The sequence below is a fragment of the Polypterus senegalus genome, chromosome 15 (genome assembly GCF_016835505.1).
Source record: "Polypterus senegalus isolate Bchr_013 chromosome 15, ASM1683550v1, whole genome shotgun sequence".
Taxonomy (NCBI): Eukaryota; Metazoa; Chordata; class Cladistia; order Polypteriformes; family Polypteridae; genus Polypterus; species Polypterus senegalus.
The window spans coordinates 5,309,495-5,597,852 of NC_053168.1; the positions used below are offsets into that span (position 1 = coordinate 5,309,495).

Consider the following 288,358-nt stretch of genomic DNA (forward strand, 5'->3'; position numbering starts at 1 on the left):
TAGAGAGACAATGGCTGGCACAAAGATTTACAACATGTTACCAATAAAAGAACCGCCAAGCGAATAAGGCTTACTCAATGCCAATTTTACGCGTACATATTAGCAATAAGGAATACATTTAGTATTTTGCACTCCAGTGGCAAACTATTCCAACAGTATGTCATAGATATGTATGTTAAAACAGAGAGCGCGCGTCTCAACTATCTCAGATTACATCAACAAGATCTGCACGTGGAACAATACAAAGGACTATCAGATGCACTGCGAGCAAACACTGAAAATAACAACATACGTGTAGGCAAAAATGATCATTTTATCGTCCACATTTCCAGGAAGTCCAAGATATGTGCATCAAAACTATCAGGATGCCAAAGCCATAGTACGCAAATTCGGACAGCCTCATTTATTTATCACTTTCACATGTCATCCTGCTTGGCCGGAAATTCAACATGCACTGTCCGATACCCAAAGACCAGAGCACAGACCTGATATTGTAGTACGAGTCTTTTGGATCAAGCTGCAGGAATTACTTAGAGACGTTCTACAACAACATCTTTTTGGGGTTGTTATTGATTATATTTACGTAATCGAATTTCAGAAGCGCGGCCTTCCTCATGCCCACATGCTGTTTACTCTTCACAATAATTCTAACAACCAGTCTTCAGCCACGGTCAGTTGTACGTGGCTTTTTATAGGGTAAGGTACAGGGTTAATATTAGGGCCCCAGGTTGAATTTATAACCTTAGGGCCCCATAAATACGGAATTTAAGATTAGTATAGGGGACGGGGAAGGGGACTATAAAAAAATGTACCATAAGGGTGAAATCCCTACCTGTGCAAGCCAATGCCGGAAAACATGTCTGGCTGAGCCAGTCCCGGATTTCTCTTAACTGGAGTTGTTGGATTATGTAAAACATTAAAATATTAAATTTGGAAATCTTCCGGTTCACTTTTGTACTTATTAGGAGTCCCAAAGCATATAAAGTCCAAATCACTTTTCAAGAGCACTTCCAAAAATGAACACCAGAGGGCAACAATGCCCTCAAACTCTAGCTAGCAAGAAAAATAAGCGCAGAATCTTTAAATAAATAAATTAAAAAAAAAAAAAAGAGTTAATTCTCAAAAAAAAATGCTCTTCAAAAACAATGAGGCTCAGTGAAGCACAAAAAAACAAAAGAATTACAGAAAAACAATAAGGCAGTCCAAAGCAAACACACTCCCAATGCAATAATCCAGAAATGAGGTCAATAAAACAAAGCAGAAAGTCAAAACAAACCAAAACAGAGATCTAATAGTTCACAGAAATCACACTCATCAACTCCCTAGCATATTCACAATGAAACGCGAGGAACTGTGGAAGACCCTCCAGATTTATAGGGTGGAGGACAATGATTGGCAGGTAGCCCCAGTCCTTTTGGGGACCACCAAGAAAACACGTGGAACAAAGCAAATGCAGCTTTTATACACAGAAAAAGACAAAGGTTCTGAATGTTACACATAAACAACATAAATCAAAAAAATCCAAAATAAACAAAAGAGATGTAAACGTGAATTTGAATCAAGACATGACAATTCAGCTTCATTGGCTTCCTGTGTCTCATTGGAAACTCTTTAAAATGTTACTGTTGTGGCCACATGGGGGCGTTGGTGCAACCCCAGACCCCAACGACACAATCCCCAGGTGCAAATGCAAAGTTTGCTAAGCAAATACGTTACAAAGGTAGTGGCACAAGTGCAGCACAACTCTTCCTCTCTTTCTGTATTTCTCCACCTCCACACCTCCCAGTTAAGATTTGTTCATCCTCCACTCCCAGCTCTGACTCACCTGGATGAGGTTGAATGGCTTCCTTTATGCCAGACCCGGTGTATTTTAGCTGCTAGGGCATAGCCCTGTGGAAGTACTTCCGGGTCAATCAGAAGTCCGAAATCCCTTCAGATCCTGGGTGCTTTTGCTAAGATTTTAAAAAGTGTTTTTTGAATGTTGATTGATGAAAAGCACCTACACGTTTATTTTACAAGTGATGTATGAGAGATTTAATTTTTTACTTTTTAGTACACTTTTTAACATAATATAAGAGTGGTTTTTAAAAAGTATTTTTATATATATATATTATTTTCAACTTTTTAGTATTGGGTTTGTTTTAGTATAAGTTTGTAATCAATATTTTAACACTTCCTTTGTGATTTTGGGCTATACAAAAATAAACTGTATTGTATTGTATTATTGTATATTAAAATTTAATTTCCTAATTAACATGGATTAATTGATCAATTAGTGAAACTGATTATTGATTTGTGTATTTTCATCGGAAGTGAGTAAGTTCGCAAAATTTCAAGTCATTTGGACAATAGGAAGTGGGTTCAATATCGATTACAAGATTTGTACCAGACAACAAACAGGTGAGGTTAATATAAAGCATGGTAATAAAACAATTTGTGAATTTCCCCTTGGGGATTAATAAAGTATCTATCTATCTATCTATCTATCTATCTATCTATCTATCTATCTATCTATCATATAGTGCCTTTCACATCTATCTATCTATCTATCTATCTGTTTATCTATTATATAGTGCCTTTCACATCTATCTATCTATCACATAGTGCCTTTTCTATCTATCTATCTATCTATCATATAGTGCCTTTCACATCCATCTATCTATCTATTATATAGTGCCTTTCACATCTATCTATCTATCTATCTATCTATCTATCTATCTATCTATCTATCTATTTATCTATCTATCATATAGCACCTTTGTTTATCTATTATATAGTGCCTTTCACATCTATCTATCTATCATATAGCGCCTTTTCTATCTATCTGTCTCTTATATAGTGCCTTTCACATCTATCTATCATATAGTGCCTTTTACATCTATCTATCTATCATATAGCGCCTTTTCTATCTATCTGTCTCTTATATAGTGCCTTTCACATCTATCTGTCTATCTATCTAATAATAATAATAAAATGGGATTCAACAAAAGCCTGATGCCCTGAAATGATCGCACAAACAAAATATCTTCCTTTTTAAAAGATTTGTTAAAATTCAAAGCAAAACAGTTCACACAAAAAACAGAAAATTAAAATAGTAAAAAAAGAGAAAAATTCTTGTTAAGAAAAGTTCTGTTCAAAGCTTAAATCTTGTTACATTTCAAATCAATACAAATCACTTCAAAAAACGTTTCTGAACTATTTCAAAATGACGGTCAGAAAACTGTATGCCTACCCCATTTCTAAGTTGAAAATGGGTCTTTCAAGTCCTGATTACTGGGATGTGTTCTAAACAACAACTGACTCAATTAACACCCTGAATACAATACAATTTTTTTTTTTTTGTAGAGCCCAAAATCAAGAAGTGCCACAATGGACTTTAACATGCCCTGCTTCTTGACAGCCCCCCAGCCTTGACTCTTTAAGAAGACAAGGAAAAACCCTTGTAGGGAAAAAAAATGGAAGAAACCTCAGGAAAGGCAATTCAGAGAGAGACCCCTTTCCCGGTAGGTTGGGCATGCAGTGGGTGTCAAAAGGAAGGGGGTCAATACAATACAATACAATGCACAAAACAGAACAAATCCTCAATACAGTGTAAAAATAAAAATATTAAAGTACGGAGCAGAATTTAACAGTAGATGATATCACATAATATGATTTGGATTTGTTTATAGTCCAGGAGACCTCAGCCATCAAGCTGCCTCCCCCTATTGGTCATTCCACAGATGAGTCAGTGCTGGGCCAGCCAATCTGATGAGAGGACTCCTGTACCTGACGATTCCTGCGATCCTCCATCAGAGATGCCTTTACCTTAGGCAGGCAAAACAACTTGGCAGGTGGACCGTGGCACCAAGTGCCACATTTGAGTACAGAGAAGAGAAACAGCATAGGTGAGGGTTAGTAACAAATTCTAACTATCATATTACTACTGTTTTAGTGCTAATGACTAACAACAGAGATGCAGTCTGCACAGTTAATCAGCAGCTCTACTCAGGGTGTGCTAAACTGAAGTTGTGAGGATTTAAAAGCTGAGACCGAAGGGGCATCTCTTATAGTAGCAGGCAGACCACTCCACAGTTTAGGGGCCCTGTAACTAAAAGCTCGACCACCTGCTGTTATTTAATTAATCCTTGGAATCCTAAACACACCGGCATCTTGAGATCTTAATGTGCGCTCAGGTCTGTAAGTCATGATAAGTTCAGACAAGTAAGCCGGACCTCGGCCATTTAATGCTTTATATGTTAAAAGGAGGATTTTGAAATCTGCCCTAAACTTATGTATATATATATAAACTGCTCAAAAAAATTAAAGGAACACTTTGAAAACACATCAGATCTCAATGGGAAAAAGAAATCCTCCTGGATATCTATACTGATATAGACTGGGTAATGTGTTAGGAACGAAAGGATGCCACATCGTTTGATGGAAATGAAAATGATCAACCTACAGAGCCCTGAATTCAAAGACGCCCCAAAAATCAGAGTGAAAAAATTATGTGGCAGGCTAGTCCATTTTGCCAAAATTTAATTGCAGCAACTCAAAATTGTGCGCAGCACTTTGTATGGCCCCTGTGTTCTTGTATACATGCCTGACAACATCGGTGCATGCTTCTAATGAGATGACAGATGGTGTTGTGGGGGATCTCCTCCCAGATCTGGACCAGGGCATCACTGAGCTCCTGGACAGTCTGAGGTGCAACCTGGTGGCATTGGATGGACCAAAACATAATGTCCCAGAGGTGTTCTATTGGATTTAGGTCAGGAAAGTGTGGTGGCCAGTCAATGGTATCAATTCCTTCATCCTCCAGGAACTGCCTGCATACTCTCACCACATGAGGCCAGGAATTGTTGTGCACCAGGAGCCACTGTACCAGCATAGGGTCTGACAATGGGTCCAAGGATTTCATCCTGATACCTAATGGCAGCCAAGGTGCCTTTGTCAAGCCTGTAGCGGTCTGTGTGACCCTCCATGGATATGCCTCCCCAGACAATCATTAACCCACCACCAAACTGCTCATGCTGAATGATGTTACAGGCAGCATAATGTTCTCCATGGCTTCTCCAGACCCTTTCACTTCTGTCGCGTGCTCAGGGTGAACCTGCTCTCATCTGTAAAAAACACAGGGCACCAGTGGTGCATCTGCCAATTCTGGTATTCTATGGCGAATGCCAATCGAGCTGCATGCTGCTGGGCAGTGAGCTCAGGGCCCATTAGAGGACATGGGGCCCTTGGGTCACCCTCATGAAGTCTTTCTGGTTGTTTGGTCAGAGACATTCACACCAGTGGCCTGCTGGAGGTCATTTTGTAGGGCTCTGGCAGTGCTCATCCTGTTCCTCCTTGCCCAAAGGAGCAGATACTGGTCCTGCTGATGGGTTATGGACCTTCTATGGCCCTCTCCAGCTCTCCTAGAGTAACTGCTTGTCTCCTAGAATCTCCTCCATGCCCTTGAGACTGTGCAGGGAGACACAGCAAACCTTCTGGCAATGACACGTATTGATGTGCCATCCTGGAGAAGTTGGACTACCTGTGCAACCTCTGTAGGGTCCAGGTATCGCCTCATGCTACCAGTAGTGACACTGACTGTAGCCAAATGCAAAACTAGTGAAGAAACAGTCAGAAAAGATGAGGAGGGAAAAATGTCAGTGGCCTCCACCTGTTAAACCATTCCTGTTTTGGGGTCATCTCATTGTTGCCCCTCTAGTGCATCTGTTGTTAATTTCATTAACACCACAGCAGCTGAAACTGATTAACAACCCCTCTGCTACTTAACTGACCAGATTAATATCCCATAAGTTTCATTGACTTTATGCTATACTCTGATTAAAAAGTGTTCCTTTAATTCTTTTGAGCAGTATATATATATATATATATATATATATATATATATATATATATATATATATATTGTAATGGATGGCGGCCATTTATCCCGCCAATACCCCAAGCCGCCAGGTGGAGCCCTCCTTGCAGCGAGGAGGTCCCCAGAAGACCAGCAGGGCATCATGGACATTGGAGTTTTATGCAAAGCCCTGCTGGATGCCGTGGGGCCACAGGAGGGAGCTGCAGGGAGGATCGAGGGCTTCTTCGTGCCCTGTGACCCGGAGGTTCGTCACAGGAAGAGCGACGGACTTCCGGGTTGAAGAAAGGGACTATTTACCCTGACCCGGAAGGGAAAAGGACTTGTGGACTATTGGGCAGAAACACTTCCGGGTCAGGAGGTATAAAAGGACTGTGGGAACTCCCAGACAACGAGCTGAGCTGGGTGGAAGGGTGGCAACGCGTCTGGGAGCTGGAGGATTGGTTTATTGGTTATTATTATTGTTGTTAATGAGTATTGTGGAGGAGAGTGTGCTTTGTACACTGTGGCAAGAAAATAAAGTCAACTTGAGGACTTTTACCTGGTGTCTGGAGTCGTGGACAGGGGTTCAAGGGAGCGAGGGCGCCCCCTATCGTTCACTATATATATATATATATATATATATATATATATATATATATATATATATATACAGTGGTGTGGAAAACTATTTGCCCCCTTCCTGATTTCTTATTCTTTTGTATGTTTGTCACACAAAATGTTTCTGATCATCAAACACATTTAACCATTAGTCGAATATAACACAAGTAAACACAAAGTGCAGTTTTTAAATGATGGTTTTTATTATTTAGGGAGAAAAAAAAAATCCAAACCTACATGGCCCTGTGTGAAAAGTAATTGTCCCCTGAACCTAATAACTGGTTGGGCCACCCTTAGCAGCAATAACTGCAATCAAGCGTTTGCGATAACTTGCAATGAGTCTTTTACAGCTCTGGAGGAATTTTGGCCCACTCATCTTTGCAGAATTGTGTAATTCAGCTTTATTTGAGGGTTTTCTAGCATGAACCGCCTTTTTAAGGTCATCCCATAGCATCTCAATTGGATTCAGGTCAGGACTTTGACTAGGCCACTCCAAAGTCTTCATTTTGTTTTCTTCCGCCATTCAGAGGTGGATTTGCTGGTGTGTTTTGGGTCATTGTCCTGTTGCAGCACCCAAGATCGCTTCAGCTTGAGTTGACGAACTGATGGCTGGACATTCTCCTTCAGGATTTTTGGTAGACAGTAGAATTCATGGTTCCATCTATCACAGCAAGCCTTCCAGGTCCTGAAGCAGCAAAACAACCCCAGACCATCACACTACCACCACCATATTTTACTGTTGGTATGATGTTCTTTGTCTGAAATGCTGTGTTCCTTTTACGCCAGATGTAACGGGACATTTGCCTTCCAAAAAGTTCAACTTTTGTCTCATCAGTCCACAAGGTATTTTCCCAAAAGTCTTGGCAATCATTGAGATGTTTCTTAGCAAAATTGAGACGAGCCCTAATGTTCTTTTGCTTAACAGTGGTTTGCGTCTTGGAAATCTGCCATGCAGGCCATTTTTGCCCAGTCTCTTTCTTATGGTGGAGTCATGAACACTGACCTTAATTGAGGCAAGTGAGGCCTGCAGTTCTTTAGACGTTGTCCTGGGGTCTTTTGTGACCTCTCGGATGAGTCGTCTCTGCGCTCTTGGGGTAATTTTGGTCAGCCACTCCTGGGAAGGTTCACAACTGTTCCCTGTTTTTGCCATTTGTGGATAATGGCTCTCACTGTGGTTCGCTGGAGTCCCAAAGCTTTAGAAATGGCTTTCTAACCTTTACCAGACTGATAGATCTCAATTACTTCTGTTCTCATTTGTTCCTGAATTTCTTTGGATCTTGGCATGATGTCTAGCTTTTGAGGTGCTTTTGGTCTACTTCTCTGTGTCAGGCAGCTCCTATTTAAGTGATTTCTTGATTGAAACAGGTGTGGCAGTAATCAGGCCTGGGGGTTGCTACGGAAATTGAACTCCGGTGGGATACACCACAGTTAGGTTATTTTTGAACAAGGGGGCAATTACTTTTCACACAGGGCCATGTAGGTTTGGATTTTTTCTCCCTAAATAATAAAAAGCATCATTTAAAACTGCATTTTGTGTTTACTTGTGTTATATTTGACTAATGGTTAAATGTGTTTGATGATCAGAAACATTTTGTGTGACAAACATGCAAAAGAATAAGAAATCAGGAAGGGGGCAAATAGTTTTTCACACCACTGTGTGTGTGTGTGTGTGTATATGTATGTATATATATATATATATAGAGAGAGACTTATTAACTTCCATAAAAAAAGTAATTTACCTATATATTTTTTACATATTTCAAATGTTTACTAGATTTAGCATTTTTCTCATTTTTGATATACTTGGAATTTCAATTCCCCTCTCCAAGGTTCTGAAAGGAGTGTTCTCAGACCATTTTGATTCATGAATATGAAATTAGCCCAAAATAATTCATATATCCACTATACTGTATAATAAAATGCTAAGGTCTCTTTTTTGTGTGCAGTTCCTCTGAGCAATAGGGTTGGTAAGTTTGGCTTTGCTGTGATATGCGAGGGTGAGACACACAAGGAGGAGTAAAGGCGTAGGAGGCATGCTGAGAGTCAGCTTTGACATGTATGAGCATCAGATTACCTTAAGGGCTCATCTGAGGTACGTAATACACCTCCAGTCTGAGAGAGGGCGCTGGTGCTAAGCATATCCTTTCCCTATCCATCCACAATGGCAAGAAGACACCAAGTGAGGGCAGCTGGCTCCACCACTTTTTGTCACAGGCCCATAAATTCCAAGCCACCTGGAAGGAGATGTCTGTTGCTGACCGGACAGTCCGTGAGATGAAGCTCCTTAGACAGGCCGAGAGCCAAAAAGGAGAGACGAACTGGAGAGCCCATGAGAGGCAACCTTTGTTTTTTAACTATTAATCACACCATCGAGTAGTCTTTGTGTTTGTTGGTATACTTTAAAACTTTGAAATTAACAGGGACACCCAAGTTGGTGCCCGCCCCCAACATCTCACCTGGGTTGATTGTCATTCCTGTCACGATCGTACCTTCAAGGACAGGAAGTATACAAGTGCACAGGAGGTGAGCAAGAGGGCCTTGAAATGACAAAGTCCAAGAAGCAGGCTTCACAAGAATGTGCTGGATGATGGGAGCGCCAGGCAAGAGAGGCTCAGACACACGAGGGTCCTGAGGAAAGACATGTTGGGTAAGAGATATCGACTTTTTTTTTTGATGATTTTTTTATTTGATTTATTTATTTGATTTAAAAAAAATTGGAAGAGGATAGCAAATTAAAAAGGCATAATCATATATAAATTTGAATCTCCTCCCACCAGCAATAGGTCAAGTCAAGTTGGGGGGGTATGCACTGGTACAGCGCGTTGTTGCACCTACCACACAAGGAAACAGCTTGGGATCCCTGTTGGCAACCAAACGAGGCAGACACATGGTCTAGTCCCACCCCACGGAAATGACCATCTGTCACAGCCAGGTGTTACGTGGGCATCCGCTCGGGTCATCAATAATGAGGGTCCTCTTGGGGAATCACACCACATGGCTGTAGTGCCATAACTGACGCTCTCTCGCAATGCAGGTCATGTGCCTCATTTGGGACTCCGTGAGCAACACAAAGTCAAACCTGTGGGACCCATGGATTCTCCGAAGAGACACAGTACTGAAGGAGTCCAGTCTTCACCTCAGGTCACTGGATAGCAGCCATGTCTGGCAACTATATAGCAAGACAAGAAACACCAGGACTATAACGACTTGAACCGTCATCCTTTTGTAGAGATATCAGGACCACCACAAACCCCTTTCCAGTGACCTCATGACCCCCCATGCTCTCCCAATCTCTCTAATAACTCAACAGGAAGAGTCACCAGTGACATGAATGTCACTGCCGAGATAAGTAAACCTCTCGACGAGGTCGACACTCTCACCGCAGACAGACACGCTGCTGATGGCTGCGCCTGAGTGGTCATTAAAGGCCTGGCTGTTGGTTTTTATCAGGACCCTCGCAAGCCCAGACACTCAGACCCCTCACTCTGTCTCTTAAGAGCCCCGATCAGAGCTTCCATTGACTCTGCGAACGTCACAGCATCGTGGGCAAAGTCAGCATCAGTGAATCTCTCTTCACCAACAGACGTCTGTGGTGTTATGGGTCCACAGCTCGGTGAGCAAAGGCCATTTAAATAAATAATCACCGCGCTCATGGCTTCGTGAGGGGGCGTAGTAATCGTAGCAAGCCACGGGGCGATCTGCGCTGTGTGGGCGTTTCTCACCGAGTGCACAGGTGAGGAACTGCCCACATCCATGATTGTTCCTGTGGCTAATGTGCTGCAGCTGCTATGGCCCCTCGTAATATAAAAGAAGCGCGAGTCGGCTGGAAGGGAGGAAAAATGAAACGAAAAGGACGGAGGTTACAGGGAGCGAGAGAGGAAGCAGGTTGGTGCGAGAGAGACACACGGAGTGTGTGGTGAGCGAGCGAACGAGCGCTCGTCGGCAGCTGCGAGGAAGCTGGGTGTTAGGCCGACACCCAGGTGTTGGAGTTGGAAGGCGCTGCTGCTGAGCGAGCAGGTAGCGGGAGTGACCAGGGAAAGGCGACTTGCCGCAGAAGGCCGGAAAGGCAGCGGGAGTCGCGAGGCTTGGTGTTACAGTCCTTGGTGTGGGCGTCCTGGAGACTAAGGAGTCCAAGTCTCAGGCCTGGGATGAGTGCCAGACCGAAGCCAGGATCGGGAGGTCTCCAGACCTGTGTGTGAGTGGAGAAGGGCAGCTGCAGGGAGCGTCATCTCATCTGTTGCATGGGCCCGTATGGGAGAAGCAGGTGAGACGCCAGCATAGAAGAGCACTGGGTTTGTTGTTTTAAAGACTGCTTCCTGTAGGAACGTTTTAACCTCGATTTTAAAGGATTGTGTTTTTTCTGTTTTTACCTCCACGTGTTTCTTTATTGGATTATTTATTTGAACAGTTTTGAAAGCACTGCACTTTATTTGAACACTTTGTTTTTTGATTGTCTTTTTAATAAAAGCACTTTGCACATTTATACCATCCCCTTGCTCAATTGTTTATTGCCTCAACTGTCTAGCTCATCGGTGATATTACCGTCGATGGTGGGTTCAAGGGCTTCCGAAACAGTGATGGGAGCGTGGAGCCGAACCCACATCGTCACAATGCCCCACAGCCAGCGGACCCCATGACCTTACCAAACACCCAATCCATGCAAGCACTGAACAGAGAAATAGCAGAACGCACTGCTGACGGACCCCAGAATCAACTGGGAAAAACGCAGAGGTCCTGCATCCACTCTGCACAACAACAACAACATTTATTTATATAGCACATTTTCATACAAGGGCGGCACGGTGGCGCAGTGGGTAGCACTGCTGCCTCGCAGTTAGGTCACCTGGGTTTGTTTCCAGGATCCTCCCTGCGTGGAGCTTGCATGTTCTCTCCGTGTCTGCATGGGTTTCCTCTCACAGTCCAAAGACATGCAGGTTAGGTGCATTGACGATTCTAAATTGTCCCTAGTGTGTGCTTGGTGTGTGTGTGCGTGCCCTGCGGTGGGCTGGCACCCTGCCCGGGGTTTGTTTCCTGCCTTGCGCCCTGTGTTGGCTGGGATTGGCTCCAGCAGACCCTGTAGTTCGGATATAGCAGGTTGGATAATGGATGGATTTTCATACAAGGGCGGCACAGTGCCGCAGTGGGTGGCGCTGCTGACTCGCAGTTAGGAGACCTGGGTTCGTTTCCTGGGTCCTCCCTGTGTGGAGTTTGCATGTGTTTCCTCCCACAGTCCAAAGACATGCCAGTTAGGTGCATTGGTGATTCTAAATTTTCCCTATTGTGTGCTTGGTGTATGTGTGTGTGTGCCCTGCGGTGGGTTGGCACCCTGCCCGGGATTGGTTCCTGCCTTGTGCCCTGTGTTGGCTGGGTTTGGCTCCAGCAGACCCCAATGACCCTGTGTTCGGATTCAGCGGGTTGGAAAATGGATGGATTTTCATACAAACAATGTAGCTCAAAGTGCTTTACATGATGAAGAAAGAGAAAAAAGACAGTAGTCAGAGTACCAGTGTACAGGCCGGCCATGATATCCAGCAGCATTGAGGGGGATCCTGCAAAGTCTCAGGATGTCCCACAGGCAGCTCGATCAACTGAGTTGAATGCTTTATGAAAATCAACAAACATTGAAAAGGAACTATACCGATATTCACATTTGTGCTCCATGAGAACCCTCAGTGCCAGGATGTGGTCGATGGTGGACGTCTTAGGCGTAAAACCAGACTGCTCCGGTCGCTGGTAGGGTAGCAAGTGATCACAGATCAGGACACCGGCAACACCCTGAAAAAAACATAAATGTATTCTATTACTGTTCTTTGACAGGTAATGTGACTAGTTTGTTATAAATATTGTTTCCATTTTTTCTCTAAGACTATACAACAAAAAGTCAGAATCCTTAAAATACATCTTGAAACGCTTGCAAATCTGTTTAAAGTAACTTTGGGAACAAAAAGATGCACCATATGTTGCCCTTCATCCCTACAAAACAAACTCTCATCATCCTTATTGATATACTGTATAAACATAGAAAATGCTTATTTAACGTGATAAAACTTAAGAACAATTTTAAATGATTGTGCTTTAATATTATTTGGCTACTTTTCTATTATCGTGATGCCCCCACTGTCTTAAATTATTAGACTCGCCTACTCCAACCACAAATACTAACCTTAAAGTTAGTGAGGGGGTAGCATAGTTACCTATAGGTCCCTAATGTTAATATCCCGTTTAAACGGTTAATTGAAACGTTATTTGTAATAAATGCCATGAATTATGCGTCTATAATTTTTCTAGCACATTGGTCTTTGTGATATGAAAGGGAAACCACAAAAGCAAGAAAAGCATCCTGATCCCATCTAATCAATACTCCGGATTTTGAAGACACGACATGGCCCGTCAAACACTAAATAATTACGAAAGAAAAAAAAAACTTCGTAAACTAGCTGTGTTAAATTCACGCTCCTCACAAAAAAAATACTTTGTACATGTATTGACATTGTTAACAGAGTCGCCTGCTAGTCTGGTCTGCTGAAATAAAGCGCTGACAGGTGGAGTCCGTATGCCACACTCAGATAACAGGTGGTATGCAAATAAATATCCGGGTCCTCCTTCAGCAAGTCTCTCGCTCTGACTCGTCAAAAGTGTAACAGTTCGGAAAAGAAACTGATTTTTGTATTAACTGACGCCCTCGTGACCTACGGGTGTCTGCGACAAAACGCCTACAAATAGCTGAACGTATTTAAATAAACTGCATATGTTTTACGTGGTAATATTGACGTCCTTATTAATCCTCCCCTATCATCAACCAACGTGGAGTGGTGAATGACAACGATTTTAACCAATCATTAATGAAAGGGAGGATTTTTCAGCCAATCGAATTACCTCTGGACTGAGACATAAACAAACAGCTGTCAGATGATTTTAACAGACACAGCCATTGGCAGTTTAGTCAAAGTCGTGATCAGAAGGCAACGCCTCCTTTTGGTTTTGCTGTGTAATTGCTGATTGGACAAGGCTGTGTCGCTTGAGGCGGATCCATACTATTGATTGGTCAATAAACCGCCGCCCGCTTCAGCCGCAACATTAGACCGCCAGTAAAGATGGCCGCCTTCGGAAGAACTGGCTCGGCGTCTTCCACTTCTAATATAAATAATAACAGCGCCTTGGAAGTGACAGAAGGTGGTGGTGATGATGAGGGACAGAACTTATGGTATGCACGTCCTTTTGTTACTGTGCTTTTCATTTCTTTAAGAGAAGTTCACTTTTGGGTTCCGCCGTGTGTCACCGTTGGAGCAGCTCAATGAATGACAGTTCCCGTTATGATATGCATTTACCATAAATAATTGTTGACTTATGATTCTTGATATGCAGGTCTTCTATCTTGAGTGAGGTCACCACGCACTCGCGCTCCAAGCTGCCTTCCGGGAAGAACGTCTTAATTCTGGGTGAGTAATGCTATGTGACGGTTTTGGTGGTACAGCCCGGTCTGTGATGTGATTATAGCGCACTGCTGCGGTGCACGCACTGTCTGTCTGTCTGTCTGGTTCAGCAAACCTGTCGCATCAGACAACCAAGACGAGATATTTAAACTGGTGTTCCTTTTCTATTACGTATAAGCAGTTTCGTTAGGGATGGACGCTCGCAGCGACTTCCATCACGCACTCGATTGACCTGCACATATGTTCTGCGCAAAATGCGGGGCTGCACGGTTTAATCCCGTCTTACTGTCTTAATTGAAACGTTTGTGTAGTACTTAATGCTTAAAGGGGAAGGGGGCTTAACGATTGCCCACCAGCTTGTCTTCAGCCTGCCACCTCTCTTTTTTCTTCTGGCTGCTTTATCATATTCTTGTTTTTCCTTCATGCACTTTTAAAAACCATTCTCCTTAAGATTAAAACCACCATAAAGTGGTTGGTGTGAAGCCTGCAATTAGTCAGTCCTTTATTTTATGTAGATCTTGATGTAATACATATCACAAGGCAATTTGCAAAATCGGTATCCATGCAAAACAGTTTGGTGGTTTATTGTGTTTTTCACTGAATGCCGGTGCAGAGAGCTGCAGCGGAGTCTCGGGAGGGCTGGGGATTAGCACTGATGTCCAGATTCTATTCAATAACGATTTTATCTTGATTGAATATTTTAAGCGCTGGCTCTTCTTTTTTTTTTTTTTTTTTTTTTTTTTTTTTTAGCGATTACCTAATCATGCATAGAGAACATAAATACGAAAAATTTCAGTAACTATTTATTTGAAGGGTGTCTACATAGTGACTTCATAACATAACATGTCATTCCATGGATATGTTATTTAAGAAGCAATACTTGATTAGTAATGAACAGCTAACCTCAGTATTTGCAAGATTTTAAACAAAATACTATTGCTCTTTTAATAATAATAAAATCTTAGCACTGCACTCATTGTAAAATCACCATAATTTATCAAATATACAGCGGGAAAACTAAGTATTGAACGTATCCATGTTTGTCTTGGTAAATATATTTCTAATGGGGCTACTGACATGAAATTTTTACAAGATAGTGGTAACAACTCAAGTAATCCACACATGCAAAAAAAAAAAAAAATCAAACCAAATAAGTCCATACATGTACAGTATGTGGAATGACACAGGGAGTAAATATTGAACGCATGAAGAAAAGGAAGTGCAAAAAAGGCTTGGAAAGCCAAGAACGCATGCTGACATCTGTCATTCCTGATAGCCCCCTATCGGTGCAAATGAATATCAGCTGGTTAAGTCCTAAATGATTGCCTATAAAAAGGTTTCTCATTCCCAAGATGTCGCAGAAGAAGCATCTCATGATGGGTAAAAGCAAAGAGCTGTCTCAAGACCTTCACAACCTTAGTGTTGCAAAACCACATTGGCATTAGTGACAGACATATTTCTAAACTTCTGAATGTTCCAGTGAGCAGTGGGAAGTACATCATGTCACCAGGTACTCCTTGCAAGATTTTTGACAGAGGAGTCCAAAGTATAATCGGAACAGTTATCCAAGAGCCAAGGACCACTCGACAAGAGCTTCACAAAGACCAGTCCAGTAAGTCATGCACTACACCACCGTGGCCTCTATGTACACTGCTCAACATGCAAGACTCCACTGCTGAAGAAAAAGCAGGTTGAAGCTCGTTTTAAAGTTTGCTTCACAACATTTGGACAAGCCAATGTAATCCTGGGAGAATGAGTCTGGTTGGATGAGCGCCAAATGGAACTCTTTGGATGTCATTGGAGGAGAAATGGTGCTGCACATCACACCAACACTGAACAGACTTCATATAATTGAAGGAAGGATGAATGGAGAAATGTAGCAGGACATTCTTGATACAAATCTGCTGCCATCTACCAGGATGCTGGACATTTCAGCAAGACGCAAGGATCCCAAACACTCGGCCAAGGAAACGCTCAATTTGTTTCAGAGAATAAAGATGATGATTAAAGCTGCTGGAATGGCCGAGTCAATCACTTGACTTTAGTCACATTGAAACTCTATGGAAAGAACCGAAGAACCAAGTTCATAGAAGAAGTCCCCAGAACCTTCAAGATTTGAAGACCGTTTGTGTGGAAGAAGGGGCCAAAATCCCACCTGAGCAATGCATATGACTCGTTTCTCCACACATGGGGCGTCTTGAAGTTGTCATTCCCGACAAAGGCTTTCCTATTAAGTATTAAATACATTTCAGTTATTGTGTTCAACACTGATTTCCCTGTGTCATTCCATTTTATTACACCACTTTAATTTATGCACTTGTATCTATCTCTTTGTATGTGTGAATTACTTGGCTTGTTAACAACATCTGGTGAAAATTTTCACGTCAATAACCTCATTAGAAATATATTTACTGAGAAAAACGTTGACATGTTCAATACTACTTTTCCCTGCTGTATGTGTTGCCACATCAGAGTCCATGCATATTATGGGGGCCCTTGTTTTAATGCAATACATTGACATCTACTTTATTAAACATTTATATCCTCTTGTGAGTGTTAATCGAATATTGCTTCTTAAGGAGAGAATGCTTTTCAGTAACCTTTTGTGTTATGATTCTCCATGCAGACACACTTCAACTAACCTGTTAGCCGCATTGCTTTCCACTACTGGACATTTTAAAATCTTGAATTAGTTTAAGTTCAAAGATAACTCTTCCCACTGTGTGTCTTTCTGTAATTCTACATGTTAAACATGACTGCTATACGTGAGCAACTGAAGACATGTTAATCAGTGGTTTAAAAAAAGGTGTCCTCGCAGTTTCTTCTCGGTCAAAAGGAAGCATTTTAAAATCTAAGGTCTAGAGCTGATGGTTGTTGACAGCAGTGTGAGATGAATGGAAGGTAAAAGACAAAGAACAAGACATTGTGACTGACGGCACCACTAATATATGATCCATGCGGTACAGCTTATGGCGGTACTTCATGTCGGGTCATCTTGCTGTCTCAGGCTTCCCTGAAAATTCATACTGTCGCCTGCTTGCTTGGCTGGGTGTGGCGCACTGTTAACTTTTTCCACCGCAGCAGTACAATTAGCCACAGGCTTAAAGAGAAGCAACGTTTTATTGGACTTGGCAACACACAAATTTGTGATTGATGCGGTCACACAATGGAACGGTACATTGCACATGCTTGAAAGGTTTTATGAAACGACAGCCTGCCATCTCGGCAGCTCTGCATATAGATAATGAAGACTGGCATTCAGTGCTGTTGTCTGCAACCCATCCACCACAGGTGCCCAGTCGCTTTTAATGTAGTGACATGTGTCGCGGGGGAATCTGCTGCTGCCCTTGATGTCCAGCTTCTCTTTCCATATAACTGAGAAACATGGCGATGCTTTGCTCAAGACCTTCATAAAGCCTCAGTACAATAACTTCACTCCTTTGCTTTCTGGGTACTATAGCATACCACCATTCCAAAGCTTATATCGTTTGTCAAACGCTCTCATTTTCAACAATGGTGTAGGCAGTGGGTCCCAAACTTGATCCTGGGGACTCACTGTGGCTATAGGTTGTTAGATTTGTTCCAACCAGCTTCACAATCAATGATGATAATTGATAAAGTTATCAATCATATGGACTTGCGCTCCACACATAAAGGTGCTACATAACCTGACAGTCTGGAAGCCTTCTTTAATGGCTTCTTAACACTGTTGGGATTTATTAGAACATTCGAAAGATTTAGACAAGATCAGGCCATTCAGCCCAACAAAGCTTGCCAGTCCTATCCACTTATTTCTTCCAAAAAACATCGAGTTTTGAAAGTCCCTAAAGTCCTCCTGTCCACCACACTACTTGGTCACTTACTCCATGCGTCTCTGGTTCTCAATGTAAGGAAAAACTTAAATAATTACCCTTCACAAGTTTCCAACAGTGTCCCCGTGTTCACTCTTGCTGGTACCCGTCTGTCACAAATCACTCCTCACACTCTTCTCCGTCCTACCTGCACTCTCTTCTTTACTTCTCTTCCACACTCGCCATTACTCTGTACTGTTGATCCCAAGTATTTAAACTCCTCCACCTTCGCCAACTGTGCTCCCTGCATCCTCACCACTCCACTGACCTCCCTCTCATTCACATATCTGTATTGTGTCTTGGTGGTCCTACTGACCTTCATTCCTCTTCTCTCCAGAGCAGATCTCCACCTCTAAGGAGTATACGTTTATATTCGTGACTATAAGTTTAAATTACAGATGACTATCTTCCTGTTGTAATTCATACTTTTACCTTTGAGACTGATGCTATTTCATGAGCTTCCTTAATTACGCTCTTGAATTTACAGCAAACAAGGGCAGAGCTACTGATGGAGTGTTGAGTTTTCAAAAAGAATACTAAATTAAGAATTTTTAATTTCTTTTTTGTAGCTTCATTAGGTTGTGCTGGGGTTCCATTCACCGCTGTCTTTATGTTTTGCGCCTCAGATTTGTGCAGAATTTCTTTCAGAGTGCTGCGTAAACAGAAAGGGAGAGCTCTTTGATCAAAAAAATGACTTGTGCAGACAGGGCAGTTGTAAGCTGGTGTGCAGAACTGTGCCGTGTTCATATTCCAGTCTATTCCATTCTGAAATTCTCCAGTGGCACATAAAGGAAACCAATGCTGTTGTGAATTTGCTTTGTGTGATACATAATATTTGGGCTGAGTTTTATCGGTTGCATAAATTGTACATTTTGCATAGGCTGTTTTTCATGTCATTTCATTTTCAAATTGGATGTGTCTTGTCAGACCAGAGCAGGTCTTTCTGGGAGGTTTCAGAGGCAGACTAGAAGAGGTGATTTCTGTGGCATATCTGGTTTCTGACACTGGGTTTTGTTCTAGTGGGCAGTGTCTAAGATGCCCAAATGACATTCCCCGTTGATTTGCCAAGCTATCTCAACTGGCTTGTCTTGATCTAAAGGATTAGTGGCTCTATTGTGGAGGTCATTCCTAGACTTTCAGGCTGCTCAAACTGTAGCGGAGAGTCTCCATGGTTTTTGTCCTTTTTGTATTCATGGCCTTGCTCTTTATTCTTTAACCATACACAATTTAAAAAAAAAAAACTGTTAAATTTACGGTAAATAACTGGCAGCTGGGGTTACCAGAATTTTACTGTTTTTTAAAAAAATAAATTAAAAAATAATGAATTAAAAAAATAATAGTATAACTTTTGTGGAACAAGCCCCGGACACAGACAGACGGACAATGTTTGGTCACCCAACACACACATTTATATACAATAATATTTACAGTTCAGGTGCACAACCCAGTGCTCCAGCACCAGTCCCCCAGTCCAGGCCTCTCTCCTCAGTGCCTCTGTTCCTCAGGCCGCCTCCACTCCTCTCCAGCAAGACTCTTGTCCCCTTCCGCCTGACTCCTGTCATCTTATGGAAGGAGGCGGCCCCTTTTATACATGTCCGGATGGGCTCCAGGTGCTTCCCGACACTCCCCTGTGTGGCGGAAGTGCTGGCTGAACACCCAGAAGCACTCCGGGTGTCCCCGGTCGTATTCATCCCCAGCCCATGCCCCCCACCCCCGACACTTATGGGTGTGGCAGAAGTGCTGAGGTCCAGGGCTCTCCAGGCACCAGGGCGCCCCCGGCGGTGACCACGGGGCCTCTACAGGGTTGAGCTTCCAAACCCTGCACCCATGGTCCCCCAACGCAACCAGGGCGGTCGCCCCCTCGTGGTCTGGAGGAGGCATAAGCTCTCCTGTGGTCCTCTCGGGCTTCCTGGCTGGGTACCACCCCCAGCCGCATGCCACACTTTGTAGTAAATGACTGCTTTTTCCTTACAGCATGTCCCCAATGGAAGTGAACATTTCACCATAACCTGAAATCCATGCACTATAATAAATATGCCAGCCATTAAACCATTCGAAAATATATTGTCTGGATCTAACACCAGTACACAGTTTGCTATTGGTTGTCATTACTTTAGTGATTTGCACAAACGCTGAAGTGTGCACATGCCGTTACTTTGCTGAAGCATTATGGGAAATGTTTTTTGCAACGGGAATAATCGGCTGTAAAGATCCACTTATCTTTAACAATTGGCCAATTTTTTCCCCTTTATGTAACACTGTAGAATTTTATAAAATTATTGTAATTTCATGTGTTAAGTTTACCTAAACCATTGAAATATGACATGTTTACCACTAGGGGAAGATGGTGCTGGCAAAACCACTTTGATGGCAAGATTGCAAGGCATTGATGAATACATGAAAGGAAGAGGACTGGAGTATATGTACTTTACTGTACATGATGAGGACAGAGATGGTAAGTGGCCACAAAACATGATACTTTTGTTATGTAGCTACAGGGGTTGAAATCTGAACCATAACTTTTATCTCTCTATCTAGCTATCTCTATCTATCTCTATCTTGTCTTTTTCCCCTCCCCTGTGTTGCACACTATAGTAATGGTTCTGTCTCCGTAGATCATACTCGTTGTAACGCTTGGATATTGGACGGTGATCTCTACCACAAAGGACTCCAGAAATTTGCAATACCATGCAGCACCTTACCAGACACTTTAGTAATGTTGGTTGTTGACATGTCAAGACCATGGACTGCTTTAGATTCTTTACAGAAATGGGCCAACGTAATCGGAGAATATATCGATAAACTCAAAATTGCTCCGGAGGAAATGAAGGAGATGGAGATGAAATGTGAGTATTTCTGTAAATGTGGTGAATGCTGCTGTATTCAAATTGAAAAGTAAAGCTTTATTGTATATTTTAGATTTCCGTCTGCTCCTGTCTAATTCCTGAGACTTGGACAGATTTTTTTTTTTTTTTTTTTTGTTTTTCCTTACAGTATTTTTTTTTGTTTGAGGTTTGTCTCAATTTGATGGCTTCCTACTAAACCTATGTGGATGAACTGTGGCAGTGTCTTTTAAAGCCAGGTGAAACGGCAAACTCTTTTTTTTTTTGTGTGTTTCCCTTTTGTGGAGCAAAGAAATCGTAACCATACTCTGACCCCAGGATGTACGTGTAAACCCTCAGTTAGTGTACAAAGAAACACAAATAAGGGTCAGAGTGGCTGTTGGCCTCAGTGATTGTATTATGGAAAAAGTTGGCCTTCACTAGTGATCCCTTCTGTGTCCATTACTTCTGTGATAAAGGCGCTATGTGGCGCCCGACCCGGCACAGACTGACGCAGAGGCATGTGTAAAATAACACAAGCTTTTATTTTCTTTTCAGCCGTGGGCCACGTCTTCCCCGTGTCCCACAGGCCCAACACAGTCCCAAAGCACTTTACACACAATAGCAACAGCTCTTCACCTTGCACCACCACTCCTCCCAGGCAACCTCGTGCTCTTCCTCCCAATTCAGGCCTTTGAGTGGTGGAGGCTGGCCCATTTTATAGCCCACTTGGAAGTGTTCCAGGTGTTTGACCACCTGGTCCTAATTGCACTTCCGGGTGGGGCTGATGACTCGTCCAGCCGGGTTCTTGAGACTCTGCAGCACCCCCTACCGGCCATCCCAGCTCCCAACCAGGCTGTGGAAGACTCCATCTCCCATGGAGCCAGGTGGGAGGCTGGGGAATCCTCGTCGGCCTGGGAGGCTGCCACCAAGCGTCCCGGGGGAGATATTGAGCTGTCCAATGTTGCTCCCCCGGAACATATTTAGCAGGGGCTTCCCGGCCAGGCATGGAACCCAGCCATCCATCATACTTCATATACTTGTGTACATAGGGAAGGTATTATGACCGTGTCCGAATTATTACTTCAAGTTTTATAACAGATTTATCTTTTTGTAGGCACCTCTCAACATATTTGGGTTGTCAAGATTGACTCTCTGAACATAAATCAAAAAGGAATTGCTTTTAGTTAAGCTTGGCACACTTATCGTTGTAAATGCATTTCAAGAAACTTGCCTTTGTTATAAATTTTATTGTGCCTGAACATGGTTTACAATGTAGCAGCTGTTAGGGTCTTTCATGGGGAAAATGTGGAAACCTTGCTGGCCTTAACGCAAGGAGCTTGTTGAGCGAGCCAATCGTGCATTGACGCTCTACCCTTGTGTGTAAGTAATGGGTTTGGGGGTGGGGGGGGAATCGGGAGTGGTCTCTCTCGACTTTCTCATATACTCAAATATGGGGATGGATATTGGAGTAAACCGTATTTATATATTATGTACATTAAAGAACCATCAAATTAATAATATATTGAACAGTTATTTTAAAAGAGGAGTTCAAACTCTGTAGCTGCATAAATAAACGGTAAACCTTAGACCATTAGAACACTCTAGACGAGAACAGGCCATTCAGCCCACCAAAGCGCGCCAGTCCTGTCCACTTATTTCTTCCAATTAAACTTCATGTTGAGTTTTGAAAGTCCCTAAAGTCTTACTGTCCACCACACTACTTGGTCACTTATTCTAAGTGTCTATCGTTCTTCGTGTAAAGAAAAACTTCCTTATGTTTGTGTGAAATTTACCCTTAACAAGTTTCCAACTCTGCAGCTCCATGAATAAAAGGTACAGTACCACTTCCCATTAATGGAAAGAGCTCAAAAGTTGATAGAAATCTACATTTTGTGCCTAATACAGTGGAACCTCGAGATAAGAGTTTAATTCGTTCCAGCACTGAGCTCGTATAGCGAATTTCTCATATCTAGAACAAACTTCCCCATTGAAAATAATGGAAATCCAGTTAATCTGTTCCGCACCCCCAAAAATATCAACATAAAAATCAATTTTCCTAACAAATAACACTGATAAATAATATACACAAGTGGAACCTCGGTTTGCAAGTAACTTGGTTTACGAGTGTTTTGCAAGACGAGCTAAATTTTTTTTAATTAATTTTGACTTGATAAAACGAGCAATGTCTTGCAATACGAGTAGTATGGATACACTTTGTCTGCTGAACGTCATGTGATCATAACTGAGCTGATGGTTCTTCTCTCTTGTGCGCGTCTCTCTCTCTCTCTCTCGCTAGTTCGCGCGCGCGCGCGCCTCTCTCTCATTGGATGGTGTTGGTCGTCTGCTATCTTCAGATCTTTCCACAGATTTTCCATGTGATTTAGGTCTGGGCTCTGACTGGCCACACAAGGACATTCACTTTTTTCTCCTTCAGCCACCGTGTGGTCAATTTTGCTGTGTGCTTCGGCTCGTTGTCAGGTTGAAAGGTGAACATTCTGCCCATCTTCAACTTTCTGGCAGAGGGTAGCAGGTTTTCCTCAAGCATTTTTGTCAGTATTTTGCCCCATCCATTTTTCCTTCTACCCTAACAAGAGCCCCAGGCCCTCCGCAACAGGATGCTGCCACCTCCATGCTTTACTGTAGGTATGGTGTGTTGTGGATGGTGAGCTGTATTGGCGTACCATTTGGTATTGAGGCCAAATTTGATTTTGGTCTCATCTGACCATAAGACGTTTTTCCACTTGGCATCAGAATCTTGAAGGTGCATTCTGGCAAATCTCAAACGAGCCTTAATGTGGCCTTTCTTGAGAAGTGGCTTTTTCCTTGCGACCCTCCTGAACAAACCACAATTGTGGAGCGCTTGTGAAATTGTTGCCACATGCACACCATTAATGACCACTCTTTGCCATCAAATCCTGTAACTCCTTCAAAGTGGCCTTTGGCGTCTCGGTAGCCTCTCTTACCAGTTGCCTCCTTGCTCTTCCATCCAGTTTGAAGTGACGTCCGTCTGAATCCAGGGAGGGTCCTAGTAGTACCAAACACTCGCCACTTTTTTTTTTTTTTTTTTTATTATGGACTTTACTGAGCTCCTTGGGATTGATAAAGCCTTTGAGATGGTTTTTGTCTCCATCTCCTGCCTTATGTCTGACCACAACTCTGTCCCTGAGATCTTTTGAAAGTGGCCTGCCACCCATAGTCATTAGTTTGCTGTCAGTTGCAGTACCAAGAAAGGGAATGAAGGCTCCAGGAACAGCTTCACTAATCACACTCATTACAACTGATCACAGGTGGAAGGAAGCCAGTAACCGCAATGGAAATGGTGGGCACTGACACCAGAGTGAGTATGGGGGGGAGGATCCTTTATTCATCTCAGTATTCCTTGTGTTTGGGGTATTTTTTTTTTTTTCTCCCCCCATCTGAACTGTAGCGGTGATATCTTTCACTTGGATGTTGTAGATTGCATTGAGTAAGTAAAGCTGGAAAAAAATATTGGTGTATGTGTTTAAGGCTGTAAAGCAAAAAAAAATGGGAACATTTCGAAGGGGGGGGGGGTTCTTTTCTATACCCATTGTAGCTCAGAGGTGGTGAAATAATTTTGTCACATTTGTGTGTGTGTGTGTGTGTATTTATTTCACAAAGCTTCTATGATTTGCTTTGGAAACTTAAAATGATTTTAAAATGGTATTTCAATATTTTCCCCCTAAATTGCACTCGGGTGTAAAAAGGTAAAATGTGCTGTCATTGTGGTCTGACACTTAAAAAAAATTAATGCAGCCTTACCAAGACTGTTGAATTTTCAAATTACAGGCATGGGATTGTAGACTTGTATTGAAGTTTTATTTGCATGTCCTTAAGGCAGGCAAATTCCTAGCACCTGATGTTGTTGTTCTTGTAATGAAGTATTTACATATGTAAACATTTTAGAACATCTAGGTGAGTCTGTTTATCATAGGTGTTTGAGGGGACGCTGACTCAGAATTGCAGTAAATGACATCGGTATTGAGGCAATTTATCGAGATCCAGTAATGTCTCACCACTTGCTTTATGGCTCTGAATGCGAATGAAAAATAAGAACAATTATCACAAAAGACAGATGACCCATTAAAGTGTTTTTGTCTTAAAACAAGCAATAAGGATTGGGAAGTTAGCATGATGAAAACTATTGAATTAGACACTGCCAGATGACCAAAGTAAAATCTGTTATGATCGAGACCCTCAACTGGACAAAAGGAGATTAGGTTAGAACAGGGGTGTCAAACTCCAGGCCTGGAGGGCCGCAGTGGCTGCAGGTTTTCATTCTCACCCTTTTCCTAATCGGTGACCAGTTTTCACTGCTAATTTAACTTTTTCCCCATCACTTTAATAGCCCAGTTAGAAGAGTTCAGCCCTCTGAATTGATTCCTTTCTTCATTAAATGATAGCCAAACAAAAATGAGATGTGAAACGAGCCAATAGATGGCCAGCTAAATTGGGGCTTCAAACTCCAACCACTTTCACTCCAACCAGTTTCTTAATTAGAAACCGAGTTTTGCTGTAAATTAAACTCGTTCTTTAATCCCATGGCTTGTCCGCTGTGGCAGAATGAGAGCCGTAACACTTCCAAAACTGTTTTTCTGTTTTTTTCTTTTCTAAAAACGCCACCTGAGAGATCAGCCTTACTGAGACCTTCACCTTTCTTTATTTTCAGATATGTGATGGGAATATATGAGCCGGTCATGTGGCATCTTGTTTTGTGTCTCATTATTGTTTGGCTGCTAATTAAAGAAAAAGAAACCACTAAGGGGCCTGAGTCAAGTCAATTAAAGGAAATAATCGGCAGCAAAAAACGGTCACTAATTAAGAAGATGGCAGGACTGGAACTCGACACCCGTGGGTTAGAATATCAGTGGTGGGCAATGTCGATCCTGGAGGACCACAGTGCATGCAGATTTTTGTTCCAACCCAGGTTTCTTAATGAGAACTCCATTACTGCTGATGAAGCTCTTATTGCTCAAGTGACATTCTGATACTTCGTTTTAGTGGTCTCTCTCTTGTTAAGGTTCCCCACCCTTAATTGCTTATTTCAGTCTTAAACCGCTGAGTTCACTGTTTTAATGGCTTGCTGAGGAGAACCTACTTATTCCAGGCTGTACCTCTGACAAATATCCCCCCAGTCGACGGTTAAACACAAGTAAACAAAATCAGATATGTAAAACACAATTGGATGCAATAAGACGAATGCCCGACGTAATATCTCTCCATCTATCCCTTCACCATACCAGCAAAGTGAAAACGGCACATATACAATAACAAAACCTCTCTTGCCCCTGCACACGTATAACAAACACACAATACAAATAATGCCAATGGATGATTACTGAAATGTTAATGAACGTGAAAATGAGTCCGGGTAAATAACTGTCCAAATTACTGATTGCTGCTCAAAATGATTGTGTTTGTTCCGTTTTTATTTGGGAGAATCAATCTTGCCGTGCTTCCTCGGTTATGGCAGAAAATGCTCAACCCCATGGTTTCTGGCGATTCTGGCTGTATGAGAAGCAAACTGGGAAAAAGGTGCAATGTAAATAAAGGCAGACAAATGATGATCGGTTGTTGTTAGTTGAAATCTCTCTCTCTCTTCTGTCCCTCCTGACTGTTTTTAAATAATAACACGCCGGATGTAACTGGCAAAACTCCGGTCCTGACGTTTCCAGGGGTCTCTGCCTCCCTGCAACATCCTTCTCCGTTTCTCATTACGGGGGTGACATTTAAACTGGCACATATTAGTTTAAACGGGGTGCTGTGACATGACGCGACTGGGTGCAAACAACACTTATCTGGCCCTGCTACATTGTGGTGGTTATCATAAATGTTACAAGTCATTTTGGATATGTAAAATATGTAAGTGGAATGAACCTGTGAATAAATTTTTCATGATGTCGCAATCCTTTTTTTGGTCCATGGTTTGCCCTATAATGGCATTGGCTTTCCCCATAAGTTTCTTCAGGCGTTGTGCTTCTTTTGAGCTCCGGTAGCTTCCCCAGGAGACCTCTGTGTAGAACACCACACTGGTTACTATGGAATGGTAGAACATTTCCAGCAGCTTGCTGCACACTTCAAAAAATCCGAGTCTCCTTAGCAAGTCCAGTTTGCTCCAGTCCTTCATGTCCAGTTGCCAGTTTGTTGTCTGACTAGTCGAGTTTGTCGTTCATGTGAACCCGTAAGTACTTGTAGCTCTGCACTGTACCCCTTTCCACATCATCCCTCTGAATGGCCACTGGTGTAAGAGGCTACTTGGCACACTGGAAGTCCACCACCTGCCTTTTTTTTTTCTTTTTTTTTTTTTGTGTTGCAGGTTGTTGTCCTTGCGCCATAAGGCAGAGGCCTACACAACATTTGAATCCTCTTCATTATTTTGAAGGACGATTCACCTAAACATTTCTGTAGATGGCCAGCGCTGGTAATGTGCTGGAAGTCTATTGAGTAGGCGGGCAACAGGAAAGGGAGACCAGGCAGTTCCTTGAGGTGGTCCAGTATTAACTGAGGAAAAAAATGTACAGTAGAGCAAAAGTGACCCCGAGACCTAGAGCTGAGAAAGAAATGGACTAAAACCCAACTGAAAGGAAGTATAAATCAAAGTTGCAAGGAGATGGAGAGAGTTGGGTTAAAACTCCTAGCAGTCCACTGCCTCAGGCTGAAGTGTATATACTTGTTAATGATTTGCATTCCCCTGATGTCGACCACCTAAATAACTGAAAATGTACTTTTAACAAAAATCAGAAATTGGTATTTGTTTTATACATGCAAAGATTTATAGCATCCTTATCTTCTGTAGTTTTTGTGGTGCTGTAGTGTTAGTACCATCATCATCATCCTCTTTAAGTGCCTGTTTTTCAAGTTTGCCTGTGTTTGCTGATTGTCACCAGACTTTCTCCACTGCCCTTGGCATCCTTTTGAGGTGAGACCCGTACAGAATCAAAAAGCAAATGTCGTTTTTCCCCACCAGGTAGTTGGTAGTTCTGCTCAATAATTTTGCATGTGTTTTGTGTACAATTTATGGATTAAAGCTAAATTGGGGCAGCACGGTGGCGCAGTGGGTAGCGCTTCTGCCTCACATTTAAGAGACCTGGGTTCGCTTCCCGGGTCCTCCCTGCATGGAGTTTGCATGTTCTCCACCGTGTCTGCGTGGGTTTCCTTCGGGTGCTCCAGTTTCCTCTCACAATCTAAAGACATGCAGGTTAGGTACATTGGTGATCCTAAATTGTCCTTGGTGTGTACTTGGGAGGTGTGTGTGTGTATGCCTGCAGTGGGCTGGTGCCCTGCCCGGGATTTTTTCCAGCCTTGCGCCCAGTGCTGGCTGGGATTAGCTGCTGCAGAGTCCCATGACCCTGTGTTAAGATATAGCAGGTTGGATAATCGATGGATGGAAGCTGAATTGGCACAAATGAATTTAGGCCGAGAGCCTCCGACTAAGACCTGCGCACAAAAGCAGTAAGGTAAAACCCCAACAAGGTGAGAATGTCTGGATGTGTTTCCTGAAGGACCAGATTTTATACATTTTCAGTGAAACTTTTTTGGGCCAGTTTTTAATGAGTAACATAAGAAAAAAGCTAATTGACAACGATGCAGAAAATGCCTTTCAGCAGTTATTTATTTCTGAAGCACGTCAAAGTGCTGACCATGTCTAAATGTTTTAAGTGTTCCTGTTAAGAGATGTGGGTTGCATAAATTAGACTGCAAGTCAAATATTAACATGCGAGTCTGTATCATTATAAAACACTAAACATTGAAATAGGCTAATGTGCATTTAAATCCCAATGCTTAACAGTGTAAATTATTAACTTTTACAGAAAATGTAGTCTTTATTAATGTTGGGCATAACTGGAATGGTGGCACATTAGCTAGTGCCACTGCATCATATTTTGCATGGTGTCTGTGTGCACTGCCAGGCAAAAGTTTTAGAACACCGCACTTTTTCTTCAAATTTTAATCTGAAGACCTAAACGAATAACCTAAAATGGTGAAAAGTTTAAACAGTAAACTGTCCGAGGTTTCATTTTAAAGTTTAGGTTAGCAGAAACTGGGGAAATAATTGGTAGAGGTCTCCCCTCGACTTTCTCTCATACTCAGATATAGAAATGGATAGATATTTGAGTAGTAGACCGCAAGACAATGATTTATATTTTTATATTCTGTAAATGAACCATCAAGAACAAGTCAAATCTAATAATGTCAGTCAGTCGTTTTCCAACCCGCAAACAATTATTATGAAAGTAAAGTTGAATAAATCTGACTCTGCAGCTGCATGAATAAATGGTAAACATTAGAAAACTAGATGAGAACAGGCCATTCAGCCCAACAAAGCTCGCCAGTCCTGTCTACTGATTTCTTTCAAAAAAAAAAAAAGTCAAGTTTTGAAAGTCTTACTGTCTACCACACTACTTGGCCGCTTATTCCAAGTGTCTAGCCTACTTTGTGTAAAGAAAAACTTCCTAATGTTTGTGTGTAGTACTAGGGTGTTGATCCATGTTGGCCATTATGAAGGTAGTGAAAGTCAAGCAAAATGACACCTTCTATTGGCTAACTAAAAAGATTACAATATGCAAGCTTTTGAGGCAACTCGGGCCCCTTCAGGCGAGATGTAATCAATCAATTAGATCTTAACTGAAGAAGGGGCCTGAGTTGCCTCGAAAGTTTGCATATTGTAATCTTTTTAGTTAGCCAATAGAAGGTGTCATTTTGCTTGACTTTTCACTAATGTTTGTGTGAAATTTCCAGCTGTGTCCACATGTTCTTGGTGAACTCATTTTAAAGTCATGGTCTTGATCCACTGGACTAATTCCCTTCATAATTTGAAACAGTTCAGTCAGGTCACCTTTTTATCTTATTTTGCTTAAAGTGAAGGCTCAGCTCTTTTAAATTTTTCCTCATCCCTCATCTCCTGTAGCCCTGAATCCACCTCGTCACTATTCTCTGGACCTTTTCTTGTGCTGTTATGTCTTTTTTTGTAGCCTGGAGACCCAAACTGCACCCAGGACTCCAGATGAGGCCTCACCCGTGTGTTATAAAGCTTGAGCAGAACCTCCTGTGACTTGTGCTCCACACATCAAGGCGCTATATAACCTGACATTCTGTTCACCTTCTCAATGGCTTCTGATTGATTCCACTATGATGCCTAAATCCTTCTCATAAAGTAAAGTACTACTTCCGGTTGGTGGCAATAGCTCAAAAGTTGCTAGATCTCTACATTTTGTACCTAATACTTGGATGCAAAATTTGGTTGAGCTAAATGAAAGCATACTCGAGTCATTGTGTTAACATACACACTGTGAAATAAATAGCCTCAACACACAGGAAGGAAAGGCAGCCAACCGTATACTTGAAGCCTGGCTGCAAAAAGGCAAAATAAGTTGCACCGATGTGTGCAGAGTTGAGTCCAAAATAGAACTGAAGTTACAGAGGAAGATGTCTTGTATTTAAGGCAGGCAGGTGGAAGCGACATCCTCGTCATTCATGTCTGTGTATACTATAGGGTGGTCCAGATGTAATTATGCAATTTTCATTATGCTATAACTTAAGTTTATTACATAGAAAATCACCTGAAAAATCCCGGACCATCGAGAAGTGTGCGAATTGACGACGTGAAGAACTGTCTTAAATAACCGCGCTGTTCCTGTTTCAAGCTGAATAAAGATGGTGTCGTGAAAGTATTGAGACTCAGCTTCGTGTTTTGGGGTGCAAGACGGGGACTCGCACGTCACAGCACACACACACGTGGTCACAATGCTGTAGTAAACCGTATATGCTTGTACGGATGTTGACTATATGAGTGAGGCACGCCGACTGAAAATTGCCTACAATCCTGCAGCGAGAGAGAGAAGAACCATCAGCTTTAGTTGTTGTCATGTGACACTCGGCAGACAAAGCGTATACAGGCTACTCTTATTGCTTGACCTCACTCGTTTATCAAGTTAAAATTTATTCAAAATTTTAGCTCGTCTTGCAAAACACTCGCAAACCAAGTTACTCGCAAACCAAGGTTCCACTGTACATGAAAAATGAAAGCCAACTCCTGCTGAAGCTTAACCATCACGTCACCGAGTGAAGAACAAGTACGTTTTAACCCAACATGCACGGACACGGACAGTCGAGGTAAAGGTTAGACTTTTTGTATGTGCACAAGCTGCCTTGTTCTAATGTTGTTTTCTATTAGCTGTGCGATTTAGAGGGCAAGTGAATATGCAGTATCCTACTGTCGGTGTACAGGATATCTTGTCACTGTAAGTAGTTTGCACTGTTCAGACATACGTTACCTACTGTAGGTATCGGCTTCAAAAGCTTTGTTGTGAAAACTGAGATTTGGAACTTTGGTGTTATTTGTGCATCTTTTATTTTGTAATGATGATTATTTTTACTCATTTTTCATTTTATTTGGAACTAGCAGAATTTGCAAATTTTATGTTTTAGTCTGTCTTGTTACAACATTTCTAAAAAAAAAAAAAAAAAATCCGTTTATTATCAAACAGTTACTCAGTACAGTCGACCCTTGATATATGACCGGCCTGACATGCGAACAACTTGATTTACGACCACCGTCTTGCGTTGCGACCCAAATGCGGTCACGTGTATCCGCTTGTGCGATTATAAACAAACAGCTGAGAGCATTCGTAAGCGTCAGTCGGAACCCTGATACATGTGTTTGTGGACTTAATTTCGGTCAATGCAGTCTATCTATCTATCTAGAGATAAATTATAATTCACTAAGACCATGGCAAACAAGATGCATAATTGCTAAGGAAGAAAGAGAAGGTAAAGAAAGCGATCACAATCGAAACTAAGAAGGAAATTGTGCGGAAATATGAGAGTGGTGTTCATGTGACCGATCTCGCTAATATGTGCAGCATGTCGAAATCCACCATCTCGACAATTTTACAAAGAAAAGATTTGCATAAGGAGGCTCCTTCTAAACAATAACCACCTTCTGTTTCATTCTCCTCCTCCTCCTCCTCCCTTCCTGCAGCTCAAAGATGTTAAATTAAATGGTGAGTACAGTATGAAATTGTTGTTTCTGGTTGGCTACGCACTTTTTATAACTTTTTGGTTAGTACATTAGAAAAATGATTGGTGTTTTGGTAAATTATGCACATTTATACAACCCTTTTTTATTATGAAAAGGTTAAGCAAGTGTTGCTGTGGGAGGTTCGGAACGCCTTATGGGTATTTCCATTATTTCTTATGGGAAAAATAGTCTTGACTTACAACCAACTGGAGTTACAACCAGCCCTCGCAAACGAAGTGAGTTCGTAAGTCAAGGGTCCACTGTACTTGAGTAGTCTTTTCACCAAATACTTTTTGTACTCTTACTTGAGTCATTTTTTGGATGACTACTTTTTACTTCTACTTGAGTAATATTATTTTGAAGTAACGCTACTCTTGCTTGAGTACAATTTTTGGCTACTCTACCCACCTCTGGTCACCAGCTTACGTGATCACAGGCATCGTACACCTCCACTGCATCAAGCACACCTTAACAATGCAGGTCGACAAAATTGTGTCCGTTTGTACTGTGCACAAGACTTTTTGCTGCAGGTGTGACAGGATGAGTGGCAATAAGAAAGCCATTCCTTAAAGGACAAACTAGGGTCTTGAAAGACTGGCTGTGGACTACTGCAGATTGGAAGGAAGTCTTAATGGAGTGATGAATCCAAATTTGAAATGTTCGGTTCCTAATGCAGGGTCTTTGTGTGCGCCGTCAGGTTAGTGACAGGATGGCTTTTCAGTGTGTGGCACCAATTGCCAAATATGGAGGAGAAAGTGTGATGGTCCTGTGCTGCTTTTGCTGGAGGCAGAGTTGGTGACTTGCATAGACTGGCATTCTGAAGCAAAAGGGTTACCCCAGTTTGGCTGTTATATCGGCAAAGGGAGCAGGCTACTTGGATGACGCAAATATTTCAATAACATTTTGTACATTTTATGATTCCTTGACTTATTTTGTTTTATTTGCCATTATTCTATACCATGATTTCATGATACATTTGACATTAAACTGCTGATCACATGTTGCCAAAACCCACCACACAACGAACCGCTTGGACTGGGACCAGAGTGCAGCAGGTGACACCTCGGCATCACACTGAGGTGGTGTTAAACTTTTGACCGGTAGTATAGATCCCTTAGTTTCTCTCTTTTTTTTTTTTTTTTTTTTTAAATTAGCAGCCAAATAATAATGAGACACGAAACAAGCCGCCACATGACCAGCTCACCAGTGCCCATCACACTATATCTAAAAGTAAAGAAAGGTGAAGGTCTCGGTAAGGTTGATCTCTCAGCTCATCAAAACATGCTCTTAAGGGGGGAAAAAAAAACAGAAAAACCAACAGTTTTGGAAATTGTCTGCTGTGGCGGAATGAGAGCAGCAACAAGCTGTGAAATTAACTAACGGACGTAATTAACAATGAGAAATTGGCTTCTCATTATACTGGCTGGAGTTTTGTTTTTCCAATTTAGTTGGTCACGTGTTTGCTCGTTTCACATCTCATTTGGCTCCCATTTAATAAACAAACAAATCAATTCAGAGGACGGAATCCTTAAAAATGGCCTATTAAAATGAAGGGAAAAAGAATGAAAACCCACAGCCATGGCAGCCAACCCGGACTGCAGTTGGACACCGCTCTACTAGAGTACTCTGAGGAAAACAGGAATTTGTGAAGAAGCCTTACTGTTTAATCCTACATGTCTGCTTATTGTATGTTTTATTTACAAACTAATCGTCATATTAAAAATGTGGTGTGTGTGTTTTTTTTTTTTTTTTTTTTTTTTTGTTTTTAAAAGAAGCTCTTTCTCTTGTTAGCTTCCATAGCCTTTCCTGGCATCAAACAGTGTGGGTCATGTCATCTTGCTTCCCTAGGAGGGTATTATTACAGCAGTGTGTCCTTAAGTCAATTGCAAGGACTAACATACATCATTCGCTTTTAAAGGCCCATATTTATGGCATATTTTCTTGGGATGGATGTTCTGGGTGTCGTATGGCGTTTTGGAGAATGGGTATTGAGTTTAAACTTGGCAGAGAACAAGAAACCTACTCTTGCATAGAAACGTACTCTTGCACAAAACGTAGATGGGGACGTGGAGCGTGAGCGCATGCACCATCTCTCTATTATATATAAAATATATATAAAAAAAAATCCTGAGACGAGATTTTTATTTTTTTTCTTTTCCAAGTCGCACCCTCCCTCTCCTTTTCAAACAAGACCACGGTCCACTCACCTCTCATTCGTGTGAATGGTTTTGTCAGACACAGTTCCTACACTCTTATACATTTTTACGTTTTCCTCACTTTAAGTTCCCAATAAAAGAAGACTTATGTCCAAATCTTATTGAAGAATTTCATCCTGAAGGGTTATCAACAGAAGGAATGAGTAGACGGGCAATCCTAGCACTGAAAAACGGTGAAATCAAACTAATTAATGCGAAAATTGTCGATCGGTTACACGTTAATGGGGTGTAAAATTTTTTTTTTAACAGGCGACAAAGGTAATGTAGTACATCTTCCACGGATGACATTAGACACCAAAGGAGATCTTGATATGCCATTCGTATTAAAAAGTTTTCAGTTTCCCGTTGTCATAGCAAAAGCTATTCTAATTAAAAAATCATAGGGACAAACGTACGAAAGACCTTTTTTTTTTTTTTTTTTAATTATTATTTATTAAAGACAAAGAAACAATATTCACTTATGGGCTGTTATACCTTGCTTTGTCACGATGAAAGTTCAAACACGGAATCAAAATTCAAAGCGATATTGATGGAAAAAGTTAATTCAAAACAGTTTTTACAGAAGTTTTACAGTAAAAGTGTAAGTTTAAAAAGTATTTGTGTGCCAATTTCAAAACCCAAAACAACGAAAACGTATAATGTAACGAATACTTCTAACGCAGTATGAAACATAATTTACTTTCAATTTTATTACCTTTACTATTTTTTAATATGGTTAATTACTCACTGTAATGTGAAATTCCCATGAAAAGAATAATCTGTTTAAATTGTACACCCGCTTCCCCATACGGGAGTGGCAGATCTGTGAAGTTGCTAACATGTAGCGCCTGTCCGGGGATTGGCGAGTGAAGCAATTCAATCAGAGTGACATTGAAAATCATTCCGCGTGCCACGCTTGGCCCACGTGCCGTAGATTGCCGACCCCTGGTCTACAGTGTAGCAGACATATAAATACCATGCATAAGTAATATATTGAAATGTCTTTTATGATTTTTTTTTTTTTTTCTCCCAGTAATGAAACAGTTTCAGGAATATGTTGAACCAGGTGAAGATATAACTGCTTCTCCTCAACGAAGGAATACCTCAGTGGCGGAAGATGAAGATGACAGCGTTGTGTTGCCTCTTGGAGAAAATGCACTTAAGCACAATCTTGGAGTTCCCATTCTAGTAGTTTGCACAAAGGTAAGTGCACTTTCATGTAGTTTATTTAAAGACTGCGGAGTACTTTTAAAGGATCTGTCACTTACCTAATTCTAACAGTCTCTGTTTCTGCATTTTCAACATTTTATCGCTCCTGACTCTGCTTTTATTTAAAATCTTTTTTTTTTTTTTTTTTTTCTTTTTTACTACTACATTTTAAACAGAATTGGTCTACATGACTGGATTAGATTTAAAGTTTATTAATCCCAAAGGGAACATCTTCCTGGGATATCCGTACTAAATTTTCAATGGAACTTCCAGTTTATTTGCTTATTTTTAAGACCCTTGTTACACATGCGTATTACAAACCCAAGGGTTCTTAAAATAGAAGACACACCCTAATGAAACAGGGGTGACCAAATGACCTAACCGCAGCTGTGCTCTTCTTTCTCAGTCTTTGTAAGCATGCAAGTGATTTAGTCAATATTATTATATACCGTTTTAGATTTTTGTCTAGTAAAATAACTAAAGTGACCAAACAAATGATGTAGTGTGCTGAGGCGCTGAAACCACTGAGGCAGTTCTGAACTTGCTCCGGGATGCCTGTCTTGCAAACCTCATTCCCATCACGAGGCTGTACGTCATAAATCATACAATGTGACTTCAGTTATTCTGACGTATCTATTCATCTCTAAACACAATCGTATACAGGCAGTCCCTGGGTTACGTATAGGGACTGTAGGTTTGTACTTAAGTTAAGTTTGTATGTAAGTCGGAAAAGGTACATAAATTTTTAATGAATGCTATTGTTGACCGACTGTAACCAAGTGCTCTGCCAATGAATGATGGAGTTTCACCTCTCTGACCTTTTTATTATTTCTACTTTATTTTTAATGGTGATGGTTTTTCTCTTCTTTACTGTATCGCCAGCACTTGCATCAGATTTGTGTTTCAGAGACATTGTTGAAGGGTGAAGACAAAAGATTAAGATGAGCTCTTCTGCACAGTACTGTCCACGCTATCACAGCAGGAAGGCACCTGTCGTCAACACTTCTGATGTACTGACGAGAGACCACTTCCTGCTATGTACGTAACAGTACAAGCAGGCTTGCTATTGAGAATGAATGGGGGTGGCGAGGGGCAGTTCATCACCAGCCCACCTCACAGTCACCTCCACTACAGTATGCTGCGGGTAGTGAATTGCCCAACCCCAATTCAACAGGCAGCCATCTGAGGCACACAACAATGCTGCCCCTGCCGCTCCGTTCACCTTCAATGGCCTCCGTTCAGCCACAACTGGGTCACCGCTTGCAGCATCACCAGCCGCCCAACGAGATTGAATTAGGCAGCCGTGTATGGTGGGCAGACCGTGAATTCGCTTGCTGTCAGTAGCCACATGAGGGACACTACACTGCGCAAACAGCGAAATTTCCCCCACAACTGGGTCACCGCTTGCAGCATCACCAGCCACCCACCGATAATGAATGGGGCAGCCGTGTGTGGTGGGCAGGCAGTTAAATCGCTTGCCGCCGGGAGATGCCTGAGGGACACTACACTGTGCGAACAGCGAAATTGCCCCCCTCCAGCCACCACTTGCAGCGTCCCCAGGCCGAAGATGACGGAGCGGCAGTTACTGAGGCGCATGCGTCGCAGCTGCGGCCCCATTCATATGTCGTAGGTCATATGTCCGTAACCTGGGGACTACCTGTACTTTGAATTTGGTGCACTTTTTCTGTTGTATATGGTGTGGTGGTGTTGGTGTTTTTGGTGATATTCCTGTTTATAGCTTTGCTTCTACTTGGGGGATAGAAACCAGTAGAAGTGTCCACGTGTCAACCAAAGTGGTGGCATTTGTCACGGAGGGAGAGCGGCCAAGGCAGCCACTAAAGCACAGTCAGGCTTGTCTGCTTTACACGGCACAGGACTGGGTGATGTCAGCTGACTTGGAAAAGCGACTCGGAACACCATCTTGCATATAGCAAGACCTGACATCTTTATCAGTTTGGAGGCCCCAAAACTGCTCATCCTGGTAGAGCTTACAGTTTCCATGGGAGGAGAGGATGGAGGAGGCCAGAGCGAGGAAGAAGGCAAAAATACACAGAACTGGTTGTGGGCTGTCAGCAGCGAGGGTGGAGAACAAGGTGCTTGCCTGTAGAGATGAGCTGCAGGGGGTTCACAGGGCAATCCTTAGCATCATCACAGCAAGCAGGACGTGAGCCATCAGGAATAACATGGAGGCTGCAGAGAAAGCCTCCCAATGGCTCTGGTTTAAGAGAGGAGAACCAAAGGCCTGCAGTAAGCCACTTGGGCACGGGCTGAGGTCTGACCAACCAGTTGGGTCATCTGAATGACGGTGTGCGATAGTTTGAAAGACCCAAAACACGTTTCTTCGCCGAGGTGTCCAAAGCATGTGCATCAAGTGATGTCTCATGTAACTGGAATTGCATATTCTTTTTAGTCCTCTTAATTTCAATTAAGCAGATCATGCAGAGAAAGTTGTTTTGCTGTCAGATGCGGTTTTAGCCATGCTTTTCAATGTTTTCAAAATTCTTTTTTTACTGAAGGATTTCTTTCATTATCTATTATACACTGTAGAATCTTGGATTAGTTAAGTGTTTCCATTTTCAAATGTTGACAAATTTAAAAAGCTTTATTGCTTATGATGATTCTGTTAAAAGCTCAAATTTTAGTTACATTAATTGCCATTTCTGTACAGTTCTGTTCTATTTATGTTCACAGTCAGACTGTAGGCTTCTGTACCTTTTTTTTTTTTTCTTCAAACTCCTGCTCTGTCTATCTGTAATGTTCCATCAGAAGTACAGCATATTTTATGAACGTTCTGTTTAACATTAAATAGAGCAAGAAAACAGAATTTTACATTATCTTCATACCTAAAACATAAAAAATGCCATTTGTGTGCTTTCAGTATTTTTGGGTGATTTCTTAGGGTAAATACTACAGTATTATCTTTTAAAGTGGTCTGTGTAGACCTTTTTTGTTCTAATGTAATTTTGCATTGAGCAGTTCAAATGAACGTTGCGGAAACTATTTTTGTTACAAGAGCTGCTCTTTTACAATATTAAAATAAAGTGTCTCTCCTATTCTTGTTTGTATATTAACTGCACACAAGCCCATCCACTTGAGGAGGGCCTTCTGATAGCTGCTATTGACAAGTAACAATTTCTACAGACACAGAATACATAGAATAGCTGACAGCAGTGCTGTGCGATGTCTTAAAAGTTTGTCGTCATTTCAAAACATCGACGTATGATACCATCGCTCATTGAGATGCCTGTGGATTTACAAAGAATTAGATAGATACTTTATTAATCCCAAGGGGAAACTGACGTACTCCAGCAGCAGCAGCATACTGATTAAAACACAATATTAAATTAAAGAGTGATTAAAAATGCAGGTAAAACAGACAATTTTATATAATGTTAACATTTACCCAAAGGGTGGAATTGAAGAGGCGCATAGTGTGGGGGTCTCCTCAGTCTGTCAGTGAAGCAGGATGGTGACAGTCTGTCGCTGAAGCTGCTCCTCTGTCTGGAGATGATCCTGTTTAGTGGATTCTCCATGATTGACAGGAGTCTGCTCCGCGCCCGTCGCTCTGCCACGGATGTCAAACTGTGCAGCTCCGTGCCTACAATAGAGCCTGCCTTCATCACCAGTTTGTCCTTCATCTTTATGCTGCCTCCCCAGCACACCACCGCGTAGAAGAGGGAGCTTGCCACAACCGTCTGATAGAACATCTGCAGAATCTTATTGCAGATGTTGAAGGACGCCAGCCTTCTAAGGAAGTATAGTCGGCTCTGTCCTCTCTTGCTAATTATCTGCCCTCCTCAAGGCACTGCATATACTGCCTACAGCAGGGGTGGGCAGTGTCGGTCCTGGAGAGCCCAAGTGGCTGCACGTTTTTGTTCCAACCCATTTTCTTAATGAGAAGTCAGTTATTGCTGATGAAGCACTTATTGTTTAAGCGACATTTTAGTGGTCTCGCTTGTTAAGGTTCCCCTCCCTTAATTGCTTATTTCAATCCTAAATTGCTGCATTCATTGTTTTAATGGCTCCTTATTTAGTAAAAAGGTGTAAATGACAAAGCAGCCAGCTGGTCTCCATCTTGCTTGTTTCCATTTAAATCTGTGTGTGTGCATCATGCACTGTTTGATTTTAATAAACTTAATAGAAAAATTTGACAGACTGAAAATGATTACCTTAAGGTCTAAACCATATTTGGATGGCATCCATGGAAAGGAAAAAATCTACGATGTAAGAACCTTCCATTGCAGACTAACAAGCCATAAAATTAAATAAGGTCCGAGATTGGTAAGGATTGGTTTCTGATTAAGCAGTTGGGTTGGAATGAAAACCTGGAGCCACTGCGGCTCTCCAGGACCGACCTTGCCCACCCCGGTCTACAGTTGTGGCCAAATGTTTTGAGAACGACATAAATATGAATTTTCACAATGTTTGCTGCCTCAGTTTTTATAATGGCAATGCGCATCTACTCCAGAATGTTCTGACAAGTGAATAGATGAATTGCAATTAATCACAAAGTCCCATGAAAATTTACTTCATCCCCAAAAACCACTGCTTGTCAGCCCTGCCACAAAAGAACCTGCTGACGTCCTTTCAGTGATCCTCTCATTAACACGGGTGAGAGTGTCGACGAGGACAAGGCCTGAGATCACAATGTCATGATGATTGAGTTAGAATAGAGAGGTCAAGGAGGCTTCAGGGCGCGCAAGAAAGTCCAGCAAGCGCTAGGCCCGTCTCCTAAAGTTGATTCAGCTGCGGGCACCACCAGGGCAGAGCTTGCTCAGGAATGGCAGCAGGCAGGTGTGAGTGAGGCAGAGACTTTTGGAGGCTGGCCTGGTGGGTGTCAAGAAGGGCAGCAAATAAGCCATCAGGGATGGACTGATATTCTGGGATTGGACTGCTGGTGGAAAGTCATTTTCTTGGATGAATCCCCTTTCCAGTTGTTTGGGGCATCCGGAAAAAAGAAAAGGTGAGCAGTGCTACCATCAGTCCTGTGTCATGCCAACAGTAAAACACCCTGAGACCATTCATGTGACATGGGGTTGCTTCTCAGCCACTCACAATTTGGCCTAAGAACACAGCCATGAATGAAGAATGGGACCAGAACATCCTGTGAGAGCAACTTCTGCCAACCGTCCACGAACAGTTTGGTGATCAACATGATGGAACACTGGGCCATAAGGCAATAGTGAGAACCAAGCAGCTCGGGGAGCTAAACATCAAAATTTTGGGTCCCTGGCCAGGGATCTCCCCATTGAGAACTTGTGGTCAATCCTCACGAGGCAGGTGGACAAACCAAAACCCCCAAATTCTGATTCTTCAAGAATGAGCTGCCATCAGTCAGGATTGGGCCCAGAAGTTGATTGACAGTCTGCCATGGTGAATTGCAGAGGTCTTGAAAAAGAATGAAGGGCCCATCCATCCATTTTTCAACCCGCTATATCCAAACTCCAGGGTCACGGGGGGTCTGCTGGAGCCAATCCCAGCCTACACAGGGCGCAAGGCAGGTAACAAACCACAGGCCACCACTGCAAATATTGACTCTTTGCATAAACTCATTGTCAATAAAAGCCTTTGAAGCTTATGAACTCCTTGCAGTTCTACTTCAGTATACCATAGAAACATCTGAGAAAAAGATCTAAAAGCAATGAAGCAGCAGACTTTGTGAAAACCAATAATTGTGTCATTCTCCAATTTTTGGCTACAAGTGTACATGTTGGGGCGCTTTAATTCACATGTCTCCTGCTGTAAATATACAGTAAGTGTTCTCTCAGTAGAGTTTGATTAAAAAATGAACTAGAAGCAATTATCCCCAGACCTGAAGACCCCAGTCACACCTTGGTGTGGACCAAAACAAGTGTGTCAAGACTATTTGGAAAGGGTGTTCTTGAAGCAGAAAGTGAATCCTGGTAAGGTTACCATGAGGCGTATAAATGTGATCCGCCACGGGACCAATCTGACCACGTGACATGCTGTGCATTACAGGTAAAATTGTGCATGCTGTGGTAGTTGTGCTAAGCGTTTGCCATTGGTAATCTGGAATCTCATTCGCAGCTTGCGTTTAGGGTTAAATGCAGCACTAAAAGTGTTAAAGATACAGGTAAAGATACACATAGGTACAAATGTAACCCAATTCACATAAAAAGCCCACAATTACCATCAATCATTGGAAGCCAAGCATCTCATCATTCTTGCCACGTTTCTCATATTTGTGATCAGGTCGATCAAAACACATACAGAGATAGCAAGACATGAATAGCAGCACCTCACAAGACCATTGAGCAAACCCTGTAGGCCAGGGGTGTCAAACTCCAGTCCTGGAGGGCCGCAGTGGCTGCAGGTTTTCATCCTAACCATCTTCATTAGTGACCAGTTTTTGCTGCTAATTAACTTCTTTTGCCTTTGTTTTAATTTGTCTCAGATCCCTTGCTTCTTTTTCCTTAATTAGCAGCCAAACAATAACGAGACACAAAACAAGCTGCCACATCACCAGCTAACCACAGAATTTGAACATAGAGAAAGGTTAGGGTCTCAGTAAGGTTGATCTCCGAGGTCACCAAAACATTTTGATGGTGTTCTTAGAAAAAGCAGAAAATCAACAGTTTTGGAAATGTCTGCTGTGGCAGAAGGAAAACAGCAATGAGCCGTGGAATTAAATGATGGGCTTCATTAACAGCAAGAATTGTCTTCTCGTTAAGAAACTGGTTGGAGTGAAATTGGTTAGAGTTTGAAGCCCCGATTTAGCTGGTCATCTGTCGGCTCCTTTCACATCTCATTTCTGTTTGGCTGTCATTTAATAAAGAAAAGAGTCAATTCAGAGGACTGAATCCTTAAAAACAGGGCTATTAAAATGAAAGGAAAAGGAATTAATTAGCAATGAAAACTGGTCACTGATTAGGAGAAGGGTTAGAATGAAAACCCGTGGCCCTCCAGGCCTGGAGTTCGACACCTGTGCTGTAGTCTTAAACTATGAAAGTGACGTGTGCAGGTGAGTGGGACATCCTCTCAGTATGCATGTTTAATTTTGATACGCATAGTAAATGTTTATTGCGCAATCTAAACTGAACATGAATAACGGACACATACTAAGGTTAAGACCAAAGACAAGTGACTTGAGAGAAACTAAATCGAGGCTAATTTCATATGGTGACAACTGGAAAGTAAATATGGAACATCATACGTTTAAATAAACCTTACCCGCTATGTCTACTGTCATAAAGCTGAAGCACATGTCCTCCGCAGAGCTAGCTTTCTTTTGTACACTCTCCTATTTCAGACATGTTCTTTTCTTATCAAGCATGGTGGAGCAAGAAGTGTTCCACTTATTCAGTAACACTGGTCAACAAGCATTTTGCAAATGGGATTCTTTCACCTGTACTTTTAACAAATTTCACTTGCTGACTTCAAATCTGAAAACCATTTTCGTCCAGCAGCACGTCCCGCTTTTTTAGTTACGATGTTCCAGGTCTTGGACAACTAGGGTGACTGGACAGTAAAGGCAATGCATTTCAGCATTTTAAGAAATAAGTTTGGTCTCGAAAAGTGAAGCCAAAATTAAAGAAGGTGTTTTTGTTGGCCCTGAAATCCGTGAACTGATGCTTGATGAGGAGTTCACAAGGAAACTGAAGCCCACTGAATCGGCACCCTCGTTCGTGCAGGTTGTCCAGAATTTTCTTGACAGTCACAGAGCAGATACTGAGCTGGTGGAGAACCTGCTGAAAGTATATTAGCTTACAGGGTCCAGAATGTCACTGAAGACACATTTTTTACATTCTCATCTCGACTTTTTTCCACCAAATCTAAGCGATGTCAGCGATGAGTATGGGGAAAGATTTCATCAAGATATAAAGGTGATGGGAAAACTGATATCAGTGGGGGGGATTCAATCCGAACATGATGGGTGACTACTGTTGGCTCTTGCAAAGAGAGACAGATGTGCAGTACAAGTGCAAAAGCGAGTGTCTCTGACATTTTTGGGCATGCTGACCTCACTGTTATATTTCACGTGTCTCTGGTATTGTCTTCTGGTTTGTTTTCAGAACAAACGCATCAAAACAATTTTGGTGGGACAGAGTCCACACTCCAGATATCAAGTTGATATATTGATATTCAAAAGTGTCAAAACGTCAATGATGTGTATTTCAAAAACCTGATGTCCTAGCTTAATTCCAATTTCATAAATGAAATCGGTGTGTAAAACTTAATAAAGAGCTGCTCTGAAGTTCCCAGAAGCAAACAAATATAGTTTTGTAGACCAGTGTAATAGGAGTTTTGGTCATAGAGCCTTGTTATAAAAAAAATAAGAGAAAATGCAGTGGAAAAAGCAATTGTGGATTGCCAATTGATGTTGCTTCCCCTGTAAGCCCAATGAGAGAATTTTAACGACATGTCCACCGGGTGTTTGTTTGACCTGTGTCGTTCACTTGAACACTTACAATGTCAAAACGCAGGCAAACTAACTGGAAATGGGAAAAAAAATTCTCACCCGATTTGAAAAGGTTTTAATGCGAAATCGCCTTATGAGTGCTTGACCGCTTTCTTATGAACCATGCAAGAATTTTTTTTTTTGGAGGAAATATTTTTGCAAATTTTTGGAGTTCATCCATTTTTGTTCACATTGTCCATCGTCGATTAGCAGACCACATCAATGATGTACTCGACCATTGTCTTGGCTCTAGCTGACAGGAAGGTATACAATGTTTGACAATTAAAGCAAATCCACTTCCTCCATTTCATGATTGCAAACGCCAGAAGTGACTCTTCTCCATTGGCCCTCCGAACAAGGCCCTTAACCTGTAATTGTTCTGTCCTGGGTGTGACGGTAATCTGCATCCAGCCGTGTAAGCAGCTCCTCCAACTTACAGGGAACACTTGGGGGGTTGATGGCAAGATTGGCAAAAAAACCCTTACAGTGTGTAGGGTTGCCAGACTAGAAAATTAGAAATACGGGACACTTTTAAAATCTATCTAACCCATCTCACCCAGACCAATATATTATATAAAAATAGAGACCTAAGTTAAAAGCATTAAAGCAAGGATTTTAATGGGTTATGAGGAAAACTTAAGTAAAATAATTTGAAAATTATTTAATGCAAGCTAAAAAAAAATTCTGTAAAAGTGAAATCGTTTCCATCCATCCATTATCCCATTATCCAACCCGCTATATCCTAAGTACATGGTCACTGTGGTCTGCTGGAGCCAATCCCAGCCAACACGGCGCTAGGCAGGAAACAAACCCCAGGCAGGGTGCCAGCCCACCGCAGGGCACACACACCAGGGACAATTTAGGATCACCAATGCACCTAACCTGCATGTCTTTGGACTACGCAAACATGGAGAGAACACGCAAACTCCACGCAGGGAAGACCCGAGAAGCAAACCCAGGTCTCCTAACTGCGAGGCAGCAGAGCTACCTCTGTGTCACCGTGCTGCGATGAAATCATTTGAAAATATTTATTTAATACAGACGACAGAGAAATATTTATTTAATACAAGTACTTAGAAAAAAAGTGGACTGTGGCAAGTAGTAACAGCACACTTTGTTGACGCTGTATGGTGCAATACTGATACAGAACTGCACAGCAGCGCGACTGGAGAGCAAAATGGTAAGAGTGTCGCTTTCCTCTGCCAGCCCGAGCAACTGAACAAGCTGCAAACGGGTAGCAAACATTTGTTTCCTCGTTGCATTTGGGTTATTTTCATCAAGAGAATCTAAGGGAAAAAAAGTATAATTCTAAAGTTACAACTATGTACAGTAAGAAGGTATTAAAAATATATTTTTATTACGGAATTTGAAAATGAACTAAATACGGGACATTTGGGTGTCCCTGAAAGGTCATTACGGGACAGGGGACAAAATTATCAGATATGGGACATGTCCCGTATATAAAGGATGTCTGGCAACCCTATCAGTATGGTACTGAGAGCAGCATAAAGTTAACTTTGTGCTTTCTTCCTTTTCAGTGTGATGCCATTAACAGTCTGGAAAAGGAGCATGATTACAGAGATGAACATTTTGACTTTATTCAGTCATACATCCGGCACTTTTGTCTACAATGTATCCTTTTTTTCCTCATTATCTGCTTTTTAGTTTAACATTCTTGAGTTCAGGTTTTAATGCATTTGCTTTTATGATTTTTAATCTCTATATTAGCACTGCTATATCTGTCTTAGCTTCTCTATACTTATGGAAGACTGACTTGGCATGAGGGTTGGCTGCTCTGTATAGGACTATGAACTGCTTCAATTTATGTCTGCACCAGTCCACCAAGTAAAGGTCTGCTCAGTTTGGTTAAGTTTATACAATTTTATATAGAACTCTTCGGCATTCTTTGTGGAGTTTCCTCATTTGTTAAAAGTATATTGGTATCAGTAAGGATTTTCTGTGCCTGCACAATGTTTTTGTCCTAATGCCGCAGAATTTTATACATACAGTAAAACCCCGCAGCACGAACTTAATTCATCACGGAAAACTGGTTGTGGACCGAATTCATCGAGGACCGGGGGAATTTTATCCCATAAGAAATAATGGAAATAGAAATTGGGGGCTTGGAATGGATTAAGACTCCCATACATAACATATTTAGTACCCATATTTGAGTTTTATTCTGCATAATAAAATACAGTATTGTTTAAGGTTCCCATACCTAACCTATTTAATACCCACAATCGAGTTTTCTGCATACTATAATATTGTTTTATGTAAAAGCACATAAGTAAAGAATAAATTCTACACTGCAAGAGATTGACATAAGAGTAAGCATAGCATAGCCTACACAATTGAAATTAAAAAAGAAAATTGTACTGTAACAGGGCATTCCCTATTGGCACTCTTGAAGGATAATCATTCGCAATATCCACATGTATTGCCCTGTAGTAGGGGTGGGCAAAGTCGTTCCTGGAGGTCCGCAATGGCTGCAGGTTTTCGCTCCAACCCAATAACTTAATAAGAAGCACTTATTGCTCAAGTAACACTTCTGCTTCACTTTAGTTGTCTCGCTCATTACGATTTTGAACTTTTATTGCTTATTTTAGTCTTAAGCAGCTATAGTCTTGGTTTTTAATGGCTCCTTATTAGCAATAAGATGAAAATGACGAAAGGAAACCAGCGTTTCTCCATTTAGCTTGTTTCCATTTACACCAGTGTGTGTGTTTATCATGCAATATTGGATTTAATTAAATACTTGGAAGGAAAGTGAAGCACTGAGAATTACTCGTGTGTTTCAGACTTCAAATCATCCATCCATTGTCCAACCTGCTATATCCTACCTACAGGGTCACGGGGGGTCTGCTAGAGCTGATCCCAGCCAACACAGGGCGCATGACAGGAAACAAACCCCAGGCAGGGCGCCACACCACTGCAGGGCGCACACAAACACACACTAGGGACAATTTAGGATCGCCAGTCCACCTAACCTGCATGTCTTTGGACTGTGGGAGGAAACCCATGCAGACACGGGGAGAACATGCAAACTCCACGCAGTGAGGACCCAGGAAGCGAAACTGTGTCTCCTAACTGTGAGGCAGCAGCGCTACCACTGTGCGGCCCCAGACTTCAAATCATTTGGATGATATCCTTAAAATGGGGAAAAAAAATCTAGGGTATGAGAATGACTTGACATGGCAGAGTTCAAGCACTAGCAAGCCATGAAATAAAATAATTGACAAGGATTCGTTTTTAATTGAGCAACTGGGTTGGAAAAAAAACCTGCAACCAATGCGGCCTTCCAGGACTGACTTTGCCCACCCGTGCCCTAGATCCTTTTCACAAATAGCCTCCGATAGGCGATCTCCCGCACACAGTGTTTCAGTTATCCAAAGTAACAATAATCTTTCAACTTCGTCAGTTGCTGGTGGTCTGTTTTTAGAGAGTATACGTGTCGCACCCTTTGAAACTTCAGCTGTTTTAATTTCCTCTTTGCTTTTAAAATCTATAGATATAGTAGATTTACTCATGCCATAAGAAGCTGCAAAATCAGTCACCCGTATACCTCCCCTCATACATTTTTCGATCATTTCTTTCTTTGTTTCGATTGTTATTGATCGTTGTACCTTCTTTGGTTTTGTGCTTGCCTCTGTAGCTTTCTTAGGACCCATTATTATTTAGTGAAAAACCCAAAATCATCACTAAGTAACAGTAATATCATGGGCACAGTGAGGAACATTGTTTACAAAGCACTGGGTAACGCTGCACTTAATGTTTTAAGGTTTTGTTTGCGACGTGCAAGGCGCCCATGTGATCGGAACACATTTTCTTTGGTTTTGCTTCGGGATTTTGTTTGTGCTCTGATGCATTTTTTGGGCACGAAAAACCAGTCGTGCTGCAGGTTGTACATGCATAGATACGTTCGTGCTGTGGGGTTTTACTGTACTTCATATATCTGTTTAAAGAAAAGTTTAAACGGGCTCATCTGCAGATTATCATTTTACTATGTGTGTTACTTGAATGTGCTGTTAAAATTGTAATAAAAGAATACGGTACAGGTCCCACAGACTAAAACAAATAGCTGCACAAATCTAAATAATTACCCTCAAGTAGGCTGTGCTGTTTCTCAGGTGTTTTGCATGAAATTATACGTGATGTGAAACTGTTTTGCTTAACAAAACCTATAAAGATGGGGCAGCTCTTATCTATACTTCAATAAAGGAAAATAAAAATATAGATTTATTATATAAATATCTTGTCCATAAATTGTATGGATTTCCTTTCAACATTCCTGCCCAGGTTGTGGAGAAGGATTCTGTGTTCATGTATGTTGGTAAATATACTTAATATTGCAAATGTGTATTTAAGAAGTGTTGTGTGTTTTTAAATCTAAGAATGTTACTTTTGTTTTACTGTAGAAACTGACTGGAATGACTGAATGGTACAATAGTAAGCGAGCGTTCTCTTCGATGTAATGCTAACCAGCAGCCTTTTAAAAGTAAATTCAACCTAGTTGTGAATTTCTTAATGATTTATGCAGGCAGGCTTGTTAACTGAAGTTTAGGACTGTGTAAAGCCCAAGGTGGCAGGATCAGTGTCTACCCCTTACTCAAAGAAGCAACATAAAGAGATTGCTTAACAACACCATTTATTTCTAGAGCACATTTTCATTCAAATGATGTACCTAAACGTGCTTTACAAGATGAAGAAAGAAAAAATCTAAAATTAGGCAATAGACAGATACTTCTTTAATCCCAAGGGGAAATTCACATACTCCAACAGCAGCATACTGATAAACAATATTAAAGAGTGATAACAATGCAGGAATAACAGACAATAACTTTGTGTAATGTTAATGTTTACCCCCCACGGGTGGAATTGAAGAGTCACATAGTGTGGGGTCTCCTCAGTCTGTCAGTGGAGCAGGATGGTGACAGCAGTCTGTTGCTGAAGCTGCTCCTCTGTCTGGAGATGATCCTGTTCAGTGGATTCTCCATGATTGACAGGAGTCTGCTCAGCGCCCGTCACTCTGCCATGGATGTCAAACTGTCCAGCTCCATGCCTACAATAGAGCCTGCCTTCCTCACCAGTTTGTCCAGGCGTGAAGCGTCCTTCTTTATGCTGCCTCCTCAGCACACCACAGCGTAGAAGAGGGCGCTCGCCACAACCGTCTGATAGAACACCTGCAGCATCTTATTGCAGATGTTGGACGCCAGCCTTCTAATGAAGTATAGTCGGCTCTGTCCTCTCTTGCACAGATCATCAGTATTGGCAGTCCAGTCCAATTTGTCATCCAGCTGCACTCCAAGGTATTTATAAGTCTACACCCTCTTTACATAGTCACCTGTGATGATCAAATTAACAAAAAATAAAGGAAGGTCCAATGGCCAGGGAGGACAGAAAAAGCAAAAAAAAAACTCCATAGGGCTGGAGTGGGGGGAAAAAAGAAACAATCTGCAGGGGTTCCGTGGCCCCTAACCCCAACATTAATAATCTCAATCAGTCCTCATGGTTTTCAGGCTTCATGTGGAAGAATTGGACAATGCTGGTCATGTGGACCTCTGGCTTTCGGTCCATCAATGTAGGGGCTGCATGGTGCCCTGATCAGGTGGTGGTGGCGCAGATCGGCACCACAGAAAACCGGAAAAAGAACAGCAGTGAAAGTAGGGGTTTGTACGGATTTTGGAGATGTGATAAAAATAATTCAATTCATATACAGAATATCAGGGTTACAGTAAAATGAAGCCATGAGAAAGCTATCTTAAAATAAGGGGTTTTAGCAGTAGCAAGTGCTCCATTGTATTAACCTGGTGACTTTCTATCAGTAAACTCGTATTCCAGATTTAAGGTGCATAACAGCATAAGGCCGCCTTATCACTTCTTTTAAGTTTAGCTCTTGGAATAATAAACAGACACTTACAGTTATATGAAAAAGTTTGTGAACCCCTCTCAACCTGCATAATAATTGACTCTCCTTTCAACAAAAAAGATAACCGTGGTATGTCTTTCATTTCCTAGGAACATCTGAGTACTGCGGTGTTTTCCGAACAAAGATTTTCAGTGAAGCAGGATTTAGTTGTATGAAATTAAATCAAATGTGAAAAACTGACTGTGCAAAAACGTGGGTCCCTTTGGCTGATTTGAATGCCTGTCACTGCTCAATGCTGATTACTTGCAGCACCAAATTGGTTGGATTAGCGCGTTAAGCCTTAAAACTTCATAGACGGGTGTTTGTTCAATAAGATTGTTCAGTATCATGGTTTAGGGGAAGGCTACAAAAAGCTATCTCAGAGTTTTAAACTGTCATTTTCATCTGTAAGGAGTGTAATCAGGAAATGGAAGGCCACAGGCACAGTTACTGTTAAACAAACACAGCAGGTCTTGCAGGCCAAGAAAAATACAGGAGTGGCATATGGAGAAGCAGGATTGTGAGAATGGTGGCAGACAACCACAGATCACCTCCAAAGACCTGCAAGAACATCTCGCTGCAGATGGTGTATCTGGACATTGTTCTACAATTCAACGTAATTTGCACAAAGAACATCTGTATGGCAGGGTGATGAGAAAGAAGCCCTTTCTGCACTCCCGCCACAAACAGAGTCGCTTGTTGTATGCCAATGCTCATTTAGACAAGCCAGATTCATTTGAGAACAAAGTGCTTTGGACTGATGAGACAAAAATTGAGTTATTTGGTCAGAACAAAAAGCGCTTTGCATGGCGGAAGAAGAACACCGCAGTTGCTACTTTGAAAGCTCAGCCAATGATAAACAAAAATCCAAAGAATTAAGAGGGGTTCCCAAACCTTTTCATATGACTGTATTTGAAGATGTAAGGGTACGATTTAGAGTGTAAGGTGAAAGGCATCCTGAAATATAGGATGGAGTGAGATTGTTTAAGACTTTGTAAACCATAAGCAGTATTTTAAAGTATCTTAAAGGAACACTCCACCCGAAAATGATATTTTGTTTAAATGTTATTTGCCCCATATGCTCTTTAATAATGGCCAAGGTGAAAAAAATAATGTGATTTCATGTTTTCATCCAGGACAAGAGAAGTAGTTTCCATTACATGATAAACTAACTGTCATCAATGTTGGACAACAGCAAACGATGTGAAAAATGTCAAGGGGGAATTGTCATGTTACTCGTGTCCCTTAACCCATAGGTCTGTAATCCAACAGAATGTTCAAAACATGCAAAATGTATACTTGATTTGCTTAAAATAATATTCACTTCAAGAAAAGGGAGCCTGCATTGTGCTCATTTCCACAATTCTGCGCTTTTGATTTGAAGGCCAGACTTTTGACCAATAAATGGTGGTGTGGTTCAGTTTAGACACACATGCGTGTGTATGTGCATGCATTCCTTTGTCATTCATGAGATTGTTTTATTTAAAAATATTTTAGTTAAAATATGTGTTTGGGACGTTGTTAGCAAGCAAATGGATGACGTGGATTATGTGACACGAGGCACATGAGGGTGTTTTTTCCTTGTCATAATGGGTAACCAATGCAGGACAAATGGCAAACTTTCTTACCTCCTGAGATTAACAAAATTTCTTGGCTGTCCCAAGAGTTGTGTGCGTGCGTGTGTGTGGGATCTCTGCTGAAATTATCATAGGAAATTTTCTCCTTTCTAATTAAAGTCCTTCCTTTTATTATGCATATTTTCAAAATTGCTTGGTGGTTTTAAGATAGAGAGTGCCAAATGCAGCTACTGTGGGAGTGTATTGTCAGATGGATTTCATTCCAGCCACATTCTTACACACAAGAGGCTCTGTTTGTGCCATGAAGTCGTTTTACTTATTTAGGCCTGCATTTCTGTTTTCGTGTGTGGATGGTTTCAGCCTTATTTTGAAGCTGTGTACTTTTGATTTTCTGTTATTTGCAAATGGGTTGGTTCATTGCAATGTCTGTCTTCCTGATTTGAAATGACCTGCTAAATAATGTTGGAATAGGTAAGGCAGTCGATCTCATGACAAAATGAGAAATGTGCAGCACTGGTTATCTCGAAGAATGCTGCATCGCATCCAACTCTGTCCTTCTGTTACAACACTCGTTTGGTGAATTTGTGAGAAGCATCTGTGTGAATGCAAACAGAAGAGACAGAATACAAGATTTGTTTGAAAGATGTAAAGTGTGCGTTACTAAATTCAGCAGTAAACGAGAATAACAGCTTGATTGGAATTAAAACTTGCCGCCACTGGTGCCCTCAGGGAGAGGAATCTTAACCATTCTGTGCTACTTCATAAAATTACCATTGTAGTCGTAAGTGCAGTGTGCTGCAGTTATGCCATATTACAAGTTTATTGGGTTATAATTATCAATAATTTTAATGTTTAATCTATTGTGCAAAGTAGTCATGGTAATCAATCAATCAATCAACATTTATTTATATAGCACATATTCATACAAAAAAATGTAGCTCAAAGTGCTTTACAAAATGAATAGAAAAATAGAAGACACAATAAAAAATATAAGTCAACATTAATTAACATAGAATAAGTAAGGTCCAATGGCCAGGGTGGACAGAAAAAAAAAAAAAAAAACTCCAAGGGCTGGAGAGAAAAAAAAAAAATCTGTAGGGGTTCCAGACCACAAGACCGCCCAGTCCCCTCTGGGCAATCTACCTAACATAAGTCAAACAGTCCTCTTTGTATTTAGGTTTCCATGGAAGGACCTGATGATGATGGTCACGTAGACTTCTGGCTTTCAGTCCATCAATGTTGGTGCATCATGATGCTTTGAGTAGGTGGAGGTGGCGCAGGCCGCCACCACAAAGAAACCGGAAAAAGAAACAGAAGAGAGAGTTGGGGTCAGTACGGATTTTAGAGCCACTATGAATAGTTATTATGATGAATTGAACATACAGAGTATCAGGATTAAGTTAAAGTGAAGTTATGAGAAGGCCATGTTGAAGTAATGTGTTTTCAGCAGTTTTTTAAATTGCTCTACTGTATCAGCCTGGCGAATTCCTATTGACAGGCTATTCCAGATTTTGGGTGCATAACAGCAAAAGGTCGCCTCACCACTTCTTTTAAGTTTAGCTTTTGGAATTGTAAGGAGACACTCATTTGAAGATCTGAGGTTACGATTTGGAATATAACGTGTCAGGCATTCCGATATATAAGATGGAGCGTGATTATTTAAGGCTTTATAAACCATAAGCCGTATTTTAAAGTCAATCCTGAATGACACAGGTAACCAGTGTAGTGACATCAAAACTGGAGAAATGTGTTCGGATTTTCTTTTCCTAGTTAGGATTCTAGCAGCTGCATTTTGCACTCGTAATGTGATACACCATCATTTGCATAGGTTTTCGAACACTTGATTCCAACTGACACTGATTGTTTTGTTTATTTAAAATTATGTTCCTTTCATCTACAGTTAAATACATTGCAGGTATAGACCATCCATCCTTCCATTATCCAACCCACTATATCCCAACAACAGGGTCACGGGTTTGGGGGGGGTCTGCTGGAGCCAATCCCAGCCAACACAGGGTGCAAGGCAGGAAACAAACCTCGGGCAGGACATTTTTGACACATCATTGAGTTTGAGTCTCCGTTTACAGTAGTAGTTCACTCCCTGTAAAACCATCCTAAAAGTTAAATGCTCTTAACTAGACAAAAATGTCAGTATGTTTCCAAAAGTCACATTTTTGTACATCTGCTACACATCTTGAACACTAGTTTCTTTTGGGTCAGGTTTGACCCACTTTTGACGTAAATGGATTTTAGGACTTTCAAAGATCAATACTACAAGTGAAAGATGGTCAATCAATCAATATAAAATATAAAAAGGTTTGTGGTGAAACATTTTGATGCAGAGAGCTCCAAGAAGAGGGTGTTCACTAAATTACAAAGAAAAATCTTCTTTAAATTTAAGTGAGGATGGTACGTTAGTTAGTGGTGTTCCTTACCATTTTACATGATCCACTTTAGTATTGTAGGAGTCCAAAGCCTATCCTGGCAGCATCGTGCATAAGGCAGGAACAAAGTGTGGGTGGTGACCAGTCTTCATTGCAGAACACACAGCGCCAGTAAAACAAAAAATGCATATTTGGAGTCTGTGAGGGGATAATGGAGAGTAACCCATGTGGACTCTGTGGCCCTGGATGCTGGATCTGGAGAGTGGCAGCACTTTTACCCAGTTAACAGTAGCAGCAATTACCTGTGTTATTGTGATGCTTAATGGGGCAATATAAATCCAAAACTGAAAAATTACACCTTCAGGCCTGTACCACTTTTCTCATTTAGCAAACTTGAAATAATAATGCTGCAAAACTCAATCTGTGCTTTTGAACATTCACAGGTTGCTATTAAAGTGTCAACTTAAACAATGTAACTTGTTCAACAGCCATTATTAATTGGGCTATCACCACATCAGCAGAGATGTATCCCCCTTTCACTTTGGTGTACCATTAAATATCAGTCACTTATTATTTAGTTTACATTTTGCAAAAGTTTAAGTTACACTCTTTGTAAAGTACAGCAGTCTATTCAGGTATATTTAACAAAATATTTAGTTGAAATTGTAGACATACTATGCGTTTTTTTGCAAAGGCCACTTTGAGCACGGGAAAGGTGCTATATAAATAAATAAAACGTAATAATTGTTTGTCAGGTATATAATTGGCATCACCTCTGACCACAATTAGCACATCGTGACATACAAGTGAGTGGTTCCTCAGTGCAAATAATCAAACGTCGTACTTGTACTCGGCCATCGATCACAAACCCAACCACACTTTGGCATCTGTATACAGAAACTGCTGAGACACGCTGCTGGCTTTCCAATTTCATTCTGCACGTCTATGTTCTCTCAACAGTTTTTGGTGTGAATTTTTTTGTATGGTCATTGTGAGCAATAATTTCTGCATGTGTGTGTGAAAATTTGTGTGGTAAATGCAGTGGGGTCCTTGGCTCTTCCTTTCCTTATTAAGTAGCAAATAATGTTAGTTAGATTTTTCTGCAGTTCACACTTTAATGACATTGATAAGCATGCAAATAGAAAATGTTCAAACACAATCATTTGTGATATGTCCTGACCTTTTTCAAATAGAAAAATTTAATTGTGGGCGTTTTTATTTATTTATTTATTTTTAATCTTGATTTTTTTTTAGACCTGCAGGATGGGACAATGAAAAGAAGATCGGAATCTTGCACGAGAACTTTCAGACCCTGAAAATTGAAGATAGTTTTGAAGATGTAATAATTCAACCCCCTGTTCGAAAGGTAACTCCCTAGCACTTCATGTACAGTACACTGAATTTTGGAAGTCGATGATCATGCTCATGAAGTTTCCTTTGTTCTTTAATACATAGAATTTTTTGTACTTTTTTTTTTGTTTGTTTTAATTGTACACTACCATCCTTAATATGGTATTGTTGGGATAGGTTCCCGTACTCTGCAGCCCTGCTCACTATGAGCATGTTTTGAAAATGGATGAATGTATATTTATGATTAAATATAGAAATTAAAAAAAGTTTAAAATTAAGCCTTTATATAAACTTTCATACTTGAAGAGAGTTAGTTCAGCATACTGTTTAATAAATCTTGATGTTTTTTTGATTTACAGTTTGTACATGAAAAAGAAATTGTATCAGAAGATGATCAAGTGTTCCTTATAAAATTGCAGGTAAAGGGAAACATTTTGCAAATTGTTCAATTCATTTGAAAAGTAGTTTTTTATAGCAAGGTGCTTTAGGTTGGTTGTGGCTGTGTGTGTTTATTTATTTTTATTTATATATCTGTGTGTATATGTGTATATAATATAGTATATATATAAATAAAAGGCAAAGCCCTGACTGACTCATCACTAATTCTCCAACTTCCCGTGTAGGTAGAAGGCTGAAATTTGGCAGGCTCATTCCTTACAGCTTACTTACAAAAGTTAAGCAGGTTTCATTTCGAAATTCTACGTGTAACGGTCAACAACGTCCACCATGTTGAACTTTCTTATTCATGGCCCCATCTTCACGAAATTTGGTAGGCAGCTTCCCTGCGCTAACCGAAACCAATGTACATACTTATATCAGTGGTATGACGCCACTGTCAGCCCATATTGAACTTTCCAACGTCACTAATTCTCCAACTTCCCGTGTAGGTAGAAGGCTGAAATTTGGTACTTATTTCGGTGGTATGATGCCACTGTCGGCCGCCATATTGAACTTTTCAACAGTCTTTGTTACTTATGGGCCCATCTTCAAGAAATTTGGTACGCGGGTTCCCAACACTAACTGAATCCTACTTACGTACATATATACGTCCATAGCCTGCAGCTCGGTCACCGTGTGAGGCGGCGTTGGGTCCCTCATCCCAACGCCTCCCACGTTGTTGGCTGCCTTCCTATATAAGGCCGTCCGTCACTCCAGTCTCTACATTCCCTTCCTTGCTTCGCCACGGGATTCACGTCTCCCTGCTGATAACTACAGCCTTTTTATCTAATCCACGGCTTCTCCGCTGTTTTATTGTTCATTTATTACGATCAGGGGTCCTCAATCACGGTCCTGGAGAGCCGCAGTGGCTGCAGGTTTTTGCTCCAACCCAGTTGGAAAAGCACTTATTGCTAAAGTAACACTTCTGCTTCACTTTAGTGATTTTGAGCACTTATTGCTTAATTTTGTCTTAAACAGCTATTTTAATTGCTCCTTATTATCAATAACATGCAAATGACAAGAGAGCAGCATTTCTCCATTTAGCTTATTTACATTTACACCTGTGTGTATTTATCTGCACTATTGGGTTTAATTAAATACTTGGAAGAAAAATGAAGAGAAAAAAGTGAAGGACTGAGAATTACTCGTCCATTTTAGCCTTCAAATCATTTGCATGATAGAAAGGGAAAGAAAATCTAGGATATGAGAATGACCTGACATAGCAGAGTTAATTTAATTTCATAGCTTGTTAGTGCTTTATTGGCAAGAATTGCTTTCTAATTAAGCGACCAGGTCAGAACAAAAACCTGCAGCCACTGCGGCTCTCCAGGACTGGGATTGAGGACCCCTGATTACGATTATAGTTATTGTGTAGGTATTTTAGACTTACTTTACATTGTTCAGGTCCCCATTTCCTTTATCATTCCAACCGTACCCGCATTAACATGTCTATCGAGGTGATCACCATCGATCAAAGAACTGTCACTTACCGAGTGGTTTCCATGCCCGGAGATGGCACCTACCTTTTCCACTCTCTGTGTTACATATTGCACGGCCATATCAGGCTCAATCTTGATATCCGGAGGAACATTGTGTCTTATGTATTGAATGACTGGACAGGTTCAAGGTGTGGACTGATGACGGTACAGGAGATAATTAGACTACACACTAGAAGAGTGAAATGCTTAAGCCCTTCACCTATGGTTCTGCATGTGAGTTGATGGCTGCTGCTGAACTGTTCGGTTGTCGCTTTCAAGTGTACCGAAATGGCCAAATATTTTACACCTTTCGACAACCGCCAATGCCTCTTAAACATCTTAGATTGACAGGTGACGATTTCAGTAGTGGACACTTTGATGTTTATGAATGTTTAAACTCTCAAAAGCTGGACGTGAAGTTATCGATGAAACTGGTTGTATACTTACAACGCTTGACAGATGCTGAATGTCATTTCAACACAAGTCCTACAAATACTGTCGTAATTGAAACAAACCATGAAACTCAAACCGATTATGACAGCAGCAATCCAAGCTATGAGATTTGAGACAAGATTACTGTTCACATGGCCAACTGTACGTTACATGCTCAAGAGTAAGCTCGGCGCACAGCTTGGTCATATTACAACCGGAGGGCCGAACTCAAAATGTGGTATACAAAGAGATCCTTAACAAATAATTATTGGTATATTTTCCCTTTAAGGTTTAAAGGTTTAATTTTCTTCCTAATAAAACTTTTAGGGCAGTACTTCGCCGCTGCGAAGCGTGGGTATTTTGCTAGTATGTATAATATATATATATATATATGTTGCCTAACCTGAGATCTATAAACTTAAAAAAGAAAAAAGTTCCTTTTAAGATTGGCTTATGAATACACCGTGTGTGTGGATCACAGTGCAACGCGATAAAAACAGAACAGAAACATTTAAAGTGTTTTCTGTACAGAACTTTTAGCAACAATAAATAGCAAAGATAGAAGTAGGAGGACCAAAATGAAGTTAACAGCTTTTTGGCTAGCAAAAATATTTATGCTGCATCTTATGTAATACGCTACCGTGGCTGTCCGTTTGTCCGTCCAGGATTTTAAATCGCCTGTAGCTCATAAACCGTTTGAACTATTGACCTGAAATTTGGTACACATATACTACAGTATATGACGCCTACTATCTGCTTTCGGGGAGAAGATTTTTATTCCTCATTTTATTTTATTTTATTGTAGAATTGACTCTTGGCAGCAGCCAGCAGGGCGGTCGTGTGGCGCATGTGTACAGGCACCTTTCTTATCCCCACCACCTTCACCGTCCCTTCCCCTACCACTTCATATCTTAAGTCTACAATCTGCGTCAAGAATGATTTAAGTGCCAGCTTAAGTGAAAAATTAAGTTAAACGTACTAAGTAATTGCAACACAAACACTGATTTAAATTGGTTTTAATGTGAAAAGATGCTGACGAAAGAAGAGAAGAAGCAGGCCAATAGGGTGGAGAAAAGAAGAGCTGCTCGGGAAGCAGCAAGCACATCAACCTTTGAGCAAATGAATGCTAAACGTACAGAGAAAGAGGAGGAAAACAATGAATGCTCAAGTGAAGCGGATTCACTGCACGTTATCGGTGTATTAATAATGCAGGTTCTAACAGACTAACTCTTAATAGAAAGAAGTTCCTAAGGACTCTACAGCATAGCCAAGTACGGAAGTAACTGACTACACAGCATCTGGAGAGACTTCTCAGCAGTGCACATATATAGTGCAGTACGTATGTTAACACTAGCCAATCCTAGAAAGTTAAAGCTTTGAGTTAAACTCCTAATAGTGTTTGAAAGAAAATTTTATATTTTATTCTACTGAAGCATAGTTCTAGATTATGGTATAGCCTTTCACCCCCTTTAAGTTAATGAGAGAGAACTTTATTTCTGTATCATTAATACAGTGTGTGAATAGTGTCAGTGTGTATTTGGAATTATTTTCATTGCTAGCATGAAGTGATAGGCCCATTTGCAATTTGTGAATGGGGAAGGCATACAGTTTTCTGACCGTTTAGAAATGGTTCAACTGTATAAGCAAACTTAAATAAACATAAAAAGATATACACTCTAATATAACTTTTCTTAAGCAAGAACCTTTCTTTACTTTGCAATATCTATTTTTTTCTCTATTTTTGTGTGAACTGTTCTACTTTTAGAAAAGTTCGAAGCTTTTAAAAACGATGATATTTGCTCAGTGGAATCACTTCAATGTGTCCCGCTATTGCTAGAATCCCATGAAGCAAACTAAAGCTGCAGAACTTTGGTAATTTTGGGAGAGAATAATGCAGGTAGCAATGTTTATAGAAGTACTGGGAATAGGGGATGTAAATTAAAGCACATTATGTGAGTGGTAAACAGACCATCCATACGATTACTACTCTTCACCACCCGAGAGGGAAGAGAACAATGTTTGAAGGATATAATTGCATTAAAATATTCGGTCCTCGGCCCCTCTTCTCTCCTATACGCATCACTCTAATACTTGAAAGAAATCAGATGGAGGTTGGACTGGTTAAGTGTATTGTAATCCAACGTTGATACATTTACATGCCCGGTGACTGAGTGCCCATTAGTGATCCCTTTCCCCCAGCCTCCCTACCCCCAGCGGCCAAATCTTAATCCCCGGTTTGAAACGCACATAAAGAAAAAAGATCCCAAAAAGAGAAAGGTTAAACATAGTCCATGAAAAGGTGAAGAATCCTATAATAGAGTTCTTACTGCGTGATTGGGGGATTTTGGTGGGGTGTATGGAGTCCTCGGTGAAAACTGCTTTCCGGCTGGCTATCCCGAAGAACTTAGTCGCAGGGGGGGACACCTGGAGAAACTCAGATCCATATACCACAACCCCTGGCCTCCTCTTGGGGATTCGCCTCACTCTTTCAACTTTGGGGTGGCCACTCACAAATAGCAGATGTCCCTGGGTGGAGTCTGATCATGAAATATTCTTTTAAGCATAGATAGCTGCACTCCTTGCCTTCTGCTTTCATCTCCTCCTCAATCTTCCATTCCCCATTCTTGCCGAAACCTTTTTTCCCTGCTTAGATGTCATAGCAACAGGACTCCGGCAACTGGTAGCTGGAAACCTTTACCAGGCAGGGTCCTCCCAGCACTTGGTCGTCCACAGTCGTGCCTGAAGAGATCTTTCTTAGACATGTACTACAGTGACGGCCGGTCCAGAAAGCCAACCTGCTTGTCGTGTTTTGTAGCCTTGCTACACTTAATCTTCAGAGCCCATTTTTTCCCTCACTCTTACGTGCTTAACTCACTCCCCAGTGAACATACAGTATGTTAGGAGGACATGTTACAATTGGACTATAAGTAGGTCTAGTGAGTTGCTCAGTCCTGTAGTGTCAAAGCTGAGGATTAAACAGTAACCCTGTGGTTCAAAATCCACAGCTCCAGCAACTACACCACAGTGCCTACCCAAATACATGCAAATGACATTCACTGTCTTTATTAATTTTTGTGTCTGTTGAAATGAACACAAAAACTTAGAACTTCCTTGTTTTGTTTTTTAGAAAGTTTTTAACAAATGTAAAAAAAAAAAGTGCATATATACTCAAACGTCATTATTATTATTTTTTTTCAGTTGCCAAGTTGCTGACAGGATTAATGCCAATCCTTTACAGGACACACTTAAATGCACAACTGGCTCATATAACAATTGAAAAATAACATTTAAGCTAACGTGTACATCCAGGGAATGTGGAAAGACGCCAGTATATCCAGAACAAAACCCACATAGACATTGAAAACGTGCCAACTCCAAATAGACCATGACTGAGCAAAGCATTCATTCACAGTTCTTAGTAAGATATGCTTGAGAAATGTATTTCCAGTGGCTGGTAAAGTTCTTGCAACCTTTTCAAAAGTGAATTTGCTTAGTGTTCCCCTTTTTATTAGTGTTACTTTTGGCCAGGATAAAAGCATGATTAACATTTCCCATTTTGTTAGAGCATCGAGACCAGGGGTTCCCAAACTTGGTCCTGTGGACCCCCAGTGGCTGCGGGTTTTTGTTCCAACCAGCCTCTGTTTTTAATCGTACTCCTGGGTAATTAAGTGAGCTGTTATTTCCTAAATTCCCTGTTTTGGGAGTAATATTGAAATTAGAAAACTAAGTTCTAAAATATCAAAATGTACTAAGCAGTTAAATGGGAATAATGTATTTTTTTAACAATATTTTCATCTTGATTTTCAGTCTACTTTTCTAAGTGTTTTAATTGTTTAATTAATCCATTATTTACTCATTTGTGAGTCTGACACTAAAGTAGTTGCAGCCTTTGATTATTCCGTGTTGTTTGCCTGGCTGTCTGCTCTGCTCATTTTTAATTGTCATTAATAAAATACAAGGAAGGGGAGGGAAACTGCACAGAGAAAGGGCAAAATAGAATGAAATCAACAAAAGAGAGTTAAGCATTTAAAACTATAGCAAAAGCAGAAATATTTCTAAATGTATTATAAATTAACATCATGCTGCTGTGCTTTCTTAATGTAAAATAAGAGAACAGAAAAACAAAAAAATAGCAGCTGATTAAATGAGATCAGCATGGACCTGGATAAAGCATATGACCAGGGTGCCTTGAGAGGAGCTGTGGTATTGTATGAGGAAGTCGGGAGTGGCAGAGAAGTGCGTAAGAGTGGCACAGGATATGTACGAGGGAAGTGTGACAGTGGTGAGGTCTGTGGTAGGAGTGACGGAGTTGGGATTACATCAGGGATCGGCTCTGATCTCTTTCTTGTTTGTAATGGTGATGGACAGGTTGACAGACGAGATTAGACAGGAGCCCCCGTGGACTATGATGTTTGCTGATGACATTGTGATCTGTAGGGAGCAGGTTGAGGAGACCCTAGAGAGGTGGAGATATGATCTAGAGAGGAGAGGAATGAAGGTCAGTAAGAACAAGACAGAATAGATGTGTGTAAATGACAGGGAGGTCAGTGGAATGGTGAGGATGAGGGAGTAGAGTTGGCGAAGGTGGATGAGTTTAAATACTTGAGATCAACAGTACAGAGTAATGGTGATTGTGGAAGAGAAGTGAAAAAGAGAGTGCAGGCAGGGTGGAGAAGAGTGTCAGGAGTGATTGGTGACAGATGGGTATCAGCAAGAGTGAAAGGGAAGGTCTACAGGACAGTAGTGAGACCAGCTGTGTTATATGGGCTGGAGACAATTACACAGGAGACAGAGCTGGAGGTGGCAGAGTGATGAGGATGGACAGGATTAGAAACAAGGACATTAGAGGGTCAGCTCAGGTTGGACGGTTGGGAGACAAAGTCAGAGAGGCAAGATGGCGTTGGTTTGGACATGTGCAGAGGAGAGATGCTGGGTATATTGGGAGAAGGGTGCTAAGGATAGAGCTGCCAGGGAAGAGGAAAAGAGGAAGACCTAAGAGGAGGTTTATGGATGTGGTGAGAGAAGACCTACTGGTGATGGGAGTGACAGAACAAGATGCAGAAGACAGAAAGATATGGAAGATGATGATCCGCTGTGGCAACCCCTGACAGGAACAGCCGAAAGAAGAAGTGTTCTCAGATGTTGTCACTGATTATGAATCTGATTGGAACAAAACCCTGAAGCCACAGTGGGCCCCCAGGACCGACTTTGAGAAGCCCTAATCTAGACCATGTTGAGAAAAAGAAGTGGCTATACAGTGAAATATTACTTGTTTCATATTGACATCTCACTGTCATCTCCATTATTTTGGCAATTTGTTCTGTTTGTCTTTTGATTTTATCTGGATGGGGAAATATGGCACTTCTAGTGTTCTTACAACTATTAAATGAGCGGATATTAAGAAGGTTCTAAATAATTCTGATGTCAGATGACTCGGTCATGGGACTGAGTCAGAGTTGGGGAAAAATGTGTCATTTTCAATTTTAAGGATCTCGGATATTATTAGCTTTGGTGTAAACTTTCAGTTGCGTATCTTAAGATTGCCTTTTCTGAAAAGTGTGCCTTACTGAGTATCAAGATTTTATTTTAAGGCATAACTATTCATTCATATATTTTATACAATTTGATGTTTACATAGTTAATTAAAAGTCGTATTGTAAATTATGGTTAAGATTAATTATGTAAAAAGTAACGCAAGTAATCTTTTTCTTGTCTTTTAAACAGACATTACTATCTAAACAGCCTGCAGCTTCTACAGGAAGACCAGTGGTCAGTATATGTTAATGTGTTTGTTCCTGTAGGCATTGTCTTATTTTAAAGTTTTAATTAAATCAGAATATTTACTGGTATATAGTACACCCCCAAAATTTGCGGGGGTTACGTTCCTAGAGCACCCGCGAATTTTGAATGTGGTTAAAAAAAAAATGCCTATTTTTCATAGTTTAAACCCTAAATATGCCCCCAAAACACTTCAATTTCAAACTCAGTTTGAAATTTCAAATACATTACCTAAAAAGAATGTAAAGGTAAACCCGTATACTGCACAGTACTGTACTGCTATGTCTCCCGCAGTGCTAGAATGTAAAATACCGATGTTCCCGCAATATGTACTGTAATTCATGCAAGCGCGTTTTCATTGCCAGAAACCTTAGAAGGAGCAGCTCGTTTCGGCGGCATCTTGAGGCTTTAACCCTTAAACTGCAACATACTTGGGGTTAATGCGTCCTTGGACGCCAAATACTTTTTTGCTGCACTTTTAAGTAAATGTCACAATTCACAAAGAAAAAGTGAAATTTTAGTGGAACACGTTTTTCATGCAAAGAGCATCACAATTACTGCAACACTGATCATTTTACATACTGCTAATGCACTGTAAAAACTATTTTAAAAAAAACTACTGGAACAATATGTATAAAGTGCAACTGACGCCATGGATGTAAATAACTGAGCCAACTGCGCTTGAACTGGCAGCACGCAAAGGTAAGCGCCGATACCTGCAGGTTAGTCTAGTGCAGCTTGGGTCACAGAATTGCACAGAAACACTTCAAACAAACATGTCTCTTTCAGAAGTGAAAAGAGCTCAGCATGCAGTTAGTTATCGATTAAACAATAGACAAACATAGGGGAGCACAACCTCCAAACGGAGCAGAGAATGTCTGAAGGAGGTGAGAGAAACAAAGCAATCAGCCAAAAAGGACAGGTGCTGTTCAGGCTTTTAAGTAAGCGTAGTGCGAGAATCCGCAATCAAGAAGACGGTGATTTTTTTTATTTTTATGGTGGAGATTCCAGGGACGCATCCAGCCTTGACCCGACCCGCCTACACTCACAAACAGAGACAAAAACAAAGCAAACCGGTAATCAAACAGCAAATAAAGAATGTCATGAAAACAAATAAAATAAGAAAACAACGACACCCCCCCTGTTCCCCTTACAGTGATTACACATTAAATACAACAAAGCACAAACAAAACACACACACAGTAAATCATGAAAAAGTTCATGAAACATGGCAATGGATGAAAAGTAATGATGAAAATAGATAGTCCAGAGATCCGCGCGTTGAATGGGAATGTACAGATAGTCCTTCCGATAGTTCCCAAAATGGTGAAGACAGGTTCAGGAGTGCTCCTTTCTTTGCAGGATGGCCATGAATCCACTTACAGTCCTCATGTACACAGGCAGACAATCCAGATGCACAAAATGATCCAGGACAAAAGTAATAAGTACAGGTAACCCAACAGAAGGCAGACAGGAACTTGAAACACAAATTACAAAAACCTTTTTTTTTTTTTTTTTTCGGCCCCCTTTTTAAAAACTGCGCTGACATCCTTTGACCTCAACAGCCTCAGCACCCTCAACAGAAGACCAATCAGAGCCACCGCAGGGACTGCTGGGAGTTGCAGTTTCAAATTCTATTGGCTACTTTCACTGTCCCAAGTTGTGTTTTTCACTACAGCTGCTTCCTGTTCTCTCCACAGTGCAGTATTACCACAAAAAAAGTCATAAAATTTGCGGAGGATATTTGCTTTTTCCGCTAACAATTATTAGGTAGGTTCTAAGGAAAAATGCACGAATGCCTGATACCGCGAACTTTGCGGGGGTCTACTGTACATAAAAGATATGTACATGAAAATGGTATAACACAATGACATCATTTTTTTTTTCTATAATTGTGTATATACTGTGTGTATCTCCTATCTGTTAATTTCATCAAATTCTTCTTGAAAACTCTTTATTGAAAAAATATAATTTCCTTAAATTTAGGTGTTTAATGTGGCTAAGGTGTATCTTTTCAGGAATAACGAAGGTAATAGTTAAGCAATTAATTCATTAACCTCCTAATAAAGTTGTCTATTTTTAACTGAATTTTCCAGTTTCAGCTACAGGTTAGACAGGCAAGTTTTGATTGGTATGTGTAAAGTTTGAGTAACTCTTAACCTGTAAAGACTGCAAGCACTAGAATTCAGTCATTTTCCGGCCCACCTTGTCCTTTAACGGTCACAGGGCATTGCTGGAATCTATCCTAGCTAGCATAGGGCACAGGGTAACACACACGCACATACTCGCACACCAAACACACCTTGGGGGCAATTTAATGTTGCCAACCCACCTGACCTGCATGTCTTTGGACTGTAGTAGGAAACCCACGTAGACACAGGGAGAAGATGCAAACTCCACATAGGGAGGGCTTGGGACATAAACTCGGCTCTCCTTATAGTGAGGCACTACCACTGTGCCATTGTGCCGCCAAACTGCTGGAACTGAAATAATCAAATAGAAATATTTTATTGCTCTTTTCTCTTAATTTTCTCACTCTGTCTCTCTCTGTTTGTTTGCCTTTATACTTCTGAATTCACATTCTTCAGGCAGGATGAGACATTACAGATAAAACACAAAAACAATTTAAACCATTTATTTTATTTTTTTGTTTTTTAATAATGTTTTTCATTATTTTAAGGAACCTTCAAACAGAGGTCCTACTGGTTCACCCAGAACACCAAGTCGGTCTGGATCTACAAATGTTGCCAATGTAACACCCATTTCAACAGGAACTAAGAAGATTGACCCTAACATGAAAGGTAAAGGAAAAGAATGAATCTTAAGTAGTTTTAGCCCTTCCTGCATATCATCAGCACTGATATTTCAATTTTTATTTTCTGTACTGCAGCTGGGACTACAAGTGAAGGGGTCCTTGCCAATTTCTTCAATAGTTTGCTCAGTAAAAAAACTGGCACTCCTGCTGTTGGGGGCAGCAATCAGAGTGGGAGTGGCACTGGAGGCAGTTTACCACCAGGGTCTGCAAAGAAATCAGGTAGGGCTTAATAATGCAGAATACTTTGGGTTTTTTTTTGTTTTGTTTTTTTTGCCCCATTTCTGCTTTTAATTGTTTTGTATTGTCATCATGTTTATCATGTTTCATGTCATATCATCTACTGTTAAACCGTACTTCTAAAATTTTTATTATTATGCTGTATTAAGGAATTGTTCTGTTCTGTGTATTGTATTGTATTGACCCCCTACTTTTGACACCCACTGCACACCCAACCTACCTGGAAAGGGGTCTCTCTTTGAACTGCCTTTCCGAGGTTTCTTCCATTTTCCCTAAAAGGTTTTTTTGGGAGTTTCTCCTTGTCTTCTCAGAGAGTCAAGGCTGGGGGGCTGTCAAAAGGCAGGGCCTGTTAAAGCCCATTGCGGCACTTCCTGTGTGATTTTGGGCTATACAAAAATAAACTGTATTGTATTGTATTGTATCATAAGTAGTCTTGTCAAATCTAGTGATTCCAGTGTTATATGACTAACATTACCTACAGCAGTACTCTTCTGCAGTTACCCTTACATAGCAGTAAGTTTTTATACCTTGGTTAGCACAGTGATGGCAGGATAAAGCTTGCAGAGGAGATGTCTGAAATGAATTAATTAGAAAAAGTGAATCTTCCTAATCTATTGATCCATTACAGTCTGCCTATCTGAGCAGTTTGGAACACAAAGCAAGAACAAACATTATATAGTACTGGGGGGGCTACTGGGGCAACCCCCAGCTGTGGCGCAACTCAATCTTCAGCTAACTAAATCACCTAAATACAAACATTGGTGTTATGAAAAGCACTGTGAATACTGTGTATGTCAGCATTTAAGTTTGATTTGCTGCACCGCATCGAGCCATTCATCAAACATTGAAGCACGCATTTTGATCCTGTTGGAGAGTAGTTGTCCCATCGTAAGGATGACAATAATTTCTAACCTTCTCTATCAGCTCTTCTTTGACGTTTTCAGCCATGTTGATAGTAAACAGTGACATTGGCATATGTTGAGCACTCTGGCCTCTCAAATTTTTACTGGTACTGCAACTCGCGCTTGTGTGATGTTTAATTTCTGATGATGTACTCCGTGGACACATCTAAAGAGTGCTGGGAATGTGTGGCAGCCATGATGCATGTGCAGAACCGTTCTGAGCATCAAGTATATCCCGGCCCTTAGAAACTGCATGCTCATCTGAAGCAAATAAATTCTAAAGGGCTATCAAAAAACAAATCTATGCATTTCATGACAGTTCGTGTACGCAGACGCTCACTCATGCGTAGGCTTTTTAAATTTGTCTGTCTGTTCTTGTCACAGCTGACCTTTTTAGTTGTGAAGAGAAATTGGAGGTCCTGTTTTGAAATCCATACAAACACTGTGATGGACATGCATTCAGGACTTGCATAATATTAATCAAACCTGCCCTATTTCTTTGTTCAAAAAAATGCTTGTGTAATAGATATTTAGCTTTTGTTGTACATTTGGTACTACATATTTTTATTTTTTAAAGAAAAGGAGAACAAACAAATGCAAAGTGCAACATTAAAAATCGTGAGTGGTCTCTTCTAGACTTTCTCATATACTCCGATATGGGGATGGATGTTTGAGGAGTTAATCGCAAGACACGGATTATATTTTTATATTATGTACATTAAAGAACAATCAACATATAAAATGAATGATATATTGAACAATTATTATGAAAGGAAAGTTGAATAAATCGGACTCTGCAGCTGCATGAATGAAAAGGTAAAGTACCACTTTACCGGTTAACGGAAATAGCCCGAAAGTTGATAGAAATGTACGTTTTGTACCTAATACTTAATGCAAAATTTGATTGACCTAAGTGAAGGCGTACTCAAGTTATCCTTGAGATTTACACGCACACAATTCCAAAAATGGCATTTTTGGACTCTGGGGGAGGGGACGTTGGGGGGTAGAGGGAGGTCTAAAATGTCGAGATTCATCCAAATCTTGTCATCGAATCTTTGGTCTATTAAAATACTTTCCTTATACTTTGTATACGAGAAAGTAAAACGAAAATTAAGTCCCCAATCCATCTCTTTGGGAGGTGGCTGAGAAAAGAAATTGGGGGTTTGAAGAAAAAATCAGCACTGTGCCAGTCACCTGGCTGTCACATCCCAATTACAGCAAAATGTTTTTTAAGTGCGATTCCTTTTTCTAAACATGATATAGTGAATGAAGAAGATACATTTCTAAAAGAGTTAAGTTAGAAAATAATAAATTCCTCCAAGCATTTATTAAGCACTGCTCTAGACTTTTTCTGGAAGGTACCAGGCAGATCATAGAGGCTAAATGACTTACTGAAATGAATTTCTAATGGAGGAAAATGAGTACAATAAATAATCAATAAGTTAAAAAAAGGATTAAAACATCCAAAACAAGCAAAAGAGCGATGGAAATGGAGGACCACAAAGACGCAGCAGGAAGACCGGACCAAAGCATATGAACAAAGGAGCCAAGCATTCTAAGAGAACAGAAATGATAAAATGGGTCAAGTGCTAAACCAATTGAATGTCATTTGAAGGGGTTCATATGAATCCGACGGACTATTTTTATATTGAACTAGCAGGAGTACCCGGCGTTGCCCAGGAACCTATAACCGGTGAATTTCCCAAACGAAAGAAACAGGAAATAGAAATAGAACAAACAGTCTTCTGATTCACATTTTATTGTAAGTTGCTCCACTCTGCATTCTGTCTGCTGTGGCGTTTCAGATGCCCTAGAAATAGAGTTTCTTCTGGCATCTGAAGTGGACCTTCCTAGTCTCTTTTTTCGGTGGCATGGATAATATTAGTGAAAAGCAGGACAATTATAATGTGTTACATGGTATTAGGTATGGAATAAGTACCACAGTGAGATGAATTTACCTTATTTACAATATGTCGGAAAGAGAACACAAATAGCACCAGTCAGTCAGAAAGAGCAACACTGAAATCGTACTGTGAGTCTGAAAGCGAGCAAATATCACCACAAATACGGAAAGCCAGTGAGAGAGAGTAGCACTGAAACCGTCCTGGGAAAAATGGCGGAAAGTGGTGCCCAGTTTGTAAGGAGCATCTGTGTAAGGAGAATCGTTATGCCATCTAACGGACGTTGGAGATGGTAACTACAGAGAGAAGTGACATACAACCGCTGCTGCATCTGGGGAAAATGGTGGGAGAAGGATGCTGTCTTTTTAAGGCGAGTCTGTTGAAACGTGCTTGCATATAATGGACGTTGGTGAATGAAATACCGAACTATTAGTGCGTGTGGGAGTGTGACCCGCAGAAACACGGGTGTGTCAGCCGGTCACACACACTGGGTTGTTCACGTTTTACATCCATACGGCAGTTCGCCTTCACCTGATCAAAGCAGACGGCCTTCTCATACTTGGACACTTGTACCATCTCTTGGCAATTTAAAGAAACATGGGTAAAGAGCAATGCACAGGGACCAAACGTGCCGCTAGATGGTGCCGCCGTGAACGTCTGTCACAATGCGTGTGCCAAACATTGTGTCTGTGAAAAGGTGCCCTGCGCTTCACCACGAACATTTTTCCCAACCAAACATACCCCATGACCTCCTCCTGGTCACAAAGGAGCCTCATCCCCAGTTTGGTGGCGATCGGACACCCGGTGCAGATTTGTATGGTGAACAAACAAACATAAAATGCATACACACACAGATATACATAGACTCTGCTTTATATATTAGATTAATCTGTGTTTTAGAATATTTAGAGGAAATGTTGGCTTCATTAAGAATTTGAATCTCAGCTTAAGACTGAAGTGGGGTCCAGATCTGAATCCGACTTGACTGTAATAGTGCGAGACATTTTTACCTACATGACAGTGATGTGTGTATGGAGATCGGTTTGATTTGAAACTTGTTTGTGAAATTGAAAAAGGGATGAGGTAAGACGGAGGATGCCGTATGTTTTCAGGGCCAACCTTTGATTAAAGAGAAAAGTACAGAAAGTAGCTGACAGTTTAGGGTAAAGAGTCCAGAATGAGAGGAACTCCGACACTTCACAAGGATCGGTGAGTGTATGAACGCCCAAAGCGGACCGGTGCGAAAAAGAAATGAGATGCCACGTTAGTAGGCTTGGATTATCTAGTTAGATTGCAGGACGGCATTTAACACCTTCAGAGAGGGTAACATCAGGAAGGGCATCCGGTGCAAAATTTTGCCAAATCAATATGCAGAAGCTGATCCGCTGTGGTGACCCCTAATGGGAGCAACCAAAAGAAGAAGAAAAGTGTAGCTATAGATTTAATCTTAAGATCTTAGGCTAGGGGTGAGCAATGTCCGTCACGGAGGGCCGCAGTGGCTGCAGGTTTTGTTCCAACCCACTTTCTTAATAAGAAGTCCAATTATTGCTGATGAAGCACTTATTGCGTAAGTGACATTTTGATGCTTCATTGTAGTGGTCTCGCTTGTTAAGGTTCCCCACCCTTAATTGCTTATTTCATTCATTGTTTTAATGGCTCCTTATTAGCAAGAAGATGTAAATGGCAAAGCAGCCAGCTGTTCTCCATTTCACTTTTTTATCCCATTTACATCTGTGTGTGTTCATCATGCACCGTTTGATTTAGTAAAAAGGTGACCGACTGAAAATTATCCGTTTTTAGGTGTCCAATCATTTGGATGATATCCTTGGAAAGGAAAAAAAATCTATGATATAAGAACCTTACATTGGGTAGACTAACAAGCCATAAAATTAAATAAGGTCTGAGACTGGCAGAGATTGGCTACTAATTAAGTAATTGGGTTGAAATGAAAACCTGTAGCCACTGCGGACCTCAAAGAAAGACATTGCCCACCCCTGTCTTAGGTAGTGTCTTTACTTTAAACGAGATTCTAAAAACTTATCTTTTTAGAAAGATATTTTATTATTGAAGTATTTTTTTAGGTCTTTTTGTTTTATAACTTTATTTTACTCTGTAGCAATTTGAGATTGTTTATATAAAGTGCAGTGTGAATAAAATGTATTATTTATTGAAAAATTATTATGATTCAATATTAAACAAATAAAACAACACAATAATTAAAGTGTGACTGCTGGTGGTGCTTGGGACATCAAGACACTCTGTATTTCAGTCTTTTATTACCATAGAGCTGTCCTGTCCCCTAACCCTAGTTATCAAAGTTAGGCTTCCTTTTCAAATTAATTAATGTATTTATCTGCATTATAGACTGTAACATCTTTAAATGGATATTAATAAGACAGCTGAATGAATGAGGGAAGTCTTCTGCTAGCAGACTGAAGTTTCTTGAATTGCCACATTATTTAATGGAGCGATCAAAGTCAAGAGTTCTGTAGTTTAATGAGAGTCTTGGGCAGCCTGCTCATCTGACACCCTGCTTTGTTCCTGTGACCTAAAGAAACTGCCACCTGCTTCCTAGTGACCTTCCCTAGGCTGGGCTGTCTTCCTCCTGCTCACCTCTGACCCCACAGGGCTGACGCACTTCCAGATAAAAGATTTTGTGGCCTCCAGCGTCCTCATTCTGCCTTGTAGTTGGTTCCCTGTGTGCTTTCCAGCTTGTGCCTCACAAAAGAGTGAAGTGAACTGTAAAATTATCTAGAAAGCAGCCTTGTGTATGAACGAGTCAACAGTAAATTAAAGTGGGACATTCATTCCTGGTAAAGTTTAAAACCTAATGAACACTACTACCATTCACAGGTGTGTTTGAAAGAGTCTGACAAGCTGTAAATGTCCATGCTGTGGGGAAAGTAAAGTGGAAAGCGGCCATTTTTATACATAAAATAATGTGTTGGTATCCAGTATAGTTCAAACCCTAATCTTACTCAAAATGCTCAGATAGTGGGAAAATAGTAAAGGTGGTAGGATTTCCAGTATGTCTTGGGGTGCGTGTTTTTCCTTTGTTTTTGTTTACAATTCAGTTGCATCATATTTTGTCATAAAGATTGTATAAAACCTGAGCAAACTACCTTGTCTTGTCTTCTGATCTGTCATTGAGTGATCACTGTTTGTTAATGTCACTTCATCTTCTGTGTGATAGCAGTTACAGGCTGCTGGCCACGTTAAGGTCAGTGTTTAATGTAACTTCCTTGCTTGCATGAATGTCTGTCTGTCTTGCAATTCTTTTCCTACGCAAAACTTCCCATTGATCCTGTTGCATGACGCTTTCTCATATTGCTCATTTCAATCCCGTAGCACTTGACTATTGAAGAGGACTGTATTTTACATTTTACATGCGTGTTATGTTAAGCTCTGTCCCTTAAGACCTGCTCCTGCCCTGGCAAAATATCCGCTTGTAAAGTAAAAAATCTGATAGAAATAAGATGTCTTGAAGTGGGGGCCTTTTCTAGTGCATGGCTTTATAGCTATTCCTTTATGTCATTTAAACTAACTGGAATCCAGTTAATACTAAAATATGAAAGAATATTTTACTTTTGTTGTAATCTCCTGCAAATTGCATTTCTGTTATTTACACAATTTACCTTACACTGTGCCATTGCTTGTATGTGGGACATGAGGGGCCAAAGTTGCCTCTTTCCACAAAACTTTAATAATAATAATTCATTACGTTTTTATATGGTGCTTTTCTCACTACTCAAAGCGCTTCATTAAGTGGGGAGCCACTTCACCCACCACTAGATAGATAGATAGATACTTTATTAATCCCAAGGGGAAACTGACATACTCCAGCAGCAGCATACTGATAAGAACAATATTAAATTAAAGAGTGATATAAAAAGATAGATATAACTACACTAATTTGTAGCACCCACCTGGATGATGCAACGGCAGCCATTTTTACTCCATTATACTCACCACACATTAGCTGTTAGGTGGTGATGCGGATCAACTTGAGACAGGGGATGATTAGGGGGCCAGGATGACTAAGCCATGGTTGGTAATTTAGCCCGGACATCAGGATAAACCCTTCTCTTTATGAAGGATGCCCGGGGATCCTTTATGGACCTCTGTTTTTACGTCTCATCCAAAGGACAGAACCATTTTAACAGTACGGTGTCCCCCTGTTACTGTACTTGGGGCATTGGGATCAGCACACAGACCACAGAGTAGGCACCCCCTGCTGGACTCGCAAATACTTGTTCTAGCAGCAACCCAGACTTTCTTAGATGTTCTTCCATCCCAGTACTGACCGGGACCGAACAGGCTTAGCTTCAGGTGGATGACCTGTTCAGTGCTGGTGGGGATAGGCAATATAGGCATGTGGAGTGTCATATTCTGCTATTTCAAGGTTAGTGATTATGAATACAATATTTCTGGGATTTCATTCTTTACCAGTGGTCCTAGCCCTCCAAGGAACACTCTCAGAAAGTTAAAAATGACATTTTAAATATAAGCATGCGGGGTATTGTTTTAGACTACAGTATTTCAAGGTCCATGGCTACGAATATGATGGTGTTTTTGATCCTCTACCAGGGGTCTAGCCCTCTATATGGTGGTCCAGATCTAATTATGCAATTTTCATTACTCTATAACTTAAGTATACTACATAGAAAAATCACCCGAAAAATCCCGGACCATTGAAGTGTGCGAACTGACAACATGAAGAATCGTCTTCGCACCGAACTGGAATCGTCCCCACGTAAATCAAAGTCATCCAGACAATCTGGATCTGCATAATTAGATCTGGACCACCCTGTATAGACTTCTATCAGAGGGTAAACAAATGTAATTTCAATTGAGAATATTTATCATTTAAATGGCAGCTCACACTTTAATTTCTCAAATCCTTGACTCCACTCTGTTTATTATATACCTTTACCTCAGGGGAATAAATCCTTACATTTCTTATGAACACCCCTATTTAGGTGGGTTTACGCTAATTGAGATTTTTTTCTCTCTTTCTCTCTCTCTCTTTTCCTCTCAGGTCAGAAGCTCGGCTTAACAGACGTACAGGCAGAGCTTGATCGCATATCAAACAAGACGGAAGCTGAAGTGTTTTCCCCGACGTCTCCTACTTCTCCAGATGACAGTGAAGTGTCCTGAAGTCCACCCTGACAAATGTCCTCGCGTAACCAAGTCTGCCTCTGCCAGTTTCCGTCACTTAATATGGAGGATTACAGACTTAAACCAGCATAACCTTTTTATGTTGAAATGAAGGATGGACGTTGCAACTTAGTTCATGTGCTGTCCTAAAGGGACCTGTGTGTTGTTTATGTTCGTATTCCACCAAATTCGAAAAAAGTCCCGTTAAACCTGGGCCCTAGTGTTTAAAAAAAAAAAAAAAAAAAAGCCACAGTGCCTAGTCTACAACTCTACTAAGATTCTTTAGTATGATGTTGTGTGTGTGTGTGTGTGTGTTTTATATTTATTTAAAAAGTACCCTCAAGAATTGGTAAACCTGACTTGCACATTTTCCCTAAAACTGTTCAACAGCTGAAACTTTGCATGCTTTTAATTTGAATGCAAAGTGATATGACGTTCTGGTATATCTGTACATTTATGCAGTGTTTTGTTTTTTTATATATTCTTTCAAAAGAACAGTTTCAGTGAAACTGTTGTGTTTTGGAAGCCGCTTCTTTTCCACTACGTGAAATTGTCTAATCAAAAGTATGCAAGGACAAACCTAAAAAGATCATTTATTATTCTTGATAGCCTTTTGCATTTGTGCAATTTAAAGTTTAAAAAAGTGCACAGTTTGTCCATATTGTCAGTGCCGTGTCACTCTGAAGGCCACAGTTTGCCTTGTTTTGACAGTGTACAGTTTGTGATCTTCCAAGTTGTCCTCTTTAGTTCAAATATCGTAGTGCTGTTCCTATTGCAGTCTGTAATCCTAATAAAATGGTATTTATTCTCCTGCAGCACACCGGAATATCCATGGCTTTTTTTGTGTAATAATGTAAGAGCTTCTTGAAGGGTAAGGAAAAAAAAAAATAACTTCCACAATAAATTTGATAAAAAATAAAATTTTATATATCCTTATATATAATTTGATACTATCCATACACAGGTATATGGTGTTCACGTCAATACCTCGACTCAATACAAGTTAGAACCATGCAATGGGACTCTGCCTCTGTAGTTAGAACATCACGTGGCAAACGCGGACGCAGTATTGCATGATTGGCTACGAATGTTCGAATGCTTCAGTGACGCCGCTGGACGGCCGAGTATAGTAAGTCGATGTTGGTTCGAGCAGATAACAGTAAGTTCGGTTGGTTTGGTGGGGTGTACTTTCCAGGACTAACATCGTCGACTGACTTAAACCCTTCGACGGCTCCGGAACCGTAAGTAATTTAGAACGTATCGCCATTTGCTTGGTACAACGAAATCTATCTTTGGGCAGTTCGGTTTTGGCATCCGTCTTTCATTGTCATTGTTTAAATTTTAGCCGATCTCGGATCTAAAGTGACCACGCCAACATAATTATTACTCCGACTCTGATTAGAGTCGTAAAATACGGTTCGTTTTGAAAATTTGTTTGCCGGAAAAAAAATCAAATGAGGTGCGCCGAAGAGCTGAGTTCACGTCTCACAGCCCCGTTTTAAACAGGAAGCTCTTCATTACATCGCTCGAAAAGGTCTATTTTATGCACAAATCAGTGCCATGATAACAAAATCATTTCAAAACAAGTAATTCTTTGCAGAGAAAGTATGGATTTCACAAACGTAGAATTTGTAGCCCGATTCGATCGGCCTCCTAGTCGCTTGTGTGTGTATGTGTGAATATGTATGTATAAAATAGTATACTGCTCAAAAAAATGAAAGGAACCCTTTTGAATGAGAGTACAGCATCAAGTCAGTGACGCTTGTGGGCTGTTGATCTGCTCAGTGAAGTAGCAGAGGGGCTTGTTTATCAGTTTCAGCTGCCGTGGAGCACTGGGGGGGCCACAATGAGACGACTCCCTAAACAGGAATGAATGGTTTAACAGGTGGAGGGAGGCCACTGACATTTTCCCTCCTCATCTGTTTTGTCACTCGTTTTGCATTTGTCTACGGTCAGAGTCATTACTGGTAGCATGAGGCGATACCTGGACCCTACAGAGGTGGCACAGGTAGTCCAACTTCTCCAGGATGGCACATCAGTACCACGTGCCATTGCCAGAAGGTTTGCTGTGTCTCCCAGCACAGTCTGAAGGGCATGGAGGAGATTCCAGGAGACAGACGGGCAGTTCCTCTAGGAGAGCTGGACAGGGCCCCTCATTGAAGGTCCTTAACCCATAAGCAAGACCCACCGGTATCTGCTCCTTTGGGCAACGAGGAACAGGATGAGCACTGGCAGAGCCTACAAAATGACCTCCAGCAGGCAGGCAGGCCACTGGTGTGAATGTCTCTGACCAAACAATCAGAAAAGACTTCATGAGGGTGGCCTGAGGGCCTGACAATGTCCTGTAGTGGGCATCGTGGAGTTCGATTGGCATTTGCCATAGAATACCAGCATTGGCAGGTCCACCACTGGTGGGCGCCCTGTGCTTTTCACAGATGAGTGCAGGTTCACCCTGAGCACATGTGACAGATGTGAAAGGGTCTGGAGAAGCCGTGGAGAATGTTTTTCTGCCTGTAACATTGTTCAGCGTGACTAGTTTGGTGGGGGATCTGTCTGGGGAGGCATATCCATGGAGGGACGCACAGACCTCTACAGGCTAGTCAACAGTGGGCACCTTGATTGCCATTCGGTATTGGCATGAAATCTTTGGACCCATTGTCAGACCCTGTGCTGGTGCAATGGCTCCTGGTGCATGACAGTGCCTGGCCTCATGTGGTGAGAGTATGCTGGCATTGATGCCATTGACTGCCCCCACCCACGCTGACTCGCCTGACCTCAATCCAATAGAGCACCTCTGGGTGGGACATTATATTTCGGTCCATCCGACACCACAGCCTGTCCAGGAGCTCAGTGATGCCCTGGGGTTTATTTTTTGTACGTGGATTACTCATTTAGTCGGATGTAATTGTTGGCGATTTGGCCTGATCCTGGATCTGTCGGTTTTACAAAACTCTCGCTGGATGCGTTATCATAGCAGAACATCCAAATCCTCAAACGCGCTCGGAGCAGGTTTGTTCTGTGTAAACGAGGATTAGCTCACACACTTAATCAGTAGCCTTGCATGGAATTCATTCAGTCATGGCTTCACCGTTCATTAAAATGAGCGACCAATCGATATCGGTACGCAAATTATAAGAGAATTTCATATAGAGAGGGTTTTGTGCGATCAGCAAGATCCTTTATTGCTCCTGGAGGAAATTCTTTTTGAAAGACACCGCTTTATTAGCACCTTATATTCAAAGTCAAACTAGGCGAAGTCGGGCTCTCACATCCACACAGACTGTTTGCATTGCTTTGAGGTTTTGTGCAGGCGGCACTTTTTTTATATACTGTATGAGATGAGTCTTGTAGTTTCTTCGGATGCAAGTTTGCAAACCCAAGCTGTGCTCCTATGTTCATTTTAGAGAGAGGAGGCTTTAAGAATAATAATTCTTTTCATTTATATAGCGTTTTTCTCACTATTCAGAGCGCTCAGCGATTGCAGGTTAAGGGCCCAACAGAGCAGAGTCCCTTTTGGCATTTATGGGATTTGAACCGGCATCCTTCCGATTGCCAGTGCAGATCCCTAGCCACAGAGCCACCACTCCCTCCTTTCATTTCTGTTTGGGTGCCATTTAAGGAAAGAAAAGAAGCAATTCAGAGGAACGATGAAGCAATTCAGGGGACCAAATCTTAAAAAAAATCAAGTCGATTAAAATGAATTCAAAAAGAAGTTAAATTAGTAGCCAAACACAGGTCACTATTTAAAAAAAAAAAAAAAGGTTTAGAATTAAAACCTGCAGCCACTGTGGTCCTCCAATGACCAGAGTTGAGGACCCTTGAGTAAGACAAAGGATGTCATCGTAGAGTTCAGGGGCAGCAAATCCATTCTTCCCCCCTTATACCCATTGCTGATGAAATTATGGAGGTGCTGAGGACATACAAGGACCCTGAGGTGTATCTGAATGATGGCCGTCTCTATACAAGGAGGGTCAGAGTTGCCCCCGTTTCCTGAGGAGGTTGTTTTGATGTATGCAGGCCCCTCTTCTGATTATAGTGGCCAGTGCCATTTTCTGTAGAGTAGTGTGCTGGGCACTAGGGCAGGTGGTGCCAACAGACTAAACAAACTGATTCAAAAGGCCGGTCCGGTCTTGGGAGTCGGGCTGGATTGACTGGAGGAAGTGGTCGGACAGACGTGCGCTCGGAAAGCTGCTTACTATCTTGGACAGTGACGCTCACCTCCTGTATGAGGTCTCGGCTAAGCAGATGGGCACGTTTGGTAACAGATGGAGACAGATTACTCTAAAGCAGGAGGCCTGTAGTGGCTTCAGGTATTCATTCTAACCATCTTCTTAATTAGTGACCATCAATCCTTCTATTGTCACGCTTGGGTCACAGATTTGCACAGAGACACAGGAGGTCGTAGAAACAAGAAGGATTTTTATTCAAACACTGCAAACACATGAGCTTAAACGTACTCCATGACAAGTCAGAGATGACAGTTCCGCTAGGAGAAGAGAGAGAGATAAAAGCAAACAATCAATTCCAAAACCGACAGGCACTGTGCAAGGCTTTTAAGTTAGCGGAGTATCACGTGAGGCTTGTATTACGCGTTCTAGCGCAAGTGAGAAGGTAAGGAGCAATGTGAGGGTAGTCTGTGTTTCAGGGGTATTCCCAGGGGCGTCTTTGTCCTCTTGGGTGCGATCACCCTCCAGCTTACACCCTCCCCCTCGGCTTTATTCACATTCTCGTGAATCAAGCGACTCTCTGTACCAGGTTCAGGTTCATGTAGTCGTGATAATACATCTGCGTTGACGTGTTCAGAGCCTGGTCGATGTTTCACTGTGAAGCTGTAAGGTTGTAAGCCCAGAAACCATCTCATGAGACGAAAGTTTGTATCTTTCTGTCGGTACAACCACTGAAGTGGAGCATGATCAGTTACCAAAGTGAAGTTTCGCCCCCACAAGTAATAGCGAAGTTCTTCCACAGCCCACCTAATTGCCAAGCATTCTTTCTCAATTGTAGAATAATTACGCTCCCTCGGAAGTCATTTCCTACTCAAATATGTGATTGGATGTTCTTCTCCATCAAAAATCTGTGACAGGACTGCGCCCACACCAAATGCGTCTGTTTGCAAGACAAAATCCTTTGTGAAATCCGGGTTCCTTAGAACCGGATCAGAAGACAATGCTTTTTTTAAATCGCTGAAAGAGCGTTCGCAGTTTTCTGTCCACGAGATAGGTCGGTTTTTCCTGCCTCTAGTAAGTTCTGTAAGGGGAGCGGCTCTATGTGCAAAATTTGGAATGAACCTTCTGTAGTAACCAGCAAGCCCCAGAAAAGCGCGTACCTGTTTCTGTGTTTTCGGTCTCGGGTAAGCAAGCATTTCTTCTATTTTCCTTAACTGTGGCCTAAGTAAACCCTTGCCCATAGAATAGCCTAAGTAATGAGTCTCGGACATGCCCAGTTTACATTTCTTAGGGTTAGCAGTAAGGCCAGCCTGTCTCGAGCTTTCAAGAACAGCTTGAAGCCGCTCTAAGTGTGTTTGCCAATCATTGCTGAAAATCACAACATCGTCAAGGTATGCCCCGGAATATTCAGAATGAGGACGCAGGATCTGATCCATCATACGCTGAAAAGTTAGAGGTGCTCCGTGAAGACCAAACCAGGAGTCTTGTAAATTCATAAAGTCCGTCGGGAGTCGCAAATGCCGTTTTCTCACAACTGCTAGCCTCTAAAGGCACCTGCCAATAGCCTTTTGTGAGATCTAGCGTAGAGATGTAGCTCGCCTGACCCAATTTTTCCAACAGTTCATCGACACGGGGCATCGGATAAGCATCGAATTTAGAGACCTTATTCAAGCGTCTGAAATTGATACAGAACCAAATTGAACCGTCTTGCTTTGGGACTAATACAACGGGGCTGCACCAGTCACTTTTACTTTCACGGATTACACCCAGTGTCAGCATCTTTTTTACCTCTTCGCGGACAATATTTCGTCGCGCTTCCGGGAATCTGGAACGGCCGCATCTGTACGTGAACGCCAGGTTCAGTGATGATTGCATGTTTTGTAATGTTAGTCTTGCCTGGTAAGTCTGAAAAGACATCAGTGTTTCGTTCTATCAAAGTTAACAGTTCAGTCTATCCAACCCGCTATATCCTAACTACAGGGTCACGGGGGTCTGCTGGAGCCAATCCCAGCCAACACAGGGTGCAAGGCAGGAAACAAACCTCAGGTAGGGTGCCAGCCCACCACACGGCGTACACACCAAGCACACACTAGGGACAATTTAGGATCGCCAATGCACCTAACCTGCATGTCTTTGGACTGTGGGAGAATATCCACACAGACACAGAGAGATCATGCAAGCTCCACCCAGGGAGGACCTGGGAAGTGAACCCGGGTCTAATTAGTGACCAGTTGCCAAGTGACCAAATTTTAATCGACTTGGACCCCCGAATTGTTTTTTTTTCTTTCCTTAATTTGCATCCAAACAATAATGAGATGCCAAACGTGCCGACGCATGCCCAGCTAACTTGTGCTCATCACACAATATCTAAATATATAAAGAAAAAGGTGACGGACTCGATAAGGCCGATCTGCTCAGGTCACCAGAACATCTTGATGCTGCCCTTAGAAAAAAGTGGCAGAATGAGAGCAGCAACAAGCTGTGGGGTTAAATCAATAAATGGGTTTAATTAACGACAAGAACGGGCTTCCAATTAAGAAACTTAGTTGGTCATCTGGTGGCACGCATCACCTCTCATTTCTGCATGGCTGCCATTTAATGAAGAAAAGAAACAAGTCAGAGGACTGAATAATTAAAAACGGGGCTATTAAAATGAAAGGGGAAAGAAGGTAATTAGCAGTGATAATTGGTCACCAATTAGGAAAAGGCTAAAATGCAGAATCGGAGATGGACACCCCTGCTCTAAGGAGTGCCAGGTGAGATCATTTCTAGCCTCGGCCAAGGGGTGAATCATTAAACTGGGCCCTGTGTGTTGCTCCGTGAGGCGCAATTCCATTTTTAGGGTGGTAAATCAGGGCCATGGGAGGAAACAAATATGGGGGAGAAGAGCATAAAATGGGGAGATTTTTTAACTACTTTTTATATGGATATGGGTGTCCATACCTTCCACATCCAACGTCCATAACTTCCACCAGTCAACTGAATTGACCACAGGTGGACTCCAATTAAACATCTCAAGGATGATCAGGGAAACAGGATGAGCTTCATGGCAAAGGCTGTGAATACTTATGTACGTGTGCTTTCTCAAATTTTTTTATTTTTATTAAATCTGCAAAAACCTCAAGTAAACTTTTTTTTCACGTTGTCATTATGGGATGTTGTGTGTAGAATTCTGAGGAAAAAAATGAATTTAATCCATTTTGGAATAAGGCTGTGACATAACAAAATGTGGACAAAGTGATGCGCTGTGAATACTTTCCTCATGCACTTTATCTTACCTGTCGCTTATAAATTTCCTTTCTATTATAAAGCACTGTGCACATAATCTACCTGTTGCTTATACTGTATAATTCCTTTCACATCTATCTGTTTTATAGTGCCTTTTGCATCTCTTGATCTATTCATTCATTATGAATGGCGATTACAATCAATCAATCAATAACAGATACCCCTGATCTCAAGTCGTGATGTGTATAAAGCACAGAATCCGTTTCTTTCACTCCAACCTCTCCACCACCTTGGGCTGTCAAAGGACATCCGGGACAAGGCTGGAATGAACTACAAGACCACCAGCAAGAAGCTTGGTGAGAAGGTGACAACTGTTGGTGCAATTATTCAGAAATGGAAGAAACCTAAAACGACCATCAATCGCCCTCGGTCTGGAGCTCCATGCATGGTCTCCTAGGCTGGTGAGGATGATGATGACAAAGGTGAGGGATCAGCCCAGGATTACACGGGAGGAGTTTGTTAATGATCTGAAGGCACTTGGGACCACCACACAGTCACCATTGGTAACCCACTATGGCATAATGGATTGAAAGCTGGCAGTGCCCACAAGGTCCCCCTGCTCAAGGTGACACACTGGCAGACTTCAGACAGGCCTGGGGCCTCATGTATAAACGGTGCGCACGCACGGAAATGTTGCGTAAGAACTTTTCCACGTTCAAATCGCGATGTATAAAACCTACACTTGGCGTAAAGCCACGCACTTTTCCACGGTACCTCATAGCTTGTCGTACGCAAGTTCTCCGCTCGGTTTTGCAGACTGGCGGCACCCAGCGTCAAAGCAGTGCTACTGTTCCTGTGTTGTTACTCATTATTTTCATGACGCGGCTTTATAAATACACTGAAACTAACCGCATATTGTTTATTAGTGTAATGCATCTGATTGTAATGAACTTGTAACAACAGAATTGTCCAGGGAACAGCCATAGTATTCCAAATACAATAACTGCTTTAGCGTTGTTACTCTCACTGCACCTTCCTCTTCTTATTTTTCTTCTTCTTCTTTCAGCTCCTCCCGTTAGGAGTTGCCACAGCGGATCATCTTTTCCCATATTACTCTCACTGCACCACTCAGAGTATTTCTATCACTGTATCTGAGTGTGAATCACAGCAGCAGCTGATCGGAAAGAGAATTATCGGTATACAGCTTCAAGGACACGCTGTCTCAGCCACTGCAAAACGTTTCAAAGCCTTTCCTGTACGGACCTCGCGGTTCAGAAACAGTTTCATCCCAAGAACTTTAAATGCACTCAATCAATTGCTCCTTGTAGAACTGTTAGGACTTATAAATACAATCACGTTAACTTGCACTACAGTTATAATGTCGCACAACCTGAGCCACTTTATTAAGTGCGTATTTACATATGATGACGAGATCATTTTTCAGGTGAAATGCAGCAAAATATGTTTGTTAAATTATACAGATAAAACTTTAACTTCATTTAAATAATCTATATTCTTCACTGGGAGTGTCGTGAAGGATAGAATAATTAAACATGTACTACAAAGATATTTCAATGTTCTTTAAACGTTTTGAAGAATCTGCACTAAGCTTACAGATGGCTTAACGTCTATTACAGAGCTGATTGTGTGGCGATCGGTTACTTGGGGAAAGAAAAGCAAGGACTGCAGTGACGGCTACGCCAATATATATTGAATATAAAACAGAAAGAGAAAATAACAACACAGCTAAAAACGCAGCGACAAATTTCGGCAAAAGTTAAATGCTTGTGTCATGAGCACGAGGCGGCCATGCAGTGTCCACAACGGAAGTAGCCATCCACCGTGATAAGCTACCTTACTGACGGGCAGGCGAAGGAGCCACCGATTCTTCCTCTGCCCAGTGCCACCACAAGCCTAGAGCCGTCCCTGAGTACTGCTGCAATAAATTATTTCATCGATGTGAAAAACATGTTTAATAACGTGCTTTAACTCCTATCATCATGAAAATGACATCACGTATACATCTCAGTATTTGAGTTATTCAGAGAGCTGTAATATCACGAATGTCATGGACTCTGTGTCCAGTTGGAGGAAGAGAGCCGGTTTAAGAAGCAAGTAGTGATTCACACACAGACATTCATTTGACACTCAGACAGTGGGCTACAACTCAGCTTTTCACGGCAACTTTGATATGTGACTTCTTTTTTATTTCCGGCACTGTGTGATTTTGTGAATGTGAGCTTTCAAGTTTCTCCAACACGCTATGTCACTCGATCAACTTCCTTTTGTTGATTATCTATGGCGTTATTTCAGTGCCACTATTCTGAGCACACGTAAAAAAATATTGCAAGTGCAAGTGTTGCATTTTGAGGAGAAATTTATTTTGAGCGTACAAAAGCTGAATTTGAGTGAACAAAATTCATTGCTGCGTGCAAAAAATGTATTTCAGTGTTTGCACTTATCCATATACACACACACAATAGCACCCCCTCTCGCTCAGTTTTTTCATTTGCGCTTGCTCGCAATGTGTTGCTTGCTCACAACATTCTCTGCTGCGAGCTCAACTCTCTGTACACCGTTATAAGTGTGCCACAAAACCAACCAATCACAGACTTGGTTTCAAAAATTCTGATTGGCTCTTACGGTCTCCAATCAGCTCGCTAGCTGCTGCATTCCGGAAACAGTCCGAAATGTAGCTAAATCCAGCTAAACTCAATTAAACCCCAATTTGCGGATAATATCTTTAATTATTTTATTTTAAAATATATTATTTGTTAAGACTATCGTTGGTGTAGTACTCTCCCAGTCAATGCCTGGATCCTGAAGCTCCTTCAAATCCACAAACATATATAATAGTCATTATTCCAGAATAGGTACTTTTGGGAGTAATGTTATTTTGTGTAAGCGTTTTTCCAATAAATACAACAATTTAAAAAGAATGCCTTTGTTTTCATGTTCTTCTTACTGTGATTTACATTAGTGGTAATTGATAGGCAAGAATGTATAAAATCACCAGAAGCATCTCGCAGATGTGCCACAATGAATGCAGCAGCTAGCGAGCTGATTGGAGACTGTAAGAGCCAATCAGAATTTTTGAAACCAAGTCTGTGATTGGTTGGTTTTGTGGCACACTTATAACGGTGTACAGAGAGTTGAGCGCTCGCAGCAGAGAATGTTGTGAGCGCAAGCAACACATTGCGAGCAAGCGCAAATGAAAAAACTGAGCGAGAGGGGGTGCTATTGTGTGTGTGTATATGGATAAGTGCAAACACTGAAATACATTTTTTGCACGCAGCAATGAATTTTGTTCACTCAAATTCAGCTTTTGTACGCTCAAAATAAATTTCTCCTCAAAATGCAACACTTGCACTTGCAATATTTTTTTACGTGCGCTCAGAATAGAGGCACTGAAATAACGCCATAATTATCCCACGGTTTATTTGAACAAATAGTATGTTTTTCCTTTGCCTCCACTTGGTATTCGATGAAATTCTTATATTTTCCCCCGTGCTTTTCCCATTGTCTTTTCACAGAAGGCTGCGCTTAAGGGCGATTTATATTGATTTGCATATTCAAATAGGCGTAATTCTGGGAGGATTTGGGGCGTTACATAAAGCGCGTGCACGAGTGTTAGTTTTCACGCTGATCGGGATTTATGTAGCGGAAGAACGTGGAAGTTGGAGTGCGCACAGATTCCTGCATCTGGATTTTTCTGTGCGTAAGCACATTTCGGCTTTTGTGCTTACGCCATGTTATAGTGCGAGTTCTACGCACGCCGTTATACATGAGGCCCCTGTTGTTGAGTACAATGACATGCAAATCAGTTTAGAACTTTGATGTCGTTTTTTTTTTTGTATTTTTGCTTGATATTCTGTGTCTGTCCATTAAAATGAAACTACCATAAAAATTAGAGGCTCTTCATTTCCTTTGAAGTGAGCAAACGTACAAATTCAGCAGGGGATCAAATCCTTATTACACCCCACCCGCCACCCCAGTATTAAGGGTGTAAAGTTCGATTCCTGATTGCGATCGAGTTTATTATTTTTACACAAAAGGAGTTAAAATGGAGCATGTTGACAAGCTACAAAGTGAATAACATAGCGAGTGATGTTGAGTCACTAAAGTACTAATGAGACACAACCCAAGTCGACTACGATTGATGTTCTTATGGTGGTTAATTGGGGCGGCCCACCTACCATTGGTAGAAGGGGAGATAAGCAAAGCACCTCGAAATGACAGATCCTGAGGCTTAATGGGAACGACGTGATCGAAAAATGGAGGCGAGTCGTTCAGACACACAGGGAACTCTGAGGGGACACTCGGGGCACACGATACCCAATGTCAAATATTCAAAAATGTATTCTGCCATCTTTCTTTGGCAGGTAATGTGGCGCATTTAAGATATTTTGCATCAGCTGTAATCTAAGCTACTTCTCTAAATGGCTTTGGCAACACAGTTTAATTGGACATAATAATAAGAAATGATTTTATTAATATAGTACTTTCCTCGTTTCCTCAAAGCACTTTACAGAGAGGCGAGCCACCTCAACCACTGCCAGTGTGCAGCACCGACCCAGATGAAACGAGTGCAGCCATTCCTGTGCCAGTGAGCTCGCCACACGTTAGCAGTTAGGTGGCAAAGGGGTGAGAGAAACAGTTAGCCAATCAGAGACCAGGGATGATTAGGGGGCCCGAACAGATGAGGCCGTGATTGGCAATTCAGCAAAGACGAAACCTGTCTTTACAATTGGGCATATCGCCATTGACATCTATTATATAGTGCCTTTCATAACAATCTGTATTATGCATCACTTTTGACATCCACTATGTAGTGCCTTTTCTACCTGTCTGTATTGTGGATCACCTCTGAAGTCTGCTCCATTGTACTATTCCTGTCGCTCTCTGTATCACACTCTTTAAGTCTGTAGGAGTCTGCGTCATCACTTTTTATGGTTTTGCTTCAGCAGCAAGTGCATCTGAATATACCTGTGGGATTAATGATGTCTATCTGAGGCCGCGTCTCTCAACCTTTAAGTATTTAAAGTAGACCCGAGTTTTCATAACAGTTTTAATCGCGCCCCCCAACATTTTTGAAAGGATCCCACTAATACCAATTTGTTCTTTTTAAATGAATGATATATCATAGTTGCATATTTTATTATACCTACTTAACTTTTATCGACATTTATCTAACTCTAGATTTATTTTTCTAGTATCAGAATGTATCCATCCATCCATCCATTTTCCAACCCGCTGAATCCGAACACAGGGTCACGGGGGTCTGCTGGAGCCAATCCCAGCCAACACAGGGCACAAGGCAGGAACCAATCCTGGGCAGGGTGCCAACCCACCGCAGGACACACACAAACACACCAAGCACACACTAGGGCCAATTTAGAATCTCCAATCCACCTAACCTGCATGTCTTTGTACTGTGGGAGGAAACCCACGCAGACACGGGGAGAACATGCAAACTCCACGCAGGGAGGACCCGGGAAGCAAACCCAGGTCTCCTTATTGTGAGGCAGCAGCGCTACCACTGCGCCACCGTGCCGCCCTGTATCAGAATGAAGTTTAAGTTCATTTGTTTTGGTGTCAATATTTTTGATTCATTTTCTTTTTTTTTCATCTTTGTGCCCCTCAGAAAACTTCCCCCCAGAGGAGAGCCCACCCCACAGTTTGAGAACCACTGATCTAATCTAACTCACCTACAGTGCCAGTCTATTATATAGTGCCCTGGCTGTCTGTCATTTGATGCCTTTCTATATCTATCTATCTATCTATCTATCTATCTATCTATCTATCTATCTATCTATCTATCTCTCGTGTAGTGCCTTTCACGTCTGTCTCTCTGTCTGTTTGTCATGTAGTGCCTTTTACTATCTATTGTGGTAAATCAGCTCTAGACACAGACAGACGCACAGAGTCACAAGTCCAAAGAGCACACGCTTTTATTTTATATTCACTTATGCCCACAAATTACCACAAATTAACTCAGTTTCTTCCTCTCTCTTTTTTCTTTCTTTCTTTCTTCTCTTTTACTTCTGCCACCTCCACTCCTCCCTTTACAAGCTCTGTCCTCCAGCTCCCAGAATGGAGTGAGGCGGCTCCTTTTATGTTGCTCCTGGATGTGCTCCTTGACAATCTTTCTGCAGCACTTCCGGGTTTGGTGGAAGTGCTGCAGCCCATGGCTCCAGAATCATCCGGGTGGACACTGGCCACAACAAGGCTGAGCTTCTGAGCTCCAATCCTGTGGCCCCAATGCAAACCAGGGGGGCTGCCCTCTCATGTCCCGGGGGAGGTCCTTCCATCCTCCAGGCGTCGTGACTGGGCAAGAGTCCCAGCCATCCACCACACTATCTATCTATTCTAGTGTCTTTCATGTCTGTCTGTCTGTCATGTAGTGCCTATCCTATCTATCTATCTATCTATCTATCTATCATATAGTGCCTTTCACATCTGATGGCCTGTTGTGATGCCTTTCACTATCTATCTATCTATCTATTATAGTGTCTTTCATGTCTGTCTATATATTATATAGTGCCTTTCATGTCTTTCAGTCTGTCATGTAGTGCCTTTCACTATCTATTATATAGTACCATTCATATCTATCTGTCAATTATATAGTGCCTTTCACATCTGTCTGTCTGTCAGACTTTTAGTGCCTTTCACGTCTGGTGGTCTGTTATCTACTGCCTTTCACTATTTATCTATTATATAGTGTATTTCATGTCTATCTGCTGTCTGTCTGTCATGTAGTGCCTTTCACTATCTATCTTTTATGTAGTGCCTTTCACATCTATGTATCTGTGTGTCTGTCATTCATATAGTGCCTTTCACATACTATCTATTATATAATGTCTTTCATGTCTATCTACCTATCTTTTTATTATATAGTGCCTTTCACATCTATCTTTCTGTCTATCAGGTGATATGCATTTGGCATAGACATGGAAAATTAAAAAGCACAATCCCACCCATAACCCTACCAATAACCCCTTGTTAAAATTCCACAATGCTGTATTAGGGAAGGGAGATTAAAGAAATGTCACCTTTAGTTGTGCTGAGTTCGAGTTTAACCCTTTAATACTGACATAAAATGGTGGCACCAAGCATTTGAATTCCAATTCAATTTCAACTGTCCGCTCTGCTGAGGTATTCGCTTTGAGTTCCAGGTCTGCTGTTCTCCAAGACCAGGCTGTGGGCTGCTGTGCTGTTAGTTTCTATTGACTCATTTGGCTGACCCCTTTATCTGAGGTGACTTACACCATTTATGACACAATTGGTTTTGATTTCTTTTAGTTTTCCTAATGGAGCACAGACTGGTGAAGTGACTTCCTCAGGGTCACACAGTGGTGTCAATAGAAGCCAAGATTCAAGATCATCCCTAGTTTTGTAGCACTGGTGCCCTGACCAGTTAGTGCAACATTTTAGGGGGCCTTGGCTTAAGAGAGTTTGGGAACCCCTGGTCTGTCACTGATCTTTGGAGATGTAAGAAGAAAACCTCCCATGGACATCAGCAGAAAGTACAAACTCCACATTGGCAGAAGCAGAGATCAGGATTCAAACCCCAAGGTGCCCAATGTGTCAGACAGAAGCACATGCAAACCAGGACTGGGCACACGATGTTAGAATCCAGAAGGCAGTATTGGTGTACCAGCAGTGCCCTCCTGTTGTATACCATCCGGGTGAACAGGTGCGTCTTTTCTTTCAGAGTCTGCCACAGAAAGGCGCTATATAAAACAGAAATGATTATACAACAGGGCATTCTTGTTATGTCAAACTTCAAAACAACGATAAACAGTTTGAAATCAACGTTTTCGAGGCGGCTGGCACCATTCTGAATTTCGATTCCGATGAAGTGGGCTTCAGTGCTCGGCGAGCCCGCTATGTCAGTACCGCGCACGCGCGTCTCACCGCCCGCTGCGACTTTCGGCTTATTTGCGCGCTGCCAGGCTCATATAAATAAAATAAAATCAGATAAGCTGCTGTGTCACGTTGAGTTTCTGTTTCCTACTTTATTGTTTGGGGGGAACTCCAGCCTATTGTTTGTTTGTGATTTTTTTTTTTTGGAAAAGGACGAGCTCGGGAGGCGTCAGCGCGCTCCCCTCCGACACCAACTTTCAGTTTCTATTTGAGTGCCGCCTGAGGTGAGGTGACCATTTTGAAAAGTTCCCTCGGCTCTCGTTTCTTTTCCTCGTGATCGGATATCTCCATTTCATCTTTACTCCTTTGTTTTTGGCCGGTGATTACTACAGGGTGTCTCGGATCCACCATGGCGGATGCTCCAGTATATAATAAAACGACGACGGCGAATCCACACAACTCCAGCTCTGCGAAATTCCTCGATGTGCCCAACGACCACCTGGATGTGACGCGGGCGGCGATCAAAGTGGTCGAAGTGGTGAGTGCAGCTGGTGGGCTTTCTTTTACCAACGTGAAAATCGCGGCTGGTCTAATTTACCGTTTAGGGCAAAATAAAATCAAATTAACCTGAAAGAAAAGGTGATCTGGGCACCCGGAAGTGCGGGGCTTTAACAACAACAAACCTATAAAACAAAAGAGATGGCCGTCCTTGTGTCTGAGCAGGTTGGCTTCGTTCAGAGTTAAGAGTCGCAGTCGTGAGCACAAATCATCTGAGCTGCAGCCCGCGGGTGACTTGGGACTGGCGGCGAGAGGAAGAAGCGAAAAAGCGAGCGAGGTGCTCCGCTACAGCCGATCAACTGGGCCCCGCGGGGCGCCCTCGTGTTCTTACGGGGAATTGAAAAAGACGGCAACTTCAGCGGGCTGTCAAATAGAAACGAACGAACGAACGGAGAGGAGGGGAGGCTGTGAGGGTCATATATGGGCTGGCGATCGTTAGAGAGGGGCATATAGAAATATAAAATATCATAATGTGTGTGAATTAATATAATCGGTGCTGGTCAGCACACACACACACACACACACGAGCATAAGGAATAATTAAAGCTTATTCGTAAGTTTACATATGGCGCGCGTGTGTGTGTGTATGTATACGTCTATATATGTATGTATAATTATATATATATGTGTGTGTGTGTGTATTACATCTCCCCTGAAAAAGGGGCCTGAGTTGTCTCGAAAGCTTACTTACATGTTGTAATCGTTTCAGTTTGCCAATAAAAGGGGTCATTTGGCTTGACTTCTCATTATGTATGTGTTTGTGTGTGTGTAATATATAAAAGAGCAATAAGAAAATATGACGTTTGACATATGTATGTGTGTGTGTGTAATAATATATAAAACAAACCATATTTACACTATCCACATATAGACACATAAATGCATACATAAACTTCTATACTGTACACACACAAGCCATATTTAAACTCAAAATGTGTGTATAATATGTATGTGTGTGTATATATATATATATATATATATATATATATATATATATACACATACACAGTGAGGAACATACAGTAAGTATTTGAACACCATGCGATTTTGTAAGTTCTCCCACTTAGAAATCATGGAGGGGTCTGAAATTCACATTGTAGGTGCATTCCCACTGTGAGAGACAGAATGTAAAAAAAAAAACAATTCAAGAAATCCCATTGTATGATTTGTACAGAATTTATTTGTATTGCACTGCTGCACATAAGTATTTGAACACCTGAGAAAATCAGTGTTAATATTTGGTACAGAAGCCTTTGTTTGCAATTATGTCCCACTTTATTAAATATTTCACTAAGCTTCTCTGCTGAGGTAAGCTGGAGTTACTCCAGGACAGTCGTTATGTAGGTATGATTGTGTGTGTGTGTGTGTGTGTGTGAAGCCACACTTAGTCCTCCATTCGCATGTACACAGCCCGGAGTGCCACCCAAGTTGTGCCTTCCTCATGGTGGTTACACTTGGCGGGTGACGAGCTCCTGCTGTGCGGGTGACCAGTGCCACCTGCCCACTAAAGTCTCATTTTCTGTATTGTGGTCGCCGGAGGGCTGCACTTCCTTTTTGTTTTTTGTTTCTCCCCCTGCTTTCTGACTGTGTGATTCCTCGTTGGACCGTGACGATGACACTGTGAAGTCTGCTGTGGTGTGTTTGTCACCTGAGGATTATAAAAGTTGGTGATGACGCCACAATGGTGATTTTGGTCCTGAGTAACACAATCACAGAGTGTAGAGTGGACTGTTTCTGTTGTTTCCCCTCATGACTGCACGTGCACACTGACACGCACGCACGCACACACACGCACACGCTTGGCCATACTTACTTAGCGACCATCATCAGGTGACTCCGGCTCTCCTGTAGACGGGGAGACACAGCGCTGGTCAGCCAGAACCCTCTGATGGCGACCGTACCACACATGCGTACTTTAATCTGTGCGGCCAAGGGTGGCATGGTGGCGCAGTGGTCGCCCCGCTGCCTTGCAGTAAGTGGACCAGGCTTTGTGTGGGGTGTTTACGTGTCCATCAGGGGTCCAAGTGAGTTTCTCTTCAGTCCAGAGACATGCAGGTTTGGCCCTGGTGGCTCCCCGTCCAGACGTTTTGTTCCTGCCTTGTGCCAGGTGATTTTTGTCTCCACCAGCAGTTCCTGGATAAGCAGGTTAGGATGGATGGATGGATGATGTCTGTCAGAAAGCACAGGCAGACCCACAAAGAAGCCCACTTTATTCGTTAGTTCTTTAAGCCCCTGGATGGCAATGGTCACCAATAATATTTATTTCCATACCACACTTTCATACAAAGCAGGCGGCTCAGATAATGACAAGCGGCACCTCCTTTTCCAAAGACGTGGCTCTGTACTTCGTTTCTTCAGACCAGAGGGTCCCGTTGTCTCACAGTCGCCTTTTTACAAACTTTAAGTGGCTTCTGTCGTAAAACTATAAGTACGAGTCTTGTAGTGATGGCGGTCCATCTGGAAGGTTCTCAGGAGCTCGGCCAGCGTGACCGTCGTGTTCCTGGTCACCTCCCTCCATCGTGACTCCTCTCTGACGGTCGCTCACTTTCGCCGGCCGGGTGGCCCTCCCTAGGGAGAGTCACTGGTGCTTCCAAACGTTGAATTATGGAGGCCCCTACACTCTTGGGAACCTTAAAACATCACCAACAGCAAAGCCCAGAATACCACAAGGTGGGCCTCGGTGGGCTGTGTTTTGACAAATGAAGACGCGGCAGACATGTTCTTTCTTTTTGTTACCCTGCACCTGATCCGCCTCTCGGCACAGTCCGGTGTCTGAGCTGTGCCAGCAGTTCCTTTAACCTCACGACCCGTGGGACCTTCTGTTAACCGGTGTGTGCTGCGTCCATTAAAAGGGGGACGTGTGCTGCCTGAGCTGACGTTTGTTTAGATACTTTGAACCTGCAGACCACTTCAGTAACCATGGCGGAAATAATTAAGACGAGAGAAGTACGGTGCGAGGAACAGAGGGACTGGACCAAGCGACCTCCACTCCTGATACCCACTCACCGGCCACACCTCGCTGGCATGGGGTTGGACCCCCTTTTGATTCTTCATATCATGGATTCAACAAGGTGCTGTACACATTCCTCAGGGACTTTGCTCCATATTGACTTGACAGCATCGCATAGTTGCTGCAGATTTGTCAGCTGCACATCCATAATCCAACACATCATGAAGGTGCTCTACTGGATTGAGATCTGGTGGCTGTGGAGGCCATTGGAGTCCAGTGACCTCATCGTTAGAGATGATGTGAGCTTTGTGACATGGCGTGTTATCCAGTAGCCATCAGAAAATGGCGGTCATAAAGAGATGGACATGGTCAGTGACAACACTCATGTAGGCTGTGTGGCATTTAAACGATCCTCCGCTGGTACTAAGGGGCCCAAAGTGGGCCAAGAAAATATCACAGACACCATCACACCACCAGCACTAGCAGCCTGAACCATCGATACAAGGCAGGGTGGATCCATACTTTCATGTTGTTGACCCGACCATCTGAGTGTCGCAGCAGAAATCGAGACTCGTCACACCAGGCCACGTTTTTCCACTCCAGATGCCATCTCACTATTTTCACCATCACGTCCCTCAATTTATATTCAACAGCTCTTACTATAAGGTAGTCCAGATCTAATTATGTAATTTTCATTATGCTATAACTTAAGTTTATTACATAGAAAATCGCCCGAAAAATCCCAGACCATCGAGAAGTGTGCGAACTGATGACAGAAATAATCGTCTTTGCGCCGAACTGGAATCATCCCCACATAAATCAAAGTCATCCAGACGATCTGGATCTGCATAATTAGATCGGGACCACCCTGTATGTAACCGAACATTTTATTTGCCTTTTTAATCGATTCTGAACATTTCTTAGATGATAAGAACGTTGGTCAGCAGCAATACTCAGGTAGGCTGTGGCATGTAAGCGATGCTCAGTTGGTTCTCAAAGTGTGGCAAGAAAATCTCCGCCACAGCACCACAGCACCACCACTGGTTCAGCCTGAACCATCGATACAAGGCAGTTTCATGTTGTTGACCCCACCATCCGAATGTCACAGCAGACATCGAGACTCCTCAGTGTTGTCCAGTTTTGTTGAACTCATGTGACTTGTCACCTCAGTTGCCTGTTCTTAGCTGACAGGAGTGACACCCGCTGTGCCCACCTGCTTCAAGGCTTGACGTGTTGTGTGTTCAGAGCTGCTCTGCTGCACACCTCACTTGTAACGAGTGCTTATCTGAGTTCCTGTTGCCTTTCTGTCAGCTCATCATCATCAGAGAAGTGCCGCTCACTGATATTTTCCCTTTTTCTGGCCAATCTCTGTAATCCTTAGAGATGTTTGTGCGTGAAAATCCCAGTAGATCGGCAGTTTGTGAAATACGCAGAGCAACCTGTCTGGCACCAGCAGCCATGCCACGGTTAGAGTCACTTCAGTCGCCTTTCTTCTTCCCCAATTCTGAGGATTGGTTTGAACTTCAGCAGGTCATCTTCACGATGTCTACAGGCCAAAATGCATTGAGCCGCTGCCTGTGATTGGCTGATTGGAGATTGACGTTAACAAGCAGTCGAAGAGGTGTGCCTAATAAAGTGTCGGCGAGTGTATCATTTATTTTTTTTTATACACATAAATACAATCTAAGGGACGCCATTGTAACAGAGCAGTTGTGTTTAGTGAGGTCTTTGATGGCTGCAGTTTCGTCTTTCGGTGGAGTGAAGGTGAGGTCCTTGGCCACAGTCGACGTCACGTCTGTGCTGATGGGGTGAGTCAGCTCTTTGGTAATTGCACTTTCATCTTTCAGTGGAGTGAAGGCACAGTTTGCGGCCCAGAGTTGACATTACATCCGTGTCATTGGGGCTGAGTCAAAAGGTTGGGCAAGAGGCATCAAAAGTGTCACACGGGGGCGTCAATGGGGTTGGCACAGTCTTCAATATTACTACACAAAGGTTGTATATATGCACAGATGCAGAGATCAGAAGCAAGCCGTACCGAAATTTGCACATGCACAGCGCCTCAGAGTCAAACCCAGCGGCTTCCCGCAGTCAGTAGTTGGTGCCCAAACAACAACACAACCTGTAACCTAAACTTGAGGTAAAGCATGCATGCCAACAAGTTGCCATGGTGACATATTTAAATTTGAAGTAGTGGTGACTACTGACAGTGCCAGCAGTACTCCACCCCACAGTGCCATCAGTCTGTGTTCTCTACTCCACAGTGCCAGCAGTCCGTGTTCTCCACTCCACAGTGCCAGCAGTACTCCACTCAACATTGCCAGCAGTACTTCACTCCTCAGTGCCAGCAGTCCGTGTCCTCCACTCCTCAGTGCCAGTAGTCAGTTACTCCACATTGCCAGCAGTACTCCACTCAACATTGCCAGCAGTACTCCACTCCACAGTGCCAGCAGTCCGTGTTCTCCACTCCACAGTGCCAGCAGTCAGTGTGCCAGTTGTCGGTGTGGCTTATTTGAATCCCATTAGTGAAGTAAGGAAAAGTTCAATTACGATTCCTAACATTAAAAGTGGAGCCAATCCAAGCCAACACAGGGCACAAGGCAGGAAACAAACCCCGGGCAGGGCGCCAGCCCACCGCAGGTGATAGAAGTATGTAGTTATTAAATTAAAGAACACAAAAATCCAGTCGATCAATAACATTAGGTGCTTTTTTCATAAATGAATGTTGTATGCTTCATTTCTGTATATATAAAATCCAATGTCTGTCTTTCTGTCCGCTTTCCACGAGAGAACCACTTCGCGGATTTAGATCGGGTTTCTTTCTATAATTTGCTTGAATTTTCCTGTTGATTTTGCGACTTCTGTGTATCACAGTTTGCTTGCAGGAGCGATTTATTTGCACGAATCTGAGAGACATGCTGCAGGCCGAGGGGGGTGGGACCTCCTCACTCATTTGCCAGCCTCAGGGCGCGTACCTCACCTCTGCTTAGCTAGCAAACGAGAGGACTACTTCACGGATTTAGATTGGGGTTTTTTTTTTTTTTTTCTGTAATTTGCTGGAACATTCCGGTTGATTTTGCAACTTCTGTCACCGCACTGAGTATCATAGTTGGCTTGTGGCACCGATTTATTTGCGCTAATCTGAGACGGAGGCTGCGGGCCGAAGGGAGGGGGAAGCCGGGTGGGCGGGGCCATCCTCACTGTCCTGTTTCACTTCTACGTGGGCGGAGCCATGAGAGGCGGCTGGTTTAGAATACATTTCAGTTTGTCTTCATGGTGTGCACACGTGTTATTTTCGTCGTGTCAGAACACAGCGCTATTCAGTCCACTTTTAATTTGACCTTTGAAAACGAAATTTCTCATAACGTAGTAGATTCTCAGGAATGTATCCGCGTCGTTAAGCGAGGTCTTACTGTACAGCATACAGCAATTCCATTCTAGTCATCATGATTCAAATACAGTAATCCTTCGCTATATCGTGCTTTGACTTTCACAGCTTCACTCTATCGCGGATTTTATATGTAAGCATAACTAAATATATAATGTAGATTTTTCTCTGCTTTGCGGGTTTCTGCGGACAATGGGTCTTTTTACTTCCTGTACATGCTTCCTCAGTTGGTTTGCCCAGTTGATTTCATACAAGGGACGCTATTGGTGGATGGCTGAGAAGCTACCCAATCAGAGCACGCAGTTAAGTTCCTGGGTGCTGATTGGCTCAGCGGCGGAGCGCCGAATTCGATTCCGATGCGTTAACCAGGAAGTCTCGTCTCGCTCATTCAGCATCAACGTGTTTTGCTGTGTAAAGAGTTAACTTTTGTGCTCTTTTGTGTTTATCTTCGTGCGTAGTCAAGCTCTTCGTTATGTCTCTAAAACGATCTGTCTATCGTAATGGCTGTAACATATGTGATATCGGAGACGATGATATATCGATATCTTTAAAATGGTTTTTAGGTTTTGCTGTATATAAGCAGTGTGTTTACATACATAATTTCAACGAATCTTACCTAATATCTACGAGAATACAAAGGGGTTATGCTGTATAACTATACGGGGAATATTTATAAGAGTGTGGGAGAGTTTATAAGGGCTTGAAATATATAAAAATAACCGGATAAACATATAGATTTTACTTCACGGATTTTCACCTTTCGCAGCCCCCGATATCGAGGAGGGATCACTGTATCCACTTTGAGGTGCAGCCCACTCGTCCCAGCGCCTCTCACATTCCTGGTAACGTTTCCATGTTCTCGTCTTTTGCGACCGTGCCAAGAGCCTCCCGTGTCTTTATTTTTTTTTTCCCTCGAATTTTTCTCCGTTTTTAATTTTGAGAACTAGAAGAAGTCACAGGGAGCGAGATCTGGAGAGTACGGGAAGTGCAAAGCAATAATATGGAGTTCGGTTATCGCCAAAAGTCCGTGTCCGAGTACCGCGCGTTTTGTAAGTGCGAGTTGCATATTAAACGTGACTGATGCACTTGGCAGGTGATTTTTTTTTTTGTGGTAGCGTTCTTACAACAGCAACAACAATATTTATTTCTAAAGCACATTTTCATACAAATAATGGCACTCAAAGTGCTTTACAGGATGAAGAAAGAGAAAAAAGACAAAATATATAAGAAAATAAAATTAGGCAACACTAATTAACATAGAATAAAAGTAAGGTCAGGTGGCACGGTGGTGCAGTGGTAGTGCTGAGGCCTCGCAATCAGGAGACCTGAGTTTGCTTCCCAGGTCCACCCTGTGTGGAGTTTCCATGTTCTCCCCGTGTCTGCGTAGGTTTCCTCCCACAGTCCAAAGACATGCAGGTTAGGTGTAATGGCGATTCTAAATTGTCCCTAGTGTTTGCCCTGTGGTGGGCTGGCACCCTGCCCGGGATTTGTTCCTGCTTTGCACCCTGTGTTGGCTGGGATTGGCTCCAGCAGACCTCCCGTGACCCTGTAGTTAGGATATAGCGGGTTGGATAATGACTGACTGACCGGTTCACATGGAAGAAGCTGAGGATGATGACGGTCACATGGACTTCTGGTCTTTAATCCATCAATGTAGGGACATCACGGAGCTTTGATTGGGTGGTGGGGGCGCAGATCTTCATTTCAGAAAACCCGAAAAAGAACAGAAGAGAAAGTTGGGGTTAGTATGGATTGTGGAGCCACCATGAATAGTAATGATAATTAATTGAATATGCAGAGCATCAGGATTAAACTAAGATGAAGCTCTGAGAAAGCCATGTTAGAGTAATGTGTTTTTAGCTGTTTTTTAAATTGCTCCACCATATCAGCCTGGTGAATTTCTATCGGTTAACTCGTATTCCAGATTTTAGGTGCATAGCAGCAGAAGGCCGCCTGCCCGCCTCACCACCTCTGTTAAGTTTAGCTCTTGGAATTCTAAGCAGACCCTCATTTGAAGATCTAAGGTTACGATTTGGAGTGTAAGGTGACAGACATTTTGAAATATAAGATGGAGTGAGATGATTGAAGGCTTTATAAACCATCAGCAGTATTTTAAAGTCAGTTCTAAATGGCACAGGTAACCAGTGTAGTGACACTAAGACTGGCGTGATGTGCTTGGATTTTCTTTTCCTTGTTAAGATTCTCTCAGCTCCATTCTGCACTCGTTGTAATCGATTGATGTCTTTTTTGGGTGGTCCTGAGAGGAGTGCATTACAGTAATCTAGTCGACTGAAGACAAAAGAGTGAAATTATTTTATCATTATAAAGTTATAGTTAAAGGTCTGACTTTTGGTATATTTCTTAAGTGAAAAAAATGCTGTCCTAATCATCTGATTAATATGCGATTTAAAATTCAGGTCCGAGTCAATAGTTACCCCTAAATTCTTTACCTCCGTCTTGACTTTTAATCCTAATGCATCAAGTTTATTTCTAATACCCTCTCATCCATTATTGCCAATCACTAAGATTTCTGTTTTCTCCTTATTTAGTTTGAGAAAATACAGCAGTCAGGGTATTGTCACCTAGCACATGGAGGTCTGTGTGATCGTCCAAGTTACGCCTCCCCAGACCATCACTGACCCACCACCAAACTGGTCCTGCTAGATGATGTTGCAGTCTGCATATCGTTCACCAAGGCGTCTCCAGCCTCTTTCACGTCTGTCACATGTGCTCAGTGTGACCCTGCTGTCATCTGTGTAGAGATTAGGGTGCCAGTGGCAGAGCCGCCATTTGTGGTATTCTCTGGTGAATACCAATTGAGCTGCATGGTGATCGGCTTTGAGCACAGGTCTCACTACAGGACGTCGAGCCCTCATGCCACCCTCATGGAGTCTGTTTGTCACAGTTTGGTCAGAGACATGCACATCAGTAGCCAGCTGGAGATCATTTTGTAGGACTGTAGCTGTGTCCCTCCTCACAATTAGGAGCAGATGCCAGTCCTGCTGCTGGGTTGATGCCCTTCTACAGCCCTGTCCAGCTCTCCTTGTGTAACGGCCCATCTCCTGCTATCTCCTCCATGCTCTTGAGACTGTGCTGGGAGACGCGGCAAACCTTCATTGTGACATCACGTATGGATGTGCCATCCTGGAGGAGCTGGACTACCTGTGCCACCTGAATGGGCTGCAGTTACCGCCTCAGGCTACCAGTAGTGACAAAGACATGAGCAAAACACAAAACTAGAGAAGAATCAGTCAGGTAGGATAAGGAGAGAACAACTGTCTGGGGCCACCATTCTCTTTTGGGTTCTTGCTGTGTTCTCTGCAGGTCACCTGTTGTCACTTTCATTTGCACCAAAGCAGGTGACGTTGATTCACAGTCACTTGTGTTTCCTAACAGGACAGACTGATGTCCCTGAAGCTCCACTGACTTGCTGTTATGATTTTAGGGTTCCCTTCATTTTTTTTTAGCAGTGTGTTTGTGTCTCATGATATAAAAGGAAAATACAGTGGAGGGGGAGACTTAAACCGATGGGCAGGTCATCTGATTTGGTCCGCCTTATAATTTAAGGTCGCACTAATTAATAAGAAGTCAGTTGATACAAATTTCTAGATCATTCTTGTCTTTCATGATCTGTAAAGAACGAACGCGTCCAAAATGCGTGGTACTCGCACACGGACTTTTCGCAGTGATTTAACTCCATGCAACAGCCGCTTTGTTTTTGCTCAAAGACTCTTGGACTGACAGCGTGGCATTTGCTGGTGAGCCGTTGTGGTTTGGGGGGCACCACTACTCCAGATGTTTTTTTTTTTTTCTTCTGGTTGCTTTCCGGTAGGCCCCTCAGCTGTTCGACCTCATTTTGCTGATTAACAGTCTCGTCATGTCCTGTGCTGTCCAGACTGGGGTCACGGGGGTGCCAACTGGTGTAGGGCACAAGGCAGGAACAGACCCTGGAAACACACACACACGCCTAATCTTCATGTCTTTGGACAGGGTGGAGGAAAACCTCGCAGACATGGGGTAACGGTCCCCCTAAACTCAAAGAGGGCAGTGCTATCTTAATGATAAACATTTCGAGGTCTTATTGGCACATCAGACCGGGCTGTTCTGCCACTTCTCCTTTCAGAGCGTATTACCAAGCAAAGACCGAAAACAAAAGGAAACAGTTATGGAACAATACAAGAGAAAATTTTACATACCGTATATACTGATGTATACGTTGGGTCTTGAAACCTGAAAAATCGATCATAAAATAAGATGCCGACTTATATGCCCGTTCAAAAATACGTCGCTTACATTTTTTTACCATCTTCTTGCCTCCTCCAATGTCACATCAGTTTCTCAGACGCATCAAATTTTGTTGCAGCAGCGCAGTTACCAGTTTTTTTCACGACTTTTAATTTAAAACCAGCTTCATATTTCCTTCTGATCAAACACTCCATCATAGATAAAGGATGCTGTGTATGAGGGTGTGAGATACAAAAAACACAAAACAGTGCAAACATCGCTTTGGAATAGTTTGGGTATTACTGGGTGATTACGTAGGCACAATATATAGTAATAAAAAGTCAGTGTGCTCCGTGGTTACTCTCTCAGGTGGGCATTAGCATATCATAATCTCTTGGACCAATACCGTGAGTTTTCTATATTCGACTGACATTATAAAATACCGGAAATTATACGGTAAAATCAAGCCCCGACTTATCCACGGGAGAATGTAAATATTTTAACTTACAATTACACGCTTTTACTTACTACAACAGTACCAACAAAACAAAGTCCCCTTTATCTGTCTCTCGAGCAAACGCCCATCCCATAGACACAGACACTCCCTTAACATAAGAATCCGTGAAGCCTATGAAAAAACTCAGAATCCCTGCCCACCTTAAATTCATTCGCACCTCCTCATCGGCGTCTTTTGTCTTGTAAAATGTGTCGATCAGCACAAGCGGCAGGTAGGCTGCTATCCCATCCAAGAAAAGTCAGTCTCAAAAATTCTCAGAGCTCAAGTCTTATTTATCGTGGTGTGCGGTGCCTAGAGTTGTAAAGGGTAAATAATACAGAATATCGTTATTTGGGATACATGCACTTAATGCGTGTTCTGTGCCCACAACGATCTGGGTAAGTGTAGGATGACAGGAAATGTGAGAAATGCAAGAAAAGCTGAACACAGAACTAGAACAGATGTTATATTAATAATGATGTGAATTGTATAATGTGTGAAGACTTTAGTCCAAATAACAAATTAACATGTGCGCTTTTATACTGCTCAAAAGAATTAAAGGAACACTTTTTAATGAGAGTATAGCATAAAGTCAATGAAACTTCTGGGATATTAATCTGGTCAGTTAAGTAGCAGAGGGGGTTGTTAATCAGTTTCAGCTGCTGTGGTGTTAATGAAATTAACAACAGATGCACTAGAGGGGCAACAATGAGATGACCCCCAAAACAGGAATGGTTTAACAGGTGGAGGCCACTGACATTTTTCCCTCCTCATCTTTTCTGACTGTTTCTTCACTAGTTTTGCATTTGGCTACAGTCAGTGTCACTACTGGTAGCATGAGGTGATACCTGGACCCTACAGAGGTTGCACAGGTAGTCCAACTTCTCCAGGATGGCACATCAATACGTGTCATTGCCAGAAGGTTTGCTGTGTCTCCCTGCACAGTCTCAAGGGCATGGAGGAGATTCTAGGAGACAAGCAGTTACTTTAGGAGAGCTGGAGAGGGCCATAGAAGGTCCATAACCCATCAGCAGGACCAGTATCTGCTCCTTTGGGCAAGGAGGAACAGGATGAGCACTGCCAGAGCCCTACAAAATGACCTCCAGCAGGCCACTGGTGTGAATGTCTCTGACCAAACAATCAGAAACAGACTTCATGAGGGTGACCCAAGGCCCCATGTCCTCTAATGGGCCCTGAGCTCACTGCCCAGCAGCATGCTGCTCGATTGGCATTCGCCATAGAATACCAGAATTGGCAGATGCACCACTGGTGCCCTGTGCTTTGTACAGATGAGAGCAGGTTCACCCTGAGCACGTGACAGAAGTGAAAGGGTCTGGAGAAGCCATGGAGAACATTATGCTGCCTGTAACATCATTCAGCATGAGCAGTTTGGTGGTGGGTTAATGATTGTCTGGGGAGGCATATCCATGGAGGGTCACGCAGACCGCTACAGGCTTGACAAAGGCACCTTGGCTGCCATTAGGTATCAGGATGAAATCCTTGGACCCATTGTCAGACCCTATGCTGGTACAGTGGCTCCTGGTGCACGACAATTCCTGGCCTCATGTGGTGAGAGTATGCAGGCAGTTCCTGGAGGATGAAGGAATTGATACCATTGACTGGCCACCACACTTTCCTGACCTAAATCCAATAGAACACCTCTGGGACATTATGTTTTGGTCCATCCAATGCCACCAGGTTGCACCTCAGACTGTCCAGGAGCTCAGTGATGCCCTGGTCCAGATCTGGGAGGAGATCCCCCACAACACCATCTGTCATCTCATTAGAAGCATGCACCGATGTTGTCAGGCATGTATACAAGAACACAGGGGCCATACAAAGTGCTGCGTACAATTCTGAGTTGCTGCAATTCAATTTGGGCAAAATGGACAAGCCTGCCACATCATTTTTTCACTCTGATTTTTGGGGCGTCTTTGAATTCAGGGCTCTGTAGGTTGATCATTTTCATTTCCATCAAACGATGTGGCATCCTTTCGTTCCTAACACATTACCCAGTCTATATCAGTATAGATATCCAGGAGGATTTCTTTTTCCCATTGAGATCTGATGTGTTTTCAAAGTGTTCCTTTAATTTTTTTGAGCAGTTTATTAAAGAATATAACCAAAGTAAACACAAAGTAAAATCATTCAGTTTACATGTTGCTGTCAATGAGTTAAACGCCCAAGCTGTACAGCTTACAGCATTTCCATTTTAGTTGTCACCATTGAAATATCCTCTTTGAGGTGCAGCCCGCTCGTCCCAGTGCCTCTCACATTCCTGGTAATGTTTTCACGTACTCGTCTTTTGTGACCGTGTCAAGAGCCTCCTGTGACTTTTTTTTCTCCCTCAGATTTACCGTGTGGTCACATAGGCACAATACATAGAAAAAAAAGGCAGCGTGCCCCTTGGTTACTCTCACGAGTGGGCGTTAGCATGTCGTAATCCCTTGCACCAGTAGCGTGAGTTTTCCGCATTCGACTTATACGACCAGCATTATAAAATACCAGAAATTTATTCGGTAAAATCAAGTCCCGACTTATCCACAGGAGAACTTATCCGCGAGTACATACGGTACGTAAATATATTTTAACTAAACAATTGCACGCTTTTCTTACTACATCACCAACAAAACCAAGTCCCTTTTAAATGTCTCTCGAGCAAACGCCCATCCCATAGACATGAACACTCCCTTATTGCAAGAATCCCTGAAGCCTACAGTAAAACTCATAATCCTGGCCCTTCGCACCTCTCCATCAGCATCTTTTGTTTTGTAAAATGTGTCAATCAGCAATTTCTCCCTCGATAACAAATTGCGTTCACTTCAGTCTCTGCTTTAATTTTGAGAACTAGAGGAAGTCACAGGGGGCGAGATCATAGTTGGCTTGCAGTACCGATTTATTTGCGCCAATCTGAGACGGAGGTTGCGGGCCGAGGGGAGGGGAAAGCATGACATCAGGACCATCACCATGGAAAGAAATAATAAAAAGGTTAGAGAGAGGTGACACTCCATCATTCAATGGCAGAGCATTTTGGTTACAGTCGGTCAACAATAGCATTTATTCAAATAATGGACCTGTTTCGACTTACATACAGATTCAACTTAAGTACAAACCTACAGTCCCTATCTCGTACCTAACCCGGGGACTGCCTGTACTACGATACCGTGGCTGTCCGTTTGTTTGTCCAGGATTTTAAATTACCTGTGGCTCGCAAACCGATTGACCTGAAATTTGGTACACATGTACTACGTGACGTCTTCTGTCATGGTGATGATTGACCTCCAAGATTATTCCTCTTTTTGTTTTATTGTAGAATCAACTCTTGGCAGCAGCTAAGAGGGTGGTCATATGGCACATGTGTACGGGCGCCGTTCTTATTCCCTACCACCTTCGTCGGCTCTTCCCCTACTTCTTCATATCTTAAATCTTTCTTGAGGCGTATTGAAGACTTAAGTGCCAGCTTAAGTGAAACATTAAGAAAAATCGTACTAACACACATCGTACTAATCGTGCAACACAGACACGGTCTTAATCAGTTTTAACACAAAAAGATGCCGACGACAGAAGAAAAAAAGCGGGCCATGTGGAAGCCAGCCCCGGACACAGACAGACAGACACCTGAATGTCTACAAAAAGTACATGTTAATTTATGCACAGCACATGGTGCCCCTGCACCACACACCCTCTTCAAGGGTCCTCCAACGGTCCTTCACCACCTCCATTCCTCTCCACCGAGCTCTGTCCTCTTCTACCCCCGACTACATCTGTCGACTAGAGAGAGGCGGCCCCTATTATTCTCACCCGGACGTTCTCCAGGTGCTCCCTGATTGACTTCCTGGTGTGGCAGAAGTGCCGCATGAGCACCCAGAAGCCCTCTGGGTGTCCCCGGTGTTCCTTACACCAACACCTCCGAGTGTGATGGAAGTGCTGATGTCCGAGGCCGCACAATTGTCCGGGCACCCCCTGGCGGTAGCCATGGGCCCAGATAGGGTTGAGCTTCTATACCAGGTGGGGTGGCTGCCCTCTCGTGGTCCTGGGAAGGCACAGTCCCTCTCCAGGTCCGTCCAGGCATTGCGACTGGGCACAACCCCCAGCCGACCACCGCAGCCGCTAGGGTGGAGAAAAGAAGAGCTGCTCAGGAAGTGGCAAGCGCTTCAACTTCTGAGCAAATGAATGGTAAATGTACAGAGTGTAAAAGGAACAGACTCGACACACGTAAAAAAAAGGTTTGGGGCAGCCACCCGTATAATATTCCTAGCTGCAAAGGATTCTTTTAGTTTCAACAGAGTTGTTGATAGTACAGAGTCCAAGACAGAACTGATGAAGGTTGGAAAAGATGGCGGTTTTAAGTGGTCAGACAGGAAGTGATGTAGGGCCACCGGAAGTCATATTGGGTGACTAGAAGTGATGTTTTCCTGGCATCAGCCTGGGTGCCAGAACAGGAAGTCACGTTCTTCTGGGCGCCTGAACCGGATGTGACGTTCTTGGTTCAGACAGGTTTTCCCGCGGCTGGTCTGAAGAGGTAACAGGAGAAAGTTTAGTGCACCCCGCCCTCCCCTGGCCTGGCGTGGAATTACCTTTACTTGGTCCACACAACGTCCCCCGACTTGCACGCGTGTGACAAGAGAAAGAGGAGGAAAACTACTCGTTCCAGCAGTGCACCGTTACTGGTAATACAATAAACGCATACATTTGATTTGAGTCTGTCACACCCGGTATTAATTTATGGTACTTGTAAAAGTTAGCTGCTCTTTTATTCTCTCATTTACGTTCTCGTGGTACAACGAACTTGCCGCTCCCTCTCCGAGTTGATCTCCATTCTTTTCACAAGAGCAGCTCTGTGGTCAATGCCTGCTCAGAACTATTTGTTGTAGCGGCAATCAAAGATACGACACCCCGTGACTGCCATCAGACTCGCACACACACACACACCTGCAAGGATTTGATGTCATGTCAACGAGCATAACAGTCCTTCCTAGCAAAGAGGGTCCACCTGTTCACGTAAAGGTGAGCAATTTGTCGACGTTTACAGCGGATTATCCCCCTCGACCTCCTTATGTCAACAAAAGTCGCCGATTAACTGGGGAAATGGCCACCCCTCCCCCGTCCACTGACGCCGGTCCCTCACGTTCGTTTTAGATCTCAATCTCCAGATCGCTTGCTCCAAAATCGGAGTCCGACATGTCAGAGTAATAATAAAGTTCTAGATGAGGGTGGTCTTTGGGACAAAAAACAATCTGAAGACCCCCCCACCATCAGTTTTGCTGAGTTTTAATGAACTTGCAGCGGCGTCCGCTGACTCTTAAGAATGGCCCAGTGCAGAGGATGTGGACCCACCTGTGCTTGCTGCCCCACTGGCTTTTGTAAGAAGACCCTGGTGATGCCACCTCTTAGGCGTGTCGCTGGCATATTAATCTTTTGTTTTGAGAAAATACCCTCCGATAGACTAACATGTTTTAGTGAAAACTTGAAGCCATGCCCACCATTGCTGAGGCATTTCACGCAGAAGTTGTCAAGCTGTGGCGTTGGCTTCATTTCGACGTTGTGTCTTGTCATCTGTGTCACTAGCACAACGTCGTTGTTGTGCGGTGGTCTTCTGTAGTGAGAAGTGATGGGAGACTGAAACGTAAAGGAGTTAAAATCTTAAATAATGGATTGATGCCTCAGAATATGAAGAGATGGACGAAAGGATGACAAAACTGGTAGATGAAAGGTTCATGAAGTGAAGGAAAGGATGGGTGGAGTGTTCAAAAATGAATGAGTAAAGGGATGAATGAGAACTCCAGGATGGTTCAGAAAACTGGTAGATGGAAAGTTCAGGAGATGAATGAGTAAGGAGATGGAAGAAAACTCCAGAATGGTCCAGAAAACTGGATGGATGGATAGAGGCAATGAGGTTCAGAATATGACTGAATAGAAGGTAAAAAACAATAAATAAATGAGTAGAAAAAACTACCGGAGGATGGATAATTCAGAAAACTGATGGAATTGAGATTGAAACATGGAGGAATTAAACTCTTAAATAATGGATGGATGGCTCAGAATATGGATGAAAGGATGACAAAACTGGTAAATGGAAAGTTCAGGAGATGAAGGAATGGATGGGTGGACTTTTCGGAAAATGAATGAGTAAGGAGATGGATGAAAACTCCAGAATGGTCCAGAAAACTGGATGGATGGAGGCTATGAGGTTCAGAATATGGCTGAATAGAAGGTAAAAAACAATAAATGAATGAGGAGATGGATGGTGGATTTGTAAAAGTGATGGATGGGAGACTGAAACGTAAAGGAGTTAAAATCTTAAATAATGGATTGATGGCTCAGAATATGAAGAGATGGGTGAAAGGATGACAAAACTGGTAGATGAAAGGTTCATGAAGTGAAGGATTGGATGGGTGGAGTGTTCAAAAATGAAAGAGTAAATGGATTGATGAAAACTCCAGGATGGTTCAGAAAACTGGTAGATGGAAAGTTCAGGAGATGAATGAAAACTCCAGAATGGTCCAGAAAAATGGATGGATGGATGGATGGATGGGAGGCTATAAGGTTCAGAATATGGCTGAATAGAAGGTAAAAAACAATAAATGAATGAGTAGATGGATGGGCGAACAGTTTACAAAACTAACCAAGGATGGATAATTCAGAAAACTGATGGAATTGAGATTGAAACATGGAGGAATTAAACTCTTAAATAATGGATGGATGGCTCAGAATATGGATGAAAGGATGACAAAACTGGTAGATGGAACGTTCAGCAGATGAAGGAATGGATGGGTGGACTTTTCAGAAATGAATGAATAAGGGAATGGATGAAAACACTGGAATGGTTCAGAAACTTCACAACTTCAGAAGTGGTTTAAAACTGATGGACGGGGTATTGAAACATAAGTTGATTCAAGTTTTAAATGATGGATGGATGGGGTTCAGCACATGGATGGATTAACGATTAATGATTAATTAATTAATCAGAAACTGGGAGATGGAAAGTTGGTGAACTTTTCAGAAAATGAAAACTGGACGGATGGATGGCTGGCTATAAGGTTCACAAAATGGATGTATGGAAGGTAAGAAATAAATGGATGCCAAGTTTGGAAAATGAATGGATGAGTGGAAGGAAAAAAAGATTAAAAAAAAAAATGGATGAATTGAAGGCTCCAAAATGGAAGGATGGCTGGATGGTTTAGAAAAAGGATCAGCAGGTCGAAGGTTGAAAGGTTTTTGAAAGCTAAGGAGGAGGAGAAGACAGATGGGCTGCTGAGAATGAGGATGAACAGATGGAGGGATGGAAGGTTCAGATAAGCCAGGAAGGGCCGGATGGAGGAATGGTTCAGAAAAGTGACAGAAGGAAGAATGGATGGATAACGGGTAGAGGCAAACTACACGTAAACGTCTAATAAACTGATTTACATGTTAAAAGTGTTTGTTTAGTGGCAGCCATCTTGTGGAGTACGAGATTCAGAAATGGGGGGTGAATGGAAGGTAAAAAAAAAAGAACTGGCAAGACTTAGAAAGTGAGTGGCCGGTTGATTGGTTGGTTCATGAAATCAATGAGTTAGATGGATGGATGGATAGTTACAAGGCTAAAAAAAGGATGGATTGGGTGAATATCACAGTCGGAAAATGAGCGAATGGACGTGTTAAAAAGTGTGGGACTCGTGGAGGATTCAGAGAATGGACAGATGGCTAAACGGCAAACTGCTAAAGAGCCAGCCTAACAAAAAAATGGATGGATGGATGAATGAGTGGTTCAGAAAAGCGATGGAGCGATGGATGACAGGTCTGGTAGGCGTACTCCTGGAGAGGCAATGTCTATAAACAGAAATCGTGGAGCCACGTTGACCGTTGAAGTGTTCATTTCATGGCAATTTTCCTGAAGTTTAAGGGTCAGAATGGGGGGGTGCGAATGGAAGGAACCAAATAAATGGCAAGGTTTAAAAAGTGAGAGAATGGTTGGTTGGCTTATAAACTCAACGAGTAGATGGATGGATGGTGAGAGAGGCAACTAGAGTAGTCAGAAAATGAGCAAACGGACGTGTTTTCAAAAAAAAAAATGGATGGTGGGACTCGTGGATGGATGGAAAGAATCAAAGAGCCGGTCGGGCACAGATAAACTCCGGGGACGCCACAAGCCTGAAACCTGACACCGGACCCCAAGACGAGGCTGCGGATGCTTACGGTGGGCCGACTTGTTGGTGGGTTTCCCCCGGACTCCCGTGGTGCCGTTAACAGTAAAGTGTGACGCATTCTGATGGTTCCTCCTCCTCCTCCTCTTTCTGTTTCGGTGTCATTTAACAAATGAGTGTCAACAAACACGACCGCCGCTCTCACTTCCCTTTACCGCTGACTCATTCCTTGGTGTTTTTGTTGATGAGAAACCTGCTCAGGGGGCGAAGCTGTGGCCCGGTGGACACTCGGACCGGAAGCAACGTGAAAATGGAAAGAATCCTCCCTTTAGGGTTTGGGCTTTGTGCTACCAGCCGAAAAACAAACGTTTTATTTTGATTTTTTTTGTGTGAAACGATTGCTTTGGGTGCTTTTCAGCAAACTTTGTGTTTTTGGGGAAAAGATATTCAGCCTTTGAAGAGTTAATGGCGAGTCACGTGGCTGGCACAGTCGTTAGTAGTGTTGCTTTATAATGCCAGTGTCTGGGGGTTCAAATCCCAGTGTGGACCCTGCCCAGCTTTACCCATCAACCCGTTTTCATAACCCTTCCTTAACTTTAGAGTCCCTCGTGACTTAAGTTTGCATCCATTTTGCTTTAATGGCGAGTCATGTGACTGGCACAGCGCCTAGCAGTGTCTGGGGTTCAAATGCCAGGTTGGACACACAGACCATGTGGAGTTTACCCATCGATCCATTTTCATAACCCCCTTAACTTAAGATCCACTCTGAACTTCAGTTGTACCCGTGTGTTTTAATGAGAACTTAGTTGTTAGTTGTGTGGTGTCAGAATATCAGAGTCTGGGGTTCAAATCCTAGTTTGGGCACACGGCCTGCATTGGCATTTAACCATCAAAGTGTTTCCAGAACAGAGACAGGATTTAGTTGTATTTGTTCTAATTGATTGGATACTAACTCTTATGGTTCAGCAGTTAGTGGTGTTGTCTCACAATTACAGTGTCTGGGGGTTCAAATGCCAGGTCGGGCACCTGGCCCACATGGAGTTTAGCCATCATTCCGTTTTCATTACCCCTCTTAAGTTTAGAGCCACTCTGAACTTCAGTTGTAACTTGTAAACCATTGTGTTTTAATAAGAAGTTACGGTCGTTAGTAGTGTGGCTTCAGAATTCCAGACTCTGGAGTTCAAATCCCAGGATGGGCACGGCCTGCATGGCGTTCACCCATCAAAATGTTTTCGTTACCCCCTTTAACTGTAGGACCTGCATAGACTTTAACCATCTAAGCATTTTCAGAACCCTCTGAGCTATAGAGACAGGATTGAGTTGTATTCATTCTGTTTTAATGGCGAGTCACGTGGCTGGCACAGTCATTAGTAGTTTTGCTTTATAATGCCAGTGTCTGGGGGTTCAAATCCCAGTGTGGACCCTGCCCGACTTTACCCATCAACCCGTTTTCATAACCCTTCCTTAACTTTAGAGTCCCTCTTGACTTAAGTTTGTATCCATTTTGTTTTAATGGTGAGTCATATGACTGGCATAGCGCCTAGTAGTGTTTGGGCTTCAAATGCCAGGTTGGACACACGGACCACATGGAGTTTACCCATCAACCAGTTTTCATAACCCCCTTAACTTTAGAGCCACTCTGAACTTCAGTGTATTTTAATAAGAACTTACTCAGATGTTATTAGTGTGGTTTCAGAATTCCGGAGTCTGGGGTTCAAATCCCAGTTTGGACACACGGCCCGCGTTAGAGTTTGACCATCAAAGTGCTTCCAGAAACCTCTGAGCTGTAGAGACAGCATTTAGTTGTATTTGTTCTAATTTACTGGATACTAACTCTTATGGTTCAGCATTTTGTGGTGTTGTCTCACAATTCCAATGTCTGGGGTTCAAATGCCAGGTTGGGCACTCGACCCACACGGAGTTTAGCCATCATTCCGTTTTCATTACCCCTCTTAAGTTTAGAGCCACTCTGAACTTCAGTTGTAACTTGTAAACCATTGTGTTTTAATAAGAAGTTATTCTGATGTTACAGTCGTTCGGAATTCTGAAGCCACACTACTGAGTCTGGAGTTCAAATCCCAGGATGGGCATGGCCTGCATGGCGTTTACCCATCAAACTGTTTTCCTTACCCTCTTTAACTGTAGGACATGCATGGAGTTTAACCATCTAAGCATTTTCAGAACCCTCTGAGCAGTAGAGACGGGATTGAGTTGTATTCATTCTGTTTTAATGGCCAGTCACGTGGCTGGCACATTCGTTAGTAGTGGCATTTTATAAATCTAGAGTCTGGAGTTCAAATCCCAGGGTGGGCACGGCCTGCATGGCGTTTACCCATCAAACTATTTTCGTTACCCCATTTCACTGTTGACCCATTCTCAACTTAAGTTGCATCCGTGGTGTTTTATTGGATACACACCCTAGTGGTTCAGCGCTTGGTGGTGTTATCTCACAATTCCAAAGTCTGGGGTTCAAATGCCAGGTTGGACACATGGCCCACGTGGAGTTTCACCATCAAACCGTTTTTGTGAACCCTTTAAATGTGGACCCTCACTTCAGTCGAGGCCATTCTGCTTTACTGCAGTGCTACTGGGTACTTCAGTGGTTCATTACTGCTGTTTTACAATCCTGGGGGTCTGGGGTTCAAATCCCAGGGCGGGCACTGGCCCACTTTCCCCATCACTTCATTTTATTAACAACACCCCTGTCACTTTTAGAGCCATTTTCAACGGTGGCCAGATCTGCTGTTTTTTTTTTAACTCTTTTTGAGGGCCGAATATTTCTTTGGGGGGAAAAAGTCATTTTTGTGAAAGCACCCAAAGCAAAGGTTTCACACAGAAATCGTCTGTCGCTGCGCGCCATGTGGCTGCTGTTGGGTGTCTCTCTTGGGGTGACACTGGGGTGGGCGGTGGTGGCAGTTTGCAGTGCGACACAATCTGGTTTGTGCCTCTTGTCATCGTAAGTGGCGGACCTCCCATGGATTCATTACTATAGGGACAAATGTGCTCAGCCCCTCGATCAGCTGATGCCAGTACCGCACTTTGTTTTCGATCTCCATCTCCAGATCACTTGCATCAAAACGGGAGTCCAACCAGTCCGAGTCCGATTCAGCGGTATGTAGTAGGTCAGCCCGGACACAGAATGTCCCGTAATCGCACACGTTTATTTACAAAGTCCAGCACTCAACACGGTGCCCATGAACCAAACCCGTCGTTCAATTTGGATCTCCCGACACTTTAATATGTACTCCAGGTGCTCTGTGACGGTCTTCCCATGGCACTTCCTGGTGTGGCGGAAGTGCCGCATGAGCACTTCCGGGTGTCCCTGGAATTCCTTCCGGCAGCACTTCCGGACATCCAGGGCTCCACAATCCTCCGGGTGCCCCCCTGTGGTGGCCACGGGCCCCAGTAGGGTTGAGCTTCCATGCTCGGTTCCCATGGCCCCCATACCAACCAGGGCGGCTGCCTTCTCCTGGTCCTTCCAGGCGTCCCGGCCATCCTCCACAGGTAACACTCCAAATGTCATCCACGGAGTATTTTGCTTTGTGCGTTCGCCTTGGTCTCTTTCCAGATGTCAGCGGTCAAATCGGCGAACTTTCCTTCTGGCAAAGAGAGTCGAACTAAAACGTGATGGCGAGTTTTGTCGCAGTTTGCAGCCGATTGGCATCCTCTACCCTTGAATTTCGACTAAAGTCGACACTCGCCCTGAAAGAGTTAACGGTTGACTCACTTGTTCTGCAGTCAGGGGTTCACATCCCAGTCCGACTTTACCTATCAGTCCATTTTCTTGACCAATAACCCCCTTAACTTTAAAGCCACTCTTCACTTAAATTGTACCCATTCTGTTTTTTTGGGCAGTTCTGCGGCTGGCACAGCAATTTGAAGTGTTGCTTTATAATTGCAAGTTCAAATATAAGGGTGGGCACGGCCCGCATGGGGATGAGAGCCATCAAACTTCTTTCAGGACCCTCGTAACTGTGGGGTCATCGCTGCCATTAATTGTATCTGTTCCGTTTCAATGGTGGTCACTTAGAAGGCACAGTGGTTGGCACAGCTCCACAGTCCTCATTTTAAAAGCCTGGTCCGGTGGTCCTCTGTGTAGGGTCTTCATGTCACACACACCCCCACCTCCCCATCCTAAGTGTCTGTGTGTTCAGTTAACTGGTGACATTTCTGTGAGTGTGTCGCGAGACGGATGGGCATTCCACTTTGTTCCCAGTGTTGCCCGGATAGGCACACCCACTCTGAATTGGATTAAGCAGGTTTGTTGATGGATGGATTCTCATATCCTGTTTATCTTGTGTGTATACACTGGTGGTCCCATTCAGGGTTGATGTCTGCCCACATGAGCTCTTCTGACCCCCAGTGACCCTGAATGAACATAAACACAAAATGGCCGGCTGGGCGTCCGTGAGCACCCTGGTGGTTGGTGCTTGTGATTGTTTTCTTGGTGTCTCGGCTCCACCATGTTCTTTCAGGTGCCAGCCGGGCAGGGCAGGTGCTGCGGCACTCGCTTAGCTCTCTTTTTGTGCCCTGCTGTGGGTGCGGCAGGATGTGCTTTGTTTATCTTTGAAATTCTTTCTCTAAACTTGGAGCCAAGTGCGCCCTAATCTGTCAGAATTTGTGATCTGAAATGCCTGCCAAATCACCATTGATTTGAGCGAGCTCCCCTGGCAGGCGGGCAATAGCTGACCCCTTAGGTGTCCTGACTGGACTGCCTGACTGGAGTATGGGGGACAGAGCCGCCACCTGGCATATGGGGGACAGAACTGCCACTACTCCTGGCATAAGGAGTTGCCTCTGCCACCACCACCTGACATATGGGGGACAGAACTGCCACTACTCCTGGCATAAGGAATTGCCTCTGCCACCACCACCTGGCATATGGGGGACAGAACTGGCACTTCCACCTAGCATAGTGGGGACAGAACCGCCATTACCACCTGGCATATGAAACTGCTGCAACCGCCACCTGACATATGGGGGACAGAACTGCCACTTCCACTTGGCATATGGAACTGCCACCTGGCTTATGGGGGACAGAACCACCACCTGGCATATGGGGGAAAGAACCGCCATTACCACCTGGCGTATGGAGTTGCCATTGCCACCTGGCGTATGGGGGACAGAACTGCTCCCAATTTCTGGCTGGTCCATCCATTATTTTGTTAAATAACTTATTTTTGTCTGCCCTTTGGCCCCAGCCTTCCATCCTCCTTCCCAGCCAGGATGCCAGTTTTCCTCCTACCCATATTCTGTACAGACAGGCTGGCTAATAAAGCTTAACACTATGGAGGCCAATGTTTTGTATCTTTGGGGTGTGGGAGAAAAACAGAAGGACCTACAAAGAACACGGGGAGAACATGCAAAGCCCACAGAGACCTCCGGTTAACCGTACACGAGTGGCACCGTGCCACCCTTCATAGATCTAAAGATGCATGACTGATGGAGAGCCGTCACGGGGACGACTTCTGTGAAGCGAGTTCTCCAGAAAGGAGAAGTGTCAGTCAGCCTTAACCGCTTCCTGCCCAGCGGCCATTGAGGAACTTCACACTCGAGTCACAGACCGATTAGATGAGGAGCGTTCCACCGCTCTGCGTTTATTTTTGGGAATCGTCTTCTCCTTTTGTGCTCTTTAGTTCTTTTCGTGTGAATTGACCGCAGCACAGAAAAATGCAGGAGACGCAGGACTAAATTTAGCCAGTGAATGTCGCTGAGCCGTTTCAAGTACGGAGTGCTGGGTAGTTAGTTGTGCTGCCACTTTGATGCTGGCACTTCGAGCCGGACCTCCTTTGGTGTTTCCACTTTTTTCTAAGGGGGCTGTGATGGGCGGGCACCCTCATCCAGGCAGGGGTCCTAGTGTGGGAGAAAAAAAAAAACAGAAAATATTCAGGAAACAGAAGAAAAAGACCTTCAGGGCTGGGGGAGCTGATCTTACCCACCTGTCCACCTCCCTCGTCATCTCTTTTTCTGGGGTCTTCACCCTCATCCAGGCAGGGACTCGGGACAGAACTGTCCTAATGTGGGGGATAGAAAATATTTTACAGAAACAGAAGAAGTGCTTGGTCAGCTCATTGGGTGGGCCGACTTACCCACCTGTCCACTTCCCTCGTCATCTCCGTTTTCTGGGTCCCTTCAACCTAACTGTCCTTCTGACTCAAATCTCAAAGAATCTCGTCACTGAGGTGGCTTCAAAACTCCCATGGGGTTACCCCCATGTTTAGATTTAGGGGGGCATCCCTGTATTAACTCCCAGGCTTGAACTCCTGCTGGAACCCTGAACCCTGACACGTCTCTGAATTATGACCCCAGGATAAGAGTTTGTCCCTTCCCAGACAAGGACATTAGAGGTTGTTAATAAGCGTCCCACTCCCAGCCAGGAGCAGACGTTTGAATGACGTCACAATTTAATGGCACTCCAGCCACAGATTGGCACTCAAGATGTTGTGTTTGTAGTTTCTTTATAAGTTATTGTGATGCAAATGCTAAGGCTTCACCACAAAGTTGATAATAATAATGATAATTGCCCCCTCGAGGTTGGAGCCCACCCAGGTTTGCCGTCTGTCTGCCAGTAGGGATTTTCTCTCTTGTGCTCGCTCTTTGAAGGTTGTTTTCTGTGCGACAGATCTGTGCCAGTTCTTAAAGGGTGCCCTTGATCCTGGCACACCTTACAAAGTTAACACTAGTGAGCCAAAAGCAAACACGACAAGAATGAACATCACTCTGCGCCATCGACCCTGCAGACTGAAAGACAGATTGAGATGAAATTGTTCAGACGTTTCTCCGTTTGATTGCTCGCTGAGCAGAGTAATGAGTTGGGCGCTAATGGAAGTGCCACGCTGGGGGCCGCGTCCTTTTTTTTTTTTTTTGTAAATGCTTGTCCCTTAATCTTCATTTAAGAGTCAATAATGAAAAACAAGCTAGAAAGTTCAAACCTGACGTGTACAGCGGCGCCTTTCAAAACCCTGCAGACTGGTTTTTGGTTTTGTTTTTTTCCCCCATCTTGTTGTGCTGCAGCCTTGTGCTCAAGTCCTTTCTATTGTCCCCCCCAACCAACACCCCCCCCCCAATCAAGCACCACTTAACACCCCAGAAGGACAAAAGAAAAATGGGATTTTAGAAATCTGTTCAAATGTAATAAACACAAAAAACTGGAATGTCCTATTGACACAAGGATGTGGACTCCAAACAAGGTGTAGAAACATCAACAGAATAGGACACATCTTAGCGAAATGTCAAGTGTCCTAACAAAGGATTTGAATACTTAATGGGACCGTTCAGTTTGATGGGTCTGCCTGTGGTTCTACCTGGTTGCTATGTCTCTGCCATTTTAACAGATGGTCCCTCACAGACATTAACACTGCTTTTACAAATCCCATACCAAATGGCATATAACAGAAATATATGCACTGCATTTGCCATTCCAACAGATGGTGCATCACAAACTAACACTGCTTTTAGAAATCCCATACCAAACGTTATATAACTGAGATCTATGCATTGCATTTTTTATTCCAACAGATGGCACATCACAAACATTAACTCTGCTTTTACAAATTTGCCATTTAGTATGAGACTAACGGAGACACAATGTATACATCGCATTTGTCATTCCAGCAAATGGTGCATCACAAACATTAACACTTCTTTTATGAATCCATTACCAACAGGCTTATAACAGAGATGCATTGCATTTGTCATTCCAACAGATGGTACATCACAAACATTAACACAGTTTTTTTACACATCCCATACAAAATGGCATATAACAGAGACCTCAGTTTTGCCTTTGTCGTTCCAACAGATGGCATATTAAAAACATTTGTAGTAATAAAATGTATTGCATTTGTCATTCCAACAGATGGTGCATCACAAACATTATCACTGTTTTTACAAATCACATAACAGATGGCATAAAAAAGAACCATATACATTACATTTTTCGTAAGAGATGGCACATCATAAACATTTGTAGTAATGAAATGCACTGCATTTGCCATTCCAACAGATGGTGCACCACAAACTAACACTGCTTTTAGAAATCCCATACCAAGTGTTATATACCTGAGATATATGCATTGCATTTGTCATTCCAACAGATGGTGCATCACAAACATTAACACTGCTTTCATGAATTTGCCATTTGGTATGGGATAAAGGAGACATACTGTATACATTGCATTTATCATTCCAACATATGGTGCGCCACAAATATTAACACAGTTTTTTTTTTTTTTTTTACAAATCCCATACCAAATGGCATATAACAGAGACCGATGCATTTCATGGTGCCCTGCAATTGTTAACTCTGATTACTTCCATTTCAACCTGTCTTAGATGCGTAACACAGCTAGTTTTAATAAATGAGCATAGATTTCTACAAATCCTCTTTTTACTTTGTCATTCGAAGTCATTGAGTGTTGCTTGATGAGGGAAAAAAATAATAATTTAATGATTTTGCACAAGACTTTAAAGTAACAAAATGTGAAAAGTGAAGGGGTCTGAAGACGTTCTGAAGGTGGTGTAAATGTGCTCAAGCTGCCCCTCATTGTTATGATGGCCCCTGCTAGAAGGTCAGGTGCAGTGGGTGTCATTGATTGTTGTAGTGCCCACATCCCTCCCAACATCACAGGCAGCTGCAGTGGACTTTGATCAGATGGCAGGGGCGTAAGAAGCCAACACAGATGATCAAAAAAGAATAGAAGAGGTTAGTAAAAATTGCAGATCTTTTCAGTATATGATATTGCAATGCATGTTTTATTCTATCAGAACATACCAAGTGTGGCAGACAAGAGGAGACCATTCAGTCCATTTGTCACCCGTTTGTTTAGCTAAGAGCAACGCTGTCTGAATATCTCATCCTCATCCAGGTTTTGAAGACCTGGATGAGGTCACCACGCAGTCCCCTCATGGTTTAATTCAACGAGTCTGTCACAGTAGGACATGTCCTTCAGTCCCATGATGCATTTGGCTGCTCTCCTCTGCACACCTTCAAGTGCTGCTTCTGCTGTGTCTTTCTTGTAGTGTGGTTACCAGAACTGCGCACAGGACTCCCGATGTGGTCCTGCCAGTTCGCTTTATAGTCTGATCATCCCGTCCCTTAATTTGTATTCAACAGTTTTAACGATATAAGATCATGAGAAGCGGAAGTGACGTCACTATTCCTGGGCGTTCTCCTGCACCCTAAAGGAAATGAAAACTGTGTTAGTGATGGTGTCACACTCATTGCCTTCCCCGTATTTGCAGACACACCTTACGGTCGACTGTGAGACAATACAGTTAAATCCTATTTTTAAAGACACGTCAACCAGCGTAGCGATGCTAAGATGAGTGAAATTGGCTCCCATCTTCTTTCTGACATCGCCTGCTTTGATGGATCTCGGGTTTTTACTTTTTTCTTATACAAAATATAGGTAGGGTGACCAGATGGGTTCGGCTATAAAGGAGGACAAAAATTACCAAATATATTTTCCAACTCCAATCAACCGCTAACCGCTGTCTGTTACCGCGTCGGGCGGAAATAGAATATAAAACGGTGTTTCCGCTACTTGATGTTATAATTATTGATAACGTAACGTAATGTCACACGGTGACGCGGATGAATGGAGAATGGCCGAAGGCTGCTCATTCTCGGTATATATCATATGTAAGTAGTCAAAAACGTTCAACTCTGTTCGTGATTCTGTGAAAGGAGGACATTTTAATTTTGGAATGCCTGGAGGACGGAGGAAACCATGTTAAACAAGACCTTTTGGGTCACCCTAAATAAAGGGAAAGCACTGAAATCGCCCAAAAATTCGATTTCGAGATCTCGACGTTTTAGACCTGCCAGTCCGAAAATACCATTTGTGGAATTTATGTCTGTGTGTGTGTAAACAGGAGTACTCGAGTACGACTTCACTTAGGTCAACCAAATTTTGCCTACAAGTAGGTACAAAACGTACATTTCTATCAACTTTTAAACTATGTCCGCTAACCGGAAGTGGTGCTTTACCTGCAACTTTTCCCCTAAAAAATTAATAAAATGTGATAATTTCACATCATATTATGGTAAAGCATCACGTTCTAAGCATGTTTTGGTTCTTTACATTTTTTTTCGAAAAGCGACCGGTTTTCGAGCTAATCGTCATTTTCCGTTTGACGTTCAAATGGCAATGCATACACATTTGAGAACGTTACAAGCCTTACTAAAGTCTCTTGCAACTTTTGATCAACTTCCACAGAGGGAAAGTGGTAATTTACCTAAATTGTTCGCCAAAATAAAATTATCAAGGCAAATGTTTTTTTTTTATTTGTTTATGTGTATTTATTTGCATAGTCCGATTTATTCAACTTTACTTTTAGAATAATTGTTCAGTATATTATTAATTTGATTTGATTTGTTGCTGGTGCTACATTAACGCACATAATATAAAAATATAATCCTTGTCTTGCGGTTTACTCCACAAATATCCATCCCCATATCTGAGTATACGAGAAAGTCAAGGGAGACCACCCCTGATTTTTTTTCCTTCAACAAGCGGATACTTGTATCCGGATCTGTATACTTGTTTATGGTTGAGATGACAATAAAGTTCACTTTGACTTTGGATGATGCGTCGGAATTTGCGGTGAACAGCAGGAATCTGTGGATCCTTCTGTTAAGGGATGTTACCTAGCGGACTGGCGCGGCACATGATGATGTCATCAGGGTGCGACAGCAGCGGCTTGCTTTAGTGTGTATTCTTACAGCAGTTTACAACACGACCAGCTTTGAACTGATTGCTCGACTACTGTCATTATTAACCTGAGAAACACCTTCTCGCCTATGGAGGAATATTTCGGACAAAATGAAATAAATAAATAAATGCGTAAATAAATAAAAGTACTGTGAAATGTGAGCATAAATAAATAAATGTGTCATGAAATGAGAGCCTTAATAAATAAATATGTCATGAAATGAGAGCATAAATAAATAAATGTGTCACGAAATATGTTTTTCGTTGCTTATTTATTTATTTCATTTTGTCCGTAACATTCCTGCAAACCGTCATGAAATACGGCTTGAAATAAAACTGTCACTTTCACTCGTCAAAGTTGAGAGGGTGGGCTCTAACACGCCCTCTAGTTACTGATTGGTGAATCGATAGCACAAGAATGAATTAGAAAAATGCTTACTACTGCCGATGAAATGGATTCTGCCGAAGATATTACGTATTTCAGAGAGAGAATTGAAGATTTATCGGAAGAAATGACAATGTTGGCGGCTATTTTAGACTCCGATATAGATGAAACTATTTTTGAAATTATCAAAGAACAGGTGGAACGGACTCGACTACACTCCAGTTCAGGTGACTCAGTTCCCTGCTCTGGACGTCCATCCTTTGACATTCCAGCTGAGTCAATAGAACACCTTCTGTTATGCGGTTTAAAAGTACGACAGATTGCAGATCTATATGGTGTATCGGAAAAGACGATCACAAGGCGAATGAGCCAGTTTGATATACGGTAAGCTGCAACGGCTGTATTAGTTTAGGTACTTTGACATGGAATGCCCAAAGCAGCTCCAACTAATATTTATTGACTCAGCTGGAATGTCAAATTATTGTGTTCTAATTATTAGTTTTAATATAAGTACGCTACGAAAACCAGAACCAAGTAGGGTACAAGTGATTGGTGGGGATGTTTTCTGCGCAGAGCGAGAACGCATTCGGAATGATAATAAAACGAAATTTTAAATTGTAAATTAATTGTTTATCTTCCTAGAAATTATTATCGGTGTAATTTTTTTTATTTCTGTTATTGCCTCATACATTTCAACTGCTGTGTCTGATGCCGTCACAGGACAGTCTGAACATTATTTTTCAAGCATTTGTGCTTAAAAATCAGAGAATTTGACCTTTTTCAATCATGAGTGATATTTTTCCGAACCCTGCTGCATACACACGAATTGTACTGAGCCTTTTGGCCAATAATGCCGCCCCCAAAAATGTGCCGCCCCCTCCGCCCGCCCCTAGCCACGCCCCTGTTCTTCAGCTCTCTCCCGAGTGTGAAGCGGCTGGGATGGGAATCAGCACCAAATCTGAGACCATGGTCCTCAGCCGGAAAAGGGTGGAGTGCCCTCTCAGGGTTGGGGACGAGTTCCTGCCCCAAGAGGAGGAGTTCAAGTATCTCGGGGTCTTGTTCACGAGTGAGGGAGGACTGGAGCGTGAGATCAACAGGCGGATCGGTGTGGCGTCGGTCTGTCGGGGTGAAAAAAGAGCTGAGCCGTAAGGCAAAACTCTCAATTTACCAGTGGATCTACGCTCCTACCCTCACCTATGGTCATGAGCTATGGGTAGTGACCGAAAGAACGAGATCGCGAATACAAGCGGCTGAAATGAGTTTCCTCCGCAGGGTGTCTGGGCTTTCCTTTAAAGATGGGGTGAGAAGCTCCGTCATCCTGGAGTGGCTCATAGTTGATAGATAAATAAGAGCCGCTACTCCTCCGCATTGAGAGGAGACAGATGAGGTGGCTCGGGCATCTGATCAGGATGCCTCCTGGACGTCTCCCTGGTGAGGTGTTCTGGGCACGTTTAACCGGGAGGAGGCCCCGCCCCAGGGAAGACCCAGGACACGCTGGAGGGACTATGTCTCCTGGCTGGCCTGGGAACGCCTCGGGATTCCCCCGGAAGGACTAGAAGAAGTGGCCGGGGAGAGGGCGTCTGGGCATCTCTGCTCAAGCTGCTGCCCCCGCGACCCGATCTCGAATAAGTGGAAGAGGATGGATTGACGCACACACACGCATTCACATTCCGTAATCAAGTCCTTCCGTGTGGCCAGTGTCTCGACTTTCTGCCAGTCGCATGTCTCGGCTTGAAGCTTTAAGGCTTAACTGCATAGCAGACCGCAAGTGCCATGCAAGACGGTCACTTTTAATTAATGCCAATTGCGTTTTTCTTTACTTTTGCTTCAACTGACTAAAAAAAATTATAACCTTTTTTTATTATAGCCGATTTTATAATAACCGAGATAAAATACATACATTTCCTGTAATCAAATGCTATTGCCACAAAATAATTTTACTATATCCGATTTTTATTATATCCTTGAAGATGCTGTTTTAGTTCATCAGCTGAGTGCAGGGGAATAAAATATAATGCGCAGTTTCATACAAAATAGTGCGTGGCCGGGTCTTGTTCAAGCTTTTTGTATTTCTTTTTTCATTTTCATATACATCTTTTCAATAAGGCCTTTTCATGACTCACTTTTCCTTTTTCTTCCATTTTATTGAATTTATTTAAAACGAGATAACATTTCATACAAGCAAGTCAAACTTGACAAAACTAAATTCAATTCAGCCCTCGCCCATGAGAAAGAGAGGAAGACCAACAGCCTGTGTAAAATTTTTAAGAGTAGTAAACAAAGGAAAGGAGTCTTTCTCCTCAACATACCAGGGGCCTCATGTATAACGCCGTGCGTAGAACTCGCACTATAACATGGCGTAAGCTCAAAAGCCAAAATGTGCTTACGCACAGAGAAATCCAGATGCAGGAATCTGTGCGCACTCCAACTTTCCTTCCGCTACATAAATCCCGATCAGCGTGAAAGCTAACGCTCGTGCACGCGCATTATGTAACGCCCCAACTCCTCCCAGAATTACGCCTCTTTGAATATGCAAATGAATATAAATCGCCCTTAAGCTCAGCCTTCTGTGAAAAGACAATGGGAAAAGCACGGGGGAAAATATAAAAATTTCAGCGAATACCAAGTGGAGGCAAAGGAAAAACATACTATTTGTTCAAATAAACCGTGGTATAATCAACAAAAGGAAGTTGATCGAGTGACATAGCGTGTTGGAGAAACTTGAAAGCTCACATTCACAAAATCGCACAGTGCCGAAATAAAAAAGAAGTCACATATCAAAGTCGCCGTGAAAAGCCGAGTTGTAGCCCACTGTCTGAGTGTCATATGAAAGCTTATTAGGGTACAGAGAAAAAAGGCACACGGTGGGGAAAAAGCACGAAATGTCAACTTCAATCTCGACATTTCCACTTTAATCACGTAGTTTATTTTGTCATTAAAGTAGAACATCATAAACTTCATCTTAAAATTGTTTAATTAACCAGTTTCTCAAATCACATCGTAATTAAAGTAGCACGTTAAATGCTTTGTTTTGTATTTGATCTTCTATGTGCTCTGTGTGTGTGAATCACTACTTGCTTCTTAAACCGGCTCTCTTCCTCCAACTGGACACAGAGTCCATTACATTCGTGATATTACAGCTCTCTGAATAACTAAAATACTGAGATGTATACGTGATGTCATTTTCATGATGATAGGAGTTAAAGCACATTATTAAACATGTGTTTCACTTCGATGAAATAATTTATTGCAGCAGTACTCAGGGACGGCTCTAGGCTTGTGGTGGCACTGGGCAGAGGAAGAATCGGTGGCTCCTTCGCCTGCCCGTCAGTAAGGTATCTTATGCACGGTGGATGGCTACTTCCGTTGTGGACACTGCATGGCCGCCTCGTGCTCATGACACAAGCATTTAACTTTTGCGAAATTTGTCGCTGCGTTTTTAGCTGTGTTGTTATTTTTCTTTCTGTTTTATATTCAATATATATTGGCGTAGCCGTCCTGCAGTCAGTGCTTTTCTTTCCCAAAAGTAACCGATCGCCACACAATCAGCTCTGTAATAGAAGTTAAGCCATCTGTAAGCTTAGCGCCGATTCTTCAAAACGTTTAAAGAACATTGAAATATCTTTGTAGTACATGTTTAATTATTCTATCCTTAACGACACTCCCAGTGAAGAATATAGATTATTTAAATGAAGTTAAAGTTTTATCTGTATAATTTAACAAACATATTTTGCTGCATTTCACCTTTAAAATGATCTCGTCATCATATGTAAATACGCACTTTATAAAGTGGCTCAGGTTGTGAGATATTATAACTGTAGTGCAAGTTTACAGTGGGTGATTGTACTTATAAGTCCAAACAGTTCTACAAGGAGCAATTGATTGAGTGCATTTAAAGTTCTTGGGGTGAAACTGTTTCTGAACCGCGAGGTCCGTACAGGAAAGGCTTTGAAACGTTTTGCAGTGGCTGAGACAGCGTGTGCTTAATGCCTGTATACCGATAATTCTCTTTCCGATCAGCTGCTGCTGTGATTCACACTCAGATACAGTGATATAAATACTCCGAGTGGTGCAGTGAGAGTAATATGGAAAAAGATGATCTGCTGTGGCAACTCCTAACGGGAGGAGCTGAAAGAAGAAGAAGAAGAAGGAGAAGTGAGAGTAACAGCGCTAAAGCAGTTCTGGTATTTGGAATACTATGGCTGTTCCCTGGACCATTATATTGTTACGAGTTAATTACAATCAGATGCGTTACACTAATAAACAATATGCGGTTAGTTTCTGTGTATTTATAAAGCCGCGTCAGGAAAATAATGAGTAACTACACAGTAACAGTAGCACTGCTTTGACGCTGGGTGCCGCCAGTCTGCAAAACCGAGCGGAGAACTTGCGTACGACAAGGCATGAGGTACCGTGGAAAAGTGCGTGGCTTTACGCCAAGTGTAGGTTTTATACATCGCGATTGAACGTGGAAAAGTTCTTACGCAACATTTCTGTGTGTACGCACCGTTTATACACGAGGCCCCAGGAACGTTCAAAAAGTTTCTGCACTTTATATTTTCGTTGGAAATGGTGAAGGCAAAAGGAGTAGTGATTGACCGTGTCTGAGAGGGTCATGTGACTGGGGAAATTGCATCGCAAAGGAAGGTGAGGATGTAGAAGAGTGATGTCACTTATTTTTGAAATTCTTAATAGAGTTAATAAAAAGTGCGGAAACTTTTTTGAACGTCCCTCGTAAGAGCTTATTCTAAAACGTTCGAAGTCCCACGTGAGTTGCAGATAAGGAGGCGCAGCAGGAAGCCAGCAGCTGATCGAGCAAAGAGGAGGTAAAATAAACAACTGTTATTTGTTTCCCATTGAATCAACATTTAAGATGGGGTTTTGAAGCAGCGGCTACATCTCCTTGGGGTGTGTTCAGCCCCCCTGTTCACAATGGCACGTAACACTGGCTGGTTTGGGTAAGGGGTTGGCAAGCGAAGCAAGCAGGGGCAAAGCCCCCTAGTATATGTGTGTGTGTGTGTGTGTGTGTGTGTGTATATATATATATATATATATATATATATATATATATATATATATATATATATATATACACAGCCATACGAAGACGTTTGGGAATCCCTGTTAATTCTTTGGATTTTTGTTTCTCATTGGCTGAGCTTTCAAAGTAGTAACTTCCTTACGACATGCCTTATGGAAACAGTAGGATTTCAGCAGTGACATGAAGTTTATTAAATTAACAGAAAATATGCAATATGCATCATAAAAAAAATTAGACAGGTGTATAAATGTGGGCACCTCAACAGAGATATGACGTCAGTACTTAGTTGAGTCTCCTTTTGCTCCTTGGAGCCTCTCGACGCTGTCCTCCTATAGCCTGTGATGAGTGTCTGGACTCTGGATGGAGGTATTTCTGTCCATTCTTCATACAAAATCTCTCCAGTTCAGTTCAATTTAATGGACAGCCTGCTTCAAATCATCCCATAGATTGTCAATGATATTCAAGTCAGGGGACTGTGACGGCCATTCCCGAACATTGTACTTCTCCCTCTGCATGAATGCCTTTGTAGATTTCGAACTGTGTTTTAGGTCATTGTCTTGTTGGAATATCCAACCCCTGCATAACTTCAACTTTGTGACTGACACTTGAACATTATCCTGAAGAACTGGTTGATATTGGGTTGAGTTCATCCGACCCTCGACTTTAACAAGGGCCTCAGTCCCTGAACTGGCCACACAGCCCCACAGCATGATGGAACCTCCACCACATTTGCCATGCAAAGCGCTTTTTGTTCTTGCCAAATAATTCCATTTTTGTCTCATCAGTCCAAAGCACTTTGTTCCAAAATGAATCTGGCTTGTCTAAATGAGTACTGTATTTGTATACAACAAGTGACTCTGTTTGTGTTTGTGGTATGTGTGCAGAAAGGGCGTCTTTCTCATCACCCTGCCATACTGATGTTCTTTGTTTAAATGGCAGTGAATTGTAGAACGATGTACAGATACACCATCTGCAGCGAGATGTTCTTGCAGGTCTTTGGATGTAATCTGTGGTTGTCTGTCACCATTCTCATAATCCTCTTCATATCCCGCTCCTGTATTTTTCTTGGCCTGCCAGACCTGCTGAGTTGGTTTAACAGTAACTGTGCCCTGTGGCCTTCCATTTCCTGATTCCATTCCTTACAGTTGAACTGACAGTTTAAACCTCTGAGATGGCTTTTTGTAGCCTTCCCCTAAACCATGAGACTGAACAATCTTTGTTTTCAGATCTTTTGAGAGTTGCTTTGAGGATCCCATACTGTCTGTCACTCTTCAGAGGAGAGTCAAAGTGAAGGACGCACAATTTGTAATTGACCACCTTAAATACCTTTGACCACTCATGACTGGACACTCCTGTCTATGAAGTTCAAGGCTTAACGAGCTCATCCAACCAAGTAATCAGCACTGAGCAGTGACAGGCATTCAAATCAGCACAATGACAAGGGGACCCACATTTGTGCACAGCCAGTTTCACATTTGATTTCATTTCATATAACTAAATACTGCGTCATTAAAAATCTTTGTTTAGAAAACACCCGAGTACTCCTAGGAAATGAAAGACATACCACTGTTATCTTTGTTGTTGAAAGGAGAGTCGATTATAATGTAGGCTGAGAGGGGTTCAAAACTTTTTCATAGGACTGTATATACTCTATATATATATATATATATATATATATATATATATATATATATATATATATATATATATATATATATATATACACACAGTATATATATATATACACAGTATATATATACACAGTATATATATATATACACAGTATATATATACACAGTATATATATATATATATATATACATACAGGGCGGATTTAGATGAAAAGAGGCCGAGGCTATTCCACTTATGAGGCCCTTTCACCTCTCATTTTAAGTTTGTTCAAATTGCTAACAATTTGAATGTAGGCCCTCTTGATCTTGAGGCCCTAGGCTGAAGCCCAGTTAGCCTATAGGAAAATCCGCCCTGTATGTGTATATATATATATATATATATATATATATATATATATATATATATATATATATATATATATATATAGTATGTAGATAGATAGAAATGCTGTCAGAGTCCTCAGGACTGATCAATATTTCTTCTGGAATAGAAGTAGGCGGGCGGTGAGGAAAATTTGGCCGATTTTGTTTAGCAAAGTTTCTAATTTGGTTGTAGTGGAAGAAATGTGTTGCTGGAATGATACATTTGGAGTGTAAGTGTTCGTAGGATGCAAAGACGTTGCCGAAGTACAGATCTCTAATTGATTTAATCCCATAACGTTTTCCAAACATTAAAAACTGCAAGTTTGAGAGCGGGGTAAGAGGTGGTTATCATGCAGAGGTGCCACAGATAAAAGCTTCTCTAACTTGAAGTGCTTCCTCCATTGGCTCCGTATTCTGAGTGAGTGAAGCACAATTGGGTTGTTAGCATATTGATGATAATTTTGTATTAATTGGGGTACAAAGCAAGGAATATAAAGAAGTGCTGCAGGATTTTATTTCTATTGTGGACCAAGCCTGTGTGTGTTCATCTGTTTGTGTCTCACTTTTCTTACTTTGCCTAAATAGTATTTGTCGTTCTGTATAATGCCGAGGTATTATATACAGGGTGGTGCAGGGAAATGAGAGATTTTCAATCAGCGTTCAATGCATGAATAAACACCTTACAAAATACATTTAATGATATACAGGATATGCAATTAAAGGTGGTAACCAATATTCATTTTATATTTTGAGTAAAACCTTATGAAGGTGTTGTCCATTTCTCCGTACACATTCTTGATAGCCTGTTGTGGAAATTCTGCATTGCTCGACTTAACATGTCAAGAGGAATGCCAGCGATTTCCTCTTCAGTCCTCCTTTTTAGTTCAGCGATGGTTGCAGGACGTGTGTGGTACACTTGGTTTTTAAGATGTCCCCCACTAAGGATCTGGGAGGCCATGGAATGTCACCGTTGCGTCAGATGACGCACCTTCCAAACAATTGGTAAATAGCGCCCATCGATTGTCGGGCAGTATGACGAAGTGGCTCCACCTGGGGACTTCCTTTTTTAAAGGCTGAACCCATTTCTTCAAAAATTTCGCACCCATGTTGTAATCACATGAGTAGACGGAACACAATCGTGATGTCCTAACTGGAAATTACGCCAAAATTCCCTTTGCGCAGCAGTTATGTGAATTTCCCCTTGGGATTAATAAAGTATCTATCTATCTATCTATCTATCTATCTATCTATCTATCTATCTATCTATCTATCTATCTATCTATCTATCTAGCAGTCACACGATCACCAGTCTTCTAAAAGACTTTCACAGTGAACGCTCGTTGTGCACCACTCCACTGCTCCATTATATCTAAATGAGGTCGCATTGGTCCCAAACAACTGCTGATGCCCCAGGGTCGCCAATACTTACCATATACACATGTATAAGTCGGGTCTTGAAACCTGAAAAATCGATCATAAATTCAGACCCCGACTAATACGCCCGTCCAAAAATGCGACACTTAATTATTTTTTATCTTACATCTTCTTGTCTCCTCCAATCTCATCAGCCTCTCAGACGCATCGAATTTTGTTGCAGCAGCGTAGTTACAAATTTCTTTCGCTACTTCAATGACTTTTAAAATTTAAAACCAGCTTCACATTTCCTTCTGATCGAATGCTTCATCGTAGATAAAGGATGTTCTTATGATAAAAGCGTATGAAGGTGTGAGATACCAAAAACACAAAACAGTGCAAATGTCACTTCGAAATAGTTTGGGTATTACCGTGTGGTCACATAGGCACAATACATAGAAAAAGAAAGGGCCGTGTGATCCGTGGTGACTCTCTGTTGGGCGTTGGCAGATCATAATCTCTTGGACCAACAGCGTGAGTTTTCTGCATTTGACTTATACGATCGACGTTATAAAATACCAGAAATTTTACTGTCAAATCAAGTCCCAACTTACACGTGGGAGAACTTATAATGCAAGTATATACGGTAATTCCAAAATTTCTCTGCGCCACCCTGTACAATGCCTCAAGAAAGTACGTAGCGTATTAAAGTAGCACGGACATTTCATATGCATTCTATCGATTTCCGTGGTATTGTGTGCACTACCAGCTTTTCACGTGTTGCTGCCCACACCTTTATGGCCCCCGTCCCCTTGTTCTGGTGGATAACAAACACTCCATGTCACTAAATACACAGCATCTCCAGTGGGTTCCCGGCACGAGATTTCATTTCGTTCTGACGAACAACAAAGTCCCCCGATCCCAATCCCGTATTGTACCTTTACAGTGAGGTGGAGTGAGTGGCGTGCGCAATGAGTGTGTGGCTGAAACAAATGTGCAGGAACTGCATGGTGCTAACCGACCAAACATGGACCAAGATCCTTAAGGAACGTTTCCAGCACTTGGTTGAAACCCCTCCTGAAAGGATTCAAGCGGTCCTAACGAAGCGAACTCTGAGAGGGTTATGACTTGGATGACCACTGGATCTCCGCTTCGTGCCGGACTGTAGAAAAGTGGAGTGTTTGTTTAACTGCCGATTTAAGTCCTTTAAACTTCCACGTGGAATGTTTTCATGAGTTTATTTGGTTTTTCAATGCACAGCCTTTAGGGTGAACCTCTTCTCATGAAATTACTTGGAATTTCAAGCGGCTGTGATAGCAGAGTATTGACATTTCCATGTGGCCTCTGCTGACTTGTCGCATGTAGACATTTAAGTAAAACCTCATTTCACGAATGATTACGCTCATGTCAATACGTGCAGGAGAAAACGCTTCGGGACACGGCGTGGAGGGCCAGTCAATTGATGGCCAGCCTGCCAGAGCTTTTAATGGGATCAATGAAGAGAACGGTTAGTGAATGGCTGTTGATGACACAGTCCTGTAGTCGCCATTTAGCATATCAGCGAGAATGTAGCGCCTAGAACAGTTGAGATTGTGATAAAAGGGTCTGTTTGTTTGATGAGATATGGAACTCTTTAAAAAGAAGAAGGGAGAGGGCTTCATAGTACATTTCGGAGTATGAACTGGACCAAAGCAGGTGGAGTAGACTTGAGTGCCCATGACCATGCTGCCTGTCTGCCAGTTGCCTATTCTGGGACCACTTTTGTTAGGTGCCAACCACAGCATAAGATCATTTTAGAGACGCTCTGCCCCAGTTGACCAGCCATGACAGTTTTGCCCTCGTCAGAGTCGCTCAGAACCTCCTGCTTACCCAACACGTCACCTTCAAGAACTTCTGCCCAATATACAGTATCACGAAAGCGAGTACACCCCTCAAATTTTTGTAAATATTTTATTTTCTCTTTTCATGGGACAACACTGAAGATATGCCACTTTGATACAATGTAAAGTAGTCCGTGCACAGCTTGTGTAGATTTGCGGTCCCCTCAAAATAACTCAACACACAGCCATTAATGTTAACAAAAGTGAGTCCACCCCTAAATGTCCAAATTGTGCCCAAAGTGTCAATATTTTGTGTGGCCGCCCACCATTATTTTCCAGCACTGCCTTAACTCTCTTGGCCATGGAGTTCACTTGAGCTTCACAGGTTGCCACTGGAATGTTCTTCCACTCCTCCACGACGACATCACGGAGCTGGTGGATGTCAGAGACCTTGAGCTCCTCCACCTTCCGTATGCTCAGTAGGGTTTAGGTCTGGAGACATGCTTAGCCAGTCCAGCACTTGTACCCTCAGTGGTCATCTTGGAGGTGTGTTTGGGTCGTTATCACGTTGGCATACTGCCCTGCGGCCCAGTTTCTGCTTCAGTATGTCACAGTACACGTTGGCATTCATGGTTCCCTCAATGAACTGTAGCTCCCCAGTGCTGGCAGCACTCATGCAGCCCCAAACCATGAGACTCCCACCACCATGCTTGACTGTAGGCAAGACACACTTGTCTTTGTACTCCTCACCTGGTTGCCACCACACACGCTGGACACCATCTGAACCAAATAAGTTGATCTTGGTCTCATCAGTTCCAGTAATCCTGGTCCTTAGTCTGTTTGTCTTCAGCAAACTGTTTGTGGTCTTTCTTGTGCATCATCTTTAGAAGAGGCTTCCTTCTGGGACGACAGCCATGCTGACCAATTTGATGCCGTGTGCGGCGGGCATATGGTCTGAGCACTGACAGGCTGACCTCTGCAGCAATGCTGGCAGCACTCGTACGTCTATTTTCAAAAGACGACCTCTGGATATGACGCTGAGCACGGGCACCTTGGCGAGGCCTGTTCTGAGTGGAGTCTGTCCTGTTAAGCCTGTCGCTGTGTGATCTTGGCCACCGTGCTGCCGCTCAGTTTCAGGGTGTTGGCAATCTTCTTATAGCCTCGGTCATCTTTATGGAGAGAAACAATTCTTGTTTCAGATCCTCAGGGTGTTCTTTGCCATGAGGTGCCATGTTGAACTTCCAGTGACCAGTATGAGAGAGTGTGAGGGCGATAACAGCAAATTTAACACACCTGAGGCCTTGTAACACTAGCGAGTTACATGGCACCGGGGAGGGAAAATAGTTAATTGGGCACAATTTGGACATTTGTCACTTACGGGTGGACTCACTCTTGTTAACATTAATGGCTGTGTGTTGAGTTATTTTGAGGGGACAGCAAATTCACACCGTGATACAAGATGTACACGGACTACTTTACATTGTGTCAAAGTGTCACATCTTCAGTGTTGTCCCATGTGAGGGGTGTACTCGCTTTTGTGAGATATTGTGTCAGGTGCATGCGGCGTCCACAGTGATGCGGGCTCTGCATTGGTCTGTCGTGGTGAAAAAGGAGCTGAGCCGCAAAGCGGGGCTCTCCATTTACCAGTCGATCTACGCTCCTACCCTCACCTATGATCATGAGCTATGGGTAGTGACCGAAAGAACGAGATCGCGAATACAAGCGGCTGAAATGAGTTTCCTCCGCAGGGTGTCCGGGCTTTCCCTTAAAGATGGGGTGAGGAGCTCAGAGTAGAGCCGCTGCTCCTCCACATCGAGAGGAGTCAGATGAGGTGACTCGGGCATCTGATCAGGATGCCTCCTGGACGTCTCCCTGGTGAGGTGTTCCAGGCACGTCCAACCGGGAGAAGCCACCGGGGAAGACCCAGGACATGCTGGAGGGACTATGTCTCCCGGCTGGCCTGGGAAAGCCTTGGGATTCACCTGGAAGGGCTGGAAGAAGTGGCCGGGGAGAGGGAAGTCTGGGCCTCTCTGCTCAAGCTGCTGCCCCCGCGACCCGACCTCGGATAAACGGAAGAGGATGGATGGATGTATCAGGTGCCAATGTAACAAGATAATCAAAGTGGGCACTTCACCTGGCAGTGTTTAGAATGTTGGGGCTGATCGATTTGTGAATATTAAATGCCGGGTCGTGCCGTGTCTCTGGGGTTGGGGGTACCAACTGGATTTTGGAATGAAACATAGCCCGGGGTCTTCACTTGCATAAATGGGGAGTCAAGGCTGAATTTGGTGGGATCAGTTCACATGTACACACCATGGATGGAGACAGTCAGACCCCGACACTTTTTACACATTTTCTTATGTTTACAGCCTTGTGCTAAAATCCTTTCAATTTTTGTTTTCTTCTCACCAAGCAACACTCGATACCCAGGAATGACAAAGTGAAAAACAGGAATTTTTACAAATTTATTAACAATAAAAAAGTGACATGTCCCATTGATGTGACTAACAAATCCTTTGGCCACTCGTCCCCATGCCTTTTGAAATTCCTTTCTTGGTCCCTCACCCTTTTCATACCCGTGGCGAGAGCCAAGGCAGGGCACAAGCTTTGGAGGACCTGTAGGAAAAATTGGAGACCCCAGAGGGAAACAGAAGGATTTTTAGAAGAGTGAAGGGTAAGAACAAAGGGGTTGGGATGGGGGGATTTTAGTCAGAGAAAAGAAACCAAGATGGCCAAGGGGGTGGTCTGGAGTGAGCATGAGAAAAGACGGACAGGGTACTTTGAAAAACTGTTTGATGAAGAAAATCCAAGGTTTAGTGTTTGGAGACGGAGAACCAACTGAAGGATCGAGTGCCAAAAATAAGGAAGGAGGGAGGGAGGAAGTGAAGGAGGCACTGAAAAGAATGAAAGACGAAAGGCAACAGGACTGGACGAGATACCAGCAGAAGGGTGGAAGAGTTTAGAACAGCAGTTCTCAAACTGGGCTCCGCAGTTCCCTAGGGTTTCGGTGGGACCATGAGAAATGATTGCATATTTATACTATTTATATTTTTATAATTATTAACCTTTACCAAGTAAGTGACTGAGCTCCGTCGTTACCCCCACCACCCAGACCCGACCACTAATCCGCTGTTCCATTATTCGCTGCCACCGCATTGTTTTCCCACCGTCATCGCTCGGCACAAACCAGCCCTTATTATTTTTATCATAATCAAAAATTATCGTTTCTTCCGTAGAATCGAAACACAGTTTTCGTATATTTTAGAAGCAAATAAGAGCGATAAGATAATCAACAAACAACATATTTTACGATTTTTGTGGTTTTAATTGGTGAAATCGCCCGCTCAACGCAAGTGAAGTAAAAATGTTCATAATGAGACAATTCAAAATAAAGCGATTGCTAAGAGGCGGTTTGAAAAATCGTCAATGAAGAAAACAGTCTTGATGATCTGATATGCATCCATCCATCCCATTTTAACTTAAATTTAATAACTAAGATGTACGTAATATTTTTCTGAATTAATTATTGTTTGTCAAAAATGTCTTATTTACAGCAGCCTGTACCTATGCAGTGCCGCGCAGTGGGTATGTGGCACCCTTGTGCAAAGTATTTGGCACCCCCAATTTTCTTGAAATAATATTAATTTTTAAAAATTTTTAATAAAAGGGTCCGCAAGCCATCAAACAATTTTTAAAGGGACCGCCACGCAAGAAATTCTAAAGGAGTTTGAGAACCGCGGGTTTAGAAGAAGAGGGAGTCATGTGTGGTGGGCTCAAATGTAAAAGGTCAATGAACAGGAATGGAGGAACAGTGGGATTGTGCCCATTGATAAGGAGAGAAGGGGGATGATCAGGATTGGGAAAACTCTAAAAGGGTAAAGCTGATGTCACACACCATGGGAATTTAGGAAAGGCTTATGGAGGCTTAGGAAAGAGACCACCATAGGGGAGGAGCAGTTTGGTTTAATGCCAGGGAGAGGAACAACTGATGCCATCTTTGCATTGAGACAACTAATAGAGAAGCATCAGGAATGTTTATGTTGGGTAGAGTGCCCAGTGTGGACTGGGTGGTCTCGTGGCCTTGGGACCCCAGCAGATTTTGTTTTTCTCCTTTCCATCTGGAGTTGTTTTTTTTTTCTGCTCTTCCGACCGTCAGACCTCACTTTTATTCTTTTGTTACGTACAATACAATACAATTTATTACTATATAGCCCAAAATCACACAAGGAGTGCCGCAATGGGCTTGACAGCCCCCCAGCCTTGACTCTCTAAGAAGACAGGGAAACCCAAAAAAGAAGGAGGGTAGTATCGCCTAATCTTTAATGTTTGTTTTTTATAAACTTTTCTATCTTCATCTTGTAAAGCACTTTGTGTTACACCATTTATATGAAAATGAGCTCCAGAAATAAATGGTGGTGTTGTTAAGACAAACAAGGAGGTCAGCATATGGCATTGAATGCTTTGGAGAAGATGCCACGTCAGGAGGTCTGGAGGTGCACGAGAGAGAAAGGAGGACCGGAGGAGTGTGTGAGGATTGTCCAGAATACGTATGAGGGTAGTGAGGACTCGGGTTACAAGCAGTGTTGGGGGTAACAGACAAGACCCCAGTTAGAGGAGGTCTGCACCAGGGGTCTTCTTGAAGTCCTTATCTCTTTGATCTCATTATGGAGGGGTTGACTCATGCGATAAAAGACCAATCCACCGGCGCAGGCTTGGTGCTGATGACTTTGTATTGTGTACCCCCAGAAAGGAGGAAGTGGAGAGGAAGTTGGAAGAATGGAGAAGGGCTCTGGAAGATGAGGATTGAAGTTAAATAGGAAGAAGAAGATGACAGAACATCTGAGGTGTAATGGTCAGGATTCAGAAGTTAGCCTGCAGGGGGAGCTCTAGAAAAGAGTGGAGAAGTTGAAATACAGTATCTGGGGTCGGTGGTGGATCAAGATGGAGAATTAGACACAGAGATAACTCAGAGTGTTGTGTGGATGGAACAATTGGAAGAAGGGATCAGGAGTGTTGTGTGAATGAAGAATTACGGCGAAGGGTACAAGAGGTAAGAGCAGCCATGATATATGGAGCTGAGACATGGGCAGTAAAGGGGACAGAGCAGGAGAAGAAGGTGGATGTGGCAGAAATGAGGAGGTGGAGATGGATGTGTGGAGTAACAATGACGGACAGAATAAGAAATGAAACAATCAGAGGTACAACAAAAGTGGGAGCGACGCCTCAAAGTCCAAGAATGTAGGGTGAAGTGGTGTGGAGATATGAGGTGGAGAGATGATGATGATGTGTGAAGGGAATGGAAGAGAAAGTGAAGGAGGCCAAAGCGGAGGTGGATGGATAAAGTCCAAGAAGATTGGAAGGAAAAGAGTTGTGACTGGCGAGGAGGTGTGGGACCGAGGTGTATGGAGAACATGGGGAACATCAGGCACATGGGGACCCCACAAAGAACTCATAATGGCAAAGGGGGCACAAGTGTGCTAGCGTGTAAAATCATCGCACTTAACATCTGTCCGGTCCCCCCATGTCTGGTATCTTGAAATCAACATCTGGGACGCTGCAGGTGCCTACGTCAGTGTGATCTTTTCAGACCGATGCAAGGCGCTATATTAAACTCACAATTAAACTTTTTCTATAAGCCAGTTGTGCCACCGTGTCCCATTAAAACGTCATTTCATTACTTGGAGGCTCGCCTTGCAGTAAATTGGAAAGCTAGCTGTGTGAATTGACTTTCGTTTTTCTGTTGCTCGTCGTGTTTTCATACGGAGTCCAAATAAAGCCTTACTCGCACTTGGCCCCCCAACGGACTCAGAACTTCTTCCTCTGTGTCTATTTTTGCACCCTTGTGGTCTGCCTCTGCCAAACCTGCAGTTCTTTCAGGATCGCTCGAAGGGAGGGCACTTCCTCATTTTAAGTCTCGGATTGGGGGCTCCTTTTTAACTGTCTCGCCTGCATCAGGGCTGCCAACGGTATTCTCATCCATCAGCAACAGTCCACTGGGCTTTTTTTATCCATTATGGGTGCCGCCCCCATCTTTTTCCAGCACAAAATCAGAATATTAAACTTACTTGAAAGTGAATCTTCTTCTTCCTCGTCATCCTCTATGTGGGGTTAATGCACTTTTATCAACTTTCTCCATCCTGCCCGGTTCTCCTTGCCAGTCAAGCCCGATTTCTTCAGATCTTCATTTACTTTATCCGTCCCACCTCCTCTTACACAAGTAGACACTTCGGGATTGTTCTCAGTTATGTTTAATGATGTCTTTATCAGAAATGAGGTTATTTCAAAAATAAAAAAATCCAAATACATTACTGATGTGATCAGCACCTGGTTTGGGTGATCTGTCTGTGGCGGTGGCATCTTAGGGCCCGTTTATACTTCGCGCTCACAACGCATACCTGCACACATCCTGGCTGCCACACGTTCCCAACATTCATTTGATGCGTCCTCAGAGCAGGTGCTCAGAAATTAACGAAAATATAGTTGCAGTACCAGCAAAAAGTCGGGGGGCGTCATGTGATCATTAGGACCATCTGGACGAGAACAAGCCATTCAGCCGAACACAGCTCGCCAGTCCTGACCACTTATTTCTTCCAAAAAAACATCAAGTCGAGTTTTGAAAGTCCCTAATGTCTTATTGTCCACCACATTACTTGGTCGCTTATTCCAAGTGTCTGTTGTTCTTTGTGTAAAGAAAAACTTCCTGATGTTTATGGAAATTTCCCATTCACAAGTTTCCAACTGTGTCCTCCTGTTCTTGATGAACTCATTTTAAAATAACCGTCTCGATCCACTGGACTAATTCACTTCATAATTTTAAACACCTCAGTCAGGTCTCCTCTTAATCTTCTTTTGTTTAAACTGTAAAGGCTCAGCTCTTTAAACTTTTCCTCATCACTCATCCCCTGTAGCACTGAATCAGCCTGGTCGCTCTTCTCTGGACCTTTTCTTGTGCTGTTATGTCCTTCTTGTAGCCTGGAGACCAAAACTGGACCCAGGACTCCAGATGAGGCCTCACCAGTGTGTTATAAAGCTTGAGCAGAACTTCCTGTGACTTGCGCTCCACACATCAAGGCGCTATATAACATGACATTCTGTTAGCCTCCTTAATGGCCTCTGAACACTGTCTGACAGTTGATAATGTTGAGTCCACTATGACTCATCAATTCTTATAAGGTGGACATTCAATTTCAGACCTCTCATTATGAATTAAAACCTAACAAGCTCTTTGAATCTTTCCTCCTAACTCATCCCCTGTAGCCCTGGCACCTGGTTGTTCTTCTCTGGACCTTCTCTTGTGCTGCTTTGTCCTTTTTGTAGCCTGGAGACCAAAACTGCACCCAGGACTCCAGATGAGGCCTCACCAGTGTGTTATAAAGCTTGAGCAGAACCTCCTGTGACTTGTACTCCACATATCAAGGCGCTATATAACCTGACAGTCTGTTAGCCTTCCTCATGGCTTCTTAACACTGTTGGCATTTATTAGAACATTATAAAGATTTAGACAAGATCAGGCCATTCAGTCGAACAAAGCTCACCATTCTTATCCACTTATTTCTTCTAAAATAACATCAAGTCGAGTTTTGAAAGTCCCAAAAGTCCTCCTGTCCACCACACTACTTGTTCGTTTATTCCAAGCGTCTGTCGTTCTTTGTGTAAATAAAAACTTCCTAACGTTTCTGTGAAATTTCTCCTTCATAAGTTTCCAGCTGTGTCCTCGTGATCTTGATGAACTCATTTTAAAATAAGCGTCTCAATCCACTGGACTAATTCCCGTCATCATTTTAAACAAGTGATCAAGTCGGAACGTGACGTCAGGGTCTCCATGTGACAGAAAGCCGCTTTGAGGATCCTCCAGGATCGATTTGCACACTTCGATGTTTGATGAACGGTTAAGCAAAATGGCAACATACAAAAACATTCGTGGTGCTTTTATATTCAAGTGTCGCATATTCTCCATCGTAATGACGTGATACATTTTAAAGGTCTCGCATACCATCTTCTTTTTTTTTTTGCACCTTCACAACATCATCAGAATGTACGGCGGCGTATTTGAGCCACAGAGAAAAAATAGGAAGGAAACGGTAAAAAAAGGTCAATTTTGTAATTAAAGTGGAAATTTCAGCTTAAATCTCGAAATGTCCTCTTTAACCTCGTAGTTTACTTTATCTTTAAAGCAGACCGTCGTAAACGTCATCTTAAAACCGACCCAGTTGTTAATCGCTACCTGCTTCTGGGGCTTCCTCCTGACCTGACAGCAGCAATCGCCACGTTACAGAACACGTCCCATTTCTGATATTCCAGCTCTCCGCACATTTAGAATAATTAGATTTATACTTGATGTCACTTTCATGATGAAATGCATTACAGTGCGTATGTTACATTTTACAGATAAGTCGTTAACTTCATTTAAATAATGAATACTGATGATAATTACACATGTTGTGGTGACAGTAGTGCTGCTGCCTCACAGTAGGGAGTCGTGTCCCTGGTGGTCCCTGCCTGGAGTTTACGTGTTTTCCTGCTGGGTGTCCACAGTGGGCTTCTGTTTCCTTCCAAAGACATGATGGTTTGGGGATCTGGTGACACTAAAATGCCGCCAGTGTGTGTATGTGAGTGCTTGTATTCACCTTGCAATGAGCTGATGCCCCGTCCAGGGATTGTTTCTGTCTTGCGCCCGATGCTTGCTGGAATGGGCACATCCCCGGATTGATGGATGTAATCATTAAACGTCCTTTTCAGAGATTTTGCGTCAAGGTGTCCTTGGAATTTCATGGATGTTCTAGGCAATTCACAACATGGCGAAGCCGAACCTGTTCTCCCCGTGATGATATCTTGCACTGCCACCTGGTGGAATCTTCCAGATTTACACGAAGTATAAGCAGTACAACACTTGAATAGCAGAAGCGTCTGCAGGAGCACATGTCATGTCGTGTGAAGTATAAATCCGGCCTTAGTGTACATTTCATTAGCCAATCGGCAGCACAGAATTGTATTGTCAAGGCAGTGACGGGAACACCTTTAACTAATTGAGCGGGTTCACAAAATGGAGATGTGACATAAAACCGTGACTTCTGTTTGAGGCGAGGACGCTTGGCACAAAGTTGAACGTTAAGCAACTGGGGCCTCATAAAGCAGCAGTGGGGCAGGTGTGATGAAGTCTCTGTGAGGACATTCGGCCTAAATGAGGATAAGCTGGTTAGGGAGAGGAGCCTGAGGCCGGGCTACCAAGAGGACTTCAACTCCCAGCAGTCAACAAGATGGGAGGAAGTGCGCCAAGGTTTAGTTAAGAAACTGAGTCACTGAGCCAAATGGGGATCCTACTCTGCTGGCCCTTAACCTGCCCTTGGTCCAGGGGGCGCTCTCACCCCAAGGGGCATGCGAAAACAAACAAGAGATGGTCTACGGCAAAATAAAGAACAAACGATCTTGGTCTTGATTGTTGGTTTGGCATTCTCCCAGACGCGTGTAGTCAGGTTGGCAAGAGTTGCTGCGGCCTTCCTGATGTGTTTATTGGTTTCATCATCCAGGTAGAGGTGGTCTCTAATGGTGGAACCCAGGCAGATGAACTGGTGAACGACCTCCACCTCATAGTCATTGATTGGGATGACTGGCGGGTGCCTCAAAATCCTGCCCCATCACATTGGTCTCTTTCAGACTGGTGGTCAGACCTGGGCACACACTGATCCATCAGACTCCGGAGGTCCCACAGTGAGTGGGTCCCGATTGCTGCACCGTCAATGTCAAGGTGGTTGAGATGCCATCTGGATCTTCTGCTTTCTCTGTGGGTTGACTCTTCAGAGATGTTTAGCGCGGGTTGACTGGTAGAAGGTGTGGAGGAGGACTGGAGCCGTGGTGGGCTTATGGGCCCTGCAAAGAGGTCCATTGAGGTCATCAGCCAGCTGATTGTTCTTAGCGATGTGAGGGGATGGCGTCCTGAAGCCACTGATAATCTTGTAGGTCTTTCCACATCGATGCAGGAGCCTTGGCTGAAAACGTATTTTTAAACTTTTCAGCGTACACCCCATGTTTAAATTTTCATCTTCAAACTTACATGAAGTGTTTTCTTTTGATGAGATCAATACATTTCTTATATTTTGACAATTTTGTAATGAAACAAAATGAAAACGGTTCGCTTCCCGGGTCCTCCCTGCGTGCAGTTTGCATGTTCTGCCCGTGTCTGCGTGGGTTTCCTCCGGGCGCTCCGGTTTCCTCCCACAGTCCAGAGACGTGCAGGTTAAGTGGACTGGAGATTCTGAATTGGCCCTAGTGTGTGCTTGGTGTGTATGTGTGTCCTGTGGTGGGTTGGCACCCTGCCCAGGATTGGTTCCTGCCTTGTGCCCTGTGTTGGCTGGGATTGGCTCCAGCAGACCCCCATGACCCTGTGTTCGGATTCAGCGGGTTAGAAAATGGATGGATGGATGGACAAAATGAAAACTAAATTGATCCACTGGTTAATTTGTGACTTTTCTGATACCGATGACACTAAATAAGTCATTTATATTATGGTAATAATATTCTGTTGTCTGTTTTGTAAAATGCCCCTCGTTGATTATAAAGTGACCCCAGAATGCATTCCGCAACAGCAAAAATCACCCCCTAAAAAACTTATAGTCCACCCTGCAAAGGTATGGGGGAGACCAACCAAGTCTGGCCAGGACACCCACCCATAGCTCAAATATCCAAACGTGGACAGCCATGAGCGGAGCATGCAGGACGGGGGGCACACGGAGAGTATCTGGCTGAGGACTCTGAGGCAGTGGGGCTAACAGCGACGGCTCCTTGTGTCCATACACAGGAAAGACCCTCCAAAAAATCACGTCATCTCGGCATAGAGTGTGTGTTAAAAGGGAAATCCCTGCTTCATGTGGGACAATCATGTCATGGACAGGTGCGCAAAGACAGAAGTGCATCAGCGGGCCTTTTACGGTATGTAAGGGGATTCCATTGTTGTGAGTCACTTTGTAGTAAATCTGGAAGTTTACAGATAATGAGAAGAACTTTTTTAGTCGGCCTTCCGTGTTTTAGGAGCTGATTACTGTAAGCCAAAGAAGCGTTAGTCATTTTACAAGAATGCTGGGTTCACGGTATGACAAAGACGACCCTGCCATTGCATGAGTTGGCCCAACCTTAGTGACAGAGTACTGACCCACCAGCGCCCAGTTCTTGGCTCCGTGGACCCGCTGGACAATGGAGACAGAATTGAGCGTGAAGACAAAATGACGGCCATTAGGAGCAAAGCTGTGTGTCCTCTCTGTGTGACACACCAGCACTGAGGACTTTGAGCCAACAAACCCAGTGAAACGAAGGGCGTCAAGAAAACACTCCAGCAAAGTCAGATGTGCCGCTTCAGTTTAATAATCCAGGCGTGGAATTGAGGGGAGCAGTGTTGTCTGTTATAATAGTCATTTATATATTTAAATGTTGAACTTCTGTGAAAAGTTACATATAGATAGATAACACTTTATCTATCTATCTATCTATTATATAGTGCCTTTCATATCTATCTATCTATCTATCTATCTATCTATCTATCTATCTATCTATCTATCTATCTATCTATCTATTATATAGATAGATGTGAAAGGCACTATATAATAGATAGATAGATAGATATGAAAGGCACTATATAATAGATAGATAGATAGATAGTGCCTTTCATATCTATCTATCTATTATATAGTGCCTTTCATATCTATCTATCTATGTATCTATCAGTTATATAGTGCCTATCTAATAGATAGAAAGGTACTATATGAGAGAGATGTGAAAGGCGCTATATAATAGAAAGGCACTATATAATTAATAGATAGATAGATAGAATGCACTATTTAATAGATAGATAGATAGATATGAAAGGCTCTATCTATCTATCTATCTATCTATCTATCTATGTATCTATCAGTTATATAGTGCCTATCTAATAGATAGAAAGGTACTATATGAGAGAGATGTGAAAGGCACTATATAATAGGCATTATATGATAGACAGATATGCAACGCACTATATAATAGATAATATCTATCTATTATACGGTGCCTTGCATATCTATCTGTTATACAGTACCTTTCTATCTATTATAGAGTGCCTGTCTATTTATTATATGGTATCTATCTATGATAGAAAGGTACTATATGAGAGAGATGTGAAAGGCGCTATATAATAGAAAGGCTTTATATGATAGATAGATATCTTATTATAGAGTGCCTTGCATATCTGTCTATCTCTCTATCTATCTATCTATCTATCTATTGTCGAAGATGGCTGGGGCGACCCAGCCGGGATGCCCAGGAGGACCGGAGGAGGTCTTACGCCTTCCCCAGGCCATGTGGGGGCGACTGCCCTGGTACCTTTGGGGGCCATGGGTACAGAGATTTGAAGCTCAATCTCTGTAGGGGCCCGTGGTCACTGCCAGGGGGCGCCCCTATGCCTTTGGAGCCCTGGACCTCAGCACTTCCGCCACACCCAGACGTGCTGGGGGGAAAGAGGAGCAGGGACACCCGGAGTGCTTCCGGGGGTGCAGCTGGCACTTCCGCCACACTGGGGAGTGCCGGTGGAAGATTGTCGGGAAGCATTTCGAGCACATCTGGGTGGATATAAAAGGGGCCGCCTCCCTTCATACAATGGCTGGAGTCGGGAGAGAAGAGAGGACAAGGTCTGGGAGGAGAGACAAGGAGGCGGCCTGAAGAAGTGAGGCATTGTTGGTTGGCCAGGACTTTAGGAGTTTGGTGTGCACTGTTGTAAATAGATGGATCGTGTAAATAAACGTGTGGGGTGATTTAAACGTGTCTGCCTGTTCATCTACCACACTTTCTATCTAATGTAAGAGAACAGACAGACCACGATAAAGAGCTAAGACACCACCAGGTGACCCCGTGTAACTGATGTGCAGCAAACACATAATAATCACCAAAGTGTCTTTCCAGACGCGAGTTCCCAATTGAACTGTCTCAAGATGGCAGATCTTCTGGTCATAAGTTTCTTCCAGCAGGAAAAGGCGGGTCCAGACAGCTGAACACTGGAAGTGATGTCAGAGATGTTAGAGCTGTCAGTCATCTGGTCTGCAGAGGCATGAAGAGGAAAGGCATTGGGGCACAGCGCCTGTCTGGCAGTTGATCGTGTCGAGTGCACTGCGACTCCTAATCCTTCTCATAAGGTGGACTCTCGATTTTCAGACCCCCCATTGTGTATTCACACCTCACAATTTTACTTCCTATGTGTAACTCTTTACATTTACTGACAATAAATTTCATCTGCCACAAATCTGCCCAAGCCTGTCTACTGTCCCTCTGTGATGATTCAACAGATTCCAGATGACCTGCTAATCCACCTGTCTTGGTATCATCTGCAAACTTAACCATCGTGTTACTTATATTTCTATCTAAATAATTTATTGATATTAAAAATAGCAGCGGCCCCCGCACTGCCCCCTGCTGGTCACCACTCTTAACGTCGCCCAATTCTGATGAGGTTCCTCGCACCATCACCCTCTGCTTCCTGTGTCTGAGCCAATTCGGCATCCACCTACACCCCACACCCTGAACTGCCCCTTCTTTTAGTTTGATGCCCACCCTCTCCTGTGGCACCTCATCAAATAGTTACTGAAAGTCCAGATCAATAATCTCATCTCCTCCATTCTGGTCGTATCCTTTAGTTTGACCCTCATAGAGTTCCAGCCTGTTAGTCAAACACGACCTCCCTCTTCTGACCTCACCCTGACTGTCCTTGCCAGGTGTTGCTCAATCTTATCCTTAATAATTCCTTCCATTAATTTTCCTGTGATGCCCATTCAGCTTACTGGCCTGTAGTTGTTTGAATCTGCCCACTCACCCTTTTTATATTACAGGATAATAGTTGACATTTTCCAGTGCGCAGTTAACCTCCCAAAAACATGCGTGAAGTTTTAATTTCTGTACTCGCTGACCTCGTTGAAGACTCGACGGTAAACGTTATCTGGCCCGGGTGAGTTGTCTGACTTTACCAAAATGAAGCCGAAAGAGCAGCGTGAATTATAAATGGCGTGTGCCCTCCTTTGGTCACAATGAGAATTATGGCGGTGGGGTCGGCTGGACACACACAGGCCGACTTCTTCGAGCTTCTCCTCCATTCCTTGGGTGCACTCGTGCCATGGAGTGGCTTTCCTCGATGTTTTCCACTTTGCGCCTCCGTCACTGATGTTTGTTCCGACTGAAAGACTTTTGTGGCAAAAATTTGAAGCACGCCCGGAGAAGTCGAGGCATTGGTGACGTCTCAAAGACAGGCTCGGTGGTGGGGGGGCCGTTCAGACGTAACGAGCGTCGATGACGGGTAGCACTGGTGAGATCTGGTGAGATCTGGCTCGGAGCTCTGGTGTCAAACATTTGACTTCATGATAAAGTTGGAGTGAAAATCAATGGCGCTTGAGTCTAGAATTGATGGTAGGAATTTTATCGTAACGATGGCTAGAACTCGACTGCCGTATAGTAGGAGTTTTTCGAACCTCCGTATAAACCTCTCTGCTCTCTCCACAGGTCCTGTCCTTCGTGGCCTTCATCTGCGAGGAAGTCATCCAGACCTGCGTCAGCTGCGGAGCCCTCTACTTTTTTGAGTTTGTCAGCTGCACGGTTTTCCTCTTCTGCCTCCTGCTTTTGGTTTTGCTCGCCACTACGTTCCATAAGAAAGTTGGAATCACCTGCTGGAGGCAAATCGTAAGTCCACTGTTCCCGTATGACTTGTGTTGGCTGTGATGATGATGATGATCATGATGATGATGATGTCAGCTGGGTGGGGCTCCAGCAGTTCCCTTTTTAAAGTCATTTGCATAAACGCAAATTCCCCGCCTTAAAACGGGGAACTTTACATGACGTCGGGTTAATGCGTCACACACCGCGCCAACGCTGCTGTACCAGTTGCACTTACAAGAAACAGAAAATTGAAATCCCCTCATTCTACTTTAGTTCAGTCTTGCTTTATTTAACGATAAAAAAGCAATTTATTTGTAATTAATTTGGGTCATTAAAATAGGGTTCCTTTGGTGAAAATGTGAAGTTTAGCTTAAAATGCATACCTGGTGGATTCACAAAGTGGGAATTCACTTTCCGCACAGTTTGATTGCGCTGCTGATTTCATTTTAAACGTAGACATTTGCCATTTTTACCCATCAATTATCACTCGATTGCCCATAAGTGAAAACGCGTTATCTGAAAGATCTCTAAATTCATTAAAAAATCCAACTCTGAAACCTCCAATTTATAGAAGTACTCGGACCCTTTCCTGTGGCCCACCGCATTGCCTCCTGTCTTCTTTAATTCTCCTTCAGAACTTGATTGGTGGCTCATTTAGAAAGGCACAGGTGGACCTGCGGATAAGAGGGTCCCACAATTCACCCCGCTGGTGGGGACAAAATCAAATCGTGAAGTCCAAGGAACTCTCTGTAGACCTCTGGGATCAAAATGAGAGAAAAACACATATCAGGGGAAAGAGATGGTGAAGTGGAGCCTACTGGAGAATGTGGAAATATAAAATAAGAAAAATAAAACAGTCCTGCGGCAAATCGGCGTAATCACCGGAGCTCCTCGTGCAGCCAAATGAACGCCCGTCTCAGGATACTTGGTGGGCCACAAGACCACCTCCAGAGCTGGGTATCCCATAAGGGGAGTGGGGGCGGGACTAGGCGGTGTCTCCTGGCAACAGGTCAACACTGTGGAGGGAAACCAGAGATACAGTTAGCAGCAGCGCGCCCTCCTGCTTGGTGGTGGGATTGTTCAGCTTACCTGAGCCCACTAAAAGATCCTTCAGTGTGATGTGACACTGCGCAGGCTAGAAAATGTAAAGAAGACTTAAAAAAAAAAAGGTCCAGGAAATCATAAATGAATAAAATATATGCAATGTGATTTATTTTTATTGTTTACTACCATAAATATATCCACGAAAATATTTTAAATTTTGTAAAAAATTAGAGTTAACTAAAGAAACTCTGCACGTTGTCTGGGTGGCAGCCAGCCTCACACACATGATCTGCTTGTGCTGAGATCTCACATTTTTTTGCAAATTGTTGCCTCTTATTTTGCACAATAAATGCAGAATATAATCATGGGTCCAAAACGCAGCACTACTAGGGGCTCTGAAAGTGCTCTCAAGGGACAGAAGAAAGGGAAGACCTGACAAGGAAAAGGCAATATATTAGATGTACAGGTGTGATGGTGGGAATCAGCCCTTCGCTACTGGAATCCCACCTGTTGCCTCTTGGACCCGCCACCGGCGATAACAAATCTGAGGAATGAGCCGAGCAAATGAGGAAAACACATAAATAAAGCCAGGAGAAGGTGAAACTGTGCTCAGTGCTGTTATTGAGAGCCAATGGGACTCCTAATGCGGCGAGCTGCCTGCACCACCTGGTCACTCAGCTGGAGCTCCTCCTCCACAACAGCCCCTGAGAGCTCCATGAGGGGGCCTTCCTGACAGCTGCCTGCCTTCTGGGTCACTCTCTCACTTTCTCTCTCTCTCTCTCACTCACTCACTCTCTCTGTCTCTCTCACTCTCTCTCACCCTCACCAGCTCTCTCTCTCACTCTCACTCTCTCTCTCACTCACTCTCACCTCTCTCTCACTTTCTCTCACCTTCACCAGCAACAGCTCTCTCTCTCTCACTGTCCCTCTCACTCTCTCTCTCTCTCTCTCTCTCTCTCTCTCTCTCACCTGCACCAGCTCTCACTCTCTCTCTCCCTTTAACTCACTCTCTCTCTCACTCTCACCTGTACCAGCTCTCTCTCTCTCTCTCACTCACTCTCTCACTCTCTCTCTCACTCTCTCTCACACTCACTCTCTCTCACCTTCACCAGCTCTCTCTCTCTCTCACTCACTTTCTCTTTCTCTCTCACTCTCTCTCCAGCTCTCTCTCTCTCTCTCTCTCTCTCTCACTTTCTCTCTCTCTCTCTCACTCTCACTCTCACTCTCACCTGTACCAGCTCTCTCTCTCTCCCTTTCTCTTTCTCTTACTCACTCTCTCTCACACTCACTCTCTCTCACCTTCACCAGCTCTCTCTCTCTCTCTCTCTCTCACTCATACTCTCTCTGTCTGTCTCTCTCTCCTCACCTGTACCAGCTCTCTCTCTCTCTCACTCACTTTCTCTTTCTCTCTCACTCTCTCTCCCTCTCTCTCTCTCTCTCTCTCTCTCTCTCTCTTCGCCAGTTCACCACCTAACGACTCGTGTGTGGTGAGCGTAATGGTGCAGAAATGGCTGCCGTCACCTCGTCCAGACTGATGCTACACATTAGTGTTGGCCAAAGTGGCTCCCCATTCACGGACGTACTTTGAATAGCGAGAAAGGCGCTATATAAACGTAAAGAATTATTATAATTTAATCGTTCTTTAGGTTTGTTGCCTGTGTGTGTGTTTGTTAGCCTACGTTGTTGAAAGTATTTGTGGATTTTCAAATTCATGGGGGTCCTGCGTCCTTCTCGCGAATTGTAAGAGCCGACTGTACTTCCTACGCTGGTGAATGTTTTAAAATTGATAGCCGCACGCATCTTACAGACAAGAAAAGAACACAGATATGAAAATATGGCATTTGGATCCATTTGATGGAAATCATTCAACATCAAATGTTTAGTCGAAAAGGACAAGAGATTATGAAAACGTGTCCAGAAATTCCGAATATCGAATCTTGGGTCAAAAATATGGCTAGATGAACAACTGAGGTCCGGTCCCTAAGTCTGTTGTGGGATGTCCTGTTTTTAACGCTATTCACAAATTCATTTTTTCTCTTTCTCTTCCAACAGGACTTCTTTTTCACGCTATTGGCAGCCGTGTTTTTCCTGATTGCTTCCATTGTATTTGCTGCTAACAATGAAGGCTCAGAATTGGAGAAAACCGCCATTGTAAGTTTTTTTCTTATGATTTTTATATCTTAATCATTTCTAATAATCATGTTAAGAGTTTCACGGATCCCTGAACATCTGATGACATTATCATGTAGAGCAGCAAGTGGCGTCTGTCGGGGCGGAAAATCCACTGGAGATTCTCACCCTGGAAGAAGGCTCTAGGAGTCGGAGGACAGGCAAACAGAGGAATGAGTTTTACTGCGATAAACAACAACGCGGACTCAACCCAATTAAGCCAAACTGAGCCGAGCCCTAAACAAGTTAAAAGTTACAGTTTATATAACCATTTCTTATCATTTCGGCCTCGCTTGAAACGACTCATTCGCTGCTTATTCAGACTCCCCACCCCAGCTGGCCTCTTCCAGACCCCTTTCTGTACCCACCAATATTCCTCGTACCGTGTCCCTCATTATCATTCCTCGCTTCCCTTATTTCCTAACCACCTTCAACCGGCAGAAGCTCCCCCTTCTCTGACCTCGGGCGGTCTCCATTCATCGTTCTCCCTCTTCTCTGTCCTTTTGGGTTATTAAATATTGGTGGTGTCTCTCTGAGCTCAATTAAAAAAGAAAATATGGCATACGCCTTTATTTACTTGGCATACCTGATTCGTGTGAAAGTTCACACTAAGTTTACATCTACTTGTGCTGATACAACAACAACATTTATTTCTGTCGCACATTTTCATATAAATAATGTAGCTCAAAGTGCTTTACATGATGAAGAAAAGAGACAAAGTAAGAATTAGAACAAGAGAACACTAACATAGAATAATAATAATCTTTTAAAGTGCTCCACCGTATCATCCTATTGGCAGGCTATTCCAGATGTGAGGTGCATAACAGCAGAAGGCCGCCTGCCCGCCTCACCACTTCTTTTAAGTTTAGCTCTTGGAATTCTAAGCAGACACTCATCTGAAGATCTGAGGTTACGATTTGGAGTATAAGATGTCAGACACTCCGATATATAAGATGGAGCAGATTATTTAAGGCTTTGTAAACCATCAACAGGATTTTAAAGTCAATTCTAAATGGCACAGGTAACCAGTGTAGTGACGCTCAGACTGGTGTGATGTGTTCGGATTTTCTTTTCCTAGTTAGGATTCTCACAACTGCATTCTGTACTCGTTGCAAGTGATTTATGTCTTTCTTGGGTGGTCCTGAGAGGAGTGTGTCACAATAATCTAGTTGACTGAAAACAAAAGCATGAACTCCTTTCTCAGCATCTTTCAATGATATAAGAGGTCTAACTTTTGTTATATTTCTCAAGTGAATGCTGTCCTAGTGATCTGCTGAATATGCGATTTAAAATTCAGGTCCGAGTCAACAGTTACCCCTAAGTTCTTTACCTCCATCTTGACTTTTAATCCTAATGCATCAGGTTTATTTCTAATAACCTCATTATATCCATTATTGCCAATCACAAAAATTTCTGTTTTTTCTTTATTTAGCTTGAGAAAATTACTTCTCATCCATTTAGAAACACAAGTCAGACATTGTGTTAGTGAATCAAGAGAGTCGGGGTCATCAGGCGCTATTGATAAGTACAGCTGTGTGTCATCAGTATAGCTGTGGTAACTCACGTTGTGCCCCAAGATAATCTGACCTAAGGGAAGCATGTAAATCGAAAAGAGCAGCGGGCCGAGGATAGAGCCTTGTGGGACATCATATAGGATATCATGTGTCTTCGAGTTGTAATTCCCACAACTAACAAAAAATTTTCTACCTGCCAGGTAGGATTCAAACCAATTTAAGACCCTGCCAGAGAGGCCCACCCATTGACTAAGGCGATTTCTAAGAATATTATGATCAGTGGTATCAAATGCGGCACTCAGATCTAAGAGGATGAGAACAGATAAATGGCCTCTGTCTGCATTGACCCGCAAGTCATTGACTACTTTAACGAGTGCAGCTTCTGTACTGTGATTTGTTCTGAAAACCGACTGAAACTTATCAAGAATAGCAGGTTTATTGAGGTTGGCATTTAACTGCATAATGACGGCCTTCTCTAGGATTTTACTTAAGAAAGGCTAGAGAGTCTCGAGGGATTGAGAGGAAAACATTTACTTCTGGTACCGAAAATCTGGAAACGTTGGTACCGAACTGTTTTAAAATTTTCAGTACTGGAATATCCTAGCTGAAAATACGCACTGTAACAACTCGGCATGATGCCACTCAGTGGACTGATTAGCCCGACATGTAAACACACAATATCTAGTGATGTGTATGATAACTACAGTCGTGGCCACAAGTTCTGAGTAGGGCCCAAGTGTTGGTTTTCACAAAGTTTGCTGCTTTAGTGTTTTTAGATCTTTTCTCTCAGATGTTTCTCTGGTGTACTGAAGTAGAATTATAAGCAGTTCAGAAGTTTCAAAGGTTTTTATTGACAATGACATGAAGTTTCTTCTTCTTCTTCTTCTTTTGGCTGCTCTCATTAGGAGTTACCACAGCAGATCATCTTCTTCCATGTCTTCCTGTCCTCGTCATCTTGTTCTGTCACACCCATCACCTGCATGTCCTCTATCACCACATCCATAAACCTTCTCTTAGGCCTTCCTCTTCTCCTCTTCCCTGGCAGCTCTATCCTTAGCACCCTTCTCCCAGTATACCCAGCATTTCTCCTCTGCACATGTAATGACATGAAGTTTATTCAAAAGTCCATATTTGCAGTGACCCTTTCAAGACCCCTCTCTGCAATTCACCCTGGCAGGTTGGCAATCAACTTCTGGGCCCAATCCTGACTGATGGCAGCCCTGATTGCATAATCAGAATTGGTGGGTGGCTTTTTGTTTGTCCCCCCGCCTCTTGAGGATTCTCGATGGGATTAAAGGTCTGGGGAGTTTCCTGGCCATGGACCCCAACATTTTGATGTTTTGTTCCCAGAGCCCTTCTGGTCCGGTGCTCCGTCATGTTGGTCACCAAACTGTTCCTGGATGGTTGGGAGAAGTTGCTCTCAGAGGATGTTTTGGTGCCATTCTTTATTCGTGGCTCAGGATCAGGGCACCATCAGTGCAGAGCTTGGTCAGGAATGGTAGCAGGCAGGTGTGAGTGAGGCGAAGACTTTTGGAGGATGGCCTGGTGGATGTCAAGAAGGGCATCAGAGAAGCCAAGAAAAACCTCAGGGAGAGATTGATATTTTGGGATTGGATTGCTGGGGCCAAGTGATTTTCTCTGATGAATCCCTTTTGTTAGGGGCATCTGGTAAAGGAAAAGAAAAGGTGAGCGGTGCTACCATCAGTCGTGTGTCAGGCCAACAGTAAAGCATCCTGAGACCATTCATGTCACGTGGGGTTGCTGCTCAGCCAAGGCAGTGAGTGGGCTCACTCATAATTTGGTCTAAGAACACAGCTCTGAATAAAGAATGGGACCAAAACATCCTCTGAGAGCAACTTCTGCCAGCCATCCAAGGACAGTTTGTTGACCAACATGATGGAGCACCGGGCCATAAGGCAAAAGTGAAAACTAAGTGGCTCAGGGAACAAAACATCAACATTTTGGGGTCCAAGGCCAGGAAACTCCCCATTGAGAACTTGTGGTCAATCCTCAAGAGGTGGGGGGACAAACCAAAACCCACCAATTCTGACAAACTCCAAGTATTGATTATCCAAGAATGGGCTGCCATCAGTCAAGATTGGGCCTAGAAGTTGATGGGCAGAATGCCAGGGTGAATTGCAGAGGTCTTGAACAAGAATGAAGGGCCAACACTGCCAATATGGACTCTGCGCATAAACTTCATGTCATTGTCAATAAAAGCCTTTGAAACTTCTGACCTGCTTGTAATTCTACTTCAGTACACCAGAGAAACATCTGACACAAAGATCTAAAAACACTGAAGCAGCAGACTTTGTGAAAACCAACACTTGGATCATTCTCAGAACCTTTTGGCCATGGCTGTGCACCCTACTCCTGTGCTGTTGACCCATTGTGGATTTTTTGGGTCTCAAAATAAAGTCAGAGTGAAAGAAGCCTGGAGCGTCTGTAAAAACTACTGTAAGGAAAACGGGGTGGGCTGGCGATTATCATTTGTATGAAGTCAGACCACCTACCTCTTTGATTGTTTTAGTTAATGAAGTATAAAGCTTTGTTTTTTTTTTTTCAAAATGATTAAGTACATTTTTGTTCTATTTTTTTTCTTCTTAGGCATTTGGATTCTTATCAGCGTTTGTTTTTTTAATCGATTTTGGGCTCATTATGAGGAAAGGAAATCCACTTAAGAAAAGCCAGGAAACTCCAGATGGAACGACGAATCAAGACGGAACCGAAAAAGAGCCAATGAACACAACCGAAAATGAGAACGTCTAAGCAGGCGCAAGCGGGCTTGGTATTTCATAATGAATTCCAAAGGAAACAGTATACAGGATACAAAACATTTGTGCAGAAAGTAAACTCTGAAACAATTTATATATATATATAATATAAGATGTATGTATATAAATCAATCATGGAGAATTTGTGCCCAGCCCCGTTACATTTTAAAAAAATCGAGTTTTAATGTGAGCGACCAGCTTGTCAATAATTAGGCAGCCACTAACAAAGTCTTCTGAACAAACAGCCCATTTAGCCAAAGCTTTTAAAGACAAAATATTTCAAATTATGTTTACCAAGATTTAAGTCTGGAATTTGACACAAGTGAGCATAATTTTATTTTAAAATATACATACAAAAAAAAAAGGAATCTAGTTATACTAACATAAATGGGGTCATCCAGTTTTTAATTTGTTTGTTTGTTTGTTTGTTTGTTTTTCATGTGCTCATCTGGCATGAATGTTGTTTTTTTTTTGTAAACAATAATGTAAATCCACTTACAAATGCTGAAAATAAACTGACGGTCTACCTTTCGATTATACGTGCGGGAGAGCGGCCCACCGCAAGGCACAAATGGCCAACATAATGGCAAACAGACGCATGATCGTTGTTGCTATTCTTTGTAATTTGTGAATTTACAAAGGGCTGCCCCGTGAGCTTTATTTGACTCATGTCTTGCAAGTGGTTCCAGTTTCTCAATCTATGAATGAGTCTGTCCTTAATTACCGCGTCTTTCGATAACCATGTGATTCAATTTCCACGTCTTTCAATATCCAAATCTTTTGATAACCATGTGTTTTGATTTTCGCGTCTTTCGATAACCATGTGATTCGATTTCCGTTTCTTTCAATATCCACGACTTTCGATAACCATGTGATTCGATTTCCATGTCTTTCAATGTGCATGTCTTTTGATAACCACATCTTTTGATTTCCGCATCTTTCGATAAATATGTGTTTCAATACCCACGTCTTTCGATATCCATGTGATTCGATTTCTGTGTGTTTCAATTTCTGCTTCTTTTAATATCCATGTGTTTCAATTTCCGTGTCTCTTGATATCTGTGTCTTTCGATATCCACATTCCAGTCACGTACTGCTACCGCTTGTACCAATAAGCTTTAAAGCCGCTTGCCTTACCGGCTGTTCGGACAGTTTAGTACCAACTGAGCTCATGAATTTCGGACAAGTCTGTCGCCAGGCCAATCCTTTGAAATTTAGCAGCTGTGTGGCTGTAGACATTGCTGGTATCAAAGCCACTGGTAAAGTTTTGATTCGGTGGCGACATCAGACACTGGAACATTTTGCAGTTCTGTTTGTTTCCTTTTGTGAATAAAGCCTAAAAGGTAGTTTGGCGTAGACATCTTTTACATTTCTTTCGCCCACTGATGTAACTAATCCATTCAGCGTGTTGCTAGTTGATAGCCTCACATGTGTTAAGTGGTGGTGAAAAAATGTATTGTCAGTCTTTATTTTCTAAATGTTGTTAGGTAGACATATGCTGTAAAATTGCTAACCGCATTCCAAATACTTTTTAACAGGTAAAGTAACACTGATGATTCTGTGTAGGTTAATATTTAAGTAATATTTTAATCAAGAGTGGCATGTATTAAAATACATTTATGCAGTATAAGTTAACTATTATTTGTAAAAAAGAAAGAAAAATTAAAAAGTACGCTGTAAACTGTTGCGAGCATAGGCCTACCCAGGCCTAATGCTGCTCCAAAAAAGGCTCCATAACTGCTCACAATTTGGAAAACTGCAGGCCGTTTGCTTTAATTTATTGACTTCCTTTCTGTAGTTGTGAGTAGTGAGGGGTGACAAACAAATAATTTGCTCCTTTTGAGGGAATCTCTACAGTGAATCATATGAACCGTTTCACGCGCTCCAATGAATCGATTACATGGAGTTCAACCTGAGTGCTGTAACGCGTGCATGTCCTGCATGATGCCATCAGCGTCTTTCGTTTCACCGACGCTAGTAGATGTTGACAGCTCGTGAGCAAGAACCGCCTGAATCGGGAGCCTCGACTCGCTTCACTTAGGATTCCTTTGAGTTCAAATTGTATCGGTGAACGAACACTCGCTCATTGATGATCCTCCCATCCATCATACAAGTACAAAAGAGTAACAACACATTTAGAATGTATTGATTATTTTGTAAAATGCATTATTGGAATTGTTTTAAAATGAATATATAAATAATATTAGAACTGATATGTTTATTGTTTATGCTACTTTGTACATTTAGCAGATTAATCACAAAAAACTGAACCTTATAAAAATAGAATTCTAATTTCTAACAATTACTCGCTTTCATCTTTAGCATACTTTTCTTATGGTACACTGACTTCGCTGGGCATGTATCATTTTGTGTTTGTTTTGAGTTCGAACTGAATCATTACCCGAGAACAAGTCGCACGATTCTCTTTCATTTGATTTGTAAACAGATCATTACCCAAGAACAAGTCGCACGATTCTCTTTCATTTGATTTGTAAACAGATCATTACCCGAGAACAAGTCGCACGATTCTCTTTCATTTGATTTGTAAACAGATCATTACCCGAGAACAAGTCGCACAATTCTCTTTTCATTTGATTCATAAGCAAACCTTTACCTGGGAATGAGTCATGCAGTTTTTTTTTCGTTTGATTAGCAAACTGAATCATTACCCGACAACAAAGCTCACGATTCTCGTTCATTTGATTCGGGAACAGATCACTACCGGAGAACAAATCACACAGTTCTCGTTCATTTGATTCATGGATGAATCATCGCCCATGAACAAATCGCAGGATTCTCCTTCATTTGATTTAAGAATTAATCATTACCTGACACCAATTCGTATGTTTTTCCTTCTTTGATTCATAAATGAGTCATACAATTGTCATTCGTTTCATTTGGGATTGAGTCACATGATTCTGATTCATTTGATCCATGAAGGAATCATTACTCGAGATTGAGTCGCACGATTCTTGTTCAGCTCATTCGTGAACAGAATCATTAACCGGAGAACGAATCACCCGATACTCATTCATTTGATTCATGGACATGACATTACCCAAGAACAAGTTGCACGATTCTCCTCCATTTGAGATTGGGAATGGATCATTAGCCGAGAACGAGTCACACAATTCCCAATAAGTTGATTCGTGAGCGAATCGTTACCCAAGAACAAGTTGCACGATTCTTCATTTGATTTGAGAACAAATCATTACCTGACAACGAGTCACACATTTCTTCTTCACTTCCGATTTTGTAACAGAATGTCTTATTTTAATTATGTATCCTAAGTATGTGTTGTTTCTTATGCTTAGTGTACTGAAACAGGGCAATGTCTTATGAATTAACATCATGTTAAACACACAAGGGTCGGGCAAAAGAAGGTTTACAGTTGTCCGTATGGAAAAAGACGTGCAAGTTATGATTATTAACTCAATCGCTTTATTAACTTTATTAACTCAAAAGAATGACACAGGGCAATTAAGTGCACAAATCGCCGGCCTTCATTATTTACACATTCTCGTACGCCTACTTCCTATGCTCAAGATAAATCATAAGTAAGGATTCAAAATAAGAAGAAGACAAATAATACAAATCGATAATACAATAATTAATAATGCAAGAATGAACTCTGTAAACCTACTATTGCCCAGCCCCGTATAATTAATTATACACACACAGAGCCACTCACATACGTGTGTATATATACAAAATAATGTATGCATTATTAAATTGTGTATTTGGGATGCGATCAGAGGGGTGGATTTTACGTTTGTGCCAGCGTCTAATCCTGAAAATTAATCAAAAAGAATCGATTCCCTTAAGCGGGCAGTTCTAAAGAATCGATCCAGTGACGTGAATCGAAAATGGCCGGCCACTGCTAGTTGTGAGGGGCCGTTCTGTCGAGTCGAGCAAATTTTAACTTTCAGTCCGCTGAAGAGCCCGAGTTTTAGTTTTATTAGCAAACGCAGTCGACTGAGACAAATAGGCAGAAATGCAACAAACCGACGTTGATTTGCTTTTCCAGTCTGTTGCCTTTGTCCCGTCATCGTCTTCTGATCTGTCCAGTTGGGCGGCTTGTCTGCACAGTTGCATTATTTCCATAAGTGAGGTTATTTGATGTACATATTTATATTTTTTATTTGAAATATTCTAAGCGTTGGTGTCCAGACAGTAGGACAGACTTGTCGTTTGATTTTTTTGTTCTAATGTGATCAGATCTTTAGTTAACGGCGCAGACTCTTCACACGTGCAGCCCCTCGCTGAGCCGTAGCCTGGCGCAGATGCGTTTCGTTCTACGATGGGCCCTCCGCGTATGAAGTCGGTTCTTTGGGCTTTGAGAAGGTTCTGAATATGTGGACGAAAGAGAAATCTTGAACGTCTGGGAGAGGTGGGACACCGGCAGATGAAGGTCTCGGTCCGGGTTGGAGGCCGCTGGTGTTTGGCACATCTCTTACCGTCTATTCATGGACCCTCGGAATGGATCTAAATAATTAAAGGACCACCCTGGGACCTTTGTATGGACGGTTCTTTAGGGAAACCAAAAATGGGTCCCCTATGGTGCCTTGAGTTTAAAAAGTGCAGTCTGGCTCTGCTGTGCAGAAGTTGATTTATTGTGCTGCTGCCAATTTAAATACTGAATTTTACAAAAACTATTTCTCTGTGTATTTGCGTTAAATCAAATGGCACCGAGTGTACAGGGTGGTCCGTATCTAATTATGCAATGTTCATTACACTATAACTTATTATGTTTATTACATAGAGAATTCACAACTGAATGAAGGACAAGTGGGACATTACATGGAAAATCAGTGAATTAATTCAATTTAAGTCCATTCTCATTTATTACAAGATATTTTGATCAATTCTTTTGTCTTGCATTGTTTTCCTGCATTGCATTAAAAGTTGCATAATTAGATCTGGACCACCCTATACATTGGGAGTTAGGGGTTCAACTGCTAAAGGCTGATTTTATCCTTGTGTGTCGAGCCTAGTAAGCTGTAGCTACGCGTCAGTCCGTGTCACCTATGGGGGTCTCTCCGGCATCACCTGACGTGCACCTCCTCCAAAATGTGTGCACCCCGCGACTCTGATTGGCCTGGTCGGTAGCTACGGATTTCTAGAAAAGTGTTTCTATTCGTCATCAGGTTTCAAATTCGGCAAACGTATCAAAAAGAGGGACAAATACGTTCGCCTACAGAAGAAAATGTGTAGCAAGAGGAGCGGTGGTCCTGGTGGGCAAAGACCGCCTGCACTTCAATGGATCGCTCACTTTTCTGGTGTGGTACAAACGCCACCACCTAGCAATTGAAAAAATTATAAATCGCTTTCGATGGCGTAGCCTCCGTGCACAACTCCGGCATGGGCTCGACACAGAAGAATAAATCAGCCTTAAATCACGCCGGCTCTGATCCTGAAGTTCTCCTCTGTAGGACTTGAACTGAGTTGGCTTGATAATCAGTTCAGTGTGGACGTCTGTTTAAATACGAAATCCAGCAAACCTCGTTAAGCAAATGGGCCTTAATGGGCACACGTTTTCTTGCTCACCTTTTGCTGTTTTTTACTTATCTGTCTAAGCAAAGTCAGCAAGACCTGTTCCTGCTTTGTTACCAGTCATATTTATTATGAAATTTCTGGAAAAAAAAAACAATAAAAATGTGCCTTAGTTTACCGCAGTTTGTATTCATTTCACCCAGGGGCACAGAGCCACAGAAACACACGGTACTGTACCACCATATGCACACATATAGCAACACACACACTCACACTCACCTAAAGGATTATTAGGAACACCTGTTCAATTTCTCATGAATGCAATTATCTAATCAACCAATCACATGGCAGTTGCTTCAATGCATTTAGCGGTGTGGTCCTGGTCAAGACAATCTCCTGAACTCCAAACTGAATGTCAGAATGGCAAAGAAAGGTGATTTAAGTAATTCTGAGCGTGGCATGGTTGTTGGTGCCAGACGGGCCGGTCTGAGTATTTCACAATCTGCTCAGTTACTGGGATTTTCACGCACAACCATTTCTAGGGTTTACAAAGAATGGTGTGAAAAGGGAAAAACATCCAGTATGCGGCAGTCCTGTGGGCGAAAATGCCTTGTTGATGCTAGAGGTCAGAGGAGAATGAATGGGCCGACTGATTCAAGCTGATAGAAGAGCAACTTTGACTGAAATAACCACTCGTTACAACCGAGGTATGCAGCAAAGCATTTGTGAAGCCACAACACGCACAACCTTGAGGCGGATGGGCTACAACAGCAGAAGACCCCACCGGGTACCACTCATCTCCACTACAAATAGGAAAAAGAGGCTACAATTTGCACAAGCTCACCAAAATTGGACAGTTGAAGACTGGAAAAATGTTGCCTGGTCTGATGAGTCTCGATTTCTGTTGAGACATTCAAATGGTAGAGTCAGAATTTGGCGTAAACAGAATGAGAACATGGATCCATCATGCCTTGTTACCACTGTGCAGGCTGGTGGTGGTGGTGTAATGGTATGGGGGATGTTTTCTTGGCACACTTTAGGCCCCTTAGTGCCAATTGGGCATCGTTTTTAAATGCCACGGGCTACCTGAGCATTGTTTCTGACCATGTCCATCCCTTCATGACCACCATGTACCCATCCTCTGATGGCTACTTCCAGCAGGATAATGCACCATGTCACAAAGCTCGAATCATTTCAAATCGGTTTCTTGAACATGACAATGAGTTCACTGTACTAAAATGGCCCCCACAGTCACCAGATCTCAACCCAACAGAGCATCTTTGGGATGTGGTGGAACGGGAGTTTCGTGCCCTGGATGTGCATCCCACAAATCTCCATCAACTGCAAGATGCTATCCTATCAATATGGGCCACCATTTCTAAAGAATGCTTTCAGCACCTTGTTGAATCAATGCCACGTAGAATTAAGGCAGTTCTGAAGGCGAAAGGGGGTCAAACACCGTATTAGTATGGTGGTCCTAATAATCCTTTAGGTGAGTGTATAAGTACAACATAAACCTACAGCATGGGTCATCTGTGTGTCTGTCTGGTTACTATGTCTCTGTCATTCCAACAGGTGGTGCATAACAAACATTACCACTGCTTACATGAATTCCATACCAAATGGCATATAACAGAAACATACGCATTGCATTTGTCATTCCAGCACATTTGTAGTAATAAAATGCATTGCGTTTAATATTCCAACCGATGGTGCATCACAGACATTAACACTGCTTTTATGAATTCCATACCAAATGGTATATAACAGAGCAATATGCATTGCGTTTGTCATTCCAACTGATGGTGCATCAGAAACATTAACACTGCTTATGCAAACCCAACACTAAATGGCACAAAACAGACATTTGAATTGCATTTACCAATCCAACAGATGGCACCTAACAAACATTAATACTACTTTTATGAATTCCATACCAAATGGTATATAACAGAGCCATATGCATTGCATTTATATTCCCACAGATGGTTCATCACAAGCATTTGTAGCAATAAAGCACATTGCAATTGATATTCCAACAGATGGCGCGTCACAAACATTAACACTGCTTTTATGAATTCCATACCAAATGGTATATAACAGAGACATACAGTATGTATTGCATTTGCCATTCCAGCAGATAGTGCATCACAAATATGTTCAGTAATGCATTTTACTACGTTTGGGACATTTGTAAAGAGAAGGCTCTAGATCCCTAGGAGTCTGGGAATGCATTTCAAAGAATCTCCAAATACCTAAAATCAGCCATTCCACTGTTTGGAAGATCATTTGTAAGTGGAGACAATTTCAAACAACTGCCATCTTCTCCAATCCAGGCCATCCCAGTTGATGTCTAAGTGTCGTGAGTCTATGCAAATGAGATGGCCATGGGAGGTACGTCAGAAGGAAACTTGGGTGTCTGCAAAGAACATCAGAGCAAGACTGAAGTGTGCCTGTGAACACCAAGGTGAAGGCCAGGAGTCCTGGGACACTGTGCTCTGGACAGATGAACCAAAGCTGGAGCTGTATCCTCACACTACCAGGAGACACGGCTGATTAACACCAAAGGCAGGATTTGGCAAGAAGAACCTGATCCTGTCTGTAAAGCATGGGGTTGAAATGTTCTGGTTTGGGGCTAATTTGCTGCATCAGGACCTGGGCAGCTGACCATCATAGAATCCTCCAGGAATTCTTCATTACACCAGATGTTGGTTTTTTGAGAAGGTGGCCAGTGACGGGTGGCACAATGGTTACTGCTGCCTCCTGGCAGCTCCAGACTCCTGCCTTGGAGTCCCATTCTGCACACTTAACTGTCCAGTGTTTGCACCTTCTCCCAGTGACCTGCTGGAACTTCTGTTTGCTTTCCACATTCCAGTCATGTGACTTTAAGGTTAACTGACAAATCTCAGCAGTCCCCTCGTGACCAAGTGTGCCCTGTGTAGGGTTGGTTTCTGCCTTTTGCCCAGTCTTGCCATTTTAGTCTCTGGTCCCCACAACCCCGGACTGGATTTAGTGGGTTAGATAATGGATAGCTGGATAGTTAAAGCTGCAGCCAACTTTTGGTTAAAATCCCAGGGTGGACCCCCTCTCTGTATATGTTGGCATGACTACCACAATGGCAGCATAGTTCCATCTTTCAGTATCTATCTATTGCATATAGCGCCTTTCTCTCTCTATCTGTTGTATATATTGCCTTTAACTATTTCTCTACCTCTGTTTATTGCATGTAGTTCCTTTCATTATCCATCTATTATATATAGTGCCTTTCATGACCTATTTATCTGGCTATTGCATACAGTGCCTTTCACTACCTATTGTATTCAGCGTTTTCATTGTCTCACTATCACAAATGGAGCTTTTAAATAACTATCTAGCTATTGTATATAGTGCCTTTCACTATCTCTGTATTTATTTTATATCATGCAGTTCACTATAATTCAATCTGTTATATACAGTATAGTGCCTTCCAGTCTGTCATCATCCAACCTGCTATCCTAACACAGGGTCACAGGGGTCTGCTGAAGCCAATCCCAGCCAACATAGGGCACAAGGCAGGAACAAATCCTGGGCAGGGTGCCAGCCCACCGCAGGGCGCACACACACACACACACACACAGCACACACTAGGGACAATTTAGGAACGCCAATGCAACTAACCTGCATGACTTTGGACTGTGGGAGGAAACCCACGCAGACACGGGGAGAACATGCAAACTCCACACAGGGAGGACCTGGGAAGCAAACCCGGGTGTCCTTACCGAGAGGCAGCAGTGCTACCCACTGCGCCACCGTGCTGCCCTAGTGCCTTCCATTATGTATCTATTACATATAGTGCCTTTCATTTCTATTGCATATATTGCCTCAATCTACCTCTCTATTGCTACAGTAACTATTGCATATACTGCCTTTCACACTCTCTGTCCATCTGTTATATAGTGCCTTTCCTATCTATCTATCTCACATATAGTGCCTTTCACTAGCTATCTAGTTATCCATTACATAGTGCCTTTGCTATCTATCTATCTATCTATCTATCTGTCTGTCACATATAGTGCCTTTCACTAGTTATTTCTCTATTATATAAAGGGCCTTCCACTATTTATTGTATATACAGTATTTCCTTTAACTATCGGTCTGCCTCGTCTATTGTAAATAGTGTTTTATACTGTCTGTCTATCTGTCAGTTGTCTGTTGTATATAGTGCCTTTCACTATCTGTCTATCTGTGTAGATGATCATTCAACTCAGTCCAATTATCAGCTTATTTATTTTTGCACAGCGTCCTTCGGGGAGCGCAGGTTCAGAGCTCTGTCACAACTTCTGAGGTATACATTTTACAATTTACTAAATTGTTACCAATGAAGACAGAGGACGTGTTTAATTAACTACACAGGAAAACAAAAAAAAGCTTGAAACTAACATAAAATGAAACTAGCAACTCCTGTCCATTACATGTACACCTAAATTTGTTTAGCAGTGACAGAGAAAGCCAAGCGGCGACTCCCTTCGTCAATAAGACGCGTGCTGAGCACACGTGACCGGAGCGGCCCAATCAATAAACGCCCCACGTTGATCCCGTCGTTGAGTGTTTGAGGACATCTAGTGGAGAAGAAGGGGAAGTACATCTGAAAGGAAATGGAGAAGCAGTTCTTTATATTTCATGTCATGTAATCGAAGCGGAGATTTTGACGGTTTTTAAAACTCGTCTAAATGAATAACCAGACAGGCTGAATGGATGAATGGTCCACGTCCACCAACAACATTTCTGAGGGGTTCCCAATCCAAATTTCACAGATGAATTTACAGAGGATTCACGATTTATTCAGACCCGTTCACTTTCTGCATTTAAATGGATTCATTTGCCATTTTTGCCCAGCAGTCTACACTCAAAAAACCAAAGTGATGTCAAGGTTTGCACATTTCCCCCCGTTGCTTACCGTTTGCTTTAATTATGCTTGAGATGTGTCTTGAACTTGATTGTGGCAATTTGAATTGATCGGATATGATTTTGAAAAGTCCGTGAGTACCCGTGTAGAGAAGGTCCCACAGTTCACAATACAATACAATTTCTTTTTGAGTAGCCCAAAATCACACAAGAAGTGCCGCAATGGGCTTTAACAGGCCCTGCCTCTTGACAGACCCCCAGCCTCGACTCTCTAAGAAGACAAGGAACAACTCCCACAAAAACCCTCGTAGGGAAAAAATGGAAGAAACCTCAGGAAAGGCAGTTCAAAGAGAGACCCCCTTTTCAGGTAGGTTGGGCGTGCAGTGGGTGTCAAAAAGAAGGGGGTCAATACAACACAATACAATAAACAGAACAGAACAATGCCTGGCAAGACAAAAACCAAACCATGAAGTCGTCCAAGTAAATCCCTGTAGACCTCCATAATCAAATTATGGTGAGGCATAGATCAGAGCAAAGGGATCAAACCGTTTGTGAAGGTTTGAGTGTTTTCAGGGGCAAAGTCAGGTCAGGCTAGGGGGGCACGCACTGGTACAGCGAGTTGTCGCGCCCACCACACGACGACACAGCCAGGATCGATCTCCAGGCAAACACGCAGTCCAGTCCCACCCTCCAGAAATGACCCTCTATTTGCCACAGCCAGGCGTTATGCTGGCGTCCCCTTAGCCTGGTCCAGCCACTCGGGCCCTAAACAAATGAGAATCACCCTCGGGTAATCGCGCCACATGGCCGTAGTGCCGTAACTGACACTCCCTCACAATTGCAGGTCATGTGCTTCATTCAGGACTCCGTGAGCAACACAAAGTCAAACCAGCAGCACCCAAGGATTCTCTGAAGAGACACACATGAAGGAGTCCAGTCTTCGTCTCAGGTCAGTGGATGGCATCCATGACTCACAAACAGGGAACGCCAGGACTCTAAAGACTTGGACCTTCGTCCTTTTGCTGATATAACGAGAGCGCCGCACACAACTTTCCAGCGACCTCATGACCCCCCCATACTCTCCCAATCCATCTAATGACTTCATAGGAAGAGTCACCAGAGTATGAATGTCACTGCCGAGGTAAGTAAACCTCTCAATGATGAGGTCGACAGTCTCTCCGCAGACAGACACAATGCTGATGGCCGCGTCCAAGAGGTCATTAAAGGCCTGGATGTTGGTTTTCATCAGGACCCTCACAAGCCCAGACACTCAGACCCCTCATTCAGTCTCATGAGGCCCCCCGTCAGAGCCTCCATTGACTCCATGAAGATCACAACATCGTCAGCAAAGTCAAGATCCGTGAATCTTTCTTCACCGACAGATGCCCCCCAGCCGCTGGACCCCAAACTCTGCCCACCACCCAGTCCATGCAAGCACTGAACAGAGTAGGAGCAGAACACAGCGCTGACGGACCCCCAGAATCAACTGGGAACAACACAGAGGTCCTGCCTCCACTCTGCACAACACTCACAGTACCAGTGGACCGGCCGGCCATGATATCCAGTAAAGTATCCATGAAGTCTCAGGATGTCCCACAGGGCAGCTCGATCAACTGAGTCGAACGCTTTCCGAAAATCGACAAAGACTGCAAAGAAACTCTGCTGATATTCGTGTTTGCGCTCCATGAGAACCCTCAGTGCCAGGATGGGGTCGATGTTAGTCTTCTTAGGCGTAAAACCAGACTACTCCGGTCGCCGGTAGGTGAGCACGTGATCACAGATCCTATTAATGATGACCGTAGTGAGGACATTAGAACACTCGAGACGAGAACAGGCCATTCAGCCCAACAAACCTCGCCAGTCCTGTCCACTTATTTCTCTCTATTATAAAAAAAAAAAGACTTAGAGCCGTCTCTATGCCTCTGGATGGGACATTTAATTGTCAGCGTTCCCCACTCAAGAACGGGATGTCGATTGTACTGTTCTGTTGGCATCCCTCCGGCCTGGGTGAGTATGGATTGTCACACACGTGCGCTTGGGAGGCCGTCAAAGGAGCTTAACCGTGCATGAATGGTGAGTCGGGGTTGGCGCCTCATCTCCTTTCTCTGCAGGCCACCAGATGACAAGAAGACCGAAACCTTAACCAGCTTCCTCATTCCTCTCTAGACCACACCCTCCTCCTGACCTCACTTCCGCCACTTCCCTCCTGGACCCGCCTCTTCCTCTCCACCACCTACTGTCCTTCTGTCTCAGTCCCGTTTTTGGACACAGTCCCTTGTGACTACTCGGTTTCATCACATTATCCGGGGGTGGATTCCCCAAACCTTTTTTCCGTCTTTTGTGTTCTTGTATTTACAATATAAATAATGATGCATTATATTTTTGGGAATGGAAGTGACCTTTTAAGGCAAGTTAATTACATGTATCCCTTTCTGCACCATATTGTTCTCGTCTGATCATTTCCGCCAAAGGGATGTGTATGGCTCAGTCTGTTCTGCCTCAATGCCAGGAAACAGTCGCCCCCTGCTGGATACAGCTTTGGAACTTTGTTCTGTTAGTGTGGGTCCAAGGTTAGGTGGTATTCCTCCTGCCTCTCCTATTAATGATATTTCTGAGTGTTTTTACATCTTTAAAAGCTCGGGCCCCATATTGGGCCTGTGAAGGCCGAAGCCTGCCTGCTGAATTCTGGGTTAGGCTTTCTGTTGTTTTGATTGGCTTCTTTCCTTTCATTTTTTCTTCTTCTATCTTTCTGTAGTCTTTTCATGAAAAGCACACATTAATTATTTGTTTTTTCCTTCAAAGAATTCAAATTTACCAGTAATAATTTTTTTTGAATTTTCATTTGAAAATATTTTTTTCATGTTGCTACAGGACACCATATTTGCTTTGGAATGGACGTTGCCTTCTTGAGGGAAGAACGTTTCTCTTACTGAACACGACGTTCCCATCATCAACTGGGAGGTCGCGATTGCTGATGTCATCACCACCACGATATTTTGGTCATCACACAAGACCCCGCTCTGTCTGTGATCTGGATTCAAAGAGTGTTACATGTGGTTGTTTTTGTTCAAAGTCTTCCAGGTGACTGAATCTTTGCTCATCTGGACGTACTTTGATTTTTTGGTTAGCGGTCCTCTTTACCACAAGAACTGTGAATGCCTGGGGCGAGCCCTACTTTGAGAAACAGTCTTAAGCCTCATCCAAGTTACTACGTCTTCATTTAAAAATTGCGGACATTAGTCTCTGCTTTCGCCTTTCGCCCTCACTTCCCCAGTGTACGCGAATCCCAAAAATGGAGACTTTGTAAAAATGCCCTCCACAGACCAATCCTTCTGTAAGTGTAGTCTCAGTGTTGTGGTGTAGATGGACAAAAACAGTTTTTAGAAAATGCCAACTCTAACCACTCTCTGATTGGTTTGCACTTATCATGTAGCCCTAACCTGATTGGATCCTACTAATTACAATGTGTCATTCCCTGATTGGTCATCCTTCACAGTGGACATAGAAGACTTGCTTTCCATGCTACAAAAATGCACAAAAGGCAATCCTGGTCACTACAGTTCTGTGAAAAATCCCGGGGCTAGCAGCGTTACCAACCCTTCTGGGATTTTTCTGCTAATGCATGCGATAAACGGCTGGCAAAAACAAGGCAGTAAAAGGTACGAGTGTATAAAAGTGTTATCAGAGGGGCAGAAAGTGGGCTGCTGCAGCACCGGTAACTTGCAGTGGCATTTGCTATGACAGACAGCCGACTAACGTGACCAGTGACGATGTGCTGCTTCCCTCCTTCCTCATTCCGGGACGGGTGACTGTCTGTTAGAAACAAACCCTCTTCGATTTTCTTCACCGGCGTTTTACGACAGTTGCCCCAATACCTCTTTAATTTACAGTGTGACAAAAGCAAAACATATTTAGAGTTTAGATTTCCTCATCAACCACTAAAGATACTGGAAGATACGTATCTATGTATTGTGGCAGACAGCTGGGACACCTGCCCAGCCGGAACGCCTGGAGGATAGAAGGTCCTGGAAGAGAGAGAGAGAGAGAGAGAGAGAGATGGTACCTCCCTCTCGGGACATTAGAGGGCAGCCTCCCCTAACTCCCCCGGTTTACAAGCTCAACCCTATTGGGGGCCCATGGCCACGGAGCCACGGACTGCAGCACTTCCACCACACCAGGAAGTGCTGCAGGAAGATCATTAGGGAGCACCTGGAGCACATCCAGGTATAATATGAAAGGGAGCCAGAGTCAGGAGGGCAGAGGACAGAGAAGAGAAGGAGTAGGAGAAGGAGAAGAAGAGAAGAGGAAGGACAAGGAGAAGAAGTAGGAGAATGATAACGAGAAGAGAAGAGGAAGGACAAGGAATAGGAGAAGAGAAGGAGTAGAATGAGAACAAGAATAAAAAGAGGAGTAGGAGAATGATAATGAGAAGAGGAAGGACCAGGAGAAGGACAACAGAAAAGAAGGAGAAGGAGACAGAGAAGGAGGATAAGGAGAAGAGAAGAAAAGGAGGAGAAGGAGAAGGAAAGAAAAGAGAAGACTGAGTAACTGTGACTGTCTGGGGGTCACTGTGCTGTGTGTGCTTTGGACTTGTCTGTGTGTCCAGGTGTCTGTCTGTGTGGTCCAGGCCGATCTTCACAGTACATAGAAGTAAAATGTTAGAATAAAATCAAGAAAAAAAAAAAGTTTTCTTTTTCAACTTTTCCACCAAACAAAGGAATGATCTCGTTTCCTTTACATAATAGGTTTGATCTCACTCATTCCATGTGGACCTTCTTAACTTCATCCAACGCTAGTTGTTTTTTTTTTTTTCCTTTCTCTAAAGTCAGGGAACATCCAGTAAGCATAATCCATTAATTTCATTATCCAAAATCTTCTCCATTCCACCTAGAACTCCACAGCCCCTTCATAATCCTGAAGACCTCTCCCAGCATCCTACTTTTTCCAGACCCTGTCTTCCCCAAGATGGTGGCGGATCTCCTCTTTCTTTTCTCTTTTCTACCTTCCTCAGGATGATGAGCTTCCTGTTACACTTTGCATCAACATAAAAGTCCTTCCTGTGATCACATTACCTCTGGCAGTCTTTTCAAAATAAAAGTGTAGCAAAGGAATTGGAGTTTCTTTTATTAGTATTATTAGTACCGAAGAATTTAAATACTAGATATGAGATCAAATAAATTGCAATAATGCATATGCTAACTGGTGTATTGAAACAGAAATCGGCAAAAATAAAAAAAAATAAAAAATTGTATTGTATTGTATTACAAAAGGCAGTTTTGACCAAATGTTTCGCTGCAACCTTGTGTACTGCCAACTAAAACAACTTGATGACGTAATACAGTATATTATATAGGACTATATAAATCGTAGTACCGGACAGATCTAATGTTTAGTTTAGAAAATTAACTTAAATATCAAACGGTAAGCAGTACATAAAAATGTATTTCATGAAAAGCCGGCCCATGACCAGACCAGAGTCCGCGGGCCCACCGGGCATTTCCCAATGCCCTAATGGCCAGTCCACCCCCTGCCTTTACGCGATTCCAGCAGTTTCTATGATGGATGTGTTTCGAACTAACCGTCCTCTGAAGGAAAAATCATTAAAGGGAATTCTCCTTCTGTCAGTTACTTCTTATCATTTAAAAAAAAAAAGAGTTAATAAAAGTGTGCAAGACCCTCCGCCCAAATCAGCTTCTCTAACAGCCATCCATATTTTAAATCCTGGAACTTTTATTTCTTTAGTGTTCACAACCTGCTGATAACAACACAACAACGTTTAAATTCTGCATCACATTTTCACACACAGGATGGAGCTCAAAGTGCTTTACAAGATGACAGAGAAATCAACATGGAGTGCAAGGGAATTACATTACAACCTGACGCCATCTTTTTTCCCCCCTCTGCTGTGGTACAACAAACACAACACATCAGATTTTAATGAGCCCCCCGTTTCAGCTGCAGACTCCAAAACTTTCACTTTTCTCCTTTCCCTGTTTGTGGACACTCAGTAGAGCTTCAGGCAAATAAAAAGGCAACAGGCCTTGACTGTCCACAACTCAACGTCACTTTTATGAAGATTATCTACAGATGTGGACAAATGTGTCGGCCCCCTCACTGAAAAAATGAAAAAGCAATTGTCACCTGTGTACCTGCATGCCTTTGAGATGTCATCGAGTAAAGTAAATCAGGTGTGACAGGAGATCAAGTGCTGCTTCTTCTACAGATATCTTCTAAAATGGCCTGCACACATTTCTCGGGGACCCCTTGAGAAGATCCTCACAAATTTTCTTGAATTCATGTCGTCTTCAGTCATGCAACAGGAGAAGAGGCGTCACTCTGCTGTTTGGTGTTAACATCATGCGTCCCACACTGAACGCGGAACAGAGAAAACGAAGCAGAGACTTGTCTGAGGAGATCAGAAAGACAATGAGAGACACGCATGTGAAAGGCAAAGGCTGGAAGACCACCATCTCCAAGCACCTTGATGTTCCTACAACAACAGTTACAAATATGATGAAGAAGTTGAAGGTCCAAGGCACTGTACACAACATCCCTGGATGTGACGGCAAGAGGAAAACTAACCTCAGAATGGGCAGATGGACAACGAGAATGGCAGACAAAAAGCCAAAGACAACTTCCAAAGAGAGCCAAGCTGAACTCCAAGATCGAGGTCCATCAGTGTCTGATCGCACTTTTTGAGTGTGAAGACCCAGGAGGACTCCATGTAAAGAGGCCAGACGAGAATTTGCTAAAATGCATATCGACAAATCACAATGCTTCTGGGAGAAGGTCCTTTGGACAGGGGAGACAAAACTGGAGCTTGTCGACAAGTCACATCAGCTCGGAGTCCACAGACGACAAAACAAAGCTTTCGAAGAAAGTCAAGCTGAACTCCAAGGTCGAGGTCCATCAGTGTCCAATCGCACTTTCATTGTGAAGACCCAGGAGGACTCCATGTAAAGAGGCCAGACGAGAATTTGCTAAAATGCATATCGACAAATCACAATGCTTCTGGGAGAAGGTCCTTTGGACAGGTGAGACAAAACTGGAGCTTGTCGACAAGTCACATCAGCTCGGAGTCCACAGGCGACAAAACAAAGCTTTCGAAGAAAAGACCAGCAGACCCACAGTGAGACATGGAGGAGGCTCAATTCACATGTTGGGTAGTAGGAACAATGAAATGTCAAGACTATTGAGAAATTCCGGAGCCATACGTTCTGCCCAGTGTCAGGTGCATGGGGTCCTCCAACAGGATAAGGAGCCAAAAACGCAGAGCAGAAAGCGCCTAGGAATGGCCAAAAACAAAACATGTGACAATTCAGAAGTGGCCTTCCATGAGCCTAGATCTGAATCCCATCAAACATCTACAGAAACGAGCTGAAAAATGCAGTCTGGAGAAGACCCTCTTCACGCCCGACACCATTGGAGCAGTTTGCTCAGGAAGAGTTGGGCCAAACGAGTTGCGGACAGGAGCAGAAGACTCGTGGGGACTTCCAGGAATCTCTTGTGTGCAGTGACTGCAGACTCTAAAGGTTAAAGGTCCCATCATTGTTGTCCAGGCCATTTATTTGAAATACTCTGTTGAGTTAAAACTTGAAAGCAGAGTCTGATTTTTGTTGAATAGAGAATCTGCAAAGACGAGTCACAATTACTTTTCAGAGACTATTGTGGGTTCTTCTTTTTTTTTTTTTTGTGGAGGGGTACTAACACATTTGTCCGTGTCTGTAAATAAACTGTTGGAAGTAAAGGAGTGGCACACCAGTTTAAGTCTTCACTCCTACTTTATGGGTAACTAATAGCTGGAGAGAAAGAGAGAAAAAACAAACAAAACACTGACATTAGCCTTCTAATCTCGGAATGAAGATGAATTCCTGTTTGTCCCGTTACTGAAGGCCCGTCAGTTGAACAAACAACTGATAATCAAATGTTTCATATGAATAAGTATTAACTTCAAAAATATTTAAATAAGGATTAAAAAGTCTGGGGATCACATGGGGGTTATTCTTTAATACTAATGAACACAACAAAATGAATCGAATCGTATTTTGGTATTCAGGTAATCGGCCCCTGCTCCTCCGCAAACGTATTTGGACCAGCAATTCTACGATTCTAACCCTGAGACTTGTGTGCTTTCCCCATGTTACCGCAGATCTAAAGTCTAAGGCTACACTCAGAGTGCTCAATTTCCGATTTTTGGCTCAGATCCGATTTGCCGATTTTTGACGGCTCACATTCGGAAGTACAAGTGACCTGCTGTATCGGATTGTAATGCGAACGCGTCAGTCCTCCAAAGCCGCACCAATGCACACACTGATATTTTTGTGCACGAGTCATCTGCGTCACTAACAACCACAACAAAAAAAAAAAAACGTCAGATTTGTGAGACGACTTGTGGGGTTGTGCTGCATTCCGGTTTGAAGTGGGAAGCCGGAGCTTGAGAGTTCCTAGTCAGAATTTTCACCCAGAATGCAAAACCTTAAGTTGAATTTCCAACTCTGGGCTGGTCTGTCAAGTCCGAGTTTGTCTTGACTTCAGATCATTACGTCTCTGGGGTGGGGGTTGATTTGTTTCAAACCTTGTTTTTTTGTAAAACTTGAGTTATTTGTATGGAATGTTATTCGATTTTAATAAAATCAATTTAAAAAAAAAATCGATCCAAAATGGCGACATATGCAAATTAACATCTTTCTGAACAAAAATTTTGAAATGCCTATCAGACTGCTTAGGTGTCCCAATCCCTCCTAATCCATTAACAGCTGTGTTTATTTATTTAGAACAATCCAGACGAGAACAGGCCATTCAGCCCAACAAAGCTCGCCAGTCCTATCCACTTATTTCTTCCAAAAAAACATCAAGTCGAGTTTTGAGGGTCCCTAAAGTCTTACTGTCTACCACACTACTTGGTCGCTTATTCCAAGTGTCTATTGTTCTTTGTGTAAAGAAAAGCTTCCTAATGTTTGTGCGAAATTTCCCCTTCACAAGTTTCCAACTGTGTCCCCGTGTTCTTGATGAGCTCGTTTTAAAGTCACCGTCTCGATCCACTGGACTAATTCTCTTCATAATGTTAAACACTTCACTCAGGTCTCCTCTTCATCTCCTGTAACGGCTCAGCTCTTTTAATCTTTCCTCATCACTTATCCCCTGTAGCCCTGAATCAGCCTAGTCGCTCTTCTCTGGACCTTTTCTAGTGTTTGGTGGACTCCCAGATGGGCTTCAAGTGGAGAAGGACAAACAAACTGTAATCGCCTTCACTTCACTATTAGCACATGGACTTATCCTCCTCAACTGGAAGAATCCTAACCCGCCTCTGTTAAGTCAGTGGGTAACTGATGTTCTATACTACTTGAAATTGGAAAAAAATCTAATTCTCACTTAGAGGATCTGTGCAAAACTTTTTTTAAACCTGGCAGGGCATAATTAATAATATTTTAGAATACGCACTTATATCGGGGGAAAAGACTCCTTTCCCTCTTGACTACACTTAACAGTTTTACTCGGGCTGTCGGCCTTCCTCGCTTTCTCATGGGTGGGGAGTTGATTTGAATTTAGTTTTGTTAAGTTTGACTTGACAGTATGGAATTTTACATTCTTTTAATAAATTCAATAAAAAACAAAAAATAAAAGCCAAAATGGCGACATACACCAAGGGCTTTAATGAAAGCTGTGGTATTAGACCGTTTATTAACACTTCTGCGTCTCACTAAATCAGTCGCACACACACAGCACTGCCCAACGTCTATCCGTGGACTAATTCCTACAATGCTCGGATACACAAAATTCTGCAACTGATATTTATTCTACAACAAAGATTTTCCTGGACGCGTCCATATTGGTTTTACCGGAACGCAATTAACTCGGATGTGATGTCATTCCCAACTCCAACACCTGAGACTTCCAAGGTAAATAGAACGCAGCATTAAAACTGACAAAATGGACACACAAATAGCTAGTGTGTGCATCGTACTTGGCTCTGGAGGACGGCAGACAGTTCATCGGCTGTACGTGATTGGGTCGAGAAGGTGGGAAAAAAACCAAAAAGCCATACGGCTCACTTTTGCTGTTTTCGCAGCCATTGCTGGTATTGCTATACCAAGAGATGTGCGAGTATGAGAAAGGAGCCATCAATGGTGGGACTGTGACTGATGTCATAGATGTGGCTTGACGCTACTGTTGTCTTGTTGCACTGCTGGTGATAAATGATGACAACAGCAATCATCCCACACGTACCAGCCAATGAACCACATTCTGACCATTTTTATGCATATCGCGTGGCGACGCATCGGATAACGTATCTGATCTGAGACCACATATGAAAGCGACTCAAATCTAATTTTAAAAGATGTCATAGCTGTTGCTCTCCACCACTGTTGTTTTATTGGACGGCTGGTGCTAAGTGATGACAACAGCGCTCAGCCCAAGCCTACTAGCTAACAAACTATGTGAATTTTATTCCAACCATTCTTATTCATGTCGGATACGTATCTGATCCAGGACCACATATGAAAGTGACTCAGATCTGATAGCATTTTGTGTCCATACAGCCCTGAAAACATCAGATTTGTGTCACATTAAGGCAAAAAAAACAAAATAAATCGGACCCCCGAACATGCCAATGTGAACGTAAACAAAGCAGTTCATGAAAACTGAAATCCCATGGTGGTCACTGAATTTGGGATATTACAATTAAATGTTGTGGAATTTTACCCCTTTTCTAGGAGCTTTTATATTACACATGTAAATTACAAACTTTTTTTTAATTATGAAAATAAAAAGTTAAAAAACGTTTTAAAAAAACTAAGACTTAAAAAATAAAACATTGTAAACATCCACTCAGGCAACTTCAAATAACACAGTCCAAAGGAAGACGCTAATCTTCTTTGGTGATTTTTAACATTGCACAGCATATAAAAAAGTATTAAAAATAAAACACTCAAAAATAAATCAGTATGCTTCAGGTCACTTCCAACAAAGTAGTGGAAAATGAAAACCCCACGCCTAGGGAGCGATCCTTCCAGTCCCCATCTTTGGCAAAACAGTTAAGCTGTGGTATCTGCAAAAGAGTAAAAGTACAAACGTTTAAAAAACTGTAAAAAAACAAAAACTGGTATTGACAATTAAAAAGAAGCTTTTGGAAAAAAATACTTCAACACATTAGCACAACATACCGGACATGGCCCACCCGGCGCTCAGCCCCGTACTTTGGCATGGTCTCAAATATCCGAGAAGAACCTACTGTGATAGCCCTGTCTGTCTGTCCGTGTAAAACAAGGGGATCTCAAACTCCGGTCCTGGAGGGCCACAGTGGCTGCAGGTTTTCATTCTAACCCTTATCTTAACTCTTTGAGGGCTGAAATATTTTTTTCCAAAAAACTCACACAAAGCAATGGTGTCACCCATAAATCAACAAAAAAAGTCTGATGCTATGTACTGCAGCTGCTGTCGTCAGTAGTTCAGCATGCCTGGCAGCAGTGGGAGGGCGGTGGATGGCCTCGATGGCCAGCAGGACTGTGCAGTGGCCTTCTGCCGGGCTGTCTTTGTATGGCAGGTGGGCAGCGGTGGCAGTCGCAGTGTGACACAATCTGGTTTGTACCTCTTTGTCATTATAAGTGGCGGTCCTCCCAGGCGAACGTTGCTGTGGAACATCAACTACACAAATGTGTTCAGCACCACGATTAGCTGATGCTGGTACCTCACTTCTGTTCTCGATTTCCATCTCCTGATCACTTGCAGCAGAATCGGAGTCCAGCAAGTCAGATTCCGATTCAGCGATAACATGTAAAACGTCATCCACCGAGTTATTTTGCTTTGCACATTCACTTTGGTCACTCGCCAGATGTCGATGCCATTTTAAAGGTTGTTTGCTCTTTGCAATTCATGCACATGCAGGGAACCGAGGTCAAATCAACAAAGCTAACTTTCCTTCTAGCAAAGAGAGTTGAACTAAAATGAAACAGCAAGATTTGTCACAGATTACAGCCGATCACCGTCCTCTACCCTTGAATTTCGACAAAAGTCTACATCCACCCTGAGAGAATAATTTGTGACCTGTTTTTGTTGCTCATTAACTTCTTTTGAATTCATTTTAATTGACTTGTTTTTTAAAATTTTGTTCCCCTGAATTTCTTCATCGTTCCTCTTAATTGCTTCATTTCTTTCCTTAAACAGAAATGAAATGTGAAGTGAGTGAGCCAACAGAAGACCAACTCAGTCAGGCCCTCAAACTCCAACCAATTTCACTCCAACCAGTTGCTTCTGCTGTAGGAAAACGTCCCCTTCACCTAATGCAGTGGTTCGCAGTGGCTGCAGGTTTTCATTCTAACCCTTTTGTTAATTGGTGACCAATTTTTGCTGCTAATTAACTCTTTCATCCTTCATTTTAATTAAATTGTTTTTTTTTAAGATTTGCTCCTCTGAATTGCTTCTTTTCTTTCCTTAAACAGAAATGAAATGTGAAGTAAATGAGCCAACAGAAGACCAACTCAGTCAGGCCCTCAAACTCTAACCAATCTCACTCCAACCAGTTGTTTAATCAGGCGCAGAGTCTCGTTGTTAATTAATCCCGTTCTTTAATTCCATGGCTTGTTGCCTCTCTCATTGTGTAATAGCAGACATTTGTGATATTGCTGATTTTCTCTTTTCTACAAGCACTTGTCAAATGTTTTGTGGACCTGAGCAGATCAACATTTCTTGAGACCTCCACCCTTTTTATTTCCAGACATTGTATGATGGTCACATTTTGCTGGTCCTGTCTTGATTCCTTTTGTATCTCATTATTGTCTGACTGTTAATTAAGGAAAAAGAAACAATTGTGTCTGAGTCTTCGAGAGGAAGTCAGTTACAATGAATTCAAAAGAAGGTAATTAGCAGCAAAAACAGGACAATAATTAAGAAAAGGGTGAAGAATGAAAACCTGCAACCACTGTGGCCCCTCCTGCATTGGAGTTTTGCGATTCCTGGCATAAAACAACTTGGCCCCCAATAGACAGGTTTGGTTAAGATTTGTCACATTTTATCTTTAAAGAAAATTGTCAGAACAGTTGAGTTTTCCTGGAGATGTCTCGAAAAACAGATCGTGCTGTACAATGTTGTGAGAAGATCCTACTGAGACGGCCCCATCTGTCTGTCCGCATGAAACTCGGCCCACTGCAGTTGTTGAAATCGGACACACTTATTCTTTCAAGAAATTTGTTACGATTTTCATTGAGAAATCTCAAACAGATCACACCATACAAAGTTTTGAAAGTTCAAAATCTCACATTGAAACGCACTGCCAAATCTGCAAACTCGTCTTAAAACAGAGACATGTTCTGGGCAACTTTAACCACAAATTTCTTTACGGTTTCAAATTTATACTGACAATGGTTATAACCAAGTTGTATATTTTGTATGTTTTGCTCTTTTACTCGGCCCCCAGGCTGCTCAGAAATCCAATACGCCGATGGGAAAAAGGCAAGCACGCATGTATAAGCGACTCAAACAGCAGCAACCTTCTTCTGGTGCTTTAAGTAAGTTAACCATTGTCTTCTTCTTTCGGCTGCTCCCATTAGGGGTCACCACCGCAGATCATCTGTCTCCATATCTTCCTGTCCTTGTCATCTTGTTCTGTCACCCCCATCACCTGCATGTCCTCTCTCACCACATCCATAAACCTTCTCTTAAGCTTTCCTCTTATCCTCTTACCTGGCAGCTCTATCCTTAGCACCCTTCTCTCATTATACCCCTCATCTCTCCTCTGCACATGTCCAAACCAGCGCAATCTCGCCTTTCTGACTTTGTCTTCCAACCACCCAACCTGAGCTGACTCTCTAATGTCCTAATTTCTAATCCTGTCCATCTTCATCACACCCAATGCAAATCTTAACATCTTTAACTCTGCCACCTCCAGCTTCTGGTCAGTGCCACCGTCTCTAGCCCATATAACATAGCTGGTCTCACTACCGTCCTGTAGACCTTCCCTTTCACTCTTGCTGATACCCGTCTGTCACCAATCACTCCTGACACTCTTCTTCACCCACTCCACTCTGCCTGCACTCTCTTCTTTACTTCTCTTCCACAATCCCCATTACTCTGTACTGTTGATCCCAAGTATTTAAAGTCATCCACCTTCGTCAACTCTCCTCCCTCATCCTCAGCATTCCTCTGACCTCCCTTTCATTCACACACATGTATTCTGTCTTGGTGGTCCCACTGACCTTCATTCCTCTCCTCTCCTCCTCATATCTCCACCTCTTCAGGGTCTCCTCAGCCTGCTCCCTACAATTACTACAGATCACAATGTCATCAGCAAACATCACAGTCCACGGGGACTCCTGTCTAATCTCGTCTGTCAACCTGTCCATCACCATTACAATTACAAAAGAACTCAGAGCCGATCCCTGATGTAATCCCACCTCCGACACTCCTACCGCAGACCTCACCACGGTCACACTTCCCTCGTACATATCCTGTACCACTCATATACTTCTCTGCCACTCCCGACTTCCTCATACAATACCACAGCTCCTCTTGAGGCACACTGTCATATGCTTTCTCCAGGTCCACAAAGATGCAATGCAACTCCTTCTGGCCTCCTCTAAACTTCTCCATCAACATCCTCAGAGCAAACATCTCATCTGTGGTGCTCTTTCTTGGCATGAAACCATCCTGTTGCTCACTAATCATCACCTCACTTCTTATCTGAGCTTCCACTACTCTTTCCCATAACTTCATGCTGTGGCTCATCAGTTTTATTCCCCTGTAATTACTACAGTCCTGCACATCCCCCTTATTCTTAAATATTGGCACCAGTACACGTCTTCTCTGCTCCTCAGGCATCCTCTCACTTTCCAAGATTCCACTAAACAATCTGATTTAAAAACACCACTGCCATCTCTCCTAAACACCTCCATGCTTCCACAGGTGTATCACCTGGACCAGCGGCCCTTCCATTTTTCATCCTCTTCATAGCTGTCTTTACTTCCTCCTTGCTAATCTGTTGCACTTCCTGATTCACTATCTCAACATCATCCAACCTTCTCTCTCTCTCATTCTCTTCATTCATCAGCCTCTCAAAGTTCTCTAAATGTCGGTTAGCCATAAAAGTACAAAAAGTCCCTCTCATGTTAAGGCATGGACTCCAAAAGTGTCCTGTGGTATTATCCGGCACCAAGATGTTAGCAGCATGTTGTAAGGTCTGAAGTGGGGTGTCAATAGATCAGACTGTTTGTTCCAGCACAGCCCACAGATGTTTGATTGGATTAAGGTCTGGGGAATATGGAGGCCAAGTCAACACCTTGAACTCGTTGTCTTGTTCCACAAACCATTCCTGAATAGGTTTTGCTGTGTAGCTGGGTGCATTATTCTACCAAAAGAGGCCACTGAAACAATATGTAGGTAGGTGGTACATGCCAAAGTAAAATCCAAATGAATGCCAGGACACAAGGTTTCCCTGCAGAACATTGTCCAAAGCATCACATTGCCTCTGTCGATCTGCCTTCTTCCCATAGTGCACCCTGCTGCATTCTTTTCCCCAGGTTAAACGACGCAGACTCACCCAGCCATCTACATGATCTAAAAGAAAACGTGATTCATCAGACCAGGTCACCTTCTTCCACTGCTCCATGGTCCAGTTCTGACTCTGAGGTGCCCACTATAGGTCAAATAAACATGGAATGTTCTTTTGCGGGATTGCACCATTGTTGAATGATGCTCCATAGTGAGATTTCTTTGGGACAAGGGAGTGAAACCTGCTGAAATTCACCAAAGGATGCTGGCTCATTATGGAAGTGAAAACAGCAAGACTCAACTCAAATGTTTAAAGCAGGAAGATCAACGCAACGACACTCAACCTGGTTGAGCATCAACATCGCACACAAGCCCATATCGACATGGCGAATGCTTTCATCAGAGAAGACCAATGGATTGATTGCATTGTAGCAAGACTACATAATTTGTCAGGCGGGTTGGCCTACTGGACTGTCCGGCATTATATAATGTGGCTGGGAGGGTGTCAAAGGAATAGCCATTCAAGCACTTCCAGCGTCATGTTGCCATAACAACCAAGCAGGGAAAGGATTTTAAGGCGGGAAGCTTTTCTTTTTAAGGGGAATGACGGATCGAGGAGAGGAGGGAAAAAAGGAAAAGGCAGAAGGCAAGGAGTCGACTATCTGCACTTTAAGAATCTTCAGGATCAGACTTCACCCAGGGACGTCTGCTATTTGTGGGTGGTCACCCCAAAGTTGAATCAGTGTGACGAATCCCCGAGAAGAGGCCAGGGGCTGGTGTTCTCTGGGTGATCCCATTTGGTGAGTAGGACTCATGATTGAGTTTCTTCGGGATAGCCAGCCAGGAAGCCGTTTTCGCCGGACTGTTTTTGTTTCCCTCACTTCATCCTACAGTAGGAACTGTACTGCAGGCTTCTTTGCCGTGTTTATGGACTACGTTAAATCTTTCTTTTTGTGTCTCCGAGATCTGTTCTTTTTTTTTTCCTCTTTAAGTCTGTTTCAAACGAGGGGTTAAGATTTGGCTGCTGGGGATGGCATCTGGGGAAAGGGGTCCCAAAATGAGCACTCAGGCACCGGGCAAGTAAATGTATTAATTGGATTACAATACACACTCAGCAAAAAAAGAAACGTCCCTTTTTCAGGACTGTGTATTTCAACAATAATGTTTTAAAAATCCAAATAACTTTACAGGTCTTCATTGTAAAGGGTTTAAACAATGTTTTCCATGCATGTTCAATTAACCACAATCAATTAATTAACATGCACCTGTGGAATGGTCGTTAAGACCTTAACAGCTTACAGAAAGTAGGCATTTAAAGTCACAGTTATAAAAACGCAGGACACTAAAGAGACTTGTCTACCGACTGTGAAAGATGCCCAGGGTCCCTGCTCATCTGCGTGAACGTGCATTAGGCATGCTGCAGGGAGGCATGAGGACTGCTGATGTGGCTAGGGCAATAAATTGCCATGTCCGCACTGTGAGACGCCTAAGACAGCGCTACAGGGAGACAGGAAGGACAGCTGATCATCCTCGCAGTGGAAGACCATGTGTAACAACATCTGCACAGGATCGGTACATCCGAATATCACACCTGCGTAACAGGTACAGGATGGCCACAACAACTGCCCGAGTCACACCAGGAACACACAATCCCTCCATCAGTGCTCAGACTGTCCGCAATAGGCTGAGAGAGGCTGGACTGAGGGATTGTAGGCCTGTTGTAAGGCAGGTCCTTACCAGACATCACCAGCAACAACGCCGCCTACGGGCACAAACCCACCTTCGCTGGACCAGACAGGAGTTGCAAAAAGTGCTCTTCACTGATGAGTCACGGTTTTGTCTCACCAGGGGTGATGGACGGATTTGTGTTTATCGTCGAAGGAATAAGCGTTACACCGAGGCCTGTACCCTGGAGCGGGATCGGTTTGGATCGATGGCTAGGGCCATTCCCCCCAGTAATGTCCAGGAACTTGCAGGTGCCTTGGTGGAAGAGTGGGGTAACATCTCACAGCAAGAACTGACAAATCTGGTCCAGTCCATGAGGAGGAGATGCACTGCAGTACTTCAAGCAGCTGGTGGCCACACCACATACTGACTGGTACTTTTGATTTTGAGCCTCCCTTCATTCAGGGACACATTGTGAAACATTTTTAGTTTATGTCTTATGGTGTTGACTCTTTTAGTGTTCATACAAATATTTACACATTAAGTTTACTGAAAGTAAAAACAGTTGAAAGTCAGAGGACGTTTCTTTTTTTGCTGAGTATATTTACCAGACCCATTTCCTTCAGATTTTTTGCCAGTTATTTAGGGGTGCGTATAGGGAAGAAGAGGGGCAGAGGACTGAATATGTTAATGCTATTTTATCCTTCAAATATCGTCCACTTCCCTCTTGGGTGGTGAAGTGTAGTAATCGCATCTCATATTGGGCAATTGTTACAGCATTGTCCCCTGCTGCTGCACATTTGACTATCAGCTATGGATCTGCACATGCCATGGCGCATGATGACTTGGGGTGTCAAAGTTTCTACAGATGGGTAAAACACAAGCAAATATCCTTTGGTGAATTTCAGCAGATTTCACTCCCTTTACCCAAAGAAAAGAAAAATCTCACTGGTGCAATCCCACAGCAGAGTGTCCAAGAAAAAGCCCCAAACGCACGTCCGACAGATCAGAAACAGTCTTTGGAAGGCTGATGTGGATGTGTCAGAGACGACTATCTGCAGAAATACAGAGGGGCACACTGCAAGATGCAAGCCGCTAAAACAGAATGGCCAGATTACAGTTTCTGAAAAAAGACTTAAGAGAGCATGCAGAATTCTGGGAAAAACGTCTTGTGGACAGATGAGACAAAGATGAACATCATCAGAGTAATGGTAACACAGATTACCTCATCTGTTAAACATGGTGGTGCTTGGGGTGTTATGGATTTGGCATGAATGGCTGCCACAGGTCCTGACACATTTCTCTTCATTGACAGTGGAACTGCTGACTGCAGTGGCACAATGAATACTGAAGTGTAGAGAAACATCTGATCTGCTCAAGTTCCAGTAGATGTCTCCCAACTCAGTGGATGGCACTTCATCCTATGACAAAATAATGACCCAGACAACACGGGAGCTTGTCAAAGCTACAAAATGGAAAATTCTTGAATGGCCAAGCAGTCACTTGAGTTAAATCCAATTGAGCAGGCCTTCCATATGCTGAAGGGAAAGCTTAAGGGGACAAGACCCCCCCAAAACAAGCAGGAGCTGAAGATGGCTGCATTAGAGGCTTGGCAGATCATCACCAGAGAAGACCCTCAGCACCAGCTGATGTAGATGAATGGCAGACTTCAAGCAATCGTTACATGTGAGAGACATGTGACAAAGTCCTAAATATGACAACGGCTTTAACAGACCTGCCATGAATGAATCAATTCATAGCAATTAAAATAACACCAACTATCACTGCAAGGGATTATTTACCTGTTGGAGTATTAAATGTGGTTTTAAATGACAAAAGGAGGGTCATGAATAACAGCAAGGAAGAAAAAAATCCAAAGACCTGTTAAAAAAAGAAAAAAATAATAATTACAAATGACTTCACCATCAACCACAAGGTGTGTACAGGCCATATATCCCATTGTTAAGGCTGCATATATATATATATATATATATATATATATATATATATATATATATATACACTCACCTAAAGGATTATTAGGAACACCTGTTCAATTTCTCATTAATGCAATTATCTAATCAACCAATCACATGGCAGTTGCTTCAATGCATTTAGGGGTGTGGTCCTGGTCAAGACAATCTCCTGAACTCCAAACTGAATGTCAGAATGGGAAAGAAAGGTGATTTAAGCAATTTGAGCGTGGCATGGTTGTTGGTGCCAGACGGGCGGTCTGAGTATTTCACAGTCTGCTCAGTTACTGGGATTTTCACGCACAACCATTTCTAGGGTTTACAAAGAATGGTGTGAAAAGGGAAAAACATCCAGTATCGCGGCAGTCCTGTGGCGAAAATGTCTTGTTGATGCTAGAGGTCAGAGGAGAATGAATGGGCCGACTGATTCAAGCTGATAGAAGAGCAACTTTGACTGAAATAACCACTCGTTACAACCGAGGTATGCAGCAAAGCATTTGTGAAGCCACAACACGCACAACCTTGAGGCGGATGGGCTACAACAGCAGAAGACCCCACCGGGTACCACTCATCTCCACTACAAATAGGAAAAAGAGGCTACAATTTGCACAAGCTCACCAAAATTGGACAGTTGAAGACTGGAAAAATGTTGCCTGGTCTGATGAGTCTCGATTTCTGTTGAGACATTTAAATGGTAGAGTCAGAATTTGGCGTAAACAGAATGAGAACATGGATCCATCATGCCTTGTTACCACTGTGCAGGCTGGTGGTGGTGGTGTAATGGTGTGGGGGATGTTTTCTTGGCACACTTTAGGCCCCTTAGTGCCAATTGGGCATCGTTTTTAAATGCCACGAGCTACCTGAGCATTGTTTCTGACCATGTCCATCCCTTCATGACCACCATGTACCCATCCTCTGATGGCTACTTCCAGCAGGATAATGCACCATGTCGCAAAGCTCGAATCATTTCAAATTGGTTTCTTGAACATGACAATGAGTTCACTGTACTAAAATGGCCCCCACAGTCACCAGATCTCAACCCAACAGAGCATCTTTGGGATGTGGTGGAACGGGAGCTTGGTGCCCTGGATGTGCATCCCACAAATCTCCATCAACTGCAAGATGCTATCCTATCAATATGGGCCAACATTTGTAAAGAATGCTTTCAGCACCTTGTTGAATCAATGCCACGTAGAATTAAGGCAGTTCTGAAGGCGAAAGAGGGTCAAACACCGTATTAGTATGGGGTACCTAATAATCCTTTAGGTGATTGTATATATATATATATAAAATATATATATAATTAGTACAATGGGTATAGAAACGAATCCCCCCATATTGAAATATTCCCATTTTTTTTGCTTTACAGCCTTAAATGAAAACACACAAACCAATGTTTTTTTCCAGCTTTACTTACTCAATGCAATCTACAACGTTCAAATGAAAGATATCACAGCTACAGTTCAGAAGAATTAAAAAAAAAATCAAAAACAAGAAATCCTGAAATGAATAAAGGACCCTCCCTCCTAAACTCAGTCAGGTGTCAGTGCCCCCCATCTCCATTGCGGTTACTGGCTTCCTTCCACCTCTGATCAGTTGTAATGAGTGTGATTAGTGAAGTTGTTCCTGGTCCATTCATTCCCTTCCTTGGTAGTACAACTGACAGTAAACATCTGACTATGGGTGGCAGGCCACTTTCAAAAGATCTCAGAGATAGAGTTGTGGACAGACATAAGGCAGGAGATGGAGACAAACAAATCTCAAAGGCTTTATCAATCCCAAAGAGCTCAGTAAAGTCCATAATAAAGAAGTGGCGAGTGTTTGGAACTACTAGGACCCTCCCTGGATGGAAGAGCAAGGAGGAAACTGAAAAGAGAGGCAACTAAGAGGCCAACTTTGAAGGAGTTACAGGATTCGATGGCAAAGAGTGGTCATTGTGTGCATGTGACAATTTCACAAGCACGTCACAATTCTGGTTTGTTCGAGAGGGTCTCAAGGAAAAAGCCACTTCTCAAGAAAGATCACATTAAGGCTCGTTTGGGCTTTGCCAGAATGCACCTTAAAGATTCTGATGCCAAGTGGAAAAACGTCTTATGGTCAGATGAGACCAAAATCGAATTATTTGGCCTCAATACCAAACGGTACACCAATGCAGCTCACCCTCCACAACACACCATGCCTACAGTAAAGCATGGAAGTGGCAGCATCCTGTTGTGGGAGGCCTGGGGCTCTCGTTAAGGTGGACTCTCGATTTTCCGACCACTCATTGTGTATTCAAACCTAACATTTTCACTTCATATGTGAAATTCTTTACATTTACTGACATTAAATTTCATCCTCCACAAATCTGCCCAAGCCTGTCTGCTATCCAAGTCCTTCTTTAATGATATAACGGATTCCAAATGATCTGCTAATCCACCTACCTTGGTATCATCTGCAAACTTAACCAGCTTGTTATTTATATTCCTATCTAAATCATTTATATTTATATTAAAAATAGCAGTGGTCCCAGCACTGCCCCCTATTGGCCACCACTCTTAACATCAGCCAATTCTGATGAGGTTCCTTGCAACATCACCCTCTGCTTCCTGTGTCTGAGGCAATTCTGCACCCATCTAAAATCCTCACCCTGACCTCCCACTTCTTTTAGTTTAATGTCCACCCTTTCATGTGGCACCTCATCATTATATTATACGGGATTGTCCTTGGAATGCTGCGCACTATGATTAAGCTTTTTGGTAAGCGGTTACTCACAGAAAGTAATGGCTACACAGGAAAGAGTAAGCACTAAAAGAGTAAAAGGAAACAGAAAACAATGCAAAACAAATTACTCCCTAAGTGTGGTCAACAGTGGAAGTGAACTCTGTTTAACCTTAAACTATGTAGCAAAAAAATAAAGGAAGCAGTGGTATGTAATGCTGGTGAAGTAGGCAGAATAAAGACGAGCTGAACTGCTGCAACTCCTCTTTGACGGCTGACTTCGATTAAGAACTCATTTTCCTAGAAAGGGACTTGCTGGCAACGCAGCATATGATTAGTTTGACTCACAATTCATTTTATTAAGGGAACAGAATGACTTCATACCAGTAGGACTTACACCTCACATTATGAAGAAGACATTTATGATACTGGTCCTGGACTATAGGAGTCCTTTTTGTGAAAGACCTCCTGGTCCCACCTGCAGGTTGCCTATCGGACAAAGACTGGAGTGGGAGGTGCAATCACCTACCTGCTACGCTAGGCTTACTCCCACGTGGATAAACTTGGCAAAACCGTGAGTACCTTTTGTGAGAATTTGATCTTCAAACCTGAAGAAATCAGGTTTGGTCACAAGGTCCAAGTTTTCTTGGTAAGGCCAGAATATGAGTGAATATTTCGTAGGCTACTCAAAACGTTTATTTTGGGACATGGTAAGGATAGAACCCGCGACCTGTTGATTATGAGTCAGTAGCTCTTACCGCTGTACTACCAAAGCAGTCGTGACAATGATGTACACCAACCCAATTTCTTTTTCTTCGGTTATAGTCTTGAATAAAAGCGCACTTGTTCTATTTGTACATTTTGTGAAAATGCTTATTTGACATTTGGACTTCAGTCTTCACACAGACTAGTCGTTAGACTAAAACATGAAAACAGTTTGTCTTTTATGTATGTGTTCAACATTTCTGTTATGCTACATTTACATAGATCTTTGTAGACACGGAACACACATGAAATGCATGTGTTCCAAATAATAATATATTATTTACCGTCTACAGCTCCCGGTACCTCACACCCGGATAAACAAGGCTTGAGCTGCGATAGTTTTTTGCCGTTTCTGCAGTGGTAGGGCAATAGGATAGCAGGCTGCTTGCTGCTTGTGCAGATCGACACATTTACAAGACAAAAGACGCTGACGGAGTGGTGCGAACAGATTTAAGGTGGGCCGGGATTACGAGTTTTTTCGTAGGCTTTGGTAATTCTAGTGTTAAAGAAAGCTGTGGCTTGGTTCCTCAAGTTTAAAGACATACTGCTGCACTTAAAGACAAAGACGATTCAACTTGAATTCAGTCAATCTGAAAGTAACCAGTAAAACAAAAACATATGGAGCACATGGAAAGGTACAAACTGACCTTGGAACCAAACCAGATTTCCCTAAATCAGAATCAGAGCTTATCCATCTCAGTCAACTAGAAGACTTTCTAGAAGAATTAAAGCTTTAAAGAAAAATGCATGCTGTAAAAAACAAAAAAAAAAACCAGTCAAATCTTTAAACTGGACCCGATCATACAAGATGGAACACTGAGAGAGCTGGAGGAGTTTTTGTGAGCATTTGAAAGTCTACTGAGAGTTCCTTGGACTTCAAGGCCTGGCTTTTGTCATGACATGCCATGGGAATTGTGGGACCTTCTATGCATAGGTCCATGTGTGCAGATTTAAAAATGGCACTCAACTCAATTTACGAAAGGTGGATTCTAATCAAGTTCTACATGCATCTTAAGGAGAATTATAACAAACAAGCAAAGATATGCTGGGCCAGCTAAGAGGAAAATGACTATTTATTCATGTTATCATATGTCTCCCGAAGCTGATTTTTCTCAATAGAGAGTCCTGGTGCGCACAGGCCAACAGCAAAACAAGAATGGGATGGTCACCTTTCGCAATGCAAACCACATTCACCTGCCCTCCACTTCACTATTTGCCCCTGATGTATGAAGTCACTGGATGTGAAAGAAAACCAGTGTCTGCGTGGGTTTCCTCCCAGTGCTCCCGGTTCCTCCCACAGTCCAAAGACATGCAGGTTGGGTGCATTGATGATCCTAAATTGTCCCTACAGGGTGCTTGGTGTGTGTGTGCCCTACCCGAGGTTTGTTTCCTGCCTTGCGCCCTGTGTTGGCTGGGATTGGCTCCAGCAGACCCCCATGACCCTGTGTTAGGATATAGCGGGTTGGATAATGGATGGATGTGTGTAATGAATCTATATAACATATGCGTTTCACTTTTTGAATTGCATTACTGAAATAAATGAACTTTTCGATTATATTCTAATTTATTGAGATACACCTGTAATGCGTTATCCCCAAAGACATGCAGCAGGTTAACATTATTCAATAAATCTAAACTGGGCCCGTGCATAGGTGACTAAGCCTTGACATGAAATGGTGCCTTGCCAAGTGAAACCTCCTGCCTCGCATCTGATGCTGCCGAGATTGGCTCTGGCTCCCTGTGACTTTCAATTGAATTAAGTAAGTCGGAAGATGCTTTATGTTATATAAAACACCAAATAATATCTAATAAAACCCCATATAGTACTGTATGTATTTGTGAACTTTAGCCTAATATCGATCGGTCACTCAATTTTTCATTATCATTTTCAAGAAATAAAAAGATGAAATATAATGAGTAATTAAATTGAAGGCTGTATAATTATCTGAATTCTTTCCAGTTCGTCAGATCTAGTTTATTTCTGAAATCTTGCTGATCTTTAGCCCTCAGGCCACAGTTTGCTCTTCCGTGGTTTTCTCCAAACTGCTGAGGTATCAAATTTCAGGGTAGGTAAACAGCAAGACATATTTAAGAGCTGCAATGGAAAGATGTCTTCTGGCCTTAATATTTTGAAGAGCTACAGTTGTGCTTGAAAATTTGTGAACCCTTTAGAATTTTCTATATTTCTGCATAAATATGACCTAAAATATCATCAGATTTTCACTCAAGTCCTAAAAGTAGATAAAGAGAAACCAGTTAAACAAATGAGACAAAAATATTATACTTGGTCATTTATTTACTAAGGAAAATGATTGAATATTACATATTTGTGAGTGGCATGGAAGTGTACCTTTGAGGACCCTGCGTTTGAAAGAGTTGGCCCAAAAGTGAAGAACTTCCAATGTGTAGGATCATTTAAAAGTTGAAAATAATGTTCATTGTAATAATATTTTAAAATTCATATATAAAAATATGACATTATTGTCATGTGTGTGCAAAAAACAAGCAACTTGTAAAATTGAACTCACCGCAGCTGCAATAAGTGCTGGATACTTAATAGGATTCACTGCTGCCACGAGTGAGGAGATTAGGGTCAGCAAGGTCCCAAGGATGTAGTGCACGTATTCCTTCAAAAAAGAAAAAACAAAAAAAAATCAGAATTTCATAAAATTCTTTCCTGCTAAACTGCACTCAAATGTTCATTTTTATTCATTTGTAATAATATATAGTACATTTCATTAATTGCAAGGCACACTTATTTCCAACTTTTTATATCTTTGAAATCAGAGGGTATCTTACAACTAAAGCTGTCTTAAGGCTATTTCACTTCAGACGACTTTGACTCACAGCCTTTATTTACGTAATCTTAGTCAGTCGGAGGCAGCTGGCAGCGCGCTCCCGTAAAGCTCATCGTCTAATGTGACAAACCCCATGATTGAGACCAACTAGTCTGCGAAACTGCCTTTCTCTTTAGTCGGAGAGGTGGGCTCTTTGCGTGAAACGGTTGAGAACCAATGAGTGTTCAGTTGGAAGTACAACGCACAGTGATGAGGAATAAGGAGCACGCAAATTATGAACCTCTCAAATAGGAGAGAAGCCTGTAGCAGTCGCAGTGACGCTAAGAATCACACAATTGAACGGATGGTGATTTGTTTTTGATGAAGACTCCAGGAACGCACCCAGCACATACACACAGTCACTCACTCACAGAGACATACTGTAGTTAAGACAACAGATTAACACCTCTCATATAATATGCTACCGTGGCTGTCTGCTTGTCTGTCCAGGATTTTAAATCACCTGTAGCTCGGTACACATATACTACATGACCTCTACTGTCTGCTTTCGGGGGGTTGATTTTTATTACTCTTTTTATTTTTATTTTATTTTATTGTAGAATCAACTCTCGGCAGCAGACAGCAGGGTTACCATGTGTACCTTTTCATATCTTAAATCATTCGTGAGGCAAATTGAAGACTTGAAGTGAAATATTAAGAAAAAACATACTAAGTAATTGCAACACAAACACGACTTCATCAGTTTTAACGTGAAAAGATGTCGATGAGAGAAGAGAAGAAGCGGGCCGCTGGGGTGGAGGAAACAAGAGCTGCCCAGGAAACAGCAAGCGCATCAACCTCTGAGCAAACGAATCGTAAATGTACAGAGAAAGAGAATGAAAACTGGAAGTCAAGTGTATTCACTGCACGTTATCATGCACTGCGCCGTTACGACAGGCAGATAGATAGATAGATAGATAGATAGATAGATATGAAAGGCACTATATGCTAGATAGATAGATAGATAGATAGATAGATAGATAGATAGATAGATAGATAGATAGATAGATATGAAAGGCACTATATGATAGATAGATAGATAGATAGATAGATAGATAGATAGATAGATAGATAGATAGATAGATAGATAGATAGAGTGAGTCATGGCCAAAATTATTGGCACCCATGGAATTTTCCCAGAAAATGCACCATTTCTCCCAGAAAATTGTTGCAATTCCAAATGTTTTGGTATACACATTTATTTCCTTTAAGTGCATTGGAACAACACAAAAAACAGTGAAAAAAAACAAATCTGACATCATTTCACACAAAACTCAAAAACCGGGCTGGACAAAATTATTGGCACCCTCAACTTAATACAGTGGAACCTCAGTTTATGACCATAATTCGTTCCAAAACTCTGGTCGTAAACCGATTTGGTTGTGAACCGAAGCAATTTCCACCATAGGATTGTATGTAAATACAATTAATCCGTTCCAGACCATACAAACTGTACGTAAATATATATTTTTTTAGTTCTTAAGCAAAAATATAGTTAATCATACCATAGAATGCACAGCGTAATAGTAAACTAAATGTAAAAACATTGAATAACACTGAGAAAACCTTGAACAACAGAGAAAACTAACACTGCAATAGTTCGCGCTATAGTGCTAGGAACCACTCGTTAAAAACACTTTTTTTTTTTAATGAGTTTTAAGCACAGGGAAAAAAATGAACATTTGAAAAATCCATAATTTAATAAACCACCAAGTAACATTGCCACAATACACGCTATGAACCGATCGCTGTAAACAGAACTGAAAACAAAAACAAGCCTTTTCTACCTTATGCGTCCAGCCTTCCCTCTCTTGTTTGCTCTCTCGCTCGCTCTCTCTCTCTCTTTCGTGTGTGCGTGTGTCTCTTTCGAGAGCCTGGAGCGCCTGTGTGTGTGCCTCTGTCTCGTGTGCCTCTCTCCCGCGCCTGTGTGTGTGTGTGTCGCGCTCTCCCTCTCTTGCTCGCTGCACAGGAAATGCACAGGGAGAGGCTGAACATGTACAAACCTAAAGGGAAACTGGCTTGTTCATATATCGAATGTGTGGTCGTGAACTGAGGCAAAAGAACTTTTTGGTTGTAAACCGAGTTGTACGTGTACAGAGACATTCGTGAACTGAGGTTCCACTGTATTTGGTTGCACAACCTTTGGATAAAATAACTGAAATCAAGCGCTTCCTGTAACCATCAACAAGCTTGTTACGCCTCTGAACTGGAATTTCCGACCACTCTTCTTTTGCAAACTGCTCAAGGTCTCTCAGATTTGAAGGGCGCCTTCTCCCAACAGCAATTTTGAGATCTCTCCATAAGTGATCAATAAGATTTAGATCCGGACCCATTGCTGGCCACTTCAGAACTCTCCAGTGCTTTGTCTTCAACCATTTTTGGGTGCTTTTAGAGGTATGTTTGGGGCCATTGTCCTGCTGGAACACCCATGACCTCTGACACAGACCCAGCTTTCTGACACTGGGCCCTACAATGCGCCCCAATATCTTCAGATTTCATGATGCCTTGCACACAGATAAGGCATCCAGTGCCAGAGGCAGCAAAACATCCCCAAAACATCTTAGAACCTCCACCATGTTTGACTGTAGGTACTGTCTTCTTTTCTTTGTAGGCCTCATTCCGTTTTCGGTAAACAGTAGAATGATGAGCTTTACCACAAAGCTCTACCTTGGTCTCATCTGTCCACAAGATGTTCGCCCAGAAGGATTTTGGATTCCTCAAGTACATTTTGGCATACTCCAGTCTGGCTTTTTTATGTTTCTGTGTCAGCAGTGGGGTCCTCCTGGCTCTCCTGCCATAGCGTTTCATTTCGTTCAGATGTCAACGGATAGTTCGAGCTGACACCGTTGCAACCCTGAGTCTGCAGAACAGCTTGAATATGTTTTGAAGTTGATTGGGGCTGTTTATCCACCATTTGGACTATCCTTCGTTGCAGTCTTTTATCAATTTTTCTCTTCCGTCCACGTCCAGGAGATCAGCTACAGTGCCATGTGTTGTGAACTTCTTGATTATGTTGCGCACAGTGGACAAAGGAACATGAAGATCTCTGGAGATGGACTTGTAGCCTTGAGATTGTTGGTATTTTTCCACAATTTCTGTTCTCAAGTCCTCAGACAATATTCTGCTCTTCTTTCTGTTCTCCATGCTTAGTGTGGCCCACTCAGACACAACAGAAAGGTTGAGTCGACTTTTGTCCATTTTAACTGGCTTCAGGTGTGACTGCTATATTGCCAGCACCTGTTTCTTGCCACAGATGAGTTCATATGCTTGAATTAAAACGATTTACCCACAATTTTGAAAAGGTGCCAATAATTTTGTCCAGTCCATTTTTTGAGTTTTGTGTGACATGATGTCAGATTTGGCTTTTTTTCTCTGTTTTTTTGTGTTGTTCCTATGCACATAAACATGTGGATACCAAAACATTTGGAATTGCAACAATTTTCTGGGAGAAATGGTGCATTTTCTGGAAAAATTCCAGGGGTACCGATAATTTCGGCCATGATTGTAGATAGATAGATAGATAGATAGATAGATAGATAGATAGATAGATAGATAGATAGATGGATGAAAGGCACTATATACCACAGACAGACAGAGTCACAAACATGCGCTTGGGAGTCAACCAAAGGGACCAGGAAACTCCAATTCCACGCTAGGCCAGGGGGAGGCGGGGTGCACTAAACCTTTCTCTCTTTTCTCTCTGCAGACCAAATACGAGAAATCCTTCCTGTCGCGGCCCCAAAGACGTCACTTCCTGTGAACCACCTCATCCTCCATACTTAAAACAGTTCTGTTTTGGACTCTAACCAGTACACATTGTACTCTACTTTAAAGCCTTTTGCAGCCAGGGAAACTATACGGGTGGGTGCCCCAAAGCTTCCTTGTGTGTCCGGCTGTTTCTTTCAGAGCATCAACAGCAGCCACAGAACGTAGCAACAGACGTTTTATATTGATATATGTGTAAAACCATTACTTTGTGTGCTTTTCAGAAAACTGAGTTTTTGGGAAAAATATTCAGCCCTCAAAACACCCTCCACCTCCCAATGCCACCGTACATTTATATCAGTTAGGGCGGTGCGCCTTTCCTATGCTCTTAATTAGTTCAAACGCCATGGATAACGTTGGTTCTTGATGATAATAATCTGCAGATAATCTTGTTTAATCAATTCAGTCCTATCTCTCTATTATAATAAGAAAACCCTGGGACAAGATGAGACTTTTTAGCCTGGGACGAGACGTGACTTTTTCAGAGAGATAATTTCAATTACCGCGAGACCAAACTTTGTGCCAAGAGATTCAACTACGCCAGGGCCGGAAAAAAAAAGACAAAGAGTAGATGACCAAGTAGAACGTCGCAAAGAATTTAAAAACGGTGTGGTACACATGCAGAGCAGGTTAGAAATAATGGAAGTACAAAAATTTGAAAGTCTCCAAAAAATGACAGTAAAGATCGCATTAGCACAAACAAACGAAAATTATTACTCGGCGGAATAATGGAACAGCGAAAAGAGATTGAATATATCGTTCGGATTTAAACTTTAAGTCAGAGACTTGTAGATCGTCTAATTCGTGTTGCCATCAGGGAAAAGTAGTGTTTCTTCCCATTGAAAAGGCCTATCTGCAAGTATTAAATGTTGTTTGGTGAAAGCAAAATGCGAAGCGGCTGGCGCGTAGCGCAGGCCTCGGGGATGGTAAACGAAGTGAGCAGGGGGCAAAGCCCCCTAGTATGCACCAATATAATTTTATATATTCTTTATTTCCAGAGAATTGACCTTTTCTGTCTTCTATTAGCCAACTTCCCACAAGCACCAGGAGAGGGCGCTGCTGTGTGAGCTGTTTGCCTGTGCTGGTGTCGCCCCTGTCGTTTGTTGGGCACGTGAGAGGCTGTGAAATGAGTAAAATAGAGGAAAACATACAAAATACACAAATTCAAGCAAACTGCCCTCAAGGAAAAACTGAAACAGGTAACTCATTCCCAGTTGAAGTCGCACAGGGCGTTTCTCCGTTTTTAAGATAGACGAGTTTGAAAATTCGCTTTTCAATGGGAATATTTTGAAACTTTAAACTTTGTACTGTTTGAGAGAACTGAACGAAAACGAAAACGTCCCGACAGATTTCTCTGAAGAGTAAAGTGTGTCTCAGTTAAACTGGTCCACCCTTGGGGTCAGACAGACAGACACTGGCCTTCGCAATATGTATGTCGTGCATCACATGAGAACACACCTAAAAAATGCATAAAAAATATTAACCCTTCATACAGCACCGGTAACGGTGCTGCTGCCACCATTTTAGGTTCTTGATTGGCACCAATTTAGCACCGTTATTAGGTCTGCGTCTCCGCTGTGATGGAAACCGGGTTTGTCAGCAAGCCCCTAATCCTTAAACACGATTACACCAAGTCCCGGGTTCAAATAATGGAAGGTTTATTAAATAATTCCTCCACAAAGTCGCAAAAATAAACAACTTTTCTCTCTACAGTACACCTCTCCTTTTACCACCGCACTGCCATCCTCCAGGCAAGTGTTGTTCTACGTCCTCTCAGCTCAGACTCACCTGGATATGGGAGTGCGGCCCCTTTTATTACGGACCGGGGAGTCTGGGTGATCGCCCGAAGGAAGTACTTCCAGGTCAAATGGAAGTCAAAAGTCAAAGTGAACATTATTGTCATCCCAACCATATACAGTGGTGTGGAAAACTATTTGCCCCCTTCCTGATTTCTTATTCTTTTGCATGTTTGTCACACAAAATGTTTCTGATCATCAAACACATTTAACCATTAGTCAAATATAACACAAGTAAACACAAAATGCAGTTTTTAAATGATGGTTTTTATTATTTAGGGAGAAAAAAAATCCAAACCTACATGGCCCTGTGTGAAAAAGTAATTGCCCCCTTGTTAAAAAAGAACCTAACTGTGGTGTATCACACCTGAGTTCAATTTCCTGATTACTGCCACACCTGTTTCAATCAAGAAATCCCTTCAATAGGAGCTGCCTGACAGAGAAGTAGACCAAAAGCACCTCAAAAGCTAGACATCACGCCAAGATCCAAAGAAATTCAGGAACAAATGAGAACAGAAGTAATTGAAATCTATCAGTCTGGTAAAGGTTATAAAGCCATTTCTAAAGCTTTGGGACTCCAGTGAACCACAGTGAGAGCCATTATCCACAAATGGCAAAAACATGGAACAGTGGTGAACCTTCCCAGGAGTGGCCGGCCAACCAAAATGACCCCAAGAGCGCAGAGACGACTCATCCGAGAGGTCACAAAAGACCCCAGGACAACGTCTAAAGAACTGCAGGCCTCACTTGCCTCAATTAAGGTCAGTGTTCACGACTCCACCATAAGAAAGAGACTGGGCAAAAACGGCCTGCATGGCAGATTTCCAAGACGCAAACCACTGTTAAGCAAAAGAACATTAGGGCTCGTCTCAATTTTGCTAAGAAACATCTCAATGATTGCCAAGACTTTTGGGAAAATACCTTGTGGACTGATGAGACAAAAGTTGAACTTTTGGAAGGCAAATGTCCCGTTACATCTGGCGTAAAAGGAACACAGCATTTCAGAAAAAGAACATCATACCAACAGTAAAATATGGTGGTGGTAGTGTGATGGTCTGGGGATGTTTTGCTGCTTCAGGACCTGGAAGGCTTGCTGTGATAGATGGAACCATGAATTCTACTGTCTACCAAAAAATCCTGAAGGAGAATGTCCGGCCATCTGTTCGTCAACTCAAGCTGAAGCGATCTTGGGTGCTGCAACAGGACAATGACCCAAAACACACCAGCAAATCCACCTCTGAATGGCTGAAGAAAAACAAAATGAAGACTTTGGAGTGGCCTAGTCAAAGTCCTGACCTGAATCCAATTGAGATGCTATGGCATGACCTTAAAAAGGCGGTTCATGCTAGAAAACCCTCAAATAAAGCTGAATTACAACAATTCTGCAAAGATGAGTGGGCCAAAATTCACCCAGAGCGCTGTAAGAGACTCATTGCAAGTTATCATAAGCGCTTGATTGCAGTTATTGCTGCTAAGGGTGGCCCAACCAGTTATTAGGTTCAGGGGGCAATTACTTTTTCACACAGGGCCATGTAGGTTTGGATTTTTTTTTCTCCCTAAATAATAAAAACCATCATTTAAAAACTGCATTTTGTGTTTACTTGTGTTATATTTGACTAATGGTTAAATGTGTTTGATGATCAGAAACATTTTGTGTGACAAACATGCAAAAGAATAAGAAATCAGGAAGGGGGCAAATAGTTTTTCACACCACTGTACAGTGGAACCTCGGGTCACAATCGTAATTCGTTCCAAAACTCTGGTCGCAACCCGATTTTTAGCTAAGCGGAGGCAAGTTACACTCCAAAACACAGAGGTAGACCAACTCCTCTCTCCTGACGTCACACTTCCTCCTCCCCTCGACCCGCAGCCTCTGTCTCGGATTTGTGCAAACTATGATTCGTAGTGCGATGAGAGAAGTCGCAAAATCAACCGGAATGTTCAAGCAAATTCTAGAAAAAAAAACCTGATCTAAATCCGTGAAGTAGTTCTCTCGTTCGCTAGCTAAATGGAGGTAAGGTACACGCCCCTCAGCTGGGGTGTGAGTGAGGAGGGCCCCGTCCCCCTTGGCCTGCTGCTGCGTGTCTCCTAGATTTGAGCAAATAAATCGATACCACAACCAAACTATGATACTTCGCATGATGACAGAAGTGGCAAAATCAACTGAAATGTTCAAGCAAATTCTAGAAAAAACCCGATCTAAATCCGTTAAGTAGCTCTCTTGTTCACTAGCCAACCGGAGTTAAGGAGCGCCCTGAGTCGGACGTGTGAGTGAGGAGGTAAAACCCCACTCCCATCAGCTTGCTGCATGTCTCCGAGATTCGCGCAAATAAGTCGGTGCCACAAGTGAACTGTGATACTTAGCATGATGAGAGAAGTCGCAAAATTAACCAGAATGTTCAAGCAAATTATAGAAAAAAACCCTATCTAAATTTGTTAAGTAGTTCTCTCGTGAAAAGCAGACAGACATACAGAGAGACAGACAGACATTAGATTTTATATGAAGAAGGGGCCTAAGTTGCCCCGAAAGCTTGCATATTATAATCTTTTTAGTTAGCCAATAAAAGGTGTCATTTTGCTTGGCTTCTCTATCTCTCTCTATATATTATATATATATATATATATATATATATATATATAAAGAGAGAGAGAGAGAGAGAGAGAGAGAGAGAGATGTATACCTGACAGATCGCAGTCCGAACTGTTAATGAAGCAGCAGGTCAAAGCTTTGACATCACTGACAGTTTAGGCAAAGAAGGTCACGTATAGTAACTTGTCATTACAATTACTGCATATTTACAACAGGGGGCACTGTTTTGTTTTTTAACTCTGATAAGTACTTTTCTGTCTGGCACACACTAATAAAAAGAAAAAGAAAAGAAAATGAAATCACTTACTATTAAAAGACAGTTGACTTGGGTCAGCTTGGTGTGAAGCCGGAACAGGTGCATGAAATAGAATAATATAATGACCACAAGAAACCACACTGTGACGACCTGAAGGACTTTGTAATTTGAATAGATGGAAAATTCAGAGGTGTGAACACAGAGGAAGGAAATAAGCAGAGTCACCTAGAAGAGATAAACAGAATTATTAAAGCAGCAGCAACATCAAAGTTTGGTACATTTAATGATCCCGTGCATCTAATTTTATTTTTCCAAAAAGACACTGACCGGCACATCCAAATTACATTTGGAAAAAGTGACAAACATGTAATGCTGGGGTAGTTATAATTTAAGGAGGTCCGGATAGAGAAAATTTCCTCATGTACAGGTCTGCAGCATCATGTTTAAGTTGCATTATAATTTAGTTATACATTACAATTTATTTACAGTGGGTATAGAAAAGAATCCCCCCCCTTTGAAATATTCCCATTTTTTTTTGCTTTACTGCCTTAAATGAAAACACACAAACCAATATTTCACAGTAAATCTGAACACCTTTAAATAACTGAACGCATCTTCCCCTTTCTTTCCCCTCGTAACCCGCTGCCTACATTCTCTTGTTCAGTGAGACCAGTGAGCTCTTGCCTGGTCTGCCAGGATTTTAAATCTGATCTGGAATGGTGTCAGTGCCATCCTCATGCATGTGTGAAGATTGTCATCACTGAATGTTTTTTTTGTGACATCCCAAAATCCACGCAGCTCTGAGGGAACACTCATTAGCGAGTTGTTGACCAGTAAATTAATGTGTTCAAATCCTCGTTGACTGATCATAATTGGCTTTTTGGCGATCGTAATGTAGCCTAACTGGCGGATTTATTGGGGAACTTTTCTCAAAATGCAATTCTATGCTTAGTTTCATAGTGGCATTTCACATTCAGGGCAGCAGTAGCTCAGTCGGTAAAGCGGGTTGTCCAGCAATCGGAGGGTCGCAGGTTCGATCCTGGCTTCCAGCATGAGAATGCAGCTGTTGTGTCCTTGGGCAAGACACTTAACCTACCTTGCCTGCTGGTGGTGGTCGGAAGGATTGGTGGCGCCAGTGTTCGGCAGCCTCACTTCTGTCAGTGTGCCCCAGGGCAGCTGTGGCTACATAGTAGCTTATCATCACCAGCATATGAATGTGTGTGTGAATGACTGTTGTGTTGTAAAGCGCCTAGGGGGGTTCTTGAACTCTAGTTAGGCGCTATATCAAATACAGGCCATTTACCATTCACACTTTTAAGCAGGGCCAACGTCTCAGAGCAGATGAGACCCAGCGGTATTGAGCTTCCTACGGGAAGTATGAACATAAATGCCTTGGCCTATTCTGGATTAAAAGTATGGTTTTCAGTGTCAACCTTCCACCATTTAGCAAAAGCCATGGTACATTGACTCACAATTTCACCACTTTTCTCTCTTTCGTCTTCTCACTCCTTTATATTTTTCTCTCCCTGTGCCAGCTGTTTTCACGCGGAATGCAGGCGCCTCTATTCAGTGAAGGCCCGCCCTACTCTGCCTGTAATTGGCTGACATTTTTGCCTTCACCTTGACCAATCTCAGTCTTCATGCTTAAACCCAACCCATAAACATAGAATAACTAGACGCCTCATGACCAGCAGAATCGTACGTCAACGTCGCTGCCATACACTGTGTGCACAATTATTAGGCAAGTGAGTATTTTGACCATATCATCATTTTTAATGCGTATATTCCAACTCCAAGCTGTATTAACTTGAATGCTTATTGGATTTAAGCACGTCAGGTGATGTGTATTTGTGTAATGAGGGAGGTGTGGCCTAAGGAGATCAACACCCTATATCAAGGTGTGCAGAATTATTAGGCAGCTAGTTTTCCTCAGGCAAAATGGGCCAAAAAAGAGATTTAACTGACTCTGAAAAGTCAAAAATTGTAAAAAGTCTTTCAGAGGGATGCAGCACTTTTGGAATTGCTAAGATATTGGTGTGTGATCACAGAACCATCAAACATTTTGTTGCAAATAGTCAACAGGGTCGCAAGAAACGTGTTGAGAACAAAAGACGCAAATTAGCTGCCAAAGATTTGAGAAGAATCAAACGTGAAGCTACCAGGAACCCATTATCCTCCAGTACTTTCATATTCCAGAGCTGCAACCTACCTGGAGTGCCCAGAGGTACAAGGTGTTCAGTGCTCAAAGACATGGCCAAGGTAAGGAGGGCTGAAACCCAACCACCACTGAACAAGAAACATAAGTTGAAATGTCAAAACTGGGCCAAGAAATATCTGAAGACAGATTTTTTTCAAAGGTTTTATGGACCGATGAGATGAGAGTGACTCTTGATGGACCAGATGGATGGACCTGTGGATCAGTAATGGGCACAGAGCTCCACTCCAACGTGGAGGTGGGGTACTGGTATGAGCTGGTATTTTTAAAGATGAGCTAGTTGGACCTTTTTGCATTGAGGATGAACTCAAAATCAACTCCCAAACCTACTGCCAGTTTTTCAAAGACACTTAAACCCTATAGAGAACTTGTGGGCACTTCTTAAACGCTAGATTTACGGGGGAGAAAAACAATACACCTCTCTGAAGAGTGTCTGGGAGGCTGTAGTCACTGCTCCACAAAAAGCTGATCGTCAACAGATCAAGAAACTGACAGACTCCATGAATGGAAAGAAAGGCTTATGACTGTTATTGGAAAGAAGGGTGGCTATATTGGTCATTGATTGATTGATTTATTTTTTTGAAATGTCAGAGATGTTTATTTGTAAATTTTGAGGTGTTTGCTTATTATTCTCACTATAACAGATGAAAATAAACAAGTGAGATGGGAAAATGTTCATTTTTCCTTTAGTTGCATAATAAATCTGCACACTAATAGTTGCCTAATAATTGTGCGCACATATGTATTCCCTGATGATGTTCACACTCACATTTCCGTTGTAAAACATTCAGGTTTCAGGTTTATTAACATTTTGGATTGACTGATAGCACTGTGTTTGTTCCATATTAAAATTAATCCTCAAAAATACAACTTGCCTAATAATTCTGCACTCCCTGTATTGCGAGTGGCACTGCTGTGGTGTAAAGTAATGGATAAGATGTCTCACACATGTTCTGCTTGGGACTTTACAAACCTCTGTACGCTCCAAACCAGATGCCGGGGGATTACATTTCATAGGTAAGGCTTAACAATTGTTTTGGTTATATTTCGCCATTAGAAAATCCCGTTTTATAATCTTTACTTTAGATACACCAGGCTAAGCTAGCAAAGCTATGCATTTATGTGCTCAAGTGAGCCTCCAAACAACGTTTTGGCTCAACGTATTTAGTCACTAACTATGTAGATTGTTGTTAGCTGTTAACATTTCTCAAACTTGATGTTTTTTCTCAAGGAGCACATCGAGGAAACACAGTTTGAAATTGACAACCATCATTTTATATTCATGTCTTTAGTTGTGTCTGTCTTCCAAACTAAGGCTGCGCCATACTGCCAGACTGAATACTCTCAAATTAAAGGATCTGAGTGAGCGAGAGGAGTGCAAGTCTGTAGGAGATCAGCGAGGTTGTGGAGAGCTTTAAATGTTAAGAGCGGTATGTTGCACTGTATTCAGTAGTTAACAGGGTGCCAGTGAAGTTGAGAGAGAATCGGTGTGATGTGTTCAGTGGATTTAGAACAGCAGCTTATTATCCTGGCAGCAGAATTTTGAAGAAGTTGTAAGCGATGGATACGTTTTTGTAGGATGCCAGATAGAACAGCATTACAGTAATCTACAAGTGAGGTGACTCGGGCATTAACCGATACTTCAGTACTGTGTTGCGCAACAACAGGACGAAGTCTAGAAATGTTTTGGAGATGGAAGAAGGCAGCCCGAGAAATGTTACTTATATGGGAGGAATTATTTAATAACAATAATTATAATTATTATTATTTAATAATTGCCATTATTAGTGTATAAATGGTGTGGTACATGGCCAGCCAATACCCCCAGGCTGCCAGATGGAGCCCTCCCTGTAGCATAGAGGTGCCCCGAATTCCAGCAGGGCATCATGGACATTGGAGTGTTTATTCACAGCCCTGCTGGATACCATGGGGGCCGCCAGAGGACACTACAGGGAGAACCAAGGACTATTTGCCCTACACCGGGCTGAAGAAAAGTATTTTTTATCTGACCCAGAAGTGTTACCAGTCACATGGACAGAGAAAGAAGAAACACTTCCAGGTCAAGGACTTTAAAAAGGACTGTGGGAGATCCCAGGGTTGAGCTGAGTCGGGTGGCAGGGTGACAACGCGTCTGGGAGAGTGGAGGATTGATTATTGATTGATTATTGATTTGATTTATGAGTATTGTGGAGTGGAGGGTGCTTTGTGCACTGTATAGTTCAAATAAATTTAATTATTGGACTTTTAACTGGTGTCTGATCTGAGGGTTCAAGGGGACGACAGCGCCCCCCTATCTGTCACAATGGATATAAATAATTGCATTTAAACGATTTGCCAAAATCTGTTGTATGTAAACAATACTGTTTTAAATGTTGTTTTTTCATCAGAAAACCCGCTTTCCACGTCTGCCTGTATTAGTTTAAATGGCACTTTTGCCACTCGCAATACGGCTGACACACTGACGTATCATTTCGACTAGAAAACACAGTGAATGCGGCGTCTATCTATATATGTCTATGAACCCAACCAACTCGAACCCACGAAGGCAACAAGTACTGGCCAATCAGAGACACGTAGGCGGTCCCTTTCACTGAGTAGCAGTGTAGAAACACTGTAAGAAAAGAGTCGCCAGTAAAACTAAATAAAACTCAATGATATGTCTCTTCTGGGTCCGGACCCGGACCGCGGTCCACCTATTAGTGACCTGCGATGTAATGTGAACAGTCTGTAAATCTGTGAATGTCAAATTTCAGAAATGTCCTTTTTGCTGCAGATTTTCCTTTTTCACACACGTGCGATTAGGAGGAAGCTGAGTGGACCAAGTGGAGGTAATTAGCCGCCAGGCCAGGGGGTGACAGGGTGCATTAAACCTACCTTTGTTATCTCTGCAGGCCAAATATGGGAAATAATACATTTTATTTATACGAGGCGCCTTTCTAAGCACTCAAGGACACCAAACAAACAATAAATAAAAAAACACATTATAAACTTAAAACATCAGATAATATAAAAAATCAAACCAAACAAAGCCACTGTAATAATAAAGAAAAAGTCATTTTAAACAGATGGGTTTTAAGTTTACATTTGAAGGTTGAAAATGATTCGATATTTCTAAGCTCAGTAGGTAGTGAGTTCCAAAGTCTGGGAGCAGAAGGGTTGAACGCGCCGCTCCCCACAGTGATTAGACGGGTGAGAAGGACGGTCATATGGATTGAGGAAGAGGATCTAAAGTTACGCGAGGGAATGGCAACATGAAGAAGGTCAGACAGATATGGAGGGGCGAGGTTATGAACGGCCTTAAATGTTAACAGCAGAATTTTAAAATCAATTTCGAAACTTAATCGGGAGTCAATGAAGCTGCTGCAAGACCGGAGTAATATAGTGAATAGACGGGGTTCGAGTAATGATGCGAGCTGCAGAATTCTGGACTAGCTGAAGCTTAGGAAAACATTTATTAGAGAGACCAAAGAGGAGTCCAGACGAGAAGTAACAAGACTGTGAACAAGGATGGCAGGGGTATGGGGAGTGAGGGAGGGGTGGATGCGATTTAATATTACGTAGGTGGAAGTAAGCAGACCAGGTGATGTTATTAATGTGAGATTGGAAAGACTGAGTCCTGTCAAGGATGACACATAGACTCTTGACCTGATGTGAAGGGGAAATAAAAGAGTTATTAATAGCAAGTGAAAGATTATCATGATGATCTTGTACCAATGAGGAGAACCTCAGTTTTGTCACTGTTTAATTAAGAAAATTTGAAGAAAACTAGGATTTAATTCCACCAATGCAGTCAATAAGCGAAAGATGGTGGAAAAGAAGAGGTGGGTTTACTAGCAAGGTAATTCTGGGGGTCATCAGCATAACAGTGAAAATGAATGTTATATTTACGAAAGATATTGCCAAGGGGAAGAAGGTAAATAATAAAAAGAAGAGACCCCAGGACAGAGCCCACCTGAAGTAACCAGCGGTGGGTTAGGATGTAAAAGTTTTAAGCTGAATGAACTGAGTGCGGCCTGAGAGGTGGGATCTGGAACCAATCTAGTGGAGTGTGGGTAATGCCAATCAAAGATAATCTGTTAAGGAGAGTGGTAGGACAAATAGTACCAAAGGCTGCACTCAGATCAAGGAGGATGAGAATAATAATTAAACCAGAGTCATCAGCCATTAGGTGGTCATTAGTAATTTTAACAAGTGCCGTTTCTGTACTATGGAGTGGGCGAAAACCAGACTGGAACTTTTCATATAGATTATTATGAGATAAGTGGGAGTGAAGTTGGATAGATACTATTTTTTCAAGATTTCATGGAGATGAACGGCAAATTAGAAAATGGGGCAAAAATTATTGAAATTAGTAGGGTCGGCACCAGGTTTTTTCAGTATTGAGGTTATTGCAACAGTTTTTACCAGTAGTGAGAGAAGAGTGAATTATAGCAGAAATAAGAGGGACCAGAGAGGGGAGGCAGGCTTTAACCAGAACCTACCAGATTTAACAATGGCAAAGTCATTTCCGGTTCCGGCGCCCAGAACAACGTCACTTACGGTTCCGGTCTCTTGATGACATCACTTCCGCTTTCGGCCTTTAAAACCACCTCCCATCTCGCCACTAAGATCAGTTCAGTTTGGAACTCAATAAGGACACATCTTGGCTTATGGTTTGTCACACACGTGCGACTGGGAGGCAGCTAGAGGGCCTAAATAATAATAGTAGTACCACTCCGGACCAGGGGGTGGCGAGCTACACTAACTTTCTCTCTCTCCGTCCTCTGCAGACCTGTGGTATTATGGGTCCACAGCTCGCTCAGCAAAGGCCATTTATTTAAATGAATAATCACCGCGCTAGCGGTGGTTAAGTGAGGGGGCGTGGTGGCCGTAGCAAGCCGCAGGGCGATCTGCGATGTGAGCATTTCTCACCTAGTGCACAGGTGAGGGACTGCCCACATCCGTGATTGTTCCTGTGGCTAATGTGCTGCAGCTGCTATGGCCCCCCTCTCAATATAAAGAAGCGCGAGTCGGTTAAGAGGGGTGAGTAAAAAGAACAAAATGAAAGGGAGAAAAGGACGGAGGTTACAGGAAACGAGCGAGCAAGTCGGTGCAGGAGAGAGAGACACGGTGTGAGCGAACGAGTGCTCGCAAGCAGCTGTGTGGAAGCCTGGGTGTTAGGCCGACACCCAGGAGTCGTAGTAGAAGTTGCTCCCGCTGAGTGATCAAGTAGCGGGAGTGATCAGCGAAGGGCGAATGGCCGCGGAAGGCCAGAAAGGCAGCGGGAGGCTTGGTGGTGGATTCCCCAGCGTGTGCGTCCTGGCCGTGAACCAAGTGTGGGTCTGGGATGAGTGCTTGACGGAAGCCAGGGATAGGGAGGCCTCCAGACCCGTGTTGATGTGATGAGAGAAAGGGCAGCTGCAGAGAGAGCGTCTCGCCCGTTGTAAAGCCCAACTGGGAGAAGCAGGTGAGATGCTGGTGTAGAAGAGCACCGGCCTTGAAGTTGATTTTAAAAGACTGTTTCCTGATGAACGTTTTAACCTCGTTTTACAGGATTGTTTTTATATGGTTTTTTAACCTCCACATTTCTTTTAATGGAATATTTATTTAATGACTCTTTTTGAAAGACTTTGGGAATCACTGCACCTATTTAATTGAACACTTTGTTTTTGTTTTGATTGTTTTAAATAAAAGCACTTTGCACTTTTTATACCATCCCTTGCTCAAATGTTATTGCCTCACTGTCTAGCTCACCTCGGTAGCATTATCAACGGTGTTGGGTTCAAGGGCTCCCGAACAGTGGATGGGAGCATGGAGCAGAACCCGCATTGTCACAAGACCATCCACGGGAAATCCCACTAGGTACTTGATGACATCATTTCCGGTTCTGGTCCAGATGATGTCACTTCTTGTCACAGCCTTTAAAGCTGTCATCTTATCAAACTGAAATCAGTTCTGTTTGGGACTCAAACCTGTGAACTTCACAAGCAATTCAACCCATTTTGCAGCCAAGGCACAATATATGGGTGGGCTACCCCAAACCTTTTGATGTCTGTGGTCTGCTTTTGCGACTTGCTATATACCCCTTTTTGCAGCCAGGGACAACATACGGGTGGCTGCCCCAAACCCTTTTCGTGTGTTGAGACTTATTCTTTCACATCTTCTAAATCAGTCGAGTATTTTTGTGATGCTGCTTTAGACACCAAAGGAGCCAGCAGCATCGGGGGGGGAAAGACAGGAAGCAACCCTGGACAGAGCATGGCAAATTCACAACTGGGGCCGTGTAAAATAAACAATTCACGTCAAGACGCACATTGCAGACCAATGAATGGCTTCTTTGACTTTCATGGGTACAGCTCTTGTGCTCGTTTTGAAAAATGGCAACTACAGACTCGAAAAGGGCAGAAGCAGGCCACGGTGTCTTATGAAGCCATGAAACCCACCTGAAGAAATCACAAAAACCTGTGACGCCAACTGTCACTGGGGGGGAACCATGTCGAAAAAGGAGAGTCTGCAATGTGCACTTTTATTCCGCTTTAATTGACTATACGCACAGGGAGGTGCAGACGTACTTCCGGTGAAATCTCAGCCAGCTCAGTTACTTCCGTTGTCCATACTGCAGTTGTGATTTCTGCTTAAGTGGCGAGAATGTCCACGAAAAAGACGTTTTTAAAGGTTCAGCGTACAGATGGCTCTATAGCTGAACGTTATTGTGCACCTTTATGCCGAGTTTCCAGTAAGCACAACAAGGTAGTTAGTTTTGAAACATTTCCCTCTGATGTGGAAACCTGATCTACAGGGATTGTCACTATCCGGAGAGAGAGAGAGAGCTTTACAGTTAGTCTCCATAACCGAGTTTGTAGCCATCTTTTCACGAGACGGGAGCTGAGGCCGAGTGACGACTGTTGAAGAAGGGAGAGGTTCCTATGTTGCTTTGAGTCTAACAATTTCTCCATTCCACTTCCAAGACTGAGGATTTGAGAGAGAACAGACGGAGGATGACACACTGGGTGAGGAGGAGGAGGACCACGATAACACTTCGGCTCCAGATTCAGCAGTTGTCGGCCTAGCGCTTGATGAAAACGTGTCTCTCAGAGCAGAGATCTTCCATTGAGACACGTACAATGAAACGGCCGTTTGCTGGCTCAGACAGAGGAATTCACTTTTATTACAAGGTAAGATGTCCAGCAGACTCGTGTTATTATGTATCGTAGTACAGGCGTCGAGTGCCGCAATGGATGAATTCACTGCTCTTTACACATGGCTCTTTGAGGTGGCTCGTTATCTTTAAAAACGCGAGTGGTCTCCCCTCGACTTTCTCGTATACTCAGATGTGGGGATGGATATTTGAGGAGTAAATCACAAGACAAGGATTTTTATATTATGTACATTCAAGAACCATCAACAACAAATCAAATTTATAATATATTGAACAATTATTAGAAAAGTAAACTTAGATAAATCAGACTCTGCAGCTGCATGAACAAAAGGGAAAGTATCACTTCTGGATAGCGAAAATAGCCCAAAAATTGATAGAAATCTACATCTTGTACCTAATACATGTAAGCAAAATTTGCTTGACCGAAGTGAAAGCACACTCAAATTATTGTGTTTATATATACACACACACACACACACACACACACACACACACACATAGATATAATTCCAAAAATGGTATTTTCGGATTCAGGGAAGTCTAAAACGTGGAGATTCATCAAAATCTCAACATCGAATTATTGGACGATTACAATACATTCCCTCCAAGAAAGTAAATCAGACTCGGGGAGTTCTGAAAAGTTGAAATTCATCAAAATCGAATTTTTAAACGTGGAGATTCATCAAAATCTGGACATCGAATTTTTGGACGATTACAATACTTTCCCTTTCCCTACTACGAGCGAGTAAACTGGACTCGGGGGGGTCTAAAACAGGGGTCTCAAACTCCAGTCCTGGAGGGCCACAGTGGCTGCAGGTTTTCATTCTAACAATTTTCTTAATTAATGACCTGTTTTTGTTGCTAATTAACTTCTTTTGAATTAATTTTAATTGAATTGTTTTTTAAGATTTGTTCCTCTGAATTGCTTCATCTCTTTCTTTAAACAGAAATGAAATGTGAAGTGAGTGAGCTGACAGAAGACCAACTCAGTCAGGGCTTCAAACTCCAACAAATTTCGCTCCAATCAGTTGCTTAATCAGGCGCTGAGTCTTGTTGTTAATTAAACACGTTCTTTAATTCTATGGCTTGTTGCTGCTCTCTTTGTGCAATAGCAGACATTTGCAAAATTGTTGATTTTTCTCTTTTCTAAGAGCTCTGATAAAATGTTTTGTGGACCTGAGCAGATCAGCATTTTTCAGACCACCACCCTTTTTATTTTCAGATACTGTATGTAGTTTGCTGGTCACGTTTTGGCTCATTTTATATCTCATTATTGTTTGGTAGCCGATTAAAGGAAAAAGAAACAATTAAGGGGTCTGAGTTTTCAAGAGCAAGTCAAATAAAATGAATGTAAAAGAAGTGAATTAGCAGCAAAAACAGGTCCCTAATTAAGAAAAGGGTAAGAATGATGAGGCCCTCCAGGACTGGTCGCGGTTGAATTTTTGGATGATTACAATACTTTCCCTATACTTTGTATATGAGAAAGTATAAAAAGGACTGCTTACCTTTGCCGCAGTAGAAAAAGAGCATGCGACTGTGCAGCGTTGTCGTTTTTATAGGCACTCCCGCTATTGATGATGTACTACCAGTTCAATCTTTTGGTGATTCACCCCTGGCTGATATAATTCGTCCAGTGCCGTGGCAGTATTAAGCTTAGCTACATATTCACCTGTCCCTGAATAAAGTTTGATGACTAATTATTAAGCACCTTTTATTAGCTAACTAAAAAGATTACAATATGCAAGCTTTCAAGGCAACTCAGGCCCCTTCTTCAGGCGAAATGTACTACTGAGACTGGAGTTGCCTGCGTTTATAGAGACACCAGGACAAATAACAACATTGGAAAAACTTTAAGTGAGACATCTTCAATGTAAAAAATGAACAGACCCCTCCAGATGAAAATTCATCAAGCAATAGAGGAGAACAATGTATGGTCAAGATCTTTGGATAAAATGACTGTCCAACAAACGTCTTTTTAAGTTTCTGATGCGTTTTCCCATACAATGCGTATCTGTAGTCAGGTCGAAAGCTTGCATATTGTAATCTTTCTAGTTGGCCAACAAAAGGAGTCATTTTGCTTGACTTTTCTCTACATTCATAATGGCTAACACGGTACAACACCCTAGTACTCACTACATGACTAATTATTGAAATTCTGTGCTTTTTTTTTTTTTTTTAAGAAGCCTAACGTAATCACACGTTTGTCCCATGTCATCGTAGACACAAGTTTTTAATATATCCGGATCTTACCTTTGTAATTGCAGATGTGCCTTAAAACTTACGGTTTAAAATAAAATCCTGCAGTACTTCTTTATATTCCCTGCCTTGTATCCCAATAAATACAAGTTATCGCCAATATACGAACAACCTCACTGTGCTTCACTCAATCAGAATATGGAAGCAATGTAGGAAGTACTTTAAGACAGAGTAGCTTTTAACCGTGGCACCTCAGCACGAGAGCCGCCTTTTCCCACCCTCTCAAACGTGCGCAGTTTTTTAACATCTGGAAAACATTTGGTATTAAATCACTTAGAGATCTGTACATAGACGACGTCTTCGCCTCCTACGAACAATTACACTCCAAATCTAACTTACCAGCAACACATTTCTTTCGCTACCTTCAAATTCATAACTTTGCTAAACAGACCTTGCTCAATTTTCTTCACTTCCCACCTAGCTCTATACCGGAAATAATATTGCTTAGTCTCGAGGACTCAGACAGCATTTCTGTAATATATACAACTATTTTACAGTCCCTCCCTTTCAAAGATCCAAAAGAAAAGTGGGAAAAGGATCTCTTAATCAATATTTCAGAAAAGTAGTGGAAAGTAGCAATGCAGAGAATTCACTCGAGCTCCATATGCGCAAAGCATACAATTATTCAACTTAAAATTATATATCGGGCACATTTGTCTCTTTTAAAATTGTCCAAAATGTTTCCAGGACATGCGAACGTTGCAATCGAGCTCCAGCCTCACATGTTTTGGGCGAGCACCAAATTAAAATCATTCAGGACCAAAATGCCTTTCAGACAGCCTGGGAGGTCACAATCCCACCTAACCCATTAACAGCCGTGTGTGGTGGGCTCACAGAGGGGCTTAGAGTTGAGAAGGACAAACAAACTGTAATGGCCTTTACTTCACTATTGGCATGTAGACTTATCTTGCTCAATTGGAAGAATCCTAACTCTCCTATTCTACGTCAGCCGGTAACTGATGTTACTGTATATACTATTTGAAACTGGAAAAAATCAAACTCTCACTAAGGGCTCATTTTAACTTAACACATCATGGCTGCCACGCATTCCCAGAGTTTAAATGACGCTTCCTCTGCGCAGGTCCTCAGAAATTAACGCAACGTGAGAGTGGTCTCGTCTGTTACGGGAGATGGACGTCTGAAGCGGAGCTTCGTTTATTATTTCTCTTATTTCTTATTATTCCGAGGTATCCTGTATTTACCCAACCCGAGGAGCTTCTACTACAGTATATAAACATGAGTAACAAGAAAGGGGGTCAGAAAGAAACGGAAAAGAAACCTAAAGCTACATCCAAGTCTAGACAGGCATCAAGTCCAAGTGCAAGGTATGGCTTTTCAGAGACTGACCTGGAACTGGCAGGCGAAAGCACAGACTTCCCAGGATCCCGCTCCACTGCATCATCTCCAGTCGAGATCGAAAATGGGAGCGAAGGTGCAAGTGATGCTGGTCACGATAGCTCGTCGATTCCAGAAGATCACTCGAAACTGGAAATGGCCTTGCAGTCCGTGCTTTCATCTACTCCTCGCGAGCCGGGAGCATTGGCTGCAACGGGGATTGCCACTTCACCCGCGGAGCATGAAAGCCGAAACGATTTGTCTGAACTGAAGGTAATGATCACAACAATGGCCACAGCCATAAATGAGCTAAAGACAGACATTCAGAAAAATATAAAGAAAGAAAGTGAGAAGCTGCAGCTGGAGATGCAGGATAATAAAGACTTGGAAAAACGTATAGTATATACAATCGCTTTGATGCAGCCTTTAAATGTATGTTGGGTAAAAATTGAGGAACACATTCAGGAAAATGTGTCCAAACTGAGGGCACTTGCCGATCAGCTGAAAGACGTTAAGCAGACATTCAAGACTCGAATTGAAACAGCTGAACATTTGGCATCTACCGCTGCTGGCAGAGCTACAGCTGAGAATTCTGAATGCAAAAACCTCGGAGGCAGACTTGCGGCTCAGGAAGATGGATGCAGAAAGAATAATATTAGAATCGAAGGTCTACCTGAGAATTGTGAAAGTCCAAACCCAGTGAAACTCATAGCTGGACTATTCTCAAAAATAACTGGAGACAACTTTAAATCAGATGCCGAGATAGCGACAGCTTATCGCATATGTATGCACCTAAAATCTGGAATAGCTTGCCAATAGGAATTCGCCAGGCTAATACAGTGGAGCACTTTATAAAACTGCTAAAAACTCATTACTTTAACATGGCTTTCTCATAACTTTATTTTAGTTTAATCCTGATGCTCTGTATATTCAATTAATTATCATTACTATTCATGGTAGCTCCAAAATCCGTACTAACCCCTACTCTCTCTTCTGTTCTTTTTCCGGTTTTCTGCGCCACCACCACCTGATCAAAGCAACGCAATGTTCCTACACTGATGGATTAAAAGCCAAAAGTCCACGTGACCGTCATCAAGAAGTCGTCCCATGAGAACCCTGAATACAATGAGGACTGATCATTTATGTTAGGTAGAGTGCCCAGAGTGGCTGGGCGGTCTCATGGCCTGGAACCCCTGCAGATTTTATTTTTTCTCCAGCCGGCTGGAGGTTTTTTTTTTTGTTTTTTTCTGCCCTCCCTTCCCATATGACCTTACTTTTATTCTATGTTAATTAGTGTTCTCTTATTTTAATTCTTACTTTGTCTTTTTTTTCTCTTTCTTCATCATGTAAAGCACTTTGGGCTACATTATTTGTATGAAAATGCGCTATAGAAATAAATGTTGTTGTTGCTATCGATCAAATACCTCTAAACCTAGGACTTTGTTCGCTTCGAGAGATTACAATTTAAGCTTAATGTAATGTCACTTCTCAGACAGAAACAAGAGATTATATTGAAAAACTAGCAAAATACCCGTGCTTCGCAGTGGAGAAGTAGTGTGTTAAAGAAGTTATGAAAAAGAAAAGGAAACATTTTAAAAATAACGTAACATGATTGTCAATGTAATTGTTTTGTGAGTGTTATGAGTGTTGCTGTCATCGAGGATTTGATTATCCTTATTTGTTTCAATCAGGTTCATATTTGGAGGACATGTTGTGTTCAATTTGCATTCCGTGTTTGTCAACCGTTATAAAGATAATAGGTTTCATTCATCGAAGTGTTCGCTACTCGTAAATCTAAGATGTTTAACAGGCATTCCCGGTATTAACTTGTGGATTTGCCTGTGAATATGTAGCGGCAGCGTGTCAATTAACTTGTGGATTTTTCTGCGAGTATTTGGCGGCAGCGTCACGGAGTTGTTTTCGTCTAGCTGCATCAGAAAATGTACCACTTCATCTGACACGCCTCCTTTTTACAGTTTTCTCACAGCTTGGATTGCTGCTGTCATAATCGGTTTGAGTTTCATGGTTTGTTTCAATGACGACAGTATTTGCAGGACTTGTGTTGAAGTGACATTCAGTATCTGTCAAGCGTTGTAAGCATACAACCGGCTTCATCGATAACTTCGCATTCAGCTTTTGAGAGTTTAAACATTCATAAACATTAAAGTGTCCACTACTGAAATCGTCACCTGTGAATCTAAGATGTTTAAGAGGCATTGGTGGTTGTTTAGCGGCAGCATGTCTATGAACTTATGGAACTGCCTGCGAGTATTTAGCGACAGAGTCTCTATTAACTTGTGGATTTTTCTGCGAGTATTTGGCAGCAGCGTCATGAAGTTGTTTCCGTATAGCAGCATCAGCAAATGTACCACGATGTCTGACACGCCTCCTTTTTACTGTTTTCTCACAGCTTGGATTGCTGCTGATGGACGGCCTTATATGGGCAGGGAGTCAAGTATGTGGGAGGCGTGGTAATGGGGGATGCAACTCCGCCTCACATGGCAACCGAGCTGCAGGCTATGGGCGTATATATGTACGTAAGTAGTATTCAGTTATGACCGTTACGCATAGAATTTCAAAATGCTACTTCACTGAGCAGATCAACAGCCCACAAGTTTCATTGACTTGATGCTATACTCGGATTCAAAAGGGTTCCTTTCATTTTTTTGAGCAGCACACATTAAACTGGACTCGGGTTTATGGTCTGGCAACCTTTTGTATACAGTAAGCAGATTCTCCTTATTGTCTCATCAATCCCAAACACATGCAGGTTTGGTAAACTGGGGACTGTAAACCGAACATACGCTACTTTTAAATCTTCTGTTCAGTAACCTTACAACCTGGGGGTAGAAATGGACCCTACATCTACTGCTGTGAGTACCAATGGCCTGGAAGGAGTGAATGTCATGTCTGCACTCTTCTCTTCAATGAAAAGCAGAAACATGTCCCAGTCAGGACAAAAGCCCACTGGATGCCACATTCCTGTGCATATCCACCATCACAACAACAAGAAAAAATAATGTCGACAATCTGCCTAATTCAACATCTTGGAGGTGTTGCTGGTGAAGAACAGGGCAAAAGAGTCACACACACAAAGAGGAAGTGTGAGCTGCCTATGGGCAGTGCCCATGTTGACAACTGAAACCCACGCAGACACAGAGAGAACATGCAAACTCTACACAGGGTGGACCCGAGAAGCGAACCCGGGTCTCCTAACTGCGAGGCAGCAGCGCTACCCACTGCGTCACCGTGCCGCCCCCACATACTTGTTCATTGCTAACTTTGATTTTCGATTTCAGTTTTATTCATTATTAAGCACAGCACTTCTCTTTAAAAAAAGAACACACACTGCCTTATAACTGTGAACATCGTAAGTGCAACTGAGGAGGCAACAAGAAGGAAACCCCGGAATGGAGTAAAGTCCTCAAGAACTTAAGGCCGGGGCTGACCGACTCTGTGGTGTCCCATGCCACCTATTCAGTCTACCGCTAACATCCCACAAAGTGTTACTGCTACAGAAAACATCCGGGACTGAGCTCGCTCCAAAGATGACAGGCCCTTCTTCACCTAATGACAGCAGACTCACGTCGACCTCGTGAAGTGCTTTGAAAGGCTGGTCCTGAACTCTGTGCTTACTTTTCAAAGACCACTTGGACCCACTGCAGTGTGCCTAGCAGACAAAGACTAGAGGGGAAGATGTCATTTTTACATCCTTTGCATGTCCTAGAACTCTAATCCAGCCACAGGGGATGCACAAAGCAGTGTGTTTCTTCATGCCGGTCCTGAGCCCGGATAAATGGGGAGGGTTACATCAGGAAGGGCATTGGGTGTAAAAGTTTGTCACAACATGAAGTTATGGGAAAGAGTAATGGAAGCTCGGTTAAGTAGTGAGGTGATGATTAATGAGCAGCAGGATGGTTTCATGCCAAGAAAGAGCACCACAGATGAGATGTTTGCTCTGAGGATGTTGATGGAGAAGCAGAGAGAGAAGGCCAGAAGGAGTTGCATTGTGTCTTTGTGGACATGGAGAAAGCAAATGACAGGGTGATTGAGAGGAGCTGTGGTATTGTATGAGGAAGTCAGGAGTGGCAGAGAAGTACGTAAGAGTGGTACAGGATATGTACGAGGGAAGTGTGACCGTGGTGAGGTCTGCGGTAGGAGTGACGGAGGTGGGATTAAATCAGGGATCAGCTCTGAGCCCTTTCTTATTTGCAATGGCGATGGACAGGCTGACAGATGAGATTAGACAGGAGTCCCCGTGGACTGCGATGTTTGCTGATGACATTGTGATCTGTAGTGACAGTAGGGAGCAGGTTGAGGAGACCCTGGAGAGGTGAAGATATGAGAGGAGAGGAATGAAGGTCAGTAGGACCACCAAGACAGAATACATGTGAGTTAGTGAGATGGAGGTCAGTGGAATGGTGAGGATGAGGGGAGTAGAGTTGGCGAAGGTGGAAAAGTTTAAATACTTGAGATCAACAGTACAGAGTAATGGGGATTGTGGAAGAGAAGTGAAGAAGAGAGTGCAGGCAGAGTGGAGTGGGTGGAGAAGAGTGTCAGGAGTGATGTGTGACAGACGGGTATCAGCAAGAGTGAAAGGGAAGGTCTACAGGACGGTAGTGAGACCAGTTATGTTATATGGGTTGGAGACAGTGGCACAGGAGACAGAGCTGGAGGTGGCAGAGTTAAAGATGTTAAGATTTGCATTGGGTGTGACGAGGATGAACAGGATTAGAAACGAGGACATTTAGAGGGTCAGCTCTGGTTGAATGATTTGGAGACATTTCAGAGAGGCGAGATTGTGCTGGTTTGGACATGTGCAGAGGCGAGGTGCTGGGTATACTGGGAGAAGAATGCTACGGCTAGAGCAGTTAGGCAAGAGGAGGAGAGGAAGGCATAAGAGAAGGTTTATGGATGTGGTGAGAGAGGATATGCAGGTGATGGGTGTAATGGAACAAGATGACGAGGACAAGAAGATATGGAAGAAGGTGATCTGTTGTGGTGACCCCTAATGAGAGCAGCTAAAAGAAGAAGAAGAAGAAGACATGTCCTAGAACTCAAGGCCAGCGACATTCTGTATGTTGTGGTGTGTTGCGCTGGTAACGTCACTTCAAGAGAGGCCCACCAGAGCAAAACAAGAAGGCAGGCCCAGGGATGGAATGCTGTAGTGTAGGGCAGAAGAATTCAAAGCTGATGGCCATTATGAACAAAGTGCACATCCTCTCTATGACACACTAGCACTGAAGACTTCATTTACAGCAAAATATTCAGAAGAAGGGCATCAGGAAACACAACTGGGGCTCCTTCATAACGCCTCACTGGGACTGCTCTCTTACTTTTAGTCAAGTTAGACGTTCTGTCTATCATACACTGCCTTTCTATCTATCCATCTATCTATCCATCCATCATACAGTGCCATTCTATCTATTTATCCATCATACAGTGCCTTTCTTTCTTTCTATTTATCTATCATACAGTGTCTTTATCTATCCATCTATCTATCCATCATACAGTGCCTTTCTTTCTTTTTATTTATCTATCTATCATATAGTGCCTTTCTATCTATTCATCTATCTATCCATCATACAGTGCCCTTCTTTCTTTCTCTTTCTATTTATCTATCATACAGTGCCTTTCTATCTATCCATCTGTCTATCAATCTATCTATCCATCTTTCCATCATACAGTGTCTTTCTATCTATCCATCTATCTGTCTATCAATCTATCTATCCATCATACAGTGCCCTTCTTTCTTTCTTTCTTTCTATTTATCTATCATACAGCGCCTTTCTATCTATCCATCTGTCTATCAATCTATCTATCCATCATACAGTGCAATTCTATCTATCTGTCTATCATACAGTGCCTGTTGTTCTATCAATCCATCTGTCTTATAGTGCCTTTCTATCCATACACCCATCTATCTAACTATCTGCTATATAGTGTCCATCTGTCTGTCTTTCTAGCCATCCATCCATGCTGGAAGCTTAATTCCTGTAGGGAAGCCCTGTTGGTTTCCATAGAGGCAGCCAGGGGATGCAGCGGAGATTTGTAAAATCGACCTCAGTTTGTCCCACAAGTGCTCCCCATGGCCCACGTCCCACCCAGGCGAGTTGGAGTCGGGTGGAAGAGGACAAAGCTTACTTGGGAGGAGTGGAGGAAGGACAGCGGAAGAGAGAAGAGAAGAGAGAATACTGGTGTTTGTGCGGCCTTTCCAGATGCCTCCGTGAGGTTCTTGGCTGTAACACTCCTTATATTTGATGTTGTCTGTGTGGTTGTGTTTGGGCTTCAGGGCCTACAGCGCCCCCTAGTGGCCACACTATTTCAGTCACATTGCGTCCTTCTTATCTATTGTATACTTTCACGTCTACCTATCTGTGCTTTATGAAATGTTTTGTGATTAAACTCTCCAGGAGAGGCACTGTTTAAAAGTAATATTAACATTATGTTTTTAAAAATAAATATGCCGTATTGCTATTTTAAAACAGGATTCTTTAAAGGAGTCCTTAATGGCCCTTCTGCTTCAGGAAGTAATTTACACATCTTAAAAGTTTTCCTTCCCCTTTTTGCATCAGCACAGCTTCTCATAAATTCAACTTGCACTCAAATGCATCATTTTAAGCTGACCCTAAAAAGACATTCACACTCTGTGCATGTCAGTATCTACCTTGACTTTCAGTAAACTGTAGCATTTCACAAATCTAGTCATGCACTGTTTCCTAAATTCTCTTATAACTCAAATCTGGGTTGTGGAGACATGGAACAACAACAACAACATTTATTTCTATAGCACATTTTCATACAAACAGTAGCTCAAAGTGCTTTACATAATGAAGAATAGAAAAATAAAAGACACAATAAGAAAACAAAATAAGTCAACATTAATTAACATCGAATAAGAGTAAGGTCCAATGGCCAGGGGGGACAGAAAAAACAAAAAAAACTCGGAGAAAAAAAATAAAATCTGTAGGGATTCCAGGCCATGCCTCTGAACTTATACTTGCAGCCATAGACACAAAGCAGACGTGCACAGGATGCACAGCCTCACTCATACTGGGCTAGTTCATGATTGCCAAACAACATAACCTATACGGCTTTAGGGCTGTGGAACACGGCCCGGACACAGACAGGCAGACATGATTTTAAATCACCCAACAGACATTTATTTACAATCCCTATTATTGACAGTGCACACACAACCCCAAACTCCAGGCCTCACAATGCCTGTGCCTCTTCAGGTGCGCCTCCACTCCGTTCCACCAAGACTTCATCTTCTACACTCCCAACTCCAGCCATCGGATGGAGGGAGGCGGCCCCTTTTATACACACCCGGACGTGCGCCAGGTGCCTCCCGATTAGCTTCCGCTGGCACTCCCCAGTGTGGTGGAAGTACCAGCTGCGCACCCGGAAGCACTCCGGGTGTCCCTGGTCTTCTTCCCCCAGAGCACTTCCGGGTGTGGCGGAAGTGCTGAGGGCCAGGGGCTCCTCAGGCATTGGGGCGCCCCCTGGCGGTGACCACGGGCCCCTATAGGGTTGAGCTTCTAAGCTCTGTTCCTGTGGTCCCCAAAGCCACCAGAGCGGTCACCCCCCTCGTGGTCTGGAGAAGGCATAAGCCCTCCTCTGGTCCTTCCGGACATCCCGGCTGGGTACACCACCCTCAGCCACTCGCCACAGGGCGCAGGAGGAAACCAAAGACACCAGGAGAACATGCAGACCATACAGAGGCATCCACCAGACTAGAACTTGAACCCACTGCTGTGAGGCCAATAGCAGTAACCACGGTGCTGGACTTTTGTTATTTTCTTGCTGTGAACTGTCCAATTTTTATCATAAAAAAGTCTCTGTATAAATTCATTGCCTTCAGAAAGTATTCAGGCCTTTGCACGCATTACTGTTTTGGAATATTAATTTTATTTATATCGATACATTTCGCCATTTTTGCCCATCAATTTTCACTCAATAACCCATACTGACAAAGTGAAAACAGGTTCTTAGAAAGATCTGCAAATGTAGTCAATCTTTCATTCACAGACGTAGTCAGACCCTTAATCCAGAAGCCCCTTTGGAGACAATTCCAGATTTCCAGTCGTCTTGGGTAAGTCTCTACAAGCTTTGCACACCTGGGTTTGGCCAGTTTATCCCATTGTTCCTGGCAGATCCTTGCAAGCCCCATTAGACTGGATGGGAAGTGTCTATAAATGGCCATCTTCGGGTCTCTCCATAAATGTTCTATGGAGGTTACATCTGGGTTTTTGCCGAGACACTCAAGGACAGTCAGACACTTGTCCTGAAGACACTCCAGCATTGTCCTGGTGGTATACTTCAGGTCACTGTCACACTGAGATGTGAAGAGCCGTCCTAGTCTGAGGTGGGGTGCAATCTGGAGCAGGCTTTCTTCAAGGACCTCTCAGTATTGGGCTGCACTCATCCTTCCCTCAATTCAGATTTTTTTGATGTTTATTAAATTTGCAATCCTGTCAGAAAATATGTTTTCAGTTTTTCATTATGGAGTAGACTGCTGAGCAAAAACGGCAAATTTATCCATTTAAAAGGAAACCCACAAAACCCTCTGCAAAAGAGAAGGGAAACTGGGATACTGTGTAAAATGTAAATAAAAACAGAACGTGATGATCTGCAACTCATTTACACCCCCCATTTAATCGAAAACGGGACAATGACAACATATCAAATATTGAAACTGAGACAGTGTGTTGTTTTGTGAAAAATATCTGTTCATTTTTAAATTGATGCCAGGTAAATGGTTTAAAAAAGTTGGGACAAGAAAACAAAAGACTGGAAAAGTTGTGGAATAATAAAATAAAAATAAATAAAAAAGCTGGTGAGGTTAATTGGCAACTGGTCAGTCACATGACGGGGTATAAACAGAGCATCCCAGAGAGGCAGAGTCTCTCAGAAATAAAGAGCAATGGTGCAACAAATTCAAGAAGAATCCTCAACGCAAAACTGCAAGGATTTGCGATTTCAGCATCTATGGAACACAAAATCATTAAAAGAGTCACAGAATCCAGAGAAATCACCTGCACGCAAGCGACAAGGACAGACACCATCAATACTGGATGGCCGTGATCTTCGGGCCCTCAGGCGGCGCAGACACCACTCTGTAGTGGAAATCACTGCACAGGCTCAGGCACACTTCTGAAAACTAATGTCTGTGAACACAGTTCATCGCCGCATCCGCAAAGGCAAGGTAAAATCCGCCATACCAAGAAGAAATCAGACATAGACATGATGTGCAAACACCGTGGCCTTCTCTGGGCCTGAGCTCATTTAAGATGGGCTGAGGCAAAGTGGACAGAACTGTCCTGTGCTTTGATAAATCCTACACTTGAAATTCTTTTTGAAAATTGTACATGCTGCTACCTCCAGGCTAAAAAGGAGAAGATCACCTGTCTTATAATCAGATAGATAGATAGATAGATACATAGACAGATATGAAAGGCGCTATATAATAGATAGATAGATAGATAGATATGAAAGGCACTATATAATAGATAAATATATAGATGATAGATATGAAAGGTGCTATATAATAGATAGATAGATAGATAGATAGATAGATATGAAAGGCAGTATATAATAGATAGATAGATAGATAGATAGATAGATAGATAGATAGATAGATAGATATGAAAGGCAGTATATAATAGATAGATAGATTTTTTCCTTTCTAAGGATATCATAAAAATTCAATTCAATTCAATTCCCAACACAGTGCCATATTTTCCCATTTCCACAATTTTTTTTTTTTTTGGTAAATTGTTGCTGCCATCAAATTGAAAATTAGCCTATTGCTAAACTGGCCAATGTGCTGGGTCACCCTATGCTGGATTGGCATCCTGTCTAGGGTTTGGTCCTGCCTTGTTCCCTTTGTTAGCTGGGATAGGCTCCAGTAACCCCTGTGACTCTGGTTTGGATTAAGCAGGTGAGATTTTTTTTTTTCATTTTACTTACTTTTTCATTTATTTAAATGCACTTTATTCAGTTATTATTGTTTTTTCCAACATGTTCTATATAAATGTATTTATGTGTTTTATATAATGTTTTTTCATAAAAAATATGAAATTCTCCCAGTTCATTTTATTAATTTAGACTTTGATCTTAAATAATGTTCATAATTTCTACCATGCTGGGCAAGTTGGTGTTTTTTTTTTTAAACTAGGGACTCCCAAGTTCCTACAATTGTTTCTGACTAGACTAGGGTCGGTTCCTAACTTGAGTCCGAATAGCTTGCGGCAACTGGAGGTCCTGACCCTGAATGGCGGGGTTTCCATAGCATTACAGACGCAAACACTCCCTGAAAAAGTAGAATTTAAAGCGCTGACAAATGTCGCTTTGAAGTAAATGATTAGATCGAGCACACAGGAAGCTACCCCGCTGACATTTAATTAAAATGACCGTGACTGTCACCTATAACGAACCAGCGAGTTTTTGACTGTCGTATTTCTGGCTCTGTTCCTCTCACACACACACACACACAAACTCGAGAGATTTTATACGTAACAGATTGTTCAAGTTCACACCACTGCAGGCCGAGCAGGAATGTGCCTCGAGTTTCTGTTGTGTAACAACACTCGCACATACAGTTAGTTTCACCTACAAATAACGGCACGGCACAGATTTGCTACCCTGAGGCCAACGTAATGGAAATCCACTTCACAAACTGGCATACTGAATAAAGTAGCGCGACTGGTGTAACTGGGCACAGTTCGCTTCGTACCCTAGCGTGGTGAAGGGGCAGCGCTTTCAGGATACACCACACACACACAAATCACACTGCCACCACCACGCCACACACAAACTGCCAGACAAGAATTCTTTCTGCCAATCTAATAGCGCCCTCTTAACTCAACCCGTTGCATCTGCCAAGAGAAGCGGATGACTGTTGAAATAAAAAGGGGGTTTGCCCACAACTTCTAGAAAGAAAAGTTTTCACTTTTTATTTACTCTAAAAATGACAACTTCCATCCTACATTAAATGATCATTTCTTACCATTTGCATAATCTTCAGAATCCCTTGAGATGACCTGAAGAAGGCTGCGTCCACCGTCACCGTGGCGTTACTCAATGCGACGGCGGTGGCCGACGACGTGAAGATAGAGGGGGCCATAATGACTTTCCGAAATGGCAACTCTTTCCTGGCAGTTTATACTCTTTTTTTCTTTCCTAAATCCGACTAACTTCAGTTACACACTGCAGCCCCGTAAGTTTGCTAAAGTGGCAGCCCCAAACTGAGTTACACGACGGGGCGGGGTTTGAGCCTAGCCGAGAACACAAACCGCGCGTATCGAGGAGATTCACGCCTTCCGCTAAACGTCACTCAACGGACAGAGCGCGGGGTGCGAGAGTGCGGCAAGCTTACCACTACGTCACTTCCTCTTGATGTGGGCATTCTGAGTAAATCGCAATTATGAAATGTGGGGTACAAGTGCTGGAGCTGAGCTACGAGCGTAAGAATGGCAGCATTTTTATAAGTAGCAACAGCAGCCGCCGCTTGCCGAACTGGAGAAGCACAACAGTGTGGAACTGCAGCCGGCAATACCTATGGTCTGAAACGGAACGCCCACAGAATCAAATTATTAATCGAAATAGCCAAGATTGCATCTAAACATGTATGAACAGGGCCGGAGTGAGATTGTCTTTCAGCCCTGGACTGTCATGATATAGACCTGTCCACCCCGAGAGGGGCATTATTACTAGGCTGCTATGGTAACTGGCAGCAAAGGAAAAGGGGAGATACTTTTTCTATTATTGTGACGCAAGTCGGTGGGGCCTCCCTCTTCACCCGGCTGCTGGCTGGTAGTTCCCAAATTTTCGGGGTACACTGCACTATCAAAGAAATAACACGAAAGGATTAGTGGCAAGGAATTAACTGGCAACATGGCGTGCTGTGCATGCGTGACTCGCTGTCGAATTTGTGTCACTCTAATAGAAAAATACCACAGGGGCTTACAGCTCCAAAATCAGCCTTGAGCTTGAGCAACAAGTTGCCATGATCAAGAGGGTTGTCTTGTAGAGTATTGGTAGCTTCAGCATTGCACCCTTGCTTGTTAAGGCCTCATTTTACCACATCAGTAACATGCTCTGTCTTGGGGTTTGTTGAGGGTCTTCTTCTTCTTTTGGCTTCTCCCATTAGGGGTTGCCACCGTGGATCATCTTGTTCCATATCTTCCTGTCCTTGTCATCTTGCTCTGTTACACCCATCACTTGCATGTCCTCTCTCACTGCATCCATAAACCTTCTCTTATTCCTTCCTTTTTTTCCGCTTGCCTGGCAGCTCCATCCTTCACATCCTTCTCCCAATATACATTAGAACAATCTAGATGAGAACAGGCTATTCAGTCCCACAAAGCTTCCCAGTCCTATCCACTTATTTCTTACAAAAAAACATCAAGTCGAATTTTGAAAATCACTAAAGTCTTATTGTCCACTACTCTACTGGGTCGCTTATTCCAAGTGTCTATCATTCTTTGTGTAAAGAAAAGCTTCCTAATGTTTGTGCGAAATTTCCCCTTCACAAGTTTCCAGCTGTGTCTCCGTGTTGTTGATGAACTCATTTTAAAGTCACCGTCTCGATCCGCTGCACTAATTCCCTTCATCAATTTAAACATTTCAGTCAGGTCTCCTCTTCATCTCCTGTAAAGACTCAGCTCTTTGAATCTTTCCTCATAACTCATCCCCTGGCTTGTTGTTTCCTCTTGAAAGACCAACATGGATTACCAAAATATACAAAAGCCTGATAAGATTTATGATTTGCGTTAGAGTTCCAAACCTGCGTCATTCAACCCGAGATGTTTGTTATACCAGAAAGTCATCAAGCTCTTAATACACTGAATTCAGAAAGTCTTCAGACTCCTTCACGTTCTGCACGATTTATTGTGTTGTACACTTCATTTGAAATGGATCAATTTGCCATTTTTGCCCATCAATCTACACCCAATAACCCATCCTGACACAGTGAGAACATGTTTACGGAAAGGCTTGCATATCTATTACATTTGAAAACTTGAAATCTCTCATTACTAGAAGCATCAGGACAATCAAGTCAAGAACAGGCCATTTAGGCCAACAAAGCACACCAGTCCTCTCCTTTTAATTCTTCTAAAAAACATCAAGTAGAGTTCTGAAGATCCATAAAGTCCTCCTGTCCACAACACTACTTGATCACTTATTCCAAATGTCTGTGGTTCTCTGTGTATAGGAAAACTTCCTAATGTTTGTGTGAAATTTCCCCTTTACAAGTTTCCAACTGTGTCCCCGTGTTCTTGATGAACTCATTTTAAAGTCACCATCTTGATCCACTGGACTAATTCACTTCATAATTTTAAACACTTCAGTCAGGTCTCCTGTAAAGGCTCAGCTCTTTGAATCTTTCCTCATAACTCATCCCCTGTAGCCCTGAATCAGCCCAGTTGCTCTTCTCTGGACTTTTTCTTGTGCTGCTATGTCTGGTGAGCCCAAAACTACACCCAGGACTCCAGAAGAGGCCTCACCACTGTGTTATAAAGCTTGAGCAAAACCTCCTGTGACTTGTACTCCACACATCAAGGCGCTATATAACCTGACATTCTAATTTCTTAATGGCTTCTGAACACTGTCTGGCAGTTGATAGTGACAAGTCCACTACGACTCCTAAGTCCTGCTCATGAGGTGTGCTTTCGAGTCTCAGACCTCCCATTGTGTATTCAAACCTCACATTTTTACTTCCTACATGCAATTTTTTACATTTGCTGACATTAAATTTCATTTTCCACAAATTTGCCTGTGTGCTGTCCAAGTCCCTCTGTGATCATTTAATGGATTCCAGATCATCTGCCAATCCACCTCACTTGGTATCATCTTTGAACTTGACTGGCTTGTTATTTCTATTCCTATCTGAATCATTTTAATATACTGAAAATAGAGGTGGCCCTACCACTGACCCCTGCTGGACACCACTATTAACAGCGGCCAATTCTGATGAGGTTCCTCCCACCATCATCCTCTGCTTCCTGTGTCCGAGCCAATTCTACATCCATCTACACACAGGTGTGGAAAACAGTGAGGAAATTTTGGAGTGTCAGCCCGAGTCATCCATTATATTGCCCATGGACAACAAAATCAAACTTCAACAAATGAAGTAACGCTTGTAAGGGGGATCTAAACAATAGTATTAGAGTTACAGCCCCTTCTAGTAGAACTCCATCTAGCAGGGTGCTCTGGTCAGTACTGACTCAGTTCCAGGATGCCCGGAGTTTTGTGGTGGCTGAACTAGAAGGGGCGGTGTCAAACGCCTACACTGGATGGCTTGTCGGCACGCTGGAAAAAGGAGGAGATGACAACATTAGCAGCAGCGCCCCCTCTCAACTTAGTAGGGTTACTACATACTCGACTGAGACTGTGAGGTGGTCGTCCAATGCGCATGTATGGCAAGATGTATTCCTGAGAACGTCCATTATACCTCCATGAATTAGCTCTGTGCTTTTGTAGCTGATGGTGCCCTCAAAATATGTTACTTTATGACAAAATGAACAAGAGAAATGTAGTTATTAAAACTGGGAAATATGCATGACAACAAATATTTAATTTCATATTATTAAGGAAAAGAGGAAGGCCTAAGCAAAGGTTTATGGATGTGGTGAGAGAGGACTTGCAGGTGATGGGTGTAACAGAACAAGATGCAGAGGACAGAAAGATATGGAAGAAGATGATCAGCTGTGGCAACACCTAACGGGAGCAGCCGAAAGAAAAAGAAGAGAAAAAAAAACAAAACACCAAAAGCAATATTTTTGAAGAGTGCACGAGAAGTTAACATGGAGTGATGAATAGTGTTTGGAGGCACCTACTGTGGTATCATGAAGAACTGAACAAAAGAATATGATTGTCTAGGGCCTAATTTGAACTTTCAGTAACAATACATAACTGAACATACTGTCTATACAATTTAATACGTGACGATCAAGAATGACTTCAACAATGCTGGCATGGCGTAACGTTCCGGTGCATTCAGTGATTTGGAATATTTCCCTTTTTGTGTTTCCTTAATCCAAGAGTCACTTATTACCTAATGATGACCACAGCCTAACAAACAGCTGTCATGTTCCCCTCTGCCAGATCATCTAGGCATGTCCTGCTGCTTCTACATGCACCAACTCCAGTGAGCGTGCTGGCATTCGTCTTAATCTGTGCCAGGTTCTTCTCTGCCAGCTCTTCCCCAAACATCGCCAAAGTCTCAGAGGCCCCCTGTAGGGATGGGTCCTCTGGGGCTGTCCTCTAATTGAGCAGCATAGGACCACTTGATTCTTAGAGGTGACATTCGTATGGAGGTAGTCCTCCGTTGTGGGTGACAGGCAACACAAATCCCACATATATACAGAAATGCACTTTAAAGCCTTTTACCTGGCCATTTATTTGAATATCAAGCTAGCACCAATCTTCTCTCAGCTCCTCCTGTTGATCGCTGGGCACAGATAAGAGCACATAAACTTTTCAGGATGAAGATGCCACAAACCTGCAATGCCCAACTCCGAACACCCCCACCCCCTGTGGTGGGCCAGATATACTCTGCTTGACAGGGACACGTGGCTCCTTGCATGTCACTCTCTTGTCATGGCCTTTAGAAGTTCACAGACATTAGTTGTATGGTCCTGTAATCACTGAGGTCACCCTGCCATAGTTCCTAGTAACCTTATTTTATTAAAGCTGAATCAAATGAGGATGGCAAGAAAACAGGATAGTTCTGCTTGGCTGTTCTAACAAGACAAAGAAATTCCCTGAGCTAATAAGAACATTGACAAGAAATGGGAGTCATGGCAGCCAGAGGGTAGTTAATCATTTTATAAAGATCTATCTATCTATCTATCTATCTATCTATCTATCTATCTATCTATCTATCTATCTATCTATCTATCTATCTATCTATCTATCTATCTATCTATACTATCTAAATACTGCTTATGGTTTATAAAGCCTTAAATAATCTCGCTCCATCTTATATATCGGAATGCCTGACATCTTATATTCCAAATCGTAACCTTAGATCTTTAAATGAGTGTCTCCTTATAATTCCAAAAGCTAAACTTAAAAGAAGTGGTGAGGCCGATGGCCTTCTGCTGTTATGCACCCAAAATCTGGAATAGCCTGCCAATAGGAATTCGCCAGGCAAATAGAGTAGAGCACTTTAAAACACTGCTGAAAACACATTACTTTAACATGGCCTTTTTATAACTTCACTTTAACTTAATACTGATACTCTGTATGTTCAATTCTTCATAATAACTATTCACAGTGGCTCTAAAATCTGTACTGACCCCTACTCTCTCTTCTGTTTCTATTTCCGGTTTCTTTGTGGTGGCGGCCTGCGCCACCACCACCTACTCAAAGCATCATGATGCACCAACATTGATGGACTGAAAGCCAGAAGTCTATGTGACCATCATCATCAAGTCCTTCCGTGAGAACCGTAAATACAAAGAGGACTGTTTGACTTATGTTAGGTAGATTGCCCAGAGGGGACTGGGCGGTCTCTTGGTCTGCAACCCCTACAGATTTTATTTTTTTTCTCCAGCTTTTGGAGTTTTTCTTGTTTTTTCTGTCCACCCTGGCCATCGGACCTTACTCTTATTCTATGTTAATTAATGTTGACTTATGTTTATCTTTTATTGTGTCTTCTATTTCTCTATTCATTTTGTAAAGCACTTTGAGCTAAATTTTTTTGAATGAATATGTGCTATATAAATAAATGTTGATTGATTGATATCTATCTATCTATCTATCTATCTATCTATCTATCTATCTATCTATCTATCTATCTATCTATCTATCTATCATACAGTGCCTTTCATATCTATCTATCTATCTATCTATCTATCTATCTATCTATCTATCTATCTATCTATCTATCTATCTATCTAATAAATGAAGTAAAGTGACGATGGTGTCCTCTGCCCTTCTATAGACTGATATGCAGACTGAAATGGATCTAACAAAGTACAGTGGACCCTTGACTTACGAACTCACTTTGTTTGCGAGGGCTGGTTGTAACTCAAGTTGGTTGTAAGTCAAGACTATTTTTCCCATAAGTAATAATGGAAATACCCATAATGCGCTCCGAACCTCACACTGCAACACTTACTTAACCTTTTCATAATAAAAAAGGGTTGTATAATGCGCATAATTTACCAAAGCACCAATCATTTTTCTAATGTACTAACCAAAAAGTTATAAAAAGTGCGTAGCCAACAAGAAACAACAATTTCATACTGTACTCACCATTTAATTTGACATCTTTGGGCTGTAGGAGGAGGAGGAGGAGGACGAGAATGAAATGGAAGGTGGTTATTGTTTAGAAGGAGCCTCCTTATGTAAATCTTTTCTTTGTAAAATTGTCAAGATGGTGGATTTCGACATGCTGTACATATTAGCGAGATCGGTCACGAACACCACTCTCATATTTCCGCACAATTTCCTTCTTCGTTTCAAATGTGTGATCCCTGTTTCTCAAGTTAATAATGACAGTAGTCGAGCACTCAGTTCAAAGCTGGTCGTGTTGTGAACTGCTGTAATAATACACTCCAAAGCAAGTCGGTGCTGACTCAGCCTAATGACATCATCATGTGCCATGCCTAACCCGCTAGCTAACATCCCTTAACAATCACTTTCTTTACCTTCGTTACCTTCTCTTCCTTCCTTAGCAGTTATGAGTCTTGCTTGCCCTGGTCTTAGTGAATTATATATATAGATAAATCACTGCACTAACCGAAATTACGTCCACAAATTCATGTATCTGGGCTCTGACTGACGCTTACGAACGCTCTCAGCTGTTTGTTTACAATCGCACAAGCGGGTACACGTAAATCAAAACAAAAATTTTGGTCGTAAATCAAGTTGTTCGCATGTCAGGCTGGTCGTATATCAAGGGTCGACTGTATATTGCATATCTTTTCGACTTATATAAAATTTGCTTTGATTAAATTGATTTATTTTGCCATGTTAGTACATAAACTGAATTTTTTCTCTTTTTAAAATAATATATTTTAATGTATCATTTTAAATATTTAATATATTAATATTTTAATATATCTCTCTATTATAAAAGGAAATCCTGGGAGGAGACTTTTCAGAGAGATGATTTAATGTCCCATGAGAAGAGACTTTGGCCATGAGATTTTTCTAAGTCCTCTCCTCTCAACCATATTTAACCACGCCCACGGCCCTCTCACCTCTCATTGGTGTGAATACTTTTTTCAGACACAGTTCCTGCTCTCTCAGCTCTTATAAATTTTAACATTTTACTCACTTTAAGTTCCCAATAAAAGAAGACGTGTTATGTCCAAATCTTAATGAAGAATTTCATCATGAAGGGTTATCAACAGAACAGATGAGTACACGGGCAATCCTAGCACCGAGAAACGATGAAGTCAAATGAATTAACGTGAAAATTGTCGATGGGTTACACTGCAAATCTGTTAAATGCGTATCAATAGACTCTGCTGAAACAGTTGGTGGTGATGGTGCGGAAGATGAAAACATCAACTTACAATATCATGAGGAATATCTACAACTGTTAATACCGTTTGGTCTTCCACCGCATGAATTACTGTAGAAAGAAGGATGTATCCAAGAAAGGTAATGTAGTACATCTACAGGGGATAGCATTACACACCAAAGGAGATCTTGATATGCCATTCCTATTAAAACGTTTACAGTTTCCTTTTAGAAGATCTTTTGCAAAGACAATTAACAAATCACAGAGACAAACATTTAAAAAAAGTCGGTTTATTTATTAGAGAGAAAGAAACGCAATTCACTCACAGGCAGTTATATGTTGCATTGTCGTGTTGTAAGTCCAAACACAGAATCAAAATTCAATGCTATATTGATGAAAATGTCATTCAAAAAATTGCTTTTACTGAAATTTTACAGTAAAAGTGTAAGTTTAGAAAGTATTTGCATGTTAATTTCAAAGCCAAACAACAACAACAACATTTATTTCTATAGCACATTTTCATACAAACAGTAGCTCAAAGTGCTTTACATATTAAAGAATAGAAAAATGAAAGACACAATTATAAAACAAAATCAACATTAATTAACATCGAATAAGAGTAAGGTTCAATGGCCAGGGGGGACAGAAAAAACAAAAAAAACTCCAGACGGCTGGAGAAAAAATAAAATCTGTAGGGATTCCAGACCATGAGACCACCTGACCAGTCCCCTCTGGACATTCTACCTAACATAAATGAAACAGTCCTCTTTGGATTTAGGATTCTCACGGAAGGGCTTGATGATGATGATGGTCACGTAGACTTCTGCCTTTTAATCCTTCCATCATTGTTGGAGCATCATGAAGGTTTGAGTAGGTGGAGGTGGCGCAGAACGAAATCGTATAACGCAACAAATAACTCTAATGCAAAATGAAACATAATTTACTATCAAATTATTACGTTTTACTATTGTTTAATATGGTTAATTACTCGCTGTAATGTAAAATACTTAGTTGTATTATGCATATGTAACAATTCCCATGAAAATAAAAATCTGTTTAAATTGCACATCTGCATCCCCATACGTGAGCTGCTGAACCGCAAAGTGGCTAGGGTGTAGCGTGGGCCTGGGGGTTGGTGAGTGAAGTGAGCAGGGGGCAAAGCTACCTAGTTTAGTATAACATGACAAATGCTATAATACTGATATATTAATTTCAAACTCCATTAATGTAGACTTACATATATATGTTATATATATATATGCTGTCAAGTAAATGAACCACACACTGTGGCGCAACGTAAAGAGCCTTTGCCTCTAACACTGCCGTCCAAGGTTCGATCCCGGTGAGGGGTGCAGGCGAGTGTGTACGCCTGATGAGCCCAAAATGCCACGTGAAATATAATAACTCAAAATTAACAAAATCAACAAGAAAATGTAAAATACACATAACTGTCAACCATTACATAAATAAATGAGTGGCTAGCCTACAAATTCAAATGTTGCTCTTTCATATTCTAATCCAGGGGTGCGCAACTCTAATCCTGGAGGGCCGCAGTAGCTGCAGGTTTTCATTCTAACCATTTTCTTAATTAGTGATCACTTTTTGCTGATAATTAATTATTTTTTAATCAGATGCCTTAAATGCTCCTTTTTTACCTTAATTAGCAGCCAAATATTAATGAGATACAAAATGACCCAACACTCATCCAGCTAACCTGTGCCCATCATACAATATCTGAAAATAAAGAAGGATGAGGGTCTCAGTAATGTTGATAAGCTCTGGTCCACAAAACATGTTGTCGGTGGTCTTAGAAAAAGTATAGAGTCCCTAAAGAGACATGAAAAAAAAATCTTATTTCACATGCTCATTAGATCTTTTTACATGGCCGTGAGAAAGTTTTTAATGCTCACAAAATATTGCTCACGCTCAAAAAAGTTTCCCGTGCCTATGAGATATTTCAAATTTTCAAATTCTCACGTGATCTTTTCGCGGGTGCATGATTAAGTTTTGTTTATGTGACATTATTCCGTGTGCACGAGAAAGTTGTGAACGCTCGGGAGATCTTTTCTTGTGCACACGAGAAAGTTTCGCATGCTCATAAGATATTATTGCTTGAAAAAGTATCCCGTGCCTATGAGATGCTATTGCATGCGCACGACTGTTTCAAATTCTCGTGATATCTTTTCACATATTCATGATTAATGTTTGCGTGCCTATAAGATATTATTGTCTGTGCACGAGTTTTGAACGTTCACGAGATCTTTTCGGGTGTGCATGATTAAGTTTTGCGTGCCTATAAGATAGTATAGCTTGTGGACAAGAAAGTTTCACATACTTATGAGATATTATTGTGTGTGCTTGAAAAAGTATCCCATGCTTATGAGATACTATTGCGTGTGCATGACAGTTTCAAATTCTCACAATATATCTTAACATGTGCATTATTAATGTTTGCGTGCCTATGAGATATTATTGCGTGCGCACAACAGTTTCAAATTATCACGATATCTTTTCGCATGTGCATGATTAAGGTTTGCGAATTTATTAGACATTATTGCGTGCACACTATAAAGTTTTACCAGAAAGTTTCGCATGCTCACGAGATATTATTGTATGCACTAGGAAAGGTTTTCTGTGTTTATGAGATATTATCACATGCACACGACAGTTTCAAATTCTCCCGATATCTTTTTCGCGTGTGCATGATTAAGGTGTGCGAGTTTATGAGACATTATTGCGTGCTCACAAGAAAGTTGTATGTGCTTACGAGATGTTATTACGTGCGCACGAGAAACTTTTGATTGCTCACAAGATCTTTTCGTGTGCACACGAGAAAGTTTTGCACGCTCACGAGATATTATTGCGCACGCTTGAAAATGTTTCCCGTGCTTATGGGATATTATTGTGTGCACACAAGAAGGTTTCAAAGGCTCATGAGATCTTTTTTGCATGCACACGAGAATATCTGCATGCCCGGCAGATATTTGTGAAGGAGCGCACATGGGAAAGAAAGAACAGAAATGTATGTGATTTATGGTCAGGAGCTGTGATACAGATTTCTACTACATGAACGATGGGGGAAGATCATTTTTATAGATCTTTTGAGGTCAAGAAACGTTCCAGAGGAAGATATTAAACGTCTTGATGCCTTAATGGGAAAGACAGAGCTTAAAGTACAGGTTTGTGAATTCCATGTCCATGTCAACTTTACAACGGGCTACACAATAAAACAGTTACAGCTGTGGAAGCAAAACAGGCGTCCTGGAAATACGCAGAGCCCCTAAAGTCAACAGAGTGTAATTGCAGACCGCAGTACCTATGAGGTCAGTCATGTAGCGCCCCAACATCATGAAACGCCCTCAACGTCAGTCATGGAACACCCATCGCATTAAACTATGATTAACATTAGGGCCCAGTTACACTCTGGTTAAGATTAGGATTGTCTGACTCAAAGGGCGTTTCGTGACTGACGTTGTCGACATTACCTGACCTGTGTCTTAGGCATTGCAACCTGCAGCAAGACCCTTCTCCCTGAAGTACAAAACCCGTAAAAGGACACGTGTATCCCGGAAACACCATCACATGGTTATGTAAAAAGACATCGGGAGCACGTGAAACTTTCTCGTGTACATGAGATAGTTTCACGTGTGCATGAGAATTAATATATATATTTTTTTGCTCACATCCCATTCCCATCCATGGAAAAGAACATCAACAGTTTCGCAAATGTCTTCTGTGGCAGAATGAGAGATGCAAGAGGCCAATGGAATTAAATAACGGGTTTAATTAATAGAAAGAATCAACCTTCTAATTAAGAAACTGGTTGGAGTTTGAGACCCCAACTTAGCCGGTCATCTGTTGAGGTTCACTAACATGTTCATGGATCATGTTTTTGATTGGGTGCCGTTTAAGGAGAAACCGAACCAATTCAGAGGACTGAGTCGTAAAAAGATCAAGACACGAGAATTAGTATTCTCAGCTCTTGATGTTCTTTTCCATGGAGCCCATAAAGGGATTTGATCAAAAAAAACAACAAAAAAAATCATTCTCGGGCGGCATGGTGGGCGCAGTGGTAGCGCTGCTGCCTCGCAGTTAGGAGACCCGGGTTCGCTTCCCATGTTCTCCCCGTGTGTGCGTGGGTTTCCTCCCGCAGACATGCAGGTTAGGTGCATTGGTGCTTGGTGTGTGTGTGCCCGGGGTTTGTTTTCTGCCTTGCGCCCTGCGTTGGCTGAGATTGGCTCCAGCAGACCCCCATGACCTGTAGTTAGGATATAGCGGGTTGGATAATGGATGGATGCAATTCATTCTCGTGCCTTGATAAATTTAGGATGCGACCGGGTGGAGAGACCAGACAAATCCAAGAGAAGATGTGTGGCGCCTGCCGGGTTACTCCATTTAATTGGCCCAACAAAAACAACAGAAAAAGAGCACATGGCACAAAATAAAGACGGCTCTGATCAGCCTGCTAACTCTTTGACAAAAGTTCAGTCAGTGGGAGCTCCGTCCTCATTGAGGTAAGAATCAAAATGAGATGCCTCCTTCCTGGAAGTGCCCACTTTATGCTGTGTGAATGGAAGGGGTGGAGCCTTCTCTGGGCACTGTGGGTGGGGCTACGCATTCTTCTTGGGTGTTTTCTCAGAATTGCAGATGAAAGAGAGGATGCGGTGAACTCTTTGGAGGCTTTGCAAAACATCTTGTATCACCCCAGTCCCAAAGGTATCACATCCTGGTGAGCTGAACGACTTCCGGCCTGTCGTACTGACATGACATGTGATGAAGACCATGGAGCGGCTGCTGCTTCACCACCTGAGGCCACAGGTCCTCCATGCCCTCGACCCTCTGCAGTTCGCATACCAGTAGAAGGTGAGAGCGGAGGATGCCATCATCTACATGCTACACCGATACCTCTCCCACTTGGACAGCGGCAGTGGTGCTGAAAGGATTATGTTTCTGGACTTCTCTAGCACCTTCAACACCATCCAGCCTCTGCTCCTCAGGGACAAGGTGACAGAGATGGGAGTAGACTCACACCTGGTGGCATGGATTGTGGACTATCTTACAGACAGACCTCAGTATGTGTGTCTCGGGAACTGTAGGTCTGACATTGTGGTCAGCAGCACAGGAGCGCCGCAGGGGACTGGACTTTCTCCGGTCCTGTTCAGCCAACATACATCAGACTTCCAATACAAGTAAAGAAAAGTTCACTGACGACACTGCTATGGTGGGCTGCATCAGTAGTGGGCAGGAGGAGGAGTATAGGAAGCTAATCAAGGACTTTGTTAAATGGTGCGACTCAAACCACTTACACCTACACCAGCAAGACCAAGGAGCTGGTGGTGGATTTTACGAGGCCCAGGCCCCTCATGGACCCCGTGATTATCAGAGGTGACTGTGCAGAGAGTACAGACCTATAAATACCTGGGAGTGCAGCTGGATGATAAATTGGACTGGACTGCCAATACTGATGATCTGTGCAAGAGAGGACAGAGCTGACTATACTTCCTTCGAAGGTTGGCATCCTTCAACATCAGCAATAAGATGCTGTAGATGTTCTGGTGGAGTGCTGGGGAGGCAGCATAAAGAATAGGGATGCCTCACGCGTGGAGAAACTGGTGAGGAAGGCAGGCTCTGTTATAGGCACGGAGCTGGACAGTTTTGACATCTGTGGCAGAGCGACGGGCGCTGAGCAGACTCCTGTCAATCATGGAGAATCCACTGCATCCACTGAACAGGATCATCTCCAGGCAGAGGAGCAGCTTCAGTGACAGACTGCTGTCATCATCCTGCTCCACTGACAGACTGAGGAGACCCCACACTATGCGACTCTTCAATTCCAGCTGGGGGGTAAACGTTAACATTATACAAAGTTATTGTCTGTTTTTACCTGCCTGGCACTCTCCACCTTGCAATTTTAACTTGCACTGCTTTTTTTTTTACCACTCTTTAATTAATATTGTTTTTATCAGTTTGCTGCTGCTGGAGTATGTGAATTTTGCCTTGGGGATAATAAAGTGTCTATCTATCTATCTATCATATAGTGCCTTTCATTATCTATCTATCTATCTATCTATCTATCTATCTATCTATTATTATTTCGACAGCGGCTGATTCCATCGCCTAAAAACACTTGGTCACCATTTTTTTTACTACACAGCTGATCGGCATTCATGCACATAAATAACGACAAGACCTTAAGGATCACTTGACAGCCCAAGATGAGGACTAAAGGCTGATTTATACTTCTGCGTCACATACCTATGTGTGGACCGTTGAAAGCAATTTGTGCTTTTTACGCCTGAACGCCTGTTACGAGTGTTTGCAGCAAGGAAAGCGAATGAACCAATTTAACGAAGGCAGTTATTCCACCTTGAGATCCACACACCTCTTGTTACACATTTTCTTTTGTATTTGTCCGTCACATTTTTCCACTTTTTCATATATTCACCGACTCCCAAATGAGAAGATGAACAGAAACGTGTTTCAGGATTTACCATCAAGCCTGTAAGTATTGGGACAGTGACACAATTTTCATAATTTTGACCCTGAATGCCACCACCATGGATTTGAAATAAAGAAATCATAAAGTGACTGAAGTGTAGACTTTCAGCTTTAATTTAAGGAGTTTACTACAAACATCGTATGAGGCGTTTAGGAATGACTGCCATTTCTATGCATGCGTCCCCCTATTTCCAGGGGCTCAAAAGTATTTGGACATTTGACTAACAAGCTGTCCCATAGCCAAGTGTGAGCAGGTACCTCATTATTATTTCATTAACTATTCAGCAGGCAGAAGGTCTGCAGTTGATTGTAAGTGTGGAGTTTGCATGTGGAAGCTGTCACTGTGAACTCTCGATTTGAGGTCCATGCAAGTAAAAACAGGAGGCCATCATTAGGCAGAGATAACAAAACAAACCCATCAAGAGAGAAACACCAAGAATGGTCAACTCAACCATTTGGTAGAGTCTTAAAAAGAAGGAACACACTGGTGAGCTCAGCAACACCTGAAGGTCTGGACAACCACAGAAGATAACTGTGCAGGTTAGATGCAGAATTCTGTGCTTCTCTGAAGATGACCCCCTTCACAACATTTAGCCAAACCAGGTAGACCTGTCATTACCAAAGTCTACAATCAAGAGAAGACTTCATGAAAGTAAAGACTGAGGATCTACCACATGTTTGCAGCACACAAGGAAAGCCAATAAACCAATTTAACAAAGTAAGTTATTCCTCCTTGAGATCCACACACCTCTTGTTACACATTTTCTTTTGTATTTGTCCGTCACATTTTTCCACTTTTTCATATATTCACCGACTTCCAGATGAGAAGATGAACAGAAACGTGTTTCAGGAAATACCATCAAGTCTGTAAGTATTGGAACAATGACACAATTTTCATAATTTTGACCCTGTATGCCACCACCATGGATTTGAAATAAAGAAATCATAAAGTGACTGAAGTGTAGACTTTCAGCTTTAATATAAGGAGTTTACGACAAACATCGTATGAGGCGTTTAGGAATGACTGCCATTTCTATGCACACGTCCCCCTATTTCCAGAGGCTCAAAAGTATTTGGACATTTGACTAACAAGCTGTCCCATAGCCAAGTGTGAGCAGGTACCTCATTATTATTTCATTAATTATCAGGTAGAAGGTCTGCAGTTGATCCCAAGTGTGGAGTTTGCCTTTGGAAGCTGTCACTGTGAACTCTCGATTTGAGGTCCATGCAAGTAAAAACAGGAGGCTATCATTAGGCACAGATAACAAAATAAACCCATCAAGAGAGAAACACCACGAGGGGTCAGCTCAACCATTTGGTAGAGTCTTACAGAAAAGGAAAACACTGGTGAGCTCAACAACATCTGAAGGTCATGACAACCACAGAAAATGACTGTGCTGGTTGAGTGCAGAATTCTGTTCTTCTGTGAAGACGACCCACTTCACAACACTTAGCCAAGCCAAGCCCACTCTCTGGGAGGTTGGCCTGTCACTATTACCTATTGGGAAGATACAGATGAGATTTAAAGCCCTTTACTTGAACAAATTGTATCCCATCCGTGAGGTAAGAAGAAAACCACTGGAGGACGAGGCCACAGACTCCAAAACTAGCGAGTCGTATCAAAAGTATCTGATGAGATATGGTGTCAAATGCAGAGCTGAGGACAAGAAGTACAAGAATTGATAAAAGTCCCTTGTCAGCTGCCCGTATTTGGATATTTGACTGTCAAACTGTCCCAAGGACAGAAGTTTGCTGTCATCCAGCACAGTTGTCTTCTGTGGTTGTCCAGACCTTCAGGTGTTGCTGAGCTCACCAGTGCATATCTCCTCTTTCTACCAAATGGTTGAGCTGACCACTCCTGGTGTTTCTCTCTGATGAGGTCCTTCATAATTTCATTAACTATTCAGCAGGCAGAAGTTCTGCAGTTGATTGTAAGTGTGGAGTCTGCATGTGGACGCTGTCACTGTGAACTCTCGATTTGAGGTCCATGCAAGTAAAACAAGGAGGCTATCATTAGGCAAAGATAACAAAACAAACCCATCAGAAAGAAACACCAAGAATGGTCAGCTCAACCATTTGGTAGAGTCTTACAGAGAAGGAACACACTGGTGAGCTCAGCAACACCTGAACGTCTGGACAACCACAGAAGACGACTGTGCTAGATGATCAGCAGAATTCTGTCCTTGGTAAAGTAGAACCAATTCACAACACTTAGCCAAGCCAAGACCACAAGCCAAGACCACTGTCACTGCCAAAGTCTACAGTCAAGAGAAGACTTCATGAAAGTAAAGACAGAGGGTCTACCACAAGGTGCAAACCACTGGTAAGCCTCAAGCATAGGAAGGGCAGTTCAGACTTTGACAGAAAACATTTTTTAAAAGCTTGTCCAGTTCTGGGACAACTTAGTTTGGACATAGGAAACTAAGATCAACATGTACGAGAATGATGGAAAGAGAAGAGCATAGAGAAGAGAAGAAAGGGCTGATGATCTGATGAATACCACGTCACCTATGAAACATCGTGGAGGCCGTGTTATGACCTGATCATGCATGGCTGGCAGTGGAATTCGTTCACATCGAACACATGTTCACATGTTTATTGATGATTTGACTGCTGGCAGAAGTAGCAGGATGATTTCTGAAGTGTAGAGCGCGCTATACGGTCTGCTCAGAGTCAGACAAATACTGCAAAACTGATAGGACGACACTTCAGAGTTCAGATGGACAAAGAGCCAAAACATCCTGGGACAGCAAACCAAGTGCTTTACAACACAAAGTAGTGGAATATTCTTCAATGGCCGAGTCAATCAACTGACCTCAACCCAACTGGACGTGCAGTTCACTTGCTGAAGACAAAACTGAAGGCAGAAAGTCCAACAAACAAGCCTGGCAGAGCATCACTGGGGTGGAAACCAAACACTTGGAGATGGCCAGGGGTTCAGACTTCAGGCGGTCATTGACTGGAAAGGATTTTCAACCACATTGCTATATTTATGATTATGGTAGTTTGAAAATTGGGAGCCCATGCATAAAACTGGCTGTCATCCCTAAACGGCTCATACAGTATTTATGTTAAACCCCTTCAATTAAACCTGAAAGTCTTCACTTGATTGCTTCATTTCAAATCCATCGTGGTGGCGTTCAGAGCCAAAATTCTGAAAATTGTACCACTGTCCAGATACTTATGGACTTGACTGTACAGGGTGGTCCAGATCTAATTATGTCATTTTCATTACGTGATAACTTATTGAGTTTATTACTCCGAGCCTGTATCCAACTGAATGGAAGACAAGTGGAACACTACATGGAAAATCAGTGAATTTATTCAATGTAAGTCCATTTTCATTTATTACAAGATATTTCAAACAACTCTTTTGTCTTCTATTGTTTTCCTGCATTGCATTAAAAGTTGCATAATTAGACCTGGACCACCCTATATTGTACATCAGTGTTTCCCAAACTCGGTCCTGGGGGGCCACTGTGGCTGCAGGTTTTTGTTCCAACCAGATTTCTAATCAGTGACAATATCTGGTAGCACTCATCCCATTTAATTAGCTGCTATTATTTTCCTTTTATTCAACATTCAGAGAAGCATTGCAGCATAACTTTTACATTTATAAGATATTTATAAATATTTCTGCTTTTGCTATAGATTTAAATGCTTAACTCTCTTTTGTTGATTTCATTATATTTTGCCTTTTCTCCGTGCGGTTTTTCCCCTTTGTTGTATCTTAATAATGACAATTTAAAATGAGCAGAGCAGACACACTGAATTGTCAAAGGCTGCAAATACTTTAGAGTCAGACCCACTAATTAGTAAATAAAGGATTAATTAAACACCTTGAAAAGTAGAATGAAAAGCAAGATGAAAATACTGTTACAAAGTAAAAATACATTATTCCTATATAACTGCTTGGTTCATTTACATTTTTTCTTTTTAGCAAACTTAGTTTTCTAATTTCTATATTGTTCCCTAAATACAGAACCTGGGAAATATCAGTCCACTTAATTAGCCCAGGATTCCAATTAAAAACAGAAGCTGGTGGGAACAAAAACCTGCAGCCACAGGGGGTCCCCAGGACCGAGTTTGGGAAACACTGTTGTACATAGTTACCAAACTGGCCAATCAGAGCCGTGGGGTTAACATTTTTTGAGGAAGCCGCTCGTCAGGTGGCGTAGGCCCAGCACAGGAGTAGAAATCAGCCTTAATGAAGGAACAGAATTTGTGGTGTGCTTGACGCAGTCTCCTAGTAGGATACAACTCCTTATTCTCACTCAATTGTTCTTTGAAGCCTCTCCAGTTCCTTCATCGAGTTTATTTGCGCCAGTGTTGGTAATCGTGCAGTACTTGACGCTCTCTGCCGGAGTCCAGTGAAGCTCGTTCTCAACTCATCAGGTCACTTAAGGCTTCATCTGCTCGTATCCTTTAAGCCCTTCCAACCATTGAAAAGCGCAAGGTGCGTATTAATAAGAAGAACTGCCTTACTACCACACGTGTGTATCGAGTTTTTAACGTTACTAGTAATCCAAAGCTCTGCTCCTTTCTAAAATGAACCGATTCTTGATGTACTTCTTCATTAAAAATTTTGGTCAATTCTTCACATGACTTAGAAAGAAAAACTATGATCCCCCAGATTGGTCCTCAAGTCATCAAGGTCCTTGATCTCTTGCCCGCCAAGATCTGAAGCTGAAGAAGGCGTTTCCCGCATAGCAGAATGTAACCACAAAGGCAAAGAACTGTTTAAAAAAAAAAAAAAAAAAAAGAAGAAAAAAAATGAAAAGTTGAGCAGAGATGGAAGCAAATATCTACATTTTAGAAAAAATTGAAATAAAAACAAAAACTACAACACCAAGTTAGTCAAGAATCTCGCCTGCCACCCCACACTCCTTTTGCCAGATTAACAGCAAATTTTCTATTAGGTTGACTGGTTACCCACCTCCAAGAAGGTCTTTGAGAAGACATTTTGACCTCTGGATGTCATTCCTGATGCCATCCTCCTGTGGTCACCTTTTACAATTCTCAAGTGGGGTGGAGACCTGATTAAAACCCCAAGTCATGGGCTCATCACCATCATTATCATCATCATCATCATCTTCAACTGAGCAAACTCCCACTAGCACAGGGTCCACTTCTCAGATTCAAGAACGGCACTTTGAATGATCAAACGCGTCATCTGAGCTTACATAAACATGTGGTCCCCTTACAGCTCCTTGAGAAAGTGCTGCACACCTCCCGAAAAGCCATTGACCCCTGTCTACCTGCATGCCTTTGAGACGTTATCGAGTAAAGCAAGGCGAGTGTGACAAGACTTCAAGTGCTTCTTCCTCTACAAAGATCTTCTAAAATGGCCTGCACACATTTCTTGGGACCCCTTGAAATGATCTTAAATAACTGTGTTTCTCAAAACTCGCTGTTTTCTTGAATTCGTATCACACACACGTCTCCAATCGCACATTCAGCCGATTTAAATGGGAAAAAGTCATCACTCTGCTGTTTGGTATTATCGTGTCTCCCACACTGAACATGGAGCAGAGAAATGAAAAATCCAAAAAGAGAAATCCTTAATATTGTTATACTGACAACAACGCGATCAGAAAAAAAATAAAAATGGAGACGTAGTCGTGTGTCTCCTGCTTCTCAGACATTTCTACTGAGGGAAAAAAAACCTGGAATTCTCATGAGGGTGTCCTCGGAGATCTCGGCAAAGTCACACAACGTGCTCAGAGCTTCAAGTGGTGTCTTGACATTGTTTTACGACAGCTCTTCACTACAAAACCCCTGGTTTGTTTCTTCCTTCCTCCTTTACACGCCGCCACTCCTCCTCTGCAAACTTCGTCCTCTTTCGCCTGACTCTGGCCCCTGCACAGATGTTCTACCAGACGGTTGTGGCGTGCGCCCTCTTCTACACGGTGGTGTGCTGGGGAGGCAGCATAAAGAAGAAGGACGCCTCACGCCTGGACAAACTGGTGAGGAAGGCAGGCTCTATTGTAGGAGTAAAGTTGGACAGTTTAACATCTGTGGCAGAGCGACGGGCACTAAGCAAACTCCTGTCAATCATGAAGAATCCACTGCATCCACTGAACAGTGTCATCTCCAGGCAGAGGAGTAGCTTCAGTGACAGACTTTTGTCACCGTCCTGCTCCACTGACAGACTGAGGAGATCGTTCCTCCCCCACACTATGCGACTCTTCAATTCCATGCGGGGGAGTAAATGCTAACATTAATTTTATTTTAATTCTTTTCATTTTTATTACTATTTAATTTAATATTGTTTCTTTGTATCAGTATACTGCTGCTGGATTATGTGAATTTCCCCTTGGGATTAATAAAGTATCTATCTATCTATCTATATGTCTATGGTAGCACCACAGATTCCCGCAGGGCATGCTGGGAGTTGGAGTTTGCCACAGCCCTGTTGGGTTCTGTGGGGGCCACCTGGGGGAGCTGAAGAGCCCTACAGTGGTCTTCCACCACACCTGGGAGCGATTCCAGGTAACACTGGTGAGTCACCTGGAGCACTCCCAGGACCTATAAAAAAAAAGCTGCCTTGCTCCATTCGGGGAGCCGGAGTCGAGAGGAGGTGGACGAAGCTTGCCGGGAGAGGAGTGGAGGCAGAGAAAAGAATGAAAGAGAAGAAAGGAAATGGACTGTGCTTTGGTCTTGTGGACATTGAGCTTTTTTGGGGAGCAAAGAAAAGCGTCCTGCGTGTCTGTTTTGGGGTTAGGGTGGCTGTATGCTCCCCGGTGGTCCACAATGCACTGTTTGTTTAATTGGGTTCATTTATTCTGTTTATAAAGAACACCATCCTCAAAGTGGATCAAATTAGGGCTAAGCTTAAGTCCATTTCTGAAACAATTCGAATTTGACTCTTACAAAGGGCAGGAGGTTCTTGTGTGTGTGTCGGGGTACTCGTAGGGCAATTGGAGGAACTCACTACATATTTACTTTTCTTGGGAAACCAAAAGCATTTTTATGAAAGCCTTATTCTCACAATAAATATGAAGTTCAGCGAACATCAACAATGTGGTTGGAGCCAAGCCTGTGGTGGCGGAAGGCCTCCCGAACTGAGACTGGACAGCCTGGCAGCTCAGCACCTCGTCAGGTTTGATACTAAAGTAAGAATGAGAGGCGTTTAGGGCACAATAACGTACCGAAGAAGCAGCCCAACTGTTGAAGTCATGTCTTCTAGCAAACTCGTGCTTGATTGAAGTGGCCTCTACGACCGCAGCAGTGAAATACAGCACAAAGGCGCTACAGTTGAAGCATAAACCCTGCAGAGAAAGACAAGGAAAGTTACAATATGAGAACATTTATGCACATTTCATTCATTTATTTGAATTTATGGTAGACATAACCAACAGCTGTCCAAAAACAAAGATCGAGACCTACAGCAGATTTGGAAAGTCTTCAGACTCCTTCACTTTCTGCACACTTTACTATATTGTCAGTTTCATTCAAAATGGATACATTTGCCATTTTTGCTCCTCGATTTACGCTTAATAACTCATAATGACAAAGCGAAAACATTTGTTTACAGAAAGTTGTAGAATTCAATAGATTCCCAGCCTCCCGATTTGCTTACTTTGTTTCAAGGACCCCAGGGGATACACCCAGCCTCAACCCGGCTAACTACACAAAGAGGGACGTAAAAAAGCAGCACAACTGAATTGATAATAGACACTACATTACATATATAGAATATTATATATACTGTACATACAGTTGTGCTTGAAAGTTTGTGAACCCTTTAGAATTTTCTATATTTCTGCATAAATATGACCTAAAACATCATCAGATTTTCACTCAAGTCCTAAAAGTAGATAAAGAGAAACCAGTTAAACAAATGAGACAAAAATATTATACTTGGTCATTTATTCATTGAGGAAAATGATCGAATATTACATATCTGTGAGTGGCAAAAGTATGTGAACCTTTGCTTTCAGTATCTTTTGTGACCTCTCTTTGCAGCATTAACTGCCATGAAACATTTCCGGTAACTTTTGATCATTCCTGCACACCGGCTTGGTGCGAACAGGAGGCAGCTGAAGGGCTTAAAGAATAATGGTAACACATCTGCCCAGGAGGCAGCTGGGTGCACTAACTCTCTTTCTAAGTTCCCTGTAGACCTCTCCCGGGAAATCTCACCAGGAACCACTGTCTCAACTCGTGACACGTCACTTCCAGTCCCGGCCCCGAGGACGAAATCACGTCCCCTAGACCTCCTATAAAGCCTCACTCCCTTCTTTTGGAATTCAGTTCTGTTTTGGACTCAGTCTTGTAAACTACTCTGGTCTTACAATTCTTTACTTTTGCAGCCAGGAACATATCATACGGATGGCTGGCCAAAACCTTTCCCATGTCTGAAGTCTCGTCTTGTTACGATATATATATGGATATGCAGTGCATCCGGAAAGTATTCACAGCGCATCACTTTTTCCACATTTTGTTATGTTACAGCCTTATTCCAAAATGGATTAAATTCATTTTTTTCCTCAGAATTCTACACACAACACCCCATAATGACAACGTGAAAAAAGTTTACTTGAGGTTTTTGTAAATTTATTAAAAATAAAAAAAAACTGAGAAATCACATGTCCATAAGTATTCACAGCCTTTGCCATGAAGCTCCAAATTGAGCTCAGGTCCATCCTGTTTCCCCTGATCATCCTTAAGATGTTTCTGCAGCTTCATTGGAGTCCACCTGTGGTCAATTCAGTTGACTGGACATGATTTGAAAGGCACACACCTGTCTATAGAAGGTCCCACAGTTGACAGTTCATGTCAGAGCACAAACCAAGCATGAAGTCAAAGGAATTGTCTGTAGACCTCCAAGACAGGATTGTCTCGAAGCACAAATCTGGGGAAGGTTACAGAAAAATTTCTGCTGCTTTGAAGGTCCCAATGAGCACAGTGGCCTCCATCATCCGTAAGTGGAAGAAGTTCGAAACCACCAGGACTCTTCCTAGAGCTGGCCGGCCATCTAAACTGAGCGATCGGGGGAGAAGGGCCTTAGTCAGGGAGGTGACCAAGAACCCGATGGTCACTCTGTCAGAGCTCCAGAGGTCCTCTGTGGAGAAAGGAGAACCTTCCAGAAGGACAGCCATCTCTGCAGCAATCCACCAATCAGGCCTGTATGGTAGAGTGGCCAGACGGAAGTCACTCCTTAGTAAAAGGCACATGGCAGCCCGCCTGGAGTTTGTCAAAAGGCACCTGAAGGACTCTCAGACCATGAGAAACAAAATTCTCTGGTCTGATGAGACACACATTGAACTCTTTGGTGTGAATGCCAGGCGTCACGTTTGGAGGAAACCAGGCACCGCTAATCACCAGGCCAATACCATCCCTACAGTTGAGCATGGTGATGGCAGCATCAGGAACTGGGAGACTAGTCAGAATAAAGAGAAAGATGACTGCAGCAATGTACAGAGACATCCTGGATGAAAACCTGCTCCAGAGCGCTCTTGACCTCAGACTGGGGCGACGGTTCATCTTTCAGCAGGACAACGACCCTAAGCACACAGCCAAGATATCAAAGGAGTGGCTTCAGGGCAACTCTGTGAATGTCCTCGAGTGGCCCAGACTTGAATCCGATTGAACATCTCTGGAGAGATCTTAAAATGGCTGTGCACCGACGCTTCCCATCCAACCTGATGGAGCTTGAGAGGTGCTTTAAAGAGGAATGGGCGAAACTGGCCAAGGGTAGGTGTGCCAAGCTTGTGGCATCATATTCAGAAAGACTTGAGGCTGGAATTGCTGCCAAAGGTGCATCGACAAAGTATCGAGCAAAGGCTGTGAATACTTATGGACATGGGATTTCTCAGTTTTTTTATTTTTAATACATTTGCAAAAACCTCAAGTAAACTTTTTCACGTTGTCATTATGGGGTGTTGTGTGTAGAATTCTGAGGAAAAAAATGAATTTAATCCATTTTGGAATAAGGCTGTAACATAACAAAATGTGGAAAAAGTGATGCACTGTGAATACTTTCCAGATGCACTGTATATATACAGTGTGGTCCAGATCTAATTATGCAGATCCAGATCGTCTTGATGACTTTGATTTAAGTGGGGACGATTCCAGTTTGGTTCAAAGAGGATTCTTCATGTCGTCAGTTCGCACTCTTCTCGATGGTCTGGGATTTTTCGGGTGATTTTCTTTGTAATAAACGTAATTATAATTAGATAATTAGATCTGGACCACCCTATATATGTTACATAGTTTACTGTCAAATAATGCAAAGAGTACGTGACACTTGGTTTGCCATCAGGCGTACACACTCCACTGCTCCCCTTGCGGGGATCGAACCTCGGATGTTAGCGTCAATGACGAAGTCCCTTTACACTGTGCCACGGCGGCCCTGTGGCGGATGTTTGCTGATTGGCAGACCAACCACATGCGGTACCTGGTAGGTAACCACCCATACAATCAGATTGGAACTCAGAACATGGATGCTATGAATGTAATTACTCCAATCTACAGGCTGTCAAATAAATGAACTACACGGCGTGGCGCAGCGTAAAGGGACTTCACAAGAATGCTATGAATATATATATATTATAAAAAAATCCTGTGGGAGGGAATGACTAGTAGACAATACGTGATCTTCACGTTAAGATCAAGGAAGACAAATAAAAGACCCGTGAGATGAAAGATCGTTGGGATATAGAACATGAGATTCTTGCAACACACGCCCTACTTACAAGCAATATCAGAGCACGGCCAGCAAAAAAAAATCAGTAGTGTAAAGGGAAGCAGCACACACAGATACTGGGGTCTCAGTGCATATAAAGCATATAAAGGACAATGCGTTATAAATGAAACGTCGACGATCAAAAGATCACATTAGCGCAAACAAAAGGAAATGAATCATCCAGGTGTAATTGAAAAAACAGCAGGACAAAGCGAGGTCGTAAATAAAAGGCAAAGATCAGAAAACAAAGTCTTTTCACATTCGCATCATTCAATACACAAAACGTAGAGTTACACAATAATAGGCCATACGCTATGAGAATCTGTGGTCCCGCAACAGTGAAAGCAACAAAAAGTAAAATTTCAAAGAAAACGCAATTCGGTCAGGTGTATATTTATGATCACGGAGAAGCGAGCACAACGAGAGCAGCAGAGACACAAAGTGGTAAAAAGGACAGCGGCTGTACAGGCTTTAAAATGATCGAAGGGCAGCGCGACAGCAGCTGCCACCCCCCTCAACAACGTGAGCAGTGTTGTACGTCCTGAAAGAAAGAGATGTAACCGCACCCGGGGCAGGAAATAAAGGACAATTATTGTTTTTACAACATCACGCGAGACAAGGCAGTGAACCATCATTTAAAACAAGTACACAGACATCTAACCTAGCAGTTGTTGGATTGCATTTGGCAGACAAGCATCATGTGCTCCCAGCTCTTAAAACAACGACAAGTGACAAGCAGAACAGGCAGCTCGCCAGCAGCAGCAGAAAGACAGCAGATGATCCGGCGGCATATCCTTAGTGTGCATTCAGCCGCCCCCCTTTCACAACACGAGCAGCGTTATACGTCTGGCGAGAAAGAGATGTAACCACGCATGGGGCAGGAAATAAAAGAAAAGTATTGTTTTTGCAAAGGTTTTTAAAGTAAAAGTGAAAATAATGCATATGTAACAATTCCCATGAAAATAACAATCTCTTTAAATTGTATATCCGGTAAACCAAACACGGGGTGGGCGAGCAAAGCGAGCAGGGTGAAGCCCTCTAGTATATATATATATACATATAATGTTTATATAGATATATATATTTATACATATATATATATACATATATATACTCTATATACATCCTGAATATAGTACAGTACATATACATACATATATACTGTATATATATTGTTACACATGTGTGCATGTGAGGCAGTCTAAGTGCTTAGTTGAAGGTAAGTTACAGAGACAGACGGGGCTGATGAATAGCACTAATGGCTTTTCTCCCTCTTTCCCAGACCTTCAGAAGGGAAGACCAGTTAAAGCTCCTCCTACTTCCAGTACCAGGCCATACCCTCCACACACTCCCTTCCTATATATATATATATATATATATATATATATATATATATATATATATATATATATATATATATATATATATATATCCATCCATCTATTATCCAAAACGCTTTATCCTAACTACAGGGTCGCAAGGGTCTGCTGGAGAAAATCCCAGCCAACACAGGCCGCAAGGCAGGAGACAAACCCTGGGCAAGGACTTTCAGGGCATTTTGAACTTTAAAAGTGTGTTTCCCCATTTTTGGGGCCTACTTAGGCCTAGAAGCCTGCCACTTGAGTTTGAAGTCAGGCTGCCTGAGGGGAGTGCTGCTCTGGGTCTTGGATATTTCGAGGCCTATTTTCCATTTTGGCGTGCAGCGTATCATAATAATAGATTTCCTCAGTCGGCCCACCAAAAACGCTGCTGAACTGGCCGAGCTGACCCTGTGAATGATATCAACGCTTGACTTGCAGCGACACTAGTCCATTGTTTGCTCTTTGTGTCCTTCCGCTCAATGATTGCGTCCTCTTGGACAGGAAGCCGTGTGTTTGTCATGACTCAAAACAGGCTGAAGGAAGCACACAAGTTTTTGGTCACAGAATTGTGAGATTAGAAGGACAATGAGATGAAAACGGGTGAGTTTAAAGAAATGGACTTACCACAGTAGTCCATGGGACTTGGGTGATCTTTGTGTAGGCCATTGTCAGGTACAGAATTAAAAAGAATACGGTCAGGATCCAATAAAAAACAGCAATGAACATCACCCATCCAAAAGCTGGAACTCGGAAATACTCCGTCCCGGCCACCAGCATCCATACCAGGAGGCCAAAAATCTGAAAAATATAAAAAAAACAGTTAGAGGAAGGTAAAGTATAAGACCAGAAGCTGCAAAGCGTATTAACATTGCCTCTTAGTTTGATTACAATCATGTGAAAAAGTAAGAACACCCCATGAAATGTGTAGACATGTTAAGATTTGATGTTCTTTAGATAGATTGGCCCTTCTCTGCCTAATGCTCAGTTTGGCCAGAAGACCAGCTCCAGTAACAGTCACGGTTGGGGAAAATTGAGGAGGCCACTGCACTCTTGGGAACCTTCAATGTTGCCTACATTTTTTTGTTGCATTCCCCAGATCTGCACCTTGACACCAACCTGTCTCTAAGCTCTGCAGGCAATTCTGTTGGAACCTTCTAGAGACAAGTCGGTGTACCATGGAACCTTCTAGAGACAGGTGGCTGCCTTTCAGTCCCATCAACTCAACTGACCACACGTGGACTCCAAACATCTCACTGATGATCAACAGAATTGGAGGTACAGGATCTGAGGCAAATGTCAAGGGTCAGAGCAAAGGGTCTGAATTGTGGGGTCAATGGGGCATTTCAGCTTTTCGTTTTAAATAAATTTTCATGAATTCCTAAAGTCCTGTGTTTGCTTTGTCATTCCGGGATATGGAGTGTTGTTTGACGAGGGAAACCGTGAAAAAATAAAGGAGTCTGAGTACTTTCTGATGGAACTGTAGATAGATAGATATGAAAGACACAGATAGATAGATGAAAGGCACTATATAATAGATAGATAGATAGATAGATAGATAGATAGATAGATAGACAGATAGATAGATATGAAAGGCACTATATAATAGATAGATAGTGTTGCATGCGACTGGGTGTGGTACCCAGCTGGGACGCTCGTGAGGACCGGACCAGATCATGAGGGGGCAACCGCCCTGGTTGCTTTGGGGGCCACGGGTGCAGAGCTTTGAAGCTCAACCCTGTAGGGGCCCGTGGTCACCGCCAGGGGGCGCCCTGGACCTCAGCACTTCCGCCACACCAGGAAGTGCTGGGGGGAAGAGGAGCAGGGACACCTGGAGTGCTTCCAGGGACACAGCCGGCACTTCCGCCATACTGGGGCGTGTCGGTGGAAGATTGCCAGAGCACACCTGGAGCACATCCGGGGAAACATAAAAGGGACTGTCTCCCTTCATTCAGGGCTGGAGTTGAGTGGAAGAGGACGAGGTCTGGAAGGAGAGAGAAGGAGGCGGCCTGAAGGGAAGGCATTGTGGACAGAGGCCTGGACTGTTGTGGTGATTGGTGCTGCGGCACTGGGTTTGTGCACTACTTTATGGTGTAAATAAATGTGTGTTGGACTTAAAATGATGTCCGTCTGTCTGTGTCCGGGCTGCTTCCCACAATAGATAGATAGATAGATAGATAGATAGATAGATAGATAGATAGATAGATATGAAAGGCACTATATAATAGATAGATAGATAGATAGATAGATAGATAGATAGATAGATATGAAAGGCATTACTGTATATATTATTTAAATATAAAATGCATTGTAAATTTCACACAGACAGACAGACAGAAAGACAGATAGGATATTTTTAGAAAAGTCACAAGCTTTACATTTACAAAAGGCACCTGCGATGGTGCATTCTGCACGTCCTAAGACCAAAACATTTGAGGAGATTTCTGACGTGTCCACCGGTCGGAAGTTAAGATCACTGCAGGATATCCCATGGAAACGGATCAAAAACAACACCAAAATGAGGAAGATTTACAACCTTGGGAATGTTCGGTGTAAGGTGCTGTGAAGGGGTGAAGGAGAAACTCAAGATCTTGTGGAGGGCACTCGTGTGGAGGCCTAGTATGCTGTATTTATGGTGGACTCAGAATGTCTTCAGATCCCTTCATTTTCTGATACTGCTTTGTTGATTTAATTTGAAATGGAGACATTTGCCATTTTTCTCATTCAGTCTGCACTCAGTAACCCATAATGATATAATTAACACACTTTTTCAGAAGGGTCTGCAAAATTATTAAAAATCAACAACCAGAACCTGTCCTTCATTGAAATATTCTGACCCTTATTACATCACTCTGAAGAAGCCCCCTTGGCAGCAGTTCCCTCTCTAAACAAGCTTTGCCCACCTGGATTAGGACACTTTATCCTGTTCTCCCTGGCAAAGCCTCTCAAGCTCCATTAAACCAAAATGGTTTCTAAGCAAATAATGAGAGAGAGAGAGAGGTTAGGAGCAGGAACTGATACAGCACCTTGCCACACCCACCATATGACAAACCACCTCAGACATGCAACAGGTGACACCTCAGCACCACACGAGTTCAGATGGAATGGAACCAGTGGGACGTTTTTTATGGGGGCTGGAGAACCAATTCTGCCACCAAACCCCAAGTTTTCCCTGCAGGCTGGAGGGCCAGATGCAGATTAACGTCATACCAAGGATGTAGCAATTGCAAGTTAAGGGCCTTGCTCAACGACCCGATGAAGTAAAGTCTCTTTTGTGCGTTTACAGGATTTGAACTGGCAGCCTTACAATTGCCAGTGCATATCCCTAACCTCAGAGCCACCACTCCACCTAAGCAAATAATAGGTAACTCCAAAAACCCATGTCTTACTCCATCCTGCCTTTGTACCACATAATTGCTTGAAGGTTCTGCTCCACCTTTATAACACACTGGTGAGGTCTCGTCTGGAGTTCTGTGTGTAGTTTTGGTCTGCAGGCTACAAAAAGGACATAGCAGCAGTAGAAAAGGTCCAGAGAAGAGCGACTCGGCTGATTCAGAGCTACAGGGGCTGAGTTAGGAGGAAAGATTCAAAGAGCTGAGCGATTACAGAAGACTGTGATGAAAGGTATTTAGCACAGTTTAATCTTTAAATAAATAATCGCTTCCTGAGTATGTGGAGGCTCAGAATGGGTGCAGATGCGCACATGATGACGCACCTCTGGAGTGGATTGTGGTGCTTGGCTGATCGCACCCTCACGTGCAAATGCGAGCGGATCAATCAGGTGCCTCATTCACACCCTGGAGTGGGCAGAGGGTCATATCTGCACCTGATCAAGCTGTATAAAGGAGCCTGCATGGTGGAGGGAAGGGGGAGAGAACAAAAGAGAGAAGAACCAAGAACAGAGAATAGTGAAATGGAGGTTAAAAGAAAAGAAGAACAAAAAAAAAAAGGCAGACCAAGAGGCAGGATCGTGAAGGCCCATGGAGAACGCAATGTGGCAAGCGGCTGGGGGCAAACCTTGGGAAGAGGAGCCTGATGCTAGGGAATAGGAGCAGCCCGTTATGTGGTGTCTGCCACTGACACTAAAAGACAGAGACGTGTGTGCGACTCAACATGGTACCCCATGGATGCCGAAGGCCTGCCGATGGGGAACCGAGCCAGGAGTTTAGGGTTGACTGCACCTGCCGGTTGGGCATCTCCTCTGCTGCAAGATCCTGTGTGGCACCTTTCAACAAAAAAGATAATAGTGGTGTGTCTTTCATTTCCTAGGAACATCGGAGTACTGGGGTGTTTTCTGAACAAAGATTTTTAGTGACGCAGTATTTAGTTGTATGAAATTAAATTAAATGTGAAAAACTGGCTGTGCACAAATGTGGGTCCCCTTGTCATTGTGCTGATTTGAATGCCTGTCACTGCTCAATGCTGATGACTTGGTTGGATGAGCTTGTTAAGCCTTGAACTTCACAGACAGGAGTGTCCAATCATGAGTGGTCAAAGGTATTTAAGGTGGTCAATTACAAGTTGTGCTTCCTTCCCTTTGGCTCTCCTCTGAAGAGTGACAGACAGCATGGGATCCTCAAAGCAACTCTCAAAAGATCTGAAAACAAAGATTGTTCAGTCTCATGGTGTAGGGGAAGGCTACAAAAAGCCATCTCAGAGGTTTAAACTGTCAGCTTCAACTGTAAGGAATGGAATCAGGAAATGGAAGGCCACAGGCACAGTTGCTGTTAAACTCAGCAGGTCTGGCAGGCCAAGAAAAATACAGGAGTGACATATGGACAGGATTATGAGAATGGCTACAGACAACCCACAGATCACATCCAAAGATCTGCAAGAACATCTCACTGCAGATGGTGTATCTGTACATCGTTCTACAATTCAGCACAATTTGCACAAAGAACATCAGTATGGCAGGGTGATGAGAAAGAAGCCCTTTCTGCACTCACGCCACAAACAGAGTCGCTTGTTGTATCAAATGCTCATTTAGACGAGTCAGATTCATTTAGGAGCAAAGTGCTTTGGGCTGATGAGACAAAAATGGAGTTATTTGGTCAGAACAAAAAGTGCTTTGCATGGCGGAAGAAGAACACCGCATTCCAAGACAAACACCTGCAACCTACTGTCAAATTTGGTGGAGGTCCCATCATGCTGTAGGGCTGTGTGGCTCGTTCAGGGACTGGGGCCCTTGTTAAAGTCGAGGGTCGGATGAATTCAACCCAATATCAACAAATTCTTCAGGATAATGTTCAAGCATCAGTCACAAAGTTGAAGTTACGCAGGGGTTGGACATTCCAACAAGACAATGACCCAAAACACAGTTGGAAATCTACAAAGGCATTCATGCAGAGGGAGAAGTACAATGTTCTGGAATGGCCGTCACAGTCCTCTGACTTGAATATCATTGAAAATCTATGGGATGATTTGAAGCAGGCTGTCCATCGAATTGAACTGAACTGGAGAGATTTGGTATGAAGAATGAGGTCAGAAATACCTCCATCCAGAATCCAGACACTCATCACAGGCTATAGGAGGACAGCGTCTGGAGACTCAAAGGAGCAAAAGGAGGCTCAACTAAGTATTGACGTCATATCTCTGTTGTGGTGCCCACATTTATGCACCTCTCTAATTTTATGAGGCATATTGCATATTTTGTGTTAATCCAATAAACTTCATGTCACCGCTGAAATCCTACTGTGTCCATAAGGCATGTCGGATATTAAAAGGAAGTTGTTACTTTGAAAGCTCAGCCAATGAGAAACAAAAATCCAAATAATTAAGAGGGATTCCCAAACTGTTTCATATGACTGTATATGAAAGAACCGTCTCTGGATTTTAACCTCGTTTTACTGGCTTAATTTTTTAATTTATTTATTGACTGTTTATTGAAAGTCATTTGTTGTACTGTACTTTTAGGCAACACCGCTTGTTCTTGTGATTTAAATAAAAGCCCTGAGCACTTTTATCACTAAACCCTAGCTAGACGTGTGTATGTCCTCATTTGCCCAGCTCATCTCGGTTTGTGACTATCGACAAATTCGGGTTGAAGAGGCTCCAGGGAGAGACAAAGGAGTGTGGAGTAAACCCAGACTGTCACAGAGATTAATAGGACACATGACTGAAGTGTTTAAAATGATGAAGTGAATTAAGTCCAGTGGATCGAGATGGTGACTTTAAAATGAGTTCATCAAGAACAAGGGGACACAGTTGGAAACTTGTGAAGGGTAAATTTCACACAAACATTAAGAAGTTCTTCTACACACAGAGAACCACAGACACTTGGGATAAGTGACCAAGTAGTGTGGTGGACAGAAGGACTTTAGGGACCTTTTTAGGGAACTCGACTTGATGTTATTTTAGAAGAAGTAAGTGGACAGGACTGGCGAGCTCTGTTGTCATCCAGATTGTTCTAATGATAGCAGTGAAGTCTCGATCACATCGAAGCAATGAGAATCCCCCTTGAGGGCCTGATTGCATCAAAGTAACCCAAGGGTACAAAAAGAAACAGTTGACACCCACACTCAGAGAGTGAGTGAGAAGACCTGTTAATTAAAAAGCAGCTCCTTAATTTAAGTTACTCCTGTGGTTTTGTCTTTCAAAGGGTGTCCTGCTAGAACAGAAGTCTATCAAACTCATACTACTCCTCGCTCTCTCTTTCTGTGTTGCAAGCTAACTCTCGTAAGGTGCTACCCTATGAGCTACCATGCTGACTGCATTTTCCTGGTGTCACACACGTGCGCTTGGGAGTCAACCAAAGGGACCAATAAACGCCAGTTCCACACCAGACCAGGGGGAGACGGGGTGCACTAAATCTCTCTCTCTTTTCTCTCCTCAGACCAAATATGAGAAATCCTTTCTGTCCCGGCCCAGAGGACGTCACTTTCTGTGAACCACCTCATCCTCCATACTTAGACAGTTCTGTTTTGGACTCTAACCTGTACACACTGTACGCTACTTTTAAAGCCTTTTGCAGCCAGGGATACTATACGGGTGGCTGCCCCAAACCTTCATTCTGTGTCCAGCTGTTTCCTTCACACTGGTTACCCCTACAGGTCTCCACCTATCACCTATTGTCTTCTGCCAGGTCTGGGTGGTAGACACTTGTCCCTATTTGAACCTTTTGCCTCCCAGGTCCAATAGGAAGGAAATTCTGCATGACCTCAGTATGTGCGTCTCGGGAAATGCAGGTCTGACATCATGGTCAGCAGCACAGGAGCGCCGCAGGGGACTGTACTTTATCTGGTCCTGTTCAGCCAACATACATCGGACTTCCAATACAACTCGGAGTCCTGCCACGTGCAAAAGTTCGCTGACGACACTGCGATCGTGGGCTGCATCAGGAGTGGGCAGGAGGAGGAGTACAGGAACCTAATCTAGGACTTTGTTAAATGGTGTGACTCAAACCACCTACAACTGAACACCAGTAAAAACCAAGGAGCTGGTGGTGGATTTTAGGAGGCCCAGGCCCCTCATGGACCCCGTGATCATCAGAGGTGACTGTGCAGAGGGTGCAGACCTATAAATACCTGGGAGTGCAGCTGGATGATAAATTGGACTGGACTGCCAATACTGATGGTCTGTGCAAGAGAGGACAGAGCCGACTATACTTCATTAGAAGGCTGGCGTCCTTCAACATCTGCAATAAGATGCTGCAGATGTTCTATCAGACGGTTGTGGCGAGCGCCCTCTTCTACGCGGTGGTGTGCTGGGGAGGCAGCATAAAGAAGAGAGACGCCTCACGCCTGGACAAACTGGTGAGGAAGGCAGGCTCTATTGTAGGCACGGAGCTGGACAGTTTGACATCCGTGGCAGAGCGACGGGCACTGAGCAGACTCCTGTCAATCATGGAGAATCCACTGCATCCACTGAACAGGATCATCTCCAGACAGAGGAGCAGCTTCAGCGACAGACTAAGGAGACCCCACACTATGTGACTCTTCAATTCCACCAGGGGGGTAAACGTTAACATTATACAAAGTTATTGTCTGTTATACCTGCATTGTTATCACTCTTTAATTTAATATTGTTATTATCAGTATGCTGCCGCTGGAATATGTGAATCTATCTATCATTATTATATAGTACCATTCATATCTATCTATCTATCTATCTATCTATCTATCTATCTATCTATCATTATTATATAGTACCATTCATATCTATCTATCTATCTATCATTATTATATAGTACCTTTCATATCTATCTATCTATCTATCTATCTATCTATCTATCTATCTATCTATCTATCTGCTTCCTTCCTGTTTCATTGTCGCAGTGCATGTTGGGTGGTTGATCTGGCGCGAGTGCTGGTGGTGGGCTCTGAGTCTGGTGAGTGAAGTGTTTTGTTTAACTTTTTTTCCCCCTTTCCCATTTTCATTTTCTTGGTGAATTGTTTGAAAGTTTTTCCGTTTTCTTTTGTGTGAAGTGGCATCTGGCCACAGCAGCCATAATGGCTGCGAATTTAGAACGATTGAGCCGCCGCCATGGGATAAAACTTCTGTGTGATGTTTTTTTCCCCTTAGAAAGTGCGGTGTTGGCGGTAGGCAATGTGATCGGTTGCGAGAACATTAAGTCCGCCTCGCGAATGAACGGCGCAATCGTATTATTTTTGAGTTCTGTCGATCTGGTGCAGACAATTGTAGAAAAGGGTGTAGTGATCGATGGCTCGTTCGTGCAGGTGTCTCCGTTGGCGGCGCCAGCACGTAAAGTAACGTTATCGAATGTCCCCATTTTTGAGGAATGAGACTATAGAAAAAGAATTAGTACGTCACGGTCGTTTAGTTTCAAAAATCCGCTATATTCCTTTGGGGTGCAAGTCGCCGGAGTTAAAACATGTAATGTCTTTTAGGAGACAAGTTTACATGGTGCTCAACAAAATGGATGAAAGTTTAAATGTTGCTATGAGGTTTAAGATTGATGGTTTCGATTATGTGATTTTTCTGAGTTCGGATGAAATGAAATGTTTTGGGTGTGGAAGTGAGGGGCATTTAGTTAAAATTGTCCAGTGAAAGTGAACAGAGCAGTTGTTCGTGATAACCTGCATGCCACTAATGACGATTTACAAGATCGGCCTTTACAGCTTAATGGTAATGAAAACACAAAGACACCAGAGGAAGCGCGGCCCGAGGAGAGTGTAAATGTTTCTGAACCTTTAAATAAGGGAGATGAGTTGCTTGATGGGGAAATGCACAGACCAGCATCGATGGGGGACATCGGGAATGAAAATGCAGCAGAAGATTCTGCTACAGCACAGGGAAGTGTGTGGGGAGAGATTGAAATGGAGGAAGGCGACGATAACGCACCTGAGCCATACGATGGGTTTAAACGGCCTGCTAAAAAAAGACAAGCTGGGGAGGAGGAAGGAACCGCGCGAAAACGCAGTAATGTTACGGCTTGTGCTGCTGAGGAAGGCGAGGTCCCGCTGCAGCCCCACCGGTTACGCAGGGCAGGTACGCGGCCCTAGCTGAGGCAGACAGTGAAAACGCGGCTGGGCTGAGTGAGGGAGACGAGGAGGCGGAGGGGGAAATGTCGGATAGTTCAACTGTGTCTGACCTACAAGAATGTAAAGGTAGAGGGGGATACAGTGCTCAAAGTATCAGAACATTTGTGACGGAAACTGAGGGCAGAAGGGGTGTAGATGTGACCGATTACTTTCCTGATGTGCAACTTTTTATCTCTTCAATACAAAGCCTAAGAAAAGAAAAGTCCTCTTCTGTCTTGTTCACTGATAAAGAGCTTCTCAGATTAAAGAATCTGTCAAGCAGGCTGAAGAAACAGTTCAAACTAAATAAGCAGTAATGGAGAGGGCAACTGCACCATTTCCAAGATCCTGTATATTCTGGGATCTGTGGTTTATTTTGACTATTTTATATTTTCATTTAACATGGCTTGCTTTAATGTAGGAAGCTTAAATATTAATGGTGGAAGAAATAATAATAAGAGGCTAGCTTTGTTTGAATTCATAAAGCAAAAAGACTTAAAAGTTACCTTTGTACAGGAAACCCATATAGACAGCAAATCAATGGGAGTGGAGTAGGGATTGGAAAGGGGACATTTATTACAGTAACGGTACAAATATTAGTGCTGGAGTAGCCATTTTGTTTTCTAAGAGTGTTCACGTAGTTCTTTGTGATGTTGAAGAAATAGTGAAGGGGAGGCTGCTCAAAGTGTGTGTCAAACTTCAAGGCAGTTCTTTTACTTTTATTAATGTATACCCCGAACGATGGGAATGAGAAAATCGCTTTTTTTAAGAAGTTGGAGGGTGTGCTGACACAATGTTGTACAAATGAAGTCCTCGTTCTAGGTGGGGATTTTAATTGCACCCTTGATACACAAAAAGATAGAAATAACGGGCTGGAGCCGCACACACGCTCAGCCCAGGAATTAGAGAGAGTTGTGAGCGAGATGGGACTGGAAGATGTGTGGCGAAATAAAAATGGGGGCACCAGACAATATACATGGGGGAGGATGAATGGGGGGATTATTTCAATGGCGAGGCTTGATCGTCTTTATTGTTTCAAGCACCATATTGGTTTATTTAAAAACGGTCACATTACCCCTGCAGGGTTCTCAGATCACAGTTTGGTGTCTTGTTCTGTGATCCTAACTGATTACAAGCCTCGTAGTGCCTACTGGCATTTTAATACGCTCTCCTTCAAGACCAAAGTTTTAAAGACTTATTTAAATTTTTTTGGGCAAGTTGGAGACTCATGAAGAAGGAGTTCACCAGTTTACAACAGTGGTGGGAGGTTGGGAAGACCCACATTCGTTTATTATGTCAGGAGTACACCAGAAATGTCACAAAGTCACTACAGGCTGACATGGCAGTGTTAGAAACTGAAATCATTCAGATTCAGCAGCTTCTACAGCAGGGTCCAGATGTCAAATTGTTGGAAACTCTTGGGGTTAAAAAGAAGGGCCTTGCCCATTTATTGGAAACAAGGGCTCGGGGGGCTCTAGTGAGGGCGATTCCAACAGATAACTGACATGGATGCACCAACCCAGTATTTTTTTGGACTTGAGAAAAAGAACTCTCAACATAAAGTCTTACATTGCATAAGACAGGATAACGGTGAGGAGACTCAGGACCCGGGTGAGATAAGGCGGGCGGTCCGGAGGTTTTATGAGACTCTTTTTGCAACAGAGGAAGGTGAGGCTGAGGAACAGCAGACCTTCTTGAAGGATTTACCTCACCTTCGTGATGCAGACTCCGAAGAGCTGGAGAAGGAGTTGTGCTTAGGAGAGCTCACTGATGCACTGAATGAATTGAATAATGGAAAAGTCCCAGGCATTGATGGCATTCCAGTGGAATTTTATAAAGACTTCTGGGATATTATTGGTCCTGATGTATTGGAGGTATTCCTCTACAGTATTAAAATGGGTGTGTTACCTCAGAGTTGCCGAGGGCGTAATAACACTACTGCCAAAAAGGTGACCTACAAAATCTCAAAACTGGCGGCCTGTGTCCCTGCTTTGTGCTGATTACAAAATCCTGTCAAAGGCTCCAGCTAACAGATTGCGAACTGTTTTAGCTCAGGTGGTGCATCCTGATCAGAGCTATTGTGTCCCTCATAGAATGATTTTTAATAATATTTTCTTAATTCGAGATATTTTTGCAGTATCCAAACTCTTTAACTTTCCAATTGGTCTTATTTCTTTAGATCAAGAGAAGGCCTTTGACAGGGTCAGACATTCATTTTTATGGGGAGTCATGCAGGCTTTTGGGTTTGGGGACCGTTTTGTTAAATATATTCAGCTATTGTATAGTGACATTTCTGGTGTAGTTAAGGTCAATGGTGGTTTGTGCGAACCTTTTGATGTCAGAAGAGGAGTCAGGCAGGGGTGCCCTTTGTCTGGAATGCTCTACGTGTTGGCCTTGGAACCTTTTCTGGTTAAACTGAGAGGAGTGTTGACTGGTCTATCAATTCCATGTTGCACTGCGGAGCCTGTTAAGGTTTCAGCATACGCTGATGACATCATCATCGTCATTAAAAATCAGGAGGACGTTGACATTTTGCTTCAATGCCAGAGATCTTTTGAAATTGTTTCATCAGCTAAAATAAACTGGGGAAAGAGCAGTGCTATCTTACTGGGCAACTGGACTGGTTTAAAACCACCACAACTGGTTGGTGACCTGCAGTGGTCCTCTGAAGGATTGTTATATTTAGGAGTGTTTCTTGGGGATGAACACTTCATACGAAAGAACTGGGATGGAGTACTGCAGAAGGTGAAGGATCGGCTTGCTCGGTGGAAGTGGATTCTACCTCAGTTATCCTACAGAGGCAGGATGCTCATCATTAACAACCTCATAGCCTCAGGACTGTGGCATAAATGCATTTGTTTAGAGCCTCCTGCACAGCTGCTTCAGAATATTCAGGAAGTTTTAATCAATTTTTTTTGGGATGGCCTGCATTGGCTTAGGAGAAGTGTCCTGTTTCAGCCACTGGATGAAGGTGGGCAAGGCATTATAGATGTGTTCGGGAGAGTTGCTGCATTTCGGCTACAGACTTTACAGAAATTGTTGTATCCTTCTGAGCATCAGCCGTGGATGGATTTGGCACAACGTTTTTTTGACCACATTGAAAACCTGAAATTTGGAAAAACTCTGCTGCTGTGCCAGGTGAATAAATTTGATATGTCGGACATACCGGACTTTTATAAGAGTCTTTTTAGAGCCTGGCAGATGGTGACAATTAAAGGGGATGAGGACAGCCTGTCATTGTTCTGGGTTTTGGAAGAGCCCATTGTTAATAATGTGAAGTTCAGTGGGACTGTCTCAAACTTTCATTAATCATCTTAAACATGGAGTGTGCACAAAACTAAAACATGTTATTGACTGTGAAAAGTTTTGTTGGAAGAACGCAAATGAAATTGCACACCAAATTGGAGTGCGGTCAGTGAGAGTGGTGCAGACATTTTTAACACAAGTGAAGGCTTCACTGTCATCTGAGAGCTCGGCACTCCTGAGAGACATGTTTAATGAACGGACTCATCCACCTGAGGATCCTGATTTTCCTACACTTTTGGTATCTCCCGGGGGTGACTGGACAACGGCGGAGCAGAGCAAATTTCTTTCGGTGGAGAGGCTGATGGACCTGCCTTTGCCAACGGCTACAGGGAAACAATTGTACTGGCTGTGCGTAAAAGTGAGACATCGAGACTCCCTGAGGACGATAACAGACACTCCATGGAGGAGAAAGATGGACTGCACAGAATTCTCAGAGCCAGCCTGGAGGTCGCTATACAAGCCACCATTGACCAGTAGGGTGGGTGATTTACAGTGGAGGGTCTTACATGGGATCTTAGCTGTGAACTCCTTCTTGTCAATTATTATACCTGGGGTGTCTGACAGTTGTTGTTTCTGTGGGGAAAGAGAGACCGTGTTTCACTGCTTTATGTTTTGTGCAAGGCTTGAGTCTTTGTTTAATTTAATAGAGAGGCTTGTTGGGGGATTGGAAATGGTGTACACTAGGGTGGGCTTTCTGTTTGGTTTTAAAAAAACTAAAAGAAACACAGATAATGTGAATTTGGCAAACTTTATTATGGGGCAAAGTAAATTAGCTATTTGGAAAACGAGAAAGCACAAAATTGAAGGGAATGGTTTACAAGATCCGATTGTGTTTTTTAAAATACTGTGCCTTAGTCGCATTTTGATTGATTTTAATTTTTACAAATCCACAAAGAATATGGAAAAGTTTAAAACAATATGGTGTGTGAATAGTGTACTGTGTGACTGTGATAATGAGGAACTGCGGTTTGTTTTTTAGGGGTTTTTTGTTGGTTCAATTGTGTTTTTTCAAAAAAAAAAAAAAAAGAACATGTAAATATATTTATAATAATGTGTAAGTTGTATATTTGATGTTTTTGTCAATAAAGTTTGTTTTTAAAAATAAAAAATAAATATCTATCTATCTATCTATCTATCTATCATTATTATATAGTACCTTTCATATCTATCTATCTATCTATCTATCTATCTATATTATATAGTGCCTTTCATATCTATCTCTATCTATCTATCTATCTATCTATCTATCTATCTATCTATCTATCTATCATTATTATATAGTACCTTTCATATCTATCTATCTATCTATCTATCTATCTATCTATCTATCTATCTATCTATCTATCTATCTATCTATCTATCTATCTATCTATCTATCTATCTATCTAATATTCCAACCTTGCTGGACTTGCGTTTCAAAGGCCCAGATGATTCCTCCCCTTAAAGATGGTGTTACTGCACACAGACTTAGAAAATAAAAACATCAGAATCTGCATCTGCATCCACCAGAGAATTATGGGATTGCTGTTTCCACAGGTTGGCTCTTGAGGTGGAAGTCAAGGTGGAGTTAAAAAAAAAAGAGTTCCATGTAGTGGAGAAGAAGAGATTGAAAGGTAGTGAGACTCCAAGTTTTTGAAATGTTGAAGAGTAGGAGAAATGTGCAGCAGGAAGGAGTGTGAAGGGAAAAGATTTTAGCATCTGCAAGAAAGTCCGACCAGACACCCTGCTCAAACATTTCATGAAGCCTCATCAGAACTGAAGAAAGATGACTAGGGACCAGACCACTAGAGGTCCATGGTCCACACTTTGAGAGCCACTGCTCTGGAATGGTCTTTCTGTAACATTTATACCAACATTTTTAACAAGTCCAGCTATTTCAGGGTGGACTGGGTGAGGTCAAAAGAACAAAAGAAGAACAAAATATTAATTTTCATTTGATAAAGTACTGTCAGAGCAGCGGCCCTGGAATGAAATGGATTTTATATCAGTGCAAACTTTACTTATCAAATCCACTAAAAAATTCTACAGCCATTGCTCAGTTAGCAGAAGAGGTGAGAGATAAAAAAACAGGAAGCCTTCACTTCCTCAGCCCGGCCAATCCCCTTCCTTCTATTTGACACAAACACGAAAAATATCCTTCTCTGTTCATAATATGAATTTTTCCATTCTAAATTCAACACTGTATTTACATACAGCAGATTTGACTAACAAAAAAAACACTACGAACAAATGAAGACAGCATTCTTTGTCAATGCGGCCGACTAACACATCCACACAGGAACAATGTGAGCCAAAAGGTGGACATGCCCAGTTTGTGGTTTTGTGACAATAAACAGTGACGAAACCAAAGCTGTATGGTGTGACCAAATGACATTGGCATGTCGGGGTGAAAGGAATGCGAGGCCATCCTCATTTGAACTGCACGCCATCAGTGAGGCAGAATGTACAATCAAGTCAGGAGTGCAATTGTGAGGATGGCAGAGAGGAATCTGAGATAAGATGGACCATGTGACACGGCCAAGGCAGCTGAACAAATATGAGTGAGGAGCACTGCATGTGAAAACACAGAACTTCCAGTGGGTACTCAAGAAAGCTTAAGGCCTTCAGCTTTGTCACACCACTCACTTAAACCACTGGACTCCTAAATCATCATCTGACACCAAATACAAGACCTCCGTGAATGATCAAACCTGCTCAGTTGAGCTAGGAGTTACAGAAATACCAGAGTCTAACCTGGCAACCCTGGGAACAATGCACAAACCTTTTCTGAATGGGGCATCAGTCCATGGAAATGCTCCACCACACTCGCATGGGGCCAAATCTGGAGATGCCAGCTTGTTCAACTTTCATGTCATTGAGAGATGGGTGGGAATCCAGAGACCCCACTGAAAACTACATGCATGTGCACATCAAGGTTCAAAGCCAGGACCCTGGGAATGTAAGGGATAGATAGATAGATAGATAGATAGGAAAGGCACTATATAATACATAGATAGATAGATAGATAGATAGATATGAAAGGCACTATATAATAGATAGATAGATAGATAGACCGATATGAAAGGTGCTATATGATAGATAGATAGATAGATAGACATGAAAGGCACTATATAATAGATAGATAGATAGATAGATAGTGTGACGGACAGCCGGGTCCCATGCCCAGCCGGGACGCCTCTACTGCATATGTCCCGGGGGAGCCACCATGGACCGTGCAATACCTTCCCCGGGGCACCTGGGGGTAGTCTCCCTGGCTGTGGGTCCTTCCTCAGTCTCCCCCGTGGCTTCATGGAACATGGAGTCCACCACAGCCCACTTAGGAGATGGGGTGGCCGCTAGGGGGTGCTGTGGAGAGCCAGCTGCCACATCGGACGACTTACCAGCCCCACCCGGAGGTGCAATTAAGGCCAGCTGGTCAGGCACTTGGAGCACTTCCGGGTGGGCTATAAAGCAGGCAACCTCCCTCCATTCGGGGCCAGAATCGGGAGGAAGAGGACGAGGTTGCCTGGGAGGAGTGGTGGTGCCAGAAAGGCTTGTATATAGTGTGAGTTTTGTGCTTTGGGACTGTGTGACTGTAGATAGATATGAAAGGTGCTATATGATAGATAGATAGATAGATAGATAGGTGTTGAGTGTTGTTTGATGTGTTGAAAACCTTAACTGAAATGATTTTAGCACAAGGCTGCGCCGTAACGAATCGTGTAAGAAAGTGGGGGGTCTTGAGACTTCAGCCCCCCCTGTCCATGTGTCTCACAGCACCAGAGTCCTGACTTTGAGCCCCAATAAACTTTGCTTGGCTCCATTCAGCACTTGCACCTTACATTTTACACCCTGGTTATCTCTCTCCTTTGGCTTCTTCCCATGGATGTGTTCACTTCTCATAATTTAAAATGGCTTTAATGGCGTAGAACAGTGCGTCACGTGATGGCTGAACTTGAGTCGCACTGAGACACGAATCACAACGATGCCGAATGGGAAGAGGACACAAACAGTTTGTGGAATGTCATGTGAGGGGTCACCATAGGCAGCTTGAGCTAATGTCATTCCTCCATAATTGCTCACACACAACAATCAGTAATGATTCTCCAAGGGGGACCAATGATGACAATTGGTGAAAATTCTCCTAAGGGAACCTCCTCCACTACTGGGTAACGATTGGCGGCGATTATCCAACGGGGACCAGGGATGAAGATCATTGGAGATTGTGGGTCATGAAGACACAAATAAGGCAAAATTGGGTTGTGATAAAAAAAAAAAATGTTTTAAGTACCACTGTTGTAAATGTAAGGCACGTCGAGTTCTGCACATTAACCAGCAGGGGGCAGCACTGATGTACAAGGTCCTGATGAATGGTTGAGGAGAGGGACTGTTTGTTGGAAAGAAGTTCATCGGTATCCTGGATGGGAGCTACAGGCATACAGAAGGACACCATAGGTAGTATTGACATGGTCTTAGGTCTTCTGCAAAGCATTTGAGACCCCAGAAGTAGCTACTCTATAAGTAGGACCTCCGCTTGCTGTCCTGTTCCCAACAGGCCTGGCAGGAGAGAGATGAGCATTTGGTAAGGGCAGCACTAGAATACACAGCAAGAACATGATGTCTGGCAAACAAGAGGTTGTGTAGTGAAGACCTGCTTATGTAGAAGATGCAGAGTGTTGAACGTTGAGCAGGGGGTGACGGTGTGGAAGTGTGGGTCAGCCACCCAACATCAGCAGTCAGGGGTACTCATCTTAATAGGTAAGCAATTTTGGGACATTGGGTCAGTTATTACCAGCAGCTGTACCACAAGATCATCCACATGAAGGTAAGCATATTCAGGCCTGGCCAGTACTTGGAGGGTTGACCATCTAGGAAAAGCTTGGGTTGCTGCTGGAAGAGATGTGGGTGAGGCCAGCAGGGGGCGCTTACCCTGTGGTCTGTGTGTGGATCCCAGTGCCACCAGTGCAGTAATGAGGAAACGGTTCTGTATAAATGGGTGTCATCCTTTGGATGAGACATAAAACCAAGGTTCTGACTCTCTGTGGTCATTAAAGATCCTTGGTCATCCTTCAGGGGGTCTCACCATGTCCAGACTAAACTGCCCACCATGACCTATTCCATGGCCACCTAATCATCCCCTGTCTTTAACTGGCTAATTATCTCTCACCCCTTTACCATCTAATAGTTAATGTGTGGTGATAACACTGGTGCAAAATGGCTGGTATCAGATTATCCAGGTAGGTGCTGCACATTGGTGGTGGTTGAAGTGGCTCCCACCCTCTCTGTGCAAAGTGCTTTGAGTGTCTTGAAAAGCGCCATATAAATGTAATGTCTGCCAGACTAACTTCGGTAGGACTTGTGAGCGCCCCCTATAGTCCACGAAGAACACAAAGCAGAGTCTTCTGGTGGTGTAGCCACAAAGTGTAACTGATTAAGAGTGACATCGAACTTCATAAAACTGATCTTTCAATGCAAGTGACAGAGTATCTGAAAATGACAACAGCAAATAACCTGTTAAGGGGTCAGCACAGAGATACACAGGTGGATGAGCAGGTGGTGTCCTGGATGATGGACTATCTGTTGGGCAGACCACCATTTGTGAGGCTCAAGGACTGTGTGAACAGCACTGGAGCACCAGGTGGACCAGGCCTGACTGCTTGACTCCTCACCCAGTACACCTCAGGCTAGAAACAGAACAGCAGGTCAGGTCACCGGCAGAAACTCTCAGATGACTCTGCACTTATGGGGGCGACTGAGGCGAGAGGACAGGAGTCAAGGGGTGAAGTGTGATTGATGGTGCAAAGACAATTGTCTGCAACTTAACATCAGCAATGGCAAAGAACTGCTTATTGAGTTTCACCACACTAAGGAGTCTCTGTGATCAGTCACTATTCACGGAGTGGATGTAGAGATGGTCAACTACTAAAACTATTTGGGGGTCCACATCAGTAACAGTCTACACTGCTCTCATAACACAAAGGAATTAAATAAGAAAGTGTACAGCAGACCCTTTTTTATTAGGAGACGGTACACCTTTAATCTTCTACAACTCTGTGATGGTCAGTGTGGTGTGCTGGGCTGGCAATATCACTGCAAAAGAGGACCACCAGATCACCAGGATAATTAAAGGGGCAGGCTCAGCTATGAGATGCACTCTGGATCCTCTGGAGGTCATTGTGGAGGAGAGAATGAGGACAAACCTGAGCGCCATTATGAACAAAGCTGTACATCCTCTCTCCATGACCATGACACACCAACACAGAGGACTGTCAGCTAACGAATCATTCAGCCGAAGTGAGTCCAGAAATGCGACTGGGGGTCGTTTATACCAACAGCAACACACTTGTATAGCACCTCACTGGGGCTGCCAAGTCAGATGCTATTCTTATTTTTTAATGTCCTTCCTTTGTAGTCATTCTGGTGTTTATATGAGAGAGTTGTGTATTTTGTTATGATATAGAAATCTGACTTAAATATGTATTATTTATTGAGCTTCTCTAAAAAGCCAAATTTCCCCTTGGGAACAAATAAAGTTCTATCTATCTTTAGATCTATTATATAGTGCCTTTCACATCTATCTATAAATCTATTATATAGCACCTTTCACATCTATCTATCTATCTATCTATCTATCTATAATATAATGCCTTTCACATCTATCTATCCATCTATCTTTAGATCTATTATATAGTGCCTTTCACATCTATCTATAAATCTATTATATAGCACCTTTCACATCTATCTATCCATCTATCTTTAGATCTATTATATAGTGCCTTTCACGTCTATCTATCTATCTATCTATTATATAGTGCCTTTCACATCTATCTATCTATCTATCTATTATATAGTACCTTTCACATCTATCTATCTATCTATCTATCTATCTATCTATCTATCTATCTATCTAGCTTTGCCCTTATCAATGAAACAATTAAACCCTAGCATAAAACACTCTTTAGTTGCATGTTTTATATTACAAAAAGCCTTATGAAATTTTCATAAAGAAAACATAAAACCAACAAGGAACTCCAAAGTGCTGATTACAAGCATCCATGCATTTCCTAGCCCGTCTTTACAGCTCAGAATTGCAGTGATCTCATCTCCCAGGAACAACAGGCATAATTTAGGAGCTAACCCAGCCTGGAGTGCCAATTCATCTCAAAAGCTCACCCACATTCCATCCTCCTGAGCCAGTTTCAGGTTGCCAGTTAGCCTAACTCTGAATTGGATTCACACAGAGCTAATTTGGAGTCACCAATTAACTTAACATGCAATAAACCGAACACACGGGTTTATAGGAGGTAACAGTTAAAACAACACCTGGAAAAAAATGCCACGTAGACGCAAGCACTGCCCAAGACGGAATTCAAACTCAGGACTCCACAACTGTGATAAGGAAGCAGTTCTAAGTGCTACGCCACTGTGCTGCCCTTACTATTTTCTAATTTAGAATATTTTTTTAGGAAAAGAAACATTTAGAAAATTAATGAACAAAGAAATGCACCCTGATTTAAACTTCTAAATGTCTCCCAGTGCCAGTTTAGTGTGGCATTTCTTACATTTATACACCTTGTGTTATTACTGACCACTTGGCTCACACCTTTATCTAACTCAACATGTGAGTGATGCAATTCGTTTGCATTTCTTTGAGTTTTTCCCCTAAAGTGAAAGGCCTTGCTCAGGGTCACACTGTGTTTATAACAGGATTTGAACCCACGCCCTCAGAGTCTGAAGTCCAGGGCCTTAACGATTACACCACACTGCGTGTATCTCATATACTGCACTTGTGAAGTCATTTGTAGTGCGTGCTGGTAAAGGCGCTGTAAACACGGGCTGACTGTCTCATCTTATTTTCTTAACGGCTTTTTTCTGGTGCCGACTGCGGCGCTGGTTTGTTATTGTGCTCTCAGTTTAATTCTATTCAGTTTATTTTTTGTATAGCGCCCTTCACTGAGTGAAGGCGCAGAACGCTGTGTCAAGTTCTCAGGTGAAATGCACGTATTGATTTTACAAATTATTAAATACAAAATGAATACAAATAAAGACACCGATTTATAATCCTACAATAATAATTATTTTCAAAGTAAAAAATCAATCATTGGTTCAAATTTTCTTTTCTCGATCTCTTTCAAATGAAAAGTATGCCACACATTTCATTTGGAGGGTCCAATGACCCAGGGGGTCCGAATCTCGGTTGTACTTACGATCTCGGCGACCATCAGCAGTCCTGGCACCGTGCGGATGAACTGCTTGTCGTACGACAAAGAAGTGGCGGCGAAGCTGTCGGAGTGCGCGGTGCTGGCGGTGGTGTTGATGGTCAGTGACCTCGGGCGATCTTCCATCTTCGCCTGCATGGGGTTTTCTTCATACATCTACGGCTGTTTCTCTGTGTTTTTTTGGAATGGAAGTTGGACGTTTGCGCATCACGAAGACACGCACTTCAAAAAGCCTCCAAAGTGTCCACGCGCGCTCTCGAAGAACGAATGCGATGCACGTGGCGCAAGGAAAAAAGTCCCCTCTCCATGAAAGAAAAGCTCAGAATAATGACGATAATAAAAGAGTAAATAAATGTACCGAACGGACTCCAAAGCGTGAACAAAATAGAAAACGTCCACAGAGCACTCCCTGGTGGCCGCGCGTGCCCGAGCTCTCTCTCTCTCTCTCTCTCGGTGCCGCGCGCGCCTTCACTTGTCCAGTCGGTGTTTCGCTTCCCGAGAGTCTGCGTTGGTTGAGTTGGGGGTTACAAAGTCGCTTTGCGCTCTCGATCAGCTCTGCGGGAGTTTCTGTGGCAGGCGGGGACGGATCGAACTGAAGGGGGGGGGGATTGGCAACTTCCGCACCTCTTATCTAGTGTACCTGTGTGAATGGGCGGTGCGCCGAGGGCACTGAGCGTGAAAGACTCGACTCCACGTCCCCTTCCTCCGCCTCCTCCATTGGCAGCCGACGGCTTCCTTCGCCTCCGGGCGTACTTACAAATGCACCTCGAAAGAGGACGGCTAAATCCTGATAGCATCTCGTTCCGCTGCCTGTTGTCGTGTAGTACACATCGCGCAGATCACCTTTATGGTGTATAGCGCTTTTACCAAAAAAGATCAGCACTTTACAAATCCGCCAGGTCACAGTTGTATATTAGGCTGATGGCGCCTTGAAAGATCAGGATGGAAGATAACTGTTTCGTACTTTATCATTATTATTATTACAGGCGCGGTATTGTGATTCTTACACACCCTCAACTGCTGTAGAGCCGGAGGGGTAAGTGAGATTGGTGGCCGTGATCAGTTGTCACGGGACGCGTGCTGCGCGATTCTTGTGTGGAGTGGCGACGGAATAGCAGCCTGCTGGCCTCGGTGCATGGCGTACAGAGGGTGGGTTACAGTTTGTAAAGTTAAGCCCCTACAAAATTAGAAAGCCACCTTCATGGAGTTTCAGAAACCCGTTTTGTTGAGTTGATGTTTGATTTGCAAATATAGTTTTGTCAGTCAGTCATTTTCTCAACCCGCTATATCCTAACACAGGGGTCTGCTGAAGCCAACCCCAGCCAGCACTGCGCAAGGCAGGAACAAACCCTGGGCATCCCACCGCAGACACATTTTTGTTTTTCTCCGCAATGTTTCTTTTACGAATAATCCACATAATACTCATAAGGGCAGATTGCTATTCTTAGATACATGGCTTAATAATATATTGTTGGTTTACCACTTAATTGATCACGAATTGATGTTTCTCCTCAAACTTTAGAAATATTTATCCAATAGGAAAATTTAAAATGGCACGTGGCTTGTGTGCGCATAGGGAACACCCAGAGGGCTTTAATTCGGATGTGCCACCCGTCCTCAGGACTTCAGGAAACGCGGCCACCATTAACACCTTCTTCGCATTTCCCGGCAAACCGGAAGACAAGTCCCAAAACTGACCGTGATGACACTTCTGGTTTTGCTCAACCACACCAGGGGCTGTTTAAAGAACAATGGCGCCAGAAGTAAGTGGGCATTTCGATTCGCTTTACTGATTAGATTCTTTCAAACTATCCTCAATAATAAAATAAAACCTTTCGGGGTTTTGGTCCCCATTGAACGAATCGCAAATTAATTATTCAATACTCTTTATATCTATTACATTGGTGATTCATATTAACCTTTTTAGAAATAACAAACCATTATAATAAAGTGACCATACATAATTTAAAAGAAACCCATTTAGTTTGAGAATCACAAGTGAACAACAATTGTACAACTCATTCTCAGTAATAGTGATGTGCAAAACGTTTCTTTTTTAGTGATTCGATTCATTTTGTTCAGTTCATCAAAGAGATTTGAATCTTTGAATCGCTGATTCGTTCACTTCCAAAACACCAGCAAGCTATATTCTAGTTTAAAATCTAGCATTGTATTAAAACAGCGTAACAACTTTAACCACCAAACAATAGGGACGTTCAAAAAGTTTCCGCACTTTTATATTTTCGTTGGAAACGGTAAAGGCGGGAGGGATAAATATAGTAATTGGGCATTGAAAAAGTTGGTACGACGCTGGGAGAAATTGCATCGCAAACGAAGGTGACTTTGTAGAAAAGTGATGTCATTTATTTTTGAAATTCTTAATAAACAGAGTTTTAAAAAGTGCGGAAACATTTTGAACATCCCTCATAAATAATATAAAAGGCAAGCAAAAAAACAATATCATCATCATCATCATCATCATAATACTCTGTAGTGAATTTTGAAAATAAATACAATTTCACCAATAAACAAAATCATACAAATATAACCTTAGAATAGTGCACACATCACAATAAAACTGTGAGAACATTGAAATATGACTGAATAAAATTATTTTCAGTTTTCGATTAATCTCCCACACTTTTCTTCTTTCATATTCTGTCCTTTCTGATGCAGTCTCCATCCATCCATTATATCCTAATTACAGGGTCACAGGGATCTGCTGGAGCCAATCAAAGCCAGCACAGGGCATAAGGCAGGAAAAAAACCCCGGGCAGGGCACCAGCCCACCACAGGACAATTTAGGATCGCCAATGCACCTAAACTGTCTTTGGACTGTGGGGGGAACCCACGCAGATACAAGGAGAACATGCAAACTCCACGCAGGGAGGACCCGGGAAGCGAACCCACAGGTCTCCTTACTGCGAGGCAACAGTGCTACCCACTGCGCCACCATGCCGCCCATGCAATCTCCTATTTATATAAAGTCCTGTGAGACTTGTACAGGCTTTTAAACGATCGACGCGCAGTACGACATGCAGAACATGCAGCTCGGTAGATGCAGCTACAAGCCAGCAGCTGATCCGTCCGCATCTTCTTAGCATGCATTCAGTAAACAAACAACATGAGCAGCAGAAACACAAAGTGGTGAGCGTGAAGCGTGCTGGGGTTATCAAGCGAAGCAAGTAAGGGGTAAAGCCCCCTAGTTTGTACAGTGTATCCGGAAAGTATTCACAGCGCATCACTTTTTCCACATTTTGTTATGTTACAGCCTTATTCCAAAATGGATTAAATTCATTTTTTTCCTCAGAATTCTACACACAACACCCCATAATGACAACGTGAAAAAAGTTTACTTGAGGTTTTTGCAAATGTATTAAAAATAAAAAAACTGAGAAAGCACATGTACATAAGTATTCACTGCCTTTGCCATGAAGCTCCAAATTGAGCTCAGGTCCATCCTGTTTACCTGATCATCCTTGAGATGTTTAATTGGAGTCCACCTGTGGTCAATTCAGTTGACTGGACCTGATTTGGAAAGGCACACACCTGTCTATAGAAGGTCCCACAGTTGACCGTTCATGTCAGAGCACAAACCAAGCATGAAGTCAAAGGAATTGTCTGTAGACCTCTGAGACAGGATTGTCTCGAGGCACAAATCTGGGGAAGGTTACAGAAACATTTCTGCTGCTTTGAAGGTCCAAATGAGCACAGTGGCCTCCATCATCCATAAGCGGAAGAAGTTCGAAACCACCAGGACTCTTCCTAGAGCTGGCCGGCCATCTAAACTGAGCGATCGGGGGAGAAGGGCCTTAGTCAGGGAGGTGACCAAGAACCCGATGGTCACTCTGTCAGAGCTCCAGAGTTCCTCTGTGGAGAGAGGAGAACCTTCCAGAAGGACAGCCATCTCTGCAGCAATCCACCAATCAGGCCTGTATGGTAGAGTGGCCAGATGGAAGCCACTCCTTAATAAAAGACACATGGCAGCCCACCTGGAGTTTGACAAAAGGCACCTGAAGGACTCTTAGACCATGAGAAACAAAATTCTCTGGTCTGATGAGACAAAGATTAAACTCTTTGGTGTGAATGCCAGGCATCACATTTGGAGGAAACCAGGCACCGCTCATCACCAGGCCAATACCATCCCTACAGTGAAGCATGGTGGTGGCAGCATCAGGAACTGGGAGACTAGTCAGGATAAAGGGAAAGATGACTGCAGCAATGCACTGAGACATCCTGGATGAAAACCTGCTCCAGAGCGCTCTTGACCTCAGACTGGGGCGACGGTTCATCTTTCAGCAGGACAACGACCCCAAGCACACAGCCAAGATATCAAAGGAGTGGCTTCAGGACAACTCTGTGAATGTCCTTGAGTGGCCCAGACTTGAATCTGATTGAACATCTCTGGAGAGATCTTAAAATGGCTGTGCACCGACGCTTCCCATCCAACCTGATGAAGCTTGAGAGGTGCTTTAAAGAGGAATGGGCCAAACTGACCAAGGATAGGTGTGCCAAGCTTGTGGCATCACATTCAGAAAGACTTGAGGCTGGAATTGCTGCCAAAGGTGCATCGACAAAGTATCGAGCAAAGGCTGTGAATACTTATGGACATGGGATTTCTCAGTTTTTTTATTTTTAATAAATTTGCAAAAACCTCAAGTAAACGTTTTTCACGTTGTCATTATGGGGTGTTGTGTGTAGAATTCTGAGGAAAAAAATGAATTGAATCCATTTTGGAATAAGGCTGCAACATAATAAAATGTGGAAAAAGTTATGCGCTGTGAATACTTTCCGGATGCACTGTATATATGTATCTATCCATCCATCCAATTTCCAACCCGCTGAATCCGAACACAGGGTCACGGGGGTCTGAGGAACCAATCCCAGCCAACACAGGGCACAAGGCAGGAACCAATCCCAGGCAGGGTGCCAACCCACTGCAGGACACACACAAACACCAAGCACACACTAGGGCCAATTTAGAATTGCCAAACCACCTAACCCGCATGTCTTTGGACTGTGGGAAGAAACCCACGCAGACACAGGGAGAACATACAAACTCCACGCAGGGAGGACCCGGGAAGCGAACCCGGGTCTCCTAACTGCGAGGCAGCAGCGCTACCACTGTGCCATCATACCACCCATATATATGACCTGAACTGAGATACAATGTACTGTGAGTCTCTTGTTTGCAGTTAATGAACAAACGTCTCCAGGCCTGTAGGGGGCATACTGGTTCATTCAGTCAGTCAGTGTCCTGAGACGGTCATAGTCACTCAGTCAGAGTGAACTGATCAGTGGGAGGTGCTTGGTGTCATCTATCAAGTCAGTCATTGGCTAGTTGTCATCATGACCGTTTTGCTGAAACAGTTTACTGGTTATTTCCTGAAGATGGCTGCTATTTAAATGAAATTAAGATGATAGCTCTGGACTGTCGTGGAATGCAGTATAAAACGTAGTATGCACTACACATTCCTCAAAAGCATTTGTTCGCCAAAGTTGTTGAACCAGTACATTCATTTAAAGACCAAAACAAGTACAAAAGAACTAGCTCATTTGTTCATTACTCACCACTAGTCAAGCGATTCAGTTCACAAATCAAAAGAATGAAATTCGTGTGACTCATTCTCGGGTAATGCTTTAATGAAATGAACAAGAATTGGGTGATTCGTTCACATACCAAATGAATGAGAATAGTGTGACTAGTTTTCGGGTAATAATTCAGTTGACAAATCAAATGCACGACAGCTGTGTGGTACATTCACAAACTAAATAAACCATTTAGTTCAGGGATTAAACAAACAAGAATCTTGAATGAGACTCATCCTTGGGTAATGATTCAGTTCACAAATCAAATGAATGAGATTTCTGCGACTCTTTCTCAGGTCATGACTTAGTTCTTGAATACGATGAATGAGAATCGTGTAGCTCATTCACAAATGAAAATACTGAGAATCATGTGACTCATTTGAGAATCAAATGAAAAAGAATTGTGTGACTAACTCTCGGAAAATAATTTAGTTGACAAATCAAATGTATGACAATTATGTGGCTTGTTCACAAACAAAATGAACGTGAATCATGTGACTTATTTCCAAATCAAATGACCCAAAATCGCGTGACTCATTCTCAGTTAATGATTTAGTTCACAAATCAAATGAACAAAATTAATGAGGCTCATTCTTTGGTAATGATTCAGTTCATGAATCAAATGTACAACAATTGTGTGACTTGTCTACAAATCAAATGAATGAGAACCATGTGACTCATTCCTGAATCAAATGATCCAGACACGTGTGAGCCATTCCCAAGTAATGATTCAGTTCACAAATCAAATGATCCAGACACATGTGACTCGTTTTCGGGTAATAATTCAGTTGACAAATCAAATGCATGACAGTTATGGGACTCATTCACAAACCAAATGAATGAGACTTATATGAATAATTCCTGTATCAAATGATCCAAAATCATGTAATTCATTCTCAGTTAAAGATTCAGTTCATGAATCAAATAAACAAATATTTTGTGACTTGTTTACAAATCCAATGAAAGAGTTGTGTGACTCGTTCGCAAATGAAATGAACGAGATTTGTGTGACTCATTCTCGGGTAATGATGCAGTTCAAAAATCAAATGAATGAGAATCTTGTGACTTGTTCCTGGGTAGTCATTCAGTTGACAAACCAAATGCATGATAATTGTGTGGCTCATTCACACACCAAGTGAACGAGAATCATGTGAGTCATTCATGAATCTAATGATCCAGAATTGTGTTTACTCGTTCTCAGTTAATGATTCAATTATGTGACTTGTTTGCAAATCAAATGAAAGAGAGTTGTGTGACTCGTTCGCAAATGAAATGAACGAGATTCCTTCGCGGGCAATCCAATGAATGAGGAAAATGTGACTCATTTGAGAATCAAATGAAAAAGAATTGTGTGACTAACTCTCGGATAATAATACTGTTGACAAATCAAATGTGCGACAATTATGTGGCTTGTTCACAAACCAAATGAACGAGAATCATGTGTCTTATCTCTGAATCAAATGAACCAGAATTGTGTTTACTCGTTCTCAGTTAATGATTCATTTCACAAATCAAATGAAAGGGAATTACATGACTTGTCGGAAATGAAATGAACGAGATTTGTGTGACTCATTCTCGGGTAATGACCCAGTTCACAAATCAAATGAACAAGAATCAGGTGACTTATCTCTGAATCAAATGAACCAGAATTGTGTTTACTTGTTCTCAGTTAATGATTCAGTTCACAAATCAAATGAAAGGGAATTACGTGACTCGTTCGGAAATGAAATGAACGAGATTCATGTGGCTCATTCTCGGGTAATGACGCAGTTCACAAATCAAATGAACAAGAATCTTGTGACTTGTTCCTTGGTAATAATTCAGTTGACCAATCAAATGCATGATAATTGTGTGACTCATTCTAACGATCCACAATCATGTTTACTCATTCTCAGCTAATGATTCAGTTCATGAATCAAATGAAAGTGAATTGTGCAACATGTTCTCAGGTTATAATTCAGGCGATGAATCAAGATTTGAGTGACTTATTCTTGGTTAATGATTCAGTTTACAAAACAAAAGCACGAGAATTGTGTGACTTGTTTGCAAATCAAATGAAAGAGAGTTGTGTGACTCATTCATGTATGAAATGAACGAGATTCATGTGACTCATTCTTGGGTAATGATTCAGTTCACAAATCAAATGAATTAGAATCTTGTGACTTGTTTACAAATCAAATGAATGAAAATCATGTGACTCATTCCTGAATCAAATGATCCAGACACAAGTGACTTGTTCTTGGGTAATGATGTGTTCACAAATCAAATGAAAGAATATTGTGACTTGTTCCTGGTTAATAGTTCAGTTGACAAATCGAATGCATAAAATTTATATGACTCGTTCTCAAACCAAGTGAACGAGAATCATGTGACTCATTCATGATTCTCACGATCCAGAATCGTGTTTACTCGTTCTCAGTTAAAGATCCAGTTCACGAAAAAAATTAAAGAGAACTTGTTCTCGGGTAATAATTCAGCTGATGAATCAAATGCACGAGAATTGTGTGACTTGTTTTCAGGTAATGATTCAGGTAAGGACGCCCTTTCAAAGACAAAACCGCGATAGTAACTTAAATTAAGGAGCCGCTTTTCAATAAACAGTTCTGTTCAGGCCTACTCACTCATTATCTGAGTGTGGGTGTCAACTGTTCCTCTTTGTTCCCTTGGGTTACTTTGATGCAATCGGGCCCTCAAAGGGGATTCTTATTGCTTCGTTGAGATTAGGATTTCACAGTCATCATTAGAACAAGTCCTGTCCAATGAACTCCTCCAAAATAACATCAACTTGAGTTTTGAAGGTCCCTAAAGTCCTACTGTCTGCCACAATACTTGGTCACTTATTTCACGCATTTGTGGTTCTCTTTGTGATGGAAAACTTCCTGTTTGTGTGAAACGTAGACTGTTAAATCTGAATGAATTCATATCAGGTGATTTTTAGGCAGATACTACCTACAAGTTACATCATAAACCATCTCCAGCGCTGTAACTCCAAATACAAGCATATTTGTGGGCAACATATGCAAATGGAGGACAGTGGGTGTCTTTAATAAGAACATTAGAGCATCAGAACAATGTGGACGAGGACAGGCCATTCAGCCCAACAAAACTCTCCAAGTCCTGTCCAGTCAACGCCTCCAAAATAACATCAAGTCGAGTTCTGAAGGTCCCTAAAGTCCTCCAGACAGATGTTACTCGATTATGTTGACCTCCTTTGTAAGTCGCTTTGGATGAAAGCATCTGCCAAGCAAATAAATGTAAATGTTAAAACACCTTCTGGTCCCTGCTGGTTTGGACGGGCTGAGAAGCAGGTGTCAGTAATGGACGGGCTGCGTGAACATCGGAACAATGTGGATAGATAGATAGATAGATAGATAGATAGATAGATAGATAGATAGATATGAAAGGCACTATATGATAGATAGATAGATAGATAGATAGATAGATAGATAGATAGATAGATAGATAGATAGATATGAAAGGCACTATATGATAGATAGATAGATAGATAGATAGATAGATAGATAGATAGATAGATAGATAGATAGATAGATAGATAGATATGAAAGGCACTATATGATAGATAGATAGATAGATAGATAGATAGATAGATAGATAGATAGATATGAAAGGCACTATATGGTAGATAGATAGATAGATAGATAGATAGATAGATAGATAGATAGATAGATAGATAGATAGATAGATAGATATGAAAGGCACTATATGGTAGATAGATAGATAGATAGATAGATAGATAGATAGATAGATAGATAGATAGATAGATAGATAGATAGATAGATAGATAGATAGATAGATAGATAGATAGATATGAGAGGCACTATATAATAGATAGATAGATAGATAGATATGAAAGGCACTATATGGTAGATAGATAGATAGATAGATAATTTAATTTTAAAATGACCTTTATTATGAACATTAACAATATACACAGTCATAAGATAAACAGCCCCAATATTCAAAGATAAACAAAAAGTAAATATCAGACAACTACCACTACTCCCCCTTTACACTCCTCCTACTCCACATAAATAATATAAAAATAAATTAACAATTCATTTATAATACAAAGACCACCACTAATCCTCCTTTACACTCCTCCTACTCCGCACATTAATTAAAGCATATTGTTGAAGCCCACCAATACTTTTCATTCCCAGTTGATCACCAGTTTGCCCCCCTCCACAGCACACAGTACCTGTCGTGTCCCCCACATGTCGCTGAACATTTCTAAATTGTTTGTTAGTTTATGGTACATGAATTCAAGTTTCAGTCGACTTTTAATTAAAACTTTGAACAGCAGCAGAGCGTCGGTCCCCATGAGGTTTTCTCTTTATTCCTCCTTGTTTTAGGATTGCCAACTTGGCCTGTCCTAAGAGGAAATTCCCAAGAACAGACTTATTCCTATTTTTTTGATTATAGTTAATACCAAAGATAAAGTTAATTTTTGAGAGACCAAAACCAAAACCACTAAGAATTAAATCCAAGAAAATAAACAAAGGCCTCAGCCGTTCACAGTGAATGAACATATGAAAGATGGTCTCCCTTGTGTCACAGAACGGGCACTGGTCAGTCTCTGAAGCGTTAATTATATTCAGAAATGAGTTTGTGGCCAAGGCCGAGTGCATTATCCTCCACTGCAGATCCCCAAGTCTTTTCTGTAACGGAGTTTATAAAAGCTCTCCATGAAGGTGTTATGTTCTCTGAGACCTGCAGTTCTTTCCTCCACAAAGTATCTGGCAACCCTTTCAGTTGGTTATAAAATGTCACTTTGACACACAGTTTATAAAGTTCTTTTTTGTTAAACAGTTCAAAGTCTTTCTCGACCAGAGTCCCAAATCTGAGAAGGTGTCCAGGTCTGTCAGTGTGGTCAGTGACGTGTGGTCTTACAATGATGGTGGGTGATGTCATCTCTGCTTCTGGTGTCCCTCACCTGTGAAGTACTCGTCACACAGTGAACTCGCTCCTGACCTCCGCAGTGCTGTTTGTACTTGACTAAGAAAAATGTCAACCAAGCGTACTGATCTGATCCCCAGGACTGTCGCTAGGTGGGCAGGGGTGTGCCAGCACCTCATATTTGTATTAAATAAATGTCTTATTTTTAAAATTCTTTTGTTTAAAAGAATTGATACGAATGAGTCAGAAAATAATAACGAACAATCTAAAAGAGGATTCCAGACTAAAGGTTCTTCCAAGAACCAAAAATACTTTCCAGATTTAGCCTGGTCCTCTGAACTTTCTGTGCCAAACCTGAAGTGCAGATTTATAAAATTCGGCAGGTCAGACCCAACAACGTTGGCAGAATGTAATAAAAATAATGTTCAGCAAAATTTAAATTCCTTACCCCACGAAATAAGGTAAAGGCCAGCTGTCTCCATGGTAGGTGCTCAGGGCCGTATAAGAGCCGATGTAATGCCTGTAACCTAAAGGCCTCCATCTTGCTCACCAAGTCAATGAGTCCCTGACCGCCCTCTTCTACAGGCAGATACAGGACACTGCGCTTTACCCAATGCAGGCCATCCCAAAAGAAATCTAAAAGTATTGCCTGGATGTTCTTGATGACCGATATTGGAGGGTCTATACACTGTAACTTATGCCAGAACATGGAGGCTATTAAGTTATTAATAATGAGGACCCTGCCTCGACAGGAGATCTCCTTTTGAAGATACTTCCATTTCTTCAGTCTGGCTTGAACTTTTTCCGCCAGTCTGCCCAGTTTTCTTCAGCTACTCCTCCTTGTCCTAAAACACCCCAGGTATCTGAAGACTCTTCTGTTCCACTTAAGGCCACCAGGTAGGCCCGGTGGGTCTCCATCCCTCCAGTTGCCAATTAAAAATGCGGTACTTTTGTCCCAGTTAATTTTTGCCGATGACAGTTTTTCAAATTCATCCAGGCAATGTTTCAGCTCCGTGATGTCTCCAGGATGACAGATGAACACGGTTAAATCATCAGCATACGCGACCACCTTGAGCTGTAAATTCGGGCACTGAGGGATGTTCAGACCTTGAAGGCGGATGCGAATTTGTTGTAGTAGCGGCTCGATGGAGAGCGAGAAGAGCATACCGGACAGAGAGCAACCCTGACGTATCCCTCTGGTGACCTTGAACGGGGCGGTTAGTGTTCCATTGAGTTTCACGACACTAAAAACGTTGTGATATAAAAGTCCAATGTGTTTAATGAATGAAGGTCCAAAGCCAAAGGCCTTCAGCACTGCTAAAAGGTAATTGTGGTCCACCCTGTCAAACGCCTTCTCCTGATCCAGTGATAAAAGACCAGCATCAAACCCAAAGAGCCTGGCAGCATCAATCACATCCCGAACCAGGAAGATGTTGTCCAGAATACACCTGCTGGGGACACAGTATGTCTGCTCGGGGTTCACGATACTCGCCATGACTCTTCCTAACCGGTTAGCCAGGGCCTTGGAAAGATTTTGTAATCCGCACACAGCAGGCTTACTGGGCCAGTTCTTTAGCTCCGTGAGGTCTCCTTTCTTTGGGAGTAGTGTGATAACCGCCCTGCGACAGGAAAGGGGCAGTTCACCCACTCGCAGACTTTCACAGAAAACCTCTGCCAGATCAGCGCAAGGTGACACCAAAAGCTTTAAAAACTCAACAGGCAAACCGTCAATTCCTTGGACTTCCCAATGTTCAGCCCATTCAACGCTGTGGTCAACTCATCTAGAGAGATCGTAGTTTCCATGAAGTCTTTCTCTCCATCTAGAACCTGAGGTAAGTCCTGGAGAAAAACTGACGACTCTAAATGTACCTCTTCAATGTCTGCAGAAAACAGTCGCTGGTAAAATTGGTGTGCCCAGGATCGAAGGGCTTCAGGCTCCAGCAGGTTTTGACCTTTGTCATTTTTTAAACAGTTGATGGTCTTACTTTGGCCAATTGTTTTTTCCAGTTTAAAAAAATTGCGTAGGAGCGTCCATCTGGGTGAGCGACTGCATTCTCGAGCGGACGAGTCGCCGTTGACTCTCTTGTCTATAAGGTCCATCAATAATTGTTTCTTAGTTTTGAGGGACTCAAAAATGCTGCCGTCAAAGTTATTACATAAAACTGAATGAAGTTCCTCAATATCCTTCTCCAGTTCAGAAATGGCCGCATTCACATCCCTGGTGGTGTGCTCGGTGTATTGTTGGCACAATACGCGTATCTCAGTTTTGAGCAATCCCACCATTGCCTCAGTGAAGAGAAGGTCTTCTTTTTGTATCTCCATTGTGTCCAGAAGTATTTGAAACAGTTGATGAAGTGGGGGTCTTTCAGTAGATTATTATTAAAGTGCCAGTAGGATTTAACAGAAGGAGCAGAGAGAAAAGAGATTTGAAGGGAAACAAGACAGTGATCAGATAAACTAGTTGGAAGAATGGAGCAGTTAGCTATGAGGTTCCTGTGATTTTTCTGGATGTAAATTCTGTCAAGTCGAGCCATAGACAGCAGCCCAGCTGAGCTCTTCACCCACGTATACTGCCGGACCCCCGGATAAAAATCCCTCCAAATATCAAGGAGATTATTATTGGTGACCACAGACCTCAGTGATTGGACGGACCCGGGTGCGGTTCTAGCCCATTCCTGTCCAGCTGCGCATTTTCTGTGCAGTTAAAGTCGCCCCCAACAAACACCAGCTCATCATTGTCACATGTCCCCAGGACATCATTTAAAACTGAGAAGCAGTGAGTTCTCTCAATCCCTACATTTGGGGCGTACACGTTAATGAACACCCACTTCTTCTCTCCCAGCTGCGCTTCTACCTTCAGCAGCCTCCCCTGGATTAACTCAGTACAAACAACACTGTCAGGTACAAAACTCTTAGAAAATAAGATCGCGACTCCTGCACTGAGATTTGAGCCATGACTAAGATGTGCCAGCCCTGGCCACTCTCTGTGCCAGTCAGACTGATTAGCCTCGTCAGTATGGGTCTCTTGAAGGAAAACCACGTTAATTCTTTTTGCGCTAAGTGCTCAAATAGCGCCGTTCTTTTACTAGATCTCTGCAGCCGTTTATATTGAAAGAGCACAGGAATAGACAGGCATTTTAAAAGAAAATAAGGTGGCGGTCAACAACACTACATTAACCAAAGAAACGGGTAATCGCATTAAAACTGCCATCATGATTGTGCTTCTAGTGAACGTTTCACTTTGCTTATGATATTCTTTAATCGGACTCTCTCTTTGGAGGTCATACCTAATTCAGCAGCCCGCCGCCGCACTTGCTTCGCCGAGCTCAGAAACTGATGGAGATCAGGAAAGTGTTCGACTATACTGACCCCCCGCTTCCCTTCTAAAACTCTAAAAGCGCAAAATGCTTTCTGTGCTGTAAGCCTCGTGTAAGCTCGAGTGAGATGACAGATCAACTCTTATCGACGGGTCAGATTCATTGCCGTCCTCCCCTCCTTCCTCTCTCGCTTTGATTTCAGTGCCGTCTGTCTGCTGCTGATCACTAGCGGCGGCCTCTGCACTTTCAGTCTTAGTGCTCTTCTTGGCGCGCCCACCACTGGTTATTTGTTCTTTTCTTTTCTGGTTACCGGCTTAACATAACCGTGTTCATCGTTACTGTCTTCAACGAGCATTTCTCCATCGGCCCCCGTCTCATGCGTTGTTTCTTCAGTCAATGCCTGCACAGCCAGCGCGCTCTTCTCCGCCCCTTGAGAAGGCGCATCTCTTGGGCACGTCTCTAGAGCGGCAATACTCTCGGTGGGTGTTTTTGGAGAAGCGCTGCAGGGTCATCTTTATAATATTCGACCCTGGTATCACCTTAGCCACCATCTCCTCCTCTTCATGGCTGACTTCAGCCTTCTTGTTCCCATTACTTTTACTAATCTGCCCGGCATTAGCCGCTGCGGCCGTGATCATTTCAGCCCTCAGGTTTTTTCCTAACGCAGGCTCTCCGCTGGACACTTCCAGCTCCCCTGCTTCATGTCCCGGCCAGCTGTGATACTTTGAACTACAGTAATTTCACTCTGATCTTCAGCCGCTTCATCTGAATCGTAACTCAGATCCTCCATTTCCGAATCACTGATCACCGACTCATTCTCTTCGTTGTCCGAAGTTCTATCACGGGCTCTCTGTGCACACCAGACGGTCCCGGCATATCCGAGCTCTCCGTCATCTCACCCGCTTACACTGACTCGCTTTGTGCCCTGTCTGACCACACTTAAAGCATTTCATTTGTTCCGTAGTGATAAAAACTATATATTCGTAACCCTCTACTTTAAATTTCAAGGCCACATCAAGCTCCTCACGCGAGTTATTTAGTATCATGTACACCTGTCTCCGGAAAGACACGACATGCTTTAAATCCGGTGAGCGGCAGCCAAGCGGTATCATAACCACATCAGATATGACTTCACCATATCTACGAAGTTCATTTAATAAAGCCTCATTTTTCAAAAATGGTGGAACATTTGAAATAATAACTCGTTTAGCAGGAGTCGATAAAGGCAGAACCGGGACTAGCGAGCCGTTTATCACCAGGCCTTCCTGCACTATAGTATGCACCATAGCTTCGCGCTTAGAAAAACTACAATAGTTTTGTTCATTCGGGATGCTGACTTCACATTCTTACAGCCAACTCTTTTCGCTACCTCAATAACACACGCCTCAACAGAAACCATCGGGTCCACAACCACTTTAATTCCATTTTTCCTTGAAAGATTTTCAAAATTTCGCGGGTTAAGCCCTGGAGGCTTTGCTCGACGCGGCCATGGCGGCGAGCCGCAGCCGCGTCCGACTATTACAACAACCACTGACAATAAACTATATACTTTCAAATAAATGGCAAATCAGTAAAAAAATCTTTATACATAAAACTAATAGTAAAGAAAGTTAGAAAAAGAAAACGAGAAATACTCACAGATACCCAAACGAACGGAGCGAACCTGCGACCAACAACCACGCCCACCCAGACCAGAGTAATCGACAGACAGAGATTCCACAGACAGAAAGGATAGATAGATAGATAGATAGATAGATAGATAGATAGATAGATAGATATGAAAGGCACTATATGATAGATAGATAGATAGATAGATAGATAGATATGAAAGGCACTATATGATAGGTAGATAGATAGATAGATAGATAGATAGATAGATAGATAGATAGATAGATAGATAGATAGATAAAAGGCACTATATAATAGACAGATAGATAGATAGATAGATAGATAGATAGATAGATAGATAGATAGATAGATAGATAGATAGATAGATAGATAGATACTTTATTAATCCCAAGGGGAAATTCATAATGTGGAAGAGAACAAGTCGTTCAGCTCAACAAAGCTTTCAAGTCCTGTCCACTTAGTTCTTCTAAACTAACATCACGTTTTCTCCTTGTCTGTTTAGGTTTTCAGGTTCTCCTCCTACACTTCATGGTGGGTTTGGACCCAGAAGTGTGAGTGCCAAAACAAAGACTAATAGACTTATAGACTGAATAAGAGTTTCTACCCTGTTGTTTTTATGGCACTGAATGCCACCTCTTCACCTCCAATGCAGCAAGCAGTGCAATCGATGACATCTTGTGCAGGAGTGTTTTTAATGTGCAATTAAGGTCTTATGTTGAATGTTTGTGTTCTACTTTATTTCTTTGTATCCTTTTTGTAATTATATTTATTTATATTTGACACCGCAGGGACTGCACCTAATTTCGTTGTATTTATTACAATGACAACAAAGATATTCTCATTCTGATTCAATGGCGTTACCTCCTAATCCCAAACGAGGCAGATGACAGCATGTGGAGCCGCCTGAAGGAACCATGGAAGATTAGAGTAACTCCTTTGGCTTTGAATTAACATCTACAGAGCCACATACCTCCAAAATCTGTTTTTAGTTACTTTCGCATTTTATGATTGTAAAATTACTTTTAAGAGTTTTTCACAGAAGAAAACTTGTGTGTTTTGTGCTCATCAGTAAGTGTGGCCTTTAACAGGGCCGTCTTACCAGCATCATAGGCCCCCTAGGTAAAGTAATGATAGCAAAACAGAAACAGGCATCAGAAAGATGGTGGGCCCCTAAGATCCTGGAGCCCCCGACCAGTGCCCATTGTGCCCATACATTTTAACGGCCCTGGGGTCGTTAAGGAACAGATGCCCGGTCCCGGGTGGGTTGCTCCTTTTATTGCTGAATTAGGTTGGTTGTGTCCATCAGATTGAAGTAAGAGGCCTTGAAAATGGATACTCCATCCAATAATAATAAAGCATTTTATTTATATAGCGCCTTTCCCATGCTCTGAGTTCCTTCCAATCAATCACAAAAGCTTTAACTAGTTGAAGATCTTTACAGCCTCAGGGTTAAATGGAAAGACAAACCCTGGGATTTTTAAGCCTCTTAGGGTGGCCGGCAAACTGCCTGGAGGCCAGCAGAGCTGATTAGAGTGTTGACTGCAAACCGCGGCTTTTATTTGTGGCCAAACAAGACCATCGCTGAGGGCACAAATGGGTGCCTGCTGTGCTTTGTTTGTTTTTTTGAACTCCCTGGCTGGCACTCCTTGGATGTCAGAATCCGGGGATCCAGCAGGTTTGTCAAGTTGTATTTGGTGCAGGGTTGTTGTGAACTGCAGCTTATCCGGACGGCACAGGGTGCAGGGCAGGAATCACTCGATGGTGGGATGAATGAACGATCACATGCACCCTCCTGAACATGGTGCTACTGGGCAAGTGAGAACATTTAAGTCGGACATGGTTTCCTGATTTTATGGGCGTCGGTGAACTGAGCACATGGCAGCAGGTAAGCAGAGGCGGAGGAGCAGCACTGCCAACGTCATCCTGCTTGCCCTTTTTAAGGGAGAGAGACGGACCGGCATAAGAATCAAACGCCGCTCTGGAGTCGGAAACTGAAAGGGCCGCACCCAAAAAAAAAGAAGAAAAAAATAAATAAAATCATCAGGAGACAACAGGGTGGCTCAGTGGTTAGTGCAGCAGTCCTGCACCTCTGGAGACCTGGACACAGACACAAATAAAGAAATGAGCAAATAAACATACAAATAAATACATTATAATAAAGAATAAACTGATGAACAGATAAAGAAATGAAACAAGAAGTGGATGAACAAGTGAGCAAATAAATATTCAAAAATGATAAAAAAAGAAATAGTTGAATGAGTGAGCAGACAAGCATAAGGTACAAATAAATATAACAAGAAACAGATGATGGAATAAGCAAATAAATGTACAAAAATAAATACATATATAAATAAATAAATAAATAAATAGATGAACCAATGAGCAAATAAATACTAAATAAAAGAACCCAGAGATAGACTAATGAATGAGCTAACAAACACATAAGTAAATAAATAAATAAATAAATAAATAAAAGAAACCAGAAATTGACGAATGAATGAGCTAACAAACATATTAATTAATTAAATAAAGAAACAAATAGATGAATCAATGAGCAAACAAATAGATAAATAAATAAACAAGAAATGGATGAACGAATAAGCTAACAAACTTACAAATAAATAAATAACAAAATAAATGAATAACACGTTAATTAACAAATAAATAAATAAATAAAACAAGAAATGGATAAACAATTAAGCAAAGTAAGATACAATAAATGAAAAAATAAATGAAAGAATAATAAGTGAACATATAAAAAGGAAACAGGAAACAGATGAGCAAAGAAACAAATGAAACAATAAATTGACAAACAAACGAGCAAGCACATAAATAAATTAATTACAGTAATAAATTAGAAATGAACATGTAAGTGAATAAATAGTTGAATAATAATTTAAATATAATTTTAAATATATTGCAATTAATAAATTAAATATTCCAATAAATGAATAGGTTTAAACAAACAATGATAAATAAGATAACAATGAATGAACTAACAAAATAATGAATCAGTGCTTTCACAAATTAACTGATGAACAAATGAAATGATGAATGTACAGAAAGAAAGAAAGAATGCGTAAATGAATGAGTGAATGATCTAATAAACACGTGTACACAATGAAACAAATAAATTAAAGATAAACGAATGAATGATTGCTTATCAGTGAATGAGTTCAGCAGCCCGCCGAGGTGTGCCCATGCCACTCCTCTCTTCAGATCACTATGCCAGCTTATTACTGTAAGTTGAGACCCCTGCTTACTGAGTATTCAGGGGGTCATCACCTCTGCATATGGGCTCCTGTTTGCCCCCTCAGGTCTGCTATTGAACACTGCAAGGTGACGTCACTTTCTGTGTGGCATGAAATCTCAACAGAGACCCACTTCATGCGTAGCTCCTGCCCGCTCTTGGCCGCTCCTGCCCGCTCTTGGAGTCTTTCAGTGACGTCTGACTGATATTCACTTTTAGGTTTTTGTAACTAATGAAGTGTAACTCACTTGTATTTTGTTTTCTGAGCTCTTCACTTGTGATGATCAAACTTGTCACCTTGTGCTGTCACTTTTGTTTCCCAAAGATCCCCCAGACTGAATTTTACTCCATTACTGTGACCTCTTTTGTAAGTTGCTTTGGATGTCTACAAATAATTAAAATAAATATAAATGTAGAAGAATCTAAAAATAAGTAAATGAGTGAATGACTAAGCAAACAAAGAAATAAATAATAAAATAATGAATGAATAAATTAATGAGTGAGAGCAAGAATGTAAACAAACAAATACATAAAATGAAGAAATAAATACATGATACAAAAATCAATACATTAAGTACTTACATAAAGAAGTGTTGAAATATGTGAACAAAGACACGAATAAATGAACTGTCCAAGAAACCAATAAATAATTACAATTAATGAATAAGTCAGTGAACTATAAAATAGTGAATGAATGAATGATAATGGGAAGTGAAGGAAGAAGCAAACAAGCGAATCAGCAAAGGCCCCCTGCCTTGCACCCAGTGCCGCTGGCCCCCAGCCCCGTGACCCGGACCCTTAAGTGGTCTTATGCATGTGGAATCCCCCGTCCTTTGTAAATTTTGCACATTTTGGTTTCTTGGCATTGCTCAAAATGTCAAATCAAGCTGAGCTTCCTGTTAGTAATGTCCCCATCATGGAGTGACATTCCTGATATTTATTTGTTTATTTATTTTTATTTTTCCTTCCAGGTTTGGTCAAAGCAGGCCTGGGCCAGAAGCCTGCGGAGGTCAGCGGGTGGGCTGGGATTTTTTTGCCTCTGAGCCCTTCTGCTCCATATTGGCACACCTGCTACACCTGACGGCCCTGCTCTTGTGCGCTGATTTGTGGATTCCAGTGTTTGTTTTGTCGTACTTTACATTCCATTAATAGGCTGCAGGAGCTGAAGCCTTTGCCCGTGGCACTGCATGAGGCGCCAGTCTATTAGATGGCACACCCATGGCAGGACAATTTGACATGAATAATCATTCTATATTGCACACACTTTTAGGATGTGGTAGGAAAGAGAAGTGGATGAAGAAGGGCTCTACCCAGATGGTGACTTTGCAGGTGTCTGAGCCCAGATCCGTAGCGCCGTGAGTTGAACTGCTGACCACCATGTTGCCCAGCACAGTAGTTTGTCTCTGCTCAAGGTCACAGGAGAACCAGGGCCTATTCTGGCTGAGCTACAAATAGGCACGCAGCCAAACGACATTTGTTTGCAGTTGTTTAAAATCAAAATGGAGAATAACTCAAGGGGGCTTTATATAGTGAGACCGCACCCGCAATAGTGATGTGCATGAACGAGAACGCCTTCATTGAACAAGCTCATTTTTCTAAGAACTTAACGTAACGGATTTGCAAGAAGTGAAGAACTTGAACGTGAGCTCGTTCAGTTTTAGGTGACATTCCGGATCGGGTTTAGGTGCAGATTAAACGCTTTGCCTTACCCTGTAATGTAGGGGTGTACGGAGCCGAATCAGAATACGGAATTACGTTATACGGATTTTGACGAATATTTAATTCGTAAGAATGTTTTTCCATTTATTTGCATTTGCAAAAAATAACATCAAAAAAATAACGTCAAATCAAATCGGCGCTGTCTGTGTCTGCCTGCTTGCGCGTAAGTTGGACCCCCGCTGACACGAGCGCGCGGTGAAGCTCCGCTTGCGCTTTTAGGAAAACGCGAGGCCACTTTATACTTAATATGTGAAGCAAACTTTGACTGGTGGCGTAATTTGACCGGCAGTGTAATTAGTCAGTTCACCTCCGCGCTGGTTCCACAGTCACCATTTGTGTCACACGGTTAGAAATAGAGAGTATGGCCACCTGTCACGTTGAAAGTATTGCTTATGGTTTTATAATAAGTTTCTAGAATAAAATAATTTTCGAGAGGTGCAGTTGCACAACAGACAAATAAAACAAACAAAAAAACACAATTCCACATTGTTCTTCTTGTGTGCCTATATCGTTTCCATATATGGAG

General features: G+C 42.5%; 4 protein-coding genes and 1 long non-coding RNA gene across 7 annotated transcripts; 3 read left to right on the forward strand and 2 right to left on the reverse strand.

Moving 5' to 3' along the window:
* The first annotated feature begins 13,507 nt into the window (after positions 1-13,507).
* dync1li1 (dynein, cytoplasmic 1, light intermediate chain 1) lies at positions 13,508-74,596 on the forward strand. 2 transcript variants are annotated; one of them, XM_039736532.1, is made up of 14 exons: positions 13,508-13,658; positions 13,820-13,893; positions 20,077-20,193; positions 20,354-20,584; positions 34,830-34,999; positions 44,963-45,056; positions 47,614-47,749; positions 54,548-54,659; positions 55,003-55,062; positions 62,716-62,760; positions 65,450-65,570; positions 65,660-65,803; positions 71,818-71,844; positions 73,663-73,749. In XM_039736532.1, exons 1-13 carry the CDS (start codon positions 13,549-13,551, stop codon positions 71,841-71,843), a joined length of 1,440 nt encoding a protein of 479 aa, XP_039592466.1. In that variant the 5' UTR covers positions 13,508-13,548; the 3' UTR covers position 71,844; positions 73,663-73,749. The 2 variants fall into 2 exon arrangements, with proteins under 2 accessions (XP_039592466.1, XP_039592465.1); XM_039736531.1 differs by lacking the exon at positions 71,818-71,844 and having other exon boundaries at positions 13,510-13,658; positions 73,663-74,596.
* Positions 74,597-88,935: 14,339 nt separating this feature from the next.
* Positions 88,936-154,641, forward strand: cmtm6 (CKLF-like MARVEL transmembrane domain containing 6). 2 transcript variants are annotated; one of them, XM_039736601.1, is made up of 5 exons: positions 88,936-89,325; positions 89,434-89,579; positions 144,594-144,770; positions 147,843-147,941; positions 152,081-154,641. In XM_039736601.1, exons 2-5 carry the CDS (start codon positions 89,451-89,453, stop codon positions 152,240-152,242), a joined length of 567 nt encoding a protein of 188 aa, XP_039592535.1. In that variant the 5' UTR covers positions 88,936-89,325; positions 89,434-89,450; the 3' UTR covers positions 152,243-154,641. The 2 variants fall into 2 exon arrangements, with proteins under 2 accessions (XP_039592535.1, XP_039592534.1); XM_039736600.1 differs by lacking the exon at positions 88,936-89,325 and having other exon boundaries at positions 89,332-89,579.
* LOC120515542 lies at positions 105,210-108,705 on the forward strand. Its single transcript, XR_005630664.1, has 2 exons — positions 105,210-106,844; positions 107,201-108,705. It is a non-coding gene; the product is annotated as an uncharacterized LOC120515542 (long non-coding RNA).
* A 17,374-nt stretch (positions 154,642-172,015) lies between the features above and the next one.
* cmtm7 (CKLF-like MARVEL transmembrane domain containing 7) lies at positions 172,016-220,734 on the reverse strand. Its single transcript, XM_039737174.1, has 5 exons — positions 220,410-220,734; positions 196,506-196,679; positions 187,739-187,837; positions 181,575-181,653; positions 172,016-173,674 (listed from the first exon to the last, which is right to left on the reverse strand). The coding sequence occupies exons 1-5, from the start codon at positions 220,524-220,526 to the stop codon at positions 173,661-173,663; spliced, it is 483 nt and encodes a 160-aa protein (XP_039593108.1). The 5' UTR covers positions 220,527-220,734; the 3' UTR covers positions 172,016-173,660.
* Positions 220,735-238,285: 17,551 nt separating this feature from the next.
* Positions 238,286-268,321, reverse strand: cmtm8b (CKLF-like MARVEL transmembrane domain containing 8b). The gene is made up of 4 exons (XM_039737328.1): positions 267,400-268,321; positions 247,056-247,229; positions 241,532-241,651; positions 238,286-239,116 (listed from the first exon to the last, which is right to left on the reverse strand). The coding sequence occupies exons 1-4, from the start codon at positions 267,565-267,567 to the stop codon at positions 239,030-239,032; spliced, it is 549 nt and encodes a 182-aa protein (XP_039593262.1). The 5' UTR covers positions 267,568-268,321; the 3' UTR covers positions 238,286-239,029.
* Positions 268,322-288,358: the final 20,037 nt, after the last annotated feature.

Bases quoted from the DNA above. Each gene is read 5' to 3' on its own strand.
- dync1li1 (XM_039736531.1), top strand. From the start codon at position 13,549: ATGGCCGCCTTCGGAAGAACTGGCTCGGCGTCTTCCACTTCTAATATA. The intron at 20,194-20,353 runs GTAAGTGGCCAC...CTGTCTCCGTAG, and splicing joins ACATGATGAGGACAGAGATG to ATCATACTCGTTGTAACGCT. The intron at 65,571-65,659 runs GTAAAGGAAAAG...TCTGTACTGCAG, and splicing joins GATTGACCCTAACATGAAAG to CTGGGACTACAAGTGAAGGG.
- cmtm6 (XM_039736601.1), top strand. From the start codon at position 89,451: ATGGCGGATGCTCCAGTATATAATAAAACGACGACGGCGAATCCACAC. The intron at 144,771-147,842 runs GTAAGTCCACTG...CTCTTCCAACAG, and splicing joins TCACCTGCTGGAGGCAAATC to GACTTCTTTTTCACGCTATT. The intron at 147,942-152,080 runs GTAAGTTTTTTT...TTTTCTTCTTAG, and splicing joins AATTGGAGAAAACCGCCATT to GCATTTGGATTCTTATCAGC.
- cmtm7 (XM_039737174.1), bottom strand. From the start codon at position 220,526: ATGGCCCCCTCTATCTTCACGTCGTCGGCCACCGCCGTCGCATTGAGT. The intron at 196,680-220,409 runs GTAAGAAATGAT...TATCTCTTCTAG, and splicing joins TTCTGAAGATTATGCAAATG to GTGACTCTGCTTATTTCCTT. The intron at 187,838-196,505 runs GTAAGTGATTTC...TCTTTTTTGAAG, and splicing joins AAGTCAACTGTCTTTTAATA to GAATACGTGCACTACATCCT.
- cmtm8b (XM_039737328.1), bottom strand. From the start codon at position 267,567: ATGTATGAAGAAAACCCCATGCAGGCGAAGATGGAAGATCGCCCGAGG. The intron at 247,230-267,399 runs GTAAGTACAACC...TATATTTTTCAG, and splicing joins TGCTGATGGTCGCCGAGATC to ATTTTTGGCCTCCTGGTATG. The intron at 241,652-247,055 runs GTAAGTCCATTT...CTTTCTCTGCAG, and splicing joins AAGTCCCATGGACTACTGTG to GGTTTATGCTTCAACTGTAG.